Source organism: Panicum virgatum, chromosome 3K, assembly GCF_016808335.1.
Source record: "Panicum virgatum strain AP13 chromosome 3K, P.virgatum_v5, whole genome shotgun sequence".
In the NCBI taxonomy this organism is placed as follows: Eukaryota; Viridiplantae; Streptophyta; class Magnoliopsida; order Poales; family Poaceae; genus Panicum; species Panicum virgatum.
This window is the reverse complement of record NC_053138.1, coordinates 7,953,250-8,236,712: the sequence shown is the minus strand read 5'-3', so window position 1 is coordinate 8,236,712 and position 283,463 is coordinate 7,953,250. Positions and strand designations below refer to the sequence as shown.

Genomic DNA, 283,463 nt, shown 5'->3' with positions numbered 1-283,463 from the left:
GCTCAGGTCGGGGTTGGAAAGGGTCTACGCGTGTGCGTAGGGCCTACGCGAGGCACGCGCACGGCTAAAACCCAACACAGAGGATTTGCCACGGCGAGGTCGCGATGCGGGCGGCGGCAAAGCGCCGGTCGTGTGGTGCTCCGGCACTTAGGGGGCGCTACGGCCTACTACATCCAGCGCAAAAGGACCGGGAAGGCACGGGGGCTCTTACCGATGGCTCGTGGTGGCCGGAGTAGCAGCGCAGGGTTGCCGGCGACGAGGACCGGCGGCGGCGCTGGGCGGAGCTCGAGGGTGGGGTCGAAGGAAGGCGTCTCCGGGCTTCTGGACCTCACGACAGGACTCGAGGCGAAGCTGCGGAGCAAACCAGGGGGTCAGCGGGACCAGAGAGTGACCGGTGGTGAGAAATTGCTCGGAGCTCGGTGATTACCGGAATTGGGGGCTTGGCGCGATTCCGGCGATGCAAGGGGTGTGGTCGAGTATGGAGGGCTCGAGGGGCGTCCTGGCGGCAAGGCGAGGCTCCTGGGATGCTTGGCAAGGGTGGAGGTGCAGCTGGGCGGTGGTTTCGTGGTGGCGCAGCGCACGGAGCACGGCGGATCGGAACAGGGCAGCGGCGCTGGGTTTCGGGGCGGCGGCCGTAGATGGGAATGGGGCGCAGGAGGGTCCGCGGGCACCAAATAAAGGAACCCCGGGTTCCTGGGCGTGCGTGCCTGGCGCTGTCAAGGCGGAGATCACGGCCGGGTGCTACTCGGCGGGGAAAGCGGATCACGCCAACCGCTCGGCGTGATCCCGGGCGCGGAGCATGGCTTCTAGATGAGGAGGGTGCGGTGGCGCTGACCGGTGGGCTTGCAAGAGCCAGGGTGGCCCACAGCGCAGAGGCGGCCCGAGCGGAGCGGAACAGGGCGGAGTGGAACAGAGACCGGTCGTCGCGGGGAAGAAGAAGGGAAGAGGGGCGCTGGCGCGTGGGACCGGGCGGTCAGCGAGGGCGTAGGGTGAGCGGGCGACGCGCAGGCCCGGGCGGATGGAGGCTGACACGCGGGCCAGAGCTGTCAGCCGGCCTACGGGCGAGTGTGCGGTGCGGGCGCGGGGCGCGGGGCGACACTGGCGTGCGGGCCCGGTGCTGTCAGCGAGATAGAGGGGGTGCGAGCGACTCCGCGACGGAGCAGTGGATCGGGCTGCACGGGAGAAGGGAAAAAAAAGAGGCCGGGCCGCTTCGGGTTGGGTTGGGCTATGAGCTGGGTTTCTCGTTTTGGATTTGGGCTGGGTTTTGGGTATTGGTGGGCTGACAGGGTTTGGGTTTCTTTCTATTTCTATTTTCTTTCCTATTTCTAACTCAACTCAAACTTAACCCAAACAACTATTTGAATTCAAACTTGAATTTGAATTCCACTCTAAAACTCAAACAATTAAAAAAAATGCACCAGCATGAATGCAACAACAAAAATTTAAACCTATGATAAAATTTTAAATACTTGTGAAACAAAATTTTTAGATTAAAAGCATGCCTAACACAATAACCCTTAGAAAATTAAATAAAGCCAATTAAATTTATTATTAATTGTTGAAATTTAAATTAGGGTGTTACAAAAACTATCCGAAACATTGTATTCGGAGAGCATTGATCTTGCCATATCAATCAAGGTTCTATTTTTCCTCTCAACAAGACCATTTTGTTCCGGAGTGTACTTGGTTGAGAATTCATGCTTGATTCCTTTCTCATCACACCATTCCTCAACTCTTGTGTTTCTAAACTCACTTCCATTGTCACTCCTCACTTTCTTCACCTTGAGCTCAAATTCATTTTCGGCCCTTGTAAAGAATTTCTTGAATGTGTCATATGTATCGGCCTTGTCATGAAGAAAGAAAACCCATGTATATCTTGAGTAATCATCCACTACCACAAGACAATAGCAATTTCCACCAATACTTCTATATGTTGTAGGACCAAATAAATCCATATGCAATAATTCCAATGGTCTCTCGGTTGACATGACACTCTTAGTGGGATGAGTATTTGCAACTTGCTTTTCGGCTTGACATGCACTACATAACTTATTTTTTTCAAACTTCACATTCTTCAACCCAACTACTAAGTCATGCTTCAAAAATCGGTTGAGTTGCTTCATGCCAACATGACCAAGCCTTCTATGCCATAACCAACCCAAGGATGATTGAGTGAATAAGCAAGTGGACAAGTTTGCCTCTTTAGTAGCAAAATCCACAAGATATACATCCTCATGTCTAAATCCCATAAAGATGTGATCTTTTCCATCCAAACTAGTCACTACAACATCATCTTCAGTGAAACTACACTTATATCCAAAATCACAAAGTTGAGTGACCGCTAAGAGATTAAACTTGAGAGAATCAACCAACAATACTTTTGAAAGAGAATGATCACTTGAGATAGGAATTGTACCAACTCCTTTGACGTTGCCCCAGCTATTGTCACCAAAGATGATGTCACTATAGCCACCCACATTCTCATCTAGAGAGGAAAACATCATCGGATCTCTGGTCATGTGTTGAGTGCATCCACTATCAAGCACCCAATGTCTTCCTCCGGACTTGTAATTCACCTACAAAGAGGAAGTAACTCTTTTAGGTACCCAAACTTTCTTGGGTCCTTGAACGTTAGTGACCACGTTAGTGACCAAGACTTTTGGCACCCAAATGGCATTCTTTTTAGCACCATTTATAGGTATCCCAACAAATTTTGCACTAACATTGCCATTTGAATTTTTCATAAGAATGTAACTTGAATCAAAGGATACGACTTTCTTGTTGGTGCAATTCTTCTCAACATGACCAACCTTCTTGCATTTTTCACAATATGGCTTACCACTACTCTTCACAAAAGTAGTTTTGGTTTGCACAAAAGCCTTCTTCCCTTTCTTAGAAATGTATCCAAATCCTTGCTTGTTCAAGGTGTACTTTTGGCTTGCCCAACAATGATTAAACTTGGCTCTACTATCATAGCACTTTCTCAAATCATTAGTCAAGCAAGTAATCTCTTTCTTTAACAAATCATTTTCCATAATGAGAGATTCATTGCAAGATGAGTTATCAATTTTGGTGCAAAAAGAACTAGTAGAGCTAGAGCCATAAGGTTTATCATCAATTAAATCACAACTAACACCAATGCTCAATGTTGCTTTTCTTTCATGATTAAGCAAGGTATTGTGAGCTTCTTCAAGCTTCTCATGAGTTTCTTTGAGATTCTCATGAGAAGTCTTTAGCTCCTCATAAGTATCTTGAAGAGAAGTAAACTTCAACTTCAAGTCCTTTAACTTAGCCTTTTCCTTTGTCATGAATTCATCGGCATCATTTAGCATTTCAACAAGATCATCGTATGAAAGTTCATCAAGTTCACCATCTTGTTGTACCTTTGCACCACCCTTTGCCATAAGACAATGTGGTGTAGAGAAGAGTGATGGAGCCTCCTTGATGGCGATTCTGGCAACTCCCTTGGATGGCTTGTCATCATCATCATCATCATCGGAGCTTGCATTGGAATCCCATTCAACAAAATAAGCTTGGCCATTCTTCTTCTTCTTGATGAACTTCTTCTTATTTTCACCATTTTTCTTGTCCTTCTTGTTCTTGTTTGGACAATTGACAATGATATTTCCTACTTCACCACATTGGAAGCAAGTCTTGTCCACAAAAGGATTTTTTCTTGATGATTGACCTCTCTTGCCAAAGTTCTTCTTGCTCATCATTCTATTGAATCTCTTGACAAAGAGAGCCATCTCCTCATTCGATTCTTCTTCTTGGCATCCACTTTCTTCTTCATTTTTGCTATCTTGAGCTTTGAATGCCACACTTTTCTTTTTCATATCAATTTCTCCCCCATGAGCTTCATCTTGAGATTTCTTGAATATGTCATGGGTGAGAATTTCTCCCAATATTTGTGTAGGAGTTGCGGTCTTCACATTTGACCTTACAAGTAAGGTCACAATTATGTCATATCTTTCCGGAAGACATCTAAGAAACTTGTGGTTGAAATCCCCATCCGGTACCTCAAATCCAAGTCCCTTAAGGTCATTCACAATGTTATTTAGCCGGTTGAACATCTCGGCTATACTCTCATCCTTCTTCATGGTAAATTCACTAAAATTCCCTTTAAGCAAATATAACTTGGCCTCTTTCACAGTTGATGTGCACTCATGAATTTCCATGAGCTTCTTCCATATGTCATTTGCATTTGTGAGGCTCTTGCCTCTATTAAATTCATTTACATCAAGAGCACTAAAGAGCACATTAACCCCTTGATCATTTAGTGTCTCATTTTCCTCATCTAAGGGTGTCAAACTCTTTGGGTCCAAAATGACATATCCATCACTTACTAATATCCATAGCTTTCTACTCATGGCTTTGAGATGAGCCGACATCCTAGTCTTCCAATAATCATAATTGTTCCCATCAAAGAACGGTGGTTTCCCAACATGAATCCCATGATCACTTGTCATTGTTCTACTCCAAGATGGTTAAATCCGCAATTAATGGAGTACTTAGCTCTGGTACCACTTGTAGGATCAAGAACACCGACTAGAGGGGGGGTGGATAGGCAGTTTAAAATCTAAAGCCAACAACACTAGAGAAATTTAATTAGCAACAAAGGAAAGCCCTATGTCATGCTATTTGCTATCTATAGATGGGTTTGCAACCTAGGGTGATAAGATACAAAACAAGCTCTAGTAAAGTAAATTGCTCAAAGTAAAACAAGAATTAAAGTGAGCAAGAGAAGTAACCAAGCTTGACACAAGAATTTATCCTGTGGTGTCGATGACTTGCCGGTCACCCCTAATCCACGTTGAGGTGGATTCCAAGAATCAACCGCTCCTCTATCAAGAACCTCTTGATCTTGAGCTGGCTCGAATCAAGGAACCGCTCCACACCTCGATTCCACTAGAGTTGCTCTTCACCAATCCGGTGAGGTGAGCACAAGACCTCTCACAATCAAAATCAGGGCTCCTCAACAATCTCCTTGGAGGAGCTCCACGAAATCCTCTTCTCCAAGCCGTCTAGGGAGCGGCAACTCCCAAGAGTAACAAGTCGATGACGCTTGCTTGAAGTTTCCCTAGTGCCACAAAGCTCAAACTCTTAATGCAATGCACTAGGATGCCCTCACACTCTCAAGAATGCAATCTCTAAGCAAGTGTGTGAGAGAGAGGGATGCCTTAGCTCTATGATGTCAAGAATGCAGTCCAAATGGCCAAGAGGAGCACCCAAAGGTCGGGCAATGGGTATATATAGACATCCCTCCAAAAACTAGCCGTTACACTCTTTTCTGCGAAGTCGCGGACCGTCCGCATTTCAAAAACCGGACCGTCCGCCGTTATAAACCAATGAGTCAGAGTGCATTTAATGCGTGTCAGAACTAGCCGTTAAGCCCTGGCGGACCGTCCGCGCCCCAGGGGCGGACAGTCCGTGGTTAAGAGATCTGACTCATCAGAGACAAACAAGCTCTCTGGTACAAATTCGAATTAGCCTGCGGACCGTCCGCGCCTCAAGGGCGGACCATCCGCAGTTCACTTTTCAGCTCAAACCAGAGAAACAACCTCTCTGGTACAAATCTAAGATTAGCCGGCGGACCGTCCGCGCCCCATGGGTGAACTATCCGCCGTTCAACTTTGAAGCCCACTAGAGAGACACCCTCTCTGGTACATTTTTGAAATATAGTGGCGGACCGTCCGCCCACCTGGGCCGGACTGTCCGCCAGCCCACCAGAGCCTCTGCAAGCTCTCTGGAACTGGCGCGGACTGTCTGCCCCTCGGGTGCGGACTGTCCGTCGTTACTCAGTCAGCTCTCAAACTTAGTCCTTTTCAAATCTTTTCAAAACGCCGTTAGCCCTCATGCATGTAACCAGATATTCTGAGCAAAATGGCACTAAGGACCCGTCAAGCACGAGTACATGACCCCTCTTGATAGTACGGCTATCTATCCAACAAATCCGGTCACTTTTCATCCACTAAACGCCTTGTGACCAGTAAAATGCAAAAGCCCTATTTTATACCTTTGCCTTGTGCCCGAGCTTTGCTCATCATCTCCAAAACTCCATACGTTCACAACCAAATCGCTTTCATCCGTGGATCAACCTATACTCATTATCTCAAATGAAATCGTTAATCCATAAACCGTTGTCATTAATTACCAAAACTCGAATTAGGGGCCTAGATGCTTTCAAGGCTGCTCCGTCCGCCGCCGGCCGACCTCCCCGCCGGCGGAGAACGCCGCACCGTCGCCAATGCCCGTGTGCGCCGCTGCCCTGCCCCGCGTGTGCCCCTGTGTCTTGCCGTGCACGCATCCCCGCTCCGCCCTGGCCGTGGGCCAGCGGCGCTGCGCCGCCGGCCGGCCCCCGCCGGCGAGGCACGCCGCCGCCGCGGGATGGCCTGGCCGCGCGCCGGCCATGGCGCGGGCAAAAACAGGGGAGGGCTGGGAGCTGGGCTCCCACTGACATGTGGGGCCCGGCTGTCAGCCCCTTTTTTTAGTTTTTAGTTTTTGTTTTGTTTTCCGAAATTGTATAATTTGGCTGAAATTTCAGAAATGCATAACAAATTCTAGAAAAATGCAAAAAATGTAAACAAATTTTTTTTATGTTTCTTAAATCAATATCTTCAGAGGAAAAATAGTCATGCAGGTGAAATGTCAATTTTTCCCATGCTAAAATTATGGTTTGCGTTTAAGCTAATTTATTTTGTATCGGTTGTTCTGTTTGTCTAAAAATCCTGAAAATTTTATGGTAACCTACTCTTTGCATGTGTATTGCACTAAAAAAAATTTCAAGTACATAGCCTATGTGCATATTCGTGGATATATTGTTGTTCAGTTTATTTTGCTAGGGCTAAAATAAATGTTTTTGGCCATCAATAAATATTGGAAATTTTATGTGGCATGCTTTATCAAAATTATGTTGTGTTGATAAATTCTTGTTGCTAGATCATATCTGCAAGTTGGCTACTTGCTTTTAATTTGTTTCTAGCTAGGCTCTTTTCTTTTATAATTATGGTAATTAATTCTTTCATGCATGTGTTTTTGCAACAAAACAAGCCCCTGGTTAATTTGATCCATGTTGTTCTAGGGTTGTATTTAATCCTTCGAAGCGAGTTTAGTAACTTTTGCTTGATAGGAAGCACTTCAGGCTAAAAGGCATTAGAATCAAAGCTTGTACGTCAGTTCTAAACCATTTCTGTCGTAACCCTAGTTGTGAGGTTGCTCCGTAGACGCTTTTGGAGTTTGGTCCATGGCTTTCATTGTGTGTAGTGCATTGCATCATTTCACGAGTCACATGAATGGCATATTTTATTCGTATAGACGCTGAAACCGAAGTCGCCTACGAGCTGATTGCCGAGCCGATCCAGGAGCCTTCCGCAGGAGAACCGCAGCCAGGAGAAGTCGTTGATCAAGCTCCCGAAGAAGCCACTAACCCTGCTGACTTGCAAGGCAAGTCCCGGAGCATCACCCCTACTTTAAAGCTTACGCAATTTGTTATTAAAGCTTATGCTGACTTGCATTAAGTTCTAGGAGTTACTTGGAACCTTAAATGCATTACCTTTAGAATACCCCGTTCTTTTACTAGCATGATAGGTCGATAGTACTGTCATGCTGAAGTAGGATACGGTAGAAGACGGGTGATTTCCTGTCACCCGCGAGATATAGGTTTGATACTTCAGTAAGAAAGTAAAAAATAATACTATGAGAATGGAAATGGAGACCGGGCGGAGGGAAAGTTGGACATGGCTATGGAATAAAGGAAAGTTGAGTCTCCGCCTGTGTCGATTGAGGACCGTTCCGTTGTTGGCCTTTTGACTGAGGATTAAACAGTACTAACCACATGCCGGGAGTAGGAGGTAGTCGAAACCGGTAAGCTAATTACCTAAATTGCGTTGGAATCTGATTCTCGACCTGCGGTGCTGGGTAGGGATGACGGATGAGGTAGTCGTCCACGAGTTCACCGGGTGTTCGTCGTGTGGGGCTCCTCATTCGGGTGCTGGCGGGCTTGATTCAGGCTTCAGGGTAATCGTGGGAACGGTTGCTCGGTGTGACCAGCCGGGGTCGCACTTGGCGTGTGAGTTAGGTTCACCTTGCAAGGTTAAATCGGATCGATTCGCCGTGACTCGCGGATATGAGAGCCTTGGTCAATGCGTCGCATCGTAGTAAGGATTGAAAGGACAGAAAGAGAAAAGATGGTTTTATGTTGATGTTCTTGAAAAGATAATATGGTCAACTATGTATGCTCTAGAGAACTAGGCAAACCTATTTTCTAGCTATAAACACAATTGGAGCTAAAATATTGAACGTAAGGATCCAGTATTAGTAGCTTTTCAGCAAAATAACTCCAGAGCCAAAGACCTGTGCATGTCTAGATAATGGGCTAAGTATACCTATAGACGGGTAAGTATTGCTGAGTATTAGAGTACTCAGGGTTTTGGTTGTAACCCTTCTGAGCAGAATGTGTTCCGGAAGACTTCGAGGAAGTGTGCGCGTCTTGGATTGGTCAACCTCTTCCTCCGGGTTGGACTGTCGAGTGGGTCCCGTCTTCTCCGTGAAGTACGGGCAGGTGGGCCTCACATCAGTGGGCAAGATGTGAAGCTCGTCTTTTGTCATCGACGTTATCTACTGTACTGTATTTTGAAGCTTGTTTCAAACTGGTTGTATTTTTCCGCTGCGTTTGAACTCTGTATACGAAGTGTAACCCTGGCTTGTAAAATTGTCTTGTAAATTTAATTTGAAGTCTTTTGTCTAACTCTAGTTGTAAGTTAAGTTTGAAAACTTTTGTTGCTTGTAATCACTTGTGCTCATCTTTTGGTGATAGTTCCCGTGTAATCGATCCTGGTTATAGCAGGCAGTCTGGGTGTACTGGTGGAGTGCAGTAGCGGAGGATTAAGTTTAAATAGTTGATTAGTGTACTTGATCGGTATTATTTGAACTGTTATGTGACACTTTTTCTTCAAAAGAAAAAAAAATGTAGCTCCATCCATTTCTAATCTGATCTCTCTCCTCTTACTTTGATCTCAAGCAAAGGCAGCTGATAACTATTGTCGCTGGTACGTCGTACGTGGACGGTACATGATTCGTCTCTCATCTGAGGCCCCGTTTATTCCCAAAAATTTTCACCCAAAAATTTTCACCTCCTCTTTAAACACATGTATGAAGCACTAAATGTAATTAAATAATAAAACTAATTACACAGTTTGGATGTACACGACGAGACGAATCTTTTGAGCCTAATTAGTGCATGATTAGCCATAAGTGCTATAGTAACCCACATGTGCTAATGATGCGGTCAAAGGCCTCAAAAGATTCGTCTAGCGATTTCCAAGTGAGTTCTGAAATTAGTTTTTTAATTAGTGTTCGAAAAACCCTCCCGACATCTGATCAAACATTGACGTGACACCCAAAAATTTTCACCAAACTCAACTAAACGCCCCCCGAAAAAAATTGGCTACTGTCTTTCGTGAAAAATTCTCATCTTCTCTTGCACCACACTAGCTAGTCGTGACATATAAGTCAAATTTTTACTCGTGTCAAGTACAATGTCGTGTGCAATACTATGCCCCCGTTTGGTTGAGTAGCATAAAATACTGTAGTTCACTTTGATCAATAATTAGAGATATTAAATAAAAGGATTTTATAAAACTAACTCCACAACTCCTGCGCTACTTCGCGAGATGAATCTAATGAGGTCTTTGACCGCATAATTAGATAATAGTTACTGTAGCATTACTGTAGTCAATCATGGATTAATTACTATCATTAGATTCGTTATGAAAAATTACACATATTCGTGAAAATTTTTACAAATAAACTTTATTTAGTGGCTCATGCATTGAAGTTTTTTTTTTCCTAACACATTTTGTGCTACGCATCCGAACGGCGCCTATATGTGCTGGACAACTAGCTAGATTCCCTTGCAGTGACTGAAAAGCTTCCCAAGCAAAACAAACATGCACGCAGCACGGCAGCAGTAACTTTTTTGCAGCACACAGGACAAAAGCTAAATTACTAGTAGTTTAGAAAAATACAGGTACGGTTAACATTTCCACCGACCATTCTCAAAGGATAAAGAAGGGAACGTGACTTGTTTAGATCAAAAAGTTTTTGCAAAAAACATCACATCACATCGAATGTTTGAACATTTTCATATAGTATTAAAGGACAAAATAAAAAATCAATTGCACAGTTCGCGTGTAAATTGCGAGACGAATTTTTTGAACCTAATTACGCCATGATTTGACAATGTAATACTACAATAAACATTTGCTTATGACGGATTAGTTAGGCTTAATAAATTCGTCTGGCAATTTACAAGTAAAATCTATAATTTATTTTGTTATTAGTCTACATTTAATATTTTAAATGTGTGTCTGTATGCTTCAGGCGTGAGGGTGTAGTCTCTAAATATTTGCATGGAACAAAAATGTAAAAGGGATCAGTCAGAGGGATCATCTATCCACATGGCGGGTGCAGCCGGCAAACTAGCATCATGATACATGTACACACATACAGGTTAGACCTGGACATGCTTGTAACATAAAACAAAAACAAAGGCAGCAAGATTGCAGCGGGATGCAAGCTTCACGTGGCTGCCACCTACTGTGTTTTCATCAGGCCAGGACTCATGTGCCCCTCCTCGTAAAGTTTTAGGCAGCACAAGAACAAACTCTACAGTATTTCTCTCTCACACCACTCCAGCTCCAGCCACCAGCCACCAGCCAGGTAACAGTATTTTTCTCTCACACCACTTTAGCTCCAGCCTCCAGCTCCAGCCTGCCGAACACGGTGATTAGACTTACAATTACTGCTGGATGGGAATAGTCATCTAAACTACCATCGCAGTTACCTTTTTTAGGAGTGAAGCTATAATTTGTACAAATACAGGGGGTTATGGCTTAAATCACATAATCATCAGATTACTCCGTACTATTGTTTTTAGTGCGCACCCTGTCCAAGATGCAGCATTTCACTTGGGGGTTTGGGCCCATCGGGGGGATGGCACCTTTTTTTACTGAGTAATTATTTTTGCGTCAACACTTAAAAAAAAGTTTCAAGGAGAAAGCAACCATTGGCCTAGAAGAGTAGGGACTTGAAAAGGACCCATGAATCCTGCATTTCTGTCAAAAAATCAACAGCAAACTTGTTCTGTAAACCAAAAGGCATGGACCATGGATATTACATTTCCACCATTGAGTGTGACTAGGTACCATGATTCATCATTTACCATCCATGGTTACTAATGGGTAATTTATTTACCATCCATCTAACTTACTTTCCCCCTTCTTTTGCAAGGATGAAGCAACAACTTTTCCCTTAAATATAAAATAAAGAATTCATAGTTTCTAATATTAGGTCCTGTAAATTAAATAGAGTAAATTGCACTCATCATACATCAACTTGTGTGGTTGTATCACTTTAGTCCAACAAAATTGTAAAACACGCAAGGTGATGCATGAACTTGTCAAAAGTGTGCATCTACGGTCACACATACACCATATAACGTATTTACGTCACAAACTTTAATATGGAGAAGAGCGAGGGCCATAATGCAAATATGCATTCTCCTTTAATCGATGGGTGGCCTTAAAATGATTCGAGTAAACATCTGGAGAGCATGGTCTTCAATTTGATGAATGAGGTTAGTACCTTTTTACTTGCACTAACTCATTTTTAATAGCGCCAAAGTGAATGCCATTAGTATCTAATTTATTTCTGCTACATGATATGTTACACGCCAAGGCAGACACCCAGGCCATTACGAGAGTCTTTTTTTAAACCATTTTTTTATCGTGTGATTGTTATGGACCAGACATGAATCTCTAGTACTGTCACTAGTGTTTGTTCGGTCTACAATATTCTTATTTGTTTTTTTTCAACTCATTGTGCATTTGCTTATAATATTCTAGGCCTCGAGAATTCAGAATATTAAATTTTGATGTCACACTATCAAGAGTGGCCACAAAAGCAAACAACAGGTTTATGATCATGTTTAACAAGCTATCGACGGATCGAACTGGGTAGCACAAGCATCATCACATGGTAGAGACCAACGTCAGCCAAGAGATATTTTGCATTAGAGCCCTCCCTCTTCTCCACATTAAAGCTTGTGACATAAATACGCTCTGTGGTGTACGTGTGATCGTAGATGCACACTTTCAATAAGTTCATGCATCTATTCATGTGTTTTACAATTTGTTGGACTAAAGTGATACAACTGCACAAGTTGATGTATGATGGGTGCAATTTACTCAATTAAATAGAGCAATTTTGACTTGCAACAAAAAAAAAGCAGCTTTCAACGGACAAATTATATGATTTGTAGAGGGAAGGAACCATCTACCTTGCTGACAACATAAAATTACCAACTGGTAATGTTTATTTTTTGCGCCAAGAATATTACAATGTAAATACCTTTTTTTAAAATTTATTAGTTCACATACTACCAATCAAGTTCATTATTTTGGGCAATCATCAAATTTGAATAGTTACTAGCTATTACTCCCTGTGTCCTAGAAAGCTATTTTTAGTTTTTTTTCAAGTCAAACCTTTTAAACTTTGACTATAGATGGTAGAAAAATCATAAATATTGACATCATGAAAATGATATTAATTTATTTATTACGAAATAAAATAATTAATTTTATAGATATTATTGATCAAATATAAAAAATATTAGATTTGATAAGTCTAAAAGTTGTTATATTTTAGTACGAAGGTAGTACTCCTGACTCCTGAGCTTTCTTTTCCCGACGAACTAACTACTCCCTCCTTCCCCGTTTATAAGGCATGGTGGAACATGACACGGTCTTCTAAACAACACTTTGACCATTTATTTATCATATATTATATCACTTTTGATTATAAACTTATAATCATTGTAAAATATATTTGATTATGAATCCAATTATATGAAATTTGCATTATAAAAATAAAATTTTAATAGTCAAATTATTGGTCAAAGATGACAAGGTTTGAATCTTGATATACGTGTATGCCTTATAAACAGGGAAGGAGGGAGTACCACCTATAGTAAGCTTCTTGATGGTATCTGAGTTTTGATGGTCAAACACATCAAAACTGGGTCAAAAGCGAGGCTGCGATTGATTGTTAACAGCTCATCGGGAAGAGTCGGTACACTAATCTACTCCACTGATCAATAAATTACAAAAAGACATGTACATTTGGATAGATCTCCTTTAGCGCACTCAACGCAATAATCAAATCCAATCAACACCTACCAAAAGGAACACGAATAGACTAATATAGTCCTGGGATAAAAAATGAAATCATACTGATTTGATGACATTTTTTAGAAAAAAATAATCCATTCAAAATTGCAATAACGATTATTACTGCTGATTATTTTTTTTATTTCTGTTACTGGCTTATTGAAGCCCAAATAAATGGAAGAAAGATAACGCTACATGGAGAAACCGAGTTTTAATAGGGCATTATAGCAGTGCAATCAACTGATGAAAAATTAAAATCTTTTATCGGTAGTAGTAAAATTGGTGTCACCATCCAATGGCTGTGTTTAAATGGAGGGAAAAAGGATGCGAAAAGTCACATCGGACACTGTAACATATTGTAGCACTTTTCGTTCATTTATGATAATTATTGTCCTACCATGACCTAATTAGGCTCAAAAGATTCGTCTCGTCGTGTACATCAAAACTATGCAATTAGTTTTTTTATTTATCTATATTTAATACTCCATACATGCATCATTTGCTATATTTAATGTTTCGATACGATGTCGATGTGATGGAAAGTTTGGAATTGGGGAGAGTTTTTTGGAACTAAACACAGCCAATATAAACTTTTCTGTCCTGACTGACTGCCTGACGGGTCACAGCTTAGTCATGGCAAACAGCTTGAGCGCGTCAGTATTACGAATTTGAGCTGCCTCCAAACAAAAGGCAAAGATAAATACTGGGTTCGGCTGGTGCTGATGACTGGTACTGATTTTTTATGAGAGAAAAATACTGCCAGTTGACTAGTGCTAGTGGCTGATGCTGGTTTTATGTGTGAGAGAAATATTATTGGCTGATGCAACGAGAATGAAGCGAGCAGAGTGAAAAGAGCATAGAGGGGGAGGCCATTGATAGAGACCACGAGCTGTTCTAGAAGTCACCGCGCTGCAGCTCAGGGGGGCCTGCTCCCTGGATCTCGCCATTGCCATTGCCGCTGCCCCCTACCTACTACTCCTGCTCCTACACCCGTAGTCCTGTAGGTGTTTTGGATCGCATTGCTTCGTGGATTCTCCGTCTGCGTATGGGACAGTGTGAGTACCCCCCCGTCTCATGATTCGTTTCTGTGTTTGTGTTTCTAGAGTCACAGCTTTTGTTTCTTCATCTGGTATTGATTGATGGAGTGGTTCGATGCGGCTTCCTGCGAGAAAGATCTCATTTTGATGGTCTGAGCGAGTTATTTCAGCCTGATTTCGGCAGCTAAATAAGCAGCGGTAGATACTATTTTTCTTCAAGTATCCGCTCTTATTGGATTTCTGGTGTACCTGCAGAATATCTATTTATTTATCGTTTTGCGTCCTTGTTTCTGATCATATGTTTGGTGTTTCAATCTTCTGGGCATAGTTTTTTTTTCCCTTTTGAAGAGTGAGAAAGTCGGAAAGATTTTGTTTTGATCTGCTAAACAGCTGCAATTGCATCTTAATTGGTTTCGGTCTACTCAAGTAAAGATCTCACGGCGTTTTCTCCAAGATTTGCATCTGCATAGCATCTGTCTCGATGCTGTTGTCTTTTTCTGCATTTGCTCTAGTGGCCGGCATTTCTTTGGCTCTTCGTGCTGCTCCCCTGATCTGGGCCAAATTTTGACAACCAGTCCCTTGCTGTCACTGTCTATTATTCCGATACCCAAGCTGCCAGTTTGTTTAGATTTTTTTAGTTCAATTTTTCGAGCAATTGGCAACTGCATTTCAAGAAATTAAGCGTCCCTGCAGAGTTTTTTTCGACGAACCTCCCGTGCAGAATTTGATATTGGCCGGGCTGTTGTTCAGAGGAATTGGAGATGGAGAAGAGAAATTGCCCTCCATCACCGTCACCAAGGTCGACTGAGAAGTCCGGAAGAGAATTGAGATCCGGGGAGGCCAATGGCAGCGCAAATACCAATACTAACACCATTCCGAAAGGTGATAAGGAGAAGGGTGTCAATGTGCAAGTCATCCTTAGATGCAGGTGGAGAGGGTTCAATAGTTCTAGTTAGAAGTTCCTTGTAATTTTACTTTTGTTCTCACAATGTACAATTCAATGCATTCAGGCCCTTGAGTGATGAAGAGACCAAGTCAAATACTCCAGTGGTGATTTCGTGCAATGAGCGCCGTCGGGAGGTTGCTGCCACTCAAATTATCGCCAATAAGCAGATTGATCGAACATTTGTCTTCGATAAGGTACTAGTTCACCTTCTAATACCACTTCGCTAGGAAATTATCTGAGTGCTTAGTTATTTGACACTTCGAATTTACCTAGGGTTCTTAACTTCATGTTTGCAAGTTTTGACTCAAATTGAGTGAACTCTTTGATTTTGATTAGGTCTTTGGCCCATCATCCAGGCAGAAAGATTTATTTGAACAATCCATCTCACCAATAGTAAATGAGGTCCTTGAGGGCTATAATTGCACTATTTTTGCTTATGGACAAACTGGTACCGGGAAAACATACACAATGGAAGGAGGTGGAACAAGAAAGGTCAAGGTAAATATTTTGTTATTCATATCATTCAAAGTTGTAGCTTGGATCTGCATATTTGTTATTATTAACTAATTCTTCTAACATCTAGAATGGTGAACTTCCAACTGATGCTGGAGTTATCCCAAGGGCTGTAAGGCAAATCTTTGACATTCTTGAGGCTCAATGCGCAGAGTACAGCATGAAAGTCACCTTTCTTGAGCTTTACAATGAAGAAATAACTGATTTGTTGGCACCTGAGGAACCGAAATTCCCTGTTCCTGAGGACAAGACAAAAAAACCTATTGCCCTTATGGAAGATGGCAAGGGGTTTGTTTTTGTGAGAGGGCTTGAAGAAGAAATTGTGTACTCTGCTGGCGAAATCTACAAGATTCTTGACATGGGCTCTGCAAAGAGGCGCACTGCAGAGACACTGCTGAATAAGCAAAGCAGTAGGTCACACTCCATATTCTCAATCACAATTCATATTAAGGAACTGACTCATGAGGGTGAGGAGATGATCAAAATTGGGAAGCTTAATCTTGTCGATCTAGCTGGTTCGGAAAATATATCACGCTCAGGTGCTAGAGATGTGAGTAACTTTTGAATTTCATAGTAAACTAAAAATAATCAAATGCATCCCCTGATCTTTCAAATTCAACAAAGCACTTTTGACATTGAATTTGCATTGCAGGGCAGAGCGAGAGAGGCTGGAGAAATCAACAAGAGTTTGCTTACGCTTGGTCGTGTTATTAATGCTCTAGTTGAGCACTCTGGACATGTCCCATACAGGTAATTGTAAAGAAATCCCCTGACAGCTTATAACTTTAGTAACATATTCCTAAACTGAACTTATATTTACATCTGTTTGTTTCAGAGATAGTAAACTGACAAGATTACTGAGAGATTCATTGGGAGGGAAAACAAAGACTTGCATTATTGCTACAATATCACCTTCAGTATACTGCTTAGAAGAGACGCTGAGCACACTCGATTATGCACACCGCGCAAAAAATATCAAGAACAAACCTGAGGTTCTCATCTTTTTTTTTTTGGATAAGTCAGTCCTATTGGTGCTTCATATTTTCAGACAGTAAAAACTTGTGCTTGCTGTTAAAATCAGGTAAACCAAAGGATGATGAAGTCTGCTATGATAAAGGACTTGTACTATGAAATTGACCGTCTCAAACAAGGTTCTTCATCTTGCAAGTTTTTATATCTTAAAGTGATAAGTATCATACATCATCTGTTCATTCGGTCTCCTATATGTATTCAGAGGTGTTTGCTGCAAGAGAGAAGAATGGTATATACATTCCAAGAGAGCGCTACCTCCAAGAAGAAGCTGAGAAAAAGGTTTATCTTGATTTCCAATTAAACCTGTATTTGGATTTCTTCAGATAAACTGAACCTAGCTTTATTTTATACATCATCATCTCATCTTTTTCAAATTACCTTTGTCACTTAGGCCATGACAGAGAAAATTGAACGATTGGGAGCTGATTTAGAAGCTAGGGATAAGGTTAGTTGTCTTAGCATATGAAAACAAACTGTTATGTTACTGATGACTGAAATGAGAATATTTCTGCAAAATCTATGACCAGCAATTGGTTGAACTAAAAGATCTTTATGATGCTGAACAACTTTTGAGTGCAGAGTTGGGTGAAAAACTTGGAAAGACTCAGGTACCTTTCTAGTCTCAGTCATATGGTTTCACATTATCTTAGCAAATATGTTTCTTATTACTTCCGACATCTCTTGATTGTAGAAAGACCTGGAGGACACCAAGAGTGCTCTGCATGATCTAGAAGAAAAATACAATGAAGCAAAGTGTACTATTAAAGAAAAGGAATATGCTATATTCAATCTTCTAAAATCAGGTTTGTTGAGATCATGTCTTATTTTGTTCTGCTCATTCTTTTTGTTGAGACTTTTTGGCAAGTTTATGTATGCAATTAATATTCAATTTATAACCTTTCAAGGGTTTCATGGTTCCTCCATGATTGGTTTCAATTAAACAGTCACGTGCCCATTTACTGCTTTTACAGTCATTGAATAATCTTTTTTTTACTGCAGAAAAATCGCTTGTAGACTGTGCATATAACCTTCGGGCAGAATTAGAAAATGCAGCAGCAGATGTTTCTGGACTGTTCTCAAAAATAGGTTAAGGACCTTAACTAAGTTTTTAGGCCAAGGATCTACCAGATCAACTCTACTTTCTGACTGTTATGGACTTCTTGACTATTTGTAGAACGTAAAGACAAGATAGAAGATGGCAACATATCGCTTGTGCAGAGGTTTAGGTCTCAACTCACCCGTCAGCTAGATGCCTTGCATAAAACCGTCTCCAATTCTGTCATGCAACAGGAGGACCACCTTAAAGAAATGGAACATGACATGCAATCCTTTGTGTCTTCAAAAAATGAGGTAATTCAGTCTCTTAGTATATTTTTCATGCCTAATTTATTGTGTATGGAACTCTATGCAAGAGTATTTATTGATATGCATCAATTACCCATTTTTAGGCAGCACAAGGGCTCAGGGAGAGTGTTCAAAAACTCAAAGTCCTGCATGGTTCGGGTATTACTGCTTTGGATGGTTTAGCAGGTGAAATTGACATGAATTCTCGGATAACATTCGAGAGACTAAATTCACAAGTGCAATCACACACATCAGCCCTAGAAAAAGTAAGTTCATTTCATTCAGCCTAACGCAAATGCAGTGGATTTTGCGACATTTCTGATTGTTCTATCTGTTTACAGTGTTTTGGAGGAATTGCTTCAGAAGCAGATAACTTGTTAAACGAGCTTCAGTGCAGCCTAGCGAAACAAGAAGAAAGACTGGCCCATTTTGCAAATAAGCAGAGGGAGGTTTGTATCTTGTGGAAGCACAGAATCATTTGCTGTTCTCCTAAGCCACTTTCTGTTGTAACTTCTGTTACTGGGTACAGGGACACCTGAGAGCTGTGGAGGCATCACGGTCTATCTCTAAGATCACTGCTGGTTTCTTCCACTCACTAGATGTTCATGCATCTAAGCTCACCAATATTTTGGAAGACACACAAAGTGTGCAAGATCAACAACTTGTTGACCTTGAAAAGAAATTTGAGGTGATAATTGCACTGACCGCATGCAGTTCATAGGATGATATGATGTTGCAACATGATATAATTTTATTCTTTTTAACAGGAGTGTGCTGCTAATGAAGAAAAACAGCTTCTAGAGAAGGTGGCGGAGATGCTTGCAAGTTTCAACGCACGGAAGAAGAAGCTGGTGAGGATTATTCATTGCTTCCCTTGTTTTGTGCCCATCTGATTAACACAATCTAGTGTCTGACGTGCATGAAAAGTAGTGTTCTGATGGATGGATAGCCTGAACTATCACATCACTGCTACACACCGTTGATCATGGGCATGCATTGCAGGTCCAAACAGCCGTAAGTAGCCTTCGAGAGAGTACTGTAAACAGGACAAGTCACCTGCAGAAAGAAATTTCGACGGCCCAGGACTTCACCTCATCAGTGCGGGAAAAGTGGGATTTTTACATGGAAGAAACCGAGAAAAATTACATTGAGGACACCAGTGCAATTGATAGTGGAAGGTCTTGCTTGGCCGAAGTGCTTGTAGAATGGTCAGTACAGCGTTATCATGTGATGGTGGTTACTTGTGCTTTAAAACGTGGATGTTTTGAATTTTAGTATTTTACATTCACTTGAAATTTGTTGCAGCAAGGTGAAGACGACAATGGGTGCACAACAGTGGAAGAACGCAGAGGATTCTCTTTTCAGCCTTGGCAAAGGAAATGTGGAGTCTATAGATTCTATAGTCAGGTATGAGGTATCAGAATAATAACTGACAAGGGGTATCTCAAATTTATCTCTTGAATTTGAATTGAATGGTACACAAGTTGAAGTGCTGTGTGTATGTTGACAGGACCGGAACAGAAGCCAACCAATTGCTACGTTCCAAATTGTCATCTGCAGTATCCTCAACTCTTGAAGATATTGATTTTGCAAACAAGGCGCTCCTGTCTTCCATCGACAGTAAGACCACACTTTGAAACTTCGCCTACTAAAGTGCATAGCATAGCAGGAACGATTCCCTTTTTCTTACGACAAATTCCTGCCCTCAGGCTCATTAAAGCTTGACCATGACGCATGCTCAAACATTGGTGCCATTTTTACCCCGTGCCACGGGGAAATGAGGGAGCTGAAGGGGGAACATCACCACAAGGTTGTGGAGATCAGTGAAAACGCCGGGAAATGCCTCGAGGAAGAGTATCTGGTGAGCAGTCATGAAAAGCAACAGGTAGTTAAGAAAACACATGTGCTCCAACTGATGAAATTGCCACTGTACCTTGAAAAATGACAGGTGGATGAGCCGTCGTGTTCGACACCGAGGAGAAGGCAGATCGACCTGCCAAGTTTGGAGTCGATAGAGGAGCTACGGACCCCAGACTGTGATGAGCTTCTGAAATCGTTCCGGGAGTCGAGTACCTGGAAGCAGACAAATGGAGACAGCAGACATTTGCCAGACGCAACGCTGGAGCCTCTTATAGGAAGAAATTAGATTTATGAAATGCTTGTACAAAAAAAAAGAAAGGCATTTGTTTAGATTACCTTTTCCCATATTGCTGTTGATAGCGGTATTGGATTAACTGCTGCTGTTGGTTGCCGAGCTGTTTGTTCTTAGGGTGGTTTGCTTTTGCTTGTATAGTATGGCATATACCTGCTGTCGCATCGTTGAATCTGAATATCTGATGTAACATATGCGAGGGTTCATCAGGTGTTGTCAGTTCTTTGTCAGTGTTTACGTGTTACTGTGTTAGTTCTAAATGGCGTCAAGTCATTCATATGGTTGCTGCCATAAAAAGGGAAAAGTCCGGTTTATACCCTCCAGCTATCGCAAAAGTCGATTTTCAACCTTCAACTACGAAACCGAACAACATAGACCATCTAACTGTCAAAACCGGACAAATTTAGCCCTTGGGGTGGTTTTTCTATTTTGTGAGAATTTAAAATATTCAATTTTACACTAAAAAATTTATAATTAATTCATTTTAAGTCAAAAAATTATGAAATGGGTATCAAAAGTTTTCTAAAAATGTGACATATCTATTGTCACATGACTTGTGAGCTATTCAGATCTAATTTTTTTTATGTTCATAATATTTGGTTGCTTAAAGTTATGCCTATTATTTTCAATAACTAAGATTCAAATGGAGCAATACTAGATAGGTTATATTTTTAGAAAAAATTTGGTACTAGTTTTATATTTTTTTGATTTAAAGTGAATTAGTTTTGATTTTTTTAGATCCAATTAGATTTATTTAATTCTTTTAGAAAATGCAAAACCACCTTCAAAACCACTCCAAGAGCCAGATTTGTCCGGTTTTGACAGTTGGAATTAAAGGTTGAAAATCAGACTTTTGCGATAATTTGAGGGTGAAAATTAGACTTTTCTCCCATAAAAATGTGTGATTTTGTGACACATAAAAATGCTACATTCGTCTCTAATATTTCCATAACTATAGACTTCACCACAATTTATTTGTTCAAACTAACACTTGTTATTCTTTTGAAAGATAACTAACATTTGTTATTCTTTTGAAAGATAACTAACACTTGTTATCGACATTATAAATTGGCACTCGTCTTACAGTGTGTAAGCTAGAGAAGAAATGTGAACACAGACGGTAATGGTCGCTTCGTTGGCTGCTCTTCCGAAGGGCATCCATACAGCATGGTAACAGTAATTACATAATTTGTGGCAACTTCTCTCAACAGTAGTTAACATTACGTCGTATTTTCACAACAGTGCCATTCGTATGTGCACTACTGAACTTTCTATATCATTTCATCCGAACATGAACACACAAAATACATGAGATGCCTAACAGCTTCATATTTGAATTGCAGCATAGCAGCTGCACAAGACCACTAAAAAAAGAGTAATAAACTACAGAAGCTCATTTAAATTATGACAAGAATGTACAGGCTATCTCAACTACAAAAGATTGATTCTGGCGGAGTCTGACGCCTTGCTATGGTGTCCAAGAAGATGAACACTGCTTTCTAGTTTCTACCCTGCAAAACAAAAGAAGCTGTCACAATGGGGTTCATGGATGGGCAGCAGGGTTTATATTGTCTCATGGTTAAAAGACGCGTGCAGAGTTATCAGAATATTTACAGAAATAATTAAGTAGGTAACGAGTCCAACCAAATGAAAAAAAATAGAAAATCTATTCAAATGACACTGAACAGAATGAGGATGGATGCAATCAGAAAAGTCCTTCCCATACTTGATATTTGCACGAGCTATTTGTAATCATCATGTGAACTACATAAACATATATTTGCAAGGAGCTACATGAAGCTAATGAACTGGATAACAGAGAGCTCAGAATGAAGCAGGGCTACCGCATCCTGGCTATAACTAAGTGTCCTGCACAATAGGGAATCAAACATAAAATTATGACATAGGAATATCACTTTGATGCTAATTTTATGTAGGAAATAATACAATTCAAATAACATATCGATTGAATAGTCTCCTCACAGGAAAAAACTGTAACTAATATCTGAAAAGAATGTTGCCTATTCCACAAACAATCGTTATAACTACAGGCCCCGACTATGATAACTACGGACCAAAGGAGTGTTAGTAAATCTGTTTGGAGACAAAGCACTGAATTATAACATGATATCCAGCAGAAAGTATAACAATTTCACTATGAAGCAGACTGAGCTGTGCTGGGAGAAAAATAGGGTAGCATAAAACCATCTAAGCATTTCTAGTCTGCCCTTGCTTTGATTGAATTGACGGATGGTAGCTACTTTACATTACTGCAGTGTAAAGAGAGAGAAAAAAAGTAAAATGAAACAAATTCTCATAATAAGAGCCAACTGTAGCACTAAGAATAGATGTCACAGGTGAAATGTGATTTCTGCAGAAATTACCTATGTTGACGCTTCAACATATGTGCAGCTCACTGAGCCATTATGTTATTATTATTCATGGCAGGGTAGCATCCATGCTGGTGTTCCCAGGGAGTGTCGAGCTGTTTTTATTCTGTTCTTGGACTGACTGCCAACTAGCTGGGTTATCATCAGCCGTGCTGCCTGGTTTTGCATCTACTGAATTTGAGCCACCATCATCTGGTCTTGCATCAATGTAAACAACTCCAACTGATTCTTCGGAATTTTTTGATGATGGAACATTAATATCAGGATCACCCTCCAGGCCACCACAAGATGGATTCTGAGTTGCATTATCTCCCTCATCATTAGCTTCTCCTGATACTGTAGGATCTCCATGGTCTGTCTTTTGCTTTTTTGCATTGTTCGCCAAAGGGGTGCCAGTGCCATCATCATCAAAATCATCATTTGCTGCACCAGGCTCTGCCGGATCAGAGGGATCTTTCCTCGGTCTCTTCCATTTTTTCGTAGATGACGTGCCATCATCCTCAAAATCTTCCTCCTCCCTACCCCTGTGTAGATAGGTCCACAATTTTTTGTCATTATCATACAGTACGCAAGGATCACGTTCATAGTGCAAGCGATCAAGAGCACCACTGACAACTTGATTAATAGCAGCCTCTTTATTGGCTTCTTCATGGTTTAGGTATTGTGAATCTCTGAGTAGTGTGCAGACATCAGCTCTAGTTCCAGTTCTTGCAGGCAACCGAGAAGCAGCATCTCTTACAAGACAGAGGATAGTAACATGCGGCGGACGATCAGGTAAGAGCATGGGGTGACCCCTAGCTTTAGCAGTGGGCTTTCCACCTCCTCTTCTCAAGGGAGCAACTATAGACTTCTCCCCATCAGCAGCAGTATAGCAAAAGGCTCTATCAGGTATGGAGTACCTCAAAAATTCCTCACGCTGGAAATATGCCCTTGCTTCGTCTGAGCTTGGGCTTATTGTGTTAAGACTTTTCTGGGCTCTAAGCTCCTTGAATCTTTCTTTCAAATCCAAGTTAGCAGGATTTGGTGGTGGAGGTGGTGGAAGGGATCCTATCTGCTTGAGGGTTTCCTGACCACTTTTCAGCCAATTAGAAAATGCATCCACCAACTTCGCAAGCATCTTGTGCGGTATACACCATGCTTCTGCAGAAGTTTCTTCATCAGGATCATCATATGATGAAATAGAAGGTGCTGGACCAACCCAGAACCAACTTTTGTTTGACTTTTCATAGGCAACTAGAGCTTTCCAGCCCTTTGCACCTAGAGGAGCTGTTCTAGATGACAGTACCTTCAATACTCCTCGAACTAAATCCTGGAGGGGCTCCTGGGTTTCAAGTATCCTAGGATCTCCAGGATTTGATCTAATTCGATTGACGATCTCTTGAACAGTAAGTGCCGGTGAATTGCTCACTACATTCTGCTCTGCAGCACTGGCATCTGCACCCTCAAGAGCCTGCTGAGCTTGTTCTGTCATACTTTGTTCTTGAGGCGTTTTGTTTTGCTCTTCATTGTTGAACCATTTTTTGCCCTCCTCTCCATCAGGTTGCTTCTCTGCTGCTGGAGTATCCTCAACAGGAGAGACCATAGCCTTCTTTACAGCTGTTAAAAGATGTACAACGGAGAATGAAAAGCCAGTATGGATAGTCGGTGATATTGGTACATACTTCTTCTTCGGCTTCTCAATCTTCTCAGGCTCTACTGCTACTACATTATCTTCTGGAACATCAGCAGCTGGTTCTGCTACAGTAACTGCATCTGGGGTGCTCTCTGGCTTCTTTTTGCTTTTCTTCTTCGGGCCACTGATGTTGTCGGCCATTTTTGGACCAGATGGCACATGCTCACTGTGCTCATCCAGGCTAGGAACTTCAACTCTTCCTTTTGTTTTTTTGGACCCAGTGCTGCCACTTACTCTTTCAATACCACTAAAATCACCATTAGAATCTTGGACCGGTTTACTGGCAAGCCTTTCACTCTCTGTTAGCCTGAATGAATCATTGGCGTTTTCATTGATTTCATGCTGTTCGGAGATATCATGAACATGTGTTTCCAAATTTGCCATCCCCTTCCGCTTCCTTTCACCACTTGCTGCTGGAGGTTTCATGACATCACTAATCTGTTCCGTCATCTTCACATCCACATCACGTAAATAACCAGCCTCTGAAACCTTTCCTTTGAATCCTTTGCTTCGAGAGGGTTCTAAATCTGCATCAGCAGTAGCATAGTTCATTTTGACCACTTTAGAAAGCTTTTTTGACTTTTTGGCACCATGTGCTTTTCTATGAAATCCAGAATGGTGATGCTCTGGCTTCTGTTCAAGAAAATGCACGTCCCCACTATCTTCAAACTGTTCTGATGAATCAGATTCTGTCTCACTTTGAGAATAGGCAGCATTGCCCCTGGAGTGCTTCTGGCCAATCCTATCAAATTGGCTACCAGGTTTACCTGCCATCTTCACCTGTGATATCTTGCTTCTAGGGTTCCCAATGCGAGCATCATTAGCCTGTTGCTCAATGCTTTTATAGTACTTAACCTTCTGACCATATCCAGCTCGATCTTTCCTGCTCCTGTAATCACCTGCCAACTGCCCTTTTTGCCAGTCATCTACTTCACCAATGTGGCTACCAGCAGTCCAGTGCATCTCATCCCCTGTCAGAGCTTTACTCTGCACACCTTTTCCACCTTGTACCCAGTCCCTCTCCGAGTACCTTGCATTCCTTCTGGTGTCAAAATATGGAGGATCATATGCTGCTGCTAGAGTGACTCCCTGATTAGGACCGGGATTCCTGCCATAGTAGTATGGAGAAGCATTATTGTTATCGCGGTAGTTGTTTCCATACAGATTGCCATCATAGCTCATAGTCAATTCCTTCTTCACTGGCTTCGGCAGCAGCCTCGGAAACTGAGTTCTGGACGAATCCCGTTCATATCCTAGCTCCTCCGAGTAAAGGCCATCTATGCTCCTATGAAGCTTCCTTCTATGTGTGCCCGAATCATATCCATACGCATTGTCTTGACGAGAAAGTGCCACTGCAGCATCACGGCCAGACCCTCCCCCATAATCTTCATCCACTCCTTTCGTCATATTCACCCGCAGCAAGCCCTTAGACCTCTCCTTCACTAACTTCCCTGCCTTCTTCTGTGCAATTTTATCTAGCTTCAGCTGATTTAAGACCTGTTTCCCAGACTCCCTGCTCTCCGAATCAGTCTCTGACCCAGCCTGCCGAGCCGAAGCCAAAGCTTTTCTCTGCTGCTTCTGTGTCTTCAAAGCTTCCAACATCCTCAGCCTCTCATCAAGGCTGTACCCCTCACGGCCCTTCCAGCAATCTTTGATCTCCCGCAGCCCCCGCACCATTGAGTTGTGGTAGCTCTGCAGCCAGTAGTAATGCTTGCGCCGCTCTGCAAAGCGGGTGCCACGGCGATACAGGTTGACTCTGGGGTCACACAGCCCCCCTTTGAGCTGCTTGAAGAGGGCGGCCAGGGGGCTCCCAAAGTGGAAGTTCTGCCCTGAGAGGAGCTCGACGAGGGTGCGGGCAAAGGTCTCCTGGTCCATGTCGGGCAGCAAGGCGGCGAGACGGAGCCGCTCGTCCTCGCTGAGGAGGGTGTTCCAGGCATCGAGCGAAAGCACATCACAGAGGCCGGCGAGGTCGTAGAGCTCCAGCGGCACGGCGACGCTCTGGTCCCCGACCTGGCACATCTCGGCGCCAGGCTCCCCGAGCTCCGTGACCTCCAGCTCGTCAGAACCCATGCCTGAGTCCCCCTCCTCTTCCTCCTGCTCCAGCTCCAACTCTTCCTCGCGTAACTCATCCTCCGCCTCCTCTGGTCCCTCACCTCCGCCGCCGTTCTCCTCCTCCTCCTCCTCTTCGCCGCCGGAGATGCCGTCGGCCTCAGACTCCTGCGACGGCGTGGCCCGCGACTCCTCGTCGTCCTCCATGGCCTCCGGCGAGCCCTCCCCGCCGCCGTCAAGCCTCGGGTGCCGGACGCCGGCGCCGGTCCTCACGATCGCCATAGGGCCTCCCACCTACGCCGCCACACCAAAAAGGCACCGCCACAAAGCCAAGCAGTTAAAACCCTAGCCCCCAACCCACTCCATTGCCAAGAAGCAGCAGTAAGGAATCGAGCGGAGCGCAAGAACCGAGCAGGAGGGAGGGAGAAAAAAAACTCACCGGAACCACCCGGGCCTCGGCGGAACGACGCGGACGCGGATGCAGCGAAACCCTAACCCTAGCGCGCCGATTCGGAGGGGACGGGAAGGAAAGTGGGGAGGTGGGGCGACGGGCCGCGGGGGCGCGGAGGGTAAATAGTGAGTGGGGTGGGGGAGGAAGACGACGGCGACGTGGCGCGCGCGGGGGCCGTCGGATCGGGGGGAGCCGCCGCGGGGTGGGGGTGGCGGCGGGTGGGAATAGGGCGCGGGGGCAGGGGGCGGGGCGCAAAAGTGTCCTCGTGTGTTTTAGTCGGTCCGCTGCTGCGGAGGAGACGGAGGGGAGGAAGAGGAGGGGGAGAGCCGAGAGGAAGGGGAAAGCCCCAGCCAGCGGGCGAGCGGCCCGGTAGACCGGGTAGGCTGGCAGGTGGGACCCGGTGACCATCCTCACGGGTTCCCGGGTTTGCGCGGGAACTTATGCAGCATCGCCTGCTAATGATTTCGTTGATCTTAATTTTGAGAACTAGGGTTAGCGAGCAGACCAACTGACAGGAAACAAACGTTTGGTTATCTCGATTCTCGAGTGCCATTATGGTTTTATTTGTACCCTCAAAACGTGTATAAGATGCCGGGTTAGTTTGGTTTTTTATAAATCACTCTGGTTGCTTATCTCCTCTGCTATTTATCTCATATCAACTGCAGCACATGGCTTCAATTTAAACCTCGATTATTTCGCTGGTTTGCTTAAGAACAAATGGTTGTATCTAGAATGATCTTCATAGACTTGTGTTTTGAGGTGAAGAAAATTAATAAGAGAAAAGTAACCTACCCTCTCATACGTGAATAATTGAACGTATCATGGCTAAAGTTTAATGGATCTAGAACACTTATAAAATATAAATACATGATCTGCAAATATAGATTATAGCATTTTTAAAGATACCAACAAAGGTTTTTTAGTTAGAACTATTATATTGAACATATCTTGCGATGTTTTAATTGAAACTTTTATATTGAGAATATCTTGCTGATTTTTAATTAGCTATTTAATGAGTTTATTTTTGTTGATATGGTAAATATTCCATGGAACTAGAGGAAAATGCTCGCTATTATATATTTACTTGAGATACTACAGGCATTGATGAATACGGTTTTGTGTGGTAGCTGAATAAATGCATGTACCTCTCCACTAAACCACCAACTAATCCTACGCGCCAAATCTGGACCGTTGAGCTTTCGTATCAGACGGTCTCCATACTCCGTCTATGCTTCGGACCATCCCAATCTCCGTCTCGATCCAATCCATGTCCTCTTCCGCCGCCGCCGCCGCCGCCGCTTCCCCCACTGCCGGCGGCGACTGGACCGTCGTCAGCCGCCGCGGCCGCCGACGAGGCGAGGCCCCACCCACTGCTTGCCAACCCGACGCCCCTCCGCCTCTCCCCGTGACCCCAATTCCCTGGGCCCCCTCCGACCCCTCCCTCGACCCCGCGCGCGTCTCCCGCCTCGTCGCCCGCGTCCACGCCGCCATCTCCCGCGTCGCCGCCTCCCGCCTCTACGGCCGCCTCCTTCCCCCGGATTCCCCTCTCCGGCGCCGCCTCGCCCGCCTCGCCCCCGCCCGCCTCTCCCTCCTCGGGGTCGGCAGCTTCGAGTCCTCCCCCGCCGCGCGCCTCCAGCTCGCGCTCGCCGCACTCCTCCGCCGGGATTTCCTCCCTGACGCCGCCTCCGAGGATCTCTTCGATCCCGTCCTCTCGGCCGTTGAGTGCGCGGCCGCCGCCGAGCTCGGGTTCTCTGTCCCCAACCTCGATGACGGGTGCCGCCGCCGTGTGGAGGAGCCCACGCTCTTCTACATGCCCCACTGCGAGGCGTTGCTCTACGACGCGCTCCTCGCCGCCAACTGGGAGTCACCCGCTCAGCTCCGCCGCGTCTGTGCGCTCGGCAACAGCTTCCGGCGGTACGCGCTGCAGGCCGAGGACAACCGCTCGGTCCCCACCGCCCAGGCAGCGTATGTCCTTGCGGCCAGGCGGTTCGCGTGGGAAGAGCGGGTCGGCGAGACGGGGGTTTTGGATGACGACGATTGGTTCGCCCACGCGTTCAACGAGACGAGCTGGCATTTCTTCGAGGTGGAGGACGACGTCGACTTAGCTGACTCCATCGCTGGTGGAAGGAGATAAGTTCCAAAGCTCTGCCCATGCCTTCATGGACCAATTATGAACTTGCATATTGTGTGTTGTTTGATTGGATGCAATGTTGATTAAGGTTCAAAATTCGAATTTTATCAACTATATGTGATTCTCTAGTGGATGCACAGTTGCATATTGACTGATATTTTCATTCTGCTCAGATACTCAAGGAACACCGTAGGCACATCTATTTTGCTGTTTTTAAAATAACTCGCTGCAGAACTTGAATTGTAGTGATGTATTATTAGAGCCAGAGATTGAGTTGGATCACCAGTAGACTAAAGCTTAGCATCAGGTTTGGAGTTGTGCCACAATTTTATAGCAGTGATCAAGGTCCAAAAGTTACATCTTCACAGTATCTGATTCTTGATCAGTTGCAAATTTGAAGATTCATTGGCCAATTCATTCTTCTTAGGTATTCAAGGCACGTAATAATCGCTGACTACACACTGATGTGTTTCTAGTAAAAAGTCCTGTGCGATATGCCATTTTGGTTTTCAAGCCTTTATCTGATTTACAAGTCCACCAAAAAGAGTGTATGTGTGATAAAATCATAGTTGATAATACCCATAGCACGTTCTCAAATAGCATTCCTTGCACCCTTGGTCTAATCGCTCCATATCAAGATTTCTCATTTGTCCTATGACATAAAGTAGGAAAAGGGCATTGTGTAAGCCAAGCTGCCAGCATTCAAGCCATTACAGACTGCATCTTGATCTTATAATTATTGCATTTATCCTCCACGGATATGAAAATTAGTATGAAGATTGCATGTGTGAAAATTGAAGCATATTATATGGCTGGCCAGCCTAATGCCTGACAAATGTTAATTTCAGTTCTGGCCCTTATTATTCTATGGTAGGTGGCAATGCGGGTTCTTTTTTAAGGCAAGAATACTGCCTATCGTTACTAGAGTCAGGGAAAATTAAAAAGGAAAACCCTTGCTCCCGGCGAAGCCTGAGTACTGTTAACAAACTGAAAGCCGCTAAAAATCTATCTGAAAATGGGCTGATGCAAAATATGAAGTAAAGGTTACATCAGTTAGAGGTCAAGCTACTGGATGAACTTCCAAACGACAACTGCTGAGTGCCCGCGGGGACCAGCTTCTTGTCATGCCAGGCGCCAGCTTCTTTGGATGTGAATCCTCTGTGATGAGGGTTAAGAGTTAAGAAATCAGTGCAATTTGCGGACTTGTTTTTTGGAAAGGGTACTCTGCTACTCCTACCGGTCCAGATGTCTCAGGACATGCCGGTCCAAATGTCTCAGGACATGCACTGTCTTAGTGTTAAATCCTATCAGCTGCTCCTGTCGGAAAAAGAAAAGAAATTTGCACCTGTTCTCGGTGATGTTTTTCTAGATCATATTTTGGGTTCAATGGAGTGTAGGATCTCATGCCATTTAGGATCCTGATCTGCAGAGTGGTGACATAAAACGACTTGTTCTCGATCAATGTTTGCATTTTTTCCCTGCTTCCACCATTTGTGTCTTCTTACAGTACTGTCAGGCATGGCAAGTGATTTATACTTTATATATGTATAGGAACCAACATGAAATCTTTTTTCTTGGTTCAACTGCTAGAAATACTGATTATGATTTCGAAGTACACATGTAACCATTTTGAGTGATATTTTAATCACTAGGAACTTGTCTCGCTCTTGCCAGTAACTGAATGCTGGAAAGTGAAGCTGTTGCGGCAATGGTTTATTACTCAGTCAGATTACAAAGGATCTAAGCACTCGTAAGCTTTTCGTTTCAACTGATTGCCTGGACAGTGGAAACATACTCATTCTCCAAACCGACAACCTGATTGTAGAAAACCGGCAGCTTCATCGGAAACCCTAGCCACTGACAGTAAACCCAGCTATTATGTGGCATTTTGTTGAATTGGCACCTGATTCTAATTGGGGGTAATCCGGTAGAAGCCCTGACTCTCGATTACACAGGCTGGTAGAACCGTAGAAGCCTTGAATCCAGTGGTCCCAACAGGCCAACACCATGTTTAACTTGGAAGGTTTTTTCTTCTTTTTTTTAAAAGAACTTTGAAGGTTTTTTTTTATTTATGGTGCATTTGCTGCAGCCCAATGTTATGTTGCATTGTACCCCTTTTCAAGTCTGCCAGATAAAGGGCCACAAAAACAAGCCCATAGTTCATATCAGCCCAATTAAGAACCTGGGCCCTAACATAATCCATGTAAGGCCCAATATTTCGTTTGGCAACTGATCTTGCTGTAGTAAATACTAACTAGGCCGCGATTCTTTTTTTTTATAACTGCGATTGGGTCGGTTGGTTTTCGGCTAGGACATCCACCACGATGGAAAAATTGCGTAGTAATAGTAATCTATTATCCTCTCAAAAAGAAAACTTGAAATGTACTAAACTAAGCAAGTTACAGGTCGATATAAGAAAACTTTTATGTCAACAGTTTTTTTTAAATTACACAATACTACAGAGACACTCATAGCGCATGCAGAGTCACCCCTATAATCATACTCTCTCCGTCTCATAATATTTGCACATCTGCGTTGATGGTCCGAAGATCAATGCAATAGCAAAATTATGTTACTACCCCTATGAAAGGATCTGTTTCCTCAGTCCGTCAGTCGTATCAAATGTGTAGCTAGGAATTTTGATGGGGATTGAAATGTGTGGACAAGAGCACTCCGGTAGCTTTGTATTTTTTATGTTGACGCCAGTGACAGTTCCAGCTACCAGCAGCCTAGCTCTGCACAAGCTTCAGATGCCATCTCGATCAACACTCCATTTTGGGACTATTTTGATCGAATTGCAAAGATGCAATTAAATTGGGACGGAGAGAGTATGTACGCAAACCCTCCTTTACGAGTATCTTCCAAGACTGGGTCGACAAATTCTTATATTATCACTTTATGATATGATAATAGTATAATACGAAATCTACATATATATAGCTTATCATGGGTTCCTTCCAGTAAAAAAATAAGTGACCCTTTGACTTTTTGTGAAGTCAGACATTTGAATTTGATTATAAATTAATTACTTCTCTGTTTGTTGATTTGGACATTTGAGAATTATTCAAGTGGACTCGTATCAGAATGCAATGTCATAATAGTATACTTTCGTTACATGTTACAAATACGTTATAACAAAAAGTAGTGGCCAAGTTTATATTATGAAGACGGTTTAGATGTCCAAAAAACCTACTAGTACTTCTCTATGGTTAGAGTAAGAGTATATATATAACCTAAAGGTGATAAATTAAAAATACAAAGCTAGCACTTAGCCTGATCGAGCCAAAACGAGGCTGGGCGTTACCTCACATCATCGTTGCTCCTTCGGTAGCCGCGGACCTCCTATTCGTCCTCTTCTTCCTGCAAAGTCCACGCCAAGGTCATCCTCTGGAAGCAGGATGAATTGAGCAAAATAGGGCAGCATCAGATCAACCCAGCAGGCCGAGCTGAACCCAAGCTACCTTGATTTAGATCCGGTTTCGTGCTAATTATTTTGATGGCCTGAAAACAAGGGGCGGCCCAAATACAAAATTAATTGGCTGGACACGGATCAGCCTAAGGCCGAGCCTAGCGTGCAGGAGTTATTCGATCTGTTATTGGACGATCGAAATGTCGTAGACACTGATTCATCATCAAGGGCCGGGTTTTTTTTTTGGTTGGTGTGGCTTTCTAGCTAGCTCCTCCCCTCCTTGACATTTGGAGAAGAATGATGGCAACACTCAACACGTGATGATCTGACCCGCTGGTTTGTATTTGTTGTTCATTATATGTTGCTATATACGAGTAGTATTTTAAATTTTTTCTTTACCTTAGCATTCAGTCTGCTCGCAGTAGTTATAAACTTATAATACTTGTTTTTACGCATGGCCGCGCGCATCCACTTGACTGAGCTCCAAAGTTGCAAGTCAATGCGTGACAGAATTGTTAATTCTCGCTTCATCTATCAGCGGAGCTAGCCAGACGAGGCTCGATCGTCGTCGTCGTTGTCGACGCTCGACGAGTAGGCCCGCAGCCTGCTGCCTGCGACCTGCTGCTTCATGGGAGTGGGAGAGATCGTGCGCGGGCCCTCGCACCAGGCCTGCGCGTGTAAGAGGGAGATGACAACACTTGGAATGTTATGGGTAAAGACAAAAGCGTCCGCAGCAGCAGTGTCGTCCATTATACTATTGAATTTACTTGCAGCGCAGGGGCAGAGTGGTCCTTCAACTTGTCTCTCTCTCTCTCTCTACCCTTCTCATCTTCTCTTCTCTTCTTAGAGCAGGCAGGAGGAGGCAGCCATGCGTCGCGTACACAGACACATGCATGCACATACACATACACATACACATACACATACACATACACATGTACAGAGGCGTGCAGTGGGGTTCGGCGTGCCATGCCACAGCCAGGCTCTCTTCTGCCGGCCTGCCTCTGCCTCCCTGGTCGGTCCCTCCCTCCAAAGACACATGTGGCGTGAGGAAGAAGAGAAGAGGAACAGGACCCAGCAACTTTTCAAAAAAGAAAAACACAGGACCAGCAGAGAGAGAGAGAGGAATGAGATGGATATGATTTAAGAGGTGATGAGGGAGTGGTCACATCAAGTACATATCAGAGGATCGGATCGAGATCGAGATCGATCGATGCCGCGCAGCTCAGCTAGCTGCTACCACAGTAGCTGTGCAGGATCGATCCGCGCCTACGTCCGCATGCGCATGCACGCAGCGGCGTTGCAGTTGCAGCGTGCATGCCGCGACGCACAGGCAGGCAGGCATGCGTGGCCATATAAGTCGCCATGCGCACACCTACATATATGTCGTAGCGGCAGCAGGTACAACACGTCACGTGCGTTATTGTACACACTGGTCTGTAAACAACCAACTATATACGTATATAACAATATGTGTGTGTATTTTTTGCAAAAGTGTAGTGCAGCTTTTGGGGCTTCGCTTCCCTTCTACTCTACTCTATTGGCTCATTGGCTGGCCTCGATCGATCTATCGTCACCTTCCACTGACATCTCTGTCCCTCTTCGATCCCTCTTTCTTTCTGTCTCTCTCCAAGCTTTTTTTATCCGGTGGGTGCATGGCTGCTGCCTGGGGTCTCTCTTTTCCATGCATGGCTCTTGTGCTGTCCAGTCACAATATATATAAGAGTAAATTGCGCCTCAAGTCTCTAAACTTGTCCTGAAATTTCACCTAGATCCCTAAACTCTCAAATCATCCATTTAGATTCTTAAACTGTGTTAAGTGGTTCACCAGAGGTCCCAAACGTGCCATGCCATCTTCTGACACCGACGTGGCATGCCACGTGGCGCCACACCGGCAAACATTTGCGAGAAACTCCCCCTGCAAAATCTTATCTTCTCCAATGTGCTCCACTATATATAAAACCTCAACTGCTTCTTGGATCAACGAACAACGATGACACTGGTTATTCTGAGCTTGGGTTTAGGGTGTGCTATCGATCGAGTTATGTATTGACCAGCACATGTTTGTCTGTCACTTTGGACCGGTAACTAACAAATGGATGCCATAGGTTGCTGCTCTGCAGATGGAAGGGACTGACACCACCGTTACGAGTAAAACTGAAAGCAAATTCAGCAGTGCGTGGTACGCACCGGCCTAGCTATGCACGGTAGATGGAATCTCATTCAAGTCGGTAGCCTGCAACCCAACAGCATGCGGCCGTCCCTGTTTTCTTTTAGAAACTTTGATGCAAGATCTCAGTCCCTCTCACGGCAGGGAGTAGCTGCAGACCTCTTTCCGAGAAACAGGCAACTGCGCCTCTCTGTGAAGCATTTACACATATGTATATATACAAAACCAAAAGCCTACGGTGTGCATCTACACATATGCATGCCTAGCTAGCTACACGTACGTACATCAACCGATCAAAAAGCTAGCTGTGGACATGCATGATGCATCATGCATGTACAAATTATTGCTAGCAATTGCGCCATCACAAACTTGGGCAACGGAGAGCGTTAAGTTTCTAAAATTTTGGCATTAAGTTAGTACTCACTCCGTTATAAACTGTAGATCATTTTGGAAAATCTAGATGTGGATAGCTTTTGTTATGCACTTAGATAAACATTATGTTTAGATACATAACAAAACTATTATATATTTAGATTTGCCAAAAAAATCTACAAATTGGAACGGCGAGAGGAATCAAATGCAGAAAAGCGAGCGCAAGGGCCACAATGAATTGAATGCGTGAGAGAGATGGATCCAGAGGGACAACATGTTTATTTCACATGCAGATGACTTGAATATACATGCAAACGCACAACTAGCAGCTCTACTAGCAGCAGCACGCTCGCAGTCGCAGGGCCGCCGGCGCGGCCGGCCATAAAAGAGTCTGTTTTGAATTGGAGATAGATGCATGCCCAGTTGCGGCCAGTGAGTGAGTCAATACGCTCACTCACTCTCACCCAGTCGTCACTCCAGCCACTGATCTGATCAGTATGAGTACTGCTGAATTCTTAGGCCCTATTTAGTTCACAAAAATATTTGGGTTTTGACACTGTAGCACTTTCATTGTTATTTGATAATTAATTTCCAATCTTACTATTACTAATTGGAGGCTTCTTTTGAAGCCTCTAGGTGAAGCCACCTAGGATTCTAGGTGGACAGTCTAAAAAAATAGAGAAATTATACAAATTCTCACAAAAATCAGAAACATCTAGCCATCAATTCGGCAACTCTAATCATAATAGTCATTGGATCTGTTATCTTTTTTAATAAATTACCCACCTTTGCCATTATGAAAATAGACTAAAATAACCCCTAAATATGTATCTAAATTACCCACATCTGTCATTATAAAAATTATCTAAAGTAACCCCCTAATCTTCATGTAAATTATCCACTTATGCCATTATAAAATAATATCAAATAACCCCTAAATTTTCATATATATTATCCAATGATAAGATAATAAAAGTTAAAATCAACCCCAAATCTGAAACAAAATTATGTTATTATAATAAAATCTTAAAGCACATCAATACAAAATTATAAATTACTATTACTATCATTATTGATACATTATTTATGTTATTATTTATATGACATATATGCTAACCATAAGGTGTTTGTCACCATATATTCATGTACAAGAGAAGAGATAAGAATACCAATTTTCATGTTGTTCACATAGCTCAAACAAAGTGTTTAATTAAACAGATATCAAACATATATGGAGGTGTGATGCAAAGTGAGAAAAATTATTAGGAACTAAACCTATCACATTTATTATAATTATATAATGATAAATATATATCTTTGCATTATTGGATTCGAATATTTAATTGGTTAAGGAGAGCATGAGATAGATAATTATTAGATATCTCTAACTAGCTCGTGCGGGAGCACGGGTTGATAGACTAATCATTGACTAATTAGGCTTAAAAGATTCATCTTCTAATCAGTTAGACTGTGTAATTAGTTATTTTTTCAACTGCATTTGATGCTCCATGCATGTGTCGGAACATTCGATGTGACGGGTACTGTAGAATATTTGTTGGGAACTAAACAGAGCCTTAGTATGCATATGGCGAGGCAGAAATCAATGCCTGCCTAGTTATTAGGAGTGCAGGAGCTTGCATATGGAGAAGCAGCAGCAGAGCAGCGCAGCGGCTACTGATCCTTGTCAAGTTATTGCATGCACTAGCAGCTACGTACATGTCTTTTGTAGGAGAGGCTGTGTTGTGTGGAGTTACTGCACGCAGACGCATGCAGGTTGCAGGCCAGCCAGCTTTCTTTTGTTTTTGGTCAGATAATAGTCAGAGAAACAGATAGGGGAGAGAGAGAGAGCGCGCGCTTTGGGTAGAATGTTGTACTGTTCTTAACATTTCAAACCTTTTTAGCAGCAGTACCGCAGTACTGTGCGCGAGAGTGTCCTTTAGTCCTTGTTGTTGCAATTGCTCTGGGCAGGAATTGATGCCGCAATGCAGTTGCGACCCTGCTCGATCGGAGCTGTGCTACAGTGTACCCGGTATACTATAATATTCTTCGAGATGGAATCATCCGTCAGATCAGATCGATCAGAGGGATGAAATGTTCCGGGCGAGCGAGCTAATGAGGGGCCGCCCCGGATCGATTAATGCTGCGCGCAGGAACGTTTAATTTTGATTCGGTTTTTATTAGTACAGCAGCAGCATAAAATTATGATCAGATCAGTGCGCGCGTCTGGTTGGAGACTCTCTTCACGTGGAGGCCTGCACCCATGCTTAACTTCTGCATTAGCTACTGTTCAATAATCTTCCTCTCTGCTGCTGTACTTTCTGAAGCCTCGTAATTGTCTCGGTTCATCTTCATTTCTCTCAGCTTCTTTTCCTTAATGGGCTTATCTTATAAGATAGTACTAGTATTGTTAATGACATTGCCATAATATATGCCGGTATATAGTGTATATTTAGGTTCTGTTCATATACATATATAGTGGCATGATGATGCATACTGATCGATGCGATGATGAACATTTGCAAGAGCAAGGAGATGCATGCAGAGAACCGAGCTGGGGCTCGGGCTGCCCGCCGCGGTTCGAGCGCTGGCTCGCCCCGGCGCCTCACCTCTCCTTCTTAAACGCTCCTGGCAATCTTTTTTTTTAAAAGGAGATGCATGCATGGCCAGCTTGAAGAGGGAGGAACAAAACAAAGGAAGAGATGGAAAAGGTGGGGTCGAAGAAAAACAGTCTCTGACAGGCAATAACTTTGTCAACTTTGTCGAGCCAAGGAGGGCAGAAAAGAACGAATAGCTGCGCATGACGTTCGCCTCAAGCTGCGTGTGTGTGACACTGGCTTCCTGCTCGCTTGCTACTGTATACCGTAGCTGCGGCCCAGCCAGTACTGCTCGCTGCTGTACATGGATCGTATTCCCGAGACCCAGACATCGCCCTGTTTAGTTCCCACTTCGTAAACGCAAAATTTTGCGAAAGAATCTTGCTAATTTGAAGTACTAAATGAAGTCTATTTACAAAACTTTTTGCATGGATGAGCTGTAAATCGCGAGACGAATCTAATGAGCCTACTTAATCCATGATTTGCAACATTAATGCTACAGTAACCATCCTCTAAATATTAATTAATCATGAATTAATTAGCATCATTAGATTCGTCTCGCGATTTACAACTCATCTGTGTAAAAAGTTTTGTAAATAAACTACATTTAGTACTTCAAATTGGTAAAATTCTTTTGCAAAAAAAATTTTGCGTTTACAGCACAGGGAACTAAACACGGCCCTGTGTGTGTGTGAGAGAGACAGAGAGATGCTTCTACCGCTGCTGCTCCAGGCAAACATGCAGCCGCACCAGGAGGAGGCCAGCATGCAGCGAGTGTAGGATCTAGCTGCATATATATAACTTTTTTTGTAGGTAATGCATATATATAACTGTATGGTGGCATCTCGGTCAACTCGGCTCGTGATCTATCAAATCAGGACCGAATCGCTAGGTACAGGCGCCCGACCCGTATGTTGTTGTATAGCTAGATCCTAGATGGATGTATGAAACGAAGAAGCCGCAGCTAGCGCGCGCAGCGACAACACACATGCATCCCAGACATGCCCGCACTGTGCGGCTGCAGCCTAAAACAGGCTATGGGAACCGGTTAGAAAATCGGTGGAAACCGGTTGATGGCCTCACCTTAAGACACCGGATTTTTCAACCGGAACCTTAGGCTTTCATTAGTACCGGTTGGAAAGACCAACCGGTACCAAAGAAGCTGTCACGCTGACGCAAGGTAGCAGCCCCTTTGGTACCGGTTGATGGCCTCGCTTTAAGACACCAGATTTTTCAATCGGTGCCTTAGGCTTCCATTGGAACCGGTTGGAAAGACCAACCGGTACCAAAGAGGTTGCCACGCTGACGCAAGGTGGCAGCCCCTTTGGTACCAATGACCTTTTCCCCCTTTTTTTCCAAATCCAGTTTTGTTTGTTATATTATTACTGTTTATTCTTTTATAATTGCTAAACGCACTCAAGCTTTACAGTACTATACGTTCATTGGTCGTTCGTGTTCGTTTTCAGAGAATATTTGAAACTAACTAAAAGTGAAATGCGAGCATATAATTAAGCTAATTAGATGAACTAATATATTTACAAATTTACAAACATCAAGGCATAACGTTTAAAAATATTTACAAATGTACAAGTCATGTTTGCAGTCCAACTACTGGTCCCCTCAGGAGGTCAATGGAAGTCATCTATGGATGTGACCGTCGTGGTAGAACTCGTCTCTAGGATCCAAGATCTCGTTCAAAATGAATCCGGCGAGCTGCTCGCACACGGCGTTGATCCAATCAGTAGAGTAACATTCATCCCCCATTTGAGACATCTATCGTTTAGGAAAAAAGAATTAACATCATGTGCGTTAGTACAATTATGAAAATGTACTAGTGAACGGTTTGGACATACTCTCGTGTCTTCATCAGTAGGATTCCCGCATGGAGTCATGATGTGCAAGTAGTCGCATACGTAGTACCCGCACCAATCAGTTCCTTGTTGTTGTCTCGCACACTTAAGGAGAAACAAATAAATTACTCAATTTAGAACAATTTGGGATTATATACTTAACTAGACAAATCTTTATGAATCAACATACCGGATAATCCATGTTAACGTCCGTTCGGGCCTCCATTGACCACGTCCTTTGTTATTTTTCATAAATTTTTCCCAAACCCTGCGCTCAAAGTTAAGTTTGATATTCAGGAATTGTTATTAACAGAAAAAAGATTTGATTGTGCAAACTGAACTTACCTGTTCAAGGGGTCTAGGATATGTTGGATTGCGGACTTTGGATTTCTCATTGAGTCAAAGACTATAAGATTGCCGGTCTCTACGGAAAGTATGAGTAAAATCCAATGATAACTGCAGATATAGATAGGATATATACATACATGCATTAGATGACTTAGTATTTATTTAGCAATATAACAGAGGATTGAGACGACCAAGGCTTACCCAAAGTTGTATGGTATGAATATATATGATTTGTAATTTTTCCTAGTCAACGATTCGTACATGTTTTGGCATGTTTCCTTGTAATTTTCGTTGAGCACTTTCTGGTTGACTAGCAAAGGAGACAATTCTTGACTCCAAACATTTTCCTTTCGTCATTCGACATTCGCAGGTACCATCTATGCAAATTGAATATCTACGTGCCTAGACTTTTCTCCTCTTCCTCAGTGACAATAGGTTTTCCATGCTGGAATGGAGTAAGAATGGGAGCGACAAGGATTTCCGCCTCCACTTGCCCCGTTGCCTCCTCTAGCATTAATTCAGTTTCAGAAAAAAATATCGCGGCCTGTAGGTCCGCCTAGAGTTGTACGTCTGTCGGGTGTAGGAGTGGCAACCCTGGCACCCGGAGGGGCTCGAGTCCTTTTTGTTGTGTGCCAAGCTGAGGAATGGTCTTGCCACATTTTTTCTTCAGATTTCTCACCTTGTGTGCTTTTGTTAGAGTACGATCATAGTCCGAGGATAAGCTTTTCGGTTTTGGTGGGTTGTCTAGGTTTGCGAGAAGCTTTTTCCCTAGTTCTAGAGGTACCTTTTCCCTCGGCGGGGGGACTTTAGGCTTCAATTGTTCTTTTATATATCGAGCAGTCTCCTCTTCCAACTCCTCAGCAGTTTTCTCGTAGGTTAATATTCTTTCGACCGTTTTCTGCTTCTTCTTTGAGGGTCCAGCCGCTGGGAGGGATGCTGTCTTTTTCTTTCATTTTTCTGGGTCAGGAGGAGTTGGAGTACTCGTGGCCCGTTGCGCCGGCGGAGACGGTGGTGAAGGAGGTGGTTTGGGGACGGCGGTGAGGGAGACCGCGGAGACGGGCGATCGTTCTGCACAGGAGCTGTTGTGCTTGCAGTAAGTTTGATATCGGCCTTGCGCCATAGAATGACCCCGTGTAGTGCGTCTCCCAATGTCTTCTCTCCATCCCCTCCAACGAAGTCGAGCTCAAGATCCTCATTGTTTCCAAGTATCTGCTCGACTGTGACGGAGGTGTAGCCAGGGGGTATCGGCCTTCCATGAATTGTAGTAGAAGGATTCAGGGGCAGGGCTGACCCGTATGCGAAATGAATGGATATATTTCTTGCTCGCACATGAAGCTCACACGGTGTCGGCATGGTGACATCGTCCACTTGATACCTCTGGTCATCTACCACCATTGGCTCAATCTGGGGTTGCTGTTCCGCTTGTATGTCGGGCGCCGCTGTGGATGCAGAGCTGCTGCATCGCTGAGAGATCGGGCTTATCACAACATCCGGGTGCGACCTAGCAGTGCCCCTTTGGCTCAGAGCTAGTTGCACTGCCTTATTGACCCTGGCGTCCATCTGAGATTCCAAGGATGCAACCTTCCTGGTCATCTCTTCTTGCATGGCACGAAGTTTCTCTTCCTGTTCGGCTTTGCTCTTTTGGTGAGTCTTGTAAAAGGAATCTCCGGCCCAAGCAACTTTCCATGGGACCACGCCGATGCCGCGGACTCGTCCAGGGTGTTCCGGATTCTTTAATGCCCTTGTCAGCTCATCATTCTCCCTTTGAGGCTGGAATGTTCCTTGTTGGGTCTCATCTATTGCAGCGACTAGATCGCGGGACACTTCTTGCATATGCTCGGGCACGACCAAACTTCCATCCAACTGGTTTAGTGTCACGCCATTAGCAAATAACCACCACTTGGATCTATCCGGCCAATCCCAAGTCGTTGGCCTGATGCCTTTATCCATAAGGTCCTGCTCCATCTTCTGCCATTTTTTTACTGACTTCTTGTACCCGGCAGCCCCAAGGTGGTGGCTGTACTGCTTATTTGCTGCATTCACCTTGGCCTGTTCGGATTTTTCGTGGGCTTCCTCTGATAGTTTGTATTGTTTGAACTCCTCCCAGTATGGTTTAACCTGAGGAAGATCGTCCCAGTTCAGCTCCTTATCCTTCTTGATGTAATTGATGTACAACTTCTTCTTGAAAGTTGCAAAGGCAAGGGCCATCTTTTTCAAGGCACATTTCTTCACAAGTTCTTGGTCAACTCCTTCAGGAAGAGTGAACATATCCTTGAGTTCTACCCATAGCATTTCATTCTGATGTGCAGGCACGGCGTGTTGCTATTCTTCGGGTTTGCTCATTTTCTATAGTCTTGTGGTGATCGGAATTCTTGCTCGAACAATAACCCCACATTGGTTGACAAATTTTGTGCTAGTAGCCTCTGGAGCACTTGGACAGCCCTCTGCGTCCACTTCTGTGATGACCTGTCTTCCCTCCATTTTCTTGGTTGGCCGGCGTCTCCCTTTTGACTGGCTCAACGAAGTCGATGCGGAGGTCGACTAAATTACAGAAAAGATATGTTAATCGCAAAACTAATCTACTGAAGTTACCATGTATATAGTTTTAAGATTCATACTGGAACATGCTGCTGTTTATTGGGCGGCGGTGCAAAGTCATCATCTTCTTCATCGGCATCTCCAGACATATTCAGGAACGAATTAGCTGTCCGAGCATCTTCTTCAGCGATTGGCTGGGTGGTGTTGGCCCTCGTATGTTCGTTTATTGCGTCCAACATGTATTGCTTGGCGACCTCGTCATCACCGAAGGGGTCCATCCTTAACTGAAACCGTAAAAATGTGTTAGAGTATGTGTCCATCCTTAAATGAAGCAGGAGAATTCAATTCTTTGAACGAATATGCGTGTTTGAAAGAGTGTGTGTGTTTGTATGTTAGAGGGACAAAGAAAGAGAGAGAGAGTTAGTGAGTGTGTGTGTGTGTGTGTCTGTGTGTTTGTGTGTTTGTGGGATAGAGAAAGAGGGAGAGAGAGAGTTAGTTTGTGTGTGAGTCAGTGTGTGAGTGAGTGTGTGTGTCAAGGGTCGAGGGTCGATACTTTATATAAATGTGTTAGAGTGTGTTAGGGTGTGTTTGTGTGTGTTAGAGTGTGTGTGTGCGTGCGCGCGCGCGCGCCTTTGAGAGAGCGAGAGGGTGTGTGTGTCTGAGAGAGAGAGAGAGAGTGTGTGTGTGTGTGAGAGAGAGAGTTAGTGTGTGTGTGATGTGAGTGTATGTGTCGTGGAACCGGGTCAAGGAACGGGGTCGAGGAACCGGGTCGAGTAATGGGGTCGAGGGTCGAGGTCTAGGGTTGAGGGTCGAGGTCGAGGGTCGAGGGACGGGGTTGAGGGTCGGGGTCGAGGGACGAGGGACGACGAATGCGTGTGTGAGTTAGAGAGCGAATACGAATGGGTTCGAGCTCGAGAATTAATTTAAATCAATCTAAATTACAAATGCAATACATGAAATCAAGAATTACAAAATAAAATAATCAATACTTGGTAAATTGAATTCTTTGAATACACACATGTTGTCATTACTCGTCGTCGTCATTACTTGTTGTCGCCGTCATTACTCGTCGTTGTCATTACATTATACAGTGTAATAAAATTATACATAAAAGTAATAAAATTCTAAAAAGCATTATTGTATCTAATACTAATAGTAATAGTTAAAAGCATTATTTAAAAATTCTATCTAATAGTAATAGTTAAAAGCATTATTCTATCTAAATACTAATATACATAAATTATATACTATATACCTAAATTATATACCATATACATATATAATACAAACTAAATTCTATCTAATTATATAATTAGACAAACTAGTTATACAAACTAATTTAAAACTAAATTCTATCTAATTATACAAACTAATATAATAAATTATATACTATATACTAAATTGTATACTACATACATATATACATATATAACAAACTAATTATACAAAATATATAAATAAATAAAACAATAAAGAAAAAAGGGGCGGCGAGCGGCGGCGCCGTCATTCCTTACGTCGTCGGCGTGCGGGGGCACTGCAAGGCGCGGTCGAGGCGGGCGAGTCGCCGGCGCGGTGGTGGGGGGCGAGTCGCCGGCGTGTTGGAGGGGGGCGGCGTCGAGGTGCTCGCTGCCGTAGGGGAAAGGGCCGCGCACGGCGTCGAGGCGGGCCGGGAGGGCGATCGAGGATGGCGCGAGCTCCGGAGAGGTCGAGGACGGTGGCACGATGGCGTTTCCCAGCCAGGCCGGGCGCGCGGAGTCACCCGGAGTCGATGTCGACGAAGACGTCGGCGTAGGCGAGGGCGGAGGAGGGGCGGGCCACCGGTGCGGGCGAGGGCGGAGGAGGAGCGAGCGCGGAGGAGGGCCACCGGAGACGGCGGCATGACGATGCGGCGGTGCGCGGCGAAGGACGGCGACGGCAGCACGAGGATTGGGGTCGACGTAGTGGCGGTGGTGGCAACGAACAAGATTGGGAAGGACTTAGCCGAGGAAGAAGAAGGGAATGGATTATATAGGCAGGGCCTTTGGTACCGGGTGAAAACATCACCCGATGCCAATGGCTGCCTTAGGCACCGGTTTCTATATCACCCGGTGCCTTTATAAAGCCTTAGTCACCGGTTTCTGTTTCACCCGGTGCCTTAGGACCCCAACGGGCGGGAAATGAAATACACTTTGGCACCGGGTGAGGAAAACAAACCGGTGCCTAAGGCCTCTTTTGCTTTATCTAGACTGGTGGCCTTGCAATGTTTGAAATCTCTAAATAGCGCAATGGTAACTCAACTTATTTTGAGCGCGGAAGCCTGGGTTCGACTCCCGCCCAGAGCACCTTTTTTTTTGACAAACAAGCCTTTGGTACCAGTTGAAACTACCAACCGGTACCAAAGGAGTTTTCTCTTAATTGCCACATAAATGATATATTTGTCTACTAATTGCCTAATAAATCATTTAAAGACATAATAAATCATTTTAATTGCATAATAAATCATAATAAATCAAATAATTGCATAATAAATCAATTAAATGCACAATAATTCTAATTACTACATGATAAATCATTTAGTAGCATATGTAATCATTTTGATTGCATAATAAATCAAATAATTGCATAATAAATGATTTAAATGCATAATAATTTTAATTACTACATAATAAATTATTTAGGTGCATAACTAATTATTTTAATTGCATAATAAATCAAATAATTGCATAATAAATCATTTAAATGCACAATAATTCTAATTACTACATGATAAATCATTTAGGTGCATAACTAATCATTTTAATTGCATAATAAATCATAATAAATCAAATAATTGCATAATAAATCATTTAATTGCCCAATAAATCAATTCATTGCATAAGAAATCTGATAATGTTCATAGAAAATATTACAAGACATAATTATTCAACTAAGGGAATATTAACGATGGTTCGTTTTACAATCGTCCATTCATTATGATCATGATGTGCGTACGGAGCCTCCTCTTCGGCTAAAAGAATACTTGTGTCAACCTCCACTACGAACGGAGTCATATCTTCAACCTTATTGTATTCTTCTTCATCTGTGACATCGTCGACTCCCACAATTTTCCTTTTTCCTGCCAGAACAATATGGCGCATTGGCTCATCTCTGGCACCTACAAAACTTGATTTATTTCTGGACTTGTCCTTTCTCGGTTTGTTAGACATGTCCTGCACATAGAAAACTTGAGTGACATCTTTAGCTAGGACGAATGGTTCGTCTCGATAGCCAAGCTCTTTGAGGTCTACCATTGTCATTCCGTACTCGTCGATATTGACACCTTTTCCTGTGAGTTTAACCCATTGACAACGAAATAGAGGTATCTTCAACGGCCCATAGTCGAGTTCCCAGATCTCTTCAATGTAACCAAAATATGAGTTCGTTTGGCCACTAGAGTCGGTGGCATCTATACGGACACCACTATTTTGATTGGTGCTCTTGTTATCTTGGGCTCTTGTATAAAATATGTAACCATTAATTTCATATCCTTGGTACATTAGGATTGAATTTGCCGGACCCCTGGCCAGCCAAGCTAGCTGCTCATGAATTTGATCGTTGGTCATGACTTCCTTCTGCAACCAGGTGGCGAATGTATCGTTATGATGTTTTATAATCCATGTCTCAGACTTCAAAGGGTATATGCTTCGCACAATTTGCATGTGCTCCTCCATGTATGGAGCCACCAAGACTGATTGTTGCAGAACTGTGAGATGTGCTTTGCTCAACGTGGCATGATCTGTGGCATTTACTGATTTTCTTCCAAGTGTGCCCTTTCCAATCAGTCGCCCCTCATGACGTGATACTGGAATCCCAATTGGGCAGAGTTCTTCCACATAGTCAACACAAAACTCAATGACCTCCTCTGTGACGTAACCCTTCGCAATGCTTCCTTCTGGACAAGCCCGATTACGAACGTATTTCTTTAGGACTGCAAAGTATTGTTCAAAAGGGAACATATTATGAAGGAAAACAGGACCGAGAATACCAATCTCTTTGACCAGGTGAACTAGAAGATGCGTCATAATATTGAAGAATGATGGAGGAAATATCATTTCAAGACTAACTAAACTTTGGACAACATCCTCTTGTAGCCTGCTTAAACTCGATGGATCGATTGCCTTCTGAGAAATTGTGTTGAGAAAGGCGCATAGCTTTATAATTGTTGCTCGAACATTAGCTGGTAGAATACCTCTAAGTGCAACTGGAATCAATTGCGTCATCAACACGTGACAGTCATGGGACTTTACGTGTGCGAATTTCTTCTCTTTCAAGTTTAGTAGCCCCTTTATATTCGAAGAGTAGCCTGATGGGACCTTGATACTGTTCAAACAGTCGAACATACTTTGCTTCTCTTCCTTACTAAGAGTGTAGCACGCAGGATCTAAATAATGACGTCCTTTATCCCTTTTTTCTGGATGTAGGGCGGCCTGTTGTTTCATACGTTGAAGATCTTGCCGCGCTTCCAATATATCCTTTGGCTTACCGTAGACACCAAGGAAGCCTAGAAGGTTCACACAAAGATTTTTTGTTAGGTGCATCACATCAATTGCGTGGCGGACGTCTAAGACTTCCCAATAAGGTAACTCCCAAAAAATACTCTTCTTCTTCCACATAGGTGCACGTTCGTCATCACTCTACACTGATCTGCTGCCGGGTCCTTTTCCGAATACTACTTTTATATCTTTGACCATTTCAAACACTATTTTCCCACAACGGTGTCTAGGCTTGGTACGATGATCTGCCTTTCCATCGTAGTGAGCATGCCTCCTCCTTAATGGGTGCTTGATCGGAAGAAATCGACGATGACCCATATACACGATCTTCTTACAGTAATTGAGGTACGTGCTGTCGGTTTCTTCTAAACAATGGGTGCATGCCCTATAACTCTTATTGGATTGTCCGGAGAGGTTACTTAGTGCTGGCCAATTGTTGGTGGTTACGAAAAGTAATGCACGAAGGTTAAAATGATCCTCTGCGTGCGCATCCCACATACGAACACCCTCCTCTTTCCACAACAATAGAAGATTCTCAATCAGTGGTTTCAGATACACATCTATATCGTTACCGGGTTGCTTCGGGCCGGGGATAAGCACCGTCATCATAATGAATTTCCTCTTCATACACAACCAGGGAGGAAGGTTGTATATATAGAGTGTCACAGGCCAGGTACTATGGCCACTGCTCTGCTCACTGAAAGGATTCATGCCATCCGTACTTAAGCCGAACCTTATATTCCTCACATCATTTGCAAATGTTGGGAATGTTCTGTCCACTTTTCTCCACTGCGACCCATCAGCGGGGTGTCTCAACATATTGTCTTGCTTATGTTCTTCTTTGTGCCATCGCATCAATTTAGCATTCATTTTGTTCATGAACAAATGTTTCAGACGTGGTATTAGAGGGAAATACCACATCACCTTGGCAGGCACCCTCTTCTTGAAACACATCCCCTCAACGTCGCCTGGATCATCTCGAGGAATCTTATACCGGCATGCGTTGCATACAGGGCATGAATCTAAATTTTCATACTCACCTCGATATAGGATGCAGTCATTAGGACAAGCATGTATCTTCTGTGCCTCTAATCCTAAAGGACAAACAACTTTTTTTGCCTCGTATGTTGTCGCCGGCAAGGTGTTACCCTCAGGGAGTAAGTTTTTTATAAGTTTCAGCAACTCCTCGAATCCCTTGTCAGACAAACCATTTGATGCCTTCCATTGCAACAATTCCAATGTCGTACCCAACTTCTTTTGGTCTTGTTTGCAATCAGGGTACAACAATGTTCTGTAGTCCTCCAACATACGCTTCAGATCTCTCGATTCTTTTTCTATTTCGCAACCTTCCTCAGCTTCGCGCACATCTGACCAAGATCATTTTCTACAACGTATCCTTCAGTATCTTCTTTAGGCTCACCCATTGCAGTGTCATTGAAAAAGACATTATAATTGGCTGCAAAGTTAGGAATCCTGTCCTCTTGTTCTACTTTATTATCTAGCATAATTCCTCTTTCGCCATGCTTGGTCCAAACATAGTAGTTCGGCATGAAACCACTATTGAACAAGTGACTGTGGATGGTTCTTGATGATGAGTAATCCTTCTCATTCTTACAGAATTTGCATGGACAACGAACGAAACCGTCATACTTGTGTTTCTCGGCCGCTTCTATGAATTTATGCACGCCATCAATGAACTCCTTTGAACGCCGGTAGGCCATGTACATCCATTGCCGACTCATCTGGGTCCACAATACATTTATATACATCATTGTAGTGTACAAATAGTTCGTTCATACTACCAATTTATAACTAATATTGAATACGCTATTAATAAAACTGAACTACAAAATTATAACGATGCATATGGCCTTCTGACTGCATGACTGTGTAAAAACTTTGTTTCTCTATATGGAACTTTATATTTTTGTACAAGAAACGACGCATGTGGCCTTCTGGCCTAGCTGAGCTGCAGGTCTCGAATTGGCGCAGCATGCATCTCGAATGTGGAATCTTGTAAAGTTTTGGAATTTTGAAGGGAACTAAACACTACTAGAAAAAGAGCTTTTAGCACCAGTTGGAAACAAGCTTAGGTACCGGTTTTTCAACCGGTGCCCCCAAAGTGAGACCAATAGAGTCAGGCTTTGACACCGGGTAAATCACCCGGTACCTAAAGCCACCTTTGGTACCGGTTGGAATTCCAACCGGTACCAAAGGCAGCTACGCCCGTAAGGCAGCTACGCCCATTCCCAGCTCTCATCATCTCCCATTCTGTTGCTTGCACTCTCTCCCATTCCCCTCCCAAAATGTTCTGTTGCTTGTAGTAGAGATTCATTCAAAAGAATCAACAACAAAATATTGAATTGATCCAAAACAAATACTCACATATCCAACAAATCATTCAAAAATCGTTCACAATCTATAATCCCACATGCATCTCTATTTAAAAAAAAGAAAAAAAACAACGGCCGGGGCAGACCCGTGCAGCGGCGGCGGCGGCCGACTCCCGCAGCCATGGCAGCCCGCGCTCCCACGGCTTCGACGGCGGCCGGCTCCCGCGGTGGTGGCGGTCCGCACGCCCCTCTGCGGCGGCGGCGCCCCGCTCGGCCCTCTCCGTGGCAGCGGCGGCCGGCTCCCGCGGTGGCGGCGCCCCGCGCGCCCCTCTCCGCGACTCCCGCGGCGGCGGCTGGCGCCCGCGCGCCCTTCCGGGGCGGCGGCGCCCCGCTCAGACCTCTCCGTCGGCGTTGAAGATGCCGTCGCCGAGCAGCTCCGCGAAGCGCTCCTGGTAGTAGGGCCCCTTGGGGTAGTTGGCGAAGTTGGTCTTGAGGACGTGCTCGACGTTGGCGGGGACGGAGGTGATGATGCCCTTGGAGACGCCGCCCCACATCCCGCGGTACGGGAACGTGCCGCCGGCCCGGGCCAGCGTCGCCGATCCCCAGTCGTAGAGGTCGTCGAAGTGCGCAAAGAGCGCGGGGAGGATGCCGAACACTGGCCACAGCATCGGCGCGCCGGGCTTGGTGGCCCGGCGGCTCCGGGCCGCGCTGCAGGCGAACAACACCGCCGCCGCCACGGCCAGGTCCGACGCCCGCACGTATTCCCGCAGGAAGCGCACCGCCATGGCCACGAGCCCGCGCGCCCTCCCGCGGCGGCGGCGCTCGTGCGCCCCTCCGCTCTGTCTCCCAGAGATAAGGCCGTGGGAGAGATGAGAGGTCGAGAATGAGAGATGAGAGATGTGAGAGATGAATGGCCTGCAGGGACTTAAAATATCGTGGAGGCAAAGTGGGCGGCCATGTTTTGGTGCCGGGCGAATTTTTCAACCGGTGCCAATGTATGCACCAATAGCACCGGGTCGTGCCTCCACCTGGTGCCATTGACGCATCGACCATTTGGTACCGGCTCATGGCATTACCCGGTGCCTTTGTCAGTGCATTGGCACCGGTTTGTGCCGTGGCGCGTCTTGCCAACGCTCGGCGCAGGCCAATAGTACCGGCTAGTGTTGCAGCCGGTGCTGATGCTTTACATTAGTACTGGTTCAAACAATAAGTGATACTTTTGGCCTGGATCTTTGGCCTGTTTTCTAGTAGTGAAATAAAGCACCCTTGCATATGTAATTGATAATATTTCCTTACAAAATTTGAATTCAAATATATAATTGATAATGCATATAACTATAATAAATAGATACTATTCACTTATCAAATAAATTGATAAAACATATAAATACAATAATTTGATAGTATTCACATATCAAATAAATGGATAACGCATATAACTACAATAAAATGCTACAACTAAAAATAATTATCACATATATAAACTAAATTAAATAATAACTGCTTCTAAAAACCAATTGCTAAGTTATGGAGAAAAATAACTAACTTTTTTTGAAGAAAAAAACAAAAATTCGTCTCCCCTCCCCTCACTCAGCTGCCATAAACAGTGAGTTCACGACAGCTTAGAGGGGGGAGAGGTTGGGGTATTTATTGGCGTGGACAAAAGGCACCGGTTGGAGAAAAATTTAGCACCGGGTCAAGGCACAAACCGGTGACTTTGGCCCGAGCGTCAGCCGGCACCGGATCGTGGCAGGACCCGATGCCGTTTGCAGCACAATAGCCACCGGTTGGTCCCACCAACCGGTGCCTATACCGGCGTCTGCATTTGGCACCGGGTGGAGGTACAATAACCGGTTTGTACCTCCACCCGGTGCCAATTATCCTCCACGGGGTCGGTCCAAGGCCAAAAATACCAGCTGCTGTTGCAGCCGGTACCGTTGGTACCAACAGTACCGGCTGCAACAGCAGCTGGTACCTTTGGCCTGGAACTTTCACCCGTTTTCTAGTAGTAGTGACGGTATCCATGCATGCATGCTTGGCCCAGCACCGGTCGGCGGCCGGCCGGCCGGCCGGAGTTACTCCGGCGTCGTCCCTGAAGGACTCTCGAGTCGTTACGCGTGCAGACACCCCCCTGTGCACGTACGTCGTATGTGCACACGTATCGCGCGTCATCCTGCATACATACAGTACGTCCGTTACTACTGTACGTTCCAGCCTTCCAGGTCCAGGGTATTTAATTTAATTATACATACGATCGATCATGTATTATATTGCATGCAGCATGCTGGTCCTGTTTTGTGGTGGCAGCACGCTTTCTGCAACTATATAATGTGTCTGGACGTGACCCATGGATTTGGGATCGGCATAAAACCTACATGACGGTACACGCATGTGCATTAGTGAGCTAGCGGGTATATATTATATTATTTTTTTCGAATAAATGGGGGGCGGGGATCCCCACCTACTATTTCATTGATCGAAAGAGCTTCGAGACGGACCCGTTACAATGACACTTACAAAGATTATCTCGGCAAGCCGAGGGAGAACAACGTGAGGTCGGCTATGCCGAAAAGAGAGAAAATACAGGAGAGGTTACATGAACACATCCCAAATTCTAATGCAACTCAAGAGTACACCAAATGTATTCTACCAATCGTCCATGAGACCAGCGCCGAACAACTTGCTTGCCAGGTTCACCGCAGCCAAAATGGCACCACAACACCCCTCGCAGCTACGCCGCTCTGTGGTCACCCTCCAACGATTTGGGAGGGTTTACCGACCGAATGGGGGCTAAGGGTAAGCGGGGCATCTTGATCCAAATGTCACCGGAAACGACGACCTCCCTTCAAGCTTACGGTACTACCAAATGAGGCACATCCAGACGCCGCATGCCGCCATCCAACGCCCTTCGAGGGGAGGAAGCCCCAAAGGAGGGAAGGCCGGCAGAGGTGATGACCGGCATTTGATTTTGATATCCCGTCAACAAGGAGAGCACCGACGAAGTAGAGGCGCCGGCAACTGGTACTTGTGAAGCAACAGCAGAATCCAAAGGAGCACCAACAAGCTTGTAAAATGGTTGCAGACACGAAGGGGGGAGTGGTGGTCTTCCAAGGGAGCCACTGCCGAGATACTTACTTGCCAAGTTCACCATAGCCAAAGTGCCACCACCACACCCGTCGCGGCTACGCCGTCCTGTGGCCACCCTCCAACGAACTGGGAGGGCTTGCCAACAAAATGGGGGCTAAGGGTGGGGAGGAGCAGCCTGGCCAAGACGTCACAGGAAACAACGACCTCCCTTCGAGCTGATGGTAATACCAGTGGGGGCACATTCGAACGCCGCATGCCGCCATCCAACGCCCTTCAGGGGGAGGAAGCCCCAAAGGAAGGAGGGCCGGTAATGGCGACGCCCGGCATTTGATATGGTATCTCCAACAACAAGAAGAGCGTCGATGAAGTAGAGGCACCAACAGCGGACACTTGTGGAAGACGGGGTGGAGCTAGCGGTCGTCACCAGTGGCAATACTTGCCAATGGGGGGCTCGGTGTGCAGGGAGACACCCGGAGCGGAGGTGGCGTGGAGGATGCCGGTACCTGCAAGCGGAGGAGCACTCATCGGCAGATAGAAGATCACTCCATCCCGAAACCCTCCCGCCGACAAAGGGGCGTTAGGGTTTGGGGAGAGAGAAACGGTGACCGGAGCAGAGGAAGATGGAGCCGGGGCCCGGCAGCTGGAGTGCTCCGACAACACCTTCACGAAGGAAAGTGGCATCCGCAGACGCCACTGTCGTCGTAAGGAGCACACGCAGGATTTTCATCCCAACAGGGCATGCCGGCCCCGCCCGAAGCTTCTGCCGGCAGCCTGGCAAGCGCGCCGCCCGCAGCGCGCCCGACTGCCGTCCGCCGCGGTGTAGGTCGCCTCCAGCCCCGGCCTGACCCCGCTGGAGCAAGCCCGGCGAAGGCCCAGAAATCGAGGGGGAGGGGCCAACGACTCGCCCAGCGGCGAGCCACCACCGCCGCGGCATCCACCGGATCCGGAGCAGGGGGGGCACGGGATCTGGCCATAGAGAGCAGGGTCTGCAGCCGGCGTCTGTAGCCCTCTGCGTGGAGGGCAGTGTGACTCGGGGGGAGAGGGAAGAGCCCCCTCCACACGCCACCAATGTAGCAGGCGCGCGGTCGCCGGCTGCTCCAGCAGCGGCGATGTGGGGCGAGCTCGAGGGCGCGCCCCCAGCCACGCCAACCCGCGCAGGCCCGGAGGTGAACCCAGGCGCACGCGAAGGCACGGAGGCCACCCCAGAGGCGCAACACCGCGAGGCGCGATGGCCACCGACACCCCCAGCCGATCTGCTAGGGGCAGGCCCCAGCGGCCCGGATGGCGCTGGATCCGCGATGACCGGCGCCGGATCTGCGCGCTCCGCTGCTGGAAGGACGCCGCCGGCCATCAGTCGGCACGCAACACCGGCGAGAAGAAAGAATGGAGAAAGGGGGAGGTTGTGGAAGAGGGAGGATCTTCACGGGGAGGAGAGGGATGCGCCCGCCGCCGCCCTCATCGTGGCCTAGTGGGCTTCCACCGGCGAGCTCCGGCGGCGGCACGGCGGAGGCGGAGGAAGGAGGGGCTGCTCGGGGTGAGGCGGCGCCACCGCCCGAGTTGCCCCTGGGGTGACACGTTGGCCGAGCCAAAACACAAGAGTATGAGAAGCCAAACAATTAATCTCATATATTATATTATATGATATGAATCTCAGCTCGCTCGATCGCTCTCTGAATGCTTCTTAATTCTCGACACAAAGTAATGGCATGCGCGCGGTACCATATTTTTAAAACGTATCTGTGCTCTGCCCTCTGCCTACTAGCAGCAACGTGTGTGTACGTTATTATTCCAAACAGGCGTACCTGATCCAACCATTTTGGAAATAAATCTCATGAACCAACACACACTAGTTATGGTACCATTTTGGCGATGAGGCACGATGATCCAACCGGTGGGTGCAAATAAATCTCGAAAGTAATTAGTGCATAGGATCCTCTAGAGGCCAGTACCGCGCCGTTTTGTAATGTGCATGATGGACTCTAAACAGATATATATATATATATATATATATATATATATATATATATATATAGAGAGAGAGAGAGAGAGAGAGAGAGAGAGAGATCTAAGTTTGAGGTACACACATATATATATAGTACGTGCATGTTCTATCCACTATAATCAAACTACTCCGTACTAGCTAGCTGAAATGCATATATGCAAACAACTAAATTCAGCATGCAAGGGTGTGCACTCTCTCTAGATCTCTCTCTGGTTCAAAATATACTTGCTGATTTGTAGTTTTTCAGGATAGTTTTTTTTACCGAGCATATATATTTATTTATTTATTCATAGAGTACTGCACACAATGATCATATATATGTAGAGGTGTCCAGCACGGCAATCTCAAGTTAGCTAGGCAGGCAAAGCAGCAAGTAAGAGCATGATGGAGCAATGATGTACCAATGAGTAGCTATACATTTACTAGCTACCAGCAAAGGATGGAAGAAATGTGGCGAAAAGGCTAAAAGGAATTTTGCAAATCGATCTGCGTACACACATGCCATGCAGCAGGGTGGTAACGGGGTCATGGCCCTAGTGACCTGTTTTACAGCCCAACAAAACTCCTAAATTATTTAGTTTAAAATTATATAAAATTAGAGTTCGGTTCCAACTTTTAGATTTTCTAGTTCAAAATCTTCGTCCCTTTGTCACCCATATGCACCATGCGTGCCTGCAGGGATCGGAGCAGTAGTAAGATCGATGGATATGACGGATGGATGTATACGCATCAATAGAGGACAAGGCATTCAGCCGGCCGGGTCACTCTCGCAGCACAGGAGCGTCGCGTCGTACGTCCTTGTCAAAAACATACACTCTGTTCGGCAGCCAGCTCCAACTCCAGCCCAACAGTATTTTCCTCTCACACCACTCCAGCCACCAGCTCCAGCTCCAGTCAGCCCAACAGTATTTTTCTCTCACAGTATTCCAGCTCCAGCCCAACAGTATTTTCCTCTCACACCACTCCAGCCACCAGCTCCAGCTCCAGTCAGCCCAACAGTATTTTTTCTCTCACAGTATTCCAGCTCCAGCCTCCGGCTCCAGCCGGACGAACACAGTGATAGTAGCTAGCTAGCTCTCCGTCTCCGATCCATCGTCCCTCTGCTCTCTCTGTCTCTCACCCGCGGCTGCGGCCAGCTTGTGTGACGCCGCCTGTGGTGGCCGGCCGCGCCAGACTGCTGGCTGACTTTGCAACAAGACCAGTCGGCCGCGGCCGGCGACGTCGCACATCGGCTGGCCGGCCTGCGCGCGGCAGCTGCATCTGGCTTCTCCGTTCAGTTCAGGCCTGGTTCAGGGCCAAGTGAGACAGCACGTCGCATGCATTTCGATCGATGGAATGGACGTATGCGCGCGTGGCAGCAGCATACGCATATGTCTTGCCCTCGAGCTATATATATATACACACACATATAATAAATATATATAAATATAGTAACGGATGGCATATATAAGCATGCATATGTATTACATGACCTAGTAAACTTTGCAGTGGCGCGCCGGCAGGCCTATGCCATATATTTACCTCGAGCTCGTGCAGCCATGCGTGCGCTCTGAATTACTGAGTATAGTTGGATTCCGTGTCTAGCATTTCTTGCAGTATTACTAGCTAGGGTGTGTTTAATTTCGTAAAATAGTGGTAAAAATGCTCACATCAGATACTTTAGTACATTGTAGCACTTTTTATTTGTTTGTGATAATTGTTGTCCTACTATAACCTAACTAGCCTCAAAAAATTTGTCTCGTCGTGTACATCAAAATTATATAATTAATTTTTTTATTTACCTACATTTAATGCTCCATACATGAGGCAAGAGATTTGATGTGATAGGTAAATAGTAAAATTTGGAGAGAGAAATTTTGGAACTATACACAGCCCTAGTAATAGTAATGCTAGTACTAGTACTCGGCACCGTTACTCTGATACGCTTTCTGGCTCCCTGTGTCGATGGATCGGCCGGTTTTGTAGGCCCTGTTTGGTTGCAAATATAAATCCCTGTTTGGTTTGTGCTATGTTAAAGTCCTGTTTGGTTCCAAATAAGTCACATACTTATAGCTAGGTGACTTAAAACCAGTGACTTATAAATCAGGGGTGTTTGATTGTTAAGTGACTTAAAAGGTGCGGGTTCCGCGCGGAAAAAGGGGACTTATAAGGTTTAAGTTGGGGTGGAGCTGCTTAAAACTTATAAGTTGAGGTGACTTATAAGTTAGAATTAGTTGACAAATTAAGTCACTTTTTTTTACTTTTTAGCTTATAAGTAAGTGATTTATTTGGAATCAAACAGGGCCTAAGAACTGTAGCAATTTTGACCAATAATTAGATGTATTAAATAAAGTCAGTTTGCAAAACTAACTCCACAACCCCTGCGCTAGGAACCATGAAGAATCTAATGAGGCATTTGACTGCGTGATTAGAGGACGGTTGCTGTAGCATTACTGTAGTCAATTATTGATTAATTACCATCATTAGATTCGTCGCGAAAAGTTACATCCATTCCTAAAAAGGTTTTGCAAATAAACTTCGTTTAGTACTTCGTACATGCAAAACAAATTCATGCTAGGAACTAGCACATACAAACCAAACGGGCCAGATCTCGTTTGTCAAATATCACTTCTTTTATTGTAACTTTTTTATTAATAAAATTTATTCAATAATGACTTAAATTTGACTATATTTGTATAATTTTTTTAATAAGATGAGTGGTCAAATTTAAGGTTAAAAAGTCAAATAAATTATATTTTAGGATGGAGGGAGTAGGTAAGAATGAATGAATAATAGAAGAGTTGAATTATATTGTGAAGGGGCACAAGCACTATAGTCCATTACCAGTTACCACCCCCCCACATCCGAGCTTGCATTGAACTAACCGTGTGTTTGGTTCCGGGACGCGGTGGGTTGGGTTGGTTCCGTTCCTCGTTTTGGGGATGGCTCTAACTTCTACTATGTTTGGTTCATTTTTTAGTTTGGGTTGGGTTGGTTCTAGTTTTTTGTTTGGTTGGTGGAGTTAAAAAAAACAGAGAACGGATGACGTTAGATACCGTTATACCACTATTCACTGGGCCCATGTGTAAGAAATAGACCCACATGTCATCCCCCTCTCTTTTTTTTTTACTTTTTCTTCTCCCTTATCCTCTTCCTCCGGTCTTCCATGCGCCCGACCTCCATGCGCCCCGCCTTCCCGCCGGCCGCCGCCATAGCCCCCGCCGCCGGATCTACGCGTGCTGCCGCGGCGCGCTCGGCCCGCCGGCGTCCCCCTCGCTCGCCGACCCCGCCTTCTTGCCGGCCGCGGCCGGATCTGCGCGCGGCCGCCGCCGCGCGCTCGGCCCGCCGGCCCCATCCGCCGCCTCCTCGAGCCGGCCGCCGGCGACCACCTCGCCCACCGACCCCGCCTTCTTGCCGGCCGCGGCCGGATCTGCGCGCGGCCGCCGACGCGCGCTCGGCCCGCCGGCCCCATCCGCCGCCTCCTCGAGCCGGCCGCCGGCGTCCACCTCGCCCGCAGACCCCGCCTTCTTGCCGGCCGCGGCCGGATCTGCGCGCGGCCGCCGCCGCGCGCTCGGCCCGCCGGCCCCATCCGCCGCCTACTCGAGCCGGCCGACCACGGCCCCACCCTCCCGCCGGCCTCCGCCGGTGCCCTTCTCCACCCTGGCCGCCGCCGCCGCAGGCTCCCTCCTCCCCCTGGCCGGCGCCGGCACCCTCCTCTTCTCTTGGCCGGCGACAGAGAGACGGGAGAGAGATGGGGCAGAGAGACGGAGAGAGACGCCACCATCAAGCGGAGCGGAGCGGAGCGGACTCGTCCGCCAGATTTCGGCGGACGGAGCCAACCCCCATCTTCACCGAATATTCCCTTCTTGGGTCCGCTCCATCCCTGCTGTCTCCATCCAAACACTCCAAAAAAGGGTCCGACCCATCCAGGTTGGACCCCTTCTCTCAACCAAACACACGGTAATAGGAGTATCACCCCTCCATGTAAAATGCCATATAATAGCTCCTAATACCATAGTGTTTTACTTTTCCTTTTTTGAAAAAAGGAACGGGAACCATCAGTTAAGCTAGGGCCCTGTTTAGTTGTGCGTTGTAAAGTTTTTAAAAAGACATCTTTTTATGTTTGAAGTACTAAATATAAATTAATCACAAAATAAATTACAGAACTCGTCTGTAAATCACGAGACGAATATAATGAGCCTAATTAATCCGTCATTAGAGGTTATTTACTGTAGCATTACTGCAGCAATTTAGCGTCTGATTACGGCATAATTAGGTTCATTAGATTCGTCTCGCGATTTACAAGCAGCAGTCGCAATGCGTTTTTTATTTCGTCTAGATTTAAGTCTCCATACAGGTGCCGGAAATTCTTTTTGGAATTTTAATTTTTGCAACTAAACGGGGCCTAGATCCATATGCATATACGCATCACATTTTGCCCATATATACTTGATTTTTTCCAGCAAGCAGTAGTGCCCACCTAGGTACGATTGGCCATATATTCTTACACACATTTACTCATCTCGGATGTGTATTGATTTTGCGTCGTCCTGGCCTGCAATCAACTGCTGTGTTTGCAAGTACACACAGCTTTCTACCTGTAGGGTGTGTAGAGGGCTAGGGGCGCACACAAGGCAGGATCAGGATTGGCTCGTCGATCATTAAGCTAGATTCACGTAGCTTATAGCTTATTAATTCTTCCAAAGTTTAAGTACGCACGAATGAATGGCTAGCTAAACACGCGGCCGGGCAGCGTTTAATAATTGCAGTGGCCTATGCATTGCATTATATCCTGATGAGTACTCTCGCATCCTATCATCCTAAACCGCGTGTGATCGGACGATCGATCGATTGATCCTTGATTGTTTGCCACATTTCCCGGCGGTGTGCTGCTACGGCGTCCTACACCCTACACTGTGGCTGTGGTCACACTGTACGTGTTGTGCATATATGTAGGGAGTGAATGCAAATGAAGAGCTTCTGGGGCTAATAGAAGGGCAGCGTAAATCTTGTGCCATTGTTGGTACCACACACATGTCGGCATGTACATATACATCAAGCCATGGTGGGGATCAACAAAGTATATGTTTATATATATATAGGGAAATTGGTGTTTTTACCCGGCCCCAACGCTGATTTTACTCCCACTTTTCGCAACTTTTAGAGGCGGGTGATGGTATCATCCGCCCCTACAAATCAATTTCTGAGTTAATACAAAACAATAGCATATCTCATAAGTCACAAGTGACTGTGTATGTAGTGTGGTGGTAAGGAAGGTACGCGCGAAGCTTGAGGTAGGCGGTCCGAATCCCAGGTAATGCAAGTGTGTATATTTCGCCAAAAAATCGTAGCTTGACACTACAGGGCTAGTGGTGGTGGCTGGTTGGCTAGGATATTTTTTTTATTATTTGCAGTTTTCAAAATTTTTGGATCTTTTTTATTTTCTAGACATGGATTTATAGGGGCGGGCCATGACATGTCCCGCCGTCCCTAGAAATCAATTTTTAGAGGCGGGTCACATAACGAGCTACCCATAAAAATCATTTTGTAGGGGCGGGTCACGCAATGAGCTACTCATAAAAATCAATTTTGCGATACCTCTAATTATTGGTCAAAGTTTGCGATACCTCTCTGAGCCAGTGAGCCACTTACAGCCACCACTGAACGGGCTCTCTGAAAGATCAGTTGCAGAGGTGCAGAGAAGACACGACATGCTAAATAAATCGCCATTAGGAACCATTCATGGCATTCGCGGGCAGCATTGCATTGAAAATCAGACAGACATTTTCTAAAGAGGAATGTACAGTACTAAGACGTCCATAATAACTTACCAAAGACAGATAGGTACTCTTGATGCATTATGCATTGCGATTGGGAGTAGTCCCTGATGATGCACCATCACCTGGCTTACCTCAAGAGGTATCGATCTAATATAATCCTTGTACCTAGTTGAATAATCACCATCTGCGATTCAGTTCATGTTGCAACAACTATTTAACCATACTGAAATTACCTTCGTAATTGATGGAGTCCTATAGTATCTCTGGACCAACATGACATAGAATTATTAGTTCAACTATCAAATCCGTGCTGTATAGCGAACGGAGGCCTGACCGAGTGGTGAGTTGCTCTCAGTAGCACCCCTTGCCTGCCGGTGGACTTTCCGGTCGTGCAGTGCGGTCGTTTAGGGGCAAAAAAAAAACCCCCTCGCTGTGTGCTCGCCGCAAGCAGGCTTGTCCCTCTCGGTCATGTGCCAGAGTTTAGGGGGGTTTTCGCGGCCGGGAGAAGCCGTGTTGCTTCCTCTTAATGAAAAAAGGTGGGATCCGTTCACCCCTCCGGTCGTGTTTTTTTAAATTCCTGCTGTATATATTTAAACCTAGCTAGCTATATATACAAAAGAGCAAGCACTTCCCTCAAAAAAAAAAAGCAAGCACTGCATACTGTATCCTAGTGTATAGCTGCTTAGCTTGTACTGACGCGTGATGACGATCGTAGATGAGGATAGATTGAGGAGTACCACGAGTGACCAAATAACTTTGCACATACGTACCACCGCTCGCGTTGAAGCAGGAAATGAAGAACGACACAGCGTAAATTTTCATAAAAAGAACGGCACAGCGTACGCGTACGTGTAGCCTAGCCATAAATACAGCAAGAAAACTGACGATCCAACTGCTGTGTTTCCTCTCACTTGCATTCAGAAACATCAACACGCACACACAGTTTGAACGCGCGCGCGACACACACACACACGATGGATCATCATCGCAACGGTCGATGCATGCATAGACGAGCGCGGCCGGTACAATATTCTTGGATGTGGTGTTAAATCCTAGTGTTAATCCGTCAGGGATTAATTAGGAGATCCATCGCACAACAGTACACATTATTCACTCTTGTTTACTATACAGTAGTAGCTGGCTAGCTGGCTCTGCTAGCTCTGTGTTCTTGCGTGGGCAGAGACGACACAGGGAGAAGACCCGCGAGCCACCTATGAACAGTACAACTGGACTGGATAGAAGAGTTATGGAATGTGACCGTACGTACGTGTGTAGCTAGGCATTCAGTATGAGATGTTGCAGCAGGGGTAGCTCACTAGGCTTTGCAGAGCTCATTAACGGCGGCCGTGTTTGGTTGAAGTGAAAAAAATTTCGTGAAAAGAAGAATCCTTTATGCATAGAGTATTAAATGAAATTAATTTCAAAAATTTTTATTTGTAGGTGTAAATTCGTGAGCCGAATCTAATGAGCCTAATTAATCCTTGATTAGATACAATAATGCTACAGTAATCATACACTAATCATCCTCCGATCATGCGGTCAAAAGTCTCATTGGCGACATTACTGCTACAGTACTATAGTTGGGGAGGTGCTCTTCTAATTAGACTTCATTTAATACCTCTAATTAGCAGTCAAAGTTGTAAAAAAATTTTGCGAATTTTTTTTTGCCCCCATCCAAATACGGAGGGAGATCAAACTAGTACTGGTCTTGTTTGGTTATCTTCTAGAGTTTCTAGAACACACAAGCTGAGAAAGGAATCTTGCATGCATGGAGTATTAAATGAAATCTATTTGCAAAACTTCTTCATGGATGGGTGTAACTTTTTGCGATTTATCTAATGACGGTAATTAGTCAATGATTTGCTACAGTGATACTACAATAACCATTCTCAAATCACGCGGTCAAAGGCCTCATTAGATTCATCAGGGTTCCTAGCGCAGGGGTTCTGAAGTTGGTTTTATAAACTGTCTGTGTTTGACATGACGAGATCTAAAACTTCGTAGTTAATAATCTTTTCATTTAAGGTCATTTTATGGTCCAAAAAATTATTATATGTTCTCTAATAGTTAAAACTATATAGTATGTCATATAACTCGAGTCATACTTTGAGATTTCCACAATCTTAACCTTTATATATACTAAAATACACTTGATATTTTTTTGTTTCTATATTCACAATATCCATAGTGTAGAAGTTTCACATTTTTTTGATTTGTTTTTGCTATATGTAAACAACTAAATGAATTTTTAGGTAAAATAGAAAAATACTTTTAGGGGCGGGTGATGGTGTCATCTACCCCTACTAATCAATTTCTGAATTAATATAAAACAATAGCATATCTCATAAATTTACAAGTGACTGTGTATGTGGTGTGGTGGTAAGGAAGGTACGCGCGAAGCTTGAGGTAGGCGGTCCGAATCCCAAGTAATACAAGTGTGTATATTTCATCAAAAAAATCGTACCTTGACAGTACGGGGCTAGTGGTAGTGACTGGTTGGCTAGGATATTTTTTTTCTTTTTCCTTTTGCTGTTTTCAATTTTTTTGAACCTTTTCTATATTCTAGACATGAATTTGTAGGAGTAAGCCATGGCATGTCCCGCCGCCCCTAGAAATTGATTTTTAGGGGCGGGTCACGCAATGAGCTACCCATAAAATGCATTTTTAGGGGTGGACGTGTTACCTGCCTCTAGAAATAGTATTTTTAACTGCGAGAACTAGAGGCGGGTATCACACCCGCCCCTAAAAATATGTTTTTACTCGTCCCTAATTTTTTTTTTGCAGTAGTGAGTACTACAACTAGGGTAGGATTAGTAAGGGTGTGTTGGTGAAAAAGTTTGAGTTTTGGTAATGTAGCACATTTGTCGGTGTCCTGACCCGGTGGTCCGGCACCAACTAGTGATGATGCTACGTGTTCATCGTCCCAGATGGTTGATGCAGGAGGCAACACAGTCACGCACAAGCTTATCCTGGTTCCGGCCGCGGGGCCGTACGTCCAGCAAAGGGGTGTGCGAGAGCACTGTACTGTCTGGCACCGGGGGTGTCTGTAGTAGGGGGTAGAAGCGAGGTGAGAGAGGGAGGGAAGCTCCCAGATCTCTGCTAGAGGAGGAGTTAATTGAGGCGAGTGCCAATATCAGGGCTCAGAGGAGCGTATGTGCTCTGTGAGTGCTGCTTAGTGTTGTGTTCTGCCAGATCCTGAAGATAGAGCTCGCCTCCCCCCTTTTATAGACACAAGGAGGGGCGGTGTACATGCACAGGAGATCGCGGAAGTCGTCGTCTTCTCCCCGAATCGCGGGGGTGCAGTGGTCGAGTACTGTAGAAAGTATACTGCGAGGTATGGCGCCTGGCGTGGCAGTCATCCTGGGCGTCGTCCTTGGCCTTGCGGAGATCGCGCTGGCGTTCTTGTAGCTCCAGCGGGCAGCGTGGTGGTTGCTGTAGGGGGTACCGTCCTCCAGGCGTGGTGTGGCGACGTTCCGAGGGTCCTGCATGCCAGAGTCTTGTCCTGGTCAAAGTCCGAGCCGCTTCCGAGGGTCGTGTCCATGCCGTTCAAGGGTTCTGCGGAGGCGGAATTATGAAGGAGGTATGGGGAGTTGGCAGCACAGTGGCTGGAGCAGCGCCGAGCATGTCTTGCACTACGTCGCAGGTTCCCACAGTGTCGCCATAGCGTCCGGAATGGCGGAGCAGTGACCGGAGTTGGCGGACGGGACTCCGGTCACAGCCACTGTGGGGAATGGCGGCCTGACGTCGTCTGACCCGGGCGCTTTGGAGGAGTGGTTGGCATTTAATGCCTTCGTACGGCGGGCGGGTGAGCGGAAGGGCCGTTTGTCCTTCCTGTCGAGGGGTGGCCTCGAACGAGGCGGAGTCGATCCGCTCTCTCGAGGGTAGGCTCGCTACCCTCGAGCGAGGCGGAGATGCGGGGCGCGGTCGAGGGTCTCGGCGGGGAGCCCTCGAGCGAGGCGGAGACCGCCCCACGGGTTCGAGGGGGCTTGGATGGGCCGCACTGTGTACGTGAGCCGCGTATTGGTCTTCTTTGAGTCCTTTTCCTTTCTTCTGAATTGGAAGGAGGCTGTAGACCTTCGTGGACCCGGTTGCCTGACATGTGTTTGCGTTTTTAGGGCGAGTTTAGTCCCCTGGTTAGGGTGCCCCTAATCATGGTATCCGACAACATTTTATTGTTACTTGACAAATAATATTCAATTATGAACTAATTAGACTTAAAAGATTCATCTTGTGCTAATCAGTTAGACTGCGTAATTAGTTATTTTTTCAACTCCATTTAATGCTCCATGCATGTGTCAAAAAATTCGATATGACGGATACTGTAGAAATTTTTTTGAGAACTAAACAGGCCCTAAGCAAACATAAATGATGTACATCCCCACTATGTCTAAATGTAAAGGGCTTAGTAGAAGTATAGGAGGGAGTAGACAACTAGGTATAGGTAGGCATGCAGGAAATACAAAAAAGATAGAAGTAGTTACTCACTGAAATCTGTTGATCTCTACAGTTCCCTACTAGTACATTGGTAGGCATGGATCGAGTCCAGAAGTAGAGGCGCCCTAGGCCCAAAAGCGCCATTTAGTCAGCCTTGCAACTTTGCAAGGACACACAGAGTGGGGAAAGAGACAGAGAGAGGAGCACGCATCACGAGATTCACGACGCAGTGCAAGTGTATGCAGATGCAGGACCGGGGCCATCATCACCTCATAATTCCCAGTTCCCCACTGCAGCACAAGCTCTCTCCTCTCTGGCCACTACTCAATCCGAAATCCTAGACAGATTTCCACAATCCGACGTGTAATTCCATCCTTAAATGCACGCATGCACGACCCTGATTTCTCTCTCTTGCTTCGTCGTCTCTCTCTCTCTGAGCCAGTGAGCCACGACGTGCTAAATAAATCGCCATTAGGAACCATTCATGGCATTCGCAGGCAGTATTGGAAATCAGACAGACATTTTCTAAAGAGGAATGTACAGTACTAGGACGTCCATAATAACATACCAAAGACAAATAGGTACTCTCGATGCATTCTGCATTGCAATTGGGAGTAGTCCCTGATGACGCACCAACACCATCACCTGGCTTACTTTGAGGTATCGATCTAATATAATCCTCATACCTGAATAATCACCATCTGTGATTCAGTTCATGTTGCAACAACTATTTAACCATACTGAAGTTACCTTCGTAATTGATGGAGTCCTAGTATCTCTTGACCAGCACTGCATACTGTATCCTAGTGTGTTGCTGCTTAGCTTGTACTGACGCGTGATGACGATTGTAGATGAGGATTGAGGAGTACCACGAGCAGGGTAAAACCGGTCCGGCCCGGTTTTGGTTTGGGCCGGTACCAAACCGGCCTAAATTCAAAATTTAAATTTAAATTTAAAAAAATGAAAAATTCCCAAAATATTCCTAAAAATACTCCAAGGTGCGAAGAATCTAATGGTGTCAAATTTTCTCAAAAATTCATCCATTTAATATAGTTTGCGGGCATACGAAGTTAAATCAAAAAAGAAAAAGAAAAAATGGGCCGGCCCATTAAGGCCCACCGCATATGGCGACTGGTAAACCAGTCAAATCAGCCGGTAAACCAGTCAAACCGGCCGGTAAACCAGTTAAACCAGGAAACCACTTTTAAACCGTCGGATTTTTTGTTTAAAACACCGGTAACCGGTCAGACCGGACCGGTAAACCGGTCAAACCGGTTACACATGTGCTTTTAAATTTGGATTTGAATTTAACCGGTTTCCATCGGTTTTCGATCAAACCGGTCCGGTAAACCGCTACCGGAGGGCGGCAATTTGACCGGACCGGTCGGTTTTGTAAACCCTGACCACGGGTGACCAAATAACTTTGCACATACGTACCACCACTCGCGTAACGCGTTGAAGCAGGAAATCAAGAACGACACAGCGTACGCGTACGTGTAGCCTAGCCATAAATACAAGCAAGAAAACTGACGATCCAATGCTGTGTGTTTCCTCTCACTTGCATTCAGAGAGACATCAACACGCACACACAGTTTGAACGCACGCACACACTCGATGGAGCATCATCGCAACGGTCGATGCATGCATAGATGATCGCCGGCCGGTACAATATCTCTTGGATGTGGCGTTAAATCCTAGTGTTAATCCGTCAGGATTAATTAGGGGATCCATCGCACAACAGTGCACATTATGCACTCTTGATTACTATACAGTAGTAGCTGCCTAGCTGGCTGCTAGCTCTGTGTTCTGTGTCTGCGTGGGCAGAGACGACAGAGGGAGAAGACCCGCGAGCTACCTATGAACAGTACCACAGCACGCAGGCCTCCGCTTTGCTGTGCATATGTCATCGCCCATGGCCACTCTCTCTCTCTCTCTCGCTCACACACACACAATAAACAGCCACTGCTAGTACTGTTCTCTCTCTCTCTCATGTCTGAACTCGAAGGCGGTGGTGGTGTGTGCATGCATGTGTAGTATTGTATGCATAGTGTCGGCATCCATTAATACTGCAGACAGGAAGAGGAAGCAATGGCCCTCCATTATATACTGCTTCGTTCGTTTCATCCTCTTCCTCAGTCCTCAAGCTGCCGCAGCTACCAAACAAACTCTCTCCCAACCGCCGATCTGCTTCTTCTCCTCCCTCCTATAGTACCCCTTTTGTCTCTCCACGCCCAGCCAACAACCAACCAACCACGAGCTTATTATCAGCAACAAGCCAAACTGATCGATCACACCGGCGGCCAATAGTCAAAGCCACAGCAAGATTCCTAGTATAGTAGCTAGAGAGCGAATAAGTATAGTAGTTGGCTAGAGGTAGACGACGACATGCCGCCGTCGCAGCAGGACCTGCCGGTGGTGGCGGGGCCGACGCGGTGGTGCCCGACGTCGGAGCAGCTGATGATCCTGGAGGAGATGTACCGGGGCGGCCTGCGCACGCCCAGCGCGTCGCAGATCCAGCAGATCACGGCGCACCTCGCCTGCTACGGCCGCATCGAGGGCAAGAACGTCTTCTACTGGTTCCAGAACCACAAGGCCCGGGACCGCCAGAAGCTCCGCCGCAGGCTCTGCATGAGCCACCACCTCCTCTCCTGCGCGCAGTACTACGCGGCGGCGCACCACGGCCACGGCTTCCTCGCCGCGCCGCCGCCCGCGCCCTACGTCTTCGACCAGGCCGACGCCGGCCAGCTGCTCTCCCCGACGTCGCCCACCCCAGCCGCTGCCGCTGCTGCTGCGGCGGCGGCGGCGGCTGCCTACGGTTACTACTACCCCGCCACGGCGGCCTTCGCTGCTGCTCCAGCGAGAAGATGTGCCGGCGCCGCCACTCCCCCGTTGCCCACCCAACTATTCCACTATCAGGTACGAGTACTACTATCCTGCTACTATCCGGTGACAGCTCAGGTAGTCAGTTGGCTGGAGTTCAAATAAAGCTTGGATCTTCACCTGACCCGTCCATGCAACGACGACGATGTCTTTTACAACGTACAGGCCGCCGGAGGCGGAGGTACCGCGCCGGTGGAGGCGCTCGGGCGGCCGGAGTACTCGTTGGGGAAGCTGGACAACTTCGGCGTGGCGCCTGACGACGTGGTGGTGAGCTCCGCAGCCCCCGTCGACATGGGGCCGCCGGGGTTCGAGGTGGCGCCGGCGCCGGCGGCCTTCTGCCGCCCGCTCAAGACGCTGGACCTCTTCCCCGGCGGGCTCAAGGAAGAGCAGCACGACGTACGTGGCCTGATCAAGCATTAGTTGCGGCGATCAAGCAGAGCTAGCTAGCGACGACCTTACTCGACATAATTAATCTGTCATGTCATGCAGTAGTACACTGACATGATCTTCTTAATTAGCCAATAGCCATCTCTATCTATCTAGTATCTCCTTAGTCCTTTTAGCTACATATGTCGCCGTCGTCGTCTCTCTTCTTGTTATTTCTTATTATGTGTTTGATTAGAGATAGGATGTACTTAGAGATTAGTGCACGTCAACTGGACTGGATAGTAGCCGCTAGAGTAGAAGAGGCCGGGAGATGACGTGCATTGATTGCTTAGTGAGTTATGGAATGTGACCGTACGTACGTGTGTAGCTAGGCATTCAGTATGAGATGCTGCAGCAGGGGTAGCTCACTAGGCTTTGCAGAGCTCATTAACTGGTCGGGATGGAGATCAAACTAGTGTAATGATGAAATGGAATGTTCCTTTGTCACGGTCCCCCCCCCCCCCCAAACCTCCTACCCCTTACCATCTATACAGTTCTCTCTCTCTCCCTCTCGCTCTCTGACTTTTGTTTCAAGTTCCCATTGTACAATCAACCAAATATACACGGATTGGCTTGTTGAGTAATTTAGGCCCCTGCTTTAGCGTAAGTCGTATGCTGAGGTGCCCTAGCTAACACCCTTTCTAAACAAAACAAAAAAAAAAGTCGTTTGGACGCACGGCGGCACGGCCATCAGTGCAAACACCGATGCAGGCAAATATTCTGGGTAATAAAAGCGAGCGAGCACGCACGCATCCATCTCCGGCCCGGCCGAGTACGTACGTGCGTGTGTACACCCGACGACACCGCCAGCGCCGTGTCATGTCGTGCAACGTGCATGTGCATGTGCATCGTGCGGCGTCGACGCGTCGTAGCATATATCCTGTGTGTGTGTGTGTGTGTGTGTGTACGCGCGAACCATGTGGTGGCATATGTAAACATGAGTGCACGTTCTCGCGTAGTACGTACAGATCTTCAGAAAGGAACTGTTCTTACACGTACACAGAAGATGCACGGCTACCAAAGATGCCTCCGATTAATTAAACCAGGGCCGTGCATGCATTTTCGAATAGCAACGACCGATTAATTAATCGGACGGCATGCATGCAGTGTTCGCCTAGCAAACTGAAAGCCGGACAAACAGAACCAGCAATAAATAGGGCCCAAGTCGAATCGGCCCACCTGAACGCAAATCGTGGCCCATGAGCGAGCCGATCCAACCCAACCCAAGCCCGGTTACAGCCCATGGTGACACGGCAGATCGCCGCCGCCGGGCTCCGCTCCAAAACCCCCTCGCCGGGAGTGGTTATATGTCAACACATTTTCCCACCGTCCTTCGAAGAGGTGCGCCCTCCGGCCAAAAATAATTGTTGGGCCCAATAAACTAAATTAATATTAGTACCCTCCAACTATCATCTAATTGTTCATCAGCACATTAATATAGCGCTCATACATGTATGCTACACACAAAAGAGGAAAGCAATTATGTGCATGCATGCAGGAGAGGACAACCACAATGACGTCACCACATGCATGCAAATCCAAAACAAAAAAATCTATAACTATTAAACCGAGCATCAAAATTAAATTTGAAGTGCACCACTATCTCTTTGATGACAAGATCTTCAAAAATAAGACCACACTTGACTATGTTCACATGATATTTTTTTAATAATATTTTTTAGTATTAAATAATTAGTTTCAACTACTGGGAACAAATATTTTAACAACACGAACAAAAAAATATTTTTACGAATAAAAAATTAAATATAACGAACAAATAATAATGTATAACGAACAAAACATTAAACATCACGAACATTTAATTGTATATACTAAATAGTAGAAAACAAATATCACGAACATATGAAATAACATGGCCGAACAATTTAATTTCTAAAGCGAATAAATAAAGTATACAACTGGAACAATTATATTATGAACAGATAATAAAAGATTAATAAATAGTTTGAACAATAAGTAATTAAAAATAAGAAATTAAATAATAAGATAAAAACAATTGATAAGATATAATAGGAAAATCATATTAGGTAAAAAATTATCAATTATCAATACAACTGCCGTGAGTGAGTATGTAAAATAGAATTGATTAAGAAGCAAAAAAATAAATTAAAAATTATTAGATGGGAATGATAGAAAAACAAATAAAATAAAAGATTAAATAAAAAATAGAAAAAAGCATCTGAGTGTTATAAATCACAAAATCTATATTATATAAAAAGAGAACATTGAAGAAAAAAACTTATACATCTAGAATCTAATTTTACGAAACCGAGAAACAAATTAGAGTACAAAGTAACCTGTCATGTCAAGAAAAGAAAAAAAATAGAAAAGAAATGTTACACTGAAACAAGGAAAAGAAAGAAAGGAAAGAAAGAAGATCACGTCAATGAGAGAGAAAAAATAACAATAGAAGGGAAAGAAAACATGGAGAAAGCAAAGCAAATAATGGAAGGGATAGATGAGTCAAAAGGAAAGTATAAGAAAAAAATAAAAATTGTAAAGAAAAATATGAAAGAAGAAAAGTAGAGCATGGTAAAGAAAAATAAAATATAATAACATGAATGACTAGCCTTTATGCCTGCCGCAAAAAAAAATTTGAAAGATGCAAGCAAAGAAATATAAGAAGAAAAATGAAGGAGGAAAAGAATAAAATAATTACAATAAAGCAAGCCTGCCATGTTGCAGTATGCATGCTGGGTGCGTGTATAAAAGATCACATGCATCTGCTATCACATGTATGTCACTATTATATACATGCGCATCGCTATCACATGCAATATATTTGTGTGGTACGAGCTGCCGCATCTAGCGTAATTATTGCACCCATGCATAAGAGGCTGATTTGAAGAAAATATTATTAGGCCTAAAACAGCCCAACAGTAGCAGACACAATCTTCAGGCGACGGATATGAAATTTGTAGCCCGGGCGATTTCCCGCCCCTCGCCTGGCGCAATCCGCTGCCGCCGCTCCTCGTCCTCGATCGCTTCCGCCGCCCGATCCCTCCGCCCCCGCTTCCGCCGCACGCCAGGGCGACCGGTTTCTTCCTCGCCCCCCCCCCCCCCCCCCCCGGTAAACCTCGCCCCTCTCCTCCCCTTGTACCGCACGGGGGGCGCTCGTAGATGTCAGTTGATCCGAGGCGGAAGTCGATTTTTGGTTCGCGCAGCTTCAGCTGCTGAATGCTAAGTCAATCAGTTCCCCTGCACGCGATTTTAGCCGATAAGGCGAGCAATTTGTTCGAATCCAGTGAAGCCATGTTCAGGATGTAGTGTGGGAGCACCCGGATTGTTGTCTGGCTGGCTGGCGGCTTGTTCAGTTAGTCCTACTAGTACCTTTCTCAATTGTGTTGTTCGGTGATGCAATGCAGATTAGTTTTAATTTTCCCCACGGAGGAGTAACGCAGATTGGTGTTAATATTTAGGATCACCAGTGAATAGATCATTTGGGGTTTCTGTACAACTTTTCTCTTCACGGGTTACAAATGGTCCTAATCTAGGAAAACAAGAACACAGAGAGAGGGACAGAAGAGAAACCCTCACTGCCACTGGAGCTCAATCCGGCATCTCTGGTTCGGTGGTGAGGATCCGCTCTTTGGCGGCGACGGTCGGTGCAGTGGCGACGGCGAGCCGGTGGCGCTTCCCGTCGCTTCAGCACATCCCTGATCGGCTAGGGTTTCTATCGGTGGGGCAAAGGCGGCGATCTTTGGACTGTGTGCCACTGACCCCCATCTTTTCCTTTTATATGTGTGCTGCGCGACGGGGGCCCACCAGCCTTCCACGGGCTGGGCGCCCCCGATCAGGGCGCGAGTCAAGGCCCGTTTGGTCCGTTGGGCCCAAACGGTGGAGATCAACACTAACATTCTCCCCCTTGATCTCATCTCGTATTTTAACTTATCTCAATCTTTACTTTCTTCATTCTTGATTCTTTATCTACCTACTCCATTACGGATTAGTGCATATGAGCATGCCTCATCGTCACGGTCAATAGCCGATGGACTTAACAGCTACAACACACCTCTCGGTTCTGAAATAGATACTTTAACTTTGGGCCCTTTATCGTCCGGAAAACATAGGCTATACCATAAACCCATGTCGACTGTGTGTTCTCTGTACACACTGGGCGGCAAGCCTTTAGCCAGCGGATCCGCAGACACTTTCTGTCATTTAAACTCACAATGCATTTCATCATGATTCCGGACTTTCTCCTTTACAACGTATAACTTTGTGTCAATGTGTTTGGCACCACACTTGACTCGTTGTCATAGGAGCAAACTACTTTAATGGTTATTGCTGTTGTCAACCATTATCAACTCCGGGTACAGGTTCCCTTAACCATTTTGCCTGCCCCTCGGCCTCGTATCATGCTATACCATGTCTTTGCATCACATTGATGATAATTGTTTCATTTTGGAGCTTTTCCACACAAAACCTCCAAGTGTGAAAGTTAGCGACAATTGTGGATTTCGCTACACATTTCACATGTTCTACTTTTGTATTCACAATCTTTTGAGAGTACTTGATCTTTCCAACTTAGCATGAGGCCGACATTCTCAATTTTATTCCAGTGATCTATATCTGGATTGAACTTTTGCCAAAATAACCCGGATACACAAAATATGTCAGGGTAAGTTCTTTACTTGCGCGCCTATAAAGCTTCCAGCAACTGAAGCATTTGGAACTTTTTTCCGTTTCACATTGGTTCCTGGAACGCTAAGGTTCCCAAAACTATTAACCTTGACGATAGGAACAGGCGTAGGTTTACTCCTTTGCATACTTCATTTCTTCAGAATCTTTTCTGAGTATGCCTTTGTGATAATCATAATACCCCTTTCTTTTATCTCGATGAGTCTCAATCCGTAGAATGAAAAACTCATCACCGAGATCAAAATTTGCGGACAATAATTCTTTATCTATAACAGTATATTAACACCACCACTAGAAAGTAGGATGTTATCTTCATTTAAGGTGTGGAAATTAGATTCCCCATTCTTTAACTTTTTTTAAAAAACTATTGTCCTCCTCAATCTTTTGGAAAAAAAAATTCATACTGTTTCATTTAAACTTTAGATACCACCGTTTCGTGGCTTTCTTCAATCCATAAATGAATTTACCATTGTGGTATCCCATATGTTCTTTCTTCTCTTTGACTAAAACTTTTGTCACTAATTTTGATTTATATCTTTCACCATTCCCTCTGGAGTCACATTGCCTTTTGTAGGTCCATTATAACCTACTGTGATGGCTCTTTTAGGAATCACTTCTTTTTCCATTTCCTTAACCCATGGAATTCTCGTAACTCTTCAAATGGGGTGGAATCAACATCCATGTGATTTTCTTTACTTTGTATAGGGCTGCTGTTGCTCCTTTTTGCCAAAAAGCTATGGACTAATGAGATCCTGCATAACAAGATCCTTCTTTACTTTATTCATTTTCTTTGAGAGCTAACAACATGTGTTGTTTTTTTTTGAATCATCGAAGTGGGCACGCATTCCCACTTCTCTTCAAGTCTTAGGTATCTACATACCATGCTCCCCCAGATTTTGCCATCTTTTGTAAAGATAGCGTATCAATAAATCTCTTTGTTTGGGTTCTATCTGTTAAAAATTCTATATGTGCTCTGTAAGCACCATCTTACTATTTTTTAGTGTCATCCAGCATGAATGCTGAAATTTAGCTATTTCTTATATAGGGGTATCAGTATAGTGACCGTTGTACTCCCCTGACGGTCACATTCATTCTATAGTGACCGTTGTACTCCCCCTGACGGTCACATTCATTCTTTAATAGATCATCTCTTGCTTTCAATGCACATTACAGGGGAGTATCTGTCTTAACTGTCTCATATTTCTCCCCCTCGAAATGTGGCTTGAACTTTTCTGCCACAATTTTGAAAACTATTCACAACTTTTGTGAATGAGGAAACTTTAATTGCTTACTTCATCCACATGATTACGTCATGCAGAACAAAGTAATTCTTAGTTCGTATGGGAGTAGTTTTTTTTACTCATTTCACTTAAAGAACTCAACAGAGTCCTTTATTTCATATGACAGTTCTTTTTCCTCATTTCATTTTAAGGACTCAACATAGTCCTTTATTTAAAACCTTTTGCAAGTCACGCTCGCATATCATTCTCATCTTGAGGTTCGTATGTAACATTTCATTCTTTTTAAACTCATTGAGTGCTTAATCACTATGACACAATAGAAGTGCCCGACCAATTCTAGAATAGCTTAAGAGCTACTCCAAAACTTTTCTCCCAGTGTGGGATAAACCAGCACATGAGTCATCACAACTTTCTCCCGCCATGCAGGATTAGCACTATGCCAACTTTACCCCGTCATGCGGGTATTATTTCATACTTTTTGTTCATATCAAATTCAGAAATAAATATGAATATTTCATGACACACATGCTTAATCCAACGTTGGTCAAATTAAACATATATGACTTATCACAACTTTGATTGAACTCAAAATGAATTCTTCTTGATCGAGAGAACATAAGAGAATTTCCTGAACTAAGCTCTTATTGCTCTATCTTCTTTTCTTGGATCAATGTCCACGAGTATTTTTCTTTTCAAGCCATTCCTTACAGAGATCACATTCTCTCATGCAATGACCTTCTTTCTTTCTGAGTCATATTTCTTTCTGAGTCATAAGTACCCAGTACATTTTCTTTCGTTCTTTCAAGAAGAACAACATGGAAATCTTTGTCTGAAAAACAAAAACAATAATCAATACTTTAAGTTCTATTCTATATCACCGTTGGGCAGAAATAGAATAATCTTTTACATTAATTTCATATTACCATTGGGTAGAAACGAAATTAACGTATGAAAAACTCAAATAAACTTTAAAACCATATATCTGCTCCTCAAAATTAAATCCTCCCGTTGGTTCGAATTTAATTAAAGGATAATCAACTTTATTGCAGCGCAAACTAGAAAATACATTTCTCTAGTTTGAGAGCAGTTCTTTAGCTATTCTCTGAAAATGGTTACTTTGATGCAATATTTACCAGAGACTTTAAACTTTAAGCTATGAATCATAAAAATTATAATATTGTTATCATCAACGTTGGTCAGAAAATAACAATACTATAATTAACTTTTAATTTCTCTCTTTTGAGAATTATCTTTCTGAGTTCAGCAAAGCTCAACTTTGAGACTTCAAATGGCAGAATTATGTCAAAACTCAACTTTGACTTTAAACAGCGGAAGCTTTTCTATCTTAAACTTTAAATGTGTCTTTTACCCACAGGGAAAAACTCATTTAAGCTTTTAAAACTATTCTTTCCGCCTTAATTGAAAAATTAAACCTTTTCTTTGCAGCGGAAAACTTTTCTTTCTTTAAGCCAGCGGAAAACTTTTCCTTTCTTTATGGCAGTGGAAACTTTTTCTTTCTTTCAGAAACAATGCTTTGTACTCATTTTCTCTCTAAACAATTTATCTCGTTGGTTCAAAGTTGAATAGAGATCAAACTGTACAAAACTTACTCAAAGTAAGTTCTTTAATCATGCTCTAAAAAATAATTCCCCCGTTGCTTTCAATTAAAATTATGAGCAATAACTTTAAAACTTTGCAGCGGAAACATGAAAAATTCTATTCTATATTCAGAAGCATTGTTGTACATTTCTCTCTAACAAAATACACGTTGGTGCAAATTTGAATAGAGATTGAATTCATCAAAACATCATTCAAAATGCTTCTGAAATAGAATAAAAAACATGAAACTTTATTACTGTGCCTGCAGCCAGCCCAGCAGCATGGCAGCGGCCCAATCTTTCCTTCACCGGCCTGCTCAGCTCGCTTGGCCTGCCAGGCCCGAGCACCACTCGGCTCGCTGGGCCGCCGAATCGGCCCATCCGCGGCTGCCCCCTCCGCCCGCATGAATCGCAGCCGTCCGCTGTGATCCGACGGCTGAGCGCGGAGATCGGAGGAACCAAATAGTTGGCGGCCGGTTCTTCCGCTCGAACCCTAGCGTCATTTGACTCCTCTCCTCTCCCGGCCCGAGCCGGCGGCGGCGCCGCCGGCGGCAGCTCTCGCCGGCGCACCGCCAAATCCAACCACCGGCCCACTGCCAGCGACCCTTTTCCTTTCCTCCCCTCCTTTCGTTCCCACCTGATCGAGTCGAGCGGCGGCCGCCACTGCGGCTCGCTGGAGGAGGTGGCACCGCCGCAGGCCCCCTTGCCGGCGCGCGCGCTCGCCGGAGCGGGAGCACGCCGAGCGGCACTGCGACGCGGCCCTAGCTCCCGAGCTCTTCTTTTCTTTCCTTCCCAGTTCTTTTCTGATCCCGCAGCGCACCACAGCCACTGCAGCAGCGACGATGGCGGGCACCCAAGATGGTCAGAGAAGGGGACAGTGGCGGCACCGCCGTAAGGCTCCTCGCTGATGTGAGCGTTCGCCCTGGGCTGAGCGCTCCGCCGTCGAGTAGCCTTGCGACGGTGCCCTGGACGCCCGAGCCGAGGCATGGCGGTGCGTTGGCGTGGCCTTCCCGGCCGGCGAGTCATCATTTCTTTCCCGCATGACCTTTCTCCTCGGGTAGGGTTAGGGTTCGTTTTGGCTTTTCTTTCCGATTCGAAATCAATATTCTTTTCTTTGTTCTCGATCCAAGATCGAGATCTTTCTGTTGCTTTAGATCCGAGTCCGGATCCTTCCCAATCTCGATCTACACACTAGATCGGCTCTGATACCAATGTTAATATTTAGGATCACCAGTGAATAGATCATTTGGGGTTTCTGTACAACTTTTCTCTTCACGGGTTACAAATGGTCCTAATCTAGGAAAACAAGAACACAGAGAGAGGGACAGAAGAGAAACCCTCACTGCCACTGGAGCTCAATCCGGCATCTCTGGTTCGGTGGTGAGGATCCGCTCTTTGGCGGCGACGGTCGGTGCAGTGGCGACGGCGAGCCAGTGGCGCTTCCCGTCGCTTCAGCACATCCCTGATCGGCTAGGGTTTCTATCGGTGGGGCAAAGGCGGCGATCTTTGGACTAGTGTGCCACTGACCCCCATCTTTTCCTTTTATATGTGTGCTGCGCGACGGGGGCCCACCAGCCTTCCACGGGCTGGGCGCCCCCGATCAGGGCGCGAGTCAAGGCCCGTTTGGTCCGTTGGGCCCAAACGGTGGAGATCAACACTAACATTTGGAACTTCTATACATATAATAGCCCTCATGCTTCTGTTATTTTGGCGTAGAACTTATTTTGCCATTGGGCACCATGGTTTAGCTGATCCAATGAGTATATAGTGCAAATCTATTGAAAGTTTCTACGGGTTGTGGCAAAGGAGTTCACAAATAATTCCTTGACGGGCTGATTGTCGTCTGGTAGCTTTGCCCTAGTACTTTTGGCAATTGTGCTGTTGTGTATATTACTTCTTTTTTGCTTGTTTGTGCGAGGAGTAACGTGGACTAAACATTGCAGAATAATCCTGATCATGGGTACTTTGGTGTTTATATAAGTTCTTCAGCTTGTGTATCATCTGGTTCGATGATGTGAAATTAATTTAAAAGATGGGGGTATTTCGGTTTCAGCTTTAGCATAGTTAAACTGGTATTCATGTATGCCTGGATTTTTCTTTAGTTTGATTCACAATAAGGAATAGATTTATAGAGCCATGGAAAATCTATGCAGGATGTGTTCTAGGAGCACACACCCTAGCTGATTGTTGTCTTGGCGCCTTAGCCAGTTAGCCCTAGTACTTTTGGCAATTGTGTTGTTCGGTTATGCAGTGTAGATTAGTCTTCTTCTATTAAGGAGTAGCGCAAATTACATCTTGATCTTGCTTTACTTTGGTGCCTTACTGTTTGGAATCCTTCGACTTGATAGAACTTATTTTACCATTATGCACCATGATTCAACCGATCTGGTGAGCTGTTAGTGCAAATCTAGCAAACAGTTCTGCTGGCTGTGGCCCAGGAGCTCCCCCTAACAGTTTCCTTCCTAGCTGACTGTCCTCTGCTAGCTTTGCCCTAGTACTTTGGGAACTTGTTCTGTTCACTGCTGCAATATAGAGTACTTCATCAGATTAGAATAACGCGGGTTAGATTTTTTCAGTGCTGCAATTCAGACATTTAGTGCTCAAGTTAATGAAGGTGATTTCATTAGGAGGTTCTTTGAACCTGGTTCAGTTTACTTGCATCTTACTTTTTTTGATTGCCGTACTGAAATATCCCTATGTATATACAAGTGAAGAAGGGAACCTATCCAGATTCTCATGCAGTTTTTAACATGGGGAAGGCAGGGGAGACATTAATTTAGTTTAGTTGCCTCCTGGCTTTCTGTCATGCATTGTTTGTCCCAGGTCTGTTATAAGGTGAATTTTGATATGTTAAAAGGCCTTTACATAGCGCGTGAAGAATTTAGGCAGGCCTTATCATGATTTCTCATACATATGGTTGAAGCACATGGTTGCTATTATGTGAGCATGTATGTCCTACTATTTGTGTTTGATTCATCTGTTTTGTCAGAACAATATTTTTTGCTGCTAAAGATTGTATCTTTAAAATTCTAGCCTTTATAGTTTAGTTGACTCTGAAACTTAATACAATATTTGATATATTCAGAGCGATCAATTTTTAACAGTTTAACTTATGTTTGATTAGTTTCGCTTTATTCTCAAGATAATATGTTGTCATGTGCGTAAAGGTCTTGTTTGTATATAACTATTTCACTGTATGGGAATTGTTAATAATAGGAGCAAAATAACAAAATATTTTCTTATGAATTTTTATTGGTTACACTTTATCATGCTAATTATTCTGAAATAGTACTCATATGTGCACTATTTTGAGTTTTGCTAATTGAGTGCGGATAAAGGCTTAACTCCTAATCCTAACTATTCTCAGAGCCATTTTATGTATTTGGGGAGTCGTCCTTAATATACTGTATTGATTAATCTAGTTAATATTGCGCTCTCAATATCTCATAGCTGCTCATTTTGTTTACAACCTTTTCTTTGCTCACCCCCTGCAGGTCAGTCCCGATGGGGTTCCTGCAAAGCACTTCATCGCTGCTGATCGGCACCGGCTGTGGCATCTACATCGCTCAGAACTACAACGTCCCAAACATAAAGAAACTCGTAATGGAGATGATGGACAGGGGGAAGAAACTTGAAGAATCGTACAAGAAGCCTGGCAACAACAAGAACAAGGATAGCAAATAGCATCAAACTCCATCATGTTTAGGAACCGCCCGGCTTAGCAGGCTAACTGTTGAAAGAGTATTTGTGTTCTTGTTTGAGGGATAGTAACTGGATTGGGCTACCTTTTGTCTACTTGTTTTAGAAGAGGAAATCTCATACTGTAAGTGCATCTCACGTAAGTATAATGCTCTTGCCCCGACTTGATCCTGTCTATTGGCAGTACAAATTTTGAGGTGATGCAGCTGGACACGAGCAGCAAGGTGGGCGTCACCTTGGATTATGAAATATGAAAGTGTCATGATTCATGCTGGCTTAACTAGGGAGGCAGCATCGTGATTAGTCTATTGTAAGTGTCCCATCTGATCTTTTGGTGGCTGCTATCTTTGTTTGGCGTCTTGCTATTTTAATTGCTGAACCATGAGCCTGGATTTGCGGCGGCATGTGCACAGGAGCATTGAAAAGCTTGACGGCAGACGCAACCTCAACCAGAAGAGGGTTCTTGATCTTGACCTGTGCTGGGCAGTGCACATCAAAGGTTGTATGATACTGAGGATATCCATGACTGATTGATTTGTTTACCAAGCTTTATCTGTCTGTGCTCCTGAGTCAGATCAGATGCTAGGAAAGTAAGTATCCCACATACTGTGGTGAGGATTCTTCTGCAAGTTGCCATTAGCCAAAGCCAAAGGCATCTCAGGAGCATGTCCAGTTGGCCTGCTTGCTTGAGTGCCTTTTTATCGTGACCTCCACTGAAGCTTTGAGATGGTTGATTGAATGGGTGGTCGATCAGCTTTCAGCGCGGAAAGAGCCACCGGCCCGGCCTGACGCACGCATCGGGGACACTGCGCCTACCGATCAGGACACGTGGTGGCACGTGTCCTCCGTCCGTCCGTCGCCTGCCTCCGGCCGGCGCGGCTCGCCGGCGACGCCGAGTTGACCCGCACTTGGACCGGACCAGACCCCCCGACCGTACCGGACGGTATCACGCCGCCATGTGGGGCCGGAGAGGACATCCGTCGTAGGGCCGTATCTCTCGGGATCCCCAGCCTCCCCCACGTAGCGCCGCTGCGCCAGGAAAGGGGGAGACTTTGCCCGGGGGAGCGCGTGCTCCGCCACGGTACAAAGCCCGTACGGCCCCGCGCCTCCCTCACCAGTCTCCACCTCCACCAGGCCGCCGCCTGCCTCACTTGCCCCCTCACCATCGCCACCTCGGCACCTCCTCCTCCTAGGCTCCTTCCTATTCAAGACCCCGCCGCGCTTCTCACAATCGCACCGCCCGTCGCTCAACGAGCCGCGCGGTCCGTTCCCAGGCTCAATCCCCACCGATGGAGCACGCGGTGGCGTTCCTGGAGCTGGCGGCGAAGCAGGTGGACCCGGGCGCGCCGGGGTTCTGGCGGGACTACCTGGTGGGCATGATCAAGCCGGTGGCGGCCACGGCCGTGGTCGCCGTGGCCGTCGCGCTCAGCTTCTCGCAGCGCCTGGGGCTCGAGGGCGAGATGCTCTACGCCATCGCGCGCGCCTTCCTCCAGCTCTCCGTCATCGGCTTCGTCCTCCAGTTCATCTTCACCCAGAAGAACGCGCTCTGGATCCTCCTCGCCTACCTCTTCATGGTACCATCGATCGCTGTCTTTATTATATTTCGTGCTGCTGCCGTTACTGATCCCATGGAAATATATCCGCGTAGCCTTGCCTGCCTGACACTTTATTTGCAGGTGACGGTTGCGGGCTACACGGCGGGGCAGCGCGCCAAGCAGGTCCCCCGCGGCAAGTACATCGCCTGCGTCTCCATCCTGGTCGGCACCGCCATCACCATGTTCCTGCTCGTCGTGCTAAACGTCTTCCCCTTCACGCCCCGCTACATCATCCCCGTCGCCGGGATGATGGTCGGCAACGCCATGACCGTCACCGGCGTCACCATGAAGAAGCTCAGGGAGGACGTCAAGATCCAGAGGAACCTGGTCAGCTCCCACCTTATTAATTTGCACCCTCTTCCCCACTTGTGTCATTGTGTGCTGCTTAATTCCTACTAGTATTTGTTTTTTTAGCCCATTTGCTTGTTGCGTTGCGACACCACCAAGAATTGTTGTACCACAAGGAAAACAAAGTCAGAAGCTGCTGCATCAGGAACAGCTCTGACTGGCACATTGTCTAATAAGCTGATACAATACAAAATTGGTAACTTTAATTGGGTGATGAACACCATCAGCTTACACTATTAGCCTGCTGATGACTAGAATCTAACAATATTCTGTTTGCAACCAGAGATTGAAGATTCATTAGCATTTCCTTTTTTTTCCCTCTTGTCTGAAGGTGGAAACGGCACTTTCTCTGGGGGCGACGCCACGTCAGGCGACACTGCAGCAGGTGAAGAGGTCGCTGGTGATCGCGCTGTCCCCGGTGATCGACAACGCCAAGACGGTGGGTCTGATCGCGCTGCCCGGCGCAATGACTGGGCTCATCATGGGCGGCGCGTCGCCGCTGGAGGCCATCCAGCTGCAGATCGTGGTGATGAACATGCTCTTGGGCGCCTGCACCGTCAGCAGCATCCTCTCCACCTACCTCTGCTGGCCGGCCTTCTTCACCAAGGCCTTCCAGCTAGAAGAGAAGGTCTTTGCCGACTAGAACATGACACTAGGGAATGGAGTCTCTTTCTTCTGAAAAAAGGAGAAGAAAAGAAGTGGGTCAAGGCCAAATTCCAGCATTTTCGTGTGAAAAAAAAACTTTTAACTTTCAGTGTCAGTGTTGTGGAGATTTACTGGAGAATATATCAGATGCAAACCAACATCTCCATGTAAGCTATGAAAACTTCCAATCTGAGTCATATCTGAGTCATCGGATCAACATCCAAGGGGAGGGGTGCAGGGGGTGGAAGGAGGAGATTTGTAATAGTGTGATTACCTAATCTAAGAGCGGGTCTAGATTGTAAAATTATCTAATTTTTCATGATTCAGATTGAAGTTTTTATAGTTTGCACGGAGATGTTGATTTGCATCTGATACATTCCCGATTTACAGTTTAGAGATTGCCAGCGCCTGAGTAGCTGCGCTTGTAGAATTTGTAAATGACCGCTTCCTTTTTCCGACTACGATCTATCTGCACTAGCTGCTGGGTGTGGAGTGATCCTCTCCGCCCGCAGTCGGCGATCAAGGCAGCGTAGGGGTCGCTGCAGCAGCGGTGCCACCCGGACGCGCGTGGCCGGCGCCGACGAGGACCACCACATGGCAATCGTCCTCCACGAGGTCTAGACATTGACCCCATGACCCGGCCGCTGGCCTCGCCTACGACCAGAAGCAGGGTGCGGCGTCCGGACGGCGGCGCAGGCGCGGGATCGGATGGCGAAGGGGATGATGGAACAGAGCGGAAGAGAAGAGCCGAGCAGAGAGGCCCGGGGGACGCAAGCTGATGTGGCGAGGATACGTCGACGTGGACTAGGGAGCTGATGTGGACAAGACACCGGTCAAAATGGGCTTGACTTCTAAACAAATGAATTTCCTTCGCTGCCTTCCGGCCCAGGACGGCCCAGTTCCGTTTTTCTTTCCTCCGCTGCTTTCCAGTCTTTCCTAGCGGCGGCGACAGGGTTAGCGGCACTCTTGGAGAGGTCTTCGCCGGCGACGAGCATCCGACAGGTATGCCCTCCTATTCCCTTCCCTTCCCTTCCCGGCTTCCCGCTGGGAGAAGTAGAACACCCAATGCCCTGACGCATACTATTTGTATTTTTTTAAAGGGGCAGGAGCACCCCCCGTCTTAACTAAAAGCCAAGACCATCACAGTTTACAGTGCTGAGAATGGGAACACCATTCAACAGTTAGAGCCCAAAAGATAGGTGCCAAAAGCTAGCTAACAAACAGATAACCAAAACTGGTGGCGAAAAAGCGAACATCAACAGAAAGAAACTCAGAAGGCCAACAGGTAGCAGGGGGTGTCTTCAATCGGACATCAGTGGTAGAAAGCCACCATTCTTCTCCTCCAGGATCGTCAGCAGGTCGCCGGGGAGCTTCTCCGAGTCCCAGGAACGCATACTATTTGATGTACATGTCCTATACAGCTACATGTGTACATGTCCTATACAGAAAGAAACGCATACTATTTGTATTCGGATTTGACCATGTATTTATAGCTGCAAAACTTCGATTTCTTTTTTTGTTTGCAAAATTATCGGATGTACATGTGTACATGTCCTATACAGCTATACTGGGTCCTCCCCTGATTCAGTTCGTTGTAGTGGTCGAGATCAACCTAGCCAAGGGCACCCCAAGAAAAATTTGGGGATTCTTCAACTGAAGCTCGCCCCGTGTGTAGTGAGAGTTTGAAGATGATGATGAACCAGCACAGGGAGGAGGATGCCTTGAGAGGACGCGCGGTCAAAAACCAGAAGGTGCGTAGCCACCTTCCACTTTGCTTTATTTTCCTTATTAGCTCAACAGCTTTGCATAATCCTCAGCTTTCGAGTTACGTTTCCTGAAGGCGATATGGGACGAGACCCTGGAGATGAGATTTTTGCTGCAGAAAGCATTTTCCACTTCTAACAAGTTGCCCCAGGTCTCACTCCCTGATTGCTCAGCGAGCATCTTCTTGTTTTTTTTTTCCATAACCGTTCCCCTTTCTGATGCAGGATTGTCACTAGGTTGAATTTTAAGCTCAAATTTATTCTGAATGTGCTCTCTTGCAGGAACCCATCAAGGCAAGGTTTTGCAATCATGATAAGGAGGTAGAGCAAGCCTATGAGGACTTGCTGGATTCGTCAGAGCAGACTCTGGGTAGCATGATGGAACTGCAGGAGGTTCTGTTAGCTGCATATATTAATTTTCCTTCAATGCTGTGGTTTTTGCTCAATATGGTTGAAGGATTTCTTACTGTACTTGACCTCTGAAACTATCTATAGGTTTTGCTGGAGAGTAATCAGGCTGCAAAGGATGCCAATGGTATTGCTACTCTCCAAACAATTTTGCTACTGTAAAAACTGTGGCATGCCACCTATTTATGTTCATCATTCTTGACTTGATGCCAGAAATTCCTCTGCCTCAAATGGGGAGAATGACAAGTGGTCAGAAGTACAAAGATTGCAGACAAGGTAAACTTTGCATTAGAAAATAACTAACTACTAACCATCAGTGCTTGAAAAGGACTGCAAGGTGCTATCGTTTATTTACAATTGCTTGCCTCACTATGGTTTCAAGTAATCCTTTTTTACAATAGGGATACCATGAAGAAAACGTACAATTACATTTTAAGGATGCATTGCCATAACATGAAGACTGAATGCAAAATCAAAAAGTCCCAATAGTTATATATTTTCTAACTTTCAGCTTACACTTGAGCATATGCTGCTTGGTATTTCAGTGCGTTGTTTTATGTGCTCATACAAAATGAACCTGAGTTTGATAAATTATTTGTATACAGGATAATGATGTTTAGAAATACTGAGATAGATAAATGGCAGAGGAAAATACAGGTGACGACGGGTGCTGCTGCACTGAAAGGAAAACTGCACGCATTTAATCAGGTTGCCTGAATACCTTTTTAGCTACTTTGGTTAATTTGGTACTGTTTAACAAGTCTAGATCTAAAGCCTTTACTCTTTCCCCTTTATGAGAACAGAACATAAGTGATCAAGTTGCTGGTTACATGAGAGATCCAAGCAAAATGATTAGCAGGATGCACTTGAGCGAATCTGCTGTTGGAGTATTCGGAGAGGTATTTAAGATGCATAGCATAAAAGGATCACCAATCATATTTGCGCACTTAGTTAACTATTAGCATGTAACTTTTCCATTTATATTTCAGGAGGTTGGAGAACCTGGAGCAGCTGAGGTTTGAGCATTTTACTCGTTCTCTTGAAATTCCATAAAACCACTGAAATTTTACAATATGTAATTCATTGAAGCTCATTTCTTCCATTGAAAAAAAAAATAGGACTGGTGGGAATTTAGCACTGACTCTGTGCCTGCCCATACTAGAAAAGGCCTTAACTCTCCGATTACTCTAGGAGCCTGGACTTTGTGGACTCATCGTAACCGATGTGTTTTTGATGTGGCCTCTCCCAGTGTTTCTAGAGCCTTGGTGTCGGCTAGTGAGGAGCTACATTTGTGGGGTTTGGCTGGAGCTCGAGGAATGCATCACCTTCTCGCTCTAGTGCCAAATGAAGAGTGATTGTATAGGTCGAGTTTAGATGTATTTTTGTGACACAACGGTGTTAGTTTGTTCATTTAGTGGGGTGTGTGTGGTGTGTTGTACCCCTTTTTCTTCTTCTTGATATAATGATACACAGCTTTCCTGCGTGTTCGAGAAAAAAAGGAATAAATATTTCTTTTTTTATTGTTGCCTTAGTTATTTATCTGACACAAACTTTGATAGCAGAATGTTTTTGTTTATATAGTGTCGGTACCCTGCCCCAACTTGCTTGGGAAAAAAGGCTATGTTTGTTTGTTTGTTGTTTGTTGTAGTGTCGGTACCCTGCAACTGGGGTACCCACATCCTACTGTACCAAGACTAGCGTAGTTATCCGTAACTACGCCCTAAGGAGCTGAGCAGTCGGACCACTGGGGTCCGCCTCCATCTCACCGGACCAACGGTCCCAGACCCGCTTCCCGTTCGGGGACGGGTCCGGTGTCACCACGTGTCCCAGAGGTGCAAATGCTCAGCACCTGTGGCCGTGGACCCGGACCTCCACGTGCCATCCGGACTCCCGCAAATGGGTCCGGGATCTCCACGTGCCTATCCGGACCCCCGTGAGCTCTCGGCTCAGCTAGCTGCTCGGGAGGGGTCCGGAGCCGCCACGTGTCACGCAGACGCGGGCGCGGGCACAAGCCTTCCACTAGAAGCTCCCTCACCCACCCGCATTAAGTGCGAGTGGTTGAGACGTGCTCTGCTGCCGCTGGGCACGGGGCAGCTTTTGTCAGTCCACACTGTGGATCGCCAGTTACCGAGGCAGCTCGTCAGTTACCAAGGCAAGCATTAAAGACTCAGCGCCGTGCGCATGGGCGACGAGTCATGATGACCAGCTACTGACTGGAGCAACAGTGCACGCTGCTACAGTGGACTGAGTCAGTAGTTTGGCGCTTCATCATGACCTCGACGCGCGGCTGCAGAGGCTAGACTCTACTCCGTTAGGACAGCTCAAGACCATGCCTGGTCAGAAGATTCGTACGTTGTAAGATAATATATCGCCGGGTCCACATGTCGAGCCCCCGCTCAGTGTACGTGCTCTCCTTGGTCATATAAAAGGGAGAGCACGCCCGCTAAACTCTCACGAGGTCACAAAGGCAGACACAACACAAGCTCGGATTCACTCCGAACAATCCCGTTCTCAACCTCTTAAGAGCACAAGCAATACAACACACAGTGGATGTAGGGTATTACGCTCCGGCGGCCTGAACCACTCTAAATCCCTGTGTGCTTCCGTGTCCTTACGCCTCTAGATCGAGCATTCCTTAACTGCCCCCAACCACATCCTACACTTAGGATTAGGCGGGTGCATTCCGCCACCCGGCTGTGGTTTTCCACACCACGACATTTTGGCGTGCCAGGTAGGGGGCTGTTTGGCTTTCGCTTGATCATCGGCTCGGCATCACCATGTTTCAGGTGGCGAGCGCCCGGGGGCAGAACTCGCGCGGCAAGTGCCCGCATCAGCAGGACGGCGACAACGGGTCATGCTCTCCCAGCTCGTCATCAAGCAGGTCTGGGGGGAGCACAGCTTCAACAAATCCCAGCTCGCAACATATCTCACTCATGTGAGGAAGCCCGCTCCGGCGGAAAGCCGACTCCAGTCGCACCAAGCCCGCTCCGGCGGAAAGCCGACTCTGGTCGCACCAAGCCCGCTCCGGCAGAAAGCCGACTCCGGTCGCACCAAGCCCGCTCCGGCGGAAAGCCCACTCCGGTCGCACTAAGCCGACTCTGGTGGCTCTCTCCGGCGGAAAGCCGACTCCGGTCGCACCCCCGACTCTACATCTCTGTAAGTCCTACCCTTAGAGGCTCAGCAGGGAATAAAACATTTTCCTTTGTAACTAGGTAGTACTTCCGTGTGGTCCAGTCCGGTGAGCCTCCCCCGTGGAGAGGTCCGGACCTCTGCGAACCAGGTTCAGGGAAGCGTACTCACCCTCTGGGGAGGTTCGGAGCCGTGTAACCGCTTAGTCTGGTTCCGTACCCTAAACCTGCATGCTCTACCTCCCTAGGGCGAGTAACGTAGTACCTAAGACTGGGGGCCCGGAGGTCCGGACAGCTCCGGCCTCATAAACCCGTGTTCTGGCTTACATCGTACATCTCATGTACATCTAGTTATAAAGGAAAAGTTTATTCTCAGTTCGCCTCTAAGGATGTTACATTTCAATTTTAATAACCGCCACTACTACAGAATAGGCCTTTGTTCCAGGCCATTTGTCCCGGCTGTCTTTGGGCCCGGGACAATAGGTGGCTTTTGTCCCGGGTCCAACGGCTAGCCGGGCCAGCGGGGGACAGGGGCCATTTTATCCCGGTTGGAGGCACCAACCGGGACAAAAGGGGGGCCTTTTGTCCCGGTTGGTGGCTCCAACCGGGACAAAAGGTTGCGCGGGCCTTTTGTCCCGGTTGATGACTCCACCCGAGACTAAAGGGGACTTTTTATCCCGGGTGAAGTCTCCACCCGGGACAAAAAGTACGTCCAGCACTTATTATCTCCACTGCTCACCTCCTCTCTCTCATCAGTCTCTTTCTCTTCTCCCTCCAGATATCTCCGCCTCTCCGAGATCCATCCCCTTCCTCCCTCTCCCTCTCCCTCATCCCCTTCCTCCCTCCCTCTCCCTCCCTCCGTTAGCTTTTGCAGGCACTGCCGGCCGGCGAGCCGCCGCTCGGGCGCGGGCCACTACGTTGCAGCGCCGGCCAGTGCCTCGCCGCACGGGCGCTGGCCGGTGCGCCGCCACCAGGCACCGGCGCGGGCGGGTGCCCGGCGAGCCGCAGGAGAAGCGGCCAGGCCCAGCGGCCCCGGCGCGGCCGGCTCTGGCCGGCTCCGGCGGGAGGCACGACCCGGATCTGGCCGGCTCCGGCGAGCGGCGCGGCCGGCTAGCCCCGGCGGCGCGGTCTGTCCCGGCGGGGGCACTCGGCGCAACCACTTCAAGGTCAGAAGCGAACCGCCGGGGGCACTCGGCGCAACTGCTTCAAGGTCCCGGCGGGGGCACTCGGCGGGCAGGAGGCGGGCAAGCGCATCCCAGGCGCCGGCGGGGGACACAGCGAACCGCCGCCGCCGCGTGCTTCTTTTTTATTTTTTTCGTTTGTGATTTTGATGTTGAATCTATATGTGATGTGAATCAAATCAGTCTCATATGTTGTGAATTAATCTCATGTATTGTGGATTAGATCTTGTGCTTTCTTGTGTGAATTAGATCTTGATATGTGATGTGTAATGTATTGTGGATTAGATCTGGATTTCGATATTGTAGTTTTGGTCCAATTTTTGGATTTGTAGAAGCTGGCTCCTCGGGAGCTGGCGAGCTGAATTTTTTTTGTTTCGAAAAATTACATTTATCCCGGTTGAAAAGAGGCCGGGACAAAAGCCATAGGCATATTTGTCCCGGATGAGCAATCCCGGTTGGAAAACCGGGACTAAAAGTAGTTTGCACCCGGGACAAATGTGCCTTTCTGTAGTAGTGCGCATTCTATTTGCGCTAACCCCAACGTGGCTTATTACTCTTGTGCGGTGATTGTGGTCTGAATTGAGTTGGCTAGCTAGTGACTTAGCTCGAGACCCCTCATGGAAGAGAGGGGTTCGGACCCCTGGGAACCTGCAGGTTCAGAGAAACGCACTTATTCTCCGGGGAGGTCCGGAGCCGTGTAGCCGCTTAGCCTGGTTCCATACCCTAAGCCTGCACGCACCACCTCCTGTGAATGAGTGCCGTAGTACCTAGAACTGGGAACCTGGAGGTCCGGACTTTCTCTTAACCTAAAGGCCGGCCCCTTGAGCTCCGTTCACTAAGCCTAGCTGTCTATCTCAAAGGATCACAACCAACAGGATTTGGGACCCGTGGGCACGCTACTAAGCATCTACCTTGAGTCATGTGCATGTCCAAACGTGATGATGCAGCAGGTGACTCAAAGGATGGACGACGCAGGACAAGACCCTTGCGGCGCGCACCGCTGGGCGCCAGAAGCAGCCAAGTTGCTCACAGCAGTGGCCCTACCTGCGGGTTCGTTGCCTCTCCCGAGGCGGGCCCGGGGGCCTCTGTCGGTACCCTGCAACTGGGGTACCCACTCCTACTGTGCCAAGACTCGCGTAGTTATCCGTAACTACGACCTAAGGAGCTGAGCAGCCGGACCCCTGGGGTCCGTCTCCATCTCACCGGACCAACGGTCCCGGACCCGCTTCCTGCTCGGGGACGGGTCCGGTGTCACCAAAGCAAGCATTAAAGACTCAGCGCCGTGCGCATGGGCGACGAGTCATGATGACCAGCTACTGACTGGAGCAACAGTGCACGTTGCTACAGTGGACTGAGTCAGTAGTTCGGCGCTTCATCATGACCTCGACGCGCGGCTGCAGAGGCTAGACTCTACTCCGTTAGGACATCTCAAGACCATGCCTGGTCAGAAGATTCGTACGTTGTAAGATAATATATTGCCGGGTCCACATGTCGGGCCCCCGCTCAGTGTACGTGCTCTCCTTGGTCATATAAAAAGGAGAGCATGCCTGCTAGACTTTCACGAGGTCACAAAGGCAGACACAACACAAGCTCGGATTCACTCTGAACAATCCCGTTCTCAACCTCTTGAGAGCACAAGCAATACAACACACAGTGGACGTAGGGTATTATGCTTCGGCGGCCCGAACCACTCTAAATCCTTGTGTGCTTCCGTGTCCTTACGCCTCTAGATCGAGCATTCCTTGACTGCCCCCAACCACATCCTACACTTAGGATTAGGCGGGTGCATTCCGGCACCCGGCTGTGGTTTTCCACACCACGACATATAGTTAGAAGAATATATGTGGATTGCATTTCCTAGCCTCATTTCTTCTTCTTGCTGTAACTTATTAGGGGCACATTGTGGAAGGTGATCTTGAACTTATTGACGATTCTGAGTTTTATCAATAACTTCTCAAGGAGTGTCTCGAGTCATGCGATAGAGGAGAATCAGGTTAGCAAATTTCAGCTATTGGACTTATTATTATTTATATTTACACGCATTGGTCTGCCCAGGCGATAGGCATTAAATTCTCAGATACTTATTGCTGGCAGAAAGAATCTCCGTCAGCCCTGGCTATCCATTAGATTAGTCTTAAAATTCGGTTGCAATTTGAATTTTCATCTTTTAAAAGATACACTAAAGTTCATATGGATTTTTTTATATCTATATCAATGTGTATACCAAAATCTGTTTCATCTGGCAAACGATACATTCTTTCTAGTTTCATTCAAGTTTTCTTAATAAACTGTTTCTATTCCAATATTGTAAGAAATGTATATGTTTCTACTTACACCTTTAACACCTGTCAAATCCCTTTTAATGTTTGCAGAGTCGCCATTTTATGCTCTACGAAAGCAGCAGGTGAAAAAGAGAAAGCTTGTTGATCGTCACGCTTCAAAGAGCATAAAGATAAGGTGTGGTCTCTATTCTCTGGTTGTCGGCTGTCATAGAATTTCCCTATTTGTTTAACTTACATTTGGGTTATTGAGTGTTCATGAGAAGATCACTAATTTCATGGCCCCAGTACCCATGGTTCTTCCTCCAATGGCGCCGAAGTTGTTTGAGAATTTATTCGGCATGAGCAACTAGGATGTCCACCAAAGTTTGAATTCAAATTTCACACGATAACATGTAACAACTAACAATTTTTGTAGTTCTAAATTTGTAGCATGTATGATGTTGCTATGTTGAGACTGTGAATCCAACAAGCAAATGCGAGTTTATTGTGCCATTTGAATTACTTGTATTTGGCCCTAACGTGGACACATGCGATGGACTCTAGTGACTACAAAGTTGATTGGGATCGGAGTCTGATAAAAGGGCGTGCTGTGTGTGTGGTGGTGGTGGTGGGGGATAGTCCCTTTCATATCTCTGTCCGTTTTACCATAACTGCATAAGAAACCATTGCAAGATTACAGAGGCGCGAATCAATTATGCAGATCTTTTCAAGCACCGATAAGTGCATATGGACATCATCTGACGATATGGATCATAGAATAATAAATGCTTTTATAGGCAGCATAATTAAGCACTTGACAGTCAATCAGCATCGTTAACTTTCACAATAGAGAAGAATATCTTCGCATGTTTGAATGAGCTAAAGTTGATTGGTAAACTTTAGCGCCTATTAGCACTTATACTCGTGCTAAATTTTTTGAATTTTAGCTATAGTTTAGCCCAACCTATTAGCACTTTTTTGTTTGGAGGACTAATGCTAAAGTTTATTACCATTTAATTTTGGACATTAACACTTGGTTTCAAACACCCCCTTAGACAATTTTGCTTTTGCAGATAGCGTCAACACACACTAGACTAGTGCATATGGATATATATCAACACAGGGCTATATTCAGTTCCGTGTTTATTTGCAAACCATGTGATGCTCGGACACAAACCGCCAGAGTAGTACATAATGCAAGTATACACACGTAGTTCTCCTGCATACTCTAGAAAACAAAAGAAAACACACAGCAACTATATTTTTAGATAAAGGAGACACATGCAACTATATAGATAGAAGTAGCTAGGATGAACGATCACCCTGCTAAGTGCAGTAGCTAGTATAAATACTACATCGGAAAGGCAGAAGCTTTTAATTAACTTGCTAACAAGCAAGACAGATCGAGCATGCAGTGTCCTGATGAAAGGGATCGGAAAGCCCACAGGCCAGAGAGAGGATGATCATAACGGAGCTTATTTAGTATAAGGCTATAAGCAGCTGGCATCAATCAGGGTGAGCTCGATTGACCTCTCAACTCATGCTGTCTCCAATACTGTGACGGGGGGCTTGTCGCCGAACTTGCCTTGCCCAGCATGCTTGTTGAACTTGCCATGCGCGTAGTGCATAAACTTGCCGTGGTGACCGTGCTTGAACTTGCCCTGGTGGCCGTAGCCATGGCCGCCGTAACCGCCGTCGCCATAGTGTCCACCATGTCCGTGGTGTTTGTGGAAGTGGTGGTACGCTCCGTAAGCCCCAGCTCCGGCTCCGACTCCGGCGGCTAGCCACCCCATGCCGGTGTGCCCTCCGTGGCCATGGCCGCACCCATGACCTTGACCTCCTGGTGAACGTATATATATGAACAAAAAGATGCATGATGATGAGTAGCCTATAGACCGAGACCACCATATATATATATTACCATTCGTCGTCTAACTTAAATTATTTGTCAGCACAACTGAACTGAAACTGATCGAGCAGCTAGCAGAGCACGGTCGTACCATGGTGTGGCGGAGGCGAGCCGGGGGTAGCCTTGTATGTTAGTTAAGCTAGGATATTTTCAGTTGTTTTCCTCGTGTCAGTTAGCAATGGCAGGCTCTCCTGTTAGTTCGGGCCTGCCCGGGTCGTGCGCACGCCCGGCCCGCGCTGCGTCGTGAGGGCGTGTGAGGGCGTGCGTCGTGGGCTACTCGCCACCAAGGCCGGGTCGCAAGCACGCGTGGGATGGCACGCGGGGCTTCCGGATCGTGGAGCGATGATAGCCGCTTAGTTAGTTCTGATTCTCTTTATAAGCAAGGAATAAACTCAGAAAACGCTGCTGCTGCGGCACCAAAACTGGTGCGTCCAACTCTCGTGTTCACCAGCCACCTCGCGTTGTGTTTCTTCCGGTCCCTGCGCTCGCCGGTGATCCCGTCGCCGAGCTGCCGGGGATAACATTGTACAGGATATCCGCCGCCGCCGTAGTAGTAGCCACCCCAAGCCGGCGGTTGAGGAGGGTAGCCATACGGCGGCGGGTAATCAGAGGGCGGGTAGCCGCCGGCCCAGTAGCCCGGCTGAGGCTGATGGTACCCACCATACGGCGGCGGCCTGCGAGGCGGGTATGCTGGAGGAGGGTATGGGACTATGGGTATGCAGCGGTGTACGACGAGTACTCGGCGTAGTGCGCCACCGGCGGCGGCGGCGGTGCCTGTGGAGGATGCGCTTCCGGCTGCTGTGGCTTGCACTGCTCAGAACGGTTGTTGCTGTTGACGTTGTTGTGGCCAATGGTGAAGTTGCTGAATGGTGCCTTTCCCTGTGTCTTCGTCTCCCCAGGCATCTCGATCTCGATCTTCTAGCTGGCCAAATTAAATGGTACGGTATGAAACTACCGATACAATTATGGAACGACAGAATGCAGAAAGCTGCTTGGCCTATTATCAGCTAGACTAAGACAAGATAGAGCTCGACTGCTCGAGAAAAATACCCAACGAGAGAGGAGGGAGGTTGTTCTTTCTTTCGAGGAAGAAAATGGATCGGAGCTGAAGTTCGGTCGGTGCTGTGTGGCTTTAATTCATTTGTTGCTGTGGAGGATGGACTCTGGTTAGCAAGAGCTATATATAGGCGACGAGGCCGGCTGGCAAAACACGGGTCCGTGCATGCAATCCAACTGCCCTGTCTGGCCCAAATTCGGCGACTCTCATCAGGTAGTTTGGGTGGATGGATAGGCTTTGATTTGTGCTCGATCAGAGATCAGGGTAGTAACTGGAGATCAGTCAGTATTGCGTGGGATCGACGACGCCTCACGGCCTCAGACAAGTGTAAAGGATCCACCTAGCTAGCAAAGGATGGATAGGATAGAACCGCGACGACAACGACGACGACCAACCGACCAACAGCCGGATGAAGGAATGCGAATAATAAATGGAGCATCAAGACATGCACATTGCACCGCCTGGGAAACGGGAGACCGAATCACGTACTGAGAACAAACCACGCAAGCATCATTCCAGTCCCAAGAAAACAAATAACCCAGCTGAGATTCATAGCTAGCACGACTCCTTGCTATAAATATAAATATAAATATAAATATAAATATAAATATATATATATATATATATATATATATATATATAATAGGACGGCTTTTGAAAATTTTCATGTATATACCTTTGAAGTATGTTATAATAAGTATATGAACATACTCAAAATGATAAAGGAGTATGAGAACATACGCACGGTGGTATACTGATGATGAGAGTAGCTACACGCGCGTGTAGCTACTCTCATCATCAGTATACAAGTTTTTTTTATACTCGTGTGTAGCTACACACGGTGGTATGGAAATTTCGCGAAATTCGGTGATTTCTCCCCCTCCAAAATTTGAAAATTTCGAAAATAATAATTTAAATATATTTAAAAGTATTTTTAAAAATAGTCTAAAAATGAATTTCAGCCGAATTTTTGTGAAATTTCGCGAAATTCGGTGATTTCGGCCATGTCCGAAATTTTTTGACAAACGAAATTCAAAACCCTGCCTACCTGTGGAAGCTGAAATGGGTTTCAGGAACGGCTTCACGCCTGAAGCCAGTCCAAAAATACCCGTTTGACATAGTTTCAAGTGAAACTTTCCATGAAGCTATTCAAAAAGCTATGCTAACCTATGCTGGGGGGGGGGGGCTAGTTTCCACTAAATTAAAGCTTATATCAGGTCACCCAATGCATGAATGCTGCACTAACATATTTAAGAGTTTTTTGTACAAAAGTAACTAGTTATGTAGTACTAGTTGCGACAAAACTCCTAGCTAGTAGTTGAGTGTCAAACCGTCTAACCCGCGAGTTTCAAACCACGCACTCAAATTATTACTGACTTTCTCCCGGGGTTGGTTTTTGTTAAAAAAATTGCTGGAACCCGTAATTGAACAGGGTTATTACTCATTCCTTAGGGTGTAATGGAATATAATTGTATCCTGGGTATGACTTGTGACTTCGCGAGAGAGGGTTCTAGACACTCACCATCCACCTTAACACATCTCACCTTAGCTTTATTGTTCTTCCCGGAGCTTGATCATTTCCATTCAAGAAGCTCTCGCCATGCTTGTCCGGGCAAACGTTCTTTACCCGTACACAAACTAAAGTGTGCTTACCAAATACCATGCAACCATCATAGTGGAATAATAATTTTCAATAGTTGCGCAAATGAGGAAAACGAAAAGAGTAATAAGAAGGACAAATGTTTGATGATGAAAATTAGCATAACATAGCTAAGCATTGTGCGGTACTGTATCACTAGGCCAGCCAAAAACCAGTACCGTCTTTTAGGTGGGCCAAATTAACAAGCAATAACAGAAGTATGGGCGGCCATAATAGGCCTACTAGTTCAGTCATGCATGCAACACTCGCGGTTTTTTTATTTTTTTATTTTTCAATTTCGTTTTTTATAAAAATATTTTTTTGTTTTCGAAATTTACAGGACTGGCCGCCCCGCTGCTGGGCGGCAGGGGCTTTTCTGTAAAAAATTTCACAGAAAATTTACGCTCGGGTCTCTGGAGGACCGGTCGCCTGGCAGCGGGGCGGCCAGGTGCCGGCCGCCCGGCAGCGAGGCGGTCGGCCCCCAGGCCACCCGGCAGTGGGGCGACCGCCTCCCCTCCACTATATAAGGGTTTGACTGCCACCCCACCCCTCATTTGCCTCACTAAAAATCCAGAAAAAAAAGAAAAGAGAGAAGGGAGGGAGAGGAGGGGTGAGGGAGAGAGGAGAAGCAGTGAAGCCCTGCCGGATTTTCAAGCCGGCGACTGTAGGTAACTAAAATTTTCTACACTTTACAAATAGATTATGTTGTAATTATTTTTGTTGACACAGTAGATTAGCAATCATTTTAATTATTGTCAGGAGTGATTAGTGGTACATTAAGGATTTTAATTAAGGATTTAGTGGTAGGTAAAAATATAGTTTTCAAGTTTAGGTGTAGTTACTTGTAGTGATTAGCGTTGATACAGTACATTAGCAATCTGATTAATTAATGTTAGTAGTGATTAGTATTAGATTAAGGATTTAGGTACGGTTATGTATGGATATATATTTGAACTAGATGGTAGCATGTAACAATATAATTTTATTATGTATGTATGTGTAGTTGAACCAGATGGTAGCATGTAACAATATAATTTTATTATGTATGGACATATAGTGTTGTACGATGGTACTATTTAATTTAGATATGTGTGATTCTATTGTATTATTTTGATCTTACGTGGTAGGTATGGCCGGGGTTACTCCTGCGTTGCTGGACCCAACAATAGACTCGGGTCACCGGTCATTCTTTGCTGTGGTTCAGCACCAACAACTCAACGTGCTGCATCCACGTCCACCTGCAGAGTTGGTTCCTGTAGACCCACGATGGGTGCCCAGGTGATATGTCGTCTATTTTCTGTTTTTATCCGTTATACATTTCGTTACATAATGTACTAACGTTTGTGCACTGTATGATGCAGGCTGAGCGAGGCAGGTCTTCTCACTGTGGCTCTTCTTGCTGAGAGTGCCTTGGTGAAGCTAGACAGGTCTCTACTTTCATCTCTCGTTGACAGATGGAGACCTGAGACACACACGTTCCACCTCCCTTGTGGGGAGATGGCACCGACTCTGCAGGACGTTGCAATGCTGTTTGGTCTTCCTATCACCGAAGACGCTGTCGGGCCCCGCGTGGTACCTTCTACGTGGCTGGAGGATCTTGAACAACATTTTGCAGGTGTTGCCACCACGATTGATCCTGAAGATTTCAATAAGCACCCATAGTCGAAAGACCCTTCCAAGTCATGGCTCCTACAGTTTCAGGTACAACTTTCTACAAAATGATGTGTTGATGTATTTTATGGCTTTGAAATACCTCATGTGTTTCTTATTCTCAATGTTCGTACTTCATTGCAGTCGGATCTGTTGGTAGTCGATGCTGATGAGTACAGCATGACTAGATCACTCGAGACATACCTGTTGTGGTTGTTTGGGTACATCATGTTCAACAACTCACACGACCACTGTGTGGATAGGGTGCTTGTGCCCTATGCACAGGAGATCGCCGATGCAGATGAGGATGCCATACCATTATATAATTGGGGTTCAGCGGTTCTTGCATGCACATATCGTGGACTCTGTAAGGCATCACGGCAGAATGATAGGAACGCTGTCCTAACGGGGTGCCAAATTCTGCTATAGCTTTGGTCTTACGAGAGGATTACTATCGGTCGTCCCATGATTGACCAGTCACCATATAAGCCGGATATGTACAGTGACACGGAGGATGACAGGCCCACCATGGGGACTCTCTGGTTCTCTCGACATGTATGGACCCGATAAAAGTTTGTATTCTATGCATACTATGGTCATATATTGTTCTCTCAATACCTTTCTTATGGACACATAATTTTTATTTTTGCAGAAAACATGGGCACATGTATAGACCCGGCGGTCTTATCCTGAGTTTATTGTGGAATTTGATCGATTGACCCCAGAAGATATTGTGTGGGAGCCATACAGTCCTTCGGCTATAGCCACACGTGCACCGCTTGTGATATCTTCGGTGTGCACACAGGACCAGGGTCTATGGATGACTACTGCAGCTTTGGTGTACGACGTTGCAATTGAGGCCCACTGCCCAAACAGCGTCATGAGGCAGTTTGGTCAATGCCAGTCTTTCCCTGTGTCTTCAACGTTGGATCGTGTTCAGCGCCACGATCATAGGTAACAAAAACATATAAGTTCCCATGTACTAATAATGTGTAACTAATTTCTATTTAACGTGCAGTTTATCAAGGGCTGGACATCCTTTCTCGACAATGTGGGTCACTAGATTACAACCGTGGGTGGCTGCGTGGGATGATGCAGATGAGCAGTTGGCTGAGGATACCGGTCCGCACACTGAGGCTTCATTTCGGGCGTACCTGACCTGGTACGAACCGAAGACTCGTTGCCGTTTGACGTATGCTGACATGCATCCATAGCCGCATGTTGCGACTTCGCAGGATGGCTATGCACGACACAGGGATGAGGCACTAGCTGGGGCGGTGAGTAAATGTTGACGGCATTTTCGATTTTTTAAGATTTGTGTACTAAGTTTTCTTGGTTGCAGTTCGAAATATGTAGGTTGCTTGAATTAGATTGCTCACTGAATGTAATGAGGATTCATGGCGGGTCTACGATGAGCATGCCGGCGCAACTCGAGGCCTGGACCACTCAACGTGATAGAGCCCGAGGCATCCTTCAGGCCTTTGGTACGCGGACGGAGTACGAGGATTCCTACGGATCGTCGCAAGTGTTGACGTCGGTTCCTTGTGGTCCCGCATGACAGCAGCCTCCCTCATATCACCGACAGTACGAAGGTATGGTGTGATATTTATCGATCCGTATATTTGTATGTATTATTTAAATACGACTCCATATAGGATACGGGTACCCCGGTTCTCAGCCCTATGGAGGGCTATGTGCCTCGCAAGGGGCTCCATTTCAAGGAACCCAGTTTACCTCTATGACACCAGCTGCAGGGACTTAGGTAAATATGTGGTGTATAATTTTATTTGCTTATGTTTTATGGTCGAAGGCTCATACGTTATTATTTATACTCAGGATCACAACAGTTCTCCGGAGCGGGGCCTTCTTCGTATCACCCTATGCCGCCACCAGGAGAATATGAAGGAGTTTCTTCCTATCCACCACCACCTCCAACACAGGATACGTACAATAATTTGTACGGAATTGCATTCACCTATTGAATGTTGCTTAAAAATTTTTTTTGTGATCTGTAGGGTGGTCTCAAGACAACGACGGGGCCAACTTCGACGACTTTACACGGTTGTTTGCTACGCCTGCCCAGGACGATGATCTCAGCTTGCATACACCTGTGGCTCTGTTACGCCGTCCTACCAGAGACGTGAGGCCACCGGACCGTCATAGCTACCCTATAGATCACATACACGCACAACGTAAGAGAGGTCGGCATGGTAGGGGTGGTTAGTTATTGCCACTTGTTTCGATATTGTAATTATGGACCTGTCGTCTTGGTTTTCATATTCCGTACTCAAACTTCGTCTATGCTACCTTGCAATGCAAGCACACTTTTGCTGTACTAATGAACTGTTAGACCATGATATGATGTATAAATAGTGTTACGATGAACGAGTATTTTTTCCTGGAATTTTTGAACCAAATGAGGAGGGCAACCCTTTTAGAAGGGAATGGGAGGTGGTCGCCCCGCAGCCCGGCGGCCAGATCCAGCCGTCCCGCTGTCGGGCGGCCTGGGGGGCCGGGCGGCCTGCTGCCGGGCGACCTGTCCTCCAGGGACCCGGGCGCAAATTTTCTGCGAAATTTTTTGCAGAAAAGCCCTGCCGCCCGGCAGCGGACGGCCGGTGTATATTTCTGTAAATTTCGAAAATAAAAATATATTTTTGTAAAAAACGAAATTGAAAAATATAAAAATAAAAAAACACTCTGTTCAAAATCCACTCCACATCTGACCCACTTCCTGAAAATAAAAAAAAACAAGTCCTTTTTTTTTTGAAAAAAAGGAAGTCATACGCGCCACACACAAACATTTCTGCAGCACCCACCATAGTCCATCCTCTGCTGGAGAACTGCAGGCGAGCTGCGAGCTGCGAGCTGCTAACTTCATCGGCGATGACCAACGCATCGGCGGCGCACGTCTGATCGGAACAAATCCGGTGGCAGCAGACGACCGATGGAACACGCGTCGGCGTTGCTGGAGCATGTGCCGCAGCACCGGCAGGGAAACCTGGGCGCGCCGGGGTTCTGGCGGGACCTCCTCCTGGGCATGTTGAAGCCGGTGGCCGCGCCACCGCCGTGGTCGCCATGGCCGTGGCGCTGAGCTTCCCGCAGCGCCTGGGGATGGAGCGCGAGATGCTTCTACGCCATCGCGCGCGCCATCCTCCAGCTCTCCGTCGTCGGGTTCGTCCTCCGGTTCATCTTCACCCGGAAGAACGCGCTCTGGATCCTCCTCGCATACCTCTTTATGGTAAATTGGTAATCACATTCACACAGCCAGCCACTCTCTGCAGGTCCTTAACGTATAAGTAGCTGTTGCTGTTCTTGATCTGGCCCGCCGTCGAACAGGTGATGGTCGCCGGCTACACGGCGGGCCATCGCGCGAAGCACGTGCACGTCCCCCGCGGCAGGTACATCGCGTGCGTGTCCATCCTGGTCGGCACGGCCATCACAATGCTCGTGCTCGTGGTGCTCAAGGTCTTCCCCTTCACGCCGCGATTCATGCATCATCCCCGGTCGCCAGCATGCTGGGTGGCTGCATGACCGTCACAGAAGCTCCGGGAGGACGTCAAGATCCAGAGGAACATGGTCAGTCAGCTTCAGCTCCAATCGACCAATCCGGCCGGTACCCTCCGAACTTTAGTTGCTTGCGACTTATTTATTTTTCCCTTCCTAATTATTTCTTGTTCCAACATTATATATCAAAAAGAAAATGTTCAATAAAAAATTCAGCTGCTGTTACATCAAAACCATCTCTGCTTGGCTCAGAAAAAAAAATCACAATGCACATAGTATAACACAGTTAAAAGATACGTGGAGTCCTAGAAAAAAGCGACTTTGAGCATTAATCATCATGGTCATCATTTTTCTTAGATAATGGAAGAGTGTTCCGACTTCAACATTCTCAAAGAGAAGGAATCTATAGAAATTTTCGAGGAACACAGAAAACATTAGTTCGCACATTTCATGAAGAAGTTAACCATTTGATGTTGGAAACTTTGTAATTTTTTTGGCAACTAGTATAGAGTCAATATAGTAAAGATTCTGTTGGAATTTATGGGTTTGGTCCATTTTATTCAATAATTCAATGAAAAAGAATTATAGCCCACTACTAATGCTAGTGAGTCACGAGGAGGTCAATACCATATTGGTAATTGAGGAGAGTGATGACTGTGTTGTAATTGGTGATTAAAATAGAGGATTGATGACTGGTTAATGGTGCAAATTGATGATCATTGTTGCACCTAGAGGTGTCCAAATCCATTCCCTTCCTCTAGGATCAACTATATAAAGAGACAAGCCTTGTCTCATTCTCATACAACTCAAGCACTCTCAGGTACCCCTGCTAAGGAAACATCTCCCTTGTCCCTCAGTTACTCTTTCGCATTCCCATCGCTAGTGCTGCGCGCACAGTACTAGCGAGAGCAGGCCTCTGAAAATCTTTGCACGCTGAAGATCCTGCTCGGGATAGCAGGCAATTAGGTTTCTGGGGAGTGTCTTTACGCAACTGCTCGCTTGCTCCCCGATCGACTACGCCCTCTATATCCCAGTGGCCCAAACGTCTACTTCCTGGTGGCCGATCGACTACGTCCTCTACATCCCGGCGGCCCGAACGACTACTTTCCGATGGCCGTACCTGTGTGTCCCCAAATGAATATTAAGATCATCCCGACTACTTCCGACGGCCATCTGTATCGCATCCACTTAGTTCGGCTATATCGAATAGCTCTGACCGGCATAATGTTTAGTCATGGGAACGGCGCACCCGGTGCCTCCGGCATTGGTCTGACCTCGGGAAAATTGTTAATAATATTTGAAATTAAAATATATCAAAAATTGCCTATATATCTTACAGATTCATCATCAGCTTCTCTTGCTACTGCTCTTGTGCAGGTGGAGACCGCCCTGGCTGGCCCCAGTCATCGACAACGCCAAGCCGGTGGTGCTGATCGCGCTGCCCGGCGCCATGACGGGGCTCGCTCATCATGGGCCGCGCGTCGCCGCTGGAGGCCATCCAGCTGCAGATCGTCGTGAAGAAGTGAAGAACATGGTCATGACCGCCAACACCGTTAGCAGCATCGTCTCCTACTACCTCGGCTGGACCTCTTTCTTCAAAAAGGCCTTCCATGAGCTTAAAGACGAAGTCTTTGATGACGAGTGACTCTGAAGCGTTGCATAGTAATCGTGGGCGTTTCTACAACTCCATTGTGAGAAGGAAGGAGGAAGGAAGAAAAAGTACCGCGCGCAAGGTGGTGAGTTACTGAATTGGAGTGATGTGATGCAGCTTATGTTTGTATCTGAAATCTGCTCTGTTCTAGCTAAGTCTCGTTTACATGTTCATATCAGGTTAACTAGAGTTTTTTCAGCTCAAAGACCAATGTGACGATGACTCACTGCCATTGCAGTGATATCCAAAAATTGCTCCTCATAGAATATGTCTGCATATTATTTCTCCAAGATTGCATAATATTCGAAGCAATTGATCAGCGAATAATCTTCTGAATTCTTATTGGACAACATCAACACACGTCACCATAACCTTCCGAAAAGTTTAACTGGCGGGAGAAATACGCAATGTCGGCATCAATTCACATCAGAAGAATTTCAGTGGACCATATATAAACGCAAGGTATCAACATCCCTCCACTAGAGAAATAATCTTCAGAGAACAATGCACAAAAGATACAGCATCATTACAGGGAATCGACAAGGTTATTCAGTTACTTATTAGCAAACCATCTTGTCACACATATAGAGGAAGGATGAACAATCACCCTGCTAAATACATCGCAAAGGCATTCCCGATAACAGAAGTTATGGAAGCCTGCTTAGGAGTTTAGTATGATCAAACCATTGGGTGCACATCACTTCCACTTCTTGAACTTGCCGCCGAACATGCCGTGCCCATGCTTGCCATGCTTGAATTTGCCATGGCCGTGCTTGAACTTGCCGTGGTGGCCGTGACCATGCTTGAACTTGCCGTGACCGCCGTAGCCCTGGCCGTAACCGCCGTAGCCCTGGCCGTAACCGTGGCCATAGCCTCCAATGACCCCATGTCCACCTTGTCCGCTATGCCCATGAGAGAGCTTGTGTGCTCCATACGCAGCTGCAGCGGCGGCGGTGCCTCCAGCTAGAACCGTCCCCATCCCCATGCCACCATGGCTGCTACCATGACCTGCAACCACAAGATCCCATGAGCATGAACCACCATTTGGCCGACTTGACACAACAGGACTACCGATTTCTGAATTTACAATGGTAGCTGCTTCTCAGATAAGCTGATTCAACTGTTGGAGAGAAGTACTGAACAATCAAATGTATGTTGCAGTTCAATTTAATTAGGAACAAAGCGCAAACCAACATAATATAGAACTAAAGTCTAGAACAATTTCATCAGACTAACATTAATGCACGTATAGGAGATGCAGTCCTGATAAGCTAAATTATATCTTGCAGCGCAACATAATTAAGAACAAGAAGCAATCCAGCCCATTTAGAACTTAATGTTATTAATGTAATATAAAATGAGCAAATACAATTTTTTATTTGGAAAATTAAAAAAAGCATAATCACTTGATGGATTTCAGTACGAATGCTTGATAGCTGTTCTGATGGCTCTGTACTTTTAAAAGCTATAAACATAGAATGTAAGAGCAATGCATACCCTGGTGAGATGAGCCGGGATAACCAGCAGGGGGATAACCACCATGTGGAGGGTAACCACCTGGTTGAGGGTACCCACCCGGTTGAGGGTACCCATGCTGTGGTGGGTATGCCCCGGGTGCCAGGGGATAAGCCCCTGGTGGAGGATACGCCCCAGGGGGAGGCGGGTACGCCCCAGGTGGTGGCGGGTAGCCTTGCGGAGGGTATCCCTGATGCGGGTACCCCTGGCCACCGGCAACACCATGCATTATGTTTGAGAAGAGCCCCTTGTCACCCTCGTCATGCTTGTCCTTGCCGCCTCCCATTGTTCCCCCAAGCTACCTGAAGAAAGAACATGCAAAGGTAAAACTGTGAGCCAACTGAATCATGTTGCAGAATGAAACAAGAAGATGCACTGAGCAGATGTTCAACATATTCATGAAAATGAGCTGTGGCGAGCATGTGCTGCCCAGACAACAGGGGAGTAGCTTCACTTGGAATGCGGCGTCAGACGCTGAGCTAGTGTGATTCACCGAGAACATCGAACAGTATAAATTTGAACAAGATGGAAGGTATACTAGTAGGAATATTTGATATCAGCAAACTGCATTCAATTTCAACAAACAGGCAACACAAGGACCAAAGGGGCTAGCTTCATTTTGGATGCGCGATGTCAAAAGTGAAACAGGTCGGTTCCCCACTTACACAACTTCTGATCAACCTTTACAAGTTCCACAGGGAAACAATGATACATAATTGGTAAAAATATGATGCACTTGAGATACAGCATGCAACTCTGCGTTTGCACAATCAATTCCTAACAAAACAAAGATCGAATACCAGCCCTACAAAAACAATCTAAGTATCTGTCATCTCCAATTTTGTGCCGCGCATTACTACAGCATACTACTGTATCAAGATTGCCCAACTACTTAACCGAATAGATCTTGTTTGCTAGAAGATGAACTATGATCAAGCAGGAAATTCAATTCGAGGCTTTACTTCTGTGCAAACTAACAGAGATCTCCAATTTAATACTAGGCGTTACAACTTACACGTTGCCCGAATTCAACTTGTAAATATTGCGAGAAATAAACAAAACACTCCGAACTCCCCGTCCTGGTCATCGCTCCCCCACAACCCAAAAAAAATCCCCAACTCCGCCAAACAGAGGAGGGTTTGCAGGATATCACAGCCAGGAACTCCGCTCCATAGATCGACGGATCTCACCATCCACGCCACACAGTTCACCGAAACCGCTATCATTGACGAGTTGAAAGGGCGTGATAAAGCAGAGCACAACACGCAACACCACCACCACATGCGCCCCAGAAAATCGTGGAACAAAAAAAAATCTACGGAATCGCGCACAGGTAGAGAGACAAATTGAAGGCTGAGAGATTCGACGGCATACCGAACGACGACGAGAACTCCGGCGATCAGCAAACCAAGTAGCCGATCTCAGGCGATGTTTCTGTGGGCGACGCGTGATGGTTCGGCTTTGGCCGCACCCTCCTTCCCCGGATATATACCCGAGGAGGCAACTCGCAGGATTCGGCAAGGAAACGCGTGCCGCCTGCGCGGGGTCTCACTGACGCGTGGGCCAGGGGCGCAGTTATTCGCGCGGTGGATGGATAGGCTTTGACCCCTGGCCGGGCCACGTCGCTGCCATGCGGGCCCGGATCACACGTCGCCACGCGGCGGGGGAGGCGTGCGCGTCGTGGTGTGGTCTCGCGGAGAGGAGAGAGGGAAGGAGGCGGGGTGGAAGGAAAGCAACACGACCAAGGAACCGAATCCCCACCACCAACCGGTCCCACCGCGCAGTGACTCGGGTCAGCGAGCGGACGCAGATATTTGCGTGCGATCCACGACGTGCCGACGCGTGGAGAGGCCGAGCACGACGAGGCGGTAGACGGCCCAGCTGGCCCGTTTGGACCCCATTCGGCGGCGAGACTCGGTAGATGGGCCTAAATGGGGCTCGTTCGTTGCTCCCTCTGCTTTTCCCGCCAAATGAGCCCGCTCCACTGCCCTCTGTTTTCATGAACTGCAACTCTTCGCCTTCGCTCCGTTCGCCGGCGTCCTCCGCCTCCCAGTGTGCTCGTCAACCGGCCGTTGAGACTTGATCTCGCGCGGTGAAGGAGGATTTTGTTTTCTGGGGCATGTTAGCTCGCCTGTATGTGTTGTGTTGATGGCCTGGCATTTCTTCTCTCCCCCACCGCAGTCGCCGTCTGACATCCCGCCGGTGGAGACCAAATCAACAGCACAAATGGATCGGGGAGAGAGAGAGAGAGAGAGGGAGGGAGGCGGCGAGCTCGCACAAACTGAGAATGTTGCAAGGATTGCCTCTACCCTGGGAAGGCGACACCCTATTCCCCTGGACCTTGCTTGGCCCCGGTGCCAGGCCCGTATCTAAGCACGTGCGAGCCGTGCGACCGCACAGGGCCCCCGAATTTGAAGGGCCCCCAAAATATTATATATACATTAGATATAGTCATGTAAATACTTTAATTTAGTTAATTATTGATTCAATTTGTAGCAAAATATGACCCAAATTGCTCCTAAAAGATAAATCATTGTAGGCGTATCACTTATCACTTCCTTTTACATGGGTGCTACTCGGGGTCAGGTGTGTGATCTCGAGTGGACCTATCACAGCACCACAACCTCTCCAGGATTCTATATTTTGAACCTAAAATCGGCCTAATAAACTAGGCCCCTCAATGCTTTGTTGCTAAAACAAACTTTTTTTGGAAAAAAATTTTGTTGCTCAAGCAATAACAATTGTTCCAGCAATAAAAGAAATTATTCCGGAACACAAAAATAGTTATTAGACCTTTTGTGATGATTTAACTGTCAGTCACACATGTGACTTCTAACATTTGTGCTATCACACAGCACATCGCGCTTATAGCGCTTGCCGGCTGCTATCACTTGGTATTCACGATCCTGCACTAGGCCACTAGGGGCCAGTCCATTGTTTCGCACAGGGCCCTCGAATTTGCCGGTACGGCCCTGCCCGGTGCTAAGGGTAGAGGCTGATGTGCCGGCTATCCGTTCGATGGAATGCTGCGTCAATTCGACACCACCTTCAGGTTCTTCCCCTCAGGTGCGGACTGGTCTACCAGGATCAAGACCTTCGTGCGTTGCTTGCATATTTTCCTATGACTAGCTTGTTGACTGCTCTTCTGTCTTCTTGTACTCTGCTTAATCTGCTCGAGCCATGCAGGAAGCCTGAATTCGGCTGCGCTGTTCAATGTGAAGTACTTCAACTCTCCCTGCCACAGTTTAGCAACCAATTGTTCGTGGCCTCAAATATTACAAGGTACCTACCATTTACCACCTACTGTCAGTGCATTTATTTTGATCCTCAATGAATGACACAAGCGGAATTCATCATGTGATACTGCCGATAGTACAAAATAATCATTTATTTCAGCGCACAAGTGCACTGCTCTTCAATTTAAAAAGTTATATTTTCTAAGGTATTCGACAAGCTATAGATGTCAAAAGTACAGAGTATACGTATCCCATTTGAATAGACTCAGCTGGTTAGCAAACACTAATTAATCCCAACGAGTGCATTGCAAGAACCTTATCAGCACTGAACATAGCATTGGGCATCAGGACAAAATCTATATTAAAAATTTAAAGTTCTGTTTGCTACTTCGCTGGCTCGATGATAAATTTGGCTCCATCGGAAAACATGATCATCACAATAACATGTTAAGCCAAATCACAACACTAACAAAGCTGAAAGTTTAGGCATTCGGGCAAACCTTCATGCACACCTAGCTCATTCTAGTGAAAAATGCCATGTTGCTATTCTGCTTTGAAAGATGTGCTGGATTTACACACGCAAACAGTGATGCTTTCTTTTTCTTGGCTGGAAAGAGGAACATTCGGAGTGGTACTCTTGATTTACAGGGTGCATTCCTCCAGGGGCTGCTAGATTTGGACCCAGATAAGCTATTGCTGTTGAGTATCTTTGCCAAAACCTTTTCAATTTCTTTTTGGAGCCCTTTCACATGATCCAAACCAGCCTGCAGTTCATCAGCAACTTTGTTATTCTCCTGCTTCATGTTCAAAATTTCCCCCTGGAATTTTGCAACCTGATATGAAGTGAATCTAGCTCCGTCCTCGATGTCTGCATCCATCTCCATGGCTCCTTCAATTTCCCCTTGTATGTCGCATAGGGAGTCAAATTTACACTGGAGTTCCCCTTTGAACATTGCATTCTGTTCCAACCACACTTGCAGTTCAATCTTGAGTTCTCTTAGCCTCTTCTCTGTTGCTTCCATTTCCGATTTTGCAGGGTGCTCATTTGTATGATCCTTGTTTGCTTTTAACCTATCCTCATTTGTTAGCTTGCCGATCTCAGGCTGTAGCAGATTATACTTGGTTTGAAATCCGTGTATCTGTTGTAGTGACATGCTGAACTTCATCAAGAACGCTAGGTTGTCCTCCAGAAGCACATCAATGTCTCTTCTGAACTTTTCTTCAAGTGGTGATGCTTTCTCCATCTCGACAACATTTTTTGATGTGAGGTCCTCCAGAATAACGGCTTCTGAATTGGTAACAGCATCGTTTGATGCATCAGGTTCCTTATCGGAATCAATACTTAGGTTATTTTTCAGGCTAGGACTATTTTTTATTCTCCTGGGGATAGAGGAAACACTTTGTGCCCTTTGATGAACTAGCAAAAAACTTGGAGTCCTTCGGTGGCCCCTAACAGCTCCATTTTTCTCACTTAGTGACATGGTTGAATTCATGCGATGATCACTGTGTGATGCATCTTTGTAAGTTACAGAGTTCAAGAACCTACGAAGTGACTGAATCTCTGCATCTTTCATTCCATTGGCACACTCTAGTTCACTTATCATGGCTCTCATCTCATTTAAGCATTCCTGGTTCTTTGTCTCCACTTCTGTAAGCCTTCGCTTTATGTTTTTATAGTTCCGGAGGATGGAAGTATATTCGGCTAGTAATACCTTTTCCTTATCTTGAAGATCATTCATAAGCAACTGCTGCAGATTAATCATGACATCCTCTTGATCCCCAACATCAGCAACTTCTCCACTAGTAGGGGTAGGCCTTTTGGTGATATATGACTCTTCTGCTTTGTTCATCTCCATCTTCTGTTCTGAACTGGAACTGCCCTCTGAAATGATTTCACACGGGGTTGAGAAAATCATATTGTCCTCTTGTTTCAAATTTTCTCTTGGACTATTGGAGGAAACGTGATACAGGACTTCTAATGAATCACTTTCATGGGAGTGCACAATATATGGTTGCTCACTGCTTTCAGTGTTACTGACGAATTCATGAACATGTTCTGATCCTCTATTGTTTTTATCATCAGACAAAGTATGACCTACAGTTTCTGTTGTTCGCTCATCCATTGATGCAGCTGCACTGAACTTGCCTTCAAACTCACAACACCACAAATCCTCTGTTTTCTCTACATGACATTGCTTTTCTGTTTTAGTCTCATGATGACCACTAGATGACTGACTGTCATCGATGAAGATAGGTGGTTCTGGTGTATCGGAATGATCAAGAAATCCATCCCCGCTGTGTGGCTTCCCTGCAGCTTCATACTTCTCAGGGTCATCTGATGGGTTTGTTTTGCCATGTTCACCTGATTGTTCAGTGTCAGTGGATGATGTTGCTTCATCAGCCAGCATGTATGAAATATCACATAAACTATTTATTGTTTCGGTGAAATTTGTATGGACTATTCTTTCTTCGGCATGGTAGGATCTCTCAAGGTTATGCACTCTAATAAGATCCTCTTCTGCCTTCTTGAACTTGTCATTTAATTCAACCGAGTCACTTTGTTCTGTCTTCTCTTCCTCCAATTTCTGTAGTGACTTCTCCAGCTCATTGTTTTCTAGACACAGCCTATTTATCTGTGCAGTCTGTGTTGAAATCATGAGCTCCAAATCCACAACTTTGTTGACTAGCTCATCAATTTTCTCTGCAATCTCTACCACAGAAAGATCAGAGTTCATCTTAAAGTATCCCTTGAACTTTTCTGCTAGTTCCTGTAGTTCAATTTTCTCCTGCATCATGGAGAACAATTCATCTTTCCTAGTACTGGCATCTATATTTACATTCTCATCTGAAGAATTTTCTGTATATGATAGGGATTTACCATGTCCTCTCATGATACCCTTCAGCTTCTCCCTGGAAACCTTAATTCTTTCGGACTCAACAATTGCTTGGCTGAAAAATGACTTCTGTTGCTCCTTCATTTTGATAATTGCGTCTTCACAAGATTTAAGAGCAGTTGCTGTCATCAAAGCCCTGGCTTCATCATCCTCTATCGCTACACTTTCATTGAACTGGTCTTGCAAGTAGCAAACTTCTCCCTTCATATCATTAATTCGCTTTTCAAGATCCCAGTACTTCGCAATTCCACTCTCATAAGAGCTTTTTATGAACTCTTTCTCAGTCTGCAGGACTAATATCTCTTTCTGCAGCCTGCCAATCTCGGCTTGTGCATTATCCTTGTTGACTGGAGATGCAGATTTATTGCCTCTATCCTTCAGTCCTGATTTGTCACCATGCTTCTTCTTCATTAGTCCCTCCACTGTTGATTTTCGGATTTTGCGAGGATCAACCGTGGTAAAGGCCTTTGGGAGATTGTCATCATCCTCTTCTAACAATGAATACTGAATCTGGTCAGGGAAGGCAGTTGCAATGGTATGGTTTGCTTTGTGTAACTCCCCTGACATATGATCATAGCGTTCAGCAAGGGCCCTGTATGCCCGGTATGCTTCTTCCACTGAACTGATCACCTCTGGTCGTCGCTTGTAATACATTTCCGCCCTCTTAGCAAAAGAATCAGCTTCCTCCCCAAGGAGGAAAAGAATGCACTTAACCCTGTCTTCCATATCTGCACATAAACTGGAATCTCTTAATGATCGGAAAAAACGAAGCACAATTGAATCCTGTGGAGATGCTGAATGTTTTTTTTTAATTGGCAGTATTGCATAAATACATCTTGAAGGATGTTTCATTGCACTCCCTGTAAAAAAAATGTGTAGACTTCAAAGCAGGTGTAAAGGTCATGGGGTTGATATGGAATAGAGGTTTCAGTTCATTCTTTTTATGGACTTAGCTGCCTTGAAGTTTGTGATCATTCTATTCGTGCAGAATGATGTACATAGCATATATCGCTACTAGGCTTACACTAACCAAACTAGCATGAAATGCGTTAAATCTTTTGCTCCGTGTGTCCAGACATTGTTATACTTTTTTTCTTTGGCTTACATACATGAATTGCATAATCACCTGGATTAGGGTATGTGCGTTTACTAGAGACCAGATGTTCTTGGTAGAATCCTGGCAGATAATATACATTGTATTTTTCTTATATTTGGCATCTTTTGCAGGAAAAATTAGGCAAGTTTTGACCAAGAAAAGAAACGGTTGAAAAAGTCACTTTCTCCCTGGTCAAACCCGAGCACCACAATGAAGGTAAATTTTCTCATGAATCAGTATGCATTGTGTTGCTAAAAAAAAGACAAAGCAATTGGACCCAGGTGTGAATGCGTTGTGCTAATGTGCTTGTATGTAAATGGATATGATGGTGTGTTCAAGGAAGCCAAACCTTTGAGGTTGTTGTCGAGCCATTTGGACTGCTTGGTGCGGACATGGCTTGCCCACCACCACGAATAGGCATTGCTCGCCGCCCGCTGCAGCATCCTGTACCTGCCACTTTCAGCTCAAGAGTTCTTGGGCCGGGTAACCCACGCTCGTCTTCTGTGTGAGTTCACCTTCCCTACATTAACTAATTTCTTTGAAATGCACTCAGAACTAATCGATCTGAAGGCCTTTCTGATATTGGCGGCCCTTGATCGTTAGCTCGCTCTTTGCAGGACAAGAAAGTGACGAGAGATATCAGAACTCAGGATGAATGAAAGCCAGGGGGGGGGGGGGGGGGGGGGGGGGGAATGTCATGAATGGTCAATGTTCTGTATGCTGTTGCCGATGGGCCATCTGTACCAGACGAAGGAGAACGCAGATTCCCGTGCTTAGTTGTACACACAAGAGAGTAATTGGTAGGTGGTAGTGGAGACGAAGTGGCAGGACTCGTGAGAAGTAGTCTCTGGATCGTGGGATCCTTGTCAGCAGCGGCGGATCCAGGAGGGGGGCTAGGGGGGCTCAAGCCCCCCTAAGAGCCCCTAATTACACGTAAAATACTATAGCAAAAGCATCAAATCACCATTAAATCTTCACACAAATCAACATCTCCATTGTTTCAGCCCCCCCTTGTCTCTCATCCTGCATCCGCCACTGCTTGTCAGTGTGAGGTCCTGGTCACGGCTGGTGTTGGTCGGCACGTGCACGTCGGCATGTCCTCGTTGCCTCGAAATTTCTTCTGGGATATGTTCCTCTTATCTTACGAGTGAAACCTGCGAGTTACTCAGTTCTATATCTCATCGTGTCAGAAATCAGATTTTCCTTTCCATCCCATGGAACTTGCTGCCGTCTTAAAATGCCTCAACAAACTTTGCCATGCTCATTCTGTGTTCTTTCAGGGTCGTCACAGATAGTTGCAGAGCATGCATATATCATATATGTCATAAATTCTCCAACAATACCAGATTTCAGATCTCTGAACTTCATAAACCTTCCCTTGTAGCAAGCTTTTGCCTAGAGTAAGAGATTAGCTAGCCAAAAAGACTACTAGGTGCCAAATTAGCTACCAATATAAACTGAAAATAGAACTGATTGACAAAAGCCATCACTACAGTTTTAGTCCCTTATCTTAAGGAACCAACTCCCTTATCTAGAGAACAAAAATACACACGCTATCCCAAATACTGTACTTGCCATTTTAGAACTCGACGTCCTTGCCGTCGCCCATGGTCGGTGGCGAAGGGATTCGTGGCCAGGGGATGGAAGGCGGTCGCGGCGGCGGTTGGATTTGTGGCAGGATTGACGGGGCGATAGGTTCCCTCGCGGGGATGAGGAATGCTTGGGTCGGGTTGTTACTCGGAGCAGGAGGGGAGGGCCGAGCGAGCGCGGCCAGCGGTTGCGGCGCTGCTTTGGATTTGGGGGCGAACTCGTTCCAATCGGCTGCTGCTGGTTCGTGCCTGATCGGGGGAGCCTTGTGCTGTCGGGTGGGGGATTGGGTTGGCTCGGGGTTTTGACCAGAGAAGGATCATGGCGCTCGTGCGGTAGCCAGTGGTGGGTTCCGCTACTCTACGCCGGTGGCCGGTTCCGTGATGCGTGGAATAGCTCGGGGGTGCGGCAGCAGGGAGCCGTGGCGTGGGAGGAGAGGATGCCTCAGGCACGGCCCCAGCATGGACATCCGCGCCAGCACCAGATGGCGGGTGTCGGATGGCGGTGCGCCGGTGAGCTTCGAGCAAGGCAGGCGCGCCGCGAGAAAGGAAAGGAGGCGGCGGCCGGCGGTGCTGAGGCTGAGGCTGAACCTGGGCCGCCGCTGAATTTGAAATTCGAAAAAGACGGGTTTCTCGTCGCCAATGCCGTCATGGACTCCGGCCCACACAGGCCCAGAGACAGGCGTCCGGCCCATACCAGAGCGGCGGTGCGGGAGCGTCAGAGCGAAGCGGGGGACTGCCCGCCGCCGCCGCCCGCAGCACTGCAGCAGGGGGAGGGAGGGGGTGCGAGACGGCGGCGAGGGAGGCTGCACGGGCGAGCCCAAGGAGGCGGCCGCGGAGGGCGCTCTAGTAGGACCTCACGCTCCGGCGGACATGTGGCGGCGGCAGCAGGCTCTCCTCCGCCGGCTCCCGCAGCTGAGAACGGCGGCGCGGCCCCCGCCACCCCAGGCGGGCGGCGGGCTGGGATGCTACTACGGGTCTGCGCCGGAGGGGAGGAAGGGAAAGACGGCGCCCCTGCAGGTCTCCTCCCTGCCTTCTCCGATTTTTTATTCTTCTATGCTCCGTCTGCCGCCTCTGATTCTGACCGGAGGTGCGCATCGTGTCGTGTGGGTTCGGTGCAGGCGCGGGGGATGGTAGACAGGTTCCGAATGCGCGCCAAGGGTGGCGACGGCGGCAGTGGCTGCGTCAGCCTCAGGCGCTCGAGGTCCGACCGCCAAGGCAGGCCCGACGGTGGGTGAGGCAGCACTTCCATTTACATTTACTGCCCTCTTGTGTTTCATACTTGAAATGCTGTGGTGCCTGATGTTACTATCAGTTTGTGTACCAATATGTTTGTTCCTTTTATAGTGACGATCCATCACTTCTTGTGTTCCCTTCATGAAAATCAATTTTATAAGGTCCTTAGTCACTTCGTCTGTTTGTAATAATTGGTAATTTTTTTAATCTTGATACGAACTTGAAGCTTGACAAACGGTTACTTTCTTCTGAATCACCCAGTTAGTTGTCATCGATTCTTCAGCTTTCTTTGGTTCATGTAATCTGTTTTATTGACCAACAGATCATGAACGAAGTAGATGATTAACTGCACCACTTACTCAAAATCTAAAAGGTTTCCAATACTTGGGCTAATTTTAACTGCACCACTTACTCAAAATCCCCTTTAAATTGATTAAAGTTAGTTCCTGCTACTTGGGCTAATTTTAACACTCTACTGGCCAGATGTATATTATTCACAACTTTATGGACCGATAGATCCTGATCATGCGTTCAAAAAAAATGCAGGTGGTAATGGAGGAAAGGGTGGTGATGTCATTCTTGAGTGCTCGAGGTCTATTTGGGATTTCAGTGGATTGCAGCATCACATGGTATGTTTTCAAAAGATTACATTACTTATTTCTTTTGTCCTGAGTTAGATATGTATGTTTGCTGCACTGATTGTTGCGCTTCATGTAAACTCCTCTTTTCATAAGGTACTGTGACCTAATTAAGAATTTAGGTTGTGAATATATTTGAATTAGAAAGGTCGAAACCCGTAATTTTATTTGTGGAACTAAAGTGTCAAGCTAGAAATTATGGTGTATCGTAATGTGGTATGTAGCATTTGAATTCTTGAGAATTAATCGATACTTGACTTTTAGCCTGTTTACTTTTGGTTTTCAGAGAGGAGGGCGAGGCGGCAATGGAGTCTCAAAGAATCAGATAGGAACAAGAGGTTCTGACAAGGTAGCTATGAGGATATGTGTAGATATGCCCTTCTCAATTTTTATTGGGTTTACCTTTTGTAAGAAAACTGACAGCCATATATTACCTTATGTTCATATGTGGAACAGATCGCACAAGTACCAGTAGGCACGGTGATTCATCTAGTCGAAGGGGAGCAGCCTTCTTTTGCAGTAAATAAACCAACCAGAGCTCTTGATCCGTGGGAAATACCTGGTGTTGCTGAACACTCCTCTGCCAGTTCGAACCAGATTGATAATGCAGTGATGGAAGGTTTTGATGGTGGCTTATCCCATCGGTATATCACTCTCAAGCATAATACTGATGGAAATGAAGCTGAAAAGGAAAGCAACAGTCACCCGGAAAATAAAAAATACTTGCATACGCGCTCCGAGTCTGGATCCTCAAACACTGATTATGATGTAAGAACATATCCATGTCAGGAGATAGATGAAAAGGATCAGACTGAAACCGAGGATGAAGAGTTTTGGGAGGATGAAGACGAGTTCAACATTGATGAGGAGGAGGAAGACGAAGAGAGGGAGGAACAGGATGTGCAATATTCTGTTGCTGAAATGACAAAACCTGGGCAGCGGTTGATCATAGCACGAGGAGGGGAAGGTGGACTGGGGAATGCTTTTATCATTAAGGAGATGAGACCATCCAAAGCATACAGACAAGAGAAGATAGCCCGCTTGAGTACTGGGCAGCCAGGAACCGAAACCTTCCTCATCTTGGAACTGAAGAGCATCGCAGATGTCGGTCTGGTTGGATTGCCTAACGCTGGAAAGAGCACATTGCTTAGCGCTCTCTCTAGGGCACAACCAGAGATAGCTGACTACGAATTCACCACACTAAGGCCCAACATTGGCAGCCTAACCTATGAGGACTACTTCTCTGTGAAAGTTGCTGATATCCCTGGTCTGATCAAAGGAGCCCATGAGAACCGTGGCCTGGGCCATGCTTTCCTGAGGCATATAGAGCGCACCAAAGTTCTTGCCTATGTGCTTGATCTTGCTGCCACACTCAATGGCAGGAAGGGCATCCCGCCATGGGAGCAACTGCAGGATCTAGTCGCAGAGCTGGAGCATTACCAAGAAGGCTTGACGAAGCGACCATCACTGATTGTCGCAAACAAGATAGATGAAGAGGGAGCTGATGAAATGTACGAGGAACTCAAGAGGAGAGTGCAGGGTGTCCCGATATTTCCAGTGTGCGCTATCTTGCAGGAGGGGGTACCAGACCTGAGAGTTGGTCTTAGAACCCTAATGGATGATTCAGATCCCCAGGGCATAGATTTGAGAAAAATCACTTTCCAATGAGGCTGCATGTTTCTTTTTCTCCCATAAGATACTGACAGAGAGGACAAGTGTGTTGTGATTTCTCCCACCCAGAACCACATGATTAGATGGATTAGATATTTGGGCTCTTTCTTCCTTCTTTTTGTGTTGCTTATATGACGATAGGCCATTTACAATGTTTCAGGGAATCAGTGCTAATATCAAAGTGGGAAGTAATATCCCTTATTAGTTCTTATCTCAGAAGAGCAGAAATGTGTTGTAACTGGAAATGGTTCTTTTGAATCAGAGTTGCTGACACATTGACTTTGGTCAGGAATAAGTGCAGTGGCACTTGACGAGAAAAATCTGATTCAATCATGGAGAAGATGGGAAATTTGATGAAACTGTACAATGGTTAGTGAAGGCAAATATTTTAAGGTGGTCCAGAAGGATCGGATTGTGCTTGTGTACTGTGTGTATTGCGCCCTCCTCATCTCTCTCGTACCATTTTTTTTGCTACAAGCTGATTCACATCACAACTCATTATTTGCGCATCTTATTTCCACTAATGTATTGTATTTGATGCCTTCCACTGCAATTGCCGTGATTATTATTGCTTATGCATTACGCTTTAGTCATCGTCGTTAATTGGTAAATGATCACTCAACTCCCCAAACTTCCACTGCCATGTTTCTAAGAAACATTTACAGCTTCATTTCTGGAAACTCAACTTGTAATATTACAATCACAAGCACTGATCAGTTAAAGCAGGATACATGTTTGAGAAATAAAGAAATATTACTGGATTAAAAAACACTGTTGATTGCTGATACATGTTTGAGAAATGAAGAAATATTGCTGGATGAAAAAAAAAACACTGTTGACTGCTGATACATATGCTTTAGTTAATTTCCTCTTGTAGTCTTATTTTTGCTACTGACGAGACAACATAAGACTGCTCTGATTATCTGAACAAGAAGCCTCAGGCCACGATCACCAACAGTCACTTCCATTTACTGATTTTCATCTACTGACAGTTAGTGGAACCAGAACCGTGAGACGTAGTGGCGCCACTTGAGCAGGGACAGTTAGTGGAACTAGAACAGAGAATAGGTAATGGAACTAGATTTAATAGTTCGGGAGGAACCAACAGAGAGTCAGAGACAAGTAGTGGAACCAGATCTGGTAGTTGGCGAAGAGTCAAATAATTGTATCACCGGCCAATTTCTAGCAATATGAAGAAAACAAGGAAGTGTGTCTGCTTTGAATGGCGCTCTCATTTTTATCAAATTTGTTCTACTCCAATATCCCAAGATAAATAACTTGATAAGCAAAATAGAGAAAAACACACAAGAACACGTTGCAGATTCAAATAGCCGCTCTATCTACTACTGGGATATGTATATCTTGTAGAGTTGGTTCTGCTTCGCCGTAGGCATGCATGCTTAGTGCTATTTCTCATCCCAACAAGCAAGAAGCATAAGCTTGTCATGCCATTTTTGTGAGTGGTAGTGCTACTCTTCTGTTAAAACTTATCGTTGTTTGCTGTCATGCCACTCATATTTGAGCCATGTTGAAACACACACCAAAGAAAGCCTCTCATCATGTGAAAAGATTTCTAACGAGGACCAAACAGACTCATCGTCGCACACCACATAGTAGATTAATCTGAGTAATTACTGCTGTAACATTTGTACTAAAAGTTTCTACAACAAGCCTTGCATCATTACATGTACAATTTTTTAAAAGGTAATATATATTGTTATTTCTTAAAAATAAAAATATATGGAGCTATGCTTATCAGCGCAATCGCAAAATTACTAAGTACATGTTCCATTTGCGCTTGTTCTTGCTGTCGATGAGTAATTAACATTCTGAATGAGAAGAAAACGAAGGTAGAAGCAAAGGGGAGTTCGGTGCTGTAGAAACAAGGTCTAATGATAGAAATATTTCAAGCATACGTGGACAGCCTGGCCAGCCTCCGTGGCCGGGGGCTTTCATATATAGAAGAACAATCTGGAGCAGAGTATTGTCTTGGCCCTTTTTCCATGTGGCTTGCATATTGAAAAGCTATTCAAACAAAAGTCAATGTTGTGAAAAGAAAATGGCATGGCATGCATGGTGATGAGAAACGTGCTTATAGAATTTTAACAAAAGATAATGCTGTGAAAATAAACTGGCATGGCATGGTGATGAGAAACGTGCTTGCAGAATTACATCATCTGTTTAGTGTTGTTCTATGGCTAAATATGTTTGGAGTATAACTACATTGTTGTCTTTGGCCCCTGCAGCCCAGCTCATCCAAACAATTTTGGGTGTGGTCTCAGCTTTACATTCCTATTTCCTAATGGGTAGCAGTTCCATAACTGAAATCTGTTGGCGAGTTTTAGAGGCATCGTGCTCATAAGCTTGCAGAACTTGTTGACTAAGGCCTTCACCATGTTGGCGTTGAAGTCGGAGCGCGACGGCGCTGTCAGGGTGGCGCTTGAACTCACGGATGGTGTTGAGCACGAACTCGGCAGGCGGGCAGGGTTCTCATTGTCCGGGATGGGCACGCCCAACTCAGCGAAAAAAAGGCTCTGTTCCTCTCGCGCGCGGACGCACCGTCTACGCCAGCCGAGGCCAACGAGCGTGCCGGCGTAGACGATGCGTCTGGTGAGAGGAGGAGCAGACGGTCGACGATGCTGAGCATGCACGTGCTGGCCTGGTGGATGGTCATGATCATCATCAATGTTCAAAATAGTGGCGGTCAATTTTCGAGAGGCTAAGAGAAGGCTATAGCAGAATATAGCTCCCACAAACCTCAATTAGTGATTCTGCAAATTAAGTAATTAAGTTCAGAATTTATATGTTCAAAACATCAAATCAAACAGATACAGATCACAGAGTTGTTATATTTTTGTTGTTGCTGAAAAAAATGCCTATAATTTGTTGCTGAAAAAATTGCCTATAATTCTTTTACTTTCTTGTTATATTTTTGGCCCTTTCTGTTGTAATTTTTAGCAGCCAATAGAAAACGGAAGCCTTAGCTAACATGCAGCTTAGTTCTATTATTGCTGTTTGGTCACCACAGATTAGACAATTTTTTTGTAATATGTTTTTGCTTGCTAGTATTATGGGTGGTGTAAATATGTGGAAAGTTTCTATACTTGTTTTTTTTTGTCAGCGTATGTTGTGTACAATCATATCCACAAACAATGAGTTGGGTCGTTAACCATTAATGTTCAAATCATTAACATTGATTGATTGGTTAATAACAGTGGCATCTTACTATTACTAATTGGATGCTCCTTTTGAAGCCTCTAGTGAAACCACCTAGGATCCTAGATGGACAGTCTAAAAAAATAGAAAAATCCTACAAATTCTCACAAAAAATCAGAAACATCAGGCCATCAATTCGGCAACTCTAATCATAATAGTCATTAGATCTGTTATCTTTTTAAATAAATTACCCACCTTTGCCATTATGAAAATAGACTAAAGTAGCCCCCTAAATATGTATCTAAATTACCCACCTCTGTCATTATAAAAAATAATCTAAAATAACCCCCAATCTTCATGTAAATTACCCACTTATGCCATTATAAAATAATATCAAATAACTTTCTAAATGTTCATATATATTATCCAATGGTAACATAATAAAAAGTTAAAATAAATCCAAAATCTTAATCAAAATTATGTTATTATAATAAAATCTTAAAGCACATCAATATAAAATTTTAAATTACTATTCCTATTATTATTAATATATTATTTATGTTATTATTTATATAAACATACTAATCATAATGTGTTTGTCACCATATATTCATGTATAAGAGAAGAGATATGAATACCAATTTTCATGTTGTTCACAAAGCTCAAATAAAGTGTTCAATTAAACACATATCAAACATATATGGAGGTGTGATGCGAAGTGAGAAAAAATATTGGTAACTAAATCTATCACATTTATTATAATTACATAATGATAAATATGTATCTTTGTAGTACTGGATAAGAATATTTAATTGGTTGAAGAAAGTGTGAGATAGATAATTATTAGATATCTCTAAAAGTAAGCGTCTGTTTTCAGCCTAACTGATCCAAGGATTAAAAAAAAGACCCACAATACCCCTTTTTACATGAAACCTGACGGCAACATGCAGCCAATCTAACCGTTGCAACCGGTGATTGATGGATACCACAAATATCAATCAACATGTCTAGACACACCCATATTATTATTTCTTAAAAATAAAAAGCTGGACATATAAAGATATGATTATCAGCACAATCATTTGCGCTTGTTCTTGCTGCCAATGAGCAAGACCACATAAAAGAGTGCCCTGAAGACGAACCCCCATGCTACGGTGACCATAAGGCACTTCCACCTGCCTATGTCCGTGACGGCCTGCTGCGCCAGCACGTCAGCGCCGGTGGTGACGCAGGTGCTAGCCGTCATGTTGGATCCCAACGTATTGCCGATGGCGTCCAACACCTTGAGCTTCATGGCCTCCGGGAGGTGCCCAATCGGGCTGCCATCGAACATCTCGATGCCGCGTGAGAAGCAGCGCGACGCGTCCCTGAACTCGTTGTGGAGCACCGCCTGGTAGGGGTACTTGACCAACGAGAGATAATGGAACCACATCCAATAGTCGGGGATGCGGTCCGAGGTGATGAAGAAGCCGGAGAACAGGAGGAAGTAGGCCAGGATGGCCACGACCACCGTGTACCCTAGCATGACATGCGGCACCACCGCGGAGAGGAACGTGACGAAGCCGCTGCCCGCCCAGAAGGATGCCAGGATGATCAGCACGAAGAAGAGGAACGACGACGCGCCGCCGGCGAGCCCCACCGCCCAGAAGGTGATGAGCGCGAAGGCGACGGATAGGAGCACAAGCGGCGGGAAGGCGACGACGGCGTTGGCGAGCACGTAGGAGATGCGGCGGTAGGCGTTGTGCGCCGTCTCGCGGAGGTAGATGTGGCGCTCTTGCACGAACACCGGCAGCGCGTCGGCGCACACGTAGAACATGGTCGACATGGCCATGGCGAAGAAGCCCAGCCGCTCCTGCACGCCCTTGGGCGTGTCGTCCAGGCGCCAGAATATGGTGGCAAGGATGAAACCGGTCACCATGATCGTTCCCAGCCGCATGGCGAAGAGCTCCGGCATGCGCGCCGTATTGGTGAAGGACCGCTTGATCAGAACCCACACCTCCGTCCACGGCGGGTTCGCGAACGTCGGCACCGTCCCGCTCAACGCGCTCCCCGAACCGCTCCCGGCGACCAGCTTCCCCCGAGACACGCTCTCGGCGATGGCGAGCTCCAGAGCCATGGTGCTCGTAAGCTTGACTATGGTCTTCATCGTCCTGTTCGCATTGAATTCGGCGAGCGCGGCGGCGCCGTCGGGCTGGCGCTCGAACTCTCGGATGGTGTCGAGCGCGAACTCGGCGGGGTTCTCGTTGTCGGGGATGGGCACGCCGAACTCGGCGAAGAAGGGCTTGAGGCCGGCGGGCGTGCCGGCGTACACGGTGCGTCCGCGCGAGAGCAGGAGCAGGCGGTCGAGGATGCCCAGAATGCGCGCGCTGGGCTGGTGGATGGTCATGATGACCACGCTGCCGCTCTGCGCGATGCGGCGGAGCACCTGCACCACCATGAAGGCGCTGGCTGAGTCCAGCCCGGAGGTGGGCTCATCGAGGAACAGCAGGATGGGGTCGTGGATGATGTCCGTCCCGATGGACACGCGGCGGCGCTCGCCGCCGGACACCCCGCGGTGGCCCTCGTCGCCGATGATGGTGTCCGCGGCCCGGGACAGGCCGAGCTGGTCGATGAGCGCGTCCACGCGCGCGCGCTTCTTGTCCTGCGACAGCGCGCGCGGGAGGCGGAACTCGGCGGCGAAGCGCAGCGTCTCGCGGACCGTCAGCATCGGGTACATCAGGTCGTCCTGCATGACGTGGGCGGAGATGGCTCGGAACCGGCGGCCCTGGAGCAGCTCCCCGTTGAGCGTGACGCTCCCGCGGAGGCTCTCGCGCTCGATCCGCCCCGCCAGCGCGTCCAGCAGCGTGGACTTGCCGGAGCCGCTGGCGCCCATGACGGCGAGCAGCTCGCCCGCGCGCGCCTCGCCTGAGACGCCGTCGAGCAGCGTCTTGGCGCGCCCGGACCCCGACGTTCGCGGCGGGGGCGCGTCCGCGGACGCCACCAGGCGGCTGTTGGCGCGGGGAGCCAGGCAGCAGCCCGCCTTGTTGACGCTGTACGAGAGGTCGGCGAAGCTGAGCACGTAGGGGACGGGCGCGAGCGGCGTCTTCGTCGCCTCGCCATCGGCGGCGTCGATGTCGATCACCGTGTGCCCGGAGGCCGCCATGCCTGCTGTATCCGCTGCGTCACGAGCGCTCGAGCCTCGTTGCAGGAACCAGGCGAGGGTGGGCATGGTGCTTCCTGGCTTGGATGTACCTTGGATGTTTGGTTGTGTGAATAGCGTCCGTGGGCTCGTTTACTTGTTATAGAGAGGGGCGTAGTGGGCAGTGCGAGCCCGAGTCGTGCTCTGCTCCGACTCGGGTCGGCTGCGGACGGAGTACATGCTCGAGTTCGGTGTAGGAGTCCGTCCGGCTAGTAGCTGCTAGCTGGGTTGGTCCCTCCGCTGAAGCTAGCTAGGAGAGATCATGTCGAAGAACTCAGGCCCTGTTTAGATCTTTATAGGTTTTTGCAAAAAAGCCGTAAACACATTAAAGTGAAACGGAATCTTGCTAATTTGAAGTACTAAATGAAATTTATTTACAAAACTTTTTGTATGGATGGGCTGTAAATCGCGAGACGATTCTAATGAGCCTACTTAATCCATGATTTGCAACAGCGATGCTACAGTAACCATCCGCTAATTATTGATTAAACATGGATTAATTAGCATCATTAGATTCGTCTCGCGATTTACAACCCATCTATGCAAAAAGTTTTGCAAATAGACTTCATTTAGTACTTCAAATGCCCTCTTTACATCTTTACACAATTTTGCAAAATGAACTAAACACCCCCTCAAGAACACATTTATTCCCAACTGTTCGTGGTATGATTGAGCCAGCGCAAGAACCGATCGGTAGCTTTTTAATTACGCATTGAACTCTACATGCAAGAGACCACATCTGGAAAACAATGAACTCGTTAATTAAGCATTAAATTAGGAGCCGGCAATGTAAGCGGAAGCTAGTATGTGCATTCAGAGAGGGTTACCGGAAAGGAAAATATAATGCGTGGAAGCTTTGCATATGTGCGTACCTGCCACATGATCAAGGACAAGTTATTCAATCCAGAAAAGCGCAGCCATAATGTGCAGTGCGTGCACGATATCAGTCACAGCGGAGGATAATGTGCAGTGATGCTGCCCAAATGGACCATTGCATGGACGGCAAGCTCTCTTCACTTCAACTGCAATATATGGCTGCCACGAGGGCAAATTATATGGCAAATATCCAAATTTAGCGGTCTAAGAAGTTCAAATATCAACGTTACAAAGCAGGGATAGCCCGAGGGCAACAGATCCTTACAAAAGTTTCTAGCTCACAAAAGCATAAGCCGTCGAGAAAATGGGTGGCAAATACAGTTCTTTCTGTCTTAAAGCTGAAAATGTAACTATTACAACTGAATCGGCACACTGCATCTCAAACTGGGATGCAAGGTTTTCAGGGGGACTGGCTTCCTCTTGGTGAACCACGGCCGCCATCATCATCACCAGCGTTGCCTTTGGGACTAGGGCTCCGGTCATCTCTAGGGCTCGGGCTGCGCCCATTGGCTGCAGGGCTACGGTAGCCATCAGATGGGCTACGGCTCCTGCTCCTGCTCCTGCTGTTCTCCCTCCTCACAGGGCTGTCACCACGGTCTGAGCCATTGCGTTCACCATTGTCCTTTGGTGGCGGGCTCACCTGATCCCTTGAGCTGGGACTCCTTGGGCTCCTACTGCCATTAGGTGTGGGGCTGCGCTCCTTTTCCTTTGCACTTGGTGAAGCAGAACGCCTGGGGCTCCTGCTGTAGCTAAGACTCCTTGATCTCCTCTCATCACGGTCTCGGCGTCCACCCCTGGGAGATCCAGATGGGGATCTAGAACGGCTGGATGTAATACAAGGACCCGTTAGAAAAGGACGGATGGCAAAAACATGAATAGCTCAGAAAAATAATCCATAGGGGTTTCATCAGCATACCTATAGCTCCGGCTTCTGCTGTAGCTCCGGCTGCGCCCCCGTCCACGGCGTGGAGATGGTGACTGTGAATAACTTCTCTCGCGCCTGAAATATGTTTAGAAAGCAGACTCTTGAGTAAAAACATACTACAATAATAAGCAGCAATTGAAGTGCCTGACAGCAGTGGAATGGAGCTGAAGAATGTTATCAATGAACACCTCAGATTCCTTGGACTGTTCTGGCAATTTCTTTCTATGTGGCCCCTTTCTCCACAACGGTAGCATTTGTTCTTCCAGTCACCAGCCTTGCAATCCCTTGCCCAGTGACCATCAATTCCACAGTTAAAACAGCGACCTGTCCCTGGCGGAGGCCCTCTTCCCATGTACTCGCGTGAGCTGCCAGAACCACGAGGAACCTGCAGTCACAAATGTTTGAAAGACCACGCGTTCAATATCAAAGCACATGCTCATTAAATCAGAAGCTTGAAAAAAAATATTGCGATCATTCAGAAATCGGATAACTAGCCAGCAACTTACCCCTTTAGCAAACTCAACGATAATGCGGCTGCCATCAACTTCCCTGCCATCTAGGTTGTATTGTGCATCATCAGCATCACGAGGATCGCTGAATTCCTGTTTAGCAAAGAGAAGAGGCACACAAAAAAAAAGAGATGCCACATGTGAAAAGTAACTTTTTTACAATTCCCATAGCATGTGTGAAGCAACACTAAGAAAAGGTGAATTATTCAGAATCAAAATGGGGGCAGTAAAATTCACGTACAATAAATGCATAGTCGCGCTTCAACTCCACTTCTCGTATTCTGTGCAAATGGTTGCCACAAACAATAAGCCGTCATGAGTCAAGTACTCAAATGCATCATCAAGTCGCAACTTCCACTACAACAGTCAATAAGACTACACCAAGGGCGCCCTTCACCAAAGTCCTCCACAAATATTGGAACAATGGCCACCAATTCCACCAAGGGCACCCTTCCACCACAGACCTCCCAGGTGTAAAAAACCGAAAAACCTTCAACAAGATCATTCAAGTCAAACACACAAGGCCAGGAGGTCAAACATCTACTCTGCTTGCTGAAATAACAGAGAATACCAAACAAAAAAGTGGCTTGTATAGCCTCATCCACAAACCGCTGAGAATGCTCCTAGTATCACTGAACCCTCATCATCTATATTAACAAGTATAGGAAGGACCCCTCACTTATTAGCGTAGTCTAAGTTCTAGACACCAGAGAATAGGGCTCAGCAGATGTAGATGAATTCTTTGACTAGAGTCTCAATAGAAGTAAGGAGTAGCTGCAGCACTGGTTTATGCATAATAGCTAGGTAAGAAAGCACGGTATTCGGGGGTATGTAACTAGAACTAATAGAAGAGATGGGATAGCAGATATTCACCATGGATAGGAATAGCTAATCTAATACGCAAGCACCGGTCAATTAGAAGCAGAAGCATCTGCTCTGCTGCCAGGAAAGGAATAGGGAAGTGTTCAGTTCTTTTGACTCGGCCTTTCATGGCAGCAGAGCTAGAACCCTTAATAAAATAACTACCTAGTAATCCCAAAACAACTCCCCTAGTGAGGGGAGGTAGGAGGGGTGACCCTAGCGTCAAAGCAGGGATTTATATTAAGAAAAGCCCCGTTGAGGGGGTTTGGGCCACCTGCATCCCCATGTCAGGAGGATTATAGCCGCAGTTTAAGAGATGATAGCTTGGTGTATACCACATTTAACCAGGCTAACTTATTACAACATGTCAACATCAAATGCTCCTGTTAAGCTCTAGAACAGAAATGGTGTTTTGCCCTCATAATAACAAGTAACACACTCTGGACTTCCCAAGAACTCTTTGTGAATATGTTTCTTACCTTCCATATTTGCTGAAAAGATATTCCAGGTCACGGGTACGAGTGCGGGAGGATAGTCTGCCAACATACAAGCGTGTGTTCCCATAACGATCATCATAGCGAGGCATGTCTACTGAACACATGAAAATCTTCAATCAGTCATTTCATAAAAAATCTAGCTAAAGTACACATGATAGTATGAACTCTATAGTTGAGACTTGAGAGAAGCACACTGAGTACAAACAACGATAACATCAAAACCTAAAAATAATATCACATACTAACTAGAAAATTCTCCTCGGTCTCAATTTACACAACTCGATGGCAATTGGAAAATCACAGCAATTGCAGCATCTAGCATCACAAGCTTCAGTTAGGAATTGTGCTACAAACTTAACTGTGGTACTCAGTTCTAATCACTAATCAGAAGACCCACCTGAGATAAATCATTTGTGATCTGTGAACACTGAACTGACCACTCTACGATTGATGCTAGCAAACAACAGCCCGTGGATTGGCGGTTTGACGACCTTTTATTTAAATATAAATGTCAAGCTGCAACTATTCCTAATTCCAGAGGAAGTAAAACTAAGATCCGCGCTATAAATCCTTCACCGTATAACCGACGAAAACAGCTTGACCCAGCAAAATCAAAGAGCAAGTTGCCCCACCCGCAAAACACAGATTTTGCAGACAAAAAAAAACTTATTGATTGAAAACAATAAATACAACTAGATCTGACCGAGAACTAACAAATCCCCTAAACAACATGGAGAACCCCTAGATAGTAAATTGATAGCCCACTCCGCACAGCAAGTCCAACGTAATACAAATAAACAGATCTGCAGCAAAAAAAAAACTTTTGGATTCAAGGGCTCGCAGCAGAGCAGAGAATCTGCAGAACACCATGAAAAAACGGTCGCAGCAGAGCAGATAATCTGCAGAGCACAAAGCAACCGACTGCAGCGCGCCTGAGTGAGGAGAAAGAGAGAAGCAGTTGCCGCGGCGGAGGGTTACCTTTTTTTTTTGAAAGTACGTATCTGTATTTCTAGTTAAGGGCAATGTACATGACGACGTACGCATACAGACATATACACAAAAGATACAAAGACAGCTGTATCAACCATACTACACGAAGGACCCTAAGAAAGAAGAAATTACACCCAGGTCCCTAGATCCTTCACAAACCACCCGGAGACGACTCCCACGCCGGCCGCCGCTACCGCTGCCGCCGAGGAAGACGAGCTCCACCGCGAGCTGCAGAGGCCCCTTCGCGCCATGGCTTTTGTTGGAGTCGCAGTAGAAAAAGCCATCAGCTGTCGCCCGTCGACTGGAACCTCGCCCCAACCCCTGCAGCCCCTGGATCTGCCGTCGCCGTCGACGACCCTCGCCGCCGTGGAAAGACCGAGGCAAATCCAACCACCAAGCATCCACACTACCAGCAGCTTGCTCTGCAGCCTTTCACAAAAGCCTCTAACCTCCGCCGCCCACCGGAGACGAAGAAGAACCGAGGCCGGACTCCTGTACAGGCGCTCCACGCCGGGAGCACCTCCTCCACGGGCTCGCCGATGGCGTCGGAGTGGAACACCACCAGGGCGAGGGTGAGACCGGGAGGACTTATTCCATAGCAGCGCCGCCGCCGCCGCCATCGCCTCACCGGCGGCGCAAGGACACGAGCTCCTAGATCTACTAGGACCACTACAACATACATCGACCAGCGAAGGCACCGAGGTCCCCCACCTCCGGACGGCCCGCATACACAGGCCATCGGTGGCAGAAGGGACCAAAGGCCCCGCCAGCGACGACCGCGCCGCCCTTTCTCTCCTCCCCCAACAGTAACTAGACGAGAGGATTCGAAAGAGAGAGGGGACAGGGGATAGTGGAGGGTTACCTGGATCTGGATCGAGTCGCCTCCGGCGGCGGCGTGGAGGGGGCAGGAGAGAGGGTGGTGCAGCGGCGCGAGTGGGACAGGAGAGGGGTTGGGGAACGGATATGGTCTGGTGAGGGGGACCGGATATGCAACTTGGGCCAGGCTTTTTCCATTCCGGCCCATGGGCCCAAGCCTCTCCAGCTAGAGAAGTCAACGGCAGCACGCACCTCAAAAGGACTTTTTATGAAATTTAATTTTCTTTGGGAATGCTCTTATTAGAGGCCGGAAGAAGACAGTACTAAAATATTGGTAACATGCTGGACAATTTGGCATGCAAGAAGGAAAGCTATACATGAAGGAAATTTTCAGAGCCCTTTGGCAACTATTATGATCGTCAATCGAATTATCAATGATTTTCAAGTGGCCAATGGAATTTATTATAAGAAAGGCAAAAAAACAGTACCAGAACACAAGAGTTGGCAGATGGATTCCGCCAGAAAGAGGGTCGCACAAGCTGAAAGTTGATGCGTCTCTTAGTCGAACAAGGGCCAAAGGAGCCGTTGGTGTGCCAAAATGGTCAGGAGAGCTTTGTAGCAGTTAGTGTGTTGGCATGTCCACCGGTAAATGATGCCGAAACTGTAGAAGCAATTGCATGTGCCGAAGCTCTTGCCCTTGCTGAAGATTGTGGTATACGCAAGGTAAAAGTGGCTTCAGATTGCCTCAACGTGATCAAGAATATCATGGAGAATTCGAGATGCTCCTATATGATGATCCTTAGAGACATTCAAGAAAGAGCAAAAACTTTTGATTACGTGCAGTTTGCACACAAAGGTAGGGATGCTAACATGGAGGCTCATAATTTAGCTAAGGTAGCTTGTACTTTTAAGGATGGTCGGCATGTATGGTTTACTTCACCTCTTGAATTTCTGGATGTAAACATTGCTATCAATGATGTATAAATCCCTATCTTCCTCTCAAAGAAAAATAGAGGCCGGATGTAAAAGCATTTTTCTTCTTATTAATAAATCCAACCTGTCCAAAAATAATGCTTACTGGAGCGGCAAGTTAGTGAACATTAGAATATCTGGAGAACTGCTTAAAAAAAATATAGCTTGAAGAGTGTGGTTTACTCTAGAATGATATTTTTCTTTCCATATTATAGAATAAAATTATCCTAACCTCTCAAACGACCAAGTATGTATATAACTATTTATTATTACAACTATTTCAACGGCACTAATGAAAAAGTTTAGTATGGGAACGTTAAACGCAATCAAAAGTTTCAAGACGGCTGATAAACTGTCACTCATTACTTGCAGAGATGTGAATCATTGTTGCGTACAACTCTTGTTACTATGCATTAACCACATGTTTAACAAACTAAGTTAGTGGCATTGGTGTTGTTAGTTACTAGTGTTTAGTGTCCCCTCTGTTTTGCTGCTTTTCGACTTATTCTGGTTTATTTTAGTTTATTTTCTTTTACGGAACAATATTGATTCACCAAAATCAGACCAGTCGAGGGAATATAAAGTATTAACCTAGAAGAAGAAGAAGAACTAAAGGTGCTCACATGATTCAATTAGTTTATTAGTAGCAGAGATGCGGATGTTGCGGTAGTTTTGCGGGCACACAAGGAGGGATAGAGTCCGGAACGAAGTTATTCGGGATAGGGTCGGGGTGGCACCAATTGAGGAGAAACTTACATAGCATCGGCTGAGATGGTTTGGACATGTCCAATGAAGGCCTCCTGAGGCGCCGGTGCGTAATGGGGTTCTTGAGCGGGTCGATAATGTAAAGAGGGGTAGAGGTAGACCTAAACTGATGTGGGATGAGTCGGTTAAGAGAGATCTTAAGGATTGGAATATCTCTAAAAAGATAGCTTTGGATAGTAGCGCTTGGAGACTAGCTATCAATGTGCCTGAACCTTGAACTTATTTCTTTCGGGTTTCATCTCTAGCCTACCCCAACTTGCTTGGGAAAAAAGGCTATGTTGTTGTTGTAGTTGGACATTGACTAATAAGGTGCATGTAATAAGAAATTCAATATCGTGTCTGCTAGGGACTGCGCAACTCGTAAGGACTAAATCGGGCCCAGAAAATTCTCAGATCCCCGCATCAAACTGAACGCGGGGCAGGGGGGGTTTGAGTCCAACCTTGAATTGCTCATGGAAATTAAACCCTGGTGAGCCCGCGACCGCCACCACGCAGCGCAGCAAACCAAACAATTAACGTGACGCCCCTCGCGGAAGATTACGAACGACGCGACCCGCCGGAGAAAGCTAGCGCGCGCGCGCTCAACGATATAAGAACACGAGGGAAGGAAGCGACGGAAGGATGGATACCTGGATCTGGACGGAGCCGGCGGCGACGGCGAGAAGGGGTCGCGGAAGGGAAGGGATATGGTGGCGTTGGTGCGTCTCGGACCGGGCGGTGGGAAGGATCTGGAGCCTTGCCTTGGAGAAGCCGGGGGGCGGTGGAACCCTAGTGGATGGTACGGGCGTAGCGGGCCGGAAAAGCTTGCGACTTGCGAGAGTCGGTTCCCTTCCGAGCGAATTCCGTCCGACTTACAGGTGGGCCATGTGGTCCGAATAGGACACGATATTTCCCCCGAAAACGTTTGCCGCGGCCCAATTTGGGCCGGCTAAGACCGCCAAATCCCTTTTTACCTCTTTTGCGGTTTTTGTGCAGCCGGCAGGCGTTTTTAGGCTCTGCACGAATTTCGAACCAACTTTACCACCACAGTACTACTCCCTCCTTCCCCGTTTATAAGGCATGGTGGAACATGACACGGTCTTCTAAACAACACTTTGACCATTTATTTATCATATATTATATCACTTTTGATTATAAACTTATAATCATTGTAAAATATATTTGATTATGAATCCAATCATATGAAATTTGCATTATAAAAATAAAAATTTAATAGTCAAATTATTGGTCAAAGATGACAAGGTTTGAATCTTGATATACGTGTATGCCTTATAAACAGGGAAGGAGGGAGTAATTCTATAAAAATATGAGCTTGCGGTTCTCGAACTTAGAGCATTTCAAAGAGTGTCATTTTCTTTAAATTTGGAATGATGTTTTTCTTCTTTTTTTTCAATTTCCTTCTTTTGGTCTTAATTCTTTTTCTATAGTTCTATGGACTCCCTAGTATGGGTGGGCAGATTACCCGAAATTCGAATCAGAAAAATCCGAGCCCGAACCCAAAAAAATCCGAACGCTAATTCGGGTTTCAACCTACAGTATCCGAAATTATTACGGGTAATTCGGATTTCAAGCCACGGTACTCGAACTACTCCAAAAAATCTGAAATTATAGAAGTCATACATAAATGCTAAAGTTATTGTAATTATAGCCCAACTACAACAAGTCAATTACCATTTGTCTTCACGGCCCACCAAGCCAAGCACTCACCTGTGATCCTTATCCCCTCCGACCTGCATTCACCTCTCGTGGAAGGCTAGGAAAATATCTTGCCTCTCTCTCTCGATCTCTCCCCTCTCTTAGATCTCTCTCCCTCTCTCTCTAGTCTCCACATTTCTCTCGACCGGAGTCACAGAAGGAAAAAGGGCCAGCCGGGGAGGAGTGGTTGGACAACGCATGTTGGTCTCCCTCGACGGCAAGTGCGTGCTCCACGTTCGGCAGCTGCGTTCGACGCCTGCAAGTTCCACGGCAGCAACGGCGGGCGGCGGCGTCCAAGTTGGGAACTCCACAACTAGTTTTCCCCCGCATGTTCCAGCTCCGCGGATGTCTTGACGCACGCGCAGATATGTTCGCAATAAACGCTAGATCCAAGCTCCATCGTGTTTCTCGGGTATTTCAGAAATTCCCGAACTCGAACCCGAAATGTCGGGTACCCAAATCGTCAGAAATTATTTTTTCATGATAAATTTCGGGTTTGAATTTTAAAAATCCGAATTTTTCAAAACTCGAAAAACCCGACCCGAAATTTTCGGGTTAGGCCATCCACTAGGGTTCCACCGCCCCCCGGCTTCTGCAAGGCAAGGCTCCAGATCCTTCCCACCGCCCGGTCCGAGACGCACCAACGCCACCATATCCCTTCCCTTCCGCGACCCCTTCTCGCCGTCGCCGCCGGCTCCGTCCAGATCCAGGTATCCATCCTTCCGCCGCTTCCTTCCCTCGTGTTCTTATATCGGTGCGCGCGCGCTAGCTTTCTCCGGCGGGTCGCGTTGTTCGTAATCTTCCGCGAGGGGCGTCACGTTAATTGTTCGGTTTGCTGCGCTGCGTGGTGGCGGTCGCGGGCTCACCAGGGTTTAATTTCCATGAGCAATTCAAGGTTGGACTCAAACCCCCCCTGCCCCGCGTTCAGTTTGATGCGGGGATCTGAGAATTTTCTGGGCCCGATTTAGTCCTCACGAGTTGCGCAGTGTTTTGTTGGGGGATTTGGCTGCTTTGGTCGGAGAACGCTGTGGGGAATCGGAGGCAACAGCGCCTTGCAACTAAATCACAAGGCGAGCACAGGGGTGATACAGTTGAGCCCCGATCTCCTAGCGCAAGCTACTGTTCACAGATTAGCTTCTGTACGGTGGCTGTTATATATTATTAATGAGCAAGACGAAACCATTTTGGTTTATGTCTGATATGATATGACGGAACCATTTTGGTTTATATCTGATATGACGGGAGCGAGCTCTAACTTTTAACTACTGCTGCGCCCGCTTCATTATCAGTCCCCTTGAGATGTGAGGTGCTGCAACTGCTGCTATGTATGCACTGCCATCGAATTATACAAGGGGACAGTGATAATCGACTAGTCTAGTGCCTAGCATTCAGAGGGTTCTGATGGAGTTGTCTGCAGTCTGTACTGCCGCCCGTCGCGTTAATGTTGTTTATGTTCAGTGTAGCTTTATGCAATACATTTTTGACGAAATATCTGATGGTGTTTCATGTGGTTAGCAGATATGCCTCGCTATGATGATCGCTATGGAGGAACGCGCTTGTATGTTGGCAGATTGGCCTCCCGTACTCGTTCCCGCGACCTAGAATATCTGTTCAGCAGATATGGAAGGTAAGAACACTATGTTAATTAGGGGTTCTCCAAGAGTGTTCAGAAGTAAAATAATTTTGCAATTTGGTACCCTTGTAAAAAAAATTATGTTAATATTGTGATGAGTGTCAACTCCAGTTTTATGGGCTTTGATTCATATACTAATTTCTGTGGAACATATTAATCTGTAATCCATTACAATTGGTGGAGGTGACGGGTTAACAGACAGTTTTTTTTTTTTGATAACAGACAGTTTGTAGCAGGTGTCGGGTTAACAGATACTTTTAGTCCTTTCAAGCTAGTTTTTATTTTTTTATGGAATACACTCCATCTGTGATTTGCTAAACTGTGATTGTCGTGAACTGGTGGAGATGCTAGTCGTCTAGTACATAGAATAGATTAGTAAGTTTTTTTTTTTGGGGGGGGGGGGGGTGGGGGGGTGTTCTTTCCAAACCTTTTCATAGGCAGTTTTAACAGGTGTCAGGTTCAGAGATACTACTGAGTCTCTTCAGGTTACTTGTGGGTGGCTCTTTCCAAACATGTTGTCTTTGGTAGTTTCTGTTACTTCATTAAGCATAACGTCAAAGTTTGACACCCGAGGAATTGTGTGTTTGACTTGAATGATCTTGTTGAAGGTTTTTCGGTTTTTACCGGGAGGTCTGTGGTGGAAGGGTGCCCTTGATGGACTTGGTGACCATGGTGAAGGGCGCCCTTGGTGTGATAATGTTGACTGTTTTAGTCGAAGTTCCAAGTTGGTGATGCATTTGAGTACTTGACTCATGACGGCTTACTCTTTGTGGCAACCCTTTGCGCAGAATACGAGAAGTGGAGTTGAAGTGCGACTATGCATTCATTGTATGTGAATTTTACCTCCCTCAGTTCAATTCTGGAACAATTTATATAATGTTAACATTAACTTCTCGTTTCTTGGGAAATACATATATTTATTTATTTATTTATTTATTTATTTACAATGCATGGCACCTTTCTGTCTTGTTCTGTTTTGCCAAATTGTCAAACAGGAGTTCAGTGATCCTCGTGATGCTGATGATGCGCGATACAACCTAGATGGCAGGGATGTTGATGGGAGTCGCATTATTGTTGAGTTTGCTAAAGGCGTAAGTTGCCCCTTCAGTTACATGCTTTCTGAATTTAGTGTTTATAATTTTTATCTGCCATTTTTATGCAACTAGAATTAACATGTTTATTTTGATTTTGAATTTTGTTACGATATGCTTGCAGGTTCCACGCGGACCAGGTGGCTCACGTGAATCCATGGGAAGAGGCCCTCCCCCGGGAACAGGTCGTTGTTTCAACTGTGGAATTGATGGTCACTGGGCGAGAGACTGTAAGGCTGGTGACTGGAAAAATAAATGCTACCGATGTGGAGAAAGGGGACATATAGAAAGAAATTGCCAGAACAGCCCTAGGAGTATCAGGTTGCTAACATTATTCTTCTCGAACCTAATGTATCTTGTATTGAATTGCTAAACCTTATCCTCATCCTTCATGATTTTACTTGAAACGCTCTTGATGAATATGCATATTTCAGGCGTGAGAGAAGCTACTCACGGTCCCCATCTCCACGCCATGGACGGGGCCGCAGTCGGAGCTACAGCAGAAGTCGGAGCCGGAGCCGTAGCTATAGGTATGACTAAAAAGCCGTGTGGATGTTTTTTTAGCCGTTTGTTTTTATTGGCTGTAGTCTTTCTGGTATTCTTCTTTTTTTGTCACGCGGCTTGTTTTAACATTCCTTTTTTATTATCCTCAGCCGCTCAAGATCCCTATCTGGATCTCCTAGGGGAGGCCGCCGTGACCGTGGTGAGAGGAGATCAAGGAGCCTTAGCTACAGCAGGAGCCCCATGCGATCTGCCTCCCCTCCTGCAAAGGAGCACAGCCGTACACCTGATGGAAGCAGGAGCCCAAGGAGTCACAGTCCCCGGGGTCAGGTGAGCCCACCGCCAAAGGATAACGGTGAGCGCAATGGCTCAGACCGTGGTGATAGCCCTGGAGGGATGGAGAAGGAGAACAGCAGGAGTAGAAGCCGGAGCCCATCTGATGGCAACCGCAGCCCTGCGGCCAATGGGCGTAGCCCAAGTCCTAGGGATGACCGTAGCCCAAGCCCTACTAGGGGTGACCACAGTCCAAGTCCCAAGGGCAATGGTAACAATGATGATGATCATGATGATGACCGGCAGGCTTCACCCACAGGAAGCAAGTCCCCCTGAAAACCTCGCAGCCTAGTTTGTGGTGCTTAGTTACATAATGAGCAGACTTTGTGGTAGCAGCTATATTATGAGTTTTAAAGACATGATAAGTATATTTTGCTCCTTTTTGAAAGGACTTTCTTGTGTAAGGATTTGTTGCCCACCGGCTGTAGTTTGAGTGTATCGGAGATAATTGAACACTTTAGCCTTGTTGATATGCTGCCTGACGAGCGGCCAATCCTCGTTTCAGCCTGAACCCTCCAGGTTTGGGGAACTGAACAGTTAAGCCAACCCTGTCCTATGACTCCTAAGTTAACTGACACGGAGTGATGGTGCGCGGGAAGAGTTGTTGCGCGACTGCTGTTGCCTCGCGATCGTTGGCCGAGTCTTGTCCTTGCTAGGTACGGTTACGTTTTGCAGTTACGAGCGGGTGAGCGCGTTGGGGCCGTGATCGTCCTGGATGATGCAGCTCTGGTCACATGCCCCGGTGGACTCGCGGCAACGGGTACACCAACGACCAGTTTCATGTGCTGCTCCCGAAAGACCGACTGACAAATCTTACAGCAGCAGGAGATGCCAGACCCAGTTAAGAAAGAGAAAAAGGTGGTGTCATTACGGTGAGTGTCATTAAGGGAGAGAAAAAAAGGTTCCACTGGCTCTAGTACATTTTTTTGTCTTTGAGTCCTAAACCAGGTCCTTGCTATGGTTTCGTTACGGTGAAAACAGGTAAAGCCGAAGCCGTATCAAATGAACCCTAAACGAGGAACGGAGAGGCCCATAACTTCCATCACATGCCGTTGTCACATCCTCGTACATGCAAAATACAAGACGAATTGTAACACAGACACGAAGACGAGCAAACTTACACACACCACACAAATTTTTGGGCAGAGTGCGTACGAGGATGCAATTCGCCAATTCCTCGACGCCAAGAAATACCCGGATTCCTCCTCTCTGGGAAGCGGAACCTGGCCGAGACGAATCGTGATCGAAAAAGAAAGAGCCGAGAAGGGGAAGGGGAGCCTGCCCCTGGAGCCCAACTCGAGCTCGCCCTCTCCACCGCACCTCCTCCTATAAAGCGAGCGAGCCCACGCCACGGCCTCCCAGCCCAAACCACTTGCCCGCCGATCCGTGCTCCCCGCATCGGCACGCCAGCGCCAAGACCGTGCGCCGGCTGACGCGACTGCACACACGCACACGCACGCACCAATGGCCACCTCCGGCCACGCCGTGGTCGACATCGACGAGGCCGGCGGCGACAGCGGCGGCGGCCAGGCCATGCGGCCGCCGCTCCCGCCGGTCCCGTACGCGCTCAACTTCGCCGACCTGTCGTACAGCGTCAAGAATGGCGGCGGGCTGGGCTGCCTCCCGTCTCGGCCCAGCAACCACCTCGCGTCCGCGGACGCGCCGCCGGCCGGCTCGTCCGGGAACACCAAGACGCTGCTCGACGGCATCTCCGGGGAGGCGCGGGAGGGGGAGCTGTTCGCCGTCATGGGCGCCAGCGGCTCCGGCAAGTCCACGCTCGTGGACGCGCTGGCGGGGCGGATCGCGCGGGAGAGCCTCCGGGGGACCGTCACGCTCAACGGGGAGCCGCTCCACGGCCGTCGCCTCCGCGCCATCGCCGCCTACGTCATGCAGGACGACCTGCTGTACCCGATGCTGACGGTCCGCGAGACGCTGCTCTTCGCCGCCGAGTTCCGCCTCCCGCGCGCGCTGCCCCAGGACAGGAAGCGCGCGCGCGTGGACGCGCTCATCGACCAGCTCGGCCTGTCCCGGGCAGCGGACACCATCATCGGCGACGAGGGCCACCGCGGGGTGTCCGGTGGCGAGCGTCGCCGCGTGTCCATCGGGACGGATATCATCCACGACCCGATCCTGCTGTTCCTCGACGAGCCCACCTCCGGGCTGGACTCGGCCAGCGCCTTCATGGTGGTGCAGGTGCTCCGCCGTATCGCGCAGAGCGGCAGCGTGGTCATCATGACCATCCACCAGCCCAGCGCGCGCATCCTGGGCATCCTCGACCACCTGCTCCTGCTCTCGCGCGGACGCACCGTGTACGCCGGCACGCCCGCCGGCCTCAAGCCCTTCTTCGCCGAGTTCGGCGTGCCCATCCCCGACAACGAGAACCCCGCCGAGTTCGCGCTCGACACCATCCGAGAGTTCGAGCGCCAGCCCGACGGCGCCGTCGCGCTTGCCGACTTCAACATCAAGTGGCAGAACACTTCAGCAGTGGATAAGGACAGCAAGCTCCTGAGCACGACGATGCCCCTGGAGCTCGCCATCGCCGAGAGCGTGTCCCGGGGCAAGCTGGTCGCCGGGAGCGGATCTGGGAGCGCGGTGAGCGGGTCGGTGCCGACGTTCGCGAACCCGCCGTGGACGGAGGTGTGGGTGCTAATCAAGCGGTCCTTCACCAACACGGGGCGCATGCCGGAGCTCTTCGCCATGAGGCTGGGAACGATCATGGTGACGGGGTTCATCCTTGCCACCATCTTCTGGCGCCTGGACGACACGCCCAAGGGCGTGCAGGAGCGGCTGGGCTTCTTCGCCATGGCCATGTCGACCATGTTCTACGTGTGCGCCGACGCGCTGCCGGTGTTCGTGCAGGAGCGCCACATCTACCTCCGCGAGACGGCGCACAACGCCTACCGCCGCATCTCCTACGTGCTCGCCAACGCCGTCGTCGCCTTCCCGCCGCTCGTGCTCCTCTCCTTCGCCTTCGCGCTCATCACCTTCTGGGCGGTGGGGCTCGCCGGCGGCGCCTCGTCGTTCCTCTTCTTCGTCCTGATCATCCTGGCCTCTTTCTGGGCGGGCAGCGGCTTCGTCACGTTCCTCTCCGCGGTGGTGCCGCACGTCATGCTAGGGTACACGGTGGTCGTGGCCATCCTAGCCTACTTCCTCCTCTTCTCCGGCTTCTTCATCAACCGCGACCGCATCCCTGACTACTGGATCTGGTTCCACTACTTGTCGCTGGTCAAGTACCCGTACCAGGCGGTGCTCCAGAACGAGTTCAGGGACGTGTCGCGCTGCTTCTCCCGCGGCATCGAGATGTTCGACGGGACACCCGTGGGGCACTTGTCCGAGGCTGTGAAGCTCAAGGTGCTGGACGCCATCAGCAGGACACTCGGGTCGAACATGACGGCCAGCACCTGCGTAACCACCGGCGCCGACGTGCTGGCGCAGCAGGCCGTCACGGACATAGGCAAGTGGAAGTGCCTTCTGGTCACCGTGGCGTGGGGGTTTTTGTTCAGGGCACTCTTCTACGTGGTGTTGCTCGTTGGCAGCAAGAACAAGAGAAAATAAGCCCATGTGCTTAGTTATTTTGTGATTGTGCTGATAAAGGAAATGTATAGCTCGATGTGTGCTACTTTTTATTTTTATAAGAAATAATATATGCTTCATTTTTTAACATTATAGCCTAATGATGCAATGCTTGGAGTAAAAACTTTTAACAGTAGTTTTGCAGCAGTAATTATTTTAATTTGTAGTATGTGGTGTGCATCAATGAATCTGTTTGGTTCTTGGCAGATGTCTTTTCAGATGGAGAGAGGCTTTGTTTCTTGTGTCTCAACATTCCCAAATATGAGTGGCATGCCATCAAGCGGTGGCATGTTTTAACAGAAGATCAGCAATAGCACCCATACAACTCATAGTATGCTTTTTTATGGGTTTGCTTACACTTACAGTATGTGACGCCAACTAATATTTTGTTCCACATTTATAAAATGAACACTATATGAATGCGGAGCTAGACTGAGAAACAACAAGATAATGATTTCTATAATGTCATAAATAAAGGCATGATGAAGTTGTATAACTGAAATTTAGCATAATTCAACATTCTGAAGTTTTTAAAAAGAAACTGCAGTACCGTATCATCCTTGGCCCCTTTTTTTCCCAACAAAGACCTTTCCTAATTTGATCAAAATAAAGTGCTACGGTTTTCAAGTTGGACTGCTTGGCAAGAAGTTGGTTTCTTCTTCTATACCAAGGGAGAAGATATGATGACACAACCAGTCAGCAGAGAATGAAAATGTTGCTTCGTATATGTATTTCCTTAAGTTGGATATATACTTTTTTTAATTAGAAAAGATTTGTTGCTTTGATATTTTCTTTAACTGGAGCGGTTAAGTAGGTGTACTACTGACCTACTGTAGGTTAATAATCTGGTAAAAGTAAGATGTTTGCTCAATCTGGAGTGACACTTGTAAACAACCGCTAAAGTAAATTTAACGTGTGCAGCACAGAAAGAGAAAGGTCGCACCATACATGTTTCTTATTTGTTTGTTCCTGTCTTGTGTTTGCTTATGGTCGGTAGGTTGATTGTACGGTCAGAATGAAATATCTGTCTGAATGCCTTATTTGGTCCATATAAATGGTGAATGGTCAGTTCCTTGCGTTCTTCTGATGGTTCCTTGCGTTTACAGTGTACAGCTGCCAACGCTGGAATATCCTGAGAAACTTGTGTTCTCAGACACTTGCTCTATTTCAGGAACTGTTTGTAGCAGCCTTGTTAACTTTGTCAAAGAAAAAACTTTCGCCAACCTACACCTAGCTTAGAAAATAAACATCAAACATGGCACCAATTCGATAAGTGCCGGCTGAATTTTATCCCTTTTTTTTAGCCAATACAGTGAAAGCTGAAAAGCTGTTGCTGCTCCATTTGTGGTGAGTCATGCGGCAACTGCCGTACGTATCTCTCTCGTTCACGACATGTACCTGAGATCTGTGGTCAAATACCTGTCTTGAAAGGAACACTCCAAAGACTAGTGGTTTAAGGACAACAAATCACAAAAAGGAGTCATGGGTAGTCCATCTCCTCCCCCTCCACCACCCCCTCCTGCTCCGCGTGGCGGCCGCTCTGGATCCAGATCCACCCCGGAACCTCGCCGACAGCTCAACCCTGATGCGGCCCCATTCTCACCCTCCCCCGGGGCTGGTCCCTCACGCCCGGTCGAGGAGTCCCCGAAGGGGATCTGCTTCAGCATCCCCTCAGATTCGGACGAGGATGAAGATGATGTAGAGGAGCTTCACTGGCTTCCTCCGTGCACTTCCCCTATGGGGAAAGGTGCTGCGGTCGTTGGAAGGCGCAGATCCGCCTCTCCCACGCGCAATCTGGATGGCCCCATGGCTGATGCGCGTCGCTCGGGACGGGCGCCGCCCCGGTCGTCTTCGCCCCCCTTGGTCGATGAGGATGGTTTTCGCTGGGTCGTCAGTCGGCGTCGCCTTCGGGAGGACGCTCACCGGGTGCGCCCCCCTCCTCCCCCTCGCGTTCGCCGGCCGGTCCCCGCAGATCTAGTGGGGAGATGCTTCAACTGCCTAGCGTTCGACCATGTCGCTTCCCAATGCGTCAATCCCTCACGCTGTCTCCGTTGTGAGAAGATCGGACACGTCGCCAAGAACTGCAAACGGCCTCGTTGTGCGCCACTGCGGGGTCGTGGTCGGCCTGTACGACGGGCAAATCCTCATGTGGATGCGGCGGTGGCCTCCAACTATCGGGGCGTGGATCGCTCCGCGGCTTTCGCTTCAACTGCTTCGTTGGGATCTGCCTCTACTGGTCGCGACTACTCCGGTCCTCCGTCGATCTGCGCAGCGTCGCCCACGGAACGCTCCACTTCGCCGGCGAGCCGGCGACTCTCGCCGGCAGGTCGCTCGGAAGGCCGCTCGTCTCCTCCGCCCTTCCCTCCGGAGCTTCCGCCGGGTCACCCAACCAGGCGCATCCCCCTTGTTACCCGTACAATCGCCCGTACGGAGGAGCTCCAGCTTGAAGAAGATGCTATGGTCGCAACCGCTTTGGTCGTTCTGGTCCTTGGCACAAGACCCTCTCTTGCCCCCTACCAAGTGCGTCGATTCATCCAGGAGAACTACGGAATGGTTGGCTCTGACTTCACCTTGCTTCGGTACTGGCCGGAGGATTTCCTGGTGATCTTTCGTAACCCTGCGGATCTCCAGCGTGTCCTGGACGCCCCACCGCTGCCGCGGGCGGACATGATACTGAGATTTCGTCGTTGGAATCGGCTTGCCACAGCTGATGGGGAAACAATGCGATATCGAGTCATGCTTGAGATTAGAGGTCTCCCTGCTCACGCCTGGTCTGCCGCAACTGCCCAGGTCATCCTTGGTGACTCCTGTGCAACCCCTGAGCTCACTCCAATCACTGTTGCGCGTGCTGACCTGCGTCGTTTCCAGACTGCTGTTTGGTGTAGTGACCCGGACCTCATTCCGAATGAGGCTGTGATTCGCATTCCTGAGAAGGTGGATGTATCGGGGGATAATAATCTCTTTCTTCGGCCTAAGGAAACCATACATCATGATCTGCGTCTTCTTCGTTACAGAGTGGAGATAGAAATTCTTGAAATTCACGACTGGAACGACTCGGGGTCGTCGGACGACGGTGGCACTCTGCCGGACCGTGTGATCAGCGACTCTGACTCTGATGAAGATTACCAGGGCCTCACGCAACACCTTCTTCCCCGTCTGTGGCCTCGGAGGACGGTCTTCAGGACCCCTGGCTATGGGGATGGGGCAGGTGATACGTCTGGTGGTGGTGGTGGTGCAAGCCTTGGTGGTGCTGCTGACGGTGGTAATTCTGCTCCGATGGATCGTGAGAGTCGGGGTTGGTCGTTTCCCTGCTCCATTCGTTTCGGCTCCTTTGGGTGCGTCGATGTCTCGCCTGGTCGCTGCATGCGTGCTGAGCCGATCATGCGACCAAACTGTTCGGTGCTTGATGAGGCGGTTGTACAACTTGCTTTGGAACGTGATGTTGCTGTCACGGGTCGAGCCTTTGATCCCATGCTGTTTGAAACGGCCGTTCAGGCTCATTTTGATTTGGCTCGGGTTGCTGCCGCCTCTGTTCGGGCGTTTGATCCAATGATTGCTGAAGCGGATGGCGCGGGCCGCGTGCGCACTTGGGTCCACGATGATGCCGGCATGCCTGGGCCTGTCCAGCTCGATAAACGGACCTCTCACCTCCTTTCTGATCCTATGTTAGCTGAGTTCAATCTGCAACCACCCCCGTCTGAACCTGCTATGGACGAGGTCGTCGCTGTCCCTGCTGCAGACAACGACATTTCGGCGTTGGTCGATCTGGAATCAGTGCATTCTGTTGCGGATCTTGTAGCGGTACGTTTTGATGTTCAGGACCCTCAGCCGCTATCTCACGTTTCTGATGACATGCACAATGTAACGGTCGCTCGTGGAGCGCGAGAAACGCTTCCACTCCATCTTTTTGCTGGTGCTGAGATCCCAACGAATGATGTAATTGCTGATTTTGCACGTGCTGTGTGTACCGATGCGCCCCCACCTCCGTTGGTTGCTTCTCCGCCGCGTCGGAGATCTCGCCCGCAGCCGGAGGAGTTCACTATCAGACGCAGCGAGCGTTTGGCAAGAAAATCACGGTACCGCGCAACAAAGCCTGTTGTCCAAGCACAGAACATCATGATGAAAAAGCTAGGCATCACTTCTGACAGCCAGCCGCCGGATGCCTCCTCATTCCAGCAGTTTACGGCTACGTTCTCGTCCACCCTAACAACCTCGCACTGCGAGGCTCTTGATGCGTTGCTGCCTGCTGGTATGGGCTCCCTGGCGACGGAGGTGGCCTCGCCCATGATGGTGTCTTGAGCCCCTTGCTAGGTTGCTTGTTGGTCGCAAAAACTGTTGTTTGTGTTGTTGTTTTGTTTCTTAGTTTGTATGTGTGTTTTTTCAGTATTTCTCTTTTTTTAGTCCTTTGTACTCTTGTGTTGGTCAAGCTTTGATTGGCCACATCAAGATGGTGTCTGTAACTGCTTTCCTCTTAATGAAAAACATGCTCAGGCATGGTCGCGAAAAAAAAAAGACTAGTGGTTTGGCACCTAGCTTGCAAGTCAGACATGGGCCTGCTTCAAACCTGAAGCTGAAACGATAAACCAGCATGTCAGAGTTGGCTGGTCTCGCCGTCCACCCATGATCCATCATCACAAGGAAAATGTGCCTGCCTGGCTGGATTGGGTGGCTTGCTCAAGAAAGGAGAAGTGTCAATGGGAGATAGGTGACAAGATGCCAAAGGCTGGGGCGACGGTCTACCTGGCCATACACTACCGATCAGGCAGCCAAATCTGCTGCCCTCACGGCTCTCGCCGGGGCGGCGTCGCCATTGGCTGCTGCGTGCTTGCTCGCGTTTCCGGGCTACCTCTGATGGGCCCTGCAACCAACCAAGCTTATCGCTTTGCTTGCTCTCACAAGGGTGTCAGGGAAGACACCAGACAACCAAACCCATTAGAAAATTGAAGGGAGGTTAAAAATCGATAAATTATACCAGCAAACGGTTTCGCAATTTATGATCTTTCGTGTGTCCCTGCTGCGTGCTCAAGCTGCTGTACGCCAGTGCTTTTATTATATTTATATATATTCACTGATCACTGATAGTAACTACTAAGTATTAGGTGAAGCAATATCAATGTTAGTGTCAGTGTCATCTGGACCAGCGGCCCGTTGTGGACGATGAGAGAGCTGATTCGGAGCTCGTGGCTAGCTGCTCTTGCTTAGCACATGAGGCATGCACGAAAAGGAAAAAGGTGGATTTGGAGTCCGGGGGACGACGCACGGTTTGAATTGAATGTGTGATGAACTCCAAAAAAAAACAGCCCAGCTTAGGAATGTGAAAAGGAAACAGGGAAAAATGAGCCAGAATTAGGGAAGAAAAAAACGCAGGCACACACGTCCAAAGATGGGGAGAAACTTAGCGGTTTGTTGCCCCGAAGCCTGGGCACATGTGCCGTTTGTGTCTCTGTCTTGCCAGTTGCCACGCCGCTTCTTGCTTGCAGGTTTGAGAAGTTCTTGATCCTCGGATGCTTCCTCGGCTTCCTCTGTAGCAGCAGCAACGGCGCAACCTCATCAAGAGGAGAGGTAGACTGAAGAAAAGCGCATGTGTTTGCCATGCTCCTCTCCATGCCCGCCTGCGCATGCAATTGCCTCTCCGGCAGAATCGGAGACGAAGGGGGCGGTCAAACTGAAACAAACCCCATCATATCATCTTGGGCTCGAATTTCAGGTACACCCAGCCCCCAGGAGAAAGATCGCCGCGCCCGGCAGGAGGCAGCTGCGCCAAACTTCTTGCAGGTTGCCGCGTCAGGACACAGGCACACAGTAACAGCAGCCAAACCGTCGCGGCACGCCCCCATCGTTCAGACGGAAAAAATCCGAGCGACCAATGAATACCGCTGCATTGACTTGACCTGCTGCACGAACAAATTCGGCAGAATGAGCAGTTGGGATGCCGTCCCTGTTTTCTGCATCACAATCGTCGCAGCGTCGGCCCATGCTGCTTTCAAGTCTCGAAGATACTGTATGCGTATGGTATGGTCTTCACTCTTCAGGATTCAGCTGTAGCATGCCAAATAAATAGTGTGCGAAAAGGTCTTTGGTTCGCTGCCGCAGAGCATTGACATGGCAACAACTGCCGCCGCCGCCTAATTTTGTGCTCGCGAACCCTAATTTTGTCCGGGTCGCGCGCGCGGCCGCCTGCCGAATTAATCGCCCGTTAAAACGCATTGATCAGCACCACGGCCGAACAACTGTTAACGATCTGCTTTACGAGTATTGACTCGGTGACGGCGTCCGTGTGCGGACCTGCAGGCTACAGCAAAAGCAAAGTCTACTCTTGCAATTTTGGAAGTCCCCCTGCATGCTCCGTAGCAGCTTTGTGCAGAGTCTGGAAGAGGATTGGCATTGTGAGACGAGACGAAGGGAGTAGCAAGCGGAGCTCGTGTGGGGTGTGGGCAGGGCTCACCAAACCGGTGGAAACCGGTCCGGTTTGACCGGTTACCGGTCAAATCGGTCCGGCCCGGTTTCGGTTTGGTCCGGTATCAAATCGGACCAAATTCAAAATTAAATTCAAAAAATAAAAAAAATTTAAAAAAATTCCTAAAAATACTTCGAGGTGTGACGAATTTAATGATGTCAAATTTTCTAAAAAATCCATTCATTTATTATAGTTTGCGGGGATTTGAAGTAAAAAAAAAACGTGCATACAAAAATATACAAATACAATGTAAAAGAGAGGGTTGGATGGTTCATTTAGGCTAAAACATGTTATACAAATATTCATTTAATATACTTTACGGGAATATGAATTTAAACCAAGAAAGAAAAAAATTGAATTTGACCGGTTACTAGTCAAACCGGCCGGTAAATCGGTCAAACCGACCGGTATACCGGTACGAACCGTTTGCAGAGGATTTTAAATTCAAATTTGTCTTCGACCGGTTTGAACCGGTTTCCGGGCAAACTGGTCCGGTATACCGGTACCGGCAGGGGCGGAGATAGGGGGCGGGCAGGGGTCTGGCCCCCATGATCCCCAAATTTACACTACAAATTTAAATTTTGATTAAATTTTTATATAAATTTGTATGGTTGGCCCCCCTAACAATGAAAAAATCACCATCCTGACTCCGCCCCTGGGTACCGGACCCCGCCAGTTTGGCCGGACCGGTCGGTAACGTAAACCCTGGGTGTGGGTGGCGAAGTCCAACCTTGTGGCCGCTATCTCCAGCCACTTGGCGGCCCGTCGGGGTCCATCTCCAGCTACTTCCTAGTGGTGGTCGGAGGAAGCCCAGGTCGCCTGGAGCGCCGCCGCTGATGGAGGAGGAACGCCGGGCGGGATTGGCAGGCCGTGATTTTGACAAGACCTGACGACGAAGTGCGGCTGGGTTGGTTGGTAAAATGATGCTACTAGGTGAGTGGGTTTTGGATGGATCGGAGGAGATAGACAAGATAAGCTATTCGTCCTTGACTTGACCTCCAACATTCAACCGGCAGCTCCACGCGTCGTCAACCACGTGCCATCGCTTTTTCCCGTTCCGTCCCGTTCCGTATTCCATTGCCTCCCGGCAAAACCTACAGGCAGCAGTAGTAGCCAATGGGCCCGCATTCAACTGGGCCCACAATGCAGTTAAAATCGTTTCATAGGCCTACATACTTTTTTTTAGCAAGAGGCGCTGGTTTTTTTAGGAGGCATAACTCTTTATTCATCAACAAAGTTATACGAGTTACAAACGCCTTGAGCCGGACTTAACAGCCAAATTAGCCTACCAAACTCAGCATAAATCGCACTCCTTGCGATGGTATGAGCATCCACATTGGAGCACCTATTCTCATGAACAAAATCAACAGTGCTAATGTTCATGAACGGCCATTCCATCCTCCTTGATTCCTCTGGTCACATTAACATTATCCGAGGCTAGCCTGAAGTGAGGTCACTTGCCAATGCCAGGCCTTCCTTGCACGCAATAGCCTCAACGGTCTCTGGATCTGAGAGTCCACGAATCACCAACGCAGATGCTCCTAGAAAATTACCTGCAGCATCCCTAGCGATGGCGGCTGCCACAGCCTTGCTTGAATTCTTCGAAACTGTTGCATCAACATTGATTTTAACAAGTCCTCGTGGTGGGGGATTCCACCGGGGTGGAACACCTTGGGTTCCACTCACCGGTGCTGTCTGCACTGTCTTGATCATCTCCAGGTCGGCTATAAAATTATTCACAAAATATTGAGTAGATAGAGGACTCTGAAAAGAGCTCTCGTGGATCGCCTTCCTGCGAGCATACCAGATGGCCCAAAGAGTGACCACCAACCTCGTCAGTTCTTCATTCTTTAGCAAGCTAAAAATAGCCGCTAACCAACCCTTAGGTTCAGTCTCCTGAATTTCACTCATCAGCTGTGTAATTTCCTCGCGTTCTAGAGCCCACACATATTTCGCCATGTTGCACTCTATCAGTGAGTGCTTCCACGAGTCAGGCATACCACAGATTGAACAAGTGCTTTGAGTAGCCATGTTCCTATGGTGCAGTACATCCCTTGACGGCAAGGAGTGATGAGCAAGCCTCCACAAGAACACATGTATCTTTGATGGTACTTTTACCTGCCAAACCGACATCCATTCATTTTCCTCAGACCTTAAATCTGATCTCCCAGCAATATTCTCTAGGTACGCTATAGGTCATTCTTTGTTTATGGCCAACATCCTGTAGGCTAAGCGAACTGAGAAGATACCCCTCTTTTCATGGTGCCATGCCCAAAAATCCCCTTGTCTCCGAGTACAAAGGGGTATATTTAGAATTGCCTCAACATCAGATGGACAGAAAACAACATGAAGCTTTTGGACGTCCAATGATGACATCGTGTGATCTATCAACTCACTAACCATATGCGGAGGATCAGTCAAATCCCTCCTAAAGGGTCGAAGAGAGTTTTCTCTCGGAATCCAATTCATTTGCCAAATATGTGTTGATTCTCCGGTTCCGATCCTCCTAATTAGTCCCCGCTCCAGGACTTCCCTGCTATCAAGTATGGAACGCCATATCCGAGAGGGAGAAGACCCTAGATTAGCATCTAAGAAATCCACATTTGGGAAGTAAACTGCTTTTATAATTCGCGCACTTAGCGAACTCTCCTCCGTAAGAATGCGCCAAGCCTGCTTCGCCAGTAACGCAAGATTAAACAGTTCAATATTCCTGAAGCCCAGGCCGCCCATACATTTTGGTTTGATCATCTCATCCCAAGCGACCCAGCATGTTCTCCTTTTTCCATCCTTGCTACCCCACCAGAAGTTCCTTAACAAACCATTGATGTGCTGGCATAAACCTCTAGGGAGCTTAAAACAAGACAACGAAAAAGTAGGTATTGCTTGCGTAACTGATTTAATCAGTACCTCCTTGCCACCTGATGGCAAGCACTGCTCCAGCCAACCTTGGACCTTTTTCCACACACGATCTTTAATATATTTGAAAGCCCCGTTAGTGGAAGCACCCACATCTGTCGGCATGCCCAGGTATTTTTCACTCAGAGATTCATTATGGACATCCAGCTCGTCCTTGATCACCTCTCGAAGAGACTGCTGCAGCCCTTCGCAAAATGAATTGAGGACTTATCCATATTAATCCTTTGTCCAGAAGCTTGACAATAAGTGTTGAGTACCTCCTTGATTTCTTCTGCACTTTCCCTATTAGCTCTAAAAAAACAGTAGGCTGTCATCTGCGAAGAGTAAGTGAGACACCACCGGAGCTGATGGTGCCACTTTAATCCCATTGAGTACAGACGACTGATTTCTAGCTTTTAACAGACACGAAAGGGCCTCTGCTGCTAAAAGAAATAAATAGGGAGAGATAGGATCTCCTTGGCGGATACCCCTCGAAGGTTTAAAACTGTCAAGTCTATCACCATTAAAAAGAACTGAAAAGGAGACAGATGTTACCATGCGCATCACTATCTCAACCCAACATTAGTGGAAGCCCAAACGGAGCATGATTGCTCACAGATAGTCCCACTCAACTCGGTCATAAGCTTTCCTCATATCCAACTTCAGAGCACAACATCTAGATCCACGAGGCTTTTTCCTCTTCATAAAATGCAAACATTCATATGCCGAGATTATGTTATCTTTAATAAGACGCCCAGGAACAAAAGCAGACTGCTCTTCTGATATAACCTTAGGCAAAATTTGCTTCAGCCTGTTCGCAACAACCTTTGAAGCAATCTTATACAGGATGTTACAAAGGCTTATTGGCCTAAACTGGCCCAACTCCTCTGGATCTGCCACCTTGGGGATTAGAACAATAAATGTATCGTTTATTGATGTAGCTTCATCCTCCCCTCTCAAAATCCTCAACACTATAGAGGTAACTTCAGTTCCACATAAGTCCCAATGTCGCTGGAAGAAGTGTGCCAGAAAACCGTCGGGCCCCGGGGACTTTGTCGGAAACATATGGAACAAAGCTTCCTTAACTTCCTTCTCTGAAAAGGCTGCAAGTAAGCTACTGTTCATTGCTGCGGTAACCTTCGTTGGGACTGTATTCAACACTGCATCCATATTACTGGTCCCCTCCGAAGTATACAACTTCATGTAGAAACTAGTTGCTAGATCCCTCATCTCCCGGACATTTTTTGTAACCTGTCCATCTGGTTTTTTCAATCTAGCAATCCTGTTTCTCCTCCTCCTTCTGCTAGCTCGGATGTGAAAAAACCTAGTATTTCTATCACCTGCAGAAAGCCACAAAATTTTGGAACGTTGCTTCCACATTATTTCTTCTATATGGTTCAGTTCCAGAATTTTCTCCTTGATCTTGAGCTCCGCATGAGTTGGACCCGTCCGCTGCGGGTCGGACTGTAGTCGCTCTAGCTCTTGTTTCAACTTGCGCAACTCCCTGCGTACATGCCCAAATGTGTTCCTGTCCCACCTCACAAGATGGCTAGAAACTTTTTTTCAATTTGCTCTGTAATTCCTGCAGGGTCGTCGCCTCATCCTCCTTCTGCCATGACTCAAGCAGAGAATTAGAAAACTCAGCATGGGATTCCCACATAACTTCATACCTGAATCATTTCTTCCCTCGAGGCCGCGGCTCCTCAGACCTCCAACTTAGCAAAATCGGCACATGATCTGAAGCGGCCACCGACAGATGCTTGCACTTCGCCAAAGGGAAACGCACGCTCCAGTCCGGGGTTGCCAGCGCACGATCCAGGCGCACCCGACAATTATCCCCCAGCTACCTTCTTTTCATATGTCCAACTGTGACCTTCATAACCTAAGTCATTGAAGCCACATACATCCACCATCTCACGAAAACCGGCAATTTGAGCATGGATTCTCCCCTGTACGCCTATGTGTTCCGTTCGATGTAGCACTTCATTGAAGTCACCAATACACAGCCAAGGAAGGTGCGATGATGACTTAATATGTTTCAACATATCCCACGTCTTGTGCCTCTCATTTGTTTGTGCCTCCCCGTAAACACATGTCAAGCGCCACGGGTCACCATCCCCTTCCTGGACTAAAACATCAATATGGTACTGAGAGTAAGGCAACAATGTCACTCTTATATTATTGTTCCAAAAAATACCAAGTCCGCCACTACGGCCCGAACTACTGACAGCAAAAGAATTATCAAAACCAAGTGTCTGCTTCAGTCCTTCCACCCGTGTCTTGTGCACCTGAGTCTCCAGGACACACACCACCGACGGGGCAACATCCTTCGCTAGCTCGCGGCGCTCCTCATAGGAGCCCGCCCCATTATTTGTAGGTAGCGCTTCATAGCCCGCCTTTGTTACCTCCCTCCTAATTCCCTTCCAAACACTCAGGCAGAAAGCCTGAACCATGAACATGTTGTCTCCAACCAGGCAAAAGAAGACCTCACGAGTTAGAAACCATGCAGATAGCATCTTGTTCTTTAGTGAAGTCACGCTGAAACCTTTCAGCGTTATCAGCTTTGCCCCCTCTTTGACCCAGAACACTCCTTGCTTCTCATCATCATTCATGCGCAGCTTCTGGAGCAGCACCTGCACACCCACGTCCTCCTTGCTTCTCTTCATCTTTGAAAACTCCACCATCATCCTCGTTCCAACCGACAACCGGATCACGAAGCCCTAATCTGACGCTACCAAGGCCGGGCAGCCGAACCAGCCGGCCCCGTGGTCAGCCCGAGTAGTGAGCAGATGTCGGGGAGATGATCACTGGTAACCAATCCGATCAGAAAACCCCCGGCGACGAAAATCGCCGCCGCGGTCGCCCAACCCTAGATATTCCTCGCGAACGAATCTCCTCACGGACGAAAGGATGCGCACGTTATATCTCCAACTGTTAGTGCACAAGAGGCGCTGGCTGACCGTAGCTCACAATGCAGTTGAACTCGTTTCGTAGTAGGCCCAAAATCCAGAACGATGCCTTTTCTTGGGCCAGTAGATTCCAGTAACCACCACGCGTGGGCGGCTAGGGCCTAAACTGCAAGGATTAGAGCTTTCAGCCCATATTGTACGATAATTGCTCCCTAGTGATTCTAAATTTTTGGAGAGTCAAAATATTTAAAGTTTGACTAAGTTTACATAATAAAGTAAAAACATTTATGTTACCAAATAAGTATCATTAGATTCTTCATTAAATATATTTTCATAGTATATCTATTTGGTGCAATAAATCTTTGTAATATTTTCTATAATTTTGGTCCAACATAAAAATAGTTTGACTCTTGAAGAAAGGTGAAATGACTTACAATTCAAAACGGAGGGAGTATTTGCTAGCAAGTGTTCGTTTTATTTTTTAAATAGGGGGTGAGCTATGTGCTTCAGAAGATCATTATATTTTATGCGAAGCGCAGAAAATAGTGTTCGAATTAGCTTCCTCAAGTAATCAAGTTTCAGCACCATGCATTGCCTGCAACTGCAATCCTACATGATCTATTAATGCCGCTGCAATACGCAAGAGAATTGCACATCTTTATATTTTTCATGATGCAAAAATATAATAGGCCGCCGCGAATAATTGGCACGAGAAAACAAAAGCTGGTTGAACTGGCGTGGTAACACGAAATACTCCTACTCAAGAAGTGAAAAGTGCCTTTCTGTCGTGCTCTCCTGGGGACAACGGAACCAGAGGATCATAGGAGCCATCAGACTTGGCAGCCCTTGGCAGCCCTGACTGAACCCTGATGGACAATGGATTTGCTGATCCCCTTGTCGCCGGGGCAGCAGCTAGCAATGATCCCCTGTCGCACACACCGCTCTTCTGTACGTAACCCGTAACCGTATGAGATCCATCTCATACACACTATACGCATCTCTTTGCTTGCAGTATGGGCCAAGGCAAATCTTGCAGGAACCACACAGCAACACGCAGCGGCCCAGCAGAGCGCAACGCAAAAGGACCAGAAAGAAATTCAGAATAGTACTAATCCGTGCCATGATGGTGTCTCGTGAGTGACACTGTTGGTTGCGCTAGCTACCGCGTCCTCAGGCTTCTATTTCTGTTTAATGAAGGCTCATTTATTATTTGAACTCTGGATCTTGATTAGCAGCGGGCTACTGCAGCAACTCCTGGTAATCTCTGGAAGGAAGGGAGGAATGCCTTTGACGATCACCGAGGCCACAGAGCAGCAGCGCCTCGCTCCAGAACTGGGCTGGGCAGTGGGAAGCGCCGCGCGTGCATGGGGGCCACAATGATACTCCTCATGCATGTGTCATGTGTGCTAGGCGCTAGCTCTTGATGCTGATGCCTGATGAGATGGGGGTGTTCGATTGATTGACCCGTCGCCGAGCCTAGTGCTTCACGATGTCCTGTGAATGTGATCTGGATCTTGGTGCGATTGAGCAGGTTTAGTTTGTTTATTGTTCCTTTTTATCGACCCTATCAAAGCTGAACAAGGAGGGCAATGAGGAAGTTATCTAGGAGATGGAGTAGCTAGTTTTTTCTGTTCCTCCTCCTGCATGCTCCTGTTTATATTTCTTCCTATACCGTAGTCCAATATATGCTGTCATATGCTGAAACAAGCTACTTTGTTTTAGATAATGGCTGAAATAAACAAGCTACTGGGACAGTACTGTTTTTTTCTTCTGCAGGAGATTAAGGCATCAAGCTACTCTGGCGCCGCAAGTACGCCATTGCCTACATAGTTCTTCCTAGCCATGAACAGAAGATCCATTCCCTCCACTGCCTCCCTGCTGCAAGTGTCTCTATATGTATAGCTGATCACTGAAGGACCCGAGTCACTGTAAAGGACAGACTAAATCAACGCAACCCGGTCTGAATACTTTAATTTTCCAACGAATTTTGTCCATGGAAAAGGCCTCCTTTTGCAGTCTAGCACTTGGCACCACCACCGCCACACCACGTACTCGCTCCCACAACTCTAACGGATTCTTGCCCACGCACGCTTCCATCCACCTATGATTGCGATTATTAACGAAAGGGGAGCTGCTGATCATTTCGATCGCTTCATAGTGCTGAACCCCACATCAGAAACTGCACCCATCTATTGTCTTTATTTTCATACTGAAACAAAAAGTGTAAATAAAACAACAAAATCGCATCAAGCTTTTGTAATTTGAGAAATCCAGCGCATAGTGCAGATTGTCAGCTACCCCACTGTTCATGAGAGCCATGCATTCCCTCTTTGCATCAAGAAAGGAGAGACCTGTTGCTTTCGATACTGCTGGGAATCGGTTGAAGTTCAGGCATGCTGCACCTGTCCTTTTCCAGTGCCTCACCTCACCTGAAGTCAATAGGTCAGTACAACAGCTACAGGTCTAATGGCCTATCACACTAGTATTGACATACTGTCATGTCGTTCCCAATTACATCCCATTAGGCTACGTTTTATTACTCAAAAGAGTATATATACTAGTCGTGTTTGTTAACAGTGAGCGTGGCCCTTGGAATACGCACCCGAGTGCGCGCATTATGAGTCCTTAACCACAAGTTTCAATCATTCCAATCCATGCATGCTCCATGCCTCTGTCTAGCTGTCCTTCTTGAGCTCAACACACGGATCTACCCCTTTGTCCGGTCAGGGACGGTTGATGATACTTGTCACGGCCCACGGGCCACTGGCCCACGCGGCCCAGTATTTCTTTAGTCCCAGTTCACGCCACGTACGGGCAGAAGTGCGCGTACATGAGCACGTCGGCGCGTGGAAACACAAATGCCAACAGCATGTGGACGGACACACATGGGCGACGGACACATATGGGCTGCTGGCAGTGAACCCACGGACATGGCACATGGGATCGTAGCACTAGACGTATGGGACGTGGCCCAAGAGAGGTGATCCTGCTCCCTTGTCCTGTATGGGTAAGTTGGTTCGACGTCCCACGGGCCGACTGGGCGCGCGGTTACTGTATCGCATGGCTACTGTAGCACGCGGCACAGTATTCCTTTAGTCCTAGACGGGAAACCAACGTCCCATGGGCCGACTGGGCCGCGTGGTTACTGTAGCACATGGCTACTGTAGCACGCGGCACAATATTTCTTTAGTCCCAGACTGGAAACGGAAAGGGAGTTGGACTGACTTAAATAGCCGGTCCCTGGGAAGTTAATAACTCCGGTTCGAACCTTTTGCGCGAAGCGAGGACGAAAGCGCAAGAGAGTTATTTAGCAGGTGTGGTCTACTCAACGTGTAGAGTAGATCTTAGCTGTTATCTTGGGCCGAGTCGTTACAATACTGTCATGGAATGGAACTGAACATTTTTTTTAAATGAAATGGAACACTGAAACAATTGGTTGCTGTATAGAGATGTGGACATGTGTCTTGTGTCCATTACTGGTACAGGCATATAGAGATGGTAGGCTACCTTCCTGACAGAACAATATATAGGCGGTCGAACACACCGTACCACGTAACTGGATTAACAACTAAGATCGTGGTTAAATTCCTGCCAAACCACGAACAACAGCAAACCCGTGGACCTCGCGGAAACTGATCCTCACAGCGGAAAATGCGACCAAACTTAGTTGTCATGAATGTTACTTCATGTTAAAGTTTCTGACATTTTTTCACTTGGAGTCTCAGTCTCTTGCTGCTGCGGATTTGCAGTGCGGCGCATATAAAGAGATTCAGAGAGTGCGGGCAGGAAGGCCTCACGTTTTGACTGGCCAGGTCGGCTGCGAGGCAAAGCCATGGACAGCAGCTCGCTAGCACTCATGGCTTGAGAGTGACCACGATGATGATGCCACATAATTCTCGCGGCAGAAATGGCGACACCTTTCCTTGCAACCAAAGCCAAGCGCTCTCCTTCGTCTCCCTTTAACCTGTCCCTCACATGCTCGTCCCATGCCGTTCAGTCGCTGTCGAGCTGTCTCTCTTATAACCCCACACGACACACAGGTCGCCGAAGTCCGAGCTCCTCCCTGTCCTTTCTCTACAGCTACGGGCGGCATGCTGATGCAAATGCAAGCAGAGTAAGCTAAGCTGATTAGCTGAGCAGCAGAAGCTTGAGCAGGAGGAGCAGCTGGCGAGGTAGGTAGCTGGCCGCGACGGCATTCTTCATGGCCGCCGGGTGCAAGGCGGCCATCGGCTGCGTGGACGCGCGCGCGCCGGTGCGGGCCAGCTACGTCAGCCTGTACAAGTGGCCCGAGTCCGACGCCGAGTTCGTCAAGTCTGTGGCCATGGCGCGGCGCCAGGGAGGCGGAGGCGGAGGCGGAGGGCAGGAGAGCCCCGGCGCCAGCGCGTCCTACTACTACAGCTACAGCGGCGGCAGCGCCAGCATGCGCCGCGGCGGCAGCGGCAGCAGCGGCGAGCTGGCGGCGGGGTACGCGAGCCCGCGGGTGGTGGACAGCTACTCGTGCCGGCAGATGTACCTCCGCAGCTACACCTTCTCCAAGAAGAAGGAGACCGTGCCCGAGCGCACCATGGCGTGCCTCGGCCGCGTCCGGGAGCGCGCTGCCGTGTTCCCCTTCCTCCCGCAGCGCGGCGGGTCCGCAGCGGCCTCCGACGCCGGCTCGGTTGGCAGCGCGAGCAACATCGCCGGCGCCGTCGGCCGCAGCGAGAGCAGGGACAGAGAGGACGTGGGGCTCCGCGACAGGAAGCCGAGGAGGAGCCGGAGCCGGAGGAGGAAGAAGCAGAAGAAGCGGCGCGCCATGGTGAGAAGGCTGCAGGAGGCGTCGTGCGGCGCGGTGCGCGCCATCTTCCGCCGCCTCCTCGCCTGCACCACCAGCGTGGACGTCGCCGACGGCGGCGCGCGGCCGGCCCGCTGAAATATGGCCTCGCAAAGCACGTGGCGCGGCGTATCGTGCCATACTGTGCTGCCGGCCTTCTGCATGCACGCTGCCATAACCTGTGTCGATTTTCTTGTGCCTGGCTGCTAGTAAATCAAGCAAACTGCATTCCTCTCTAGACCTGCAGACTGCAGTACAGTAGCCAGCAGAACTGCAGATGTAGTGATCTGCAGTAAGACGACATGGACGAAAATCAGGGATCTTACGTACGTATTGTAAGTTAAATCAATTTGTTCTTGCATCGTGTTATCTATTTGGTATATGCTTGTATACACTACACCTGCTCTTGTGCATGGCTTCTTCAGAGTTCAGAGAGACCTTGATGAGCCAAGTTTTTTGTGTTGATCTTTCAGCTTCTACTTGACTTCATGTCTTCATTCCTTTTGAGGAAGAAACGAAAGATTTTACTAGTTTCTGATGTATTTTACTTCAGACCTTGAGCACAGCATGATCCGGAGGAATAACTAGCTAGTGCGCATAAAGTAGTGTCAAAACGATATGATGAGAGATGGCCCGATCAAAGCTGGTACCCATCGCGAGATTGTGACAGGCGCGATGACTGCGGAGCTCCACTATTCGCCATGGAGACCATGGCTACGCTTCGTGAAAATGGCCTGAAGCTGGTAACCGATAACCGTCACAGATTGTGACATGCAGGTACACAAGCATTCACTACACATGTAGCCACATCGACGCCTTTCCTGACTAGCTCTGTCGGGACACATTAGAGAGGATCGATGCCAACGAGATCGAGATACCATGACAACCATGGCCATGCGTGTATGTTTGTTGCTTGCTTGTTGAGATACAAACGCTCTGGGATGAGATCTGTTCAGTGTTCAGTCAGCTGTCATGCTTGTATGTGTGTAGCTATGATATCGCGGTTCTTTGAACTGAGGGCAGCAGTCATGCATATGCCGTGCAACGCAGGAAGTGTGGGGGGTAATGGAATTGTTGCTGAAACCGGGATAAAACGCATGCCTCCCTTGCAACTCATAGCAATTACATGATAGTTGACAGCTACTGCATGCTCGATTGTTCAATGCAGAGTACCAAAGGTAAATATATATGTAGGCATTTGCAGCTGCAGGGGACGAGATGAAGCAGCAGATGTAGTGGGTGAACTACTGGCTACTGCTACTTCGGTACCTATGCATCCATGCCATTCTAAAGCCTTTAATTTCTTCCTCTTGAGACATTGGAGGTCACCAAATTCAGTGAACCCAGGATCGATCTTCATCGTGCAAGGTTTGTTGAAGAAAGGCAACCTAGCAAATCACTGTCACGGTTCCTCAGGCTCCGGCAACCTCTGAAACTAACTTGCGTCTGAAAAAGGAAGCAGACCAAGGGCGCCAAGCGACTTGGGCCGCCAAGCATGGGCCTCTGGCTCGTTGGCCCAGTATGCTAGCCCAGACCGTGATCCATGGTCGTCTCGCCGTGCTGAATAGCTTATCTCGCCATTGTAGCCCGAAATCATTCGTCCGTCTGTATAAGACCTGCTACATTTTCTCGCAATCTAAAAAATCCATTACTTACCGTAACAATCACCTAATTAATTCGCTCATGTCATGGCGGCAAGAATCATCTGCGCATAGCAGAGGCGAAGGAGTATATCTTCACATCTGCACAGGTAAAATAGCAAGGAGCACTGTCATGGTCCTCGAAGTTGGGCGAGCTCGATGGGTGTCTTCTCACGGTGCTGCTCTAGCTTTGTTCTCGTAAGAAACAGCAAGCTCTCTCGATAGGGGTGTAAGTGGATAATCTTTAGGTACACCTCCAACTCTCTTTAGTTTAAAATATTGTACTAGTTTTCTAAAATATAAAAAACTAGTACAATATTTTGAACTAAAGAGGGTTGGAGGTGCCTCTAAGGGTCACCCATCAGCACCCCTATCTCTCGATATTGTTGTGACTATTTCCTCTCTTTTTTCCAACTTATTGTAAGAAATGTCACGAGGTCACCATTTATTCAATTTGAAGAGCGTCTCTGTCTCTCTGATGAGCTGCGCCATGCGAAATTTTATTTTTATTTCTATAAAAAAGCAGAGGGATGTCTATTGCACATGAGATCTCATGGAGTCTATTTTCGCATAAAGGGCAAGCATGTTGGAATTGCCATATTATTAGTGAGGCCCCCCTTGTGTGTGGCGGTTGCTCAGCTAGACACGGTTGATTAGGGAAGGTTGTGTTATTTTGGAGAACGGAAATGACTCGATTCCTCGCTCCCAGCCGATGATGGGCTCAAAAGGTCCAGCGGCAACTGCCCTATGTTCTCCCCCGTCTGCGGCCCAGGCAGTGGTGTACGCCAGCTGTTGGGCCGACAAGCGAATATATTTCCTTGTGCACAAATCGCCGAACCATATTTTTTTACTACAATCGCCGAACTTTTGGCAACAAGTACTCCCGTTCCGTGAAAAGTGCAATTTTAAATTTAAAAAATCCTATAAAAAATACAATTCTAGATGTTGGATCTCAATTATCTACCTAATTAAGTGATTAGATTTGAATTTCATACCAAAACTAACTATATGCCAAAACTAATTATATGTGACAACAAATGAGAATATGAGTCTTTACACGCTACCACTAATCTATTTAAAAAAATAGAATTGTACCCTTCATAAAAAGAAAGGAGTAGTACGGCAGAGAAGGCGCCAGTCATTTTTACTTTGAGTAAATTCCCTGTATGCCATTGGAAAATTGAGGTGATCCCTTATGTGCCATTGGAAATTAGCTCATCCCTTCTATGCCATCGTTTTTAATTTTCCATCCCCTCCATGCCATTGCTGTTAAGTCTCCCTAACAGATCCGTTAAAGGGTACGGCGAAAAGACTAGAATACCCCTCCGTTCCCTCTCCAGTTACTTCTTTTTTTCCCGAGCGGCCCACCCTCCCTCGCGCGGGAGGTCACCGTGCTCCCCTGCTCCCTCCATCGCCTCCTCGCGGCCTCCTCTCGAGCGGATCCGAGCGGCGGGGAGGACCGGTGGCGAGCAGGGCCGGCGCATCCTCCCGCCGCGGCACCTGCTCCCTCCTCCCTCCTCCGCGAGCGCCGCTGGATCTGGGCTCGGCGGCGTCGAGCTCCACGGCGCTGAGCTCGGGACGGCGAGCGGTGGCCGGCGCGCTTGACGGGCGGCGGCCCCTGTTTCGGTGAGGTGCGCGACCGGCCATGGAGCGTGGCCAGTGGTGAGCGCCGTGGTGAGCTACCGCCCACCCAAGACCCCTCCGCCGCAACCCAGCCCATCGCCATGGCCCGCAGGCGCCGCCGCCCGCGCTGATGGCCACCCCACCCATAGCCACCGCACGCTCAAGGCACGGCACGGCCGCGGTGAGGCTAGCGCCTGCGACCCTGCGCGGAGGAGGCATCGCCGGCGCGCAAGGCCAGCGCCCGCGGCCCTGCGCGGAGGGGAGGAGCCAGGGCGGCGCGGCCGCCGGAGAGGAGCCAGGGGCGGCGGGATCTTGGGGTTCAATGCAGGGGAGGGAGGAGGGGCGCCGGCAGCCGAGGTCGAGCTCGCAGGCCGCCCGCCCGCCGCCGCAGGGGAGAGAGGAGGGGCGCCGGCTGCCAAGCTTGTTGGAGCGCCGTCCAAGATCCCGCCAGGCCTCTGCACGCGGCTGCAAGCTCCAGGGGGCGCTCGCCGGTGCCGCGGTCACGCGCGCTCCTCCCACCTGCGCCACGGGCCGCCCGCGGCGGAGGACGGCGCGCAGGCCTCGCCGGAGCGCCGGCACGAGGACGAGGCCTGCTCGCCGGCCGCCGCCGCCGCCGCCGCCGCCCCATCGACCGCAGTCCGTGCGGCATCGCGTGCGCGCGTTCCTGCCGCGGCCGGCGTCGTGCCGTCCCGCCCCGCGGCCGCGGGAGGGGGTCCGGGTGACTGGCGAGCAGTGCCTTGAGGTCGGCGAGCTCGCGGAACTCGGACAGCAGGAGCGCGGCGGCGAAGCGTGCACGCGCGGGCCGAGCGGCGGCAGGCGAGGGCGCGCACGCGGGCCGAGCGGCAAGGCGCGCACGCGCGGGGGCAATGCGGCGGCATGCGCACGCGGGCGGTGGGGCAGCATGCGCGCTCGGCGGTGGTGCAACGGCGGCGTGCGCTCGCAGGCCGAGCGGCAGCCGCAGCCATGGAGAGGAGGCCGAGCGGCAGACGCAACCATGGAGGGAGAGAGAGAAGGGAGCCATGGAGATGGAGAGGGGATATTTCTTCAAAAGAAAAAAAAAGAAATGGAGAGGGGAGTGGCGAGCGGGGCCACAGCAGCTAACGCCCAGCTAACGGTTCAGAGTAACGGAATGGCACATAAGGGATGCAATATTAAAACTAGTGGCATAGAAGGGATGGGCTATTTTTCAATGGCACATAGGGGATGAGTTATATTTCTTGATGGCATAGAAGGAATTAACTCTTTTTACTTTTGCACGCCGCATCATTCTAGTCAGGAACCAAACAAATACACAGGTGAACGCTGGTCGGCGGTCGCGGCGAGCCGTGGCGTGTTCTGGGCGTTGTTTGGTTTTTGCACACAAGCCGAAAAAAGAATTTTACATACATGGAATGCTAAACAAAGTCTATTTACAAATTTTTTTAGGGATGAGTATACCTTTTCGCAACGAATCTAACGATGGTAATTAATTAATTATTGGCTACAGTGATGCTACAGTAACCATCATCTAATCACGCGGTCACATGCCTCATTAGATTCTTCAGGGTTCCTAGCGCAGGAGTTCTGGAGTTGGTTTTGTAAACTGACTTTATTTAACACCATAATTAGCGATCAAAGTTTCCTAGTACTCCCTAGAGCAGAGAATCAAACAGGGCCCTGGTCACGATGAACGCAGCCAAACCTCTGGCATCAAGTAGTGCAATGGATTTTTTATTTTTAATCTTTTTAATTATATTTTAATTTTAACCTGCTATGGATTTTATTTACACAGTATAGCCCGTTTGGTCGCGCCAGGTGTAGTGGCGCGACAAGTAGCCCTTGTCGCGCCACCCCGCCTGGCGCGACAGGGCTGCCAAGCTGGTGGTGGTGGGCAGCGGCGCGCCACGCAGATTGGTGACGTGTACGCCTATCGCGCCAGGCGGGGTGGCGCGACAGGCGCTACATCCTGGGCCCGCGCCGGCCCCCTCCTACCCCACCCTCCCCTTCTCCTTCCTCCAGACTGAGCCCGGCGGCTTGTTCCTGCCGGCTCCGGCGACCCCCCCCCCCCCAATCCGTCGTTTTAGGGGGGGGCAAAGTGGGGGGAAACGTTCCGGCCCCTCCCCCGAAGGTATTGCCCTCATTCTCCCTTCGATTTTCCTTGTGCATTGCTAGATTTTAGTGATTTTTGTTGATTAGGGTTAGCTTTTTGATTTGAAGATATATGTTGTATATGGTAGTATGCTCATAAATGGATGTTTAGGTGATACTCAGATGCTTCTCTGCTCCCGAATTTAGCGAGAGGAATGACTTGTATGTCTCAAATATTACATTTGGTAGGGTTAGGTAGTGGCAATGAGAGTATTAGTTGGAGTAATGCAAGTCAAAAAATAAGAGAACTAGTGAAAGAAATGGGGTGTGACATCCTTGGGCTCCATTGTAGTTATGATGGAGTTGCACAAATGATTTTTGTGTATGGAATGACTTTAGAATCATAATGTTTTTTTTGGAGTAATGGATAATAGGCTCCATACTAGTATGGAATGACTTTAGAATCACAATGCCATAAATAGTTGTGTAGTTGCTAAGATTTAATTCCATTAGTTCGAGAATATGCTTGAGGACATGCAATTGTTGGTACTAATGAAGCTTCGTTTCGTCTATGCAGGATGGCTCATCCAATGTCCCCCCTACTGGAGACGTTCTACGACTCCAATCACCGCGCACACGTAATAGTTGACGAAGAGGAAGTAAGTGTTCTTTTGCAAAATATATGTGCATGAAGTGAGCATGGCTTACACCGATACTGACCCTATTGCATGTTCCCATTTCAGGCGCTGCAGTCCCTCCGTGCACGTACTCACTCGCCTCTCCGATGGGATGAGCGGTACGTGTCGTACTTGCTCCGGGCTGGGTTGCTGCCTTTGGGTCGAGTTGTGTGCGCGGGTCTGCCAGTGATGGATGCACCCCTTCTTACTGCTTTTGTTGACCGTTGGAGGCCGGAAACACATAGATTCCACCTGCCTTGCGGTGAAGTGTCCATAACTCTACAAGATGTGGCAATGATTCTTGGACTACCTCTGGAGGGAAATGCAGTCACTGGAATGATACAAAGTGATGGATGGAGGGATATGGTTCAGGCGTAGGTTGGGATTCGTCCACCAGAACCGCCAGAGGGAGTGAAGTATAGAAAGACCTCAGGGGTGAGCTCGGCTTGGCTAAAGGAAAATTTCAACCATTGTCCCCACAGAGCACCTCAAGAACTTGTAGAGCGCCATGCACGTGTTTGGGTGTGGCACCTCTTTGGAGGCTTCTTGTTTTCCGGATGGTTCGGGTAACACTATATCATGGATGGTACTACCTATTTTTGGTCAGCAGTGGGAAAATATTGCAAAGTACAGCTGGGGGTCGGCAACACTTGCTTGGTTGTACTGACAACTTTGTGATGCATGTCGGTGGGTTGCAAGTGACTCAAACCTAGGAGGGTGTGCCTATCTATTGCAAATTTGGATTTGGGAAAGGTTTCCAGTAGGTCGGCCGTACTGTGGTGAATTAGAGGTACGTACGATGAAGTTAAGCAAAGTTTGATTAATATTACTATAACTTGTGTTTGTAACCCATTTGTGGTTATTTTTTGTAGCCTTGGCCGCACCATGACCCAGAATCGAGGCCGACATTTGCTTATTGCTGGAAGAATGTGGGAGCAGTTAGAGGGGACCCTGCACGCCGATACATGCACTACATGGATGACGCAAAATCAGGCACTCACTCCTGAAGCATCTCCTAACATGTAGCTGCATTGTTTTGTGCGAATTAGTTGTCATGATCACTATTGTTGCAGATCTTTTGGACACCCTACGATAGAGACGAGCTCGAGAACTTGGGCCTCAGTGACATGTGCACACGTGATGAGGAATTATGGAGGAGTGTTGTTCCTTTGATCTACTTCTTCACCGTCGAGCTCCACCTGCCCCACCGTGTGAAAAGACAATTCGGTCATCTACAAGACTTCCCCCCAGAAGCTATTTCGACCTCCCAAGCTTTGCACAGGTGCAACAACAATTTTTGTCAAACTCACTTTGAATTATTATTGATTCCTCACCCGCGGCAACCCCTTATGTATCAACTACATATTTGTTGTAGAATTGACTGGAAGAAAGATACACTGAAAATGACTGGCGTGTGAAACACGCGGTTCCTCTTGGACAGTGGGAGCAAATGCATAGGATGAACCCTGATTCCGGTCCAGCGCATAGGCACAACCATTACAAGGACTATCTTCGGTGGCTACATTCAGTGTCAAGAGTTTCAATCAAGCCTCCACGCTCCACTGAGCCTATAGAGGATCGCGAGGACACCGACGATGATGATGACATCGTCGACGAGTACGATGATATCACTCGCACAGGAGTTCAGCCGGAGAGGGCCCCTTTGCAAAACTACATGGTATGTCATGCACTAAGTTCTTGTACGACTTCTTTTATACATTGTTGTTTCTATTTCATGTTGTACTAATTTAGTCGTTTCAGGCACAACAACTCGGCCGGCTAGCTAATAAGGCCGGTGTCGCAATGGCACATGCTAGCCAAGGAGGAAACGGTGGGGGACACCTACGGGCGTTTGCCGAGGTTAGTAAACCATCCTTTGATTGACTCTATAACATGTCTCTCAAAATACATTAGGAGTAATGTATCCATCTATCTTGCAGAGAGTCTGTCGTAGTTGCAAGCGGATGGCCGCAAAGCTCAACCGCATTGCTAGGCCGGACGAGGCATTCACCCCTGGCCCACAAGCTGCAGGAACTTCAAGTGCACGTGCCGCTTCTTCGAGCAAGCGGACGCCTATTCACTACGGTCAAGAGACCGCCAGAACCCCTTCTCGTTCGACCACTAGAACGGGTTCTCGTGCTGCTTCGAGGGGGAAATGTATTCAATCACCCCAAGAATCCGAGGAGTCCGACGCACAACATGAGGTCATTGGGATGTCACAGATGTTCGATGCTCCTCCAGGCACGCAGACTTTGAGGTCATTGGGATGTCACAGATGTTCGATGCTCCTCCAGGCACGCAGACACAGGGGGAATCTAGCCAGGTAACTAAACTTAGTCTCAATTTGTTTGGAAAAATAATACGATAATGATCCCTGCGGCATGCTAAGTTCAATAATCCCGTGCAGGCCGTGCAGACTCCGGCTCCTCCACGTCAGCAACGTCGTGGCCGTGACCGGACCGACGTTGGTAGCGCCAATGTTGTGCCCACGGAGCCTGGACGCGCACGACGCCACAATGAACCGTTTAGCCCTCCAGAGCAACACGGTCGCCGCCGCTAGAAGGCCGCCGTCAACCTATTCGTATTTGTAATGACCCTCGACATTAGAATTTGTGATGGACTATTTGTGCATGTGATGGTCTAGTAGTGCTTGTGAAGGACCATTTGTGCTTGTGAAGGACTATTTGTGCTCGTGTTAAACTTACTGTGCTTCTAGCTTTGTGAGAAACTATGTGTACTTGTGTAAAAGTATTTGTGCTCGTATTAAGTAATTTGGGCAGGTAGAACAGTCAATTTAAGCTCTGGACTGACAAAATCTCTGGAAATGATGTTGGTAAGCTCACCAGTTTTTCCTTTGCTCCTTGAGTATACGGATTTCTGTTTTCTCTTACATTGGTGCAGCTAATCCAGTTTTTTTAATAAAAAAATAAAAGATATATCATCTTGCCAGCTATCTAAGCCAATCAAGGGTGGTGAGGCATATGAATTAGGTTTGGTTGATGCCTTAGCTTCTCCTAATGATTTGGTGAATACTGCTCGTCAATGGGCTTTGGATATATATGAACTTAGGAGGCCATGGATCAAAAGTCTTTACAAGACTGACAAGCTAGAACCTCTTGGAGAGGCTAGGGAAATTCTGAAGTTTGCAAGAGCTCAAGCTCAAAAGCAAGCAGCTAATCTTCACCACCCACTTGTTTGTATTGTTGTCGTTGAAGAAGGCATATTAGGTGGACTTATGGGTTCAGGAATTGCAACCGCAATGAAAAGTTTCTAAATGTTGGAATTGACAGAATCAAAGGTAGAATTATTTAGAATCATCTTGCATCCTGCGCATATAGTGCCACTTCTGTGAGGCGCTTGTCGCGCCATCCTGGGTGGTGCGACAAAACTCTTCTCTCGCGCCACGCCGGCTAAAATGCAGTCCATTCTGGGCCGTGAGAGAGGCTGGCGCGGCAGAGCATCCTTGTCGCGCCAGGTTGGATGGCGCGACCACTAAGAACCGTCGCGCCACTGCATGTGGCGCGACAGCCTCGCCCATGTCAGCACCCCGCTGGCGCAGCGCCGGGGTGGTCCGCCAGCGTGGCAGCCCTGTCGCGCCATCCCGCGCGACAGAGGCTACTTATCGCGCCGCAGCACCTAGCGCGACCAAATGGGCTACACCGTGTAAATAAAATCCATACCAAGTTAAAATTAAAATATTATTAAAAAAGTTAAAAATAAAAAAAATCCAGTGCAATGCCGGCTCGCCAATCTCCTTCCAGTATTCCAATCCCTGCGCAGCGACCAGCGCTCCCCGTCGTCTCATGACGAACGCGAAGGACAACCGTTCGTGCACTCCATACACAGCCTCCACTATGCAAGATAACTTGCTGCTGGTGGCTGGCTACAACGGATGGACACGAGAGACTGAGGCTGTGTTTAGATGGAGGGAAAACGGATGCGAAAAGTCATATCGGACACTGTAGCACACTATAGTATTTTTCGTTTGTTTGTGGTAAATATTGTCTTACCAGGACCTAACTAGGCTCAAAAGATTCATCTCGCAACGTACATCAAAACTATGCAATTAGTTTTTTTATTTACCTATATTTAGTACTACATACATAGATCATTTGCTATATTTAATGTTTTGATGTGATGGATATGTGATGAAAAGTTTGGATTTGGGAGGGTTTGGGCATCCAAACACACCCTGAATCCGATTCGCACTACCTGCGTACAGTACGGCTCCGTCCCAATCACAGACGATACCCCCTGGGTGGGGGTGCGTCGTGTCGCGCACAGGACGGTCGGAGGAGCCCAGGACAAGATCACAAAACCCAATCACAATCAGGAAAACAAAAGCTCCCTGGATCACAGTGCCGGCCCGACCAGACCGGGGCCCGGGCCGGGGCAATTTGCGTGAGTGCGTGGTGGCCTCGGATGGGCACTAATCGTACCGTACCGTACGTGGTTAGAGACCTTAATCACATGCTAATCTCTAACCACTAACCGAGGCGATCTCACTATCTCAGATCAGATCCACTCCACCAGAGGCACTGCTGGCCCGTTTCTCCAGTTCGTACAACCAAACCCGCACGGCCGCACGCACGGCCGCATAGGCCGGCCACGTGCGAACGGTGGGTGGTGTTTATTCCGTCTGCTGGTTCCGCTCCTGGCAGGGGATCTGCGATCCACGATTCTGCGAGGCTGCTACTGTGAGCCAGCTCAGCTCGATCAGCTGCCCTCTGACACTGTCTCCTCTGATCGCACGTACGGACGGGGGTACAGGTGCTGGTTGTTTGTTTGCAACGCGCTCGATTTTTTTTTTTTGCGAGAACGCGCTCGATTATTATTATAATAGTTTACAATCACAATGCAATGAAGGCACCCGTTTGTTTGTCAACTGATAATCCAGCTCGCGTTCCTGTCCTATAGTGATTAACTAATAATAATCTGCTTAATATTTTTTTACAGAATTTCTTTTCGCATTTTTATATGGGTCGTCAAGTAAGACTTTGGAGCTAGCTAGCTACTCCGTTGTGTGTTTTTTTTTTATTTTTTTTGCGATCGCTAGCTACTCCGTAGCTTCGCATCATCGCACGGTCGCCCGCCGGTTATCCGAAAGCCGGACGATTAGGCACAGCAAGCAAGAGTCAGTAGATCTATCAGACTACCAGTCTATCACCATTGGCGGGTGTGTCCGTACGTGCGCCGGAAGGTCACAGGAAGTCAGGAAGGAAGGAGCTGCGAGGGCTATCACCGCTGAAGGGGAGACAGCATCCAGCCGAGGAATCTCTCTGTTCGCCCGTCGCGTCGCCGTTGCATCCGTCCTCCTAACAAATCGCACCCGATCAATCAATATAATTCATTCTTTAGCAATCGGCCCTGGAGATCCAGCTGTCCCTGTCCTTTGTTTTTTTTGGTAGCCAGGTAGGTCGAATAAAGTAGATCGCCTTTGTTAATTACAAGTACTGTATAACTAATCAGCACCTAGATGCCCATATAAAATAAACTGTTCAGTAGATGGCGATCTACTTTGTTCAGCTACCTACTGTAGAGTATAATGTTACGTTTGAGATCTAGGGCTCAGATTAAGGCCATTTTGAGCTGCAGCCATCCGATCAGGCAGGGAGGAAGCTGCAAGCCTCCTCGTGGCCGTCGGATACCTCGCTTTCGCGTGCTCTAATCAACTTTAAGTCTTTAATCAAAATAAAACTCACACAAGATAAATTTGAAACCAGGCCTTCGGTTCATGTCTCAACGTCCGTACGGCCCTCGCGTCTCGCCCGTACGAAAACGTCGTTTGCTTTGCTTTTGGTCGCTCTCTCGCCGAGTTTGGTGGTTCCATTTTGCTATGGTTTGTAATAATAAGTTGTAACCACCGCATCGCATCATCCAAATCGCAGCATCATATATTCTTTCTCCCGCAAGCAACTGCGCCGGAGAGGCCAACTCTGCTAGAGAGAGACCGTCACGGCAGCAGCTTCTGCTTGTGTGTACGTATCTAATGTGTTAACATCACCGGACGGATCGGAGTTCCTTTCCAAAAGAAAAGGAAAACGTCATGATCGAGAGCTCAATTATTGTTTTTATCCTCCCATATGATCATCGCCGCCTTTAATTTATTTAGGCATGAAAGAAATATGTGTATGTGTTCAACTGCGGATTTCGCCGAAGTTTTCGGTGAAAGCTACTACTTGTAATTTTAGATGTGAAATATATAGTGCTTACTCCTTTTATACAAGTGAGAGGATCTGCATGCACTTTCTCGAAATCTTGGAATATGGTTTTGTGAAGTTGCACAGTAATCCTCGTGTGCCGCCTCCACCATTGCAAAAGGAGATACGACCGCTGAAAGGTGCTTCCAGAAGATTTTCAGTTTCTTTTGGGCACTTCCATAAGATTGTTCAGGAACCATGTGCTCCTGTACTACCTGTTCAAGTAACCAGCTGAGCTCGGAAGTTGCCAAGCAAATGTGCTTTCTTGGCACAACTTGCTGCTCACGTTGATCCCTTTTTGTTTGGCTGCTCGTGCTTTGGAAAGGATATGTGTAGGTCATGCTCAATTATCCTATGCAGAACTAGGCTCCAAACATCGGCTTCAAACGCTCTAGGTTGTCCCCTGCCTATTTGGATGGTTGGTTGACTCGGCCCGTTCAGCATATTCCTGGAAATTTTGGGCTCGACCGAGCAGTCATGGAGTATACAGAAGATTGTAAGTTTTTCTTTCTTGAAACCGAAGATAAGATTGTACGTTGAACAATCATGTAAGAGTACTTGTTAAAATTTAGTGTTTAGCTGGCGCCTCGACTCCCAGATATTTAACCATTAACCAAGCAGATGTCCTTGGGTGATCAACTTGCCGCTCACGTTGATACATTCTCTCTTGTTTCTAATACGTACTCTCTGATATGGACATCTAGGTGGCATCCAACTATCCACAACTAGACGGCAATTGCCGGCTTACAAGAAAAGGTCTTTTGCCTTGCCTGTTCTGGAAATGATGCGCAACTGTCCTGCGTGCTTAAGGAAAAGAAATTCATCTCAACTAAGCAAGCTTGCAATAGCAAATGCGTGGCGTACCAATACCTGTCGGCTTCTTTAGGGCTCTTTTCTTTTCGTTGAACCAAAGGTCATGTAATTTGGTTTTTACTCCTTGTCGATGGAAGAAGCACCTCATTCATTGTGCTTGTTCGCAAGAAAAAAACAAGTAAACCTTGTATCTTCCTCTCTTTTCCATACTTGCTAATGTTTGTGCAGATCTAGTACTACTTGGGATCCATGACTGGACTAAATTAAAGGTTGCAAGCAGCTGGTACTTCAAATGTATCCCACAAAGCTGTAGGAATGAAAGAAAGAACCAATGAAATGATGGCGCCTAGAATTAAATAAGTAAACAGTAAACTAAGCAAAGCCAGTCTTCTTGTCTATTACCGTTGTTTATTTGGGTGCCAAGTCTTAAACAACTTCATCCTCACTACATTTTACTACTAAAGTTGCAAGGCTGCTCAGATCAGAGCAGAGGGATACATGCCTGATCAGTGCCTAGATCGGGACTTTCCAAGAAGCAGCGGACGAGGCGTGAATATTCTACTGATTTATAAACCAGGCCTGGTTGGCAATCATCAAAACAAGATTAGCTACTAGCAGCGGAGGATTTTAAAATTCTCTACTTGTAGTCATGCATCCTAGTAACAACAAATTGCACGCTCCTCTGCATAAGCTAGTAACACCACTTGTAGTTATCCTCTTCTACTTGCAGTTATCATAGTGCATAAAGTTTGAGGTCTTTTATATTATTACATTCGTATTGCAAAATTATATATATATATATTGGTACAGATAAATTTCATAACTTTCTGCGGGCAGTCGAGTTCAAACCTGCTTGAAGATTGAGTCAAATATTTTTCTAACATAGGTCATGACGTCCTATGTCAGCCCGAAAAATTTAAATTCAACTCAAATTGAACTCTGAGAAATGCAAAGGACAAATATCAATAAGGGGTAGTCTGAATTAATTGAAATAGCTTATAAGAGTGTAAACTGAGCCAAAATTTTGGCCACAGGTCAAATGGACAAAGTGGGTATTTTTATTTTTCTTAAAAGATAACCATGCTTTTGTAAGGTCACGTCATGTACCGTTTTGATAGTCACAAACATATTATATATGATGCGATTGGAGATGTTTCAGAGAGGAATTGAAGAGGAACCGAGAGACAGTATAGTTGCGTCTTTTCAGGGGCAAACCCCTTGTCATGGTGCAACGATCGGGATAGAAAGCAAAAAAGATTGTGAAAAAAGGAGGCCAAGTGAACTGCACCCGCAGCTGTTGGCAAAGAGGCCGAAACTTGGCAAGGGTTAGTTGATTGTTCTCATGCGGCTGGCCATACATTGTCTGTTTATGGCTGTGCTTTACTTAACACGGAAGGACACTACTCCAGTAGCATGAGCAAAGCAAAGCTGGAGACACACGGCATGTGTAGATGCATGTTGTTGAATGTTGAGTATGACTAAAGGAAACAAACTTAACTACATCCAGCAGTATTTCAACTGTTGAAGAGAGGGAAATAATGGTTCCAACTACTGTAGTGGTGCGTGCCTGCTGCAAGCAATCACCAAACACGCTAGTAGCCAGTGGGTGCTTTCTATATAAACACAAAGCTAGATGGTCTCTGGGTGCCGTATGAAAGAACTGTAGATGCCCCCCCTGCTCTTTCCTGATTCTGTGTTCTCGGTACTGGACAAATCCGAGTGTCGGGCTGTTCCAATTGTGAAGAAAGATGGCATGGGCAGAAAAACGAAGAACTAAAGCACCGCCCGCCCGTACTCTACTAAATTTATGCGTATGCCAAGCTCTGAATACGCACTTTTGCAGGCTGTATATACCTTGAGTGAAGGCGTCAACTGTTGACTTGAGAAACAGGCGAGGATGAGCGACGAGCGAGGACTGCTCGAGCTCGATGTTTTTTTGAAAGAAACCCACCCTGTTTTCTCTTTTGGTGGTTACCGCCTTACCGGTGATGACGCGGACATGTGATGGGACAAGGCAGCGGAGGGACGTGACAAACAATCCATTCAGCATTGACTTTGGCCACTGTATTCGCATGGCGGCGGCGGCGGCGGCGGCGGCAGCTGCAGCGGGTGCAGATTGCAGAACCTCCCTCGGGTCCTCTGCAACAGGGGACACCACGCAAACGGACGCGCCCTAGGCCTGCAGGAGTTGAAGCGAAGCTTCGGCCTGTGATGACTGATGACCCGTGGGGATGCGGCGCAGTGATCTCCGATCCCCTTGCGTCCAGACTCGAGACAGTTTCAGGATGCGTGGCGTGCCGGGGCTGCCGGGTGCCGGCCGGCTCACTTGCTTGTCCGCATGCGGAGGAAAGGAGCCAAGTTTTGCTGCCCACGGTGCTCTGTGCCCTCGCAGACAGAGGAAGGAAGAAGCAGAGCAAGAATCCAGATGACGAGGGGAGGGAGGGAGAGGGAAGTCTCAAGTCTCCACTCCAGGTCGTCGTCCGTTCTTCCTACTGCTACTGGTCGTCGCCTTGCTTTCTATCCCTATTCTCCAAACTTCTCCAAATTTTCCAAACTTTCCATCACATTGAAATATTAAATATAGCAAATGACCCATGCATGGAGTACTAAATATAGGTAAATAAAAAAACTAATTGCATAGTTTTGATATACGTTGCGAGACGAATCTTTTGAGCCTAATTAGGTCATGGTAGGACAATACTTACTACAAATAAATGAAAAGTGATAAAGTGTGCTACAATGTTTTTTCCAGTGCTATAGTGTTTTTTCCATGGAAAGTAAACACAGCCGAGTACGAGTATTCCATCTCGCTCTATCACTCTGCGGAATTTCTGCGACGATGTGACTCGGGCGGACGACGATGCTCCTGCCGATGCCTTCTTCATGCCTTGTGGAAGAAGCGAGATGTGCAGTGCATGCATTGGGTCCTTGTCGCGGTTGCGTGCGTGGAGACAAGTCAAATGCGTTAAACCCAGCCGCGCGCTGGACTGGAGATAGGTGACGCCATCACCTTCATGGCTTCATTTCCCTCCGGGCTCCGGTCTTCAGCGACTTTTCCAACCAGAGGAGTGAGTTACTGCTGCTTTGACGCCCGCTGCAATAGTACTACTTATTTACTTTTTCCCTTTTGTTTTATGTTAGTTCACGGGTGACTGAGGGGTGGTTTGGTTCCAGGGACTTTTTTTAAGTCCCTGTAACTTTTTAGTATTTATAAGTATTAAATAAAAGTTAATTATAAAACTAACTGCAGAATCCTGGGGCTAAATTGCGAGACGAATCTAATGAGGTATATTAATATCTAATTAGTTGATGGTACTGTAGCATCACTGTAGCAAATTATGAATTAATTAGGCTCATTAGATTCGCCTCGCGAATTAGCACTCAGCTATCAAAAAATATTTATAAACAGATTTTATTTAATACTATAAAATAGTAAGATTCTTTTTGATGTGATACAAACTTATGAAAAAAGTTTGGAACCCAACAGGACCTGAGTAATACGGAAAATAAAACTAGTCGAGCATCACATCACGCCAGAGGAGGTCGGGCGCGACCTCCCCGTGTATTTCATACGGAGAGTATCGCCGTAAAATACGAGCGGATCTAGTCGCGCATTCTCATCACGCATCATGGAGGTATATGTTTTTTTAAAAAAAATATATATCGTCCTGTCGAGCAGGTAGGATGCGTGCAGCATCCTGCTGACAACACGGGCAGCTAAGTGCTACTAATCTTCTATTACCTGAGGAGCCAGCTAGTGCTGTTTTTATTGGTAGCACTCTGAAAACAAAGCGCCGTAACTTTGCTAGAGTACGCCTACACTAATCAACCAAGTTATTACGCATAACTTGGTAGCACGGCAATTTGGCATTTCTTTTTCTCGAAATTTTTGTCCTAGCGCTCACCATCAGCAAAGACAGCAACAGGGGCATGTCCAACATGAATGAGAAAAAGAGCGCCGGAGAAACAAATGCCTGTGTATCCACCTGCCACGAAGCAAGCCATGGAACAGCTGCCAGTGGGTCCCACGACAAGACCGTCCCGAGACCAATTATTCGCGGGCCCGCGTCCCAGGTGGAAAAGGCAGGAATGGGATTGATGAAAAAAAAAACCAAAGAAAGGGCAGGAATTGAAACGGAATTCACAGTGCTCGCTTTCCGCGCAGGCTCCAACAACATGGGCGCCGCGCCCCGCGCCCGCCGGGCCTGCACGCCCCTCAGGAGATCGTACACCCCCCCCCCCCCCCGCCGGGCCCGCATCACAGGTCTCACCCCCCGGTGGTGCTGGTGGCAGGTGGTGAAGAGAAAGGGGACGGGCTGCGGCAGGGTCAATGCGGAGAAAGGAGATTTCCGGGGTCAATTCCGAGGGAGTAATCTAAACCCCAATTCCCTTCCAGGATGATGAGCGTGATGGCGGTTTTAAAAGTGGACAAGTGGTATCGTATTGTCGTCTGTCGTGTCATCTGCGGGTGGCTGCGCGAGGTTTAGTGACGTTGATGGCTCACGCCATGCAGCTAAGCGCACGGCGAGGAAGCATCCAGGAACCTTCTGGTTTGGTAATGGATCCAGGCCTCGGGCCACCGCGGCATATTCTTCTTTTAGACAGCTTAACAAATGGTTATTAGTAGTCGGGTCGGGTCCTTGTTGAACTGCAGTATAATCGCTGGGGTTGACGCTCGACTGGACTCCGTCCATTTCTTTTTCACGAGGGGCGGTCTTACTTTCTTAAGATCCGAACCTCGGACGTTTAGAAACGTGTAGTAAGTCTGTTTTTCAACCTTTAACTACAAAATCGAACAACATAGACCATTTAACTGTCAAAACCGGACAAATTTGGCACTTGGAGTGGTTTTAAAGGTAGTTTTACATTTTCTAAAAAAAATTAAATAGATCCAATTAGATCTAAAAATCAAAACTAATTCACTTTAAATAAAAAAATATAAAACTAATACCAAAATTTTTCTAAAAATATAACCTATCTATTATTGCTTCATTTGAATCTTAGTTATTAAAAATAATAGACATAACTGCAAGCAACCAAATATTATGAACATAAAAAAATTAGATCTAAATAGCTCACAAGTAATGTGACAATAGATAGGTCACATTTTTAGAAAACTTTTGATACCCATTTCATAATTTTTTGATTTAAAATGAATTACTTATAAATTTATTAGTGTAAAATTAAATATTCTTAATTCTCACAAAATGGAAAACTACCTTCAAAACTATCCTAGGGGCCAAATTTGTCCGATTTTGACAGTTGAATAGCTTATGTTGTGCGATTTCGAAATTGAAGGTTGAAAGTCGAACTTTTGCGATATGGAAGGTGTAAACCAGACATTTTCCTATTAGAAAAGCTGCAGTGCTGGAGGAAAAAATACTGTATGTGCTAAGGTACAATATTGAAGGCCCCGTCAAGTTAGATCCACTCTTATATTTTTGAAGTGGAGGGAGTGAACTATAAATTATCACGTCGATGTGTCTGATGTTAGACATGTAACATAACGTTCCACTATAACTAAAGAGAAGTATTTTGAATTATAGTAAATCCAGCCAAATCATATATTGATTTATTTATCATAATAAAATATACTTCCCTCCGTTTGGAAATACTTCACCAATGATCAATTTTTTTGTTTGGAAATACTTGTCACCCAACGGCCTGCAGTATAAAATTTCCTATTTTACCCTTGTGTGTGGGGTCCAATAGCTATCTGAAAGCGCCAAGTGCAAGCCTTTTAGACTAATCTAGAACTTGCTTACGTGTACATATAAAGTGACAAGGGGTATTTTAGTCATTTTAAAAAGAACCAAATGAGTGCATTGGTTTTTGAGTCTGGGTCAAAAGTGACAAGTATTTCCAAACGGAGGGAAGTATATTCTTTTTACCAATGTAATTGTAGGGCCGCAAAGATGAATGCTAGAGCATCCTTCTATAGCGCAGTCAGGACGCCCAAAAGGCTGACGCCCAAAACAATGGACACGGCCGTCGCATGTTTCGAATCAATCCCCCCGCCCCGGCTTCTGTATTTTAAATGGAGTCTATGGTCGTGTTTGGTTAGATTTTATGGAATTTTTTTTCATCTTTGACCACTAATTTAGAGTATTAAATGAAGTCTAATTACAAAACCACCTCTACAACCCCGTGTAAATCGCGAGACAAATATAATGAGACCTTTGACCGCATGATCATAGGATGATTACTGTAGCATCACTGTAGGAAATCATCAATTAATTACCGTCATTAGATTCATCGCGAAAAGTTACACCCGTCCATGAAAATGTTTTGCAAATAGACTTCATTTAGTACTCCATGCATACGAGATTTTTTTTCTCGAAAAACGTGCGCGAAAAAATTCCTGCAGTAACAAACACGGCCTATATTAAATCACCGATGTCTGCTACTCTACAATCTATAAACACTTTGAAATATAGTAAATCTTTTGTAGAAAAAAATTATATACTATCTTGTCTTGTTAATAATGGTTGGTCAAAGCCGCATGCAGCAGAGCAGGGTCTCCCCAGTCCCCACCCATCGACGTGCTACAGTGTTTTCGATTCCACCGTCCCCATGGTTGGTGTCCGCGCAGCGGCGCAGGCCAGGCGCCGCAGTCATGACACGACACATCCCACGCGCATGCAAACAATGGCTGCAGCCAGGAGGCCATCGTCAATTTTCTTGCACAAGGAAAGCACCGGCGCAGGCCTTCTGTCCTTTGGCTTCTCTGCTGCGCGGCGCAGGCCATCATCCATCCCATCCCCTGCACGCCTGCACGGCTGGCTGGGCTGCACCCAACGCGCCACTTTGCAGCCGCGGCCGACCGCGGCCAAAGTCGTAGGTCTGCTGCCGCTTGCGGCCGCCGCTGGGCGTCAGCGCAGGCGGTTGGGAGTGGCCGCGCCCGCGGCGCAGGCAGGGTAGGAAGCTTCCTGCCACCTTCCTCCGCAGCCCTCCCGCATCCCATTTGAACCCCCCCTGCCGTGCCTCCTCTCCTCCGACTCCACTTGCAGCCGAACAAGGCAGCGGGCGACTGCGGTTCCCACCTCCTCCCCGCCACCACTACCACCTGTAGGCCGGCCGGCCGGACGGACGGACGGGGCCCGCCCAACAACCTCCTCCGCCCGTCGTCCTTCCGCCGCCGCCGCCGCCGCGTCGGGACGCTTCCGTGCGGCGCCAGGACTCCGGGAATTCCGCGGGCGCGCGTGCTCGGCTGATCGATCCGTGACCGTCCGTGTCACCGGGACCCGAGGCATTGGTGGGCAGGCTGCCTGGTTGGTTGGTTGCGTGTCCGCGCTCCGGCCCCCGCACGCCGACTCCGACTCGCGGCAACAGAAAAAAAGGAAGGATCCTCCTCGACGCGGCTTTCGCGGCCGCCGCCGGTACTCCCGCCTCCGCAAAAGCGATCCCCGCCGCCGGACCCGCGCCGTCTCGGACGCACGGACCCGTTCCGCGGGCGCCCCGCTGAAGAAGAAGAACACCAAGGGCGCGACCATGGGCGAGGCGGCGCCGCCGATCCCCGACGGCGACGGCTTCCCGGCGTGGGCGCGCTCCGTCGCGGACTGCGAGGCGCGGCTCGGGGTCTCGGCGTCGCGGGGGCTCTCCTCGGCGGACGCCGCGGCGCGGCTGCGCGCGCACGGGCCCAACGAGCTCGCCGAGCACCCGGGCCCCTCGCTTCTGCAGCTCCTCGCGCAGCAGTTCGAGGACACGCTCGTCCGCATCCTGCTCGCCGCCGCCGCCGTCTCCTTCCTCCTCGCGCTCTTCTCCTCGGCGGGGGAGGTCACGCTCTCCGCCTTCGTCGAGCCGCTTGTCATCTTCCTCATCCTCGTCGTCAACGCCGCCGTCGGAATCTGGCAGGAGACCAACGCCGAGAAGGCGCTCGACGCGCTGCGGGAGATCCAGTCCGACCACGCCGCCGTGCTCCGCGACGGGGAGTGGCTCCCCGCGCTCCCCGCCAGGGAACTCGTCCCCGGGGACGTCGTCCAGCTCCGCGTCGGGGACAAGGTGCCCGCCGACATGCGCGTCGTGCGCCTCGTCACATCCACGCTCCGCGTCGAGCAGGGCTCGCTCACGGGCGAGACCGCATCCGTCAACAAGACCTCGCACGCCGTGCCCGTCGACGACGCCGACATCCAGGCCAAGGAGTGCATGGTGTTCGCCGGCACCACCGTCGTCAACGGCAGCGCACTCTGCATCGTCGTGCACACCGGGATGTCCACGGAGATCGGCAAGATCCACGCGCAGATCCATGAGGCCTCGCAGGAGGAGGACGACACCCCGCTCAAGAAGAAGCTCAACGAGTTCGGCGAGGCGCTCACCAAGATCATCGGGCTCATTTGCGCCCTTGTCTGGCTCATCAATGTCAAGTACTTCCTGGCGTTTGAGCTCGACGGATGGGTGCCGAGGAACATACGCTTCTCCTTCGAGAAGTGCACCTACTACTTTGAGATCGCCGTGGCGCTTGCTGTCGCCGCCATACCCGAGGGCCTGCCTGCCGTGATCACCACCTGCCTTGCACTCGGAACGAGGAAGATGGCCGCCAAGAATGCACTGGTGAGGAAGCTGCCCAGTGTGGAGACCCTGGGCTGCACCACCGTGATTTGTTCCGACAAGACTGGAACACTGACCACAAACCAGATGTCAGTGGCAAAACTTGTGGCCATCGGTGATTCTTCAGGGGAAGTTAGGAGCTTCAAGGTGGAAGGGACGACATACGATCCCCAGGATGGGAAAATTCACGTCTGGCCTGCTGGGAGCATCGATGTGAACCTTGAGACCATTGCAAAGGTAGCAGCTGTGTGCAATGATGCCAGTGTAGCTCATTCGTCGCATCAGTATGTTGCCACTGGAATGCCGACCGAGGCAGCTTTAAAGGTGAGGATTACTAAAACTTACACACTGTTCACATTCTGCTATTGTTTTGGTTTCTGAGTATATTGTATAATTCATCAATTACAAATGTACAGTGATAACTGACAACTGCTCACACAGTGTTGGTCCAATGCCAAACAGGACAAGATTGTCATTGGGAACGATGCATTATTTAGCACTCATGCTACCTTTTTTTTTCCTCGTAGGTTCTGGTTGAGAAAATGGGTTTGCCTGGTGGAAAGAATGGACTGTCCTTGGATCCATCTGATACATTAGGTAATAAAGAAATACATGCTGTTGCACCTGATTTACCTTCTATTTCCTTAATATGTGCTGCTTAATCAGTACACGCAAAGTCTCACGCCAGTGGATTGCAATGTTGTTTGCTGACAGGCTGCTGCAAATGGTGGAACAATGTTGCCAAAAGGATTGGCACCCTCGAGTTTGACCGCATGAGAAAATCAATGGGTGTCATTGTTAGGACCAGTTCAGGAAACAATGCGCTACTTGTGAAGGTGCTGATTCCCTTATTTCTAGTTACTGACTTTTGACGCACATCCATTTATATCCAAAGAAAAGATTTTTCATGTAATGTTTACAACTTCTCTAAATGTAGTTTTGTTGAATCATGTGTTTGCTGGATTGGTATTCGGAGTGTTTGACATTTTATCCTTTATTCATGGCAGGGAGCAGTTGAAACTTTGCTTGAGCGGAGTAGCCACATTCAACTGAAGGATGGTTTGGTTGTGCCATTAGATGAGAAAGCAAAGAAGATTGTCTTGGCAAGCCTCCATGAAATGTCAACCAAAGCTCTACGCTGCCTCGGTTTTGCGTACAAGGAGGATTTAGGAGAATTTGCAACATATGATGGCGAAAACCATCCTGCTCATAAGCTCTTACTGGATCCAGCCAATTATGCTGCAATTGAGACTGACCTGATTTTTGCTGGTCTGGTCGGCTTAAGGGTAAGATGCTGTTGCTGCATTGAGCTGTTTTGAATAAATTGTTTTTTTTCACTCCACAGTCTGGATTAGGCAGGAATAATCTGGTAGGGACATGGATTAGACTAGATATATGCACAATGTGTGAAATACTCGTTTCTTATATAAAACTAAATCATGGATATTTTAACTTGCCAGGACCCTCCCAGGGAAGAGGTCTATGATGCTATTGAAGATTGCAGAGCGGCAGGCATCCGTGTTATGGTGATAACAGGGGACAACAAAGAAACTGCTGAGGCGATATGCCGTGAAATTGGCGTGTTTTCACCTGATGAGGATATCACCTTAAAGAGCCTTACAGGGAGAGGGTTCATGGCACTTGAGGACAAGAAGTCACTGCTAAGGAGGAAAGGCGGCCTTCTGTTCTCTAGGGCAGAGCCAAGGCACAAACAAGAGATTGTGAGATTGTTGAAAGAAGATGGTGAAGTTGTCGCCATGACTGGAGATGGAGTCAATGATGCCCCTGCACTAAAACTGGCTGATATTGGTGTTGCTATGGGCATTACAGGAACTGAGGTTGGTGCTTAATTTTTCTACCTTTAATTGTCTGAAAATCACTTTTTAGTTTCATTTTAGCTTGTTCTATTATTTCCAATAACTGCTTTTTTATTGAAAGGGATGGGTAGTGGGCCAACAGAGAATGATCCACGTGGAAAATGAGTTTTTCTTATGTAGTACAAGACATTATGTATTTGTGTCTTTTCAGCTAGCCACCAGATGCTGCTTGAAATAGTCCACGTACAACATCAAATTTGCTCTGGGATGTTTATGTGTTTTTGTATTTCCACAAGTAAAGATTTATGTCTGCACACCTATGACTTTATCGTACTAATGTTTGATTTTTCTAATGACTATTATATTTTCAGGTTGCCAAAGAGGCCTCTGACATGGTGTTGGCTGATGACAATTTTAGCACTATAGTTGCTGCAGTTGGTGAAGGAAGATCAATTTATAACAACATGAAAGCTTTCATAAGGTTTGTAGAGCTTGTTTTAATTACTTATGGTTGCTGTTAGTGTTTTGTTTTCATGCATACATTGGGTTCGCGCCAGTAATGACTAGTCCGTTGAGTTGCTAATTTGGCAGGTTGGAGAATCAATATTAATTTATTCAGCCACTTAATAACACTAACCCCTGAGCACAACTATTGTGATTGCAAATGCATGCACGTCAGTAGATTTTTGCGCTCTGTTGTTGGGTTTGGATCAGCAACGGTGCATGTAAATATGTAATATCTATCCTTAGTGAGGATTCTGACTGCCTTCCTTGGCTGCTGCAGATACATGATTTCCTCAAACATTGGTGAAGTTGCATCCATTTTCCTAACTTCTGCCTTGGGTATTCCTGAGGGATTGATACCTGTTCAACTTCTATGGGTCAATCTTGTTACCGATGGCCCCCCTGCAACTGCTTTAGGCTTCAATCCACCTGACAAGGACATCATGAAGAAGCCACCTAGGAGAAGTGTTGATTCACTGATCACTCCCTGGATTTTGTTCCGCTACTTGGTAAATGATCTCTCTGGTCTTGTAATAATCCCTTGAATATATTTGGTCCATTTTGGATTTTTATCTTTTTGAGATGATCTCATGATTTGTACCTTGCCTGCAGATCATTGGCCTCTATGTGGGAATTGCAACTGTTGGCATCTTTGTCATATGGTACACACATGGATCTTTCATGGGCATTGACCTCACTGGAGATGGTCACACTCTTGTCAGTTACTCACAGCTTTCAAACTGGGGCCAGTGCTCTACTTGGGACAACTTCACGGTTACTCCTTTAACTGCTGGAACCAGAACTTTCACCTTTGATAACCCGTGCGAGTACTTCCAGGCAGGAAAAGTGAAGGCGACAACACTATCTCTGTCTGTCCTAGTGGCTATTGAGATGTTCAACTCGCTCAATGCTCTCTCTGAAGACAGCAGTCTGCTTACCATGCCTCCTTGGGTGAACCCATGGCTGCTCGTTGCGATGTCGGTGTCGTTCGGGCTCCATTTCTTGATCCTCTATGTGCCGTTCCTCGCTACAGTGTTTGGTATCGTGCCCCTGAGTTTGAATGAGTGGCTGCTGGTTCTGATTGTTGCGCTACCAGTGGTGCTCATCGACGAGGTTCTGAAGTTTGTGGGCAGGTGTACAAGCTCTTCAGGTCCCAAGAGGCGGTCGAGGAAGCAGAAGGACGAGTAATGCTAACATCGGTTAATTCTCAATTACCGAACCAACTGATTGATCATGTAAAAATGATCCTCAAAGGATGTTCGTTAAACACCAAACTATTTAATACATATAAAGTGCAGGAATTCTGAAGCAAGTACCCTTTTTTCGGTTTTCTGCTGTTTCTTGCTCACCTTCTCCTAATGCTTAACAGCAACCTATTATCCTGTGAATTATGTAGTATCGAGTTAAGAATTAAGATGCTAATTCTCAGTTCATGGATGCAATATATGAAGCAGGTGAATTAAGATGCTAATTCTCAGTTCATGGTTGCAATATATATATATATATATATATATATATATATATATATATATATATATATATATATATATATATATATATATATATATTATACCTAATTGTGGGTCGCCCTGCAAATGGGTTGGGTTAAAATGAGTTTTATGGGTTGGATTTTAATATGGGGTGTGTTTGGATGGGTTAAAATGTGTTGTATTAGATAATAGGGGGGTGGAGTGGGTTCTATATAAATATGGATTGGGTGGGTTGGAGTGGGTTGAAATGGATACCTCGTACAAAATAGTATGACTATATATAAATGTGGATCCTGTGTTGAGAGCCGGATCCTAAAAATAAAACCTCGCGTTCACACTATAAAATTTTATCAAAATTGACCGAAATTTGTTGGAGATGACTCAGTATGACTAGCAGCTACTTTGTGCAAATCAATATGGCTAGACCTACATGTGGGTCCCACATCAAGATTCGGACCCTGTAAATAACTCCCGTTCACACTATAAAATTTTGTTAAAATTGATCGAATTTTTTTGGAGATAACTCAGTATGACTGGCAGCTACTCTGTGCAAAACAGTGTGGTAAGACCTACACTATAAAATTCTTTTGGAAAACGGGTTTTTATTGGGTTGTAATCATAGTTTGGCTAATAGTTTATTATATTATGAGCTGAAATATTTGGGTTGGGTTGGTGTGTGGTGGTGGTGGTTTGAAGTGGAGTGGTTAATATTAATTTCTCTCATGAGAATGGATTGGAGTGGGTATAGCTTGGTTTTGAGCCCATTTGCAGGGTGAATTGTGGGCCTTTTGGCATATTGTGGTAGCTATTTCTAATACAATTCGTATGTTGTCCGAGAATTCAGATTCATTATATGGGGCAAACAAAATTCGTGTTTTGGTTTTGAGATTGGCAGCGCACAATTTGTGTTGGATTTGAGATGTCAATTCGTGTTTGGGACTGACGTCAATGTGAAAATTGTAAACCGGACCGTTGAGGATCATAGTAGGATAGACGATGATCCAAAGCGTTTGAAATGACCTGAAATAAAAATGTGGTAACAGCATACATAGATAGCAAGAGATGAAGAGCAACTCAGCAGCACATTGAAAATGCGAATGTTAAGCTGGGGTGCTTGCATGCTTGCAGTATTAAGTTTCACAAATCCAGCACTTCACCAGTAAGAAAATGAGACATGCTATCTACTAAAGATGTAGCCGCGCAGGCTCACAGTAACTAGAACTGTAAAAAAAAACCATGACTGCAATTCAGTACAATTACAGAGCACAAAAAGAAAAGAAGTACAATTACAGATGATCTCTCAATTAAGCTTCCACAAGAGAACTTTGAACGTTTTCCTTAGTACCCTACAAGCTGTTTCATGCTGATGCACCTTTACCTTCCTTCGGCTTTGATTAGCTGAGAGAAGACCCTGCTCATCGACACGTCGGAGAGGTCATGATCAGGCTCATTCGAAGCTCCAGCTTCCGCCATTGTCACACTGATACTCTCAAGGGCGCCGACATTCTGAACCTGGGACGGGAGTTCCACAATGCGGTTCATGCTGTTCACGTCTGAGACTGTGGAATCCACATCCTGAAGCTGCAGAACGTACTCCAGGTTCCATAGGACATCTCCCATTGACGGCCGCTCCACACCATAGTCTGCGAGGCACTTCTCCACGGTTTCACCAAACTTCCTTAGAGAGTCTGGCCTGATTGTGCCAGAGATCCTCTGATCAACAATTTGATGCAGCTCTCCTCTCTTCTGCCATTTCATTCCCCATTCGGCCAAGTTCACCATCTCCCTCGGAAGTGTAGGGTCAATCACAGGCCTTGCACAAAGGACCTCAAGCAAAACAACACCAAAGGAGTAGACATCTGACTTCTCAGTCAGTTGCTGCCTCCGGAAATATTCAGGATCAAGATACCCAAAGCTGCCCTTCACTGCAGTGCTGACATGAGTTTGGTCCAACTCAGGCCCTGTCTTTGATAGCCCAAAGTCAGCAACCTTTGCAAGGAGATTCTCATCAAGCAAGATGTTTGCAGACTTGACATCACGGTGGATAATGGCCTTTGCAGAACCTGTGTGAAGATAGTGCAGTCCCCTTGCTGCTCCAATGCAAACCTCCAGCCGCTGCTTCCAATTTAGCGAGGGGTTATCAGAGCCATAGAGATGGCTTTTGAGAGTGCCTTTCTCCATATATTCATAGACCAAGATCATCTCATTCCTTTCATCACAGTACCCAATCAGAGACACCAGATGGCGGTGGCGCAGCCGTGACAGGAGCTCAATCTCTGTACGGAACTCGTTGAGACCTTGTTGAGACTTTGGATTTCCACGCTTCACTGCAACCTTGGTCTCATCCCTCAGCACTCCCTTGTAGACCTTCCCAAAGCCTCCAACTCCAATGACCCAGTTCTCATCGAAATTGTTGGTTGCTTCTTGGAGCACACTGAAGGCAAAGCGGTATCCATAGCTTCCATTCAGCCCTGATGTAAGAGTAGTACCATAAGATGTTCTGCTTCCTGTACTGAGAGAGGTGAGCCCATTGATAGAGAAAGGCATCCAAGTCTTTGAATGCTGCTTTTCCAATGTCTTTTTCTTCCGGCAAAAAAGTATCAGAACAACAACGATTATCAACAGTCCAACAGCTGCAAGGACTGCACCAAGAATCACAGCCAAATTTTTCTTTCCACCGCCAGACCCAACAGTGAAAGCAGAACCTCCAGTACTTATCTTCATAACCTCAAGCCCATTCAGAATCCCATCGGGCAATACATTGTTCAAGGTCGATGGGCCAATACTGATGCCAAGTTTACTGGATGCATCATTCGATGAAAGAACCACATCTATATAGATAGCTGTAGCCAACTGATTATCAGACAATACTGAGAGATCAAGATTATTTTGCGCAGAGAAACCTCCAACATATGCATTGAAGTAGAGCTGGTTAAGTGCCTTACTGACAATATCACAGAAGTGAAACCTTATCAAATAGCTGAAGCCAGCATCGACATCAAACTGCCATGTCATGTTGAAAAGAGCATTGGACGTATTTGATGCTGCCAATTCTGTAGCTGTACTATAGACAATATCAGGGGCTGTCAGCTGAGTTGCTCCACCCTTCTTATAGTTGACATCCTTGCCAATAGCCTGTTTGGTCATAGTTGGGTTCAACAAGTACTTTTTATCCGTCACCCAGGTCCTCGAGAGGGTATCGTTGTCGGGAGTAACCTTCGGACCACCCATGTTGACCCGATAAACCGTCTCTAGCGGCTGTGTAGACAAACCACTGTACTGCTGCATAGGGTTGACCATTTGAGCATTATCGACGATGAGATCATCTGGGACAGAGACCACCTCAATTGCATTGATGAATGCAATTCCATTCGACGGCTTGAAGGAAATTATGAGTGTGTCACGGGTGATGTTCAAAGAGTACTCCTTGAACAAGGGTGCAGTTTTGTCTGGCTGCTGGAAGTCACTTAGCAGGAGCACATCTTGGGTCGACACAGTGAATTTGGCAAGTGAAAGATCATAGCTCTGATAGGTGAAGGGGAAGAAGTAGAGCCGGACGAAATGCCGGCCCTGCTTCTGGATAGGGAAAGTGTAGGATGATGGGCTGGTGAAGATGCGGGCAGTCTGGTAGAGCGCAGAGTTGTCGAAAGAGGCCACCCCATTTGCAGAAGTGCCAGCCAGGATCTCCTGGGAGGTGGACACCTTCACCGGAGATGCACCATCGGAGGCGAAGGTCCTCTGGCCAACTGTGGTGCTCTTGGAGGACCCGCAGTCAACAAGATAGCTGTCTGCAGGCTTGAATTGCGCTTTGCAGATGCAGTAGGATGACAAGATGCATAGCAGGATGAAGGTTGTTGCAGCTTGCGGCCTCGTCCTCCCCGATGGAGCCATCATGATGTTGACCTGAGTAAAAAGTATGTTCACAATGTTCAGATGGCATGCAAAACTGTAAGACCATCTCAAAGAAAAAAAATCTTTTGATACAGCTGTGGAGCTACTAAGCAAGAGCAAGAACATGCTCATCAATTTGGAGGCGTAGATCCTTCAGGAAAAAATTGGGAAACAAACTGAATCCCAAAATTTTGGGCAACGAACGGCACCCGCAGATCAACTTTGTGCAGTGCCCCACTGAAGCAGACGAACTGATCGAACAACAAAGTGGTGAATTTTCACTAGTAGCGCACCACGCAGCAAATAGATCCGTAGCTAGCTAACCGACCCGAGAGGAAGAAAGATTTGCACTTTATTGCTCACAGACCACAGGCAAAGCAAATGCCCCCAACAATAAGCGAGCTTCTAGATCAAATCGACCGGCCCAAGCAAGCTAGGTGAACTCACCAGCAGGAGGAGAACGGATCCGGCCCCGGGCGGATCTCCTGTTCACGCCAGCACGCCAGCACCGAGATGGTGGCGGGCAAGAGGAGGCACGGCTCCCCACGCCTCTCGTGAAGACAAGAATGTGGTGGTGCGAGGAGACCCCGGCTCGCTGCCTGTCGACGCCGGCGGTGAGATCGCCGACAATGCGGCGCCAGAAAAGTTGGCGGCTGTAGGGAGAAGAGAGAGAGAGGGAGAGGGAGGGGAGGGGAGGCCGGGAGGAGAAGAGAGGGAGAGAGAGAAAAGCGAGCGAGCGAGCAGGAGTTTTGTACTAGCTTGGGCCCTGTTTTATTTTACCGTTAGTTCCACCGCCGCGTAATTAGGCTAACGCAAAATGAGGGCTCTATTTAATTATGCCCTACTAACTCCTAAACATATCATCGTGTCCCCTCAAGACCCTTTTGATTCGCTGATTTCCTGTAAAGATTGGCCGGTTCAACCCCAAATGCATGGATACAGTTTGATGCAGAGGTCCAGAGCATTTTTTTCCCTGTCAAGAGCCATGCCAAATTTTTAATATATTCTGCTAAATATTCACTCTGTTCTGATGCAATCAGTCAATAATATTTTTCTCTCGTACCAAACCAACACCAGCCAATTAGAGCAACTCCAAAAATCTCTATATCTCATATCAGATAGCTAAAAATACAAAAACATCAGCAAAATGGGTACCAAACAGACTCGCCATCGAGGCTCCCTCGCCATCCCCATTGGTATCCACGGGCGGTGGCTAGTGAAACAAACCAGCCAACTCCGCTCGCCATCTCCCGGACCTCCCGGAGCCCCTCCCGATGCATGGCACGCTCGCATGTGCAGCATGGCTGGCGGCCGGAGGCGGGGCCGTTCGGGCCTGCAGCAAGGCTGGCGGCCGCCGGCGGGGCCGCGCACGCCCGTGCCCGCCTGCGAGCGGCGGCCAGCGACGGGGGCTGCGCTCGCACCCGCGGTGGTTGGGCCACATCCGGCGGCGGCCAGCGGTGCCGTTCCCACCCACGAGAACGCCGACGAGGTCCCCCATCTCCGCAGGCCCGAGCTCGCTCACCTGCCATGCCCGCCGCCGCCAAGAGCTCCACACCGAGCCACCACCTCGGCCTCGATCCGCCCTAGTTGACCCCCAAAAACCGGCTGCTCTCGTCTCGCTGGTGCTCCTCCCCTCTCCCCCACCGCTGGCGGGCTCTCTCGCCGGATTTTGCCCCCCACCATGGCAGCTCCGGCCAAGGACCCAATTGCGAGTCCTCAATTCTTTCTAAGGTTATTAGTGTAAGAACTCAGGAACCTCGTTGTAAATAACAATTTTGACTCTCAAACCCAGATAGCTAGGCTGTTGGAAGAAGAGAAATGAAGAGGTAATCTTAGCTATTTGACTAGCTAAATAGAAATATAGAGAATAAGATTTAACTAATTTGTTGGAGTTGTTGCTCTTAGCAGTATTTTTTTTTACAACAAATCAACATCAGCCACCCGTCAAAGTTAGCCGAATAAAGTGAATATGATAATTTTTCTAATGGAATAAAACAATATCGCAGCCTTTATATCATATAATGATGTAGTGGCTGATTCTTGTTAAAAAAAATTGTAGTGCAGATGAAAAAACAATTAAGCTCGGATGATAAAAACACGTAATTAACAAAATTAAGTGATATTGAATACTCTTACTCGAACACTCAAAGAACTACAAAATTCCTTGTTTAGTTTCCAAATTTTTTCCGTACAGTAACTTCGAATGTTTGACCACTAATTAGGAGTATTAAATGTGGATAACTGACAAAATCCATTCCACAACCCCAAATGAAATTGCTAGACGAATCTTTTAAGCTTAATTAGACCATAAACAATGTCGTGCTACAATAAACAACCTCTAGTGACAAATTAATTAGGCTTAATATATTTGTTTCATAATTTCTCGTCCATCCATATAATTAGTTTTTATAGTTAAATTATATTTAGTCCTTCTAATCTTCGGTTAAAAATTCCTACAGTGAATTTCGTCCAAAATTTTTCATGATCTAAATGCGAAAAATTTTGTAACAATTGAATGCAATTTTCGTAACAATCGAATGCTTACAAGGGAGTGATAATCACCAAAAATTGTCCGCGACAAGCTCACCATTTCCGCAAACCTCGGGAAGTGAGCCATACCCGCTCCCCGTTCCCAAGAAGTGATTGTGGCGTTTGATTTCTTCCGAGGAAAATAACTTTCTTTTACAAAATACCTTGCTGCTGAGTTTTCCTCTGTTAAAATCCTTCTTTTACCAAAATAGTTTTGTTGTTAGAAGAATCTTCTTTTATAAATGCTTTTTGTTGTTAGAATACCTTGATTCCCTTCTTAAATGCATCAGCAGTGCTTTTACCTAGTTTGAAAAAAAAATGTTGGTAAATTAAATGTGTCGATAACTTCTATAAAAAAATCAGTTCATGGGGCACACATACGCTTCTTTATCCACGCATCCAACTAGTGCTGCACACGTCTCACTGTTTTCCATTTATTTTTTTCCTCATTGGGTGTCTGGTCAGAGTGATATTGCATATTTTCTTTCAAAGTTTCTAGCAACTATTTTATTTTATATGAGAGAAAATTATGTGGTTAGTGGACACGGAAGCATGGACTCTCTAAAAGATCAGACATTCAAAGTTCCCTCACAACCTCGTTGTTCAAACCTGCTTTTCGTCAACGTTGATAATCAAATTTTCAAATAGAAATATGCATCAATAATCCAATCAAAATGAATGAAAAAAATTTCGTCAGCGTTGTTTTAAATAGTAGTAGGTACGGCCGTTTTCGTTAGTTGGAACTTGGAACAGGGTAACATGGGGTTCCATAGTTTCCTTGTCCTGTATAGATGAGGTGTCAAGTACTAACAAATTTTGTTTCTTGGGTGTGTAAACCTTGATTAGTTCAACTCATTTGTTCTCTCATCTACTAGGCAATTAGGAGCAATATTTTTTGGAGGCATTTGCGCCGTGACTAGAGCTCAGCTTCACGCTCTCCGAAGCTTGTTATGGTTGTGGCCAGCTATTCCAATTTCCAAGCATGATCAACAGTGGAGTAAACCATGGTTAAATAGTTTCAGCTTATCTAGAATAGTTGAGATTCATGTTTGGAACATGGGCATGTGGAGTGCGGTGACTTTCCAGTTTTCCTGGAATTGATTGTTAACCACAACTGAAACAATGCCAAGTCGGTATATATCTTGTCACTTGACGTGAGGGAATGCTTATTACGCGTCTTGTCATCCATGAGACAATTTTCTATTTACTGATGCTGTGAAGTTTTTTTACCACCCCAAAAATATCTCTCTTCCTTATCACAAAGGTAGAAATGACATGTCATTTGTACGCCATACTATACAGTAGTACGACATACTGTAAGTCTGTAACTCTCCATCAAAGCAAGTACTATAGTAGTTTTGTCTGAATGAGGTCTTCTTACAGTTTGATGCAGTTGAGGACAGTTGGGCATGCAATTAGTAGGGTGGACAAGGAAGCCACAAAGAAAAAAGAGAAAAAAAATTCTGAAAACTCCCCGTTTAGTTTCTAAAAAATTTTGTGTAGTATCCGTCACATCGAATATTTAGACATATGCATGAAACATTAAATGTAATTGAAAAAATAACTAATAATACAGTCTAACTGATTAGTATGAGATGAATCTTTTAAACCTAATTAGTCTATGATTGAATATTAATTGGAAAATAACAACGAAAGTGCTACAGTATCAAAATCCAAATTTTTTTACGAACTAAACGGGCCGCCCCGGCTAAGGAAGAACATGAGGGCACATGGCACAGTGGTCCCACGGCTCTGCATCATTGATGCTTGATTTTTGTGGGGGCAACGACATGCACGTTAGCCTTGACCAAATCCTTAAAACCAACCAATTCTTAATGGCGGTCGGATTATCTACAGTCACCAGGTTAAAACGTGAGGTTTAACCGTCAAAACTCAGTGCCGAACTTACTCCATAAAGGAAAGGAGGCCGTGTGGTCGGCTAGCGAAAGAAAGGCTGGGAGTTTTTTTTTTTTGGGCAACGTCGTCGTCGTATGTCAGTCAGGACGAGCCGTTTCGTGTGATGGGATGGATAACGCGCGGTGCAAGTGCAAAGCGATGTGATCCATCCAGAGCATGGGTGGGTGATTGGTTTGGCCGATAGATTTGGCTGGAGCTGGTCAGCTGGGTGCCGTGCCCCCCCCCCCCCCCCCCCCCCCCCGAAACCGAAAGCGCCCTGTCATTTTCTTTCCCCGCGCTGGATTTTTCTTTCTTTTTCTTTCCTTTGTTTTTTTAAAGAAAGAACAGACGTAGAACAGTCGGTCACAGCAGAGAACAGTAGAGGATGAGGAGGATAATGACAGGTGGGTCCAGCAGAGCACAGCAGGCAGATTGGCCGTGCTCGGCTGGGCGCCAACACAAACCAGCTGGATAATGGAGAGCATCAGCCACTCACAGGCAGGCGGGGGCAAAAGCAGTGGCGGTGGAGCGGCAGCACAGCGCCAGAGCCCACAGCACTGCTCATGCTCGTGCTCTGTTTTTTTTTAAAAAAAGATGCCCATACTCTGTTGTGTTCTCACTTCTCATCATCACAATCGATTCCTTGGGTTCGTTTAAAAAAATCATCGTATCAAGAAAATTGTCAACAATTATCATCCAGGTTCCAGGAGATGGAGCAGACGCCAATTCTGCAAAAGACTACCCACACCAAACCTAACGCGCTTAGGTTTCACGAACCAAAGCAAACCACCACCGCAACCCATGGCGCGGTCTGCGCGCGTATGTCAAAGGAAGATTTGGTCGGTTCACATTCAGAATTGACCGGCGCACATGACATGGGGCGCCCGTGTGGTCCCATCCCAACGCGTAGGACCCCGCTACAAACCCTCAGTTCCTGGGCTGTGTTGTTAGGCTGACGGTGACAGTACTGCCAATTAACAAACAAAAAGCACACTGGCAGTGGCTCTGGTTGTTATCCAACCCAAGGATCTTGACACCTCTGTCTCTGTCCCTCTCTCTCCCCCCATACATAGTCTAAGGTGCAGGGAAAGGAAAATTGTCTGCGACTTTCAGTTCCTGATCCTTGCAAGGTTGCAACTTGTGCAAGAAACGAAAAAGGATGCGACGAACATGCACAGATCGGTGACCAGGATCATCCCCAACCGCTGGCCGACGGCGTTATTCCTCTTCAGGTGAGGTCCAGAAGGGCGGGCATGTGCTACTGCCCCTGGCGAGCAAGTTGGGCAGGGACGGTTCGTTCTTGGTTGGTTGGGTCCGGTGAGGTCTACTTGTACTTGGACGACAGCTCACGCACGCACAGCCAGCTACGGACACTTAGCGCCATGACCTCAGAATCAGATGCTTGGTACCCGTTTGCTCCACTGCAGGAGTTGGATTTCTTCTTCTTCTTCTTCACCCGCCTCTCATCTGCGGCTGTGGCATCTCTGGACTCGTCCAACAGTTTCTTCACCGCTCCGGTGGTGTGGGCCCCTCTTCCATGCAGTCTGAAGTCACTGAGGCCAGGGGGAGGATATGAATCCAATCCACGTACGAACCCGCACTTGGAGAGAGGCTGGATAAAGAGGACAGACCCGCCACCGCTAAAGCCCACTAGGAGAGCTCTCCCCGCTTTCGGCCCAACCCATGTCGCGGGCCTAATTCATCCCAACACAAGAAACAAGGCCCTCTTCGCTTCCGTTGTTGTAACATGGTGTACTGATTACTACTGATGAAGAACCAAAGGAGAGGAGAGGAAAGATCGATCGGACCGGACGGAGGATGAAAAAGCGACAGGACCAACGCCAACCCAAGGCGCTCTGTTCTGCTGCTGCTCACTGCTCCATGAATTCGACTCCTACAGTATGCTTGTAGAGGCCAGGTCGGTGAGTCAGTCGCTTTTTTTTTTTTTTGAAATGGAGGTCAGGCGTTAGATAACTAGACGCTGGCCGTCAGGCCGTGCCAACCACCCTCCAGTACTCCACATCTTCGGCTCTACTGTACTCTAGGCTTCCTTTCTCCCCTCCTAGTTACCACTGTACTCTGCTAGTGGTAGTAGCAGTAACCAGCCTTGGCATTGTCACTCAGACGATGATTGAGTCCACCTGCTGATCCGCTCTCAGAGCAGGTATTATAACGGGCGAACTGCTGGCGAAGTCCGACGTGGATGGAGAGAGAAATGAGGAGAGATAAAGGAGAGACCGTGTCGCCCGCGTGAGCCGGCGAAGAGGCGCTGCCGCCCCTGCTATTGGCTGAGCTGGTGGGACCCGCCACACCCCACGCAGCAGCTCGGGTGAGCTGGCGCGCAAGACACCGGCCTGCAGGCGCGGTTATTAAACTTGCCCTCGGCACTATCTTACCTAGGTCCCACTTTCACAGTCCCTTAGGTCACACATAAGTGATGGTTTAAATTGTCTAAAGTTAACAATTTCGATCTTGGTTGCTATAGGTTATTTGTTCTAGTCGTGACTTTGGATATTTTATAAAATGATAAAACCAGAACTTGTCTCGAAATGTAGTTTTCACAAAAGTACATTTTTTGCTATTTAACGCTTCATCCGATCATCTAGGTTTGTCCTAATAAGTCAAATCTTTTAATTTTGGACCATTAGCATATTAAACTCTGTTAGAATTGACAACATGGTATCTACATTATTAGATTCACTATAAAATTTTTATAATATATAACTCTTTTACAATATTTATGATAACATATTGGAGGTCGCTTCAGTATAAAAAACAACACTTATTTACTATAAAAGAGCATTTGGTGTGGTGATGGAGTCTATGGGTGCCCGGTTTCACTTGTCAGGATACAAATCCTTGTGCATGCATTCAAAATTCAAAAACTCTAAAAAAGATTATGAAGAATTTTCTTTTTGTTCTTCTATTGTTAAGCTTAACTTAAGCCATCAATTTCCGTTACAACATATGGTCGTGAACACGAACAACACAGAGCACCACCATGTATTTTGTCTAGATAACATAAATACGTATAGTTTTTTTCCCCATGTGACCAGATGTAAACAGCTAATAAGTTGCTGCAGATTCTGAATGTTCCTTACAAAAGAGCAGTCCACATATTAGAAATCATCGCATTTTTTTTTAAAAAGAAACGATACGGGGGCAAAAAGTGCTTTGTACTGTCCGTAACTAACTTGTTTCTTCAGCTAGTACTTCGGCAATTGACTGCTTCTAGATCAGCATAGTGTGCTGGACACACCTGATCTGATAACATGAAAGAAAGTGAATACGAGGGTTCTGGCGTGGTCTAAAACTACAAACTGCACTCCTTTTCCGAAAGCAAGAAAGACTAAACTGTACGTGTTCGTAGCAAGTACTGAGGTTGATATCGAATCAAATTACAACCTAGGACAAGTGGCCAAAACCATTATGCTATTTTGTTTTATTTGGGCGCTACAACATAAACTGATCTCCTCTTTCTTTTGCTTGAAATGAAAGGAAGGCAGCAAAAGTGTTCCAGATATCTTGTTTGGCTCCAAAGCCACAGCCTGCTACCTGCTAAGCATAAAACAATTGCTTGCTTCAAAGTAAAAGAATCATAAAACAGTTGCTGGTTTGAAAGAAAAACACACAAACAAGACAATCCACTGCCTGCGTTGGCATGGATCTCGAATCCTATTGCAGTCTCAATCTTATGGGCTGAATCATTATCATACTAAGCTCACTCCCTGACAGTCTTCATTTACAAATAAAGTAGTAGATACTAATCCAGGTTATTAGTAATATGTTAACAGTACTAGGAGGACTAGTGCTCTCTCCCTCTTAGCTATAGTACTCCAAGATGCTAATCCAGCTCAAACAATGGGTTTGCTAATCCTAAAAATTATGGGCTCAGACTAGTAAACAAGTGGTTCTTGCACAGTGTGTGGGAGTGAGTCACACACTCCTTGTCCTGCTCCTGCAGGGTGCAGGTGCACATATATCTAGGGCTAGGCAAGGGTTGCCTTTTGGACTGGAACTGGACCAGACACGAGAGCAAGGCCAAAGGCTGGTCAAACAAAGTTTAACTGCCCTCTTGTGACTGGAATGAATATGCCTACTGCCACTTTAATAAGCACCCACCCTGGGCACCCCCAACAGTAGAGTAGTGAGATAAAAGCATGTTTAACTTTAACCCCACTGTAACATCAGTCCAAGGGAAGGGATAAAGATAAGAAACAAGTGAGCAAAGCAAGCCCATCTCTCTCTCTCCCGTTGGTGGCCACCATTGCATTTGCATTGCTGCATGTTTGTGTGAGAGAGAAAACATCAAACATGGTGATGATTTGGTTTGCTTGGAGTCCTGCCAATGCCATGCCAGGCTTTGAGAAAGCTTATTGTTGGTTACTCACTGATAATACAGCATGTTTACCATTGGAGTCTTAACACTAATTACCCTGCTGCATCTTTAACCGTTGGAGTCTTTTTTGACCGCCTGCCTTTGCGTCCTGCCGTCCTGGGACGCTGAGCCACGCCACACTCGTTGCCTTTGCTTGCTGCAAGCCTCCTGCTCCTCCTTTTCCTTGGTAGCATGGCTGCATGGGCGCGATTCAGTCAGAAACGAGGCCGGCATCGCATTGAATTGAATCGAATGCCGTGTTATCGCTGCGACAAAAGTTTGACGGGCATGACATGCCAGAAGGAACAATTCACATTTTTACTGCCATCACCAGAATATTAGTCTGATAAAGCATACTGCACCCTACATGTGCTACAGCAGTAATGAGATAGTTCTTTTAAAAAAAAAGTAATGAGAGAGTTGTTTGTGCATAAGCTGAAATTTCCATCCAATAAAGAAGAACCAAGATTAGTTGGATATAAAGGACGCATAATAAGAGGCAGCTGGTCTTGTGTCACGCTTTTGCCTCCTAACAGCAACACAGTCCATGAAAGGAGAAAAGATGAGGGGCCTATTCGCCAAACGAAAACCCAATACTAATGCAAATGCCAACCCAAAAATGAGCCAGGCAAAAGCAACATGATCCTGACTGACCGGTTCATCATCATCACAGCCATTTCTTTTTTTTTTATAATAATCACAGCCATTTCTTTTTTTTTTATAATAATCACAGCCATTTCTGTTTCAGTATAACTTGCAAGAGAGACAGAGCAGAGCCTCTCACACCACACATTCCTCTCTTGCAATATCACCGTATAACTATAACCACCCTGCATTTGCACTTGCTTGTTTCCATATCTCCATTCCCCTGCCCAACAACACAAACTGTCACACTCACTGCACAAGCACACAGCAGCCCAAAACCCTATAAACCATCTCTCTGAAGAGTGAAGACCCATCTACCACACCTCATTGTCTGCTTCATCCCTCCAAAATTCCAAATCCCACCTCTCCTCCCTCCCAAACACCAAGCTCCAAAGCTGGCACTGCCATTCCAGCAGCAATGGCGAGGCCGCCCACAATGGTGATCCAGGACGACTACATCGACATGGACCTCACCCCGGCCGCCACGCCGATGCCGCCCTCCTCGCCACGCTTCGAGTTCCAGAGCACCGCAGCCGGCGGCGCCAAGCACAGGGAGCCGGCGTTCGCGTCCCCGGCGGACGAGCTGTTCTACAAGGGCAACCTGCTGCCGCTCCACCCGCCGCCGCGGCTGCAGCTCGTGCAGAGGCTGCTCCAGGAGCAGCAGCCGGTGCAGGCGCTGCAAGGGGTCGATAAGAGGGAAGCGGCGTCGGATGCGGCGGCGGACGGGGGAGACGCCGCCGCGGCCGGCAAGGCGTGCGCTGCCAAGAGGCCGTCTTGGGCCAAGAAGCTCAAGGTGGTGAAGCGGTGGGCGTCGAAGGAGTACATTAGGTCCTTCTTCCTGGCCAGGCCGACGCCGAGCGACATCGTCGTCGACGGCACGGCCAATGGCAATGGCATCGGCAGCGTCAGCGCGAGGGGCAGTGTCCTGGATCAGGAGGAGGTGTGCCACCACCGCAAGTCCTTCTCCGGCATCATCCGGCGGGTGCGGCTGGTGGCGACCAAGGCGCCGGGAACCTCGCCGCTGTGCTCCTCGTCGTCCTCGTCTTCTTCATCGACGCCGTCCTGCGGCAACGCGAACGGGTTCTTCTTCCGGCCGCCGGCGGCGACGCCGGTGCTGAAGCGGAGCAGCAGCGCCGGGTCGGAGGAAGGCGCCATCCAGGGCGCCATCGCACACTGCAAGCGGTCCCAGCTGCTGCAGCCGGGGATGGTGGTCTCGGCGCGGAGGAGCGTGAGCGACGTCATGTTCTACTCGGTGACGAATACTCCCAGGGCCTCCTCCGTAGCCGCCGGCGAGGTTGCGCAGGAGAGGCAGGAGATGTGCAGGGGCTGATGCCGATGGGGTTGGCATCGGTGCCATGGATCAAAGCAACATTCTTTTGTTTCTTTTGCTTGTGAAGATGAGCAATGTGCCGTGGATTGCTGTTGAGGACGCAATGTACCGTGATTCTTTTCCCTCCTGTCAAATTCTTTGTGATCTTCTTGGAGCAAAGAATTTCTTCATTTGAGCTGTGGATCTTGGCGGTTCGTTTCCTTTTTCTCCTCCACTGCTCCCTGCTCCATTCTTTTGCATCTCTCTCAAAGCTTCTGCTGCTGCTCGTGCTCTCACTCCTTTGTTTGGGGAGGTAGGGTAGGGCACAGTAGGCGAGTAAATGGTGCAAGGGTGGCACTGACTTGGTGGCAGATTTGATTCCACCCCCAAGTACGCCGCTTGACCATACCATACTTCTGCGTACAAATCAGTCTGATTGTTGTAGTGAATGGGATCCAGAGCCTCCACCTACCTCTGTAGAGTGTAGACCACTCCAGGTCTCCAAGCCAAACAAAAGCAGAGCTCTCTGCACGTAACACTACCAACTATGCCATCTTCTTCCACGCTACGGCGCACCTCTGAGATGATCTCCCCGTTCCCTTGGCTTCGAAACGAAGCTTTGGACAGTCCATGAAATCGTTTGCGGATGCTTGGGCTTTTGCCAACATGATGCTTAATGCTTTCCAGGAACTCTGCCGGACAAGATTACGGTCCCATCAGATCATCCAAATGATGTGTCCGCAACCAGATCAGCAAAAGCACATCAGTGATAGGCAAATCCGGAATAGATTTTTTGAAAGAAATCTGGAATAGATTAGGAATGCCATTCTGGCATTTGAATGTTTTCCTTTTCCTTTTTGAAAGAAGGCAAACCATTTGAATGTATGTGCAATTGTTAGATTTACCACTGCTTGTGAATTGGAGATGCACCTTTTTGTATTTGTGGTTGTGGGGTGTGCCTGGAACAGCTGCAAGCCGAGTTGCGTTGGGCACTGAAAAGGCGAGCACCTTTGAGCTGAATGATCGCCAGTTCTCAGCTCTCCTCCCCCCACCATGGCTTGTCTTCTGATCTGATTGGGATGGGTCATGCAATCCAACAAGCACAAGAGGCCCCCAGATCATGAGCACGGGCACAGATAAGAGCCACAGAGAGGGTTCCGTCAGAAAACAAACGCACAGAGATTCCTTCACCATCCATTCTTGTGGTTGTGGCTGCTGTTAAAAAAGCCACAGCCACAGCCCACAGGCTTGAGCAACAGTAGCACCAGATGGATGGACGGAATGGAGCAAACCATCTGCCTGCAACAACGTAACAAACCAAAGAATCTTCTCAGAGGAGGCGAGGAAAAGGCAAGCGAGCTGGCCCCGTTAAAGTGCCCAGCCACTGAGAAAAGGCTTCACCTTTCTGTTTCTGGTGTTCAGGATGAGGGAGAAGAAAGGTGAATGAGAGAGATTTGCAATCACAACAAACTGGAAAAAGGGAGAAAAGCCGGGTGTACTGGTAGCAACACTTTGGTTCGTGTGCATCCTTAGCGAATAACTAGGTCATGATCATGGAGCATGACTGTCGTCTTCTGGACAAGAACATAGAACATACAAGTCCTCAGATCGAATGCAGAGCAAATTCAGAAATGAGCCAAAGCCGACAAAGGGCCACCCAATTGTTCGAAGGATGGACAGCATAGTACATTTGTTTTGATTCCTAACGAAAACAATGGTAATCATACAAAGCTGAGAAACAGTACAAATCTGCAGTTAGACATCAAGGTTGGCCACAAATTACAATTGACCATTGTTAAAAACAACAACAAAGTTTTTGCAAGACAAGGACCAAGAAGTCGGCAGATGGAGCATTGGATTTTCTGCTAGACTGCTACCATCTGGGAGCATTACAGCGGCAGAGGCCAGAAAAGGGCAGAAGATGGTTTGACTGGCAGGTCAAAGATGGGAGTATAAAAAATGCATATACAGACAGGTTTCACTGATTATGGTACTGTACTGTATTTTATTTGTTTGCAGAAATACGACAGCATGGCAGCAGGATAGGCATCAATGCCTCATGCCACATAGCAAACCATTAATAGAGAAAAAAATACCAAGTACAATTGCATTTTTCTTTCACCGTTCAAAGACAAGAAATCTGACAACAAGGATTTGTACCTCTAGTTTGCAGGCAGGAGGCACCAACTTCATCGCTTGTTTGATTCCTGGATCCAAGCTGCCAAACATAAGAATATTTGATAAAATTTTGTTGGGAGGTGGCTCCAAAACTCAACAGTAGCTAGTTTAAAGTAACCGGGACAGGGTTTATCCTTGGTGAGACATGCCAAAACCACTGCTTGGCCGGTTCCTGAACTCGCGATGACACCATGAACAGCGTTGGTTCCCTCGGAGAACATTTGCTGGTTCTTCAACCAAAGCACCAAGAATTCCTTTCAGCTGCCGACCCGACCACATGCCACGTGCAGGTTTTCACAGTGTGAAGCTGGATGATCTGCTGCAGGAACTCAAAGCACTCTACTCCAAGCTGGCCATCCAGACAGATTTTCCTTCTAAAATAAACTGAGATCCATGAAGCAAAATCTTGACTGCTGCCATGATCAAGAATCTTTCTTCACAAATTATACAATTACAACAACAACAACAACAACAACAACAACATAGCCTTTTTTCCCAAGCAAGTTGGGATAGGCTAGAGATGAAACCCGAAAGAAATAAGTTCAAGGTTCAGGCACATTGATAGCTAGTCTCCAAGCGCTCATATCCAAAGCTATCTCTTTAGAGATATTCCAATCCTTAAGGTCTCTCTTAACCGACTCATCCCACGTCATTTAGGTCTACCTCTACCCCTCTTTACATTGTCGACCCGCCCAAGAACCCCATTACGCACCGGCGCCTCAGGAGGCCTTCGTTGGACATGTCCAAACCATCTCAGCCGATGCTGGGTAAGTTTCTCCTCAATTGGTGCCACTCCGACCCTATCCCGAATAACTTCGTTCCAGACTCTATCCCTCCTTGTGTGCCCGCAAAACCACCGCAACATCCGCATCTCTGCTACACTCAGTTGCTGGACATGTCGCCTTTTTGTAGGCCAACATTCAGCACCGTATAGCATCGCCGGACGAATTGCTGTCCTATAGAATTTGCCTTTTAACTTTTGTGGCACCCTCTTGTCACAAAGGATGCCAGAAGCTTGCCGCCATTTCAACCAGCTAGCTGAAATTCTATGCCTAACATCTTCATCAATGTCGCCATCCTTTTGTAGCACCGATCCTAAATACCGAAAAGTATCCTTCTGGACCACCACTTGTCCATCTAGACTAACGTCTCCCCCCTCATGCCTAGTCGCGCTGAAATAGCACATCATGTACTCGGTCTTGGTCCTACTAAGTCTGAACCCTTTCGACTCTACGTGCGTCTCCACAGCTCTAACTTCCTATTAACCCCTGCCCTACTCTCGTCAACTAGCACCACATCATCAGCAAAGAGCATACACCAAGGGATCTCACCTTGTATATCCCTTGTGACCTCATCCATCACTAAAGCAAATAAATAAGGGCTCAATGCTGACCCCTGTTGTAGGCCTATGTTAATAGGAAAGTCAGTGGTGTTGCCATCACATGTCCGGACAAACGTCGTCGCATCCTTGTACATATCCTTAATGAGGGTAATGTACTTAGTTGGGACTTTGTGCTTTTCTAAGGCCCACCACATGACATTTCTCGGTACTTTGTCATATGCCTTCTCAAGGTCAATGAAGACCATGTGCAAGCCCTTCTTCTGTTCCCTATATCTCTCCATCAATTGTCGTATTAAGAAAATCGCCTCCATGGTTGACCTTCCATGGAGGCTGTACTTGTCTTAAAATTATACAGGTAATGAGTTTAAAGAGAGATACAGGTAATATCTCTTCACAAATTATACAATTGACTTAAAATTTGTCTAGAGTTTAAAGAGAGATACAGGTAATGAGCTGTACTTGTCTGCAACCTCTGACTCTAGTGGGGGGTAAAGTCATCTACTGACATAGAAACCATATGCCCAAATGAGGTTAGTTCATGGTAAATCAGAGATGCATAACACATTAACACTATAACAGGACAAGCAAGACTCGGTAGAGAACTAAATACAACAGCCAAAGTTGAGTGAGATCAAATGCAGAAGGGCCCCATATGTAGGCTGCAAGGCTACACACGCTGGACAACTTTTCTCATCACGACTCTCTAGACTCCAGTTTGTGAGAAAAAAAAGGCAGAGTCACATAGAACATCATCATGAATAAAGAAACTACATTACGGAATAGGTTGGCTACTTTCTTTTAAGAAACAGAAGGGGCTTTACGTGGCAATAAATGTGTTATTTTATTGGCTAATCTGATGGGTATATAAGAGATTGAATGATCTTACAGTGTCTCCTGCACAGTTAGAAACTTACAAATACAGCTAACAAGCTGTCACTGGTAACATATTCTGAGGTTCAGTTCTTCATACAGAAAACAAAATCTGAAGTCAAGCTTTCACTGAATCAAATCTACAGCCTATCCTGTTTATAATGTGAATGGGAGACCATTCCGTTTGACAATGTCCCCTCCTAATTTCCTATTAAATAGTGACTAGATTCAGATCTCTAATCTGAGCTTAAGTGTGGACACTGGTTATGCCCTAGGTTGTTTCCTCTTCTGACTTTATATACTATGAATTTGTATTCCTCCAGCTCCAGTAAGTTCTGGACTAATTGTTCTTATCTCGTGGACATGATGACACTTTGTCAACAAAAGTAATCTGAGTTCCATTCCTGCTGTGCTGTCAAATTCAACATCATCTCATTCCAAAGGAAATAACAGCTTCAAAGTGATTCAAATGATTGTACCTAGCCATTAGTAGGCACCTCTAAGTTTGTGCAAGGAGGCAAGCCTGAGTAATTTAGGCTCTAACACACAGTATTCCATCAATCAAAGTAAACATCTCATCCCCAAAGTATAGCAATTCAAAGAGCAATGCACGAACCATTTTCCTATTTAACAACTTCTGTATATTTGCATTAGGAAACATTAAGTGGTGCAGATGAAGTCATCATAAGGAACTACATTAGTACTACGGTGTTCCGTTTTTGTTATCAGTTTGTACACTGCAGATGAACCTGATACTTTCATGTAAGTTTTGAAACATCTCAGAAGGGTATAATTGGCCCATAGCACCCACAAGGAAACATACTATGTGATGGTAAATTGTACAAGCAACTGCAATAAGTTGCTGACTATTTATACTTATTGACAGTTAATACAGATGAAGATGATGGGTGCTCATGAAAATCAAATATTATCTTACATGGACAGCTTCCATATAATATCCAAGACGTAACAAACACTGTGATTGCATTGAAGGGGCAGAAGCACAATCAGCGGTCATCACGGGCTCGCGTTAGCTTGATGACAATCTGCATAGATTACAAAGATGTAAAAGATAGTAACTAAGTGAAGCAATCATTCTTGCACTGCCGATGCAATGTTACCTTTGTTTTCTCATTAATACCAATATAGTCGCATAGCTTGTGGTCCATGGCTAGCTCTTTTCCAGCCCACCAAAGCTGTATCCTCTCATGCTTGCTGTCTGAGAATCATATAGAAGATAGAATTCATTGTAAGCAGAGGCCCATTGATGTACCTCATCGAAAGTACTTTTTTTCAATTTCGAGGCTGCAACTATATCAAGGTTTATGCACTTCATGAAGGGTTCAAATACGGGTAAAACAAATCTAGAAAAGGAAAGAACAACCTACGAATTGATAAATTCAACTTCTATGCTGGACAATTGGATGTGCATCTTCTCATTTTATCTCCTGAAAATTACATCTATGGTAAACACATGCGCTACCTGATGATGATTCTTGCAGATCCAATGCCTCTGTAGGTTCTTGTAGAGCAGTAGCACATTTCTCCTCAATGGTCTTGATATGTTCCCTTAGAGCACAAGGGGACAGGAATCTGTTGTGCTGCACTTGCTCCTGTAAGAAAATTCAGAGAGCTGTCAAAATCTCGTGCCGTATGCAGGCTCTGAAAGTTCATCTCCACCTGTGTGCATATGTTAGATTAGACTGACATACAAGGTGCAGATTACTTGCACAGGGCATCGTTTAACCAACGATGAACAGGATACCTCTGCTTCCTTTTTCCAATATAAAATTATTAGCTTTCAGAGACACAGAACAGAACAGTTATCTAAAGAAATACTGGATAGAACTTTATTTTTCAGAAGGAATGCTGAATAGAACTCAGCCCCTGAAACGAGCATGTCAGTTATTTTTCAATTTTTACTAGAACAGAAAAATGGAATTGGCCTCAAGCATAGCAGCCCTGAACCAGATAATGCATTCATATGGCACTCCACCAGTAAAATTAGCACACATTTCATTTTGTGAGTGTCTGAACTGGTGAGCAGCGTACGCCAGCGAACCGAACAGGCTGACTGTATCCTCCATTGTATTCAGTCCTCAAATGCTAGTGGTACCCAATCCAACAACCTAACTCATACTTGAACCCCAAATCCACAAGCTACAGTACTTTCACCAAATTGTGGCAAACAAATTGAAAAATCAAGCGCAATTCGCATCTAATAATTCAAGTGATCCCGAATCCAAGTAAGCATGAATTTCGCGTGTCGAAGTGTGGGAGAAAACTGCGTGGGGGAATGCTGACCTTGGAGGCGTAGGCCTCGGCCTCGGCCTCGTCTATCGCCCTCTCGAGCTCGCCCACCGCAGCCGCACCGGCATCCGCGCACCTCGCTGCAGATCGCAGAAGCAGCAATGCAGCGTCAGTACGATCCGATCAGCGAGGACGCGGTCTTCGTGAGTATCTCACCTCGGAGGCGACGGCAGAGGGAGAGGAGGCGGGCCTGGAGGCCGGCGAGCACGCCGAGCGCGGCTGCCACGTCGGCGACGGCCGCGGAGGCCGCGCACTCGTACAGGAACTCCGTTTCCTCGTCCGCGTCCGACGAGGAGGAGGAGGAGGTGGCCGCCGCCGCCGCCGCCGCCGACTTCACGTGCAGCATCACCATCTCGCGCGTGCCGCCGCGAAGGTTCTAGAAGCTTCCGCTCGCTCGGGAGACGCCGGCCGCACGAGACGGGGAGCTCGCACGGTGCGGTGGGACCAGGAAGGGGGAAGAGGAGCGCTCCCTTCTATCTAGGAAGCTAGTATCGGCCGTACAAGAGAGATCCGACGGCTGGAACCGCCCAGGGGGTGGACGGTACTTCAACTGCCGTCCGGGGTGGACGGTGTTTCATTTCCCGACCACGCCCGGGGTCGCCGCCGCGTTCCGGCCCCTCCATGCGTGGAACAGCCTCGTTCGCCCTGCTGGAGGCCTCCGGTAGGTCCCACGGGACACCCGGCGAGCGGTGGCGTCGTCATGGGCGGTGAGCTCCGCGAGAGGGGCGGGGCAGTGCACGTCGAGTCCGACGGAGGCGCCCGGGCAGGCGGCGGCGGCGGTGACGTGGCGGTGGCACGCTGTGCGTGCGGGTTTGGATGGTCAGAGCGTGCTCATTCGCAGCCAATCACGGAGGTTGTGTCAGCCATTCCGTTCTGAAGCTGCAGAGGTTGGAGTCGGAGAGCGTCCTCAGTCCTCACCTCGTCCCCTCATGCCATCCGATCCGACGGCCGGCTCCTGTTCTGGAACGCCGGCAAGGAAGCGTTGCAACGCCGCCGACGCTACGGTATGCTTCAGTGCTGGTGTGACCGAGTGGGCGCTCGCCAGGCTGTGCTGTGGCCCTCTGCTATCGAATCTTTTTAGCGCCGTCGGAGGGGATTCTAGAGGCCGCCCGCCGCCGGCGGAACGGTGGATCAATCAATTTCCGCCGTGGTAGCCTCTGTACGACGGCCAAACAGGCGAGCTGCGTGGTGGTTTTGCTGCCGGCCATGGGTTCGGCTTCGGCGGCCGGGCGGCGCCCCTCTGCCGCGGTCAGCGGCGCTGGAGGAATGCTTCGCTCGCTCAAATTAGCTGGTGCTTGCGATTCATGAACGGGAAATCTGAAAATCTCACAAGGCAGCATCAGTTTTTTTTTTAATCACAGCAGCATCAGGATTTACTCAAGGGTGCACCGTGCCCGCTGTCTTTATACGAAGTTCTTGATCTAATTATTTTTGCGCCAGGAACCAATCATAACCTGAACTTGTACACTGCAGTGATGCATCCACCAGCCTGCACTTCAACAACTGCATCAGTTGACGGAAATTCCAGTCGGTGTTTCAGCGTTTGTCATTTGCAGGGCCAAGGAATCGCCCCTGATGTTAACGATCCGGAAAATAACAAATATGAATCAATGTCGAGGCCCATAAAAGATCAATGGTTACAGTTTCCATAAGTCATGCCTTTTCGTTTTTTGGGAAAAAAACTATGCCTGCATTTTTTTTTGGGACATACGATGCCTGCAAAATTATGCCACTGCTACCTGCAAAAGAAAAAAAAACACTGCAAATGCGTGCCTTTTCTTCGACAACTGTATCTTAGTGTTTCTGTTTCATACTTTCAGCGTAGCAGTACCAAAGCCGATCTGGAGAAAAGTTTTTTTTATTTGCCTATAACATAAGCCCTGACCAGGAACCCAAAGGGCCTGAAACAATCTCGATTGTAAGACCCAGATGTGCGGGCAATGGACGAAATGGTTTTCTCGGGTCAGTCCTGAACTCATCTGGATTCACTAGTAAACAAGTCTTCTCTTTAGCCACTAAATTTGATATGAACATCCACTATATTCTGCATTACATGATAGCATAATTCTGTTGTCACTACAGAACCCCTGGATTCCAGGAAGTAAACGGTACTATAAATCAGGATTCTTACAATCAGCGGGTCATTTTCCTTTTCCATTTTTTTTGGTCGGGTGGGGGCTTGCAAGGGTTGAGCGCAAAGAAAGATTCTAAGCTGAGGGTTGTTCTGTGTATGTACGCACCCAGAATACACGCGACTAGCTGCTCACTCTTTGGCTGTGCCAAGGACCAGGGATTTCAGTTCGGGCATCAGCCTTTCTTCTAGATCTTCCTTCTTCTCTCGCATTCGATCCGATGCGCAATCTTCTTCCTGCAGGGCAAAGACACGGTAAAAGTTCACGATTTTACTTCATTCCTGTCCAAGAAGATCGTTAAATTGTTCAAACATCATGCTCATGCATGAATAAACATGCAGAATAATGAATAGTTGGCAGGCAGTCCCTATATATGGATCCATGGCTTGCTTAGGGGTCACTTGTGTATATGCGCATGGTCAATAGTCCTCAATTCAGAAGTAGGAGTAACTAGATACTAGTTTGCAGTTGTTTAAGTGGACTTACATCATCAGTAACAGCAGCTTGTAGTGCTAAAAGTTTCACTGTAGTGCTGTGATAATCAGCCAGTACCTTGTAGGTTGAAGCTGGCAGCTTATCCTGCAGAATGGCGAAGGGTGGTACAATCACATATACAGATTATTGTTTTCATCAAAATTTAATATGAACATGATAAATACAGCATCACATAAGAAGTTCAAATATACAGATTCTATAAAATGTTTCAAAGGTTAACCAACTGAACACTAGAAACAAGAACATAACATGCCACAGGTAATTAAAGATTTGTAGTGCTGTTTCAATGAATTTTGGACATTGATGACGATTCCAAACTTCAAAAAATACAAACAAAAACTGAATTACATAAGATCAGCTAGAAGAATTTTTGAAAACAGGCAATTCCTGCCAAACAGAGAGGGAATGCATGTTCACTAAGCCCTAACATTTGATCCTCATTTATGAACTATGACCAGAAATACACGTGCCCGCAGTCTTATGAACTTGTCTACTGTGGGAACTGACCCGTCCACCATGTGCTCTCGTGCAAACACAGGAAGGAACCAGTTGTCTAGCAACTTCTACCAATGAGGTAATTTTTTACCTCATTTGTTCATGAGCAAAAAGGCTTTGTTGATGTTGATTTGTTCATGAGTAAACAAAGCTAGATGAGTACAAAATTAAGAAAGAAGTTTATCATTACAAGATGTGGGACAAAATTCTTCAGGAAGCCAAATGACAAATATGCAGACCAATGTGTCAAGCCATTACATCATGAATCTACCATCTGTAATTACTATTGCTAAAAAGGATCATATTCTACCAGAACTGCATGAAAGAGTATCTAAAAAACAATGGAAGTCAGAGTACTTGTAGTTACCTTCAGCAGTGCAATAACAGCACCGACAGCCCTTCCTGGTGCCTGAAGAGCCTTATTATACGCCTACAAATATTAAAACAGGATGCAACTCGAATCAATATTAAAACAGGGTGCTCGGCTGCAGCAAGGCAAACAGCCGCAGACCCCAGCAATTGGCCAGCCTGCAGCTGAGGGGCGGCTGCTGCAGCGGCAGCCGCAGCAAGTGCAGCCGAGCAGGCTAATAGAATGAGGATTCAAGAAATAAAAAGAAGAAAAGATATAGAGAAACAAACCTGCAGAAAAAGTAAAGCAACGACTTTTGGAAGAAAGGAAACAGGATCACTCTCTGAAGAAACTTGTGCTGTCAAGTCCTTCAATGCATATACCAGTTAAGGTGTCAAATAATTAGCTATTGAACTTTGGAAATAAAATAATTAAGATGTCAGGCAAATGCCAAATTTCTGAGTAATAATGTACACATTCCTCATGAATTTCCAGATCAAATGGGATGCATGTGGTTTAGGGCATGATATGCCAAAATTTAGAAACCTGTTCTTGGACTGATTATAAAGAAACAACTGGTTCATGCCAGTTCTCTGAACCCTGTTGTGGAGTCCAGAAAGCCAAAGAACATACCTTGCGATAGGAATGCAGCATTGTCCTCTCTAATCTTTTATCAAGCTTCTTAAATGTCAAGCCACTGCTTCCGAAAAAAATGAATAAACACTTTGATAATCAAGCAAAATGTGGGTTACAGTTGCAAACATTAAACATTACCTTTCCTCCAGTATATCTCTTAAGGCATCCATCAATGAATCGAATCTCTGCCACGAATTATTCATTTGGTTAGAAAGGAACATAAATTCCAGCTCATATTTTAAGCAACTTCATTTATACATCGAGACATGGCAATTTGCGATCAGTGTGAAACAATAGAACTACACTTACACGCTTGAAAATGTGTATATTTGGTGAGGTAACCATATGACATTTTAGTCATTAGGTATGCTAAACTTCCCATAATCATGATCTCATAAAATCTAAAATCATGCTTTGAATTAGATAAGAACAAATTTCAACACTTATCTTTAAGTATGGACATTTTTCTGGATACTGTTTTCATAATTATTCTACTTTATTCTACCTCACTGGTATAATGTCAGGACATTTTAAAGGATATAGGCACAATACAAGCAACTAAGGATTCACTAGTGTATTCTACAAAATTGGCATATGGCATCTTGAAAGTATGGCGCAAAACCATATTCAGTGGTGGAGCTTATAGTTAATGGAAGGGGTGAACTGACACAAACCTAGTATCCAGTTAGCGCATAGATGGTAAAACCTAGTAGGCTAGTATTGTTCTTAAGAAACTTTTAGCTCAAGTGGAGGGCCAAAACCCTGTTTGGCCTCCAGGCTCTACCACTAAAGAGCATCTTAACAATTCAGAAGCTTTATTGAAGAATTTCTAAAGATATAGCTTCATTGCTTCAAGAACATTTTTCTCATGTTAATTGTCCAAATCCTCTCCATTTGTGTGGGTAAGGCTTGGGACTTAAAGACAACCCTTCCCCAGACCCCGCACAGTGCGGGAAGCCTACGGCACTGGGTACGCCCTTTTTTAATTGTCCAAATCCTATCCATACCACAACTGCTACTGTGCAACTGCTAACACAACAACAACAACAACAACAACAACAACAACAACAACAACAACAACAACAACAACAAGCTTTTTTTCCCAAGCAAGTTGGGGTAGGCTAGAGATGAAACCCGAAAGAAATAAGTTCAAGGTTCAGGCACATTGATAGCTAGTCTCCAAGCGCTCCTATCCAAAGCTATCTCTTTAGAAATATTCCAATCCTTAAGATCTCTCTTAACCGACTCATCCCACGTCAGTTTAGGTCTACCTCTACCCCTCTTTACATTATCGACCCGCTCAAGAACCCCATTACGCACCGGCGCCTCAGGAGGCCTTCGTTGGACATGTCCAAACCATCTCAGCCGATGCTGGGTGAGTTTCTCCTCAATTGGTGCCACCCCGACCCTATCCCGAATAACTTCGTTCCGGACTCTATCCCTCCTTGTGTGCCCGCAAAACCACCGCAACATCCGCATCTCTGCTACACTCAGTTGCTGGACATGTCGCCTTTTTGTAGGCCAACATTCAGCACCGTATAACATCGCCGGACGAATTGCTATCCTATAGAATTTGCCTTTTAGCTTTTGTGGCGCCCTCTTGTCACAACTGCTAACACAATACTAGAATTTTTTTAGCTGATACACATTACAGAAGACGTAAAAGAAATACAAAATGCAGGACTTCAAGAAATATGCCAAATTGTATTTCATAATCAAAGCTAAACCTTTCCCTCCAGTGCTTCAATTAAAGCTTGAGCCTTCAATGATAATGCACCAGGAAGATCCTTTACCTGTTGAATTATTTTTGCATTTACAACAGAGAGTAAGTCCATAAAAGCTAGACCAAATGAAGTTTACATTCAGGATTCATGCAGGAATCGCTACATGACACATGGCAGAACTTAAATAGGTCAACTATACCAGAGAGGTTCGGTCAGCAGTGCTCAATTGAACGTGCTCGTCTTCACTATCCTCAACCTCCATTCCATTCTTCAATTTTCTGTCCTTATCCTATTGGTAGTTCAGTGCAAAGTATATGCAATGGTCAGGGAACTAACTCTAAAGAACCTTAGAATGATTCAAAGCTGAAATGGAAGCTAAAAAAAAATTTGTATTTCTCTAGTTCATCAAACAATAAAACACCACGAAAGACAGGGTAAAACAGCTAGAACAGCATAAACTGTGGACAGAAAACCATAATACGGCAACAAAACTATTCGTAAATAAAAATCTTGATGAAAAATATGTGTGCATGAACAGGAGTATAAAAGTTACCAATGTAATCAAAACTTTGTCAACTATTGGAGTGCCCATACTTTTTAGCAGATGCTTGTGTAGGATACCCTGCAACCAAGGAAAAAATGATAATCAAAAGGACCATGAGTAAAATGCTCATAACTAATTGAGAAGCAAGCAATCTTGTGAGAATGATGCCTATGGCAGCTTACGGAAGTAGCCGGATCATCCTCAAATACATCCAAAGCTTTTTCATAGAGTTGCATATCCAGGACAGCCTGATCACAGCAGACAAAGAATTACACTAAAAAAAAGAAGCAGATAAAGAATATATGACTATCATTGAAATGGTCACATGACATGAGGGTGCAGAAAAGCAATTTATAAATTAGAATAGAGCAGCAATGACATAAAATCGTGAGGCAATACATATATTGAATAAGATCGACAATTCCAAGACAGCTACCTAGGAAACCAAAGAAGCAGGGACAGTTCAAAATGAAACCAATGGGCTGAATTTGATTACCTCATCTATCTGCTTCTGCAGATTATCAAGCAAGCGCCGCCTCCTTTCAGCATTTCCTGACAGCATAGTGTTCCGTTTCTTCATCCATGAGTCAACAAGCATTGGCCTCAGGTGAGAAGACAACAATTTAAGGGGGGCATTTGAGTCATCAGAGCCTAATATTCATTAAACAATAAGAAAATCTTTTAGAATCATTTCAAGTCAACAGAAACTATCATCTAAATATTGATCTAATTCCTGACCTCCCAGTTCCTCTAATTCTGGAACAACAGCCAAAACCTTCTGCTCTATCAATTCATCAGGAAAGATATTTGTACTCTCTTTCATTTTCTCTGAAGCTTTTTTACCACCGTGTTTTACATCGCCTGATGAACCAGCATCTTTGTTTTTCCTATGAGCTTTCTTGCCCTTAACAGGAATGCTTTCTTCGTTGTCGTCATCCTTTTCAAGTGAACCACCTTTGGCAGACCCTGTCCCTTTCCCCCTTTTCTTCTTTGACCCTCTGTCTGATGAAACACCAGTACTGCTAGCATCATTATCACCAAGATCTTTTGTGTCCGAGTACTGACCAGATCCTGTTTTGTGCTCACTACCCAGATTCATATTCACAGGCCTTCCTTGACCAACACTATGCCCAATACCAAAAGAGTCCATATATTTCTCAAGTCAATAAAAAATACCCTGATATTGTTCACAAAAGTAGGGACATTGCATTAATTCAGAAATTGTAATGGCATAAAATACAAAGAGCATACAACTGCAAGAAAGGTTATTGCAAGATCATGAAGCCTTGAGGACTCACCTTAATAAACACATTACTAAAGACACATGATTCTCCAAATACCACTGCTTTAGAAGACTGCAAAAGAAACTTGTTTGGTCATCATGAGAATTCTACAACTAGTACTGCTTAAAGGCACCCACCTTGATAGCCTTCTGCAGGGATGGACAGATGGACAAAATTCTGGTTGCATCAGGGCCAGTAATATACGAAGGAAGAACCGAAAGAGAATCCATCCTGAAACCACAAAAGTAGTTGGCATAGCAGCAAACCAGTGTAATTGCACGCAACTAGGAAAATGCTGCAAAATATATAATCGTGCTACTCAAAATTGTTGATACAGTCCCAGCTGTTTCCATGAACATAACTTTGTTAATTACTGCAAAATGTGAACTAAATTTACTAGATAATTAGTTTCTGTAGCTCGTTATCATTTGATCAGTTTACATCCTTTGATCTTCTACTATGACGAAATATATCAAAGCATTTTGATAATAGTTCAACACCATGTGCATAGGGAGAGAATCAAGGAGAACTGAGAGGCTTAATTTTTTTTTCTCATATGTGCATAGTTAGGTGCTTGTAGTAGATAGAAGTGAAAAATTACAATTAACTTTTGAGATATGAAACCTATCAATACCAGTGTCCATTATCAATTGCATCACCAACAGCAGTATCGAGCATATCAACCACAGAAGGATGAACAAAAACAGCATCCAGTGCAATACCATCTGGATATCAGGCCTGCAGTAAATAATTAGATAAACACTTAAACGGTATAGGCAAATAAAGATGCCTGGAACAGAAAGTGCACATCAACTCAAGTACCTCCAGGTACTGTTTAGGCTGAGGGATTGCAAGTTTCTGAAGCACGTCATACCCAATATAAGAGTTCTGTACAAAAAAATGAACAAGTCAATACAAAGAGAGATGATGCACAACAATAATGCAGAGTACGTGATATAAATCAAGTTGATTGTGTTAAATACTAGACATAGAGATTTGGGTAGTGCTAACAAGAAACCACCTGTATGTGGCAGGATGCATGGGTGAGCGTGCATGTAAATGCAAAAATACCACACACAATTAGTTAGGTCGTGTCTAGGTTCATACACATTTTATTCTGTGAAGTCTGGTTGTGCCACTATCTCAAAATACTCTGATCTAACGTATACTGAAATGTAGGAAGTAAAATGTAAGTTACAAATATCTCAACCTGTGAGAAAAAAGGCATCAACACTCTCCTTTTGAGCATGGGCAAAAACCTAAAAGAGAAGAGAAACACAAGAATGTTAAACACAGTTTAAGAATTAAGAATATCAAGTAAACAATTGCAGATCTTACAGCTGGTGTCCACTGCCCTCCTGCGCGGATTGATCCCAGTACAGCACCCTCTTTTAGCAAACCATTGAAAATGGACTGGAAGAATGAACCTTCCACAGAAACTCCACTAGCACCATGCATCTCTTGAAGCTGTTGCTGTAAAGAGTTCCAAACAGATGGCAAGTTTGTTGGGACTGTTATACCCCTTGCCGCACCACGGACCATGGCAGTAATTCGTGAGACGTAAGCTGGAGTATATAGATGTCCACCTTCTAGCCTTCCTTTCACCTGGAAGGAGGGCAATAATAATAGCATAACATATATGTAAAAGTTTTTTTTAAAAAAAATTGGAACGCATGTAAAATTTGAAAATGGCATATCGCAACAGGGAGATTTAATTATATTATAGTCAAATTTAGAACATGGGGAAATTGACTAAACATTCTGATGCTAAGCATCAGATTTGGGAAGACAAATGCCAATGACCCATGAAATGAAGCACCAGAAATAGCAGAGACTAAAAACATACAGTACTGCCTGAAAGCATGTTATGGTTTTTCTCGGAGCTGATCCATTTAAAGCAGCTAATTCATTATTCTTGAAATTGCAGATTGTATCAAGATTATTAAATTCAAATTACAGAACAGCAACATATGAACTGCAGCTACAAGAAAAAAACATGAGAAGCTTACAAATAGTTCCAAGCCGAGGCTCGAGGATACTGATAACAAGCTCTGATCCAATATGCAGCTGAGCAGCAATCTCAGCCAAGGCAATCTGGCTGCGCTCCTGCAGCTTTTCATTTATCTCTTCTGTCACAGTGTCCCAGTAAGATTGTGACATGATCTCACCATTTATCAACATTAGAGTGGGATCGTCTGAGACAACCTTCTGTGATTGCCTCTCAACATGGTAAAGATCTACACCCAGGGTATCTGATAGGTCAACTAGGGATGCACGGCCTTGCTTCTTGATCTCCATCTTAATCTCATGCTTCAAATGTTCCTGCCACACCATAGATGACCATTCATTCATCAGCTAAAAACATGAATTGTCAATCGAGCGGGTGCTTTGAACTGCACTGAAGAAGATTAATATTCAACAAGGACTCTTAACCTGCTAGAGACATCCAATTATGCTACTTGATAGGAATCTCTTATGCCTGCTATCCCAGTCAAAATATGCCAGAGAATAAATCTTCCTTGTGAACAATACAACCAATCTACGGCTTTGCTTCATATCACCCAATGCCCAATCGAAAACACCAATTCACCAGAACAAGTTCTCATGGGCTTCACTACTTTCGAAACTACTTAGCTATAAACCGTGGAAGTGGAGAGGAAAGAAATTCTCCCTTGGCGCCATGGTTCAAATCGTTAACCCCCAAATCTCAGACTAGGTTATTTACTCCCCCCAAATTAGAGGTTAATGGTTGAGGTAAATCTGACTCCAACGAGACAGATGAGGGCGGCGGAGGACGTACGGATGTGATGTACTCCTTCCCGGAGGTGGTGTGGAGGAGTTCGAAATCAATGATGCCGTGCTCCTGCAGCTTCTGCACCAGCTCTACCACGTTCCGCTCGGACAGCCGCACGCTCGACCGCGCGCTCTGCGCCGCCTCCAGCTGCCGCTGCAGCTCCAAAAGCTCCGGGTCCATCTCCTTCCCCCTCTGTTCGCGGTGAGTGCAAGGTGTGATGTCGGCGCAGCCTCGCCGGAGACGCGGGGAAGACGAAAGAGAGAACGAGCGAGAGCGAAGGGACGGCGGCGGTGCAGATTCCGAAGAACGACGAGATCGAACTGCGGGGCCGGGAGAAATGCTGGCTGGCAAGTGGGCCCTTCTGGAAGACGGCTGCGTCTGCGTTTTTTTAGTAAAATGCACGGGAGGTCCATAAACTTGTAAGAGTGTGTCATATAGGTCCATCAACTTCGAAAGTATATTTTTGGGTCCCTAAACTTTTTAATTCGTTCACCGCAGGTCCATACCCCTCCACGTGAGCAAGTATCGATGACATGGCGTGCTGACTGGGCATCTTTATCTTTCATGCATCTCTCCTTCCTCTCTCCACCCCTTCTTCTCTCTCTCCCACCCATCCTCTCTCCTTGCGCCGACGGCTCCCACCCTCCCTCTCTCCCTACGCTGGCGCCGCTCGTCCCGAGCCCCGCCACCAGCTCGCCGCTGTGCTCCGCCTTCGCCCTCGCCGCCGCTGCGCTCCGCCTTCGCACTCGCCGCCGCGCCCCGCCACCGCACTCGCCGTGGTACCCCGCACCCATCCTCGCCGCCGCGCCCGGGCTCCGGGCTCGCCGCGGCGCCCCGCCACCATCCTCGCCGCCGCGCCCGACCTCTGCACTTGCCGCGGCACCCCTCCACGACCCTTGCCGCGGTGCCCCGCCACCATCCTTGCCGCGGCACCCGCCATGGTGTGCGGCGGCGTGCGGCTTCCGCCGGCGACAAGGCCAGCGAGAGCGGAGGCGGGGCGGAGGCGGCCGGCGAGCGTGCCCCGTCGGCCTCGAGGGCGCCTGGACGCGGCCCCGGAGCTCCGTCCCGGCCGGACCCACGCGGGGCCAAGGCCCGCACCGCACCGGAGCCCTACGAGGTGGCCACCGGCGAGCACCCGCGAGCGCGCATGCGGTGGCGCCGGCCGAGCTCGCCCCTCCTCCCAATCCCGCGCCGCGCCCGTCCCTCTCCCTCGAGCTCCTCCACCGCGTGTGGAGACCGGGCTGCCGGGCCCCCATCGAGCTCCGCGCGTGGCCGAGCTCCACCGTGGGGCCATGGTGCGGCTCGAGCTCCCGTCGGCACTCCTCCCTCCGGTCCATGGCGGCAGCGGCCATGGCGTATGCCCGCGCGGGTCCATGGCACGGCGGCGGCCTCCCCGCGCCGGTGCTCCCTCCAGATCCGGTTCTCTCGGTGCGGCGGCGAGCCTCCTCGCGCACCTCCTACCAACGTGGGCGGCGCGGGGCGGGATGGCGGCTCCAGCGAGTTCCGCGGGCCAGGGGCTACCCGGCGGTGGAGGAGACGCGGAGCATAGGCGCCCCCTCGCCGCGGAGCTCGTCGGCCGAGCGGGGCCGCGGGGCCGCCCTCCCTCCCTCGAGCGGAGGTGCCCCCTCGCCGCGGAGCTCGCCTGCCGAGCGGGGCCGCGGAGCTCGCCGGACGAGCGGAGCCGCTTGGCACCCATGTCTGGAGGAAGAAGAAAGACTGGCGCCTAGTCAGCGTGCCACATCAGCGCTAGCTGCCCACATGGATACGTATGGACCTCCGGTGAACGACTTAAAAAGTTTAGGGACCCAGAAATGCACTTTCGGAGTTGATGGACCTATATGACACACCCTTACAAGTTTGAGGACCGCTGGTGTACTTTACTCTTTTTTTTGAGTTAAGGCTGCGTCTGCGTTACTGCCTAATGTCTGCATTCCCAGATTGAAAGCGGAGTCGTGGCTTTACGTGATCCCACGAAATAATTTTGAGTTGTCAGTTGTCAATCTGAACTATCACTAAGAGCAAAGTTAATAACTACGCCGGCTGCTGGCTGCAAGCAGTGGTAGGCCCTATAAAAATTTAATACACAATAGAGAGTGCAGTCAATAGCAGCCCCCGCAACATCTTTTCGCCGGCTCGAGCGAACATTTCGCGAGCCGTCCGCTCCACTCTCTTTCCTACTTTTTCTCTCTACCACATAGGATTTTGTCGGTTTCCCACTCATAATATTGCTCTAACCCATCTCGAGCAGCCAGAGATTCTGTCACCGAAGCATCCTCCACCTCCTCCCGCCAATGGATTCAACTATCCTCGATGATCTCGCATAACTGTACTGTGCAGTGGTAAGGCGTCCGTGCCCTATCTTGAAGGCAAATGAATTTAGAGACTTGTACAGTGAGTTAGTGATTCTCTCCAACTCTACTCCATGTGGGTTGCACCTACGGTTGAAAACAGATGGGAACGGGTGGATGTGCTGAGGAGAAGTGGAAGGTTGTGACATTATGTTTTACCTCCAGAAATACAACACTCTGCCTGCTACTCACACCTCCCAATCAAGCATCGAACTACAGGCAATCGAGGAAAAACCAGGCCAAGCACAACCCACGTGTAACAAGGTTAGAAGCTCTCTTCTTTTTGTTTTTTAAGCAGCAAGTCATCCCCTATTTATGCATTTTCGAGTTTGTTTTGATACATCTGAGCCTCAGTACATGGATTAGGTCCCTTTTAATCCAAACTGCAAATCTTTTGGTTCTACAGACACTTTCCGGGGGGCAGAGATTTACTGTTTCAAGAAAGAAATCTTCACCAGCTGCTCCACTGACTCAAAAACTAATTTACCCATACCAATCATCACAGAGTGAGTTGAACTAAGAATAACAATTAATGAATGCAGTTTGTTAGCATACCATTTGATGCACACTATCATTAAGCTACCAATTAGTAAAAGCTTCCTATTTTCTCGGTGAGTGGATGTACAATGTGCTTACTGTCATTGCTGTGCGCAGCAAAAGATAGAGAAGGACCTCCACTAAGATCTATCTTTTTTTAAAGTTAATAGCATAAACATATGTCATTCCACTTAAGCTTTAAATGGGACCTGCATGTTCTTGGTACTTATGCAATGGTTTATGAAAACAAATACAACTTTCTAATTTTTTAAGATATGCCATTCCACTTAAGCTATTACTGATCTATAAAAATATTTGGGTACCAGTTCCAACAGTGTATCCTACATGTTACAAATATAAATCAGGTTGTAGGTTGTAACAATACTATTTCATTTGTTTGTGACTCAATTGAACCATCTTCTGAGATTTTAATGTCATATCTTTTCTTGTGGAATGAAGTATAAATTGGAAAAGTTAATCCCAATATAAGGGAAATGTTAGTGCAGGCACATGTCAGAGCATAATTGAATTGGATATTATTTCTATTTAGTGTCTTTGTGATTCTATTTTCAAGCTCCTGATCTTTGCATGGTATTTCCCATCACACAGGTGCTTTACAGTTCAGTGACTCTTTGAATTTGTGAGGTCTATTTCTAGAATAGTAGAATTGTCATAGATGTTTTGGCTGAAACACTGAAGCAAGTGCTTTTGTTTACCTTGTTCCTTTTCCAGGGACTTTCTTTGCTTTTTCCTTGTTCTAATATACTTTGAATGTGCTTAAGTCAATTCGTGTTGTTCAGCACTTCGCTTAAAGTTCTGAAAGATTCCACATTAGGTTGAACTGTCGCTTATGTCTTTCATATATTGTAACTGCTGACATATGTCTAATATAGTTGCAGGTTCATCTTTGCCAGAAATAACTGTTGACATTGAGAACCAAGAAGAATCAGTTGTTCAGCCTGAATTCTCCTTCGCACTTCTTGTTGAAGATAGCTGCATTAACACTTCACAGGATAGTCCAATAACAGAAATAAAATTGGAACTGACCACAGAGAGTGTCTTGCAGAGAGCAATCCTTGAACCAACAATTCCATTCTTAAGCGCTGCTTTCACCATCGCCTCACAAATTCCATTTATCTACAAGGACATGGAAGTGCTACAAGTGCTCAGAGCCTTTTTGTTAGCAACAATTGCTTTAGCACTATGGAGAAGGACAAAAGATTTTCTCTCTGGCTACTGTGGCTTAGCATTACCTTCCTTACCAGAATGGATTCATTGCCTGAAAAGCTACAAAGATGCCGGTGTTCCCTTTTATGTATACTCAATACAGTGGTTCTGCTTTGCAACTATGAGGAATATAAAACGTTGCCTTACACAAGGCACACTATTATGGTCACTCACCTTTATCTTTTGTTTGCCTGAAACACAGCAAACTCCTAAGTACAAAACAGCCTACACTTTGCTAGCCCAATTGGTTCCTCCTGTTCTACTAACAGTGGCGCAGTTTGTTGAACTTATGAGCTACCCATTCCATGACTGCTTAGTGACTTTATGTCACTTTCTAAAATCTGTGGTCACCATGGTAAAGCAACAATGGCGGTACGTTTCCTATGTCACAAGTTCACTTCATTTGGGCTGACTCATTTTAGTATAAAAGTTTCTCACACTAACAGCTTATTTTTCTCCCTTTACAGCAGCAAAAAGAGGCGTGTTCTCATGCCAACTTCCTCAACTAATCGGCAGTTATCTTAGAAGCTACAGCTACATAGTGGCTTTCACTTAGCAATTTCCACATTGTAGAAATTCTGGGAAACCCTATTACTGCAGATATCCCGAACATTTATGCTATTGTTTGTAATGATCACTACTAAGTGTACAACAGTACTGTTAACCCTCTTATGTGTTGTGTTCAACAGCATTTAGACATCTATGTTCTAGGAACTCTAAACTTCCTATTTAGTTGTATGCACTGTTATGTATGCTTATTACCCGATCCTTATATCTGGTTCCATATAATATATTGCTTATTAGTTTGCTGCTATATTTATACAACAAACTTATACACCTCGGCCAGCACCGCGCGCGATGGCGCGCGTTCTGCACTAGTGTTTTATAGAACAGATCAGGAGGAGCTGCCGAGGACGACTCTATGGACCTGGACGTCGCAAGAGGGCTTGCGGCCAAGGTGCGGCCGGTGGTCGAGCGAGCTATTGGTTGTTGCGGTGTAGGCTGTTGCAATGTGGAGATGGATAGGAATGACGAGCGAGGCACACTACAATAGCAACATTCTACCGTAGTCAGTATTAATATAGCAATACTGGTTTATCAAATATCATCACAAATGATTTCAGACCACATGTCTAAAAGGATTATAAGATCAGGTACGACCTCCACCATTTCATCACCAGTAACGTGAGTGCAGCATCCTTAGCTATTGCATGGGTGCTGGTACGCCAAGAATAGGGTATAGCATCGCACGGTCGAGAAGAGGGCAACGAAGGCGACGCAAGCGTACGGTCGGTCGGACGCAAACGCGCAACAATGGCACGCGGGGCCGCACGAAGCGGTTTGTATAGGTGCAGGTACACATATGATCGAGGACATGAGCAGGAGCACACTGTAGGAGAGGACAGGCCACCAGCGACAGGTAAGAAGCAAACTGCTGGCAATTTTGGGACCAGCAAACAGCTATGCAGATGCAGGGCTGGGGACTGCTATTGCCGAGACTTAGCACAACCGAACACGTTAAATTCATGCTGAGCATGCATGTTTGGTTTGCAGATAAGACCTTAAGTCAGATTATATTATTGCAAAAGAGCAGTTTATGCTGACAAGGATACTTATTGTCATGAAAGATTGGTGTTCTACATATTCTTTATGCAATGATCCGTTGATTCTCCTAGATTTTGCCTCAATTTGTATTTTTATTTGATTTAGTTCCTTTGACAATTATGTTGTCACCAGCTGTGAAATTTAGTATACTTGCCACGATATATTGGGAGTTCTACATATTCTTTACCTTTTCCTAGGCGAGAAATAGAGGTGTGCACTGTATTAGGAACAGATAAAGCCATAATGAAACATCCACGCTGGGCTTTACCATTAAAAGCATTGATTACTCTCGTCTGACAATGAACTATTTGTTCAGAACACCAGGAGCCCAACTTTGGAACCTCTTGTGTTTAGTATTGTCTCAAAAGGATTCCATTAGCACCTTGCTTTTTGCAGCACTGACCTACCCTTAAACAAGGGGCAACTGAAATAATAACACATTTGTATTCCACCAAAAATGCATCCATAATTTTCCTCCGCAGATTTAGCTCTTAAATAAATAAGATCAGCACACATATACAGGTTCATCCGCAATGGCCGGCCCCGGCCTCACAAAAAGAAACAAAATACAAACTGATTATCCAGAGGTACTGACATGACCAAAACTTCGCCTCATGGCACAAACAGTACGGCTAACACCTAAACAGTCAAAACGTCTCAGGAAATTGGATTCCATCTTGTTGGTAGGAGCTGCTGTATCAAACAAAGTGCCTCCAAACTGAAATGCTGCTGAAATGTCCAAGGGTAATCCATCCTACACCTGGTACAGCTGTTCAGGCCATTTTGGGTATGCGCGTTTGAACAAGCTCATGCACACGGTATCATGCTGTTGTATGCTGCTGTTGAATATGCACTTCATAGCACCTGGTCAGTGAATTGTGAAAACAAAAAAGTTACCAAAACCATTCAAATAGCAGGGATTTCTAAAACAATCAAACCTGTACTGTCAAAAGGAATATTAGCCAACCAACATACCATGAGTGCCAACAGTCTCCTTGATCCGGCCACGGCATCCATGTTTTGTCCACAACTCAACAGGCTGCAACCAAAATGACCCCCTGGTTATTGGCCCATTGAGTTAGCCTACAGTATCAATAGAACATGGACAAATATACTTGCCTTGAACCATTTGACATCTTCGGGGTTGTGGAACATGTATCGCACAATCGCTTTCAGTTTCGAGACTCTCTGTGGATACCTGCATAAATAACATGTCAAATTAGCTCTGTGGATACCTGCATAAATAACATGTCAAATTAGCTGGCATTTAAACAAGAGCATTGTAGGTGAGTTACTCTGCACTGTTAATGGAAAAAGTGAGCAAAAACGATGAATTCAAAATGCAGCACTAATAGTGTGCAAAAGAGAAATACCAAACCTTACACAGAAACGAAAAAAACAACAAAAAAAAATTTGCAGAACTAAAAATGGGATGCCTCAGCGTACCCTGTCAAAACAATTTTCTTCAGGATGATTCGATCGGGATCAACGCTTTTTAGTGAACCTACAGCAGCAATGGCAGGTTGCTCGCCATCTCTGTTCTTCAAAACAATCAGAGGAAGTGGAGGGAAGCAAATTGGAGCATATACAGAGGCAACAGAAAACCGTCCATGATGAAGAAACCTCTCCATCTTATGTTTATTGCAGTTGATATTGTCGGATGAAAACAACGGCCTAATATAGAAAAAGAACAGTGAGATAACTTTCGAGGTGAAATGCAAAGGTAAAGAAAGGGAAAAAGAAAGTATATCATTCCTACTAGTAAAATTGAAACCTCGATTACCTTGCTGTAAATTGCCTGAATCCAACATTGAAAATCAAAGGCTCCTTAGATTTGATAGGAGCTTCATATGAGTCATGTTTCTTTATGCTGCAAAAAAAGGGATGCTAAGATTAAGCACAGTATTGTAGCAATATAGTACAGCAGACATGGACACAAGCTGAAACCATTCAATTGTCTATATTTGCTTGTATTCAAGAAGCATATTAGCTGTGTCCATTGTTCTCAAGGCGGTAAGGCGGACGCCTAGCAAGGTGGGGCGGCTGGACGCCTAGGCGACGCCTTGAGAACAATGGCTGTGTCTACATCTGCATGTCACCATTTTAAAAAACTTGCCCACAAACGGAGCTTTATTTTCACTCTTGGAAACAGGCTTATCCATGTGGCTCCAGTCTGCCATAGGCCAAAACACCACTTGTACAGAATCATGAGTTTTCTTCTGTTTCAGGTTATGATTTATGTTACAGGTTACGATTCCTCTCCTCTAATCCCCCTTCTGTTTCTGTCAAATATTTACCCACAAGAAATAATTATAACTAAAATTTAGAAATCATAAAAAACAATACTAATGCTACTTTTCAGTATGGTCACTCCCAAGAGATGCAATTTTTTGGATAGCCAATCTTTTGGTGATGGCGGCCATGCTTTTGCCAACTTTTTGGTCAGAATTATCAATTAAGAGGGAATGACAGCATGCCAGCCAGTTAAAAATTTTCTAAGCAAACCAAACAGCAAACACATACAATAGACATGATCATTTTTCAGGAGGGAACTTAGGGCGAGCGCGCGTGCATGCGCACGCACACTAAGAGCAAATGAATTAAAGAAACATATATTACTATGACATACAAATTGAGCTACAGACCATAGTCACAGAATTCGGGGTCGATGCCGCGATCCGTGACCCCGGATCGTCGTCCCAATTCGCAGGTCGGGGACGACAGGGATCGACGTCCCGATTTAGGATGGGTCGCCACCCCGTCGGCGCAGGGTCTCAAATGGGACGAGATGCAGATGAAGAAGGTAGGCTTACCAGACGCCGCAGCCGTGTCGTCCGCCGCGCCGGCCGCCGTCCCCCGCCTTCTCGCGTGCCAGCCGTTGGCCTTCGCCACGCCCATGCCGGCCATCACCGCCTCCTCCCGCGCCGTCCGCCGGCCGCCGTCCTCCGCCGCACGCACCGGCCTCCACTGCGCGCTGGCTTCCGGCCGCCGGCCGCCGCCCTGTGCGCACACTGGCTTCTCCATCCGCAGGGGGAAGAGAGAAGGGGAAGAGAGAAGCGGTGTCGGGAGAGAGGAGATTGGGAGGCTGGGACTGGGAGCACGCCAGGGGGAGTTGGGCTGGACTGTTTTTTTTTTTTTGACTTGGGCTGGACTGTTATATGGGCTGAGAGAGGAGGAGAGGAGATGGAGTATTTCAATTGATTGGGGTCGCGACCCTCGACTCCTAGGACCGTCCCAAGGTCATCGACCCATTAGCCACGGATTCACGTACCAAATTTCGGGTTCTCATTCCAAAGAGGTATACCCCCCTCGTACCACAATTTTACAAAGTCTCGACCCTCGACCCCGTTCCTCGACCCGTTCGACCCAGGAACTTTGTGACTATGCTACAGACCATTGGAGATAAGCCATACTGCCACAATATTGGAGCAAATGAAATTTGTTTAGTACAGGATGTCTACCTGAAGTGAAGAACTGACATTTTCGACTCATGTTGAAGAAGACCAGAAACCACCACAGGTATTCTTCTTGATGGATGACAAAGTTTGGAAGCAATATCAGTAGGAATGTTTGTCACATGGAGCCTTACGTATGATCCCACAAGAGCACAATCCTTTGTTCCCCCATCTAGCTCGGCAATTTTTGCAAGGACATGCTTTTGAGTCCGTGTGAAGTTATCAAATGCAAATATTCTTGCATAATCAGGTGGCAATGATTCCTACAGTTAACAGGACAGAGAGAGAGAGAGAGAAACATATCACATGAAATGAATAAATTCTAGGACAGGGAGAAAAAAAAACATGTCACATGAAATGAATAAATTCTCTGATAAAATAGCAGTAATTAGTGATAGTTTTTTAAGATTCAAATTAATTGTTAACAATTAAATAATAGACACCTTAGGATCCCAGGATGACGTCCTAAATGACTTTAATCCTCTGTATTTTGCAAACCGTTTTTTTGCTGGAACATCCAATGGCGTTTCCACCTCATCAGGAAATTCTGCGATGTTATATGATAAATGAATGTAAGTCTTTGTCAATCCCTTAACCAAAAGGTAAAAACTGCTAAAATTTACTGAAGCTAAAAGTCCACACTGATATTGACTTTGGTCAGATCATATTAGTCGCGCTGCTCGACATATTAGGAACTTTGCTTAGCTTCAAGCTTGGCCAACAAGAACATACATCATTTCTCAAATAACATACTCCGTTGAGATACTAAATCAGCACGGGCAATGTGAAAAGAACGCTGGTCTTCAATGTTGACTTCGGCAATACATTAATATTCCTGGCTGATTTTGGAATCGTCTTATACGACAGAAATACCAAAACCTAGTAGAAAACAATGTTTTACAATCGTCTAGTCAGACCTAGTCGCCATGGCACCGATAAGGTGATTAGTCGAGATTAGTCGTCAATCAGGCCGATTAGTCGAGCCTAGTCGTCTGTATAGTCGTCCTATCATGCTAGGACAGATATGATATGTATACTATACATTACATAGTGTATATCAAGCATGAACACCGCAATGATTGTCAGTTGGTCACTCACTTGTGAGATTTGGGCGGCAGCAAGTCTGAGGCACATGCATTTGTGCATATATACCTAAAACCTAATGGGCCTAATGCCAACCCAGCAGCCCAACCACACAGTTGATGCGGCCCATTACTGCAAATCTGATCGTTTTCCTACCTAGTCAAATGACTAATCGCGACTAATCGGACGACTAGAATTCTAGTCGCTCATACCTAGTCGTTGCTCCTTATCGGTGCCAAGGGAACGATAAGCCCGACTAATAGCGATTAGTCGGACGACTGTAAAACATTAGAAAATTGTATACTGATTATTGGGGGTTATTGATCAGGGGCCCATCGCAACCCATCATCGTGGGAATGACCACATCTGTTGAGGGATATGTGTTTTATTCTCTCAGTAAACTATAAAACATAATTCTTGAAAATTTGCCAATATTGCAACGAAACTGTGTTCCATACATAATTGGCAGTCATCAAAAGCTAGAAATATGTAACAAGCAGCCAATTGGAACTGTTAAGGAAACAAGTGTTAAGTCCGTTCATAATCATGCTCAAATAATGGCATGTTAACATCACAAGATAATAGCAAGCCCATACCTTCGTCTTCAGCATTAGCTTCTTTGATTTTCTTAATCTCTGCTTCTATCTGTTCTTTAGTCAAATTTTCTTCATCCTGCAAGTGAAGAATGATACTTTAAATCTTGAGAAAGCTTAATATGGCCATGCACATAATTCAAAAAAAAAGAGGGTGGAAATGTCAAAATTTACTGAACATAAAAGAACAGGAGTAACAAGTAGAAAATATATTTTACCCTCCAACTCCTGTGAAACCCTAAACCCTAATATGGCAAGCAAGTGCTCAAATGAAGACAGAACTTACTGCCATCTCAGTATCCCCAACAGTTTCTTCATCAAACTTTTCTGTGAAGTGAGAAACTGCATCAATATCTGAACCATCACTTCCTTGATCTGCATGACCTTGCTCATCAATGACCATTCCAGAACCAGCCTGGTTGTCATTATCGGAGTCATTATCTTCATCATCTGTATCATCAACAATCCAAGCAGCCTGGCAATAGCATTTGAGGATGATCAGTAAATATGTAAACATAATCAAACTGAGATACTTCAAAGTTCAATAGAAATGCAAACCTGATATTCTGAAGTGCCTCTAGGAAGCTTCCTCTTTACCAATTTTCTCTGTTTGTTGTTTATGTTGGCCTCTTCCATGTCTTCTTCCGTTGGCCAAGTCTAATCGCATATAGATATTATAACAATAAGTACTTAAAAGGGTGAACTAAACTTTTCGCATGTTTGCCTTACAAAACAAAAACATCTTAACACAAAATATGAATGGGTGATCACATAGTTGAAATGCTACGGAGGAAAGACATAATTCATGAAAATCTACAAACAAGAGAACATTTATACAGATGCTAATTATAAACAAATACTTATAAAAAAATACAAGTTGTGGAGGAGGATTGGAAAAAATACTCACCTGCTCCCCAGCAAGAGGATCTGGTACATTTTCGACAAGTAAGGGTTCCTGATTCGTACAGTCTGGAACAAAGGTGTTAACAATCTGAAACAAACCAAAATATGGGAGGTTAAAATGAGTTAAACTATGACACTGAAAACATATACCTTAATATGTGAAAAGTTACTAGCAAAAGGTCATTAGCATTATGCAATTTCTAAAGCTTTCAAGTTCAATGTAACAAACCTGAATTCCATTATCTTCTGTTTCCATTACATCAGAGCTTTTCCGCTCATTAAGAGGACATGGATCCTTGAGGACATCAATTTGGCTTAACTGAAAGTCACCAGCACCTGAAACATGGACCTTTTGGATGGAAAAGATATTAGAAAAGGAAATGAACATAAGAGCTAAGAAAAAATTGAACAGACACCTACAAGCTGATTCACTGAAAGATTATGGGCCCGCAAATATCCAGACACGAGTAGTGTGCACAATCCTGTATTGTCATCAGGTTTTATGCAGACCTGAAGCAGAAATCATGTGTTGGTACCAATGATAGTAAAATGAGAAGAACAAGCACTGAAGTAGTTATATTGCACAATAAAAGTTAACTGGCATAAGATCACTTGAGAAACCTTTGATGCAAAAATGTACCAAGATCAAGCACAATCCAGATCCATAACAACTGAAAGCATGTGGCCACACGTTTTTTTTTTGATACTCCATGGCCACATGCTTCAATAAAGCCTTGCACCTTGGTTCTTAAGCGGTAAAATGAGCTATGGCATCCCCAGTATGACTCACTGTCTAGGCGCCCAAGGCATGAGATGACACACCTTACACACGTATTCAACAAACAAGAAAAGGAAAATGCAGCCTCTCTGCTCCCATCCACAGCAGCAGTCTCATGGGCCCTCCCAGATAAGGCAGGCAACAGTGGCCAATACCCCAAGTGAGCAACAGTGGAATCGAGCAGGAGATGGAAGAATCGAGGCTCAAGAGGACACCAACAGAAACAAGATGGCAATGGCATGTGCGTAAGGCAACAGGGTGGCACCTTGCCGTAAGGAGACTCAGCCCACCTCATCGCCTAGGCAACACCATAAAAATCATGTCTTGCGCCATACAGTGGGGTCAAATATAACCATATAACAGTGTAAACATAGCAGTAAGACCCATTATTACATAAAAATAGTATAGCATAGAACTTTCAACACTCGAAAATCAATTTACGTCTTCTGGCAAATTTTCATATTTGGATAAAATTAATTAGCAACTGTTCTAGAAAAGCAACACAGTGAAGCATAGCAAGTAAGAAAACCTGTTCAGACATAACATATGGTCTCTGGTTTCTCCAATGTGGTGACGAAAGATGCTGCTCCTTGAAAAGCCACATGAACTGGACAATATTAAGGATACATGATCAAAACAAAAAATTGGAAAGAACGAACATAAGGTAACCAAAGGTTCTAATATTAAAGAGTAAAGTCTATTTTGCCCCCCCCCTCCCACAAAACCGGATACTATACACCCTCATCTCCTCAAAACCATTTAAATAACCCCCTGCAACAGTGCAGAGTAGTTTTGAGGACGGTTTTTGCTGACGTGGCATGCGGGATTCACTTGATAACATGCCAACCTTTCCTTTCTCTAACTTACATGTGGCCCCCAAATGTCATCACCTACTTCTTTCTCTCCCTTCTATACCATGGCCGGACCGAGCTCCTCGCTGCCGGCCAAAATTCGTCTGCTCCCCGCCACCTCCACACCATTCCGCTCACAAACAGCCCACCCACCTCCTCCGCATCTCTGCTTCGTTCCTGTGCATTCCGCACAATTCCATGGCCCTCTTCATCTACACCGCGAACGCCCCGCTCACCACCTCCTCCATCTCGCTTTGTCCTCCCTCGTCGACGACTGCGATGACGCCACGGCAACGGCGCACCTCTCGCTGCAGTACCAGGAGGTGGCCGAATGCTACAAGCTCTGCCTCCCTTGCCTCGCTGAGGCTGCCGATGAGACGGCGCAGCTCCACCGAGAGAAGTCGAGCTCCGCCTCATGCTGCTCAGCAGCGCTGCCGCCACCTTTGCCGATGTGGTCCATTGGCTCTGCTTTGTCGACCAAAAGGCCGGTGCGGCTGCCAAAGAGCGGTCGCCCGAGAAGCTCGTCGTGCTGCCTAGGAGTGCAGTTCCAGACGATGACGTGGGCGATGGATGGGATGGCGGTGAGGTGGGCCTCCACGAGGTAGGACATGAAGGTGCCGGTGAACATGAGGGAGACGGCAGCTTGCACGGAGGGGAGGCGTGGGGAGTTGGAGGGGGGAAGAGATGATGTGGCGCTGATGTGGACGGCAACCGGGTCCAAAACCGCTTTAAGCTCAACCAAAACCACTGTAAACTCGTCTTGGGGGGTTATTTTGCCCGGTATAAATACATGAGGTCTGAACGATTTCTGGTATTTGAATTGTGGCGGGGGGTGGGGTGGGGGGGGGGGGGGTCAACTCTGCGACCATTTCAAGGCATAAAACAGACTTCACTCAATATTAAATATTCAAAAGAATACTAACCTTATGCAAATCATCCTTGGTGTCCGCTAAGTAAAACTTGCAGTCCTCAGGCAGCTCTGCAGAAAGGAAAGAAGTTGCTGCTTTCTTCAATTCTTGCCTACTTTTATTGTCCGCTGGAAGATCCTGATTATATTAGAGTACTAAACAGGTAAGTCACCAGAAAATCGTAACACGGTATCTTAATGAGTTCGTGGCTGGAGCTTACTCGAATGAAAACAGCTGTACTAGGTAAACCCATGGCCCGAAATACCGATAGGCATTGCGACCCAAACTCATCAATTGGACTACTCGAATCACCACTGTACAACGAATTTGCTGGTAGTACAAACGCCAACAAATCAGCAACCTATGTACATTTGCAGGTTCCAGATTAGAGCTAAGAAAATAAAATAGAGCGTAAAACTACCACAAATTGAGTATGGTTGAAAGGTGTACCTTTGCAAGTTCCATGCATGAGGTAAGATCACCATATGGTGCTTGCAGTACCTTCACAAATGTTGTGAATATGAAACAATGGTATATATGAAATTGACTATCTAAATTAAATAAATGGCATTAAAACACCAAACAATCTAAAAACTAGACCCATTGTGAACTAATTGCGGCATCAATCATAATGTCACAATCATGTTTATTTTGAACTTACCGTGGTTCGAAGCTTATATGTAGGAGAAGCAACGGTAGAGGATCTCAGTTTCCCATCACATCCTTCCGCAAATGTTAAAAGGTCTTTGGCAAGCGATCCAACATTTGATGATGAAGATAGGCCAACAAGAACCTGAAAATAATTAACTTTACAAGAAGAACTAGCCTGACCACAAGAAACAACAAGAGTGACCAAATGGAATCTCAGAGAAAATCCTAGAACACTAACAATGACACGTGGTGTGCCTGAAGATCCTATAGTTGACCGTTTCTCCTTCAGCAAAGCAGCACGTTTTTTATCACGGATCTGTACAGACAGAAAAATGTTTCAGACAGCAGGATAAAAATTAGAAACAGGGATGGGGAAATTGTGGTATAGGTTGCATTCGTGGCACACAATCAGAGAGTCGGTATACATCAGATTGCTGCTCTGAGAGATATTTCTTCATCCCAATGTGAGGACAAAGCTGAGACATTTTAAAAAATACTGAGAATAATTTATTAACACTGATAAGTTACTGAAAAAAATAGAGACATGCAAACTTCAAACTCAACCTCGATTCGCAAACTAATAAACAGTGTTTTTTTTGTGGCTAGTGTTCGTTCATATGTATATGTGCTGTACTTATGCCGTTTCAACCAGCACTATTAGAACTCAAAGCAATCGTGCAAATGGTATATTGTTCAGCTGCATATAGAGCGCCTAAAAAGGAGAAAAACAAATGGGCACGGTGTTGAATTGAAAACCGACCGCCTTGCTCTGCTGGATGCGCGCGGCGCGGGCACCCTTGACGGCGGCGCGGTGGCTGCTCTCTGGCTTCCCGCTCCTGACCTTGTCTGCGGAAGCAGATGCAACCAGTGAGATGAGGAGCCGCGGACAGGGGGGCAAGGGATGGACGCGGGGGGAGAGAAACTGTACCGATCTTGTGCGCGTGGCGGGACGCCTTGGAAGCGAAGCGGGTCTTGTGAGCCTTGTTTACCTGCGAGCGGCCCCCGCCCATCTCGGCGGCGGCGGCGGGAGGTCCGACTGCTTTGCTGGGTGGATCACCTCGGGGTCGTTGGAGAGCTCGCAGAGCCCGGCGGCACGACGGAGCTCGAGGGCGTCGCGGTCTTCAGCACCGCGGGGTCGGCGGCGGCCTGGGAAAGTGAGGAGGACGGGAGCGACGTCGCGGGCCAGCTCGGAAGGGCTTTGGGGGTCGGTTTCAGCCGGCGGCGGGATGGAGGAGGACCCGTGGGTTTAGGGCTTCGTCGCGGGCGAATTTTTCTTCACTTGAAAATATTCGGTGGGAAAAGCTGCTTGTGGCCGTCAGATACCGATTCGACGTCCCAGAATCGGGTGGGGCGAGATACCCCAGGGCCGGCTTTCCGAATGGGGCAATTTTCCTGGCAAAAAAGAATGAGACAATCTATATCTATATATCTTATATAAATGCAACCCACTAAGAGTCATTAATAGCTATTTTTTAAACATGTGGTGCAGCTACATCATCATTTTATTTCCACCATCGGATTTGAATGAAAACTCATATCTTGGCCATCGATGGCCACCCACTAAAAGTTCTTACCTTTTTGTGAATAATCTTTATAACGGAATTAGCAAAAACATCAAAAAAAATAATGCAAGTGCTAACATCCCTCATTCATTTTTATCACACACATTCCTAACACCCTATTATACTACAATATTGCATATCACGATGGTGGAGAATCCATAACCAATTCAAAATATCTACATTCGTCCAATGAAATATTGGTACTAAAACCATTAAATAAAATATATTCTTTCCAATTATCACATTTCACATAACTGCATTGCTCACACTTCAATTTTTAAAAAAAATGCAGAAACTTTACTTATCCAAGAGAGTCAATACAAAGTCCAAACTCTTGCTTCACAAAATGATGCAGATTTTTCCATTTCCTCCCAGAATAAAATTAAAACATTCTTATCATAACTATTATGGTTCCTCGCTTTCTCTTTATATTAGTTTAAGCAACTAGAACTTCTTATGTGTACATCGACTTCAGTATTTAAGTATTTCTTATATGCAACCATGTCATATATCTCCAATATTAAAATTGGCTGCAACTTCATAACTTCATCTTTTTAGCATACTCAACTTCAATATTTTTGCTCTGAAATCCCGCAGCAACGCGCGGGGTATGCAACTAGTTGTTATGATTCCTTGTGAAACTCGTAATTTGGTATTTGAATTGTGGTTCAAAAGGAGAACCATGATTCTCCAGATTGTGGTGCAGCATTCGGCTTTTGAATTGCACGTCACAGTCCATTGTAGATATTTGATTTGTGTTGCAACTTGTAAGCTGGAAGCTGCTATCAGTTTGGATGACTCTAGATTCACTTTAGATTGAACAAAATTCTTATGTTCGTTTCAAGCAAGAACAAGTTCGATTGAGAATTTGAGATGTTGAAATGGGCATCCCACCACCACCACCGCTGGAGTGTTTCTGCGCACTGTTGAGCTGATCTGCAGAAATGTTATAACTGAATGTTTGAAGCGCCAAATTCAACAAGGTAACAGTTTTGGCGACAAATAAAGCCGTCACATAACATTTGTAGAATTTAAAACCTATTTCCACTGATCTTTGCTGAAAGATACCTTTTTTCCACACGTGAAGTATAACATAGGGGAGAATACATCCTATGTTACCAACGTTTTAGATGTTACTATATTACCAAATATGGTAGTGGTAGCACTTAAATCGATACATGTAAGATGTAAAATTATAATAGAAATATGGATCGATGGAGCAAGCAATCTTCTATTTACATGCAAAAACTGAGCTTGAACAAAAATTTATGCAAAGAGAAACAAAAAAGAGAAATCAGCACATAAATAGTTGCAGTTGGAACCATTCATTTCTTTCTCGAGCATGCGGAACTGTTCATTTTTATCCACAACCCGCACTATTCAAGTGTTGATTTCTCTTCCTTTTTTTTCTCCCTACACAATTTTTTGTTCAATCTCAAATTTTTCATGCACGTAGATGATTGCATCCTCTATTAATCTATATTTTATTGCAATTTTACATACATCGGTTTAAATGTTACCATGGTTGGTAATACGGTAACACCTAATCCACTTGTAACACAGGATATGTTCTCTAACATAGGGTCCTTACATTACATATTATCTTTTTCGTTGGAAGATAACACAAACAGGCATCAGCGATGCCTTCCATTCTATTTCTAGTTTTCTAAATATCCAAATGAATTGACTCAGGCATCAGCGATGGCCGTCGATCAGGACCTAAAAGATCATTACAATATACAAGTCGTCCCTCCTTGTGAGTTAGTAGCATTGTAATGCTGCCCTTGGGTGCCTCAGTTGGCGAAACAACTGGAGATTTAATTTCTGTTACTGTCTTCAGAGAAAAATTCGAGCTTCGTGCTTTTATTTATTTTGGAGCTTCTGTAAGGGTACAGGGAGACCATCGACCCAACAAAGATGGAAATGGCACATCTACTACAGAGACCAGCAATGTGATGGGTGTGAATGTGCGGTGCTCAACACTGTGTTTGTGTCAGCTGTGAACATCTCTACACTTATTTTCTGATGTATTAATGCAATCACCAATCAGCAAGTCAGTCCTGCAAAAGAAAGACTCACTCAGAATCTTCACAAACTCTTGGCCTCGTTCCTCATCAATTCATAAAGAGCAAAACCGCCATTGTGGCAGCCAGGCATTCGCTGACTCATTCCTCGTAGCTCTTCCTGTAATTCAAAAACAACTTCAGTGATTTGAAAGCAGGTAAAGGCAAGCTAAGGATCAGAGAGCTGCTAGCGCAGCTAAACTCACCACTGAGACTGAATATAGTTTAGTCGATTCATAGCCATCTTGAGCTTTAGAATAAAGTTCATTTATGCCAGTGGAATCAATGTCACATTTTGTAAAAAATGTTGGTACAGTGATAAAGCCCCCCTCTCCCCCACTCTAACACCTGGGTTTTAGGGTCGAAGTGGCTAGAGGGGTGGTCTAAGTTGGTACCAGAGCCAGGTCCCGGGTTCCAAACCCACCGGCCACGCATTTCTTCCGCTACGCGATTTCTCCTGCGGGGTTCGCTGAGACCAGCAGCCACAGGCGCGGCTCGCTCGCCGTAGGGGGAATGTTGGTCCAGTGATAAAGCCCCCTCTCCCCCACTCTAACACCTGGGTTTTAGGGTCGGAGTGGCTAGAGGGGGTGGTCTAAGTGTTGGAGGGAATAATGGATGTATCCCTCCAACCCTAGAAGGGTGGGTATATATAATACCTATAGATGGGCCTCTATACACATGGGCTCAATATACTCCAACACCCCCCCGAAGTCTGAACTACCGGCGCAGCGGTGTTCAAGACTGGACAACAAGAAAGCTAACATCCACCCGCAGTCTGAACTACCGACGCAGCGGTGTTCAAGACTGGACAAAAAGAGAGTACAAATAGAGTACAAAGGGCAAATACCCCCCCCCCCCCCCCCGCAGCCACAACTACCCACCGGCTACATTGAGGCAGTATCGAAACTCCGAGAAGGTCGAGGAGGGCAGCCCCTTGGTGAAGATGTCAGCAAACTGGGAGGTAGTCGGGACATGGAGTACCCGAACATCGCCGATGGCGACTCTGTCGCGCACGAAGTGTAGGTCGATCTCCACGTGCTTCGCCCGCTGATGCTGGACGAGGTTGGTGGAGAGATACACGGCGCTGACGTTGTCGCAGTAGACGAGCGTGCTCTTGGCGAGCGGGCTGTGGAGCTCCGCCAAGAGCTGTCGTGGCCAGGACGCCTCCGCTACGCCGTTAGCGACAGCCCGGTACTCCACCTCGGCACTGGAGCGGGAGACAACCGGCTGCCGCTTGGACGACCAGGAGACCATGTTGCCGCCCAGGAAGATGGCGTAGCCGGAAGTGGAGCGACGAGTGTCCGGGCAGCCAACCCAGTCAGCGTCGGTGTAGACCACTAGCTCAGCAGAGGACGAGCGGTGAAGCACCAGGCCGAGGTCCACAATGCCACGGACGTAGCGGAGGACCACGCGACCACGCGGGTCGGGCGCGGCATCGGCGACAGGCTGCTTGCCGGCAGCGACGGCGGCCTGCGCGGCGGCAGCAGCGGCAGCAGTGTAACACCCCGGTGTTAATTTTGATGCTAACATTGTGCTTAATCGCTAATCGAGGCTAATCATCGTCATTAGCGCTAATTGAGTTCGCAAAGTAACTTCGATTAAGGTACGTTCGATCTTGTTTTTCTCCCTAATCCGAGCTCTAAATCAATTTTTGCCCAACATCAATGTTGTAGAACTTTTCTTCCTCTGCAACTTTCTTTTTTAGCCAAAAATTCAAGTTTCAGCACGAAATTTAAAGAAAATCTTTAATTTTGCTTTGAATAGGACATTTTCAAATGCACCCGAGTTTTGAAATTTTATCTTTCAAACCATTGTTCAAATGAAAAAGTGTCTGAAACAAAAGTTGAAGATCTCAAAATTTTGAACAACTTTCGTATTCAAAAGTTTTTCATTTGAGGCCAAGAATAGGGAGAAAAATTGAGTTTATAAACTGGAATTTTGAAACTTCGTTTTAATTACGAAAATGCCCTCACTCCATCTCCTATCTCTGTTCCTCGCCGTGACCGCACCGCCGCCGCCGTTCATTCTCGACGTTTGTGTCGCCACGCGTTGGATGTCGGCGATCCTCGGCTTCCGCGTGGACACGTTCTTATCCTTTCCTGAGCCCTATCCATTTCGTCCCGTCCCCTTCTTCCTCGAGCGAGCAGAGCACCCGGGCAACCCTAGCTGCATGCCGCTCGCCGCGCCGGTGCCGATTCCGGCCACCTCTCGCCGCCTCACCTCGATTCGGTGCACCCCGACCTCCCTCGCCTCGCTCCGCACCAGTTCCGCCCCTCCCTGAGCTTGGCCGTGCAGTACCCCACCCGAATCGGCACCCCCGCCATCGTCGGCCGGCATTGCCGCTCACGGAGCTCCGCCGCGCTCGTCGAGCTTCCCTCTCCGGCCGTCCTCCGTCCAAATCGAGTCGCCGGTGAGCTTCTCCGCGCGCCCCTCTTCCTTCCCGGCCATTTCCCCGCGCGAGTTAGGCGCCGCTGCCGCCGGTTCACTGCCGCGCCGCCGCGGCCGCCCGAGCGCCGCTTGGCCTCCCGGAGTGCTGCGCCGCCCCTCCCTGCGGGCGCCTTGCCCCACCATGGCTGGAACGCCGCCGCCCCCGCGCGCCACCACGAGCTTCCGCCGCCGCGCTAACACCGTCGCCTGGCTCCGCCCTGGGCCGCCCCTACGCGCGCCCCTGCTCGGCCGCGAGCGCGCGAGCCTCACTGCGCGCCGCCGCGCGGCCCTGCTGGCTGGCCGGCCGGCCCCCGCGGCCACCGCGCTCGCGCCCGGCGAGCTGCCGGCGTGCGCGGCCGGGGCAAAAACAGGGGAGCGCCCCCTCTCTCTCTCTGTCCCTGTCAAGTGGGCCCCGAGGGTCAGGAGAGTTAGGGTAGTTTTTGTATTTATTTTTGTTATTTCGGCTGAAAGTTTGATAATTGCTAGAAAAATGCTGAAAAATCCTAAAAATTCAAACTAAGTTTTGTTAGGTTTCTAAAATCAAGGTCTTCAGAAGAAAAATATTTGTGCAGGTGAAATGTCACTTTTGCCCCTGCTTAAATTGTGTTTTGTGTTTAAACTAGTTTATTTAATACCGGTTGTTCCGTTGCTCTAAAAATTATGAAATTTATTCAGTAGATTACTCTTTGGATGTGCAGTCCACTAAAAAAGTTTCAGTTGCTTAGCCTGTGTGCATGTTGTGGATCTATTGTTGTTTGATTTCCTTTTCTTGAGTTAAAGTAAATACTTTTATATATCATTAATTGTTGGTAATTTAATTTATGCACTCTTTATCAGTAGTTTTTCATGATAGAAAAGTTGTGCTGCTAGATCGTTGCGGTTTGTTAAGTTTTTGTGTTTAGCTAGTTCCTAGCTTTAGTCTTTCTTTATTTTCACCATGGCTAAGCAATGCCTTATTGCTTCTCTTTGTTTGTGGTGCACCTAGCCTTCTTAATGCAAGTTTAAGTAGTGTTGTTGAAAGGAAACACTTCAGGCTAAGCTCCGTCGGAAATTAAACCTGCCAAGCAGCACCAAGTCGTTTCCTTTATCGTTAGTTTTCAGGGTTGTTCGTTAAATGATTGTCGTCATATCTTCTTTTACTCGCATTGCATTGCCTCCTGAGTACCTTGCACCGTTGTAACTCCTGCATGGCATCTTTTCATACGTGTAGACGTCACGAACGAAGCGGTTTACGAGCTGGTTGCTGAGCCGGTCCAGGAGCCGCAAGCAGGAGAACAGCAGGAGGACGCAGTCAAGCACGCTCCCGAAGAGCAAGGCAAGCCCCGCTGACCTGCAAGGCAAGCCCCGGAGCATATCCCTTATTTTAATTACTCCATATTATATTTAAAGTATTGTGCATTTACGTTCAAGGAATTGATTGGAACCATAGATGCATAATCTTGAATACCCAGTGTCCTTACTAGTGTAGGTATCGCTAGCACTGCTAGGCTTAAGTAAACTCGGTAGAAGACGGGTGATTTCCTGTCACCCGTGAGATATAGGGTTGTTACTTCAGGCAGTGTTGTGAGAAATAATGCAATGAGAAGAAAATTGGAGACCGGGCGGAGGGAAAGTTGGACATGATATTTGCGTAAAGAAAGTTGAGTCTCCGCCTGTGTCGATTGAGGACCGTTCCGTTGTTGGCCCTTTGACTGAGGATTGAACAGTACTAACCACATACCGGAAGTAGGAGGTAGTCGAAACCGGTAAGCTGTGTACCACTTTACAGCGGTGATTTGAATTCCGTCATGCTACGCTGGGCGTGGGAGTTGGCGGGTGTTGGATAGGATGCCGCCTCCGGGTTCTCCGGGAGTTCACCGCGAGGGGCCCATCACCTGGGTTTTAGCAGGCGTAGTTCAGATGCCGTGGTAATGTGGAAACAGTTGACGCGCGTTGCCCGGCGTGGTTTACATGTGTCGTGTGAGTTAGGTCCATCTTGCAAGGTTAAATCGGATCGATTCGCCGTGACTCGCGGATATGAGAGCCTTGGTCAATGCGTCGCATCGTAGTAAGGATTGGAAGTACAGAAAGAGAAAGGATGGTTTTATGTTGATGTTCTTGAAAAGATAATATGATTAACCATGTGTGCTCTAGAGAATTAGGTAAACCTAGTTTCTAGCTATCAACACAATTGGAGCTAAAATATTGAAAGTAAGGATCCAGTTTTAGTAGCTTTCCAGCAAAATAACCCAGAGCCAAAGAGCTGTGCATGTCTAGATAATGGGCTAAGTATACCCATAGACGGGTAAGCCTTGCTGAGTATTAGAATACTCAGGGTTTGGTTGTAACCTTTCTGAGCAGGTTGTATTCCGGAAGACTTCGAGGAAATTAGTGCGTCCTGGAGTGGTCAGCCTCTTCCTCCAGATTGGACGGTCGAGTGGGTTCCGTCTTCTCCGTGAAGTGAAGGCAAGTGAGCCTCACATCAGTGGGCAAGATGTGAAGTTCGTCTTTTGGTCATCGACGTTATTCATCGTACTGTATTTTGAAACTTGTTTCAAACCTGTTTGTATTTTCCGCTGCGTTTGAACTCTGTATTCGAAATGTAACTCTGGCTTGTAAGCTTTATTGTAAGCTAATTTGGATACTTTTGTTTAACTCTGGTTGTAAGTTTGTTTGAAAACTTTTGTTGTTTGTAATCACCTGTGCTCGTCTTTTGGCGAGAGTTCCTGTGCAATCGATCCTGGTTAAAGCAGGCAGTCTGAGTGTACTGGTGAAGTGCAGTAGCGGAGGATTAAGTTAAATGGTTAATTAGTGCACTTGATCAGTATTATTTGGACTGTTCTGTGACAAGCAGCATCAGGCGCCGGTGCGGGCGGCCCAGGCAGCAGCGGCGCGTGCTGGGCCGGCTGGGGCGGCGCGTGCTGCCCAGGCGGCAGGGCCGGGCCCTCCGCGTCCGCGGCTCCCGCGGCTGCAGCCCCCGCGGCCGCAGCCCCTGCCCCAGCAGCGCCACCGGCGGCGGCGGCAGGATCAGGGAGGGGCGCGAGGGCCACCAGGGCGGCGGCGGCCGGGATCCCGGCAACGCCCCCCGCGCCCGCGCGCGCCAACAACTGCGGCAACGGCGGCGGTAGGACCGAGCAGGGGAGGCGAGGTGGCGGCGCGGGAGCGAGCCCAGGCGGCGGCGGTGGCCGGAACAGGGAGGGAAACGCCAGGAACAGAGGAGGAAGTGGTTAGGGGAGGGAAGAAGGGGAGAGGGGGGGGGGGGGGCGACGGCGGCGGTTGGGAGGTGAGGGAGGAGAAGGAACCCTAACCCTAGGCTAATGATATCATGTAGGAGAGAGTAATGGATGTATTCATCCAAACCCTAGAAGGGTGGGTATATATAGTTCTTATACATGGGCCTCTATACATGGGCTCACATATACACCAAGTTTGATCATTTGTAATCATTTCAACAGATCGTCTTTTAAGAAAATAAAATTCCGGCAGCCTATATTTCTTCTTCAACTTTTGTCTCTCCCACTATATCTTTCTTTCTGGTATTTCAATGTAATGCCACTATTTAACAACTGTGTTTACTTGCAAAAAACAGGACATTTGTGGGAACAAATCTCAATCCATTGTGGGAGAAATTTTTGGTCCCTTCTGAAGGTAATTTGTAATCTTAGATAACTTAATCACAGCTGGCCATGTGCGTTTCGCATCGTAAACTTTGAAGTCTTCTAGTGTCATCACTTTACTACCTAGTACCTAGTATCTATCTGTTTCTTCCATCGCTGCACCTTTCAGAAATGTAAATCCTTGATATGTATATTCCTGTCCTTCTGTTATGCCTTCCATTTACCAATATGTTTTCTCTAACACACACGAGTCCTTTATAAGGATGAACATCTATCTTGTCTGTAAATGAATATTCATTAGATAGTTTGCCATAGTACTTTTTTTTTCTCAGACAACATGGTGTCAGTCTTGACCAAAACAATTCCTCTTTCAATCTGATCGGGTCAGATGATCCTGTGCGTTGCCAACAAATGTCAAATCCACTGGGCAATGGTGCAATTGTTGAAACATCTGATCAAAAGATTATTGTATTGCAAAGGAGCCACAATGTGGGGGAGTTTCCAGGATATTATGTTTTCCCTGGAGGACACTCGGAGGTAAATTCTTAAGATTCCTTGACAATATTAAGTGCAGTTGATGAAAGTCAAGATTTGTGTAGATATTTAATGTACATCTTAGATTTTCTTGAAGAACTAATGTACAAATATAGCTCTAGATGTAGTTCCTTTATCCTTTGAAACGACGAAGACAAACAATACTACTGTGGACTGCAACACAGACTGATTTGGTGGCTTCTCTGCCAGTGAACATGCTGACTTGGAGTTAATTTTCGAGGAGGAGCCTTTACCTCATTATTACGGACTTAGAAAAAAATTATATGGAGATGGTAATTGAAATTTAACTAGAATGTACAAATCAGGCATTAGTCTGCCTTATTTAACTGTCTTTTCTCCCCCTGGCAGTCAGTTTGCTGAGTCTGAAGTGACTGTAGGAGTTCAGATCAAATTTAGAACTTAGAAATACCCTTTTTTTCATTTTTGAGTTGTGAGGGGTGGCACCTACCTGTTTGTAATTTAATTTAGAAAACTGAAAAGAAAACAAAGATGACTAGAGAGGGCGGACTAGGAAAATTTTCATATGAGACAATATTTTTGTTTTTATATCCTGGCAAAAATCATGGATTGAGTGTCAAATCAGTAAAATGCATGTCATATTACTGAACTTCATTTTGCTTTGATCAGCCACAAGAAATTGGCATCGTGGGTCATCAGACTGATGAAGAAAACCTGGCTCCTCTCACTGAACGAGTTTCACAAGAAATGTATGATGGAATCATCCGTGAAGTGGTTGAGGAAACTGGAGTTCCTGCGAGTTCCCTGGTAAGTACAGATCTACATTGCATGCCATTGTGTGTAATATAATGGTTTGCATGCACAAACAGGACCCAATAAAAAGGATGTTGTTTAGTTGTTTCTAGTTGCCATACCAGACAGATTTCTTTACTTCAGGATTTTCTTGGTATGTTCATTAATTATTAATGTTTAATTTTTTAGACAGATCCTGTCTTCATTGGAGTTTCTTGCCGAGAAATGAATGTTAGACCAACTGCATTCTTTTTTGTAGGAGAGAATAATGCTTGTATTCCTCCAACCATAGAAGGGTGGGTATATATAATGGGCCTCTATACACATGGGCTCAATATACTCCAACACCTCCCCGCAGTCTGAACTACCGGCGCAGCGGTGACAACAAGAAAGCTAACACCCCCCGCAGTCTGAACTACCGACGCAGTGGTGTTTAAGACTGGACAAGAAGAAAGTACAAATAGAGTACAAAGGGCAAATACCCCCCGCAACCACAACTAGCCACAGGCTACGTTGAGACTGGATCGAAACTCCAAGAAGGTCGAGGAGGGCAGCCCCTTGGTGAAGGTGTCAGCAAACTGGGAGGTAGTCAGGACATGGAGTACCCAAACATCGCCGATTGCGACTCTGTCGTGCACAAAGTGTAGGTCGATCTCCACGTGCTTCGTCCGCTGATGCTGGACGGGGTTAGTGGAGAGATACACGGCGCTGACGTTGTCGCAGTAGACGAGCGTGCTCTTGGCGAGCGGACTGTGGAGCTCCGCCAAGAGCTATCGTAGCCAGGACGTCTCCGCTACGCCGTTAGCGACAGCCCGGTACTCCGCCTCGGCACTGGAGCGGGAGACAACCGGCTGCCGCTTGGACGACCAGGAGACCAGGTTGCCGCCCAGGAAGACGGCGAAGCCGGAAGTGGAGCGACGAGTGTCCGGGCAGCCAGCCCAGTCAGCGTCGGTGTAGACCACCAGCTCAGCAAAGGACGAGCGGTGAAGCACCAGGCCGAGGTCCACAGTGCCACGGACGTAGCGGAGGAGACGCTTCAGCGCAGCAAGGTGTGACTCCTGGGGATCATGCATATGGAGACAGACCTGTTGGACAACATAGGTGAGGTCCGGCCTGGTGAATGTGAGGTACTGCAAAGCACCAGCAAGACTCCGGTAGGCAGTAGGATCAGCCACCGGATCACCCAGATCAGCAGACAGCTTCGCCTGAGTGTCGACAGGAGTGGAGCAGGGCTTGCAATCAGTCATCCCAGCCCGCTCCAGGATATCGAGTGCATACTGCCGCTGGTGCAGGAGAAGACCAGACGGGCGAGGCTCAACAGTGACGCCCAAGAAGTGGTGGAGCAGACCGAGATCCTTCATAGCAAACTCCTGCTGCAGAGAGGAGATGACACTGTGTAGCAACCGCTGACTAGAGGCTGTGAGCACAATGTCATCAACGTAGAGCAGCAGATAGGAAGTGTCATCCCCACGGCGGTAGACGAAGAGAGACGTGTCAGACTTGGCCTCAGTGAACCCCAATGTCAGCAAGAACGTGGCGAACCGAGAGTACCAAGCCCGAGTAGCCTGCTTCAGTCCATAGAGAGACTTGTTGAGCCGGCAGACCATATTCGGACGACTCGAATCCACAAATCCCGCTGGCTGAGAGCAGTAGACAGTCTCTGACAGAGTGCCGTGAAGAAACGCATTCTTCACGTCCAGCTGGTGCACAGGCCAAGAGCGCGAGAGCGCAAGCGAGAGGACCGTGCGCACCGTAGCGGTCTTCACGACTGGGCTCAAGGTCTCATCATAGTCCACACCAGGCCGCTGAGTGAACCCCCGGAGAACCCAGCGAGCCTTGTAGCGCTCCAGTGTGCCATCAACCCGACGCTTATGCAACCAGACGGACGCGGCAAGAGGTCCCGCGTCTGGTTGGCAAGAAGAGCCGCATATCCCTCTTCCATCGCGCGACGCCAGTGAGGATCCTCCAAGGCGTCGCAGACAGAGGAGGGTACCGGAGAGACCCGCGTCTCTCCCTCGGTGGCAGAGAGAGTCGCAACCTGAGACGCCATCCGCCGAGTCACCATGGGATGGATATGCCGAGGATCCCGATGGATGACTGGCGGGTGGTACACCTCTGGCTCAGCTAGAGAGGGAGCCGAAGGAGGCGGCGGCGGCGGCGGCTCTGGCGTCGGCGTCGCAGGAGCCTCCGGAGTAGGAGGCGGCGCCGGTATTGGCGGCGAACGACGCCGGTACACCTGCACTGGCTCAGTGTACCGCTGCGGTGTCGGGGTCGGCGCCGAGCGACGCCTGTACACCTGCACCGGCTGAGCGTACCGCGCAGGTGCAGGTGAAGGCACTGGGGCCACGCGTGGCGCAGCGGGAGACACCGGGTCCGCGCGTGGCGCGACCGCGGGCACCGGGGCCGCGCTCGGCGCAGCAGGGATCACCGGAAACAGTGCCGGCTTGCCGGGAAAACCTGCATGAAAATGACAGACAGGTAACGGTGTCTGAACCACCGGGTCAGTCGGAAACAGAGACTCCAGCTCGGAGTCTGGAGAAGGTGTAGAGGATGTAGAGTAGGGGAAATCCGACTCGTCAAAGTTGACGTGTCAGGAGATCAGAACGCGGCGAGTGGTGAGGTCAAAGCATCAGAACTCCACCTCCTCCACACCTTCTCCTGACCCCGAGCTGGAGTCTCTGTTTCCGACTGACCCGATGGTTTAGCCACCGTTACCTGCCTGTCCTTTCCCTGCAGGTTTTCCCGGTGCACCAACGCCGCTTCCAATGATACCTGCTGCGCCGAGCACGGCCCAGGTGCCCGCGGTCGCGCCACGCGCAGCCCCCGAACCTCCGATCGTGCCCCGCGCGGACCCAGTGTCTCCTGCTGCGCCACGCGCGGCCCCGATGCCTCTCCCTGCACCTGCGCGGTACGCTCAGCCGGTGCAGGTGTACCGCCGTCGCTCGACGCTGACACCGACGCCGCCGCGGTACGCTCAGCCGGTGCAGGTGTACCGGCGTCGTTCGGCGCCGCCTCCGGCTCCGGAGGCTCCTGCGGCGCCTACACCGGAGCCGCCGCCGCCGCCGCCGACTCGCTCTCGCGCCGAGCCGGCGATGTACCACCCGCCAGTCATCCATCGGGATCCTCGGTATATCCATCCCATGGTGACTCGGCAGATGGCGTCTCAGGCCGCGACTCTCTCCGCTACCGAGGGAGAGCCGCGGGTCTCTCCGGTACCCTCCTCTGTTCGCAACGCCTTGGCGGATCCTCACTGGCGTCACGTGATGGAAGTGGAGTACGCGGCTCTTCTTACCAACCAGACGTGGGACCTCGTGCCGCGTCCGTCTGGTTGCAATGTGGTGACTGGCAAGTGGATCTGGATGCATAAGCGTCGAGCTGACGGCACACTGGAGCGCTACAAGGCTCGCTGGGTTCTCCGGAGTTTCACCCAGCGGCCTGGTGTGGACTATGATGAGACCTTCAGTCCAGTGGTGAAGCCCGCTACGGTGCGCACGGTCCTCACGCTTGCGCTCTCTTGCTCTTGGCCAGTGCACTAGCTGGATGTGAAGAATGCGTTTCTTCACGGCACTCTGTCAGAGACTGACTACTACTCTCAGCCAGCGGGATTTGTGGACTCGAGTCGTCCGGATATGGTCTGCCGGCTCAACAAGTCTCTCTATGGTCTGAAACAGACTCCTCGGTCTTGGTATTCTCGGTTCGCCACGTTTTTGCTGACATTGGGGGTTCACCGAGACCAAGTCTGACACGTCTCTCTTCATCTACCACCGTGGGTGTTGACGCTCCTTAGAGCCCCAATTTACGTATCGCAAGCGCACGGATCGTGTAGATTTTCCCTTAAAGTATTCCCCCAAGGTTTATGAATCCACGGAACAAGCGTTCTACTGTGCTTAACTAAGCAATAATGACGTTGGTAAAAGATCTATATCGAGTGATTGAGTGTGAAATAAATCTAATCCAATCTAGACTAGTGAGCAATGATAGGTGTGTGCACAAGATATGAAGAGCATTTGTCCATAGGGTCTAGGATCACTAGAGATGTAATCGCCGAGCAACAAAGAACGGATCTAATCTACCAAAGGTGTGTTCCAAGATCAAAATCTTTCCCTCCCGCATACTATCACTACACGAGGATAATCGGTAACGAACAACAAGAACACGATAGTTGATGTAATCTAAGTAAACCATGCAAGAGCAAAGCAAACCCAAAGCCAAGTCGCGACCTATTAAGCATCAAAGCATCATCAACAAGAATCATGATAGATCAATCTCATAAAGGATTCGGCAATTACAACTCAAGATCTCCTTACAACCCCATGAACAAACGAGGACTTTACCCCATGAAGCTAGGCGAAGCGTAGTCGATCATGGTGACGAAATCTCCGGCAAGGGATGGATCCCTTGCTGTCCTCCAACTTGCAGCGGCGCCGAGGGACGATGAGGCCTCCGGTGTCGCCTTTCTCTTGTGTATAACTCGAATGGATCTCTCGAAATCGTCTCTTGATGCTCTCCCTTTTCTTGACGGCGGCTTCGTGGCATATGTAGGCGGCTCTGGTCAATGGTTTTGGTAAAACATCGGCTAGGGTTGACGAGTACTTCGCGCAGAAGAAAGTTGAGGCCGATTGAGCCCTGGAATGGGCTAGGCCGGCCGGCTTAAAGGCTCCAGGCCGGCCGGCCTGGGCTCCTTCTGGCCCCTTTCGGCTCCACCTTTCGCGTGCGGGCTCTTCTCCTTATTCTTCATCTTAGTCCAGTTGTGACTCTGCGTCAAAACATCTCCGAAAATGTCTAATTTCCTGCCAAAATGCAACATGCTCCAAAATCGAAGACAAAATCGAAAACGGTCAAGTTCGGGTGCCTAGTGGCGGGTTAGTACATGAATCATCCCGAAGAAATTACCAAAACCACTCCTAATTATATAATAAAATGAGTACTTAAGGAGCGCCAACATTCCCCCCATGCTTAGCTTTTGCTCGTCCTCGAACAAATCGAATCATCAAGTCCTTCCATGGGTTGCTCGAGAGTTCTCAAACTGCAAAATTTACTTATGCAAACAAGTCTAACAATATTTTTTCAAACAAAGGTCAGAGGAGCAGCCAGGGTCATCATATCATGGGCGTTTAAAAACTCATCCAATATTATTCCACGACTCTTACCTTTTAGCCGGCAACTTGAATATTGACAACACTTGCTCTTCTTGCCATCCTCGGAGGTTTTTTTTCTTTTGGTTTTTAGAAGCAAAATACCCTGCAACAAAGGTTAGACCAAAAATTCTTGCACAAGTCCTTTCATGTCTCTCGATATAAGTGGCTATCCTATTATTATTTGCAAACTCTCATCTCCCAAAAGTCTCTCAAGTATAAAGTGGGGCTATAGGTGAGGCTAGCAAAATATATACATATATTGTCAAATTAAGAAAACCTTCTAATGATTGCTTAACTTCCGAGCCAATGATCATGAGAGTTTCTCCATAATGTAAGGGGTTCAAGGGTAAGAAAATTTAGAATGGTGGACATGTGCAAAGGCATACAAAAAGATTGACTTCAAGGCACAAGCGTCGTCCTCGATGTCGGATTGCACATGGTTGGAATTGAGGATATTATTCTCAAACAACAAGGTGATATCTATTTGCACTTCTCTAACCATAGAATCCCTTCATTTATTCTTTTCTTCTCTTCTCATACATTTTTTTCTTTCTTTCTCCCGAATTTTCTTTCTCTTTTCCGAACATTTTCATAGGATACTTTCTATAAAACATAGATAGGAAAATCTCCGACGTGCCTCCCTGAATTTTTAGAGCCCAAGCCGAGGCCAGAGGGGCCTAGGCCGGCCGGCTCAAGGGGTGTAGGCCGGCCGGCCAGGGGCTTTCCCAGCTCGGCTTCAATCCGTCTTTCTAGTACTCCTTCCTTTCTTCATCCCAAAATTATTTTTTATACAACTCATGCGCAGGAACAGAACGTATCCTCATAATTGGGTTGTGGTCAAGAAAAAGGATAATAAATAAGATAATCTCGGGTTCGGGTTTTGGAATCCGGTATTGTAAGGATCATGGCACCATTTATGCCATTTCGAGTAATTTTGGTGATCGAATGACAACACAACACTTGGACTAATATAATTGTCAAGATGACCATTCTCAGCCTTTTTGGTTCAAGTGATGACAAAGAGAAAGAAAAGATAGGCGTAGCAAGGCCCGAAGGGCCGCCCCTACGGGGGTTCCGCCCTGAAAGCTCTTCGGTCTGAAGCACCGGAAGAACCGACGCATGAAGCATCGATGCATCCGATGGTTGTCGGAAGAACCGACGCCATGGCAGAAGGGAATCAAAGCCAAGTCAGCCTATGGGCACAGGATGAACCGACGGGTCAAAAAGGGGCATCGGTGCATTGGGCATCCTATGCATTCAGCACCGGTTGAACCGGTGAAGCATCAGTGCATACCATCGGTGTAATGACGTCAGCAGAAGAGTTGAGTGCTGTGAGTGACCGGTTTAACCGACGGCTAAGCATCGGATGAACCGGTGGTCACTGTGTCAGCTGACAGAAGCTCAACGGCTACTTCGGGTCTGAGAGTGACCGGATGAACCGACGCTACCCTAGGCAGAGGCATCAGTTCATCCGGTGATACGCAGATTTTCTGCTGACCGTTGGAGCAACGGCTACAAGACTTGGTAGCCTATATATACGCCTCACCCCGGCCATTTGAAGATTGCTGGAGTTGCTGGACATCCCACACACACCCAAGAACATCTCCAAGCCATACAAAAGCATCAAGATCATATCCTTAGCCCTTAGCACACTTTGAGAGTGTTGTGTAAAGGATTAGCTCTTAGTGAGTGAGATTGCAAGGCTTCAAGCCTTTGTGCTGTGGTTCATTAGCGAACCAAAACAAGAGCTTGGTGCGCCGGCACCTTGAAGCGTGAAGCTCACCGGCAACGTCATCGACCCTCTGACTTGGTGTGGAGCGGCGACGACACTTTGTGCGGGGGACGTGGAGACCCCCATCCTTTGTGGAGAAGCTCCTTAGTGGAACTCGGGGCCAAGGTGACCGTGATTGTGTTCACGGAAGAGACTTGGTGGCCGAGTAGCAATACTCTTAGTGAGTGCTACAACAATGTGGATGTAGGTGTGCCTTTGTGGCTAACCGAACCACGGGATAAACACCCGCGTCAAGAGTTTGTTATCTCCTATCCCGCTCTTTAAGCTTCCGCATTTCTTACAAGCAATTTGTGTGCCTTTACTTTCATAGAATAGTTTCTTGATAGGAAAGGCTATAGGCAAGGTTTTTTTTCTCGGCGAAAATTTTCCGATAAATCCGAAAATCGTGTTTCTCGGTGGGGCCCGATTTTTTGTTTACCGCTCAAAATTTTCGGTTGTTTTCAATTTGGCCCGGCCCAAAACCAGGCCACCCCCCGCCAGCTCCTAAGCCTAGCGCCCCACGGCCCAAATGCATTCTATTCCCCGTCTCAGCACCAAGACCCTGCTCGGCACTTCAGCAGCCATGGCGGCGGCGGCACTGCGTGCCTGCGCGGTCGTCCCCTGGTCGCCGTAGCTGCCGCGGCCGCGCACACCGCCTCTCCCAGTCTCCCGCGCAACGGCCCGCGCGCCGGTCTGTGCGACTGCGGCACTGCGCCCGGCCGCCCGCGACGCACGGCGGCCTGCGTCGCACGATGGCCCTGGCCGCCGCTCTGCGCGACTGCAGCACTGCGCCCGGCCGCCCGCTCGAGTGCTGGGATGCTGGGTCGCTGGGACGCCGGGACACTGGACTCCTAGCTCCGGTCCCCCGCCCTCGTTGGCACCAGCTTCCCCGACGCACGGAGCCAGCATACCAGCACTGCTTAACCAAACTAGAAACTACCAGAGAAGGTGAGCCTCTTGGATTTCAGCCGTGCTTGCCGATTCCAGCAAAGTTTTCGTTGTTAGATTGTTTGGAAGTAATCTATGTTATTCCTTGTACAAAATGAGGGATTTTTTTTCAAATTTCATCCGAAAACAAAACGGTGAATCCGAGAATTTTCCGATAAATCCGATAAACGCGTTTCTCGGTGACCTCCGGTTTTTTTTTTTGTTACCGGTAAGAAAAACCCTGGCTATAGGTTGCTAAACTCTTTTGGGATAGGGGTTTCACACTAGAACAACCTAGTTGCACATCTAGAAAGCATGTTTTAATTTAAGTTTTGTGCAATGTAGTTGGAGCCATAGGTCTAAGTTTTTTTAGTGCCTAATTCACCCCCCTCTTAGGTTAGAGCACCCGATCACTTTCAGGTAGATCTCATGAGTTGTTCCAATGAGGAATTCTCATTACCGAATATTGACGGGGCTAGCAATTCAGAGATGAAAAATACGGACATGATCATTGCTCGAAATTAAAACTCCCAAGAGAAAGAAATCCTAACTCAACTCAATGCACATCTAATGCTTATGGTGGAACAAATATAGCTTGTGAATGATAGGATTTTTACTCTCGACTTGTCAAGAACTTGATCAACCTTATGTTTGTAGGGGTTTTATTATTTTTATGAAATTAAAGTCCTCCAAATCATGCCTTACTCGCAAGCGTAATCGAAACTAAACGCTAGATCAAAGCTCAAGTGTGGGTATTAACATGGACGAATAATTTACTAAGCTCCACAAATAAGAATTAATTTCCATGACAACACTCATGAACAATTGCTTTAAAAAAATAAAGTAAAACTGAATGCATAAATAAAATTGCACGATCCAACAATTTAACAAAAAACAAAGACTCTTTTTATTTCGTTTTCATGACTCAACACTAATTTAAGACTCACTCTCACACATGCGAAAAATAAAGCACACAACGCTAGACTATGACTCTCACACAAATGAAATTAAAGGCATGCACACGACGAACTTTCGACTAAACAAAGACTAACAAAATTCAATCTACGAGCCGTCACACCTCTCCCCCATGCTTAGATTATGCGGCGCCCTCGTCGCAATGATATAAAGGATGGGTGTGACGCTCGTCGGTGTTCTCAACGGCACCTAGGGCAATTGCATCTAGGGCGCCCTCCTCTTCCTTGCTTTCGTAGATCTCCGACCATCCCGAATGACTTCCTTATGTTGTGGAGAAGGAAGTTGTAATCTCTTTCGGCCAAGCGCTCGATGTCGTTCATCCTTCGATCCATTGCCACGATTTGATCGTGACACCTATCGATGGTGGCGTAGAGATCCGTGATTTCATTGCGGCACTTGAAACAGCACCCGAAGTGATGGCCCCCCGCGGTTCGGGCCGTCGTCCTCGGGCTCATCGTCGTCCTTCTTCTTCCCCTTACCGTGGTCACCTCTGGAGGGGTCGTCATCCTCCCTTCTCTCCTCTTCGGCCCACCCCGGCCAATCATCGTCATAGTCACGACCGGCGGCGCCCCATGTACCGGGGCTCATGTAGCTCTCCCAATCGCTGTCCCCCGCATAGTCCTTCGGCTCCGGGGTGTGCTTGATGTATTTTTTCCTTTTAACTCCGAGAAGGCGCAAGGAACGCCTAGGTGCGGGTGGCTCATTGTCTTGTCGCTTCTCGCCCTCGTCCTCGTCGCTAATGACGACGACCACCCTTTGGGCTTGAGCTAGCTTCTCCTTGCGCCACAGAGGGCCCTCCCTCCGGCTTTCATCCGTGCTTGGGTATTAAATTTCTTCGGAGGGAGCTTCGCTTCACATCACTTTGCTTCGACAAGGAGGGGCGGCGCACCGGTTGCCGAGGTGGAGCTAGGCACCTGTTGGTTTGGCGTGGGGGTGTCAGGCGCCATGCCCCCCTCCTTGATCTCCATCGCTGCAATCATGGCTCTTGCGCTCGCTGGAATGGCTATTGTCAACGTCTCTCACGAGGTGGTGGTGTAGATTGAAAAGAATGAGAGAATTGATCTAAACCGCGCCTCTATTTAAGTCCTAAAAAGACTTGGAGGAGAAGTCCAATATCTCTGCGTTTTTAGCATGTGAAATCTATAAGGCACGGGTTTAAAATTTCCTTATCTCGTTCCTACCAAAAATCGAGACCGAGACTTGCACGAGAGGGCTCATGCCAGCCGGCCTAGGGGTGTTGGGCCGGCCGGCCCAGGGGGTTTTTCGGCCCCCTGGACTCCAACTTTTTCCGAGGTGCCCACCAACAAATTCTAAACCAATGTTTTACTCGAAGTTCATCCAGAATAAAAATAAAACTACGAAAATAAAATCTAAAAGAGAATATTTACAAACTTACCTTGCTTAACGTCGTTAGGCTTGACGTTCCGATTCCTCATCCAAGGTGTATGTCGGTACCCTGCAACTGGGGTACCCACTCCTACTGTGCCAAGACTCACATAGTTATCCGTAACTACGCCCAAAGGAGCTGAGCAGCCGGACCCCTAGGGTCCGACTCCATCTCACCGGACCAACGGTCCCGGACCCGCTTCCCGCTCGGGGACGGGTCCGGTGTCACCAGGTGTCCCAGAGGTGGAAATGCTCAGCACCTGTGGCCGCGGACCCGGACCCCCGCAGGTGGGTCCGGGACTTCCACGTGCCATCAGGACTCCCGCAGATGGGTCCGGAGCCGCCACGTGTCACGCAGACGCGGGCGTGGGCGCAAGCCTTCCGCTGGAAGCTCCCTCACCCACCCGCATTAAGTGCGAGTGGTTTAGGCGTGCTCTGCTGCCGCTGGGCATGGGGCAGTTTTTGTCAGTCCACACTGTGGATCGCGAGTTACCGAGGTGGGCTCGAAAGACAGCACAGCGTGTCGCGAGTAACCGGGGTAAACAGTAAAGTCACGGGCGCCGCGCGCCCCTATCCACCACAATAAGTGGAGGCGATAGCTTGCCTCTACATCATGACGCCTACGCCGCAGTCTACGTTGCTGGCACAACAGTCTACGCCGCAACCTACGCTACTGGAATCACGCCGACGAGACAAGGCAAGCCCGGAGGAGATCTACGACAGGCGTAGCGTCATAGTGGTGCTAGGCGTTATGTTATTTAAATACATCCACGGTGGGCCCATCTATCGGGGTCCCAACGGCTATGTATGTGTCTCCCTTTGACTATGAAAGGGGAGCACACGCTAGTCTCTGGACAAGTTGACTCACACTCTCTCCCTAACACTCTCAGCTCACCTGTTAGAACCACTCTCGAGCAATCTCTTGTGAGCACAGGCAATACAACACAGTGGATGTAGGATATTACGCTCCGGTGGCCCGAACCACTCTAAACCTTCTGTGTTCATCGTGTTCTTGCATCTAGATCGGACTAATCCTAGCTACCCCCCGAGTTCATTCTCCCTCAGGGCTTAGGCGGGTGCATTCTGCCACCCGGCTGGGTTTACCACCCGACATTTGGCGCGCCAGGTAGGGGAAGGTTAGCTAGTTTTAGTTCATCTCTTGCTCGTCTCCATTGTTCGTGTGGTTGAGCACTCCCACCACGACGACGACGTGGAGATGGTGGAGGGTGTGGCGTCATCCGCGCCACGCGCCTCTCGCCTTCCTGCGCCAGGGGCAACCGTGCCCGTGGAGCAGCCACTGATGGCAGCGGCGCACGTTGCACGCCAGCGAGAATCAGGTCGCCCGTCAAAGGCCCCTCACAAGCTGCGAGCAGCGGGGCGCTGGCGGCAGCTAGGGAGTAGCTTCACAACCCTCCGGCTGCTGCAGCCTCGCCAGACGCCCTGAGGCAGTGGCGGGACGACGTTGACCGTCTCCTCCATCTGGCTCAGGCCGCCCCCAGTTCCACAAGAACTGGGCAACGACCTCCGCCTGGCAATGCGGTGGTACCCTACCACCGGCGCCAGGGCGGCGCGTCGGCATCCGTGCGCTCCCCCACGGTGAGGAGTGCACGGACTGAAGACCAGCGGGCAGAGCTCAACCGCGGGCATGCGGCGAGGATGCCCGCGTCTCCAAGTACTCCTTGAGTACTTGGGCGGGCGGCCTCCTACCTACGATGGAGAAAAGAGCCTGTTCACAGCGGGTCCACTGCCGTTTAAGGCCAAAGAATTTGTTCTCATGCTAACAAAGCATGAGGCAAATCCTGAGCTGAGAACGGTTCCACAAGCTCTTCCCCAGCTGGGAGGGACTCTCCAAGGTGACAGAAGTACGCCAGCCCGAATATATTCACCTTACAATGGAGCACCACTGTAAGTTTTGTCTTTAGACGAGACGGGAAGGAATTTTTCCTTTATAATAAGATAGCACCAACATGCGGCCCAGAGCGGTAGAGGTCCGCCCTCGTAAACCCGGCATCTGGCATCCATCGCACAGCTCATGTATATCATCTTATAAAGGAAAGATCTATCTTCCGGTCCTGTCTGTGTCAACTTAATTTCCTATCTCAACTTACGAATCTTTTTCTTCTAACCCCCATGCGGCCCTCTACTCTCGTTGCTACAATCCGAATTGAGCTAGCCGGCTTGCCATTCAGGATTGGACCCCTCACTGCTAGAGGGGGGTCCGGACCCCTTAGGGACCTGCTCTGGAGAAGAGGCATTTGTTCGCTGGGGTGCCCCGAAGTCCCGTGCAGCCGCTTAGCCTGGTTCCGTACTCTAAGCCTACGCAATTCGCCACCCTGCAACGAGTGCCCCAGTACCCGGAATTGCTGAACCTAGAGGCACGAACCTCATTCTAGCTTAGGGGCTGGCTCGGAGTGGGACCCGTGGGCACGCTACTAAGCATCTACCTTGAGTCATGTGCAGGTCCAAACGTGATGATGCAGCATGTGACCCAAGGGATGGACGACGCAAGACAAGACCCTTGCGGCACGCACCGCTGGGCGCCAGAAGCAGCCAAGTTGCTCACAGTAGTGGCCCCACCTGCGGGTTCGTTGCCTCTCCCGAGGCGGGCCCGAGGGCCTCTGTCGGTTCCCTACAACTGGGGTACCCACTCCTACTGTGCCAGAACTCGCGTAGTTATCCGTAACTACGCCCTAAGGAGCTGAGCAGCCGGACCCCTGGGGTCCGACTCCATCTCACCGGACCAACGGTCCCGGACCCGCTTCCCGCTCGGGGACGGGTCCGGTGTCACCACGTGTCCCAGAGGTGGAAATGCTCAGCACCTGTGGCCGCGGACCCGGACCCCCGCAGGTGGGTCCGGGACCTCCACGTGCCATCCGGACTCCCGCAGATGGGTCCGGGACCTCCACGTGCCTATCCGAACCCCCGTGAGCTCTCGGCTCAGCTAGCTGCCCGGGAGGGGTCCGGAGCCGCCACATGTCACGCAGACGCGAGCGCGGGCGCAAGCCTTCCACTGGAAGCTCGCCCACGTGTCCCGCATGTGCGAGCGCGGGCACAAGCTTTCCGCTGGAAGCTCCCTCACCCACCCGCATTAAGTGCGATGGTTGAGGCGTGCTCTGCTGCCGCTGGGCACGGGGCAGCTTTTGTCAGTCCACACTGTTGATCGCGAGTTACCGAGGTGGGCTCGAATGACCGCACAGCGGGTCACGAGTTACCGGGGTAAACAGTAAAGTCACGGGCGCCGCGCGCGCCTGTCCACCACAATAAGTGGAGGCGACAGCTCGCCTCTACATCATGACGCCTACGCCGCAGTCTACGTTGCTGGCACAACAGTCTACGCCACAACCTACGTACTGGAATCACGCCGACGAGACAAGGCAAGCCCGGAGATCTACGACAGGCGTAGCGTCATAGTAGTGCTAGGCGTTATGTTATTTAAATACATCCACGTTGGGCCCACCTGTTGGGGTCCCAACGGCTATGTACTTGCCTCCCTTTGATTATGAAAGGGGAGCACACGCTAGTCTCAGGACAAGTTGACTCACACTCTCTTCCTCACACTCTCAGCTCACCAGCTAGAACCACTCTCGAGCAATCTCTTGTGAGCACAGGCAATACAACACACAGTGGATGTAGGGTATTACGCTTCGGCGGCCCGAACCACTCTAAACCTTCTGTGTTCATCGTGTTCTTGCATCTAGATCGGACTAATCCTAGCTACCCCCTGAGTTCATTCTCCCTTAGGGCTTAGCCGGGTGCATTCTGCCATCTCTTCATCCTTTCTTTGTAAATTGTTGTACTATTGTACGCTTTCAATCTTAACTCCTCCAATTCGCTTATTTGGATTCTCCTTTTAATTCCAACGGCTTCCGCATCAAAGTTCATCTCCTTCATCGCCCAATACGCCTTTTGGTCTAGCTCAACCGGCAAGTGGCATGTTTTTCCATAAACAAATTGATAAGGAGTCATACCAATCGGGATTTTGTCTGCCGTATGATATGCCCATAGTGCATCATCTAGTCTCTTCGACCAATTTTTTCCTCCTTTCATCACGGTCTTCTTTAAAATATCCTTCAATTGCTTGTTCGAAGTTTCCGCTTGTCCGTTTGTTTGGGGGTGATAAGCCGTGGACACTCTATGTTCAATTCCCAATTTCTTCAAGCATTTACCAAAGTCTTTGCCCGTGAAGTGTGTTCCTCCATCGCTTATTCAGATTCTTGGAACGCCATATCGAGGGAAGATTACCGATTTAATCATGTATGAGGACTCCTCCGTTGATGCCTTCCGACATGGCATAGCTTCAACCCACTTTGAAACATAGTCCACCATCACCAATATATGCTCAAACCCATGTGAGTTTACGAATGGTCCCATGAAATCGATTCCCCAAACATCAAATAGATCTATTTGCAAGTTGTAGTTCAACGGCATGGCATTTCTTTGCGAGATATTCCCCGTCTTTTGGCATTCCGGACAAGTCGAAACAAATCTTTTCGCGTCTTCATGCATCTCGGGCCAATAGAATCCACTGGCCCATACCTTAGCTTGAGTTCGAAAGTGCCCATAATGTCCTCCATATCCCGACGAGTGACACTTTCTTAGAACTTCTTCACGTTCCTCCCTCGGTATGCATCTTCTTAGGACTCCATCTTCTCCATATCTATATAAGTATGGTGGATCCCAATAGTATTTTCTTCTTTCCGCGATCACTCTTTTCTTTGCATTCTTTTCCAAGTGATCTAAGGGCATCCTTTTTATTGCCCTTATTCTATCATTCATCCAACCATCTTTGTCGAGAATTCTATATAGGTGATCATCTCTCATTTGGTCCTCGATAGGTTCTTTTCCATCATCTCCATGGTACATCCTTGATAGGTGGTCGGCCACAACATTTTCCGCTCCTTTCTTATCCCTTATCTCCACATCGAATTCTTGTAGCAATAGGATCCATCGAATCAAGCGTGGCTTAGCATCTTTCTTGGACAAGAGATACTTGATTGCCGCATGGTCGGTATAAACTATCACCTTTGAATTTACTATGTATGATCTGAATTTTTCGAAGCCGAATACCACGGCAAGCAATTCTTTCTCCGTTGTTGCAAAATTAACTTGGGCTTCATTGAGAGTCTTGCTTGCGTAGTAGATAGCATTTACCTTCCCCTCTTTTCTTTGTCCAAGAACGGCTCCTACAACGTAGTCGCTTGCATTACACATGATTTCAAAAGGTAGATTCCAATCCGGATGTTGCATGATAGGAGCACTTATGAGAGATTGCTTGAGTGTTCGAAATGCGTGAAGACAATTACTATCGAAGGTGTATTCCACATTTTTTTGGAGAAGTTGTGTCAATGGCTTGGTGATTTTTGAAAAATTCTTTATGAACCTCCTATAGAATTCGGCATGACCGAGGAAGCTCCTCAAAGATTTGATATCCGTAGGTGGTGGCGATTTCTCCACGGTTTCTATCTTTGCTTTGTCCACCTCTATCCCTCTCTCGGAGATAACATGACCGAGGACAATTCCTTCTTTCACCATGAAATGACACTTCTCCCAGTTAAGCACAAGATCAGCCTCTCCACATCTTTTAAGAACTTTCTCCAAATTTGCCAAGTAATTTTCAAAGCTAGTACCATGCACCGAGAAATCATCCATGAATACCTCCATAATCTCTTCTATGAAATCTGAAAATATAGCCATCATGCACCTTTGAAAAGAAGCGAGTGCATTGCACAATCCAAAAGGCATCATCCGATATGCAAAATTTCCATACGGGCAAGTAAATGTGGTCTTATGTTGATCATCCGAATGAATAGGTATTTGGAAGAATCCTGAGTATCCATCAAGGTAACAAAAGTGTGAATGCTTTGCCAACCTTTCTAGCATCTCGTCAATGAATGGTAGTGGAAAATGATTCTTCATCGTTGCCTTATTCAATTTTCTATAATCGATGCACATCCTCCATCCCGTGATGGTTCTTTGCGGTATCAATTGCTCCTTCTCATTTTTCACAACCGTGAGTCCTCCTTTCTTTGGAACGCAATGCACGGGGCTTATCCATTCACTATGTGGCACGGGGCATATTATTCCGGCATTCAACAATTTGATAACCTCCTTCTTCACCACATCACGCATAGCATGACTCAACCTTCTTTGATGCTCTACGACCGGCTTATATTACTCCTCGAGTTGTATACGATGTGTGCAAAAAGCGGAGCTAATACCTTTCAAGTCATCAATCGAGTAGCCGATCACCTTTTTGTGCTTCTTCAATAAATTCAACAACTTCTCCGTCTCTTCCGGGCATAATTGGTCGCTAACAATCACCGGGAAAGTCTTGCCATCTCCCAAGAATTCATATTTCAATCCCTTGGGGAGCGGCTTCATCTCAACATCGGGCGCACCATCCTCTTCTTGATCTAACTCTCCAATGTCTTCAAAATTTTCTTCCTCCAAATTCCCATGTTGCGGCTTCAACTCTTCCATTGTTTCCACTAGTTCTCCATCTTGATCATCTTGAGCGTCCCCATTCTCCAAAGCGCGTTGGAGAGGATCCCTGAAAAAATCAATGAAACGAATGCTCTCTACCCATTCGTTATCAAGAGGTAGAGGTGAAGCACGAGACGGTTTTGAATGAAATTTGAAAGTGTGCTTCTCTCCATCTAGATCAAAAGTGACAATCCCTTTTCCAACATCTAGAATAGCGTTTACTAATTTGATAAAGGGTTTTCCAAGAATTATACTTTCATGTTCATCATCACTAGCATTAATCACAAAAAAAGTCAGTAGGAATATCTTTACCCGCTATAGCAACATTTATATTTCTAAGCACTCCTAGCGATTTGATTAATCTACCATCTCCCATGATCAATTTAATGATTGTAGCATCTAGGTTCGGTGTTTCATTAAAATGCCCAACATAAACCTTGGAACTCATCACACTAACATGGGCGCCAACGTCACATAGAACATTGCGACATTTTAGTCCGTCTATCATGCAATCAACACAAGGTGTGGGTGATGGATTATCTTCGCCTTTATTGCTTCCAATCGCATATACTTGGGCTATGTGCGCGTAGGGTGATGATTCCGATTTCACTCCCATGATCCTTTTGATCTCCAGCACTTCGTCCAAGTCAATCTCTTCCTCTTTTTCTTCAAAAAGTTTCCGAATAATATCACCGACCGATTCCTTGCCAAATGTATATCCCATGTAATTATCCGGCGGAAAGTCTTCCGCTATCACCTACATCATTCCTCGTTGATTTGGATGCGGTCTTGCTTTGCCGAACAACCTTCCGAAGTCAATTGGTATCCAATCCATTTGCTCGAGTTCCCTTAGCGATTTGGCGGTGCCAAAGGTTCTTTCTTTCTTTTCCGGGTCGTCTTTCGTTGCACTCCGGATCGATGCTTCTTCATCGTGGTTTGTCTCTATGACTTTCCCATGCTTCGGTTGTTCTTCCCTCACTTCCGATGTCTCTTTTCTGAAAATTCCAGCAAGCACCCGCACTTGAGATTCTTCCTCGGAGCTTGCCGAACATCGTTTTTCACAATCTCTTCGCATGGCCGCACCATTGCTTATTTTTTTGTAGGAGTTGGGCGGCTTCCCTGAGTGTTTTCTCCATGAGATCTCATTCTGCACATATTTGAATAAATTGCATGCACTCGGGGGTTAGGGAAAAATAAAAGGTATGCAAGAGTACATCACTGGAAAATACGAGCTTCGGTCCTTGTTCAATCAATCCATTGAATCTATCTCATACTTGATCTATCCCTTCTTTTTCTCCTTGCGCGAAGTTGATCACTTGCTTCCGAATATGTTGAACCTTGCTTAACGGAAAGAACCGCTCGCAAAATTTCTTCATCAAGTCATTCCAATTTCCTTTTACCTCGAAGGATGCAAGTGCAAACCATCTTCTCGCTTCTTCCGCAAGTGAGTATGGGAAAAGATTCCATCTAAACCAAGCTAGCGGAACTCCGTCTTGTTGTACCGTGTTGCATAGCATTGTGAACCACTTGATATGTCTATATGGGTTGTCCGTCTCATCTCCTCTAAAGGGGTTTGTCGCCGCCATCTTGATGATTTGAGGTTTGATCTCGTACTCGGTGGCTCGCAACACCGAATTTGATTTTTGCATGTCGAAGTCCTCCGATCGCGGGCTTGCATAATCCCTTAGTGATTTTTCTCCTTCCTCGACGTGTTGAATGAGAAGGGCCATCTAGTCAATCAAAACAAAAACAAAAACAAAAATTTTCAAGGGAAAAGGTTAGGTGTTAATAACCAACAAAATTAATACAAAGTTAAACGTAGCAAAATCGCTTGTTCCCCGGCAACGGCGCCAGAAAAGCTTGTTGACGCTCCTTGGAGCCCCAATTTACGTACCGCAAGCGCACGGATCGTGTAGCTTTTCCCATAGAGTATTCCTCCAAGGTTTATCAATCCACGGAACAAGCGTTCTACTATGCTTAACTAAGCACTAATGACGTTGGTAAAAGATCTATATCGAGTGATTGAGTGTGAAATAGATCTAATCTAACCAATCTAATTTAATCTAGACTAGTGAGCAATGATAGGTGTGTGCATAAGATATGAAGAGCATTTGTCCATAGGGTCTAGGATCACTAGAGATGTAATCGCCGAGCAACAAAGAACAGATCTAATCTACTAAAGGTGTGTTCCAAGATCAAAACATTTCCCTCCCGCATACTGTCACTACACGAGGATAATTGGTAACGAACAACAAGAACACGATAGTTGATGTAATCTAAGTAAACCATGCAAGAGCAAAGCAAACCCAAAGCCAAGTCGCGACCTATTAATCATCATCAACAAGAATCATGATAGATCAATCTCATAAAGGATTCGGCAATTACAACTCAAGATCTCCTTACAACCCCATGAAGAAACGAGGACTTTACCCCATGAAACTAGGCGAAGCATAGTCGATCATGGTGACGAAATCTCCGGCAAGGGATGGATCCCTTGCTGTCCTCCAACTTGCACGGCGCCGAGGGACGATGAGGCCTCCGGTGTCGCCTTTCTCTTTAGTCTAACTCGAATGGATCTCTCGAAATCGTCTCTGGATGCTCTCCCTTTTCTTGACGGCGGCTTCGGGGCATATGTAGGCGGCTCTGGTCGATGGTTTTGGTAAAACACCGGCTAGGGTTGACTAGTATTTCGCGCTGAAGAAAGTTGAGGCCGATTGGGCCCTGGAATGGGCTAGGCCGGCCGGCTTAAAGGCTCCAGGCCGGCCGGCCTGGGCTCTTTCTGGCCCCTTTCGGCTCCATATTTCGCGTGCGGGCTCTTCTCCTTATTCTTCATCTTAGTCCAGTTGTGACCCTGCGTCAAAACATCTCTGAAAATGTCCAATTTCCTGCCAAAATGCAACATGCTTCAAAATCCAAGACAAAATCGAAAACGGTCAAGTTCGGGTGCCAAGTGGTGGGTTAGTACATGAATCATCCCGAAGAAATTACCAAAACCACTACTAATTATATAATAAAATGGGTACTTAAGGAGCGCCAATACTGGAGATGAGACTATCTACCTGCTGCTCTATGTCGATGATATTGTGCTCACAGCCTCCAGTCAGCAGTTGCTTGAGCGCATTATCTCCTCTCTGCAGTAGGAGTTTGCTATGAAGGATCTTGGTCGGCTCCACCACTTCTTGGGCGTCACTGTTGAGCCTCGCCCGTCTGGCCTGTTCCTTCACCAGCGGCAGTATGCACTCGACATTCTGAAACGGGCCGGGATGACTGATTGCAAGTCATGCTCCACTCCTGTCGATACTCAGGCGAAGCTGTCTGCTGATCTGGGTGATCCCGTGGCCGATCCTACTGGCTACCGGAGCCTCGCCGGTGCCTTGCAGTATCTCACCTTCACCCGGCCGGATACCATTCAGCAGGCCTGTCTTCACATGCATGATCCCCGGGAGTCTCACCTTGCTGCACTGAAGCGTCTCCTCCGCTACGTCCGTGGCACAGTTGGCTTCGGCTTGGTTCTTCACCGCTCTCCCACCTCTGAGCCGGTGGTCTACACCGGCGCTGACTGGGCTGGCTGCCCGGACACTCGTCGCTCCACTTCCGGCTACGCCATCTTCCTAGGCGGCAACCTTGTCTCCTGGTCGTCCAAGCGGCAACCGGTTGTCTCCTGCTCCAGTGCCGAGGCGGAGTACCGAGCTGTCGCTAACGGCGTGGCGGAGGCGTCCTGGCTCCGACAGCTCTTGGCAGAGCACCACAACCCGCTCGCCAAGAGCACGCTCGTCTACTGCGACAACGTCAGCGCCGTGTACCTCTCCACCAACCCCGTTCAGCATCAGCGGACGAAGCACGTGGAGATCGACTTGCACTTCGTGCGCGACAGGATCGCCGTCGGCGATGTTCGGGTACTCCATGTCCTGACCACCTCCCAGTTTGCCGACATATTCACCAAGGGACTACCCTCCTCGACCTTCTCGGAGTTTCGCTCCAGCCTCAACGTAACAGGTGGCTAGTTGTGGCTGCGCGGGGGGGGGGGGGGGGTATTTGCCCTTTGTACTTTCTTCTTGTCCAGTCTTGAACACCGCTGCGGCGGTAGTTCAGACTGCGGGGGGTGTTGGCTTTCTTGTTGTCCAGTCTTGAACACCGCTGCGCCGGTAGTTCAGACTGCGGGGAGGAGGGTGTTGGTGTATATGTGAGCTCATGTATAGAGACCCATCTAGAGGCCCATGTATAGGAACTATATATACCCACCCTTCTAGGGTTTGGAGGAATACATCCATTATTCTCTCGTACAAAACTAACATGTAGTATGTGAGACCCAAATGAAGTGAGACACAGTACTCCTTAGAGTCATCTTTGTAGTACACAGCATGTCCTCCATACTGAAATTTGTGATCATGATCAAAGCTTGTATTCTCGTACTCGGTGAATGCAGTAAAGCAGATACCAGAGATCATTAAAAAAAGGGAAAATTTGATTCATGCCACCACAACTCCGTGAAATTGGGTGTCATGTTGAAAATCATGCCACTCAATGGCATGATTTTCAACATGAGATCCAATTTCAAGAAATTGGAGTGGCATGGATCCAACTGACCCTAAAAAAAATGTGTACATGAACTGCTGCAACTATACATCTTTAGCTATTAAAGAAATACTAACACAAGCTAGGACAAGTAATGAGTCATGACTAAGCATACATTGCTTGGCAGTTCAGTAGAGATAAGAAAAATGAAGATGCAGGTGCATTTTGGATGAAATAATGCATGGAACTGACTAGGAATTTCCCTTCGGATTCAGAAGCGAGCATAGAAAACCCCTATACTTTAACAAAGTCTGGAACAGCTACATTAAACATTTCATTTAAAAAAAAACAGCTACACTAAACATGCTGTGTCCAGTCCAAATGAACAGATTATTCTTGTATAGAGCATGCAAATCACTTAACATGGAAATAACTTTCTGTTTTCTCAGTTTAATACGTCTTTATCACTAAATGGCGGCATCTCCAAGTATCAGTGGAGCAGCAAAAAGAGCATATCAAGATAGAGCTACAGATGCATACCCGAAACTTTGTACCGTTATATAGAGATGGGTTCCGCTGAAGCCTTTGGTTCCATATCTAAAAGATCAACAAACACAAAGGATGATTGGATGACCATGGATGCATGCAAGCATGCATAAGATAGACATACAATTGAGAGAAAGCATATAGATAGACCCCATTACCTGACTTATAGATTCCTCTAAGGCTGCGTCCGGATGGGGAATCCTGTCGAATGACTGACCAAACTTAACCGAAACCTTCAGTTCACAACATGAGCTCCATCAGTCCTCAGAGCGGTACTGAACTACTAGCAACCAGACACTCATATGGCAATCTAGCAGCGATAGCCCACTCCAAGCAATTAGCAACAACGTAAAGCAATCTCCACGGCTGTTCATGGCAATTGCAGCGCAAATCCAAACACCTGAGGTTAGTTCATCATTTTATTGTTCAGAATGGCATAGCTGAAACGCATCATTTCGGATTTGGGGAAGCAGGCATGACATGACCAGATAAGTACGGTAGTACGGTACGATGTAACGGCGCTAAGGACGATTACAGACAAGCACGATCCGTCAACCAAAAGTCGGGCGCGACGCCGTGCGGTGGTCCAAATGGGGAGACGGAGGCGCGACGCCAATCATGCAATCGGGAGGGAGAGGGGGAGGGGGACGAGAGAGAAGGTACTCACGCGGGAGCGAGGGAGGCCGGCGGGGCAGGAGAGGAGGAGCTTGAACGCCGTCCCCGGATCTGCGGCGGAGGCGGTGCCGGCCATACGGCTTCTGAGGGTGGCGTGGGATGGAGACGACTCAGACCGAGGAGTTCGCCGGCGCGCAACAGCGGCGGGGGCTAACGAATGCTCCGCTCTGCAAAGACTGCCTGCAACCAGGGAAAGCAAGAGCAGCGCGAGTATATTACCGTCCGATCGAAAATCCAGCGCCTCCGATCGAAAATCCAGCGCATTGGATTTTAGAAGAGGAAAATTGTACAAAAAAATGTTCAAAAGCGTTTTTTGGAAATCAGTATAGAAAAATAATAAAAGGAGAGGAAAGGAGAATTTTTTTTAAGAAAAAGAGCGACCACAGTGGGAGTCGAACCCACGACCTTCTGATCCGAAGTCAGACGCGCTAATCCACTGCGCTATGCGGTCACAACGTATTCTGTGTAACTTGCACATATTATTTAACAAAATTATTTCTTAGCATTCCCTGTCAAAATGTGCCCCGTAAACTTTTTAGGGTTAATGTTTTGTATTCAGAGCTCAAAATCCTCCCTGCTCTAGCGAACGTCCACTGCAACTTCTCGCCAGCCAGATCGGCAAAAGGGTCCATGATATTTGGGGTTGTCAATTTAGGAAAAATAGAAAATGAGACGCTTCTCCGAAAGGAAGAATATAGGCTGAACAGTTCATGTTCATAAATCATAAAAGACACGTTTGCCTGGGATCCGATAATTAATTTTCAGAGCAGACGAGAGAGAGAGAGAGAGAGAGCGAACTATCATCATGCTTTTTATTCATGATCCTGCTTGAAAGTTACATGACATTCAGGCATTCGGCTGTGGCGGCGAGTCGTCGGAGCCGCCGTTGCTGGGTCCAGAGGGCGGTATGATCTTCCGTGGCAAGGGCTTCCCAACCACGTCCCACGCCGTCGATGGCGGTGACGGCGAGTCATCGGAGCTGCCATTGCTAGGCCCAGATCAGGGCGGTATGATCTTTGGTGGCAAGATCTTTCCGACAACGTCTCGCGCCGTCGACAGAGGTGGCCAATCGCCGGAGCTGCCGTTGCTAGGTCTGGAGGGCGGCATGATCTTGCGTGGCAAGATCCTTCCAACCACATCCAGTTTTGTTGACTGGTCCGACGAATCATTGGGCATTTTGGGGCTCGAAAACATGGAGGTCCAACTCACTCGCGAGTGGTGGGTGTGGGTGCGAGACTGCAATGGTTGGGAGTACACATCTAAGGAAGGCCGTGCATCTGCCACCGTCGTTAGGAGCATCGTCGCTAGTAGTACCAGCACCGTCGCCGCAGCCGATGGTGCTGCGGCCTTGGTCAAGGTGTTCTTGCTGCTAGCCATGGCTTCTTTTTTCTGGGTGATCTTTGTGTAGGAGAGTACAATGTTGGACGAGGATTTGGACCGATTTATTATAACGGCCGAGCTGTGTGTTTGGCACTCATTTATGGATTGCTTCATTTTGTAAGTGTATGTTAAGCTGTATGCAATAATGCTGGAACCTCCTGATGTGGCTATGGATGGCAAGTGAGTCTAATCCAGCGCGATATTAATGATGACAGATGGAACCGCCACAAAACAGTTGTATGGGCTGCAGATATCTCTGTTTATTAAGGACCCTAAATGCTAGTGCCGGTGGGTACCCGTCGCCCGTACCCATATCTATACCCGTGATAAACAGGTAGGGTATGAATATACCCATATGAAGTGGGTAGGAGATGGATATACCCATTTATGAGGAGGGTATGGGGAGGGTAATAGTGTAGTTGACAGTTCGTCCCCGTTATCCAACTCTGATGAGCAGACTGCAGACGCATGCGAAGGTTTTGTCGCCGGTGGTTACAGCGAAGGCGACGAGGAAAGGGTCGCGGTGGCTGTCGAGGTGGTCGCAGCCTCCGCCCACCGCCGCGGCGCCGCAGAGCACGACCGCGCTTCCAGTCCGCGCGGACGAGTGCGGGTACACCAGCAGGGCACACTGCTCGTCGCCACCAAATTCGTCGTTTACGAGCTATCCCTATCTAATTCCTCGCACCACCAACGCCACAGCCTCCCCAGCAACCGATTTGAGCCGCTTCCGAGCCAAATCCCTCACCGCAATTGCCGCTCCCTATCATCTTCTTCTTGGCTGCGCCGCCGGCCATGGTGGCCATCGTTGCCAGCCGGACCTGACCCAGCCCTGTGCGAGAGGAGTTAGCAGAAGGTCTGGCCCACCTGTACGTGAGAGAGGGAGAAAGGGAAGGGTGGAAGTGAAAGAGATTTAGATTAATTACCCATATTCGTGAGATTTACCTGTTATCCAATGGATATGGATAATTTGAAGTGGACAAAGTACGGGGAGGGTAACGATTGGGTAATTGATTTATGGGTGTGGGTAGGAGAAGGCGCTGGTATCCCCAAAGCTTGCCCAGTGGCAATATGGAGAGGCCTCTCCATTTAGGAGTAAATCGAGAGCTCTCCTGTTACTTCCAATAAGCACACAGGAGGAAGTAGTAATTATTAACTTGTTATCGCCATAAATTAACAGGATTAATTTATGGGCCGAAATCAAGATGGGCTTAAGGCAGAAGACTGAAGAAGACTTGTAAATCGGCTCCTGCGTGAGCATCTGGGCCACATGGGTCATGTATCTTTAGATTTAGTTCAAGGTTAGAGATAGAGTCCGATCGGGACAAGATTAGTTTAGATTGTTTCCCAAGTCTCTGGACTATAAATATGTATCCTTTGTTATTCGTAAAGAGAGCGTCATCACGACTCGCAAACAACAACTCTCGGCGCATCGCCACCCCTAATCCTAGGGTTTCATCCAAGTAAGTGCCATGCTGCCCTGATCGCTTCTTGCGATCAGGGCAGTATTGTTCTTGCTTTTACCTTGGTATTACTCGTACTGAAGTGTTTTTATGGCGAGTAGTACTAGTTATCATGATGTTCGTAGCATGGCTTTTAGTAAATCTGTTGTGCTTCGTTGCTTATCATCTGCGAATATCATGTTGTCTCTGTGCAATCACGTTTCAATCTCATACTAGTTCTTGTCACATAGAACTAGTTGCACAGAGGCAACACCCTGCTTCTTTTATGTTTAGTAGATCTGATCTGTTCTGGTTTGCTCTTATCTTAAGAGTTGGCGTAATATCTGCTAGGTTAGGCCTTGTAGACGGATTGGATGATCCGGTGACGTAATAGATGCTTTTATCTTAGCCTTGAAAGGGATTGTTTCGGGAATCGGCTCTTGCTAGTTCTTAGGCCTCTGTTTTGGGTTGTGGTTCAGTTATCTGTTATGTTCATTAGGCCTAGTCACGTGTAGGATGTTCCGATCTAGCGGTGAAACTGTTACTATCGTGGATTAGATCAATTAGATTTAATTGAAGCAGTTTTACAGTTATTTGCTTTATTTATCATATCTGGATACAATCAGATCCCATCTGACACCGGGACTCGATCGGCTCTTTAAAGCCGATGCAAGAGTCGTCCCGGGGAGCCGACCACGGCTCGGACTTATGTTTACACGTGTCTTTGTATGCAGGAAATAGTTCGGAGCACGTCTGCACCCTCCTGATCGGGTATAGGTCAGGTGGCACGCCCGGTTTTCACACATCCTCCGGGCGCGTGACGGAATTGCGGGCCGTCGACGAGGGAGCAGTGCCTGCCAGCGCCCCAGTAACCTCCTGGCTCTTCGTGTTGCCCGTCGCTGCTCGCCGGTGGGTTTCGACTGACAACATAACTGCCGCAAGAAGAAAGTAACAACAAGGAGGGAGGAAAGCACTCCGGCTATGGGCGGCACTCCGACGAGTTTGAACTTAGAGGGAGCTCCCGGTGGGTGGCTGTCCAGGCGGTGGAGACGGGCAGTGAGAGGCCGTGGAAGACAGTTGGTGGGTGATGTTAGAGACAGAGGCGTTTGCCGAAGACGAAGAAGATGATGACAATAATGGCGGTGGCGTGCTTCCCACCGAATGGAGGGGGAAGGGAGGAGGAAGGGGGGAGGGAAGTGGAGGGGAGGAGGAAGGCTGGAGGTGTGTGGAGGGCGGTTCACGCCGGCAGTGATGCCGGCGAGGCGGGCAGCGGGAGTGAAGGCAAGAAGGGAGGGGATGGCTCGGAGAAAGGGAAGGGGTGGGAGTAGGTGGGTTCTCGCATCGTCAGAGGTGAGGGGGAGGTCGGCTGGTCGGTTGCAGGACGGGGGCGGAGGAAGGAGACGAGAGCGTGGGTTGGGCAAAGGAGACAAGAGAGGGAGGAAGACGTGGGCTGCCACCGTTTTTTATTTGGCGCGGTATATAAGTCGGAGGGGTTCGACGCAACCTTGCCTGGAGACCACTCGCCGTGTAGAAACCTCCATTAAAGAGTATATTTGAATCTGCAATATCGAAAAAAGAACTGCGAGAGGCGGCTATCCTTCTATTCTATGCAGAACACGTGCGCTCAATAACTTTGACACTAACCACCGGCATCCATAAAACTATTGTAATTTAGCGCCAAAAAAAAACAATATCAATTCTTTTTTTCAAACTCAAACACACAACGACACACCATTTAATTTGCGTGCGACGAATCATCATTATGAATGACAACTCGCCGACTTCTGTTCATCAGGAGGAAAACGTCACAGCAGTTTTGGAATTTTTATTTCGAATTGCCCGTTGCCAACTTGCCATGACCAAGAAATGACGACAATGCAAGAATCTTACAAGCCGGATCATCAACATTGACAAGCCTAGGATGCATAAATGCACGCTTGAAAACACGCCTCTTTTGCCCTGTGAGACTGAGGCCCAAGCACTCCAGCAAGCATCACCATCCCTGATGGGAAGCCGGCGGCGGCCGGAGGGTGTTCTTGTTGCTCCCCTGGCTAGGCTCGGAGGGAGGGATGACCTTGGCCGCCGCCGCCAAGGCCCGCCGGCTCGCCAAACCTGCCGGCAACGGCGGCCGGGAACCGCCGGACGTCGTCGCGGCGCCTGGCGGCGCTTTCGAAGAAGAAACCTCCGTCGTCACCAGCAGCACGCCGCCGGCGACGGACGACACCTCGCTCAGCACGACACCACCAGTCGCCGGCGCTGGTGGGGCAGATGCCCCCGACGCCGGCGAGACGGGATTCGCCGGTAGTAGGAGCAGCGGCAGGAGCAGCAGCGCTGCTAGTATTCTGGCGGTGGTCGAGCTGTGAATGTTGCGCGTGCCCATTGCTCGCTGGGTCCTATCTTGGTGTGGCACACGCACCTGCTTTAGCGTTTTGGCAGGATGGTGCAAATTAAATCTATTGCTACTGTTGGTCAACTGCTCGTATATTGTAGAGTATATATTAGTATTCTCGATCTGCTCTCCCAGTTTATATGGATACAACTAAATACGAGGTATATATAGTGTGGCTACAATTAAATTAATGAAGGGTATAAATGTAAATATACATACATCGGTACCGTACTGTACCGTGATAGGATCTTGAGAATGTATTAGGTGCAAACCAACCTAGTTTGCACCTGATACGTTGCCTAGGATCTTTGCTTTCGACGTTACATATATGTGGACTAGCATAGACGCGCACGTGCGACAGACACATGATTTAAGAAATCTAATTAGCTTTTAATTTGAAAATGATCATGTACCATAATAGACCTTACTGCTATCTCGTAGCTTGGGTCGATACGAACCTATTACAACAGGAATAGAGCTAAAACAATTAAGCAATTGAGGTTTAAAGATATAGGAATAGGGGTTTAAATGTTGTTAAGTTTACACTTCGGAGGTTAGTTACGGAGGGTTAAATTAATGAACGGTATAAATGTAAATATACATACATCTATATCGTACTATATTGTGATAGGATCTTGAGAACGTATTAGGTGCAAACCAACCTGGTTTGCACTTGATAAGTTGCCTAGGATCTTTGCTTTCAATGTTACATTTAGGTGGATGTGTATGGTGGGCTCTGGAGAGAGATGAGGCAGAAACCAAAAATGGTTAAAATCCTCGCAAAAAAGGGGGTGAAAAATAGAGAAACTGCTGAAATAGGATAGAGAAGAGCAAATTCAAACGAACCTAGCCCATAGCGGCCCAACATCGTTACGACCCGGCCCACTTGCACGAGATTCAGATTTTTTTTTTCCGTAGCAACGAACCCCTCGACGCGAAACAATTCCACAGTAACAGATCAAACGCTATAAATCACTGCGCTGATCATCTTCAGATGAAAAACACCACATCTTACACATGAAGAAGCTCAGATTGTTCACATCATATTACGAGCATATATACAAATTAAAGCTGAAAAATTATTCGTCATAAACCATATAATACTAGGCCACCCTACAAACGGGCGGCTTCCTCGGCGCCGGCGACCAGTCGGCAGGGTCTTCAGGCAGCCTGCTCATCCACGGAGGGCAAGTCCACGTCCAGGTGCCCGCCGGAGTGTGGAGGAGGTTTGATCGGCGAAGGGTATCTATAACGGCGACTAAATGATGAAATAAGTAAGATTAATCACAGCGAGTATATAGGTGATTCATTAACAGTTTGATGTAAACGCAGCTATTATATTTAGACCTTTTAAAACCATGCGACAGCATAAATGAATCAAACCTCTTATTTCATTGACGAGGGGACTGCTTCAAACCATACAAGGATCTCTTCAACTTGCACACAAATTTCTCCTTGTCAGGCACTATGAACCCTTCCGGCTGGTCCATGTATATGTCCTCATCAAGCTCTTCATGCAAAAACGCAGTTTTCACATCTAACTGCTCAAGCTCAAGATCATGTGAAGCAACAATACTAAAAAAAATGTACGAATTAAATTGTGCTTTACAATTGGAGAGAACACATCATTATAGTCAACACCCGGAATTTGACTGTAACCTTTTGCAACTAACCTTGCCTTAAACTTTGGAGGCTCGCTTGGAGTTAGACCCTCCTTTATCTTGAAGATCCATTTGCAGCGGATGGTCTTCTTTTTCTCAGGCAAAGGCACAACCTCCCATGTACTGTTCTTCTCGAGAGACTGCATCTCCTCATGCATAACTGAAATCCAATTCTCACGATCACCACAACGAACAGCTTCTGTATAAGTTGCTGGCTCATGACAATTCTCTACCTGTTCAGCACAACTCAAAGCATAATAAGACAAATTACATTCTTCAATAAGACGTATTGGAGGTCCACAACTCCTCTTTGATTTGCGTTGAGCAATAGGCAAATCCTCCTCTAGCTGCAAAACAGGAGGAGTTTGCTGAACAACATCATGAGTATCATCATTAGCAATATCATTGTCCTGGTCATCAACAGGCTCCACCTGCACACCTATCTCATCATCAGCATGCTTCACCTGCACGCTCATACGCTGCAGCTCCTTTTCAGAATTATCTAGAACATGATCTGAGGACAAACTGTCATTAAACATCACAGATTCATTGAAAACAACACTCCTGCTCATGAAAGTCTTTCCTGTTTCGGGATTCCACAATTTATAGCCTTTAACTCCCGAACCATAACCAAGAAAAAGACACTTAACAGTTCCAAGCTCTAATTTTCCATTATCAACATGAGCATAAGCAGTGCAGCCAAAAACTTTCAACTGTGAATAATCAACAGGCGTACCGGACCATACCTCAATGGGAGTTTTCTTATTTAGTGGGATAGAAGGCGACCTATTTATCAAGTAACATGCAGTAGCAGCAGATTCAGCCCAAAAACGCTTGCTTATCCTTGCATTGAACAACATGCAACGAGCATTAGAAATGATGGTTTTGTTCATACGTTCGGTCACACCATTTTGTTGCGGAGTGTGCGGGATGGTGTGATGCCTAAGAATGCCTTCCTGCAATAATCATTAAAGGCATGCGAACAAAACTCTCCACCATTATCAAGCAATTTTACCTTCCTTTCATTTTGCCTTTCTATAATGACTTTCCAATCCTTAAAAGCTGCAAAGGTATCATCTTTATGTTTCAGAAAATATGGCCATACTTTTCTAGAGTAGTCATCGATAATAGTAAGCATGTAACGAGAACCACCAAGAGAAGGCTTACGAGAAGGACCCCATAAGTCAGCATGTACATAATCAAGAGTACCTTTGGTGGTATGAACTGAAGTGTTGAATTTCACCCTTTTATGCTTCCCAAAAATACAATGCTCACAAAACTTCATGCTACTCGAAGTGCAGCCATTCAGCAAGTTTCTCTTCATCAATTCTGCCATACCAAGTTGACTCATATGTCCCAAACACATATGCCAGAGATTAGTTTTACTAAGTTCACCATTAGTAACAGCAGCGGCGGAAACAGAACCAGGTAAAGTACTTCCTCTAAGGACATACAACTTAGCAGAATTCAAATCACCTTTGAAGCAAATAAGAGAATCTTTTGATACCTTTAGAACGCCATTTGAACCAGAATATTTAAAACCTTCTGCATCAAGCGTGCTCAGCGAGATAAGATTTCTGGTCATCTCTGGTATATATCTGATATTTTTCAGTGTGTGTGTCATGCCATCATCAGTCTTGATCCGAATTGAGCCAATGCCCACAATATCACATGGGTTATCATCTCCCATGCGCACAACATCTCCTTTTTTGCACAGGTTTATAGGAACTAAACCAATCTTTGTTAATGCAGATATGAAATGAACATGCGGAATCAAGAATCTATTCATCATGACCAGAAACACAACCAGCAAGAACAACCAGACAATCCCCCGAATCAGAGTCAGCAGCAGAAACAACGGAAGCCTTACCATTAGAATTGTTTTTCTTCTTCTCCTTATTCTTCAATTTTAAACAATTCTCAATAAAATGATTAGTTTTCTTGCAGTAGTTACAGAACTTCTTACGCGACTTGGACTTTGAACGGCTTCTCCCATCATGACTCTTGTTACGATAATTGCTGTCATTGGAGGATCTATGCTCAGATCTGCCTCTCACATGCAAAGCATCGCCCTTGGAGGACGATGTCCCGTCAGACTGCACCATGACTTTCATCTTCTTCCTGCACTGGAGAGCCTCATAAACTTCCTTTAGGGTGAGTTCATCATGGCTCAAAAGTATGGTATCACAAAAATTAGCATACGAATTTGGCAATGAATATAACAGTAAAAGACTTAAGTCCTCGTCATCGTACTTCACCTCCATCGACATTAGGTCGGCAACGATCTTCTTGAATTCAGATATGTGGCTTATCACCGAATCATCCTCCTTCATCTTGAGAGTGAACAGCTTCATCTTCATATGCATCTTACTGGTTAGATCCTTAGACATACAGATCGATTCCAGTTTCAGCCAGAGTTCTGCAGCAGTTTTTTCCTCCAACACCTCCTGCAAAATATCATTACTAAGATGAAGATGAATTAGGGCAAGCGCCTTCTGATCCTTGCGGATCTCCTCAGGAGTCCAATCAGCCTTCCTCTGCTTCCCGAATTTATCCAGCGCCTCATCATAGTCATGATTATGCGCCAGAATCCCCCGCATCTTGACTTGCCATAGCGAGAACCTCGTGTTGTAATCCAGCAACGGAAGATCGAAATTCATCGATGTCGACATGGAACCCTAATCTGCAACCACAGCTCTGGTGCCACTTGTTACAAGTAACGGCGACTAAACGATGAAACAAGTAAGATCAATCACAACGGAGACACACGATTTTACGTGAAAAACCCCTCCAATGCGAAGGGGAAAAAACACGGGCGCCAGTTTGCAACACTTCTCACTATTATCAAGAGTTTGGGTTACAACGCCGTATGACGGCTTACAAGAGAGTAATGGAGTAAACCCTAATCGAGGGTATATGTATTGAACCGCGGGGCCTGCCATTGGTTTTGCTCGGGCCTCCATGTGACAACCCAGATTCTTAAAACGCTAATTAAGAATTAATCATTCGAAGATGCATTTTGAAGTGGGTTTAATTTGAACACCTACACGTGTTTATACGCGTGTTAACAAAATTTAAACCTTAATTCAGGAACCATTCGTAACATTTAAACCACTGAGAGAACACGCCCAAACTGTTAATGGCAATTCAGCATGGGTTAGACCTAAAACGAGCAAGGAAGTTATAAACAAAAATTAGGATTAAAACATATCAAATTAATTGGACCCTAAGTCAGAACACGTGAATAACTTTTTAACCATTGCGAGTATGCTTATGAAATTGCATAGGCATCTCACCGACATCATGATGAACCAAAGTCTAGTTGAACTCAAGAGGAGAAAATAAAATTTTGCGCATGAAATGACAACTTGTTTCAACTCAAGTTTTATAACATATATTGATTTTGAAAATTCTTTAATTAGGCCTAAAAGGTAAAATTCAAACCATTGCTTAAATAAACTTTTGCCTAAAACCAAAGTTGTAAAGTTTTATATGACAAACAACTTTCATGTTCAAAGTTTTCAAGTTAGCACACAAAATTTGGAGAAAAATTCGAAAAACAATGTGTATAGGGTATTTTCTTTTGCATTTAAATTTGAATTTGTAACTTTCAAACCAAACCTCAAATGGGAAAACATCTGAAACCAAAGTTGTAGATTTTGACACGAGGAACAACTTTGGTATTCAAAACTTTTCAAGTTTAGTTCAAAAATTTTGAGTTTTCCTCGGTCAAGCCTCGCCCTCTCTCTCTTTCTTTCTCTCTCCCTCTCTTTCCACTGCTCCTGGCCACGGCCTGCAGAGCAGAGCAGCAATGCTGCAGCTGCCGCTGCTGCATCGTCGCTGTACCCCGCCTGCTGCCACTTGCTGCACCCCGTCCCGGCCATGAGAGCCTCCCCGCACGCCACTACAGGCCACAAGAGCCGGACAAGTCCTCGGCGACGCGCACTCGACGCTGCCGGCCATCAATGCCGCTGGCCGGCCACTACCCTGCGCCCTCGCCCCACCTCGCCCCAGGCCCTTTCACTTCGTGGAGAAGCCTCGCCCCTTCCCTCTCCCCCCTCTGGCTCCCAAGAAAACCCGAGCCAAAGCCCTGCTCATCGCCCAGAACAGCCGCTGGCCGCCATGGTTGCCGCCGCCCACGGCCCTAACGCGAAGACCCCTCCTCCGCCCTCCCTCGGCTCCAACCGACCTCGGGAACGGCTTCACCTTGCCCCAACGGACCTCCCAAGCCCGCTCACCGCCGCCCCAACCCTTCAGAGCGCCGCCGCCGCCCACTGCTCTCCGTGGCCGGCGCGCCACAGGCCACCCCAGCCCCCACCGAGACCATCTACAGGTGCGGCTCGAACTCCTCTCTATTTCCCCCAACTTTTCCCTCGCCTCCAGGGCCGGACCTCGCCGGAAAACACCACTCAAACCTCTCCCCTGTTCTGTCCAGTCCGCCAGGGACCTTCCCTGAGAAGAAACAGAAGTCCAGGGGCCTCTGCGCAAAAAGAGATCCTTTTTCCTTTTTGTTTTCCAAAGCAGTGAACTTGTAAAATCGATATAAATTCGTAGAAAAATCGGAAAAATGCAAAATCAATTGATATGAGTTCCTTGTTACTAGATCTACAACTTTCATTAGATGCACATATTTATTTTTGGCCTATATTTTAATCTAGGAAAAAGATTAGATTCCATAGGCTATAATTATTCTAGGAGTTCTACTCAGTATCTATGGGTGATTTTTGGTTGGTAGCTACTTCATACTATGTTTAGATCTTTGTAAAAATTTGAGCACCATATAAGACTTGTAACTAGATGAAACCCTAATCTTTGTTGGATCTAGCATAATACTTTGCATTTTTCTTCTTGATGTTATAATGAATATTTATGTATGAAACTTTTTATGTACACTTAATATCCTGAAATAACAGTTCAGTAAAAGTTTGAAAGCCATAACATGTTTTTAGATATGGTTTTGATTTAATCCATGTGTAATAGTGCTATCTCATGATAAATAGTTCTAGTGCTTAGAAAAACCTGAAATTTATACCCTTATTTAGTTTTGGGTATATGAACCTGCATGACAAGTTTGAGGGTCAAATGTGGAGTAGAACCTGAGATGTTAATTACTCTTGATATCACCTTGCTTAGTTTGTCATTTTTGCTCTGGTCTTTATGCTACATATTTATATATGAATTTTTGCAGAGAATGACATTCTAGATATGTAGTTGCTGTACAAAAAGTTTGAACATGTCTACTTAATAGAAACTAGCTAGATTATTTATGCATGTTGTTACATAAGTAAATGCATTACTGAAGTTGTAAATGGTTTTAAATGCTGAATTTTTTTCTGTAGTTTTATCATGCTTAGTGTAGGCTCTGATAAAATTTTGAGACCCAGAAACATTCTGAAACTCTCTGTATAAATAAATCTTGATTAATATAGATTTAGCTTGACTTATATACTCTGTAACTTGCAAAATAAAATATGAAACCAGTCGGTTTAGTCGTGTTATGACCTGTAGTACCCAGTAAAATATTTCTCATGCTATTTCTTAAAGTTTTGTAAGGTAGTGCTTTAATCGGGTCTATTCATGCTAAGTAGGTTTAGTGGGTTGTCTTTAAAATAAAAATAATAAAACCTAAATCGCTAAACAACTCAGAACTATGCATTCATACATATGCATTGTTGCATTTCATTTAGGTACGATAGATGTACCATGTGAAGGATGTGATGTTGAAGCCGAGCCAGAAGACGGTGAATGGTGGACACGTTTAGAAGATGGACGGATGGGTCCCGATGTGCACGACCGAAGGAAGATGCTCGTTGAGCAATTCTCCTCTAACTAACACCGACCTAGTGTTAATTCCAGGCAAGCCCCGGAGCATGTCCTATCTATTATAGATTTATGCAACTGCTTATATTCCTAGCTACTTGTGCATTTAAGTTTATAGGAATTGCTTGGAACCCTAGTTGCATAATCTTAAGTACCTATGTTTGAATACTAGCATGTATAGGTCGCTAGTTGGCTAGGCTAATGGTTCGGTAGAAGTCGAGTGATTTCCTGTCACTCGCGAGATTATAGGAGTTGAATGTTTACTACATACTGCAACTATAAGGTTCACGGGCGGGGTTGTGGTACTTGTGATACCCCGTCTGTTTAGTGAAAGATGATAAGGCCACAGTGTGTGGTAATAGTGGTTAAGCTTTTGAACGTACTAACCACATGCCGAGAAATATGGTAATCGGTAATCTTAACCACTGCAGTGCGTGGGCGAAGCGAGACGTCGATCCCCATGCGCGTGTGTTAGGTCTACCTGGCCAGGTTAACAAATTCGATTCGAATCGTCCGCTTCTCACGGTTTGGGACTGCTTAATCCTTTTGCCACATAGAGTAAAAAGTGAAAGATGATGATGATGAATATGGTTGGTTGGATGATGAAAGATAATTGTTTCTACCATGTATGCTTTAGTATACATGCTCACCTAGAATGGTTAATTGAACTAGAACTTGAAAGCTAAAATATGAAATTAAGGATCTACTCTTTACTGCTTTTCGGCAAACAAACCCCTCAAGCCAAAAGCCTTGCATGTCTAGATAAAGGGCTAAGTATACCCTTAGTCGGGTAAGCCTTGCTGAGTATTAATATACTCAGCCTTGCTTGTGGCTTTGTTTTTCAGGTTGTACATTTGAGGATGGATGACGTCATGTACGGGCTTCATCATGACGTCTTGTTTCGTCGCTAGACTATCGTTCGTTTTCCGTCACTCTTGAACTCTGTTATGCTTTTATGAATTCAAACTCGGTTTGTAATAATAATAGTTCAGTTTTATACTTTGTACTGTAAAATTTGTGGAATGTTGCATTCTCTAGACTGCTTTGTCGATCCTGTTTCAAGTGGTTTAATCGGGATTTTACCCGACAGCACTGCCGGATTACTCCGTTTTAAGTACGTGTTAACTCTAGTTACCGTTTCGGTGATGGTTAGCGCACTTAAACCGGATTAATTTAGCCGCGACTGTCACACTCCGCTTCGCTAGCAGAAGTCGGCCAGCGCCCAATATGAATTTGGAATATATCCAACGGGTAGACGACCGGCGGGTTCCACGGGGTTTGCGGCGTCGGGTAGAATAGATGATCGGTGGGTTCCACGGTGTCTGCGGCGTCGGGTAGATGATCGGGGCCTCCCATTTGCCCTGACCAGCAGGTTGTTGGCGCGCCGCCTCCGACACCGTGGAGGAGAGCATCAGCGGCAGCAGCAGGACGAGCGCCGCCGTGGCGGTCGGCGCCGTTGCCGTCGCGTTGCTCTTGTGCCAGGCCGCCGCCATTGTTGGTAGCTACCTCCTCTCTAGCGATATCGGTGCTTGCTTCTTGAACAATAATGCGCTGTGTGCAAACGATAGAAGGGGCGCGGCTGCCTATATACAGTGTCCGGCCAGTCGCTGGCTCGATTTGATTACTGCTTAAATTGTGTGTGGGCTAATTAATTTGGCAGGCGGTGCTTAAATTTAGCATTAAGGATCGATTAATGTTTGCTCTGAACGAGATGCGAAAATACCAGCAGGACGATCGGTTACTTTTAATGAATTTAGCGCTAGCTTTATACGAGTACTTGTATGCGTTCTTTAATTAAACAGATCGTCGATATCTGTCGGCCTAGAAATTCCAAATTTGATATCTGTCGGCCTAGAAATTCCAAATAGCAAATGTACCGCAATCCACAAAAATTTAGCATAGACACACTTAAAAAATAAATGATGGATTGTTTCATGTAAGCTGCAGATTATCTTTAGTTAGAATGACCCCCTCTTTAAGTACCACATAAATACCTTTATTTTCATCGGAAGTTTTGCCTGTCAAATATCTTGTGAAACTCCGATACCATTATTGTGAACACTCCTTTTGAATCACAGTTTGTGAATTGTGATGACACATTAAATCAAAAACCAACATGAAAAATAAGCGCATTATATTCAGACCTGAGCGAAAACGTACGAATGGGTGGGTTCACCAGAATCACTGTTGCGATTTCATAGGAGTAATAGAGAAACAGAAAAACAGTTGACGTTAAACATTAAGAGGGCAAGAACTAACACCAGAGCCAAAACACAGGAACATTAACACGACATAATTTTACAGCCAAAATGCCACAGGAAGATCTGTGATGAACTCAGTCGATGTTTTTTTAGGCACCTTATAGTATCGAACACACTGGCTCTTTGTCTTAAGATCTCCCTTCCTGTCATAACTGAGGGAAAACTTTGTCAAACGATACATATAGCAACTGTTCCGGCAACCATGCTTGCCTCCATCCTTGAGCACCTGATCATCAGCCCTGAGATCCTCAAAGAAGATGCACTCCACGAGGCAGAATTTGCTCTTGCTTCCCAAGTAGAGGAGGGTAGCGGACACATGCCTCTCGCCTGGGTTGCCGCTGAAGAGCTTCTTGGGGCAGAGCTTCCAAGCAGGGGCGGGCCATTCATCAGTGTTGCTGTTGCAGGTGTTCAAGCTGGCCTTGTCACAGGAGCAGAGGTGGCCGAGAGTCTTTGGGTCTTTGGAGAGACCAACGAAGATTCCCAGATCGCCGTCGAAGTGTGCCCGGCCTGCGAAAGGCAGCACCCACTCGCCGCGCTGTGTCCACACTGACTTGTTGGTGTGGAAGGTGAATGTGCCCCCCATGGGGCTGCTGTCGAAACTCTGCGCTGAGGAGGATGCTCGGTCCATCAGGGTGCACCGCGTAGGAAAGGACCTCCATCGCTGCAAATCGTGGCTCCGGGTCCGGGAGCAGGTGCCATGACCACTGATCCCCTCCCGCGACGTTGCCAGGTGGAGACCGCGGCGAGCAAAGCAGCTCCAAGCAGTCCGTGTGCAGGGCGAATAGACTGGTGTCACCAAGTTGAATCCCTCCTAGCTGCCTAAGCCAGGTGGTACTAAAGCTGAGAGGTGCATGCAGTATGCGGTATGCCTGGCGTGGTGGGCTGGTGGCGTTTGCTTTTTTTTAGAAACCGGGATTATATTCATATAAACTTCTGATAGTTTACATCCCATAACTTACAAAGACAACTCTGAAAGTAAAAGAAAATATAATCTAGTCTTTGCAAGCTCCTCCCGGTTGTCCCCGTCGCTGACGGTCGAAGCTGCCGCCCGTGAAGCCGACCACCTTCCCGACGAAGGACATTAGAGAATTTTAGTGGCACTGTGAGTAGCATATCGGAGACACCAACATGCCTTTAGAACGCTGAACGAACAGGCCAAACAAGATGGCTAAAGGCCATCACATCGCCGGATAGAAAGGGATCTGGCTCTTCAATCACCAACAACCCCGACGCACCAGACGACGAAACATCCCGAACGGTGGGAAGGAAACCACCAGAAACGGTGGGAAAAGAGAACCAACCCGATTTCTCGAGCTGGTAGACATAACCCGCAAGGGTTATTCCAAACCTCCAGGTTCCAGCAGCCGGCTGGTGGCGCTTGCTTTGCTGCTGCCGTAGTGCCGTGCGCAGTGGGCCGCATGGGCCATTCATTTGATGATTGCTGGGCGCTACGCACCTCAAAAGGACCATTTATACCTTTCTTTTTTGTTTAATTGTTTCTTCCTTTTCTTCTTTTGATTGACTGTGCCTACATGCATGAACAGGTCACCTTTTTTCTTGAACTCATTCCACCGAGCAAGCTGAGGTTTGCTCTTGTCATTTATTCTCGAGTTCATTTTTTTCTTTACAAGTGTCTCTTTTTTTGTCACTAGCGTTTTATAGATTGATCAACTTATTTGTGGTGACTATTTGCATATATATCATATATGGTTATAATTATCATATTAAGTTGAATTGTTGAACTGGTTATACGATGTTGGTTTTTCCAATTTGAATTACCGTTTCCCGATCGTTACCGATCGAAATGTATCGTTTTCGTATTCCCAATTTCGTTTTCCTGACCGGCATTTCCATTTCCGTTCCCATTTTCGCATAAAAAATATGGTAACGGAAGTGGTTAGAGGGTTTTTCCTACCATTTTCATCCCTATTTGGATCTTGTTGATCTATGTGAATTGAAATCTAAGAAGAATCGTTTGTCAAATATAAAAATCAGTCAGGGCCAATTCTACTATTGCAACTCAACCCCCATAGAATCGAAATATCCAGATCTGAATCGAGGACAATAGAAGATGATGAGATTTCAACCCCACAAATCCAAATATCCAGATCTGAATCGAGAATCGAGGACGATAGAAGACGGTGAGATTTCAACCCCACAAATCTTTGATATCCAGATCTAAATCGAGGACAATAGAAGACGAGGAGGAAATCTATAGGAACGCACCCGAAAGTCGAAGATGGAGCGTGGGATTTGTTTGGGGAGAATAGCATAGACGCACGTGCGACACGCACCTAACTTAAAAAATCTAATTAGCTATATTAAATTTATATATTAAATAAATTAATATTCAAATTAAATTATGAAAATACGTGCGGCGCAACCTGCGGAACGTAGCTGGCGGCGCGGGCGATCACGGCCACGCCCATGGGCACCTGGGAGCAGGGAGCTGTGGGGATGAGATGTGACGAGTGCACACTGTCAAACAAAACTATACGAATATCTATCGTCCGCATGATCAACCTACATATAGGTCGAGAAGTTTGTATGCAAAAATAATAACTTAACGGTGACGAATGTTCAAAATAGCATAAAAAGGTCTAAATTGAAAAAAAATAAAGCAAACTAAATTTCGTCTGATGGGTAGACAAAATTTAAAGATTTTGTCTATCCGGTGGATGAAAATTGAGATTTCGTCCACCGGGTAATTTCGTCTACCCATTAGACGAAATTTGTATATTTCGTCCTTTTGGAAGACGAAACTAGCAAATTTCATCTGCTCAGCGGACGAAATCTCAATTTCGTCTACTGGACAGACGATCGTGACCTATTTTTGAAATTTATCAGATATGGTGTATTATTCCGTAATTATCGTAAAAAATTGTATTAAAAAAATAAAAAATTCGCTGCCTAAAAATAATCGGTGCTCTGAGTCTGACTTGGAAAAAAAGAGGCCTGCTGATTGGAGATCCTGGGCGCTACCCTCCAAGCTCTGACATGTTTACGGCCGGCTTTCTTCCAGGCTTAACACTTGAGGCAAATAAAAAAAGAAGTGATTAGGTTTTCGTGTTCGATTATGTTGAGGCATCTCCAGCATTCGAACATAAAACCAAATGAAGATCAAGATAATCTGTTGAAAGGGCGATAGGTTGGCTACTTACGTGGCAGGCGACCATGAGACGTGACAGAGGTAATTTTTTTTGCTTAAAATGAAGAGAAATACGGTATGCAAAATATAAAAAATCCAGCGTGCCCCCAAAGATGAATTTTTGAGCGCTCCCTGCTCCCGGCCCGGCCCGGCCTAGCTCCGACATGTTTATATGGGCTTGCCTGAGGCCCGAAAGCAAATGGAGAAAGGCCGGCCAAGTCGTAGCCATGGCAAGCCGACTTGCTTTTAGCTCACATATGGGATATGGCCACTAATTACTTGTATGCTGTTCATTGTTCAACAAGAGGGGAAAAAACTTCTTTAATTTTTGAGGCGAAAAAGGAGAATGTCTCTGAACTCTTAGAATCTTATTGAGGAGGAGGATGTGAAACTCTCCTCTTAAAATCAAATGAACAACGGCAAGTTTTTTGAATTTAAAATGAAAAAGAATGGTAAGTGCTGCGAAACAACAAAACGTAGGAACCTGCCAATTCACATCATGAACTCACGACCTTCATTAGTAACAGTTTTTTTTATTGCTGCGATCGATCCAGAACAAGAAAACCGAAAATAAAGCATCATCCCTATTACAAAGTACGTCATGCGTGATGAAGGCTCAATGCAAGACACAGCGGCACACACATTGAAATCGCCTCTCGCACGCGGCACGCACGGTTCATCATCGCATTCTTCGAGAAGGCCACTGTAAGCAGCGCCGGGGCTCAAGCGCCTGTGGTCGCTGGCGGCGGCGGCGGCGGTTCGCTGGTCATGTTGTTCGGCCCGCTTGGGACCTTCCTCAGAACCGGGCAGCCGACCTCGGCGCTCACTGGCGGCGGCGGCGGCGGGTCGCTGGTCGCGGGGTTGGGTCCAGTGGGAACCTTCCGCAGAACCGGGGAGTCGACGCCGGGGCTCGTGGACACTGGCGGCGGCGGCGGCGGCGGCGGCGGGTCGCTTGTCGCGGGGTTGGGTCCAGTGGGAACCTTCCGCAGCACCGGGGAGCAGGGTTTTCTTACCGGTAAGGGAAAAAAACCGGAGGTCAGCGAGAAACGCGTTTATCGGATTTCTCGGAAAATTATCGGATTTGCCATTTTGATTTCGGATGAAATTTAGAAAAAAATTCACAATTTATGCAGGAAGTAACCTAGATTATTTCCAAATAATCTAATAGTATAAACAAGATACAACAATGCATATAAATATGACTTTCTTGCCACAACAAACAGTCTGTTTAATATGGCCACTGCTATCGCCATGGCTTCCTATGAAGTCGTGGAGGGACCGAGAGAGATGGGGAATGGAATATGAATAAGATTTAGTGTTAGGAGGTAGCGGGGTGGCCTGATATTTGGATGCACCAATTTGGTTTGGGCGGATATTTAAAAGGACCGAAAATTTCGGGCGATAAGTAAAAAAACCGGACCCCGCCGAGAAACAGGATTTTCGGTTTTCTCGGAAAATTCTCGCCGAGAAATTTTTCCTTGCCGGGGAGTCGACGCCGGGGCTCGTGGACACTGGCGGCGGCGGGGGCGGGTCGCTGGTTGCGGGGTTTGGTCCAGTGGGAACCTTCCGCAGCACTGGGGAGTCGACGCCGGGGCTCGTGGACACTGGCGGCGGCGGCGGCGGCGGGTCGCTGGTCTCAGGGTTGGGTCCAGTGGGAACCTTCCGCAGCACCGAGAAGTCCTCCGAGCTCGAGCGGCGCGCGGCCGACGCCGTGGAAGAGAGCATCGCCAACGGCAGCAGGAGGAGAAGTGGCAGCAGCGCCATCGCGGCGTTCTTGTGCCCCGCCATCGCTAGCTACTGGAGGTTCTTGTGCTTGTGAGTGTCGTAGCAGCGCTCTCCAAGGGCACATATTTATAGGGGTCTCTGGCGCTGAAGAAATGGAAGGTTGACTGATGAACACTGAAACGGTTTAATTTCCTAGCAGTAAATTCAGTAAACTGATGCCAAAAATTGGCTTTAATTACCGCTAATTAATCCACTGATTCACTCTTGCTGAATTTTTTTTCCCTCCTCTGGGCCCCGTTTTGCTTTCCATTCTTCTGGCTTTGCTGCGGCATGCAACAAATCAATTCAAACCAGACCAAATTTCAGAATGATTTTTTTTCTGTGCTCGGCCTGGTGGCTGGCATTTGAAACATTGTCGTTGGGCCTTGGTTGGAGCAAGGATGCGGGCCGAGTATAAATGAGGCCAGGTATGATAAGTTTTTTTTTTGACATGCCCGTTCGTAATCTCAAAAAAAAAAAAACTAATGCCCGATCGAAATGAGCAGGTAATCAGAAACACAATATTAGAATATCTGGAATGGAACCATCGGAGCTAATAAACTCAGGCTGGTATTTTTTGGGTATGCAAATCTCCGAACCATAGCGCCATGATAGCATTGACATCTCATGTCACTCACACATCTCATATGGCAAGTTCATCTGAAGTCATGCACCTCTCAAAACAGACGGCGAGACACATTTCATAAGGCAGAATTATTTTTTCCGAGATTACAATTTGGGCCATGGCTCATGAAGCCCATGCTTATATAGTTATATGATCGTCGAAATGAGACTTTATGCTAAATTCTTTTACAACCAAGTATACAATAGCTACGGACAGAACCAAGCCTATATATTCTCTAATCTATTGATTCCTCTAACCGTGGGCATTCTGCTCAACCAGCTCAATGCTACCAGGTTCTTCGTCACATGGAAAGTATAGAATACAGTTGATTTTTTTTTTGAAAAATTCTAATTTTTTTTTCAAACAACGTAATACAGTTGATATGATCCTGCAATCCATACTTTCGTGTCTGCGAGCCACATGAAGGATTTGACCTTGAATGGTGCCCATGTCTTCTAGATCAGCTTTGCTCCTGCAAACCTGATCAAGCCATGGAAGAACATCTTGTACGCTTTAGATCAGCTTTGCTCCGCCAAACCTGATCGAGCCATGGAAGAACATCTTGTACCCTGATCTGGCACTGGCAGAGTATGGCTGGAAAGCAGGACCATGTTCCATGGCCACAGCATTGTTTACCGACCGTTTGAATGTAATGCCATAGTGTGACGTGTTGGCCAATGACTTGGACAATGAGGGCACATCTCGTCAGTTATGACTTATTGAAGTAAAGAGACTTATTTTTTTCTAAAAGAATAGATTAATCTCCAATATTACTTTTTTTTGTTAAGGTGATTACCCATCTATTATCTTAATACAATAGTGTTAAAAGAAGCCACCACGTTCGCCGAGAGGGTCTAGAAATTCTCACATTAATCTAAAAAAGAGAAGAATTTGCACTGTTGGATTTTATGAAGATCTAACGGTCTAGACTAGCCCGAAGAGTCCATATCAAATACAACTAAGACATCTTTATCTTAATACAATAGTGTTAAAAGAAGCCACCACGTTCGTCGAGAAGGTCTAGAAATTCTCACATTAATCTAAAAAAGAGAAGAATTTGCACCGTTAGATTTTATGAAGATCTAACAGCCTACACTAGCCCAAAGAGTCCATATCAAATACAACTAAGACATATATAAATTTAAAAAGAGAAGAATATACACTGTTGGATTTTATGAAAACCCATCAGTCTAAACAAACCTAGAAATTCCACATCAAATATAACTAAAACATATATATTTATAAACTAAAAGACATTTTTTTAGTGAATCACGTTCCTTTGCTTCCATGATTGAAAAAATAAGTCTTTACCAAGAGGGCTAGCACTTGATTTCATGATTGGAATACTAGACGGATGCGATGCTTCCATGAAAATAAGTCTTTACCGAGAGGGCTAGCACTTGATTCCATGATTGGAATACTAGACGGATGCGAAAAAATCACGTTCTTTGGAATAGCTGGTTCTCACGTAATCCTAACTAAATATATATGTGTCAAAGCATGTCATGGAGAATGCCGCCAGATTTTTTTTAGTGGGTTGTCATTGCCCTATGCCTGTCACGTTTGCAGTTCATCTGTGATTCTTTGCTGTTTGCAGTTCATCTGTGATTCTTTGCTACAAAGGAGTGTCTTTGCTGAGACTAATTTGAGGCGCCACAATTAATCTATATAAGTGTAGATTGATTGATACATCATAAATCTGAGTGAATGAGATGCAGATCAGCAACACCAAGAAGAGGGACAAGGAGGAAATAGATGGAGGCGCACATCCCATTACTGCTTAGAGAATAAGCATACAACGATGCAAAACGAACATATGTGACTTTAGTTGATTAACTTCTGAAGTTTGAACTCGATTTTTTTTATCCAAGTTGGTGTTTATTAACTTCTGAAGTTTGAACTCGAATTCTGATCGAAGTTGGTTCGGTTTAACCAACAATAAGGTATGGTTGGAGATTTCCTTTGCAATGTACCCGAACATAAGTGGGGGCGTGAGGATGGACTGATGAGAGCGAGAGGGCCGAACAAAAATCGCTTTGGTTAGTTGATTGGTTTGGGTGTCTCAAGTCAATAATTGTACGATCAGAAGATAGAAAAAAGAATCACATTGCTAAGAGCTTAGTTCAATCTAGAAAGCAATAAGCCAATAAGTGTTTCTAGACTTGAAAAGCGCAATAGTAACAAGGGTATGAAATTAGGGGTATTGCAATATAGCACTATAGCAGGATGGTTCAACCATGTTATAGCCGCAACGTTATCTCAACCCATTCACTGGGTTGAGTATTACCCTACATGGACTGCACTGTTGCTATTACAAAAGCATGGTATCACCACTAGCGATAATGAGAAGCATTCATTCTGTTCTGCTGGCAACCAACAACAGTGTTTTTCTCTCTTGCCAAATCAGCACCAGTCATCAGCCACTAGCCAGCTAGCAGTACTTTTTTCTCACAACAAATCAACACCAGCCACTAGCCACAGCCAGCCGAACTGTAACACCCAGGTGTTAATCACCATAATTTACACTAACCACGACCATTAGAGCAAATTGGCACGACAAAACCGAGACCAAAAAAAACTT

The 283,463-nt window shown here is 46.8% G+C and overlaps 19 protein-coding genes, 4 long non-coding RNA genes, 1 other non-coding gene and 2 pseudogenes across 38 annotated transcripts; 14 read left to right on the top strand and 12 right to left on the bottom strand.

The window, feature by feature from the left end:
• The first annotated feature begins 14,109 nt into the window (after positions 1-14,109).
• Positions 14,110-20,480, top strand: LOC120697294 (kinesin-like protein KIN-5A). 2 transcript variants are annotated; one of them, XM_039980457.1, is made up of 23 exons: positions 14,110-14,281; positions 14,957-15,191; positions 15,274-15,403; positions 15,546-15,707; positions 15,793-16,272; positions 16,375-16,472; positions 16,558-16,714; positions 16,804-16,873; positions 16,957-17,033; positions 17,146-17,199; positions 17,282-17,362; positions 17,446-17,557; positions 17,754-17,840; positions 17,929-18,104; positions 18,203-18,364; positions 18,440-18,547; positions 18,628-18,786; positions 18,866-18,949; positions 19,101-19,306; positions 19,404-19,505; positions 19,609-19,718; positions 19,808-19,959; positions 20,047-20,480. In XM_039980457.1, exons 2-23 carry the CDS (start codon positions 15,025-15,027, stop codon positions 20,242-20,244), a joined length of 3,132 nt encoding a protein of 1,043 aa, XP_039836391.1. In that variant the 5' UTR covers positions 14,110-14,281; positions 14,957-15,024; the 3' UTR covers positions 20,245-20,480. The 2 variants fall into 2 exon arrangements, with proteins under 2 accessions (XP_039836391.1, XP_039836392.1); XM_039980458.1 differs by having other exon boundaries at positions 14,111-14,281; positions 15,014-15,191.
• Positions 20,481-21,418: 938 nt separating this feature from the next.
• On the bottom strand, positions 21,419-26,973 carry LOC120697292. 2 transcript variants are annotated; one of them, XM_039980455.1, is made up of 3 exons: positions 26,801-26,970; positions 22,635-26,655; positions 21,419-21,761 (listed from the first exon to the last, which is right to left on the bottom strand). In XM_039980455.1, exon 2 carries the CDS (start codon positions 26,641-26,643, stop codon positions 22,690-22,692), a length of 3,954 nt encoding a protein of 1,317 aa, XP_039836389.1. In that variant the 5' UTR covers positions 26,644-26,655; positions 26,801-26,970; the 3' UTR covers positions 21,419-21,761; positions 22,635-22,689. The 2 variants fall into 2 exon arrangements, with proteins under 2 accessions (XP_039836389.1, XP_039836390.1); XM_039980456.1 differs by lacking the exon at positions 21,419-21,761 and adding an exon at positions 21,899-22,119 and having other exon boundaries at positions 26,801-26,973.
• A 1,003-nt stretch (positions 26,974-27,976) lies between these two features.
• LOC120697291 (protein SENSITIVITY TO RED LIGHT REDUCED 1-like) lies at positions 27,977-29,179 on the top strand. The gene has a single exon (XM_039980454.1). It carries the CDS (start codon positions 28,041-28,043, stop codon positions 28,944-28,946), a length of 906 nt encoding a protein of 301 aa, XP_039836388.1. The 5' UTR covers positions 27,977-28,040; the 3' UTR covers positions 28,947-29,179.
• Positions 29,180-66,469: 37,290 nt separating this feature from the next.
• LOC120701189 (putative WUSCHEL-related homeobox 2) lies at positions 66,470-68,093 on the top strand. The gene is made up of 2 exons (XM_039985328.1): positions 66,470-67,266; positions 67,396-68,093. The coding sequence occupies exons 1-2, from the start codon at positions 66,736-66,738 to the stop codon at positions 67,648-67,650; spliced, it is 786 nt and encodes a 261-aa protein (XP_039841262.1). The 5' UTR covers positions 66,470-66,735; the 3' UTR covers positions 67,651-68,093.
• Positions 68,094-79,918: 11,825 nt separating this feature from the next.
• LOC120697290 (UPF0014 membrane protein STAR2-like) lies at positions 79,919-81,777 on the top strand. The gene is made up of 3 exons (XM_039980453.1): positions 79,919-80,430; positions 80,533-80,778; positions 81,131-81,777. Exons 1-3 carry the CDS (start codon positions 80,146-80,148, stop codon positions 81,440-81,442), a joined length of 843 nt encoding a protein of 280 aa, XP_039836387.1. The 5' UTR covers positions 79,919-80,145; the 3' UTR covers positions 81,443-81,777.
• A 799-nt stretch (positions 81,778-82,576) lies between these two features.
• LOC120700558 lies at positions 82,577-101,589 on the top strand (annotated as a pseudogene).
• Positions 91,296-92,222, bottom strand: LOC120697289. Its single transcript, XR_005684414.1, has 2 exons — positions 92,186-92,222; positions 91,296-92,025 (listed from the first exon to the last, which is right to left on the bottom strand). It is a non-coding gene; the product is annotated as an uncharacterized LOC120697289 (long non-coding RNA).
• A 432-nt stretch (positions 101,590-102,021) lies between the features above and the next one.
• On the bottom strand, positions 102,022-104,810 carry LOC120697288 (glycine-rich protein A3-like). Its single transcript, XM_039980452.1, has 3 exons — positions 104,485-104,810; positions 103,093-103,412; positions 102,022-102,603 (listed from the first exon to the last, which is right to left on the bottom strand). Exons 2-3 carry the CDS (start codon positions 103,394-103,396, stop codon positions 102,293-102,295), a joined length of 615 nt encoding a protein of 204 aa, XP_039836386.1. The 5' UTR covers positions 103,397-103,412; positions 104,485-104,810; the 3' UTR covers positions 102,022-102,292.
• A 1,275-nt stretch (positions 104,811-106,085) lies between these two features.
• Positions 106,086-106,393, top strand: LOC120697287. Its single transcript, XR_005684413.1, has 2 exons — positions 106,086-106,176; positions 106,297-106,393. It is a non-coding gene; the product is annotated as an uncharacterized LOC120697287 (long non-coding RNA).
• Positions 106,394-106,618: 225 nt separating this feature from the next.
• Positions 106,619-109,966, bottom strand: LOC120700557 (protein NETWORKED 2A-like). The gene has a single exon (XM_039984808.1). It carries the CDS (start codon positions 109,964-109,966, stop codon positions 106,859-106,861), a length of 3,108 nt encoding a protein of 1,035 aa, XP_039840742.1. The 3' UTR covers positions 106,619-106,858.
• A 2,583-nt stretch (positions 109,967-112,549) lies between these two features.
• Positions 112,550-116,008, top strand: LOC120697286 (probable GTP-binding protein OBGM, mitochondrial). The gene is made up of 5 exons (XM_039980451.1): positions 112,550-112,942; positions 113,044-113,152; positions 113,705-113,787; positions 114,083-114,145; positions 114,253-116,008. Exons 1-5 carry the CDS (start codon positions 112,565-112,567, stop codon positions 115,462-115,464), a joined length of 1,845 nt encoding a protein of 614 aa, XP_039836385.1. The 5' UTR covers positions 112,550-112,564; the 3' UTR covers positions 115,465-116,008.
• Positions 116,009-119,615: 3,607 nt separating this feature from the next.
• Positions 119,616-121,882, bottom strand: LOC120701188 (ABC transporter G family member 16-like). The gene has a single exon (XM_039985327.1). It carries the CDS (start codon positions 121,829-121,831, stop codon positions 119,702-119,704), a length of 2,130 nt encoding a protein of 709 aa, XP_039841261.1. The 5' UTR covers positions 121,832-121,882; the 3' UTR covers positions 119,616-119,701.
• A 931-nt stretch (positions 121,883-122,813) lies between these two features.
• On the bottom strand, positions 122,814-129,805 carry LOC120697285 (serine/arginine-rich splicing factor RS2Z33-like). Of its 3 annotated transcripts, none has more exons than XM_039980447.1 (7): positions 129,642-129,805; positions 125,452-125,563; positions 124,353-124,392; positions 124,109-124,204; positions 123,791-123,987; positions 123,594-123,677; positions 122,814-123,501 (listed from the first exon to the last, which is right to left on the bottom strand). In XM_039980447.1, exons 2-7 carry the CDS (start codon positions 125,556-125,558, stop codon positions 123,078-123,080), a joined length of 948 nt encoding a protein of 315 aa, XP_039836381.1. In that variant the 5' UTR covers positions 125,559-125,563; positions 129,642-129,805; the 3' UTR covers positions 122,814-123,077. The 3 variants fall into 3 exon arrangements, with proteins under 3 accessions (XP_039836381.1, XP_039836382.1, XP_039836384.1); XM_039980448.1 differs by having other exon boundaries at positions 125,452-125,560; positions 129,642-129,802; XM_039980450.1 differs by lacking the exon at positions 129,642-129,805 and adding an exon at positions 127,322-127,340 and having other exon boundaries at positions 122,832-123,501.
• Positions 129,806-130,806: 1,001 nt separating this feature from the next.
• On the top strand, positions 130,807-134,806 carry LOC120697283 (serine/arginine-rich splicing factor RS2Z33-like). Of its 4 annotated transcripts, none has more exons than XR_005684412.1 (7): positions 130,807-131,417; positions 132,226-132,334; positions 132,949-133,168; positions 133,336-133,431; positions 133,556-133,752; positions 133,866-133,961; positions 134,085-134,735. XR_005684412.1 is itself a non-coding variant. In XM_039980444.1 (7 exons), the coding sequence occupies exons 2-7, from the start codon at positions 132,228-132,230 to the stop codon at positions 134,539-134,541; spliced, it is 993 nt and encodes a 330-aa protein (XP_039836378.1). In that variant the 5' UTR covers positions 130,807-131,417; positions 132,226-132,227; the 3' UTR covers positions 134,542-134,806. The 4 variants fall into 4 exon arrangements, 3 of the variants coding, with proteins under 3 accessions (XP_039836378.1, XP_039836380.1, XP_039836379.1); XM_039980444.1 differs by having other exon boundaries at positions 133,129-133,168; positions 134,085-134,806; XM_039980445.1 differs by having other exon boundaries at positions 131,262-131,417; positions 132,223-132,334; positions 133,129-133,168; positions 134,085-134,806.
• An 806-nt stretch (positions 134,807-135,612) lies between these two features.
• On the top strand, positions 135,613-137,939 carry LOC120697282 (ABC transporter G family member 16-like). The gene has a single exon (XM_039980443.1). It carries the CDS (start codon positions 135,730-135,732, stop codon positions 137,818-137,820), a length of 2,091 nt encoding a protein of 696 aa, XP_039836377.1. The 5' UTR covers positions 135,613-135,729; the 3' UTR covers positions 137,821-137,939.
• A 15,993-nt stretch (positions 137,940-153,932) lies between these two features.
• Positions 153,933-155,388, top strand: LOC120697281. The gene has a single exon (XM_039980442.1). It carries the CDS (start codon positions 154,301-154,303, stop codon positions 155,006-155,008), a length of 708 nt encoding a protein of 235 aa, XP_039836376.1. The 5' UTR covers positions 153,933-154,300; the 3' UTR covers positions 155,009-155,388.
• A 7,769-nt stretch (positions 155,389-163,157) lies between these two features.
• Positions 163,158-163,640, top strand: LOC120701187. Its single transcript, XR_005685996.1, has 2 exons — positions 163,158-163,239; positions 163,324-163,640. It is a non-coding gene; the product is annotated as an uncharacterized LOC120701187 (long non-coding RNA).
• Positions 163,641-174,898: 11,258 nt separating this feature from the next.
• LOC120697280 (calcium-transporting ATPase 1, endoplasmic reticulum-type-like) lies at positions 174,899-180,268 on the top strand. The gene is made up of 8 exons (XM_039980441.1): positions 174,899-176,800; positions 177,004-177,073; positions 177,191-177,312; positions 177,484-177,762; positions 177,937-178,314; positions 178,665-178,774; positions 179,078-179,306; positions 179,410-180,268. Exons 1-8 carry the CDS (start codon positions 175,421-175,423, stop codon positions 179,983-179,985), a joined length of 3,144 nt encoding a protein of 1,047 aa, XP_039836375.1. The 5' UTR covers positions 174,899-175,420; the 3' UTR covers positions 179,986-180,268.
• Positions 180,269-181,372: 1,104 nt separating this feature from the next.
• LOC120697279 (receptor-like protein kinase HERK 1) lies at positions 181,373-184,917 on the bottom strand. The gene is made up of 2 exons (XM_039980440.1): positions 184,626-184,917; positions 181,373-184,190 (listed from the first exon to the last, which is right to left on the bottom strand). The coding sequence occupies exon 2, from the start codon at positions 184,179-184,181 to the stop codon at positions 181,662-181,664; it is 2,520 nt and encodes an 839-aa protein (XP_039836374.1). The 5' UTR covers positions 184,182-184,190; positions 184,626-184,917; the 3' UTR covers positions 181,373-181,661.
• Positions 184,918-191,760: 6,843 nt separating this feature from the next.
• LOC120697278 (cilia- and flagella-associated protein 298-like) lies at positions 191,761-202,102 on the bottom strand. Of its 7 annotated transcripts, none has more exons than XR_005684410.1 (8): positions 201,792-202,102; positions 201,630-201,715; positions 200,809-200,938; positions 200,447-200,544; positions 200,263-200,371; positions 197,096-197,487; positions 195,866-196,234; positions 191,761-192,158 (listed from the first exon to the last, which is right to left on the bottom strand). XR_005684410.1 is itself a non-coding variant. In XM_039980438.1 (5 exons), the coding sequence occupies exons 1-5, from the start codon at positions 201,985-201,987 to the stop codon at positions 200,333-200,335; spliced, it is 549 nt and encodes a 182-aa protein (XP_039836372.1). In that variant the 5' UTR covers positions 201,988-202,101; the 3' UTR covers positions 200,055-200,332. The 7 variants fall into 7 exon arrangements, 1 of the variants encoding a protein (XP_039836372.1); XR_005684409.1 differs by lacking the exon at positions 191,761-192,158 and adding an exon at positions 192,826-193,247; XR_005684408.1 differs by lacking the exon at positions 191,761-192,158 and adding an exon at positions 195,488-195,627.
• Positions 193,967-195,306, top strand: LOC120697277 (probable membrane-associated kinase regulator 3). Its single transcript, XM_039980437.1, has one exon. It carries the CDS (start codon positions 194,045-194,047, stop codon positions 194,954-194,956), a length of 912 nt encoding a protein of 303 aa, XP_039836371.1. The 5' UTR covers positions 193,967-194,044; the 3' UTR covers positions 194,957-195,306.
• Positions 202,103-203,619: 1,517 nt separating the features above from the next.
• LOC120697276 lies at positions 203,620-212,454 on the bottom strand (annotated as a pseudogene).
• A 5,775-nt stretch (positions 212,455-218,229) lies between these two features.
• On the bottom strand, positions 218,230-228,262 carry LOC120697274 (pre-rRNA-processing protein TSR1 homolog). 2 transcript variants are annotated; one of them, XM_039980435.1, is made up of 21 exons: positions 227,955-228,261; positions 227,787-227,872; positions 227,265-227,342; positions 227,037-227,168; positions 226,826-226,876; positions 226,596-226,736; positions 226,391-226,513; positions 225,146-225,223; positions 224,259-224,348; positions 224,068-224,187; positions 223,843-223,926; positions 223,494-223,592; positions 223,222-223,410; positions 222,939-223,014; positions 221,703-221,806; positions 221,266-221,522; positions 219,588-219,674; positions 219,251-219,478; positions 218,924-219,002; positions 218,780-218,843; positions 218,230-218,668 (listed from the first exon to the last, which is right to left on the bottom strand). In XM_039980435.1, the coding sequence occupies exons 1-21, from the start codon at positions 228,034-228,036 to the stop codon at positions 218,559-218,561; spliced, it is 2,358 nt and encodes a 785-aa protein (XP_039836369.1). In that variant the 5' UTR covers positions 228,037-228,261; the 3' UTR covers positions 218,230-218,558. The 2 variants fall into 2 exon arrangements, with proteins under 2 accessions (XP_039836369.1, XP_039836370.1); XM_039980436.1 differs by lacking the exons at positions 218,230-218,668; positions 218,780-218,843 and having other exon boundaries at positions 218,924-219,039; positions 227,955-228,262.
• A 2,166-nt stretch (positions 228,263-230,428) lies between these two features.
• LOC120697273 lies at positions 230,429-231,343 on the bottom strand. Its single transcript, XR_005684405.1, has 2 exons — positions 230,858-231,343; positions 230,429-230,772 (listed from the first exon to the last, which is right to left on the bottom strand). It is a non-coding gene; the product is annotated as an uncharacterized LOC120697273 (long non-coding RNA).
• Positions 231,344-260,772: 29,429 nt separating this feature from the next.
• On the bottom strand, positions 260,773-260,846 carry TRNAR-UCG. The gene has a single exon. It is a non-coding gene; the product is annotated as a tRNA-Arg (tRNA).
• An 18,415-nt stretch (positions 260,847-279,261) lies between these two features.
• Positions 279,262-280,312, top strand: LOC120700556 (PE-PGRS family protein PE_PGRS33-like). Its single transcript, XM_039984807.1, has 2 exons — positions 279,262-279,508; positions 279,900-280,312. Exons 1-2 carry the CDS (start codon positions 279,262-279,264, stop codon positions 280,310-280,312), a joined length of 660 nt encoding a protein of 219 aa, XP_039840741.1.
• The last annotated feature ends 3,151 nt before the right edge of the window (positions 280,313-283,463 follow it).

Coding starts and splice junctions, on each gene's coding strand:
- LOC120697292 (XM_039980456.1), bottom strand. CDS start 26,643: ATGGCGATCGTGAGGACCGGCGCCGGCGTCCGGCACCCGAGGCTTGAC.
- LOC120700556 (XM_039984807.1), top strand. CDS start 279,262: ATGTTGTTCGGCCCGCTTGGGACCTTCCTCAGAACCGGGCAGCCGACC. Junction 279,509..279,899: donor GGAGCAGGGTTTTCTTACCG/GTAAGGGAAAAA, acceptor TCGGGCGATAAG/TAAAAAAACCGGACCCCGCC.
- LOC120697281 (XM_039980442.1), top strand. CDS start 154,301: ATGGCCGCCGGGTGCAAGGCGGCCATCGGCTGCGTGGACGCGCGCGCG.
- LOC120697290 (XM_039980453.1), top strand. CDS start 80,146: ATGGAGCACGCGGTGGCGTTCCTGGAGCTGGCGGCGAAGCAGGTGGAC. Junction 80,431..80,532: donor TCCTCGCCTACCTCTTCATG/GTACCATCGATC, acceptor CTTTATTTGCAG/GTGACGGTTGCGGGCTACAC. Junction 80,779..81,130: donor TCAAGATCCAGAGGAACCTG/GTCAGCTCCCAC, acceptor TCTTGTCTGAAG/GTGGAAACGGCACTTTCTCT.
- LOC120700557 (XM_039984808.1), bottom strand. CDS start 109,966: ATGGAAGACAGGGTTAAGTGCATTCTTTTCCTCCTTGGGGAGGAAGCT.
- LOC120697274 (XM_039980435.1), bottom strand. CDS start 228,036: ATGGGCGGGGGCCGCTCGCAGGTAAACAAGGCTCACAAGACCCGCTTC. Junction 224,349..225,145: donor CATATGTTATGTCTGAACAG/GTTTTCTTACTT, acceptor TTTCTGCTTCAG/GTCTGCATAAAACCTGATGA. Junction 218,669..218,779: donor GGAGACTGTTGGCACTCATG/GTATGTTGGTTG, acceptor TTCACTGACCAG/GTGCTATGAAGTGCATATTC.
- LOC120697280 (XM_039980441.1), top strand. CDS start 175,421: ATGGGCGAGGCGGCGCCGCCGATCCCCGACGGCGACGGCTTCCCGGCG. Junction 178,775..179,077: donor AACATGAAAGCTTTCATAAG/GTTTGTAGAGCT, acceptor TGGCTGCTGCAG/ATACATGATTTCCTCAAACA. Junction 179,307..179,409: donor GGATTTTGTTCCGCTACTTG/GTAAATGATCTC, acceptor CCTTGCCTGCAG/ATCATTGGCCTCTATGTGGG.
- LOC120697288 (XM_039980452.1), bottom strand. CDS start 103,396: ATGGGAGGCGGCAAGGACAAGCATGACGAGGGTGACAAGGGGCTCTTC. Junction 102,604..103,092: donor TCCCGGCTCATCTCACCAGG/GTATGCATTGCT, acceptor TTGTGGTTGCAG/GTCATGGTAGCAGCCATGGT.
- LOC120697285 (XM_039980447.1), bottom strand. CDS start 125,558: ATGCCTCGCTATGATGATCGTTATGGGAACACACGCTTGTATGTTGGC. Junction 123,678..123,790: donor AACAGTCCAAGGAATCTGAG/GTGTTCATTGAT, acceptor AACATATTTCAG/GCGCGAGAGAAGTTATTCAC. Junction 123,502..123,593: donor AGCAGAAGCCGGAGCTATAG/GTATGCTGATGA, acceptor TATTACATCCAG/CCGTTCTAGATCCCCATCTG.
- LOC120697279 (XM_039980440.1), bottom strand. CDS start 184,181: ATGATGGCTCCATCGGGGAGGACGAGGCCGCAAGCTGCAACAACCTTC.
- LOC120697278 (XM_039980438.1), bottom strand. CDS start 201,987: ATGGTGATGCTGCACGTGAAGTCGGCGGCGGCGGCGGCGGCGGCCACC. Junction 201,716..201,791: donor CCTCTGCCGTCGCCTCCGAG/GTGAGATACTCA, acceptor TGCGATCTGCAG/CGAGGTGCGCGGATGCCGGT. Junction 200,545..200,808: donor TCTGCAAGAATCATCATCAG/GTAGCGCATGTG, acceptor TATGATTCTCAG/ACAGCAAGCATGAGAGGATA.
- LOC120697283 (XM_039980444.1), top strand. CDS start 132,228: ATGCCTCGCTATGATGATCGCTATGGAGGAACGCGCTTGTATGTTGGC. Junction 132,335..133,128: donor CTGTTCAGCAGATATGGAAG/GTAAGAACACTA, acceptor CCCTTTGCGCAG/AATACGAGAAGTGGAGTTGA. Junction 133,432..133,555: donor TTGTTGAGTTTGCTAAAGGC/GTAAGTTGCCCC, acceptor ATATGCTTGCAG/GTTCCACGCGGACCAGGTGG.
- LOC120697277 (XM_039980437.1), top strand. CDS start 194,045: ATGGCGAGGCCGCCCACAATGGTGATCCAGGACGACTACATCGACATG.
- LOC120701188 (XM_039985327.1), bottom strand. CDS start 121,831: ATGCCCACCCTCGCCTGGTTCCTGCAACGAGGCTCGAGCGCTCGTGAC.
- LOC120697282 (XM_039980443.1), top strand. CDS start 135,730: ATGGCCACCTCCGGCCACGCCGTGGTCGACATCGACGAGGCCGGCGGC.
- LOC120697294 (XM_039980457.1), top strand. CDS start 15,025: ATGGAGAAGAGAAATTGCCCTCCATCACCGTCACCAAGGTCGACTGAG. Junction 16,273..16,374: donor CACGCTCAGGTGCTAGAGAT/GTGAGTAACTTT, acceptor TTTGCATTGCAG/GGCAGAGCGAGAGAGGCTGG. Junction 16,715..16,803: donor ATATCAAGAACAAACCTGAG/GTTCTCATCTTT, acceptor TGTTAAAATCAG/GTAAACCAAAGGATGATGAA.
- LOC120701189 (XM_039985328.1), top strand. CDS start 66,736: ATGCCGCCGTCGCAGCAGGACCTGCCGGTGGTGGCGGGGCCGACGCGG. Junction 67,267..67,395: donor CCCAACTATTCCACTATCAG/GTACGAGTACTA, acceptor TACAACGTACAG/GCCGCCGGAGGCGGAGGTAC.
- LOC120697286 (XM_039980451.1), top strand. CDS start 112,565: ATGCCGTCATGGACTCCGGCCCACACAGGCCCAGAGACAGGCGTCCGG. Junction 112,943..113,043: donor GAAAGACGGCGCCCCTGCAG/GTCTCCTCCCTG, acceptor GGTTCGGTGCAG/GCGCGGGGGATGGTAGACAG. Junction 113,153..113,704: donor CCGCCAAGGCAGGCCCGACG/GTGGGTGAGGCA, acceptor AAAAAAATGCAG/GTGGTAATGGAGGAAAGGGT.
- LOC120697291 (XM_039980454.1), top strand. CDS start 28,041: ATGCTTCGGACCATCCCAATCTCCGTCTCGATCCAATCCATGTCCTCT.